Source organism: Pholcus phalangioides, unplaced genomic scaffold (genome assembly GCF_987345545.1).
Source record: "Pholcus phalangioides strain wild (caught in Gottingen) unplaced genomic scaffold, Ppha-v1.0 ptg000015l_1, whole genome shotgun sequence".
In the NCBI taxonomy this organism is placed as follows: Eukaryota; Metazoa; Arthropoda; class Arachnida; order Araneae; family Pholcidae; genus Pholcus; species Pholcus phalangioides.
Genome location: NW_028301608.1, coordinates 34214579 through 34502936, shown reverse-complemented (window position 1 = coordinate 34502936; position 288358 = coordinate 34214579). Strand labels below are relative to the sequence as shown.

The window sequence follows — 288358 nt, the reverse complement described above, 5'->3', positions numbered from 1 at the left end:
AAAAATGTAAATATTGAACACCAATAGAGGCCAAAAATGACTTCAAAAATTCCAAAACGCTGGGGACGTCTTTCAAACAACACATGATCGGGTACAACATAGTAAGAGAAAGAGAAATCTACTATATATAGTTTTTAATATGCCTACTGTGGATTTAGCCAGTCGCCTTAGTTTCTAGAACAGAGAAGCTGAAAGAAAGAAAGGAAAGGATGTTTTTAGAGATGTCGCCAAAGAAGCGCAAGAAGTGATAAGTTGCCAACTGTTATCTTTTTAAAAAGTTTTTGCGCCTTAAATAATAAATAATTGTATTCCTCGCTATTTTTTATGTGTTTCTAGGTGAGATTAATTAGCTTTTTTTCATAATTTTTTGAGAGCAACATCTTGAGGAACCCTTTCCTTGTCAGTAAGTTTGATGAAAATTTATCATTTTCACCAGCGATTATGCATAATACAGAAGCGTCTTTGGTAAATTTGATAAATGGTAAAAGAAAAGTTATCACCTTTCCCGGTGATTATACAAAATGCCCAATCGTATCTAGTTAATTTGACAAATACTCGAAATTTATCGCTTTTACCGGTGATCATACCTTAGTGTGGTACAATCGTAAAATTTGATAAATAAAATATCATTATGTCAGAGTATGAATGGGAAGATGGCGCTCAATTGTGTCAAGTTGGAAAAGCGAATTCCATTGTAACGATAAGGACCCGAGCCTCACAAAATATCACAAATAGAAAGTGCGTAGAAAGAAATCTTTTTGGGCTGTCATGTTGTGTACGAATCACTGAGGGTTCAGACGTTTTTTCTATTGTTACGGTGGACATCATCAGCAGGGAGAATCCTCCGGTCGAATTTTTTTACAAATTCCAGAATTCCAGAATCGAATGAAGTTGGACACACGTGAGATGAAGAATACAGTTTTAAGGAATCTACTAGTCCATGTTATGTCCAACTGCGCAGTTTTATTCTTAAAAGTCTTCAGTAATTGTGTCCTGGAGGTCCATTAGTGAACATCTGAGTTTCAAACTCTAATATTAATGGTAAAATCACGTTCAAAATGTCCCGAAATATTCTTGGATTCAATAGTACGTTTTCAAGCCCATGATAAGAAAATTCCTGTGTTATTAGGAATCTCCGAAATTCAGTTGAGCAATTCAATCTTTCCTTTCGTTTCCAAGTACACACCGACGGCCGAAAAAGAAACTGGAATACAGTGATACCTCAGCTAACGAACGCTTCGGCTTACGAATTTTTCTGCTAACGAAAATTTTTTTCGGGATTTTTCTGTATTTGTTAATAGATGTCGATTTGGATAACGAACATTTTCGGTGATATGGACGCACGTGCTAATATAAAGCAGCCGCGTCGTTGAGCTGAACTTTCGTGCGAATCACCATCTGTCCAACTGTCACTAGAGCCCGATGAACTCATTTCCAACTTGGAATCTTCTTCCACAATGTACCTACACTTCGCTTTCCGAAATTTTTTGAACAATTTCATTTTACATGAAAGATTCATTAAATAGAAAATGCATTGAAAAAAAAAAAGCGCTCGTGTTTTCAGAGCACGCGTTCTTCCAGTGCAAGACTCTTAACTGAACGATAGCGGCATTTTAGGAGCTTATTTTTTCCATCTCCATGTATCAAACACACAAATGTGATGACCAAGTCACAAATGGATGGGTACATCAACGAACTCGATTGGGTTGTGTCAGCACCAGTTTTAGTCTACTAAAGCTTGTGTCTACTGTATTAATGTCTACAAAAGTTGGTTGAATGTGTATATATATATTAATGTAATATAAAAATATCTTCAGTATCTCTCATCTACCAGTAGATTCTCGTTCATCCAACTTCACAGCTGTTCATTTTAGAGTTCGGTCAGTTTTTGTCTTTTTTATAGCACTCCTTGGATTTTTTTTTTAAACTTATCTTCATATTTTGTACAGTACCTGGAACGAATCAAATAATTTTCCAGAAACCTACTAGGAATTTCGTTTCGGCTAACGAACGTGATTACAAAACGAATTTTCTTCGTTAGCCAAGGTATCACGTACTCTTATGCATAGGGAGACTGGAATTTAATAGTTTCAGTGCAAGACACTTTTCAACAAACTGGCATGTCTGGGCTTTCATTCTAGGAGCTTATCTTCATGTATCAAGTTAGTATAACTACACTTATTATTTTACATCTTTATGTATCAAGTCAGAGAAATGAGCTGACCACATCAACCGAGATATGGGGTTTGAAACAGTTTTGAACAGATTTTGCCATCGGATTTCATACGTTCATTCTCATTTCTCATACCACAGATTTTATCATTTTGTTGGCTTTTCACAGGTTTTGGTATTAAATAAATAAACTATAAACCTGATACCTGTTTTTAACTCGACTCGGTTATGCACACAGTAAAAATTAAAAAGATCTTCAGTGTTTCTCAACTTCCGGTAAAGTCTTATATTTATCCAATATTCAAACTGTTCATTCCAGCCTTCAGTCAGTTTGTGCATTTTTGTAGTGTTTCTTGGTGTTTTAAAAACTTATCTTCAAATTTTAGACAGAACCAGAAACGAATTAAACGATTTTCCATGGAAGCATATGGGAAATCATGTTTCGGCTTACGAATGTGATTTTGAAACGAATTATCTTCGTTTGGGGAGATATCACTGTATTCACGTCTGAACTTGCTGCTGTGTCGGCTCTACCAATTTTTTTTACCTTAAAATTTGTACATTTGCACTTCACAAAAAATTACATATACACCCCTTACGCACTTAAAAGGTTAGGATTATAGTGATATGCTTAAAATGAATATGAAATGCATCGAATTTTTTTTCCGCCGAAAATCCACTACTTGTATTTGATTAAAAATATCACTGGAAAGAGAAGCGTATCCGAAGTATGATACTCTTCAATATAACATATTTTTTTCCACCGATAAAGTTTGCAAATTACAATTACAAAGCAAAGAAATGAAATCGTATCACACATAATAGATATCAAGTTCAAATGTTGAACTCTAAGCACAAAAATCTTCCACTTCATTGCGACTAAGATATCCCTGTACACCCTGTACTCCAAAAAGCAATACCCACGAGAGTTTTTTACATTCCCGCATTACTCTCTTCAAAACGGGATCATTCACGTCATTTTCAAAGATAGCCATTCTCTCGAGCTTAGGATTGGGATTTCCAAGCAAGTAAGCTTCCAGAACTGATGTAAGGTCACTTTTGAACGCACATAAATCAAGGTATATCAACGTACGATTCCATTTTCTCGCGGCTTCTTCTACAGACTTGAAAGTAGAATAATCCATGTTCTCCTTTATGACTGAGAGAAGTTCGACTTTCACGGACGGGATCATCGACATGCTACTCAATATAACTTGCTCGCAATTCGCAACACGAAGACGTTTCAGACGTTTCATTTTTCAATATCAAACACAAGTCCATTCCGTTGAAATCCACTAGGTGAGCACTGAACTCCACGATGTCGTTGAATCCGTCGTGGTGAGATCTTACTTCCGAGAAAATCATATCCAGGTTACGGATGCTCAACACTCGTAGTTTGGGACATCCGGTCATGATTTCATGGAGTGGAAATCGAGCCCGGATCCAATAGCTATCTATGTATGTTTTGTGACCATCTGTTTCTGATATTAAAGCAGAAGAAACACACAATTCTTCTAGCGAGTGACAATGCGCAGCGATCATCGAAACGAGGAATTCCTTTCCTAGGAGAAAAATGTTGCAGATTTCCAATACCTTCAGGTTTGGCCCACGGACGCTCAGAAACGGACCAAGTATATCTTCTGGGATTCGCACATCAGCAATCTTCGTAAACCTCGCGGTTAAGTTCAATCTCTCGATATTCGGACAGTGTTCTTCCAAAGCCTTCATCAAATCCCTCGATGCAGAGTTTAAAGTGAAATACACCTCTCTGAGCTCGGGACAGTAAGGGAAAAGCCGGGACATTTGGCTGCAGTCCAAATAACTGCCTCGGTATAAACTAAGAAGTTTACGTTGACGGGTTAAGAATCCCTGCTCACCCAGCTTGATCATTTCATCGTATCTCCAATCTTCCGGCACCAGGACGTCTTCCCATAACGAAGGAATCGCAAAAATGCCATTCCATCTCTTGCAGACCAACGGGATGTTTTTCAAGAACTTTCGATATCCCTGCGAATCGATGTAGAAGGAGAAGATGTGCACCAACAGCTCCGGAGGCAAATCGTCGAAATGGTTCTTCTCTTCTTTCTCGTCCTCCATATTCGGGCGATAGAGAGAAGGAAGTTCGTGTAAATTTGAACACATGGTTCTTTTTATGTCGCCATTTCGAAAATGATTGAAAGATTGATACGAAATGAAAGCCTAGGTAACGGCCGGAATGATGATTCCCCCATGTTAAAGAGATCACTGGTTGGTGATTACGTATTATCCGAAACCTATATTTTTGGCTGTTTAACTATGCTAATTTTGTTATTTATTATTAACGATAATTAATTTGTCTCATGATATTTACTCGTCAGTGTTTCATTCGTAACGTTCGTTTGTTCAACGATTGCTGTATTCTTCATACGCATAATCATTTATAAAAACGTACTTTAATAAATCAAAAATTATTTTAAATTTTATTTATTTACAACAACCCAGAAGGCATGAAATGCACTTATACTGGAAGAAAAAAAAAATAAATAAATTGCCCGTATGCATTTGCTATTGATATAAATTCTGACGGTCAAAGCCGTTCAGACGTCGAATGTCAACGAATATTTTCGCTCGCTTGAAACGTTCGCAGCCGAGCTCAGTCGATGATATCACTGTTTGACTGAGTTATAATCTATTTCTTACAGTAAAAGCAACAGAGAATAACAGATTATGACTATCCAGTAATAAAATTTAAATTTTAAATTTGGTACAATGGCGTCGAGTAGTATTATTTGGCAATATTTCACTGATTCCCTTTTCATTTCAAAAAAATTACACGAATTTTGCTGACAAGATTTGATAAAAAGTAGGAAAAGTCGGACGAAACCTAGAAAGTAGGAAAAAAGTAGGACCTGTCCGACTTTTGCCTGATGCTCTTTTTTTTTTAAATCCTGGAATTGATAATCTCTATTGCTTCTTGTTGTTTCCCTCCTTTTTGCCTATTAATGTCATAATGTCATGTCACATCGAAATATTAGGAGAAATTAAAAATCCTAGAAATTCGAATTCTAATAAGAATTATAGGGAAGTATTTTTCCTCAGAAAGACCCAAAACTAGACATTTTATGAATTTTGAATAGTGTACAATCCTAACGGTCATCCCTCAGATGCAGTAACCTCTCTTTTAGGGCTATATTATTATTCCGTGTGTAACAAAAGTTCATGCATTTCAAACCCTTAATTATCAGTCACTCCTCTTTTACAGACAATATTTTTTTTTTGTCCCGCCAGTGTCCGCTCAAGAGAGGTATCACTTTAATTTCACAACCGCAGAACCAAAGAAAATCGTTTGTGTGTAGTAGTAACAATACAAAATTACTGGAGTATATAAACTCGTGTTAAATCTCACCGTTTAGGAACAAGCTAACCCGTATTCGTATACATGGTTACGAACCACTCAGTCGTAGAGACTAGATGGATTTCATAATAACCAGAGCTAACTACCGAGCGAGAAACACCTTAATACAGCTCCTCTCGAAAACTACGTTTGCCCCTTATCTCGGGCTCTCAGGCACATTCCCGGAAAATACCCCCCTTTCACTTCTCTAATCTGGTTCAGCAAACACTTCGCCATTTGGTTTTGTGGGAATGACGTTCTCTTGGCCAATCTCGGTCTATCTACTCGAGAATGAAAATTTACTGCGTTATGATTCATGGAGTCTTCTGAATAGCAAATTGATTCGTAAAGCATGTTTATGCATCAAGAAACCCATGGAAATTTAGATTTGCATGTGAATATCCCTCTATAAAATTCAGAGGAACATCAATTGCTTTCGGTATTATTATAGAATGCTCATTGATTTCCTATCAGAATCACAAATTTATAGAATTGATTAATTATACCTTTATGGCCGAGTATACATTTGAATACTGGGTGTCCTGTAAGTGCTAATGCGTCCTTTATCTCATCAATCGCCTGTCGTAGAGCTATAATTCCAATTTAAAACATTCTCAAAATATGTTTGAAAATTTCTCTGCACCAGTTTTGAGAGCGAAAATACAGTGTGTAACAAAATAAAATACCTAAGTTTTTATACGGTCCCCTGCCCTTTAACTTTCAATTAGAAAGTTGTTGCTCTGTCTTTTCTGTGCCCAACAAAAAACACCCCATGTTTTTGGTGGTCAAAAACACCACCGAGATATTTTCATTCAAAAATCGGAGAAAAGTTATGAAAGAACAGCAAAAACACTAATGGACACAACGCTCCTTTCCCTCATTTATGCTGCCCTTTTCCAACTTTTCTCCGAATTTTGAGTTCAAATATTTCTGCGAATATTGCAGTTAAAAACATAGGATCTCTCTTGCTGGACAGTAATGATGGGCAAAAAAATTTGATGCTTAGAAGTGGTGGGATGCACTATATACCTTGAAGACTCCCATGGTTTCATTGCGAACGAGTGACAATGATTTATCAGAAAAGACATGGCAACAACTTTCTAATTGAAAGTTAGGGGGGGGGGGGGGAACCGTATAGAAATTTGGATTTTTTTATTTTGTGACACCCTGTATAATATCTGATCTCAAAACTGGCGCAGAGTAACTTTTGAACATATTTTGAGAATTTTTAAATTGAAACCATACCTATACAAGAAACGGTTGATGAGATAAAGGTCACATTAGTACTTACAGGACACCCTGTATACACGGCAAATACATCTAGTCTACCCATCTATTAATATTATTAATTTTAATAGATGGGTAGACTAGATGTAATAATTTCCGTGGTCCCAACTCTAACAAATTTTTATTAAGATTTCCTGTTTAAAACGTTTTCTCACGATTGCTTTATGAAAAACTTTGTAAGAGGAATCCACCATATATATGTTCCATTATTTGGGGGAATAGAATTTGCATCAGCGGTTTATACACTGCTGTTGGAAATACGATATTTTCCCTTTAAAGTAATAAAATTCGCATCTGCAGAATAGTAGATTGTTTACTGGAAATCATGGTATTTTATTCCCTTATTTTTGTGCATGTTTAATTAAGAAATGAAGAAAACGAAATGCGAATGCATGACCGAATCGGTTGGTCATGCGTTGGGGATATAAATATTCTTTCCTCAAGTTGGGTTCAAACATTTTCAGTAATTAATAAAAATGTGGAAAAAAATACATTAAAACGTAATTTTAAAAATGTTCAGTTTAGTAGATAATTTCTCCATTAGCATTTAAAGATATGAAGATAGAGTCAAAAAAGTGAGAATTGCATTTCATTTTGGTTCATTATAATCATTATGCAAATTATGCACCATTTAAACGATGATTAAGGCTCGTGGGCTGAGCACTAAAAGCTTTCATGAAGTGATTCAATCCCAAGATAACAAGGTTTTTTTCCTAAGAAGATGACATAAATATTTTTGCGAGCAATTTCGCTGGTCCCTGCTTCAAAAAAAAGTCCCTCTACTGGGAGTAAAAATGCAGACATTTAAATCTATACTTAAAAATATTCATTGAACTTGTTTGCCTTTTCTAATTTGAAAGATAGATGACACGTAACATGCAATGCACTTACGTACAAGGTCAGTTAAGTAGTAGTCATTAGGTTACAAAAATGAGAAATTCCGACTCAGTCATCTACATTTTCGGGAGTGAAACGGTAGCAAATTATTTAATAGTGATAGCGCGGGTTGTTATATACGGTACATAAATAATCCCAAATTATTTCTCTGTGATTATTCCGGCATAATTAAAGCACATATTTTTGTTTACAAGCATTATCAGATTCGAGTCTTCCACTCTACAAATCATGTAAGGATGCTTATGCAGGTGAACACTCATTTTGCAGTTGGTGTGTATTAAATGTTTAGGTCTGTTTGTTTAAATGTTTTAGGTCTACGCACGTAATAATAATAATGAAGAAAAACATCATCATATGTAAGCATTACAATTTACAATAATTTTTCAATTACTTTTTCTTCAAAACTTTTATGAAAACTTTAATGTAAGGGGTGATTACATAATCCCCACAATGCATGATTTTTTTATTTTGAGCTGATAATTTTTTCCGTAATTATTGAATCCTTTAGAAAGCCAGGAAAAATATTTAAAAAATCTATTCCGAATTGTACTCCTTATACAGGGTCTTAAAAAGAACGTACAGACGGCGTAAAACCACACATAAAATTAATGTATTGCATTATTATTACTTTCCAAATATATAACTACCTTCTTTACGATTCAAACTATAGAAAGACAAAAAAAATTTAGTTGCGAACTTGAACGTAAAAAAAAGAATTACAAATATATCATTTCGACCCTACTGTGCATGGATTTCCTTTTTTGATAGGTGACAGAAGATTTACATTTATTCTTTTTAATTGAGGAGTTTTACTGCCACCTATGAATGACTTTCGAAAGGAAATGAAAAATGGGAATAACGAATGCTTAAAACACGAAGTTGCCAATTGGCAACGAGAAAAGAAACATATTTAAAGTAGATATTGCCAATCTGCAACAGTGTGCACTGTAGCGTTAATTTCCCTTAACGTATTTTGCAGGCGAACCGTTGATCCTAGAGGCATACTTCCCTCAGGGGTTGCAACCTAAAAGACCAGGCTTCGCGTTTGCAGCTAGGACTTAGAGAGTAGGGGGTGTCGGGAAGGGGAGTTTGCTGGTGGTTCACCGGCGGCCGCCCCGGCCCGGCACCATCTGCCCTCCCCAGCACGGTCCAACACACATGGGTAAAGGACTTACATACCAGAAGGGAAAGAGCCCGGGCCGGGTCTGGTTTGACAGAGGCATACTTCCAGTTAGAAAAAGTACCCAAATAATGTGTAGAACTCAGATATACGTCATTCATGTTGCAATAGGTTGTATGGTTGCTAAAATTTATTTTTTTACGGACATCCTTTGCACCCCCAATTGGAAAGTTGTTTCCCTGTCTCTCCAGAGCCGAACAAAAAAAAAAACTTCCGCGTTTCTCAGTGCAATATTCGCAGAGATATTAGAATTAAAAAAATCGAAGGAAAAAGGTGGGAAAGAACAACATAAATGAAGGAAAGAAGCGTTATCCGTTCGTTTTTGCTGTTCTTTAAAAACTTTCCTCCATTTTTCGAATATCTCAGTGAATATTGCACTTGGAAACACTTTTTGTTGGACTTTTTTGTTGGCATCAGGAGAGACAGGGCAGAAACTTACTAATTACTTTTTTGAGCAAAGGGTGTAAGTATAAAAAGGAGATTTTTGTTAATAAGTATACAATCCCTCGCAAATGTATAGCGTATTTGAGTTTTACACGTTGTTTGGATCATTTTTCTAATTCAAAGTATGCCTCTAGGATAAACGGTTCACCAGTAAAATGCAGCAAGGGTAATTATGTAATCACCCTGTATATAAATGACTATTATCCATTATTATAATTATAAACCATTACAAAACTCAAGAATATTTTGGTACAAAATATAGAAATAGTGACAGCTGTTAAAGAAATCTTAGATTGGTTGGAAAGAAGTATAAAAAAAAACGTATCGCTCCACTTATCTAAGTAGGGGAGTAAATTTCACTTCGGCTTTATAGAAATATGGGCCGGAAGAGATCTCGTAACGGAATAAGCCATGCGGCAGAGTTCTGAAGTTCACTCATTCGTGTTGGAGAAGCGATGGGTATCAGAAAACTGCCCAAAATGCTATAATGATTAGCGCATCATCGCTTATAACTGATACTTCTTGAAAAACTGATTATTCTGTTAAATCAACCACATCTAATTCCTCCAAATAATTTCCATTTATCTCGTGATATTTTCCATCCATCAGCAAGAGTTGCTCAACTCACCACATACACATAATTTGCAACGTAGCAATACACATAATTTGAAATTCTTCGCATACGGATAATGAAACCGTTGTATCCATTGACCAGAATTACAGAGAAAGGACGTGAATCATCCCAAGATTGTCAGAACTGCAGAAAACCACGTTTCCATAGAAAGGATGTCGTTAATATTTAAATATCTCAAAGGAACGGGAGAGTAGCTCAGTGAAAAGGGGGAAGCATTTCAGGAATGCTTTTGCTGCCTCCAATTCTACTTCCAATCCGTCTTCCCGGATGCCAGAGATAGTTAAGATAATAGTTACGCCCCTCGCATCATCAATGATGTCCTCGGTGGCCGAAATCTTTGTGGCTCATCTGAATACCAACACTACATCTCGGCACACACACACTCTCTCTCTCTCTCTTTCTATCTCCAGCGTCGTCAAACGAAGGGTAGAAAGCTTCGTGTCCTTATCTCTGGATTTCCATTACCCGTAGGTGTGGTAGGTACACGCTCTCGCCTGTGTCACGTCCAACTAAAATCCACTCCGGAGATTGGTTACTGCATGCTACTGAACGGAAGCCATGACATTTATGCAAATGGTTTACGCACGCACTTAGCTTCTCAATCATAATTAAAAACGGATAGAGAGAGATTGCTCTTCTCGTCGGGAGAAAGATTTCGGTATAAGACGTTGTTATGTAAGTAAACTTCGGCTGATAATGGTTGTGTGTGCGACTGATCGTTGGAGAGGGATTTACACACACACCCCTGGCAAATAATTAAATCTGTCTTTGTAATTGCAGATTTGGTCGTTCCCGTGGAATACCTCTTTTCTGAAGGTTTAATCGCCGATTCCTCGTATTAGACACAAAAGTTTCGCTGAAATCACACTTCCGCAACTGATAAGAAATTTCTGCAAGACGTTTTCATGAATGTAAATTGCGTGTCTGTGCAAGGAAAGTAAATCGCTTACAATCGGACAATATTTATTTTGGGTCGTCTCGGAAACCTCTAGGCATTTTTCTATAAGAAGTTTTTGAGAGACGGGGAAAAGAGTTTTATTTTATTTTGTCAACTATTAGCCGTTAAGCTGAAAACGTTAAGCCAACTATATGTAGAGTAGGGGTTTCCAACGCGAAACTTTTCATGGAACGGAGTTATAAGGCTGTTCGGCGGAACCCTCGACGATTGATAATGAGGCCGTTTGGTGAAACTCTTCATGATAATGAGACTGTTCTATGTCACACAAACAAAATTCAAAAAACGTGTGTCCCTACTGCCGTCTCAACAGCACCATAGCTCCAGTGTAAAATGACAAGATAAGTAGGCATCACCTCCTTTTCTACATATTTATGTGCAGACCTCAGCGTGGAATCCTCCCATGCAAACGAGGTTCCTGTGTCGTGCCCGGGTGGGACTCATGTGTCAAGATGGCCCTGGGTGTCCGTAAAAATTCTGCAATTCAATAATCTTGACTGCTAGTGGGGAAAACACATACACAAAATGACATTCATGAACTTCTGGTTCGAAGATTCGAAGCGTAAAAAATGTCATTTTAGTTTAGTAACCGTTTGTAACCGTTTGTAACCGTTTTTAGTTTAGTTTAGTGATCAGTGGTCTGATGTTTTTTATAAACGACATTATCTCTTTAAAATTCAAGATAAAAACAGCTTTGCGAATATCAGTAACAAGAACATTTTCTTCTTCGAAAGCTTCCCCGGGTTCCGGGGTGTTTAAGGATTCCATGGCTGTTGAACATGCAAAACCCCGAAAAAGCTACTACTCCGCACACCAACTCCGGTCATATATCACCATACGGTAATTTCCATGTGCCGAAAGACCCAATTAGAATGTTGTTGTTCTGTCTCTCCTGACGCCAACTAAACCAAAGAAAAAAGTTCCACGTTTCAATATTCATTGAGATATTCGAATTCGAAAAATGAAGGAAAAATGGGAAAAACAAATTTAATGTGTTTCTTTCCCTTCAATAATGCAATGTATCAATCCTGGCAGTACCAGAATGTAGAGAATTAATCCATATAGTAGAAGTACGTGTCAAAGACCCGGAACATTGGGTTTGGAAATCTCGAGAAATTTTTTAGGCTCTTCAAGTTCAAAAGTATCAGTGCTATTATAATTAGAGATTTCACGAAGATGTTCATAGTCATAGTTGAGAGTTGGTCCAACATGTACCAATTCGTAAGAAGTTCCGGAGTGGAATATCGATTATGGACGAGGTTCATGTCTGGTTTAGTAGAAGTAGTAGTCAGAGTTGAGAAGAGAAGCCTAGCAGTTTCTGGTCATAATCCATGAGTGTTTCAATCTTGATATCTCTGCGTATATGCTTTTTTCTGATGAACCGGGGGGACATGGTAAAATTTCGAAGTGTTTGAGAATGCTCAAGAGCAATAATATTAGGATTTCTAGCATACGTTTAGGCATGAGCTGCGTAAAGTAATGTAGGACGTATAATAAATTTGCACAATATGAATTAGTTACAATTTTGGAATACTTCTGAACATTTTACTAATGATAGTTAACCTCACACAGACACCAACTGTTAAAATTTTTGAGAAAATTTGACAATTGTGCAGTTGTTATTGCTCAAAAAATGTTTATTAATTCTATATTATGTTGACTTTTTCCTATGCGGCGCATTAATCAAAACCCGGTCATCAATTTCAATAGAAGAATCACAACAGTTTCATTTTTTATTTCATAGGTGACAGCAGTAGTTCCAGTTCAGTGATGTTCCTTACATGTAATACATAATACATGGCCTTTACGTAGTTCCCCTTGCCACATTTTACTTCCAAATCGTTTATTTCAGATGCATACTTCCAATTACAAAAAGTATCCAAATAACGTGTAGAGTTTAGATACGTAATTCATGTCGCAATGGGTTAGAACAGTTATCAAAATCAAAATAAAAAATAACTTTTCATGCGGGCAGTAACCGATGCGCTTATTGGTTGCATTTTTCAAGTTTTATAAAATATCTTTTATGAAAATTTTATAGTGTTATCCCGGCCAAAGCATTAAAATAATTGTTTGTTTTTTTCTGTATGAGATTTTTTCACGCATCACGTTTGTGTGAGAATGATTTGGAAAAAAATTGAGAAACTTTTTTTTTTTGTAAGGAAAATTTAAACATTTGAAACGAATGTAGGGAGCCTCTCAGGTGTCGCACGTACCGATGTTATATTCCGGGAATGCAATGCATGTTTTCTTTCATTTACGTTTCTATTTCGATGTGGGGATTCAAATATCCAAGCGAGAAACTTTATTTCTACAAAATAAAGTGCCTTCAAGTTTGATGCCCCCTACTTTGGAAAAACGGGCATTTGTCCTAACAACGGTTGAATGCGTTCTGTTATGTTTCGGGCGATGGTAAATTACAATAATCTAGTGTTTCTAAATTAAAAGAAAAATAATGGAATTAAGAAAAAATTAATAAATAGCTAAATACAGGAATTAAGGAAATTAAATTAGAAAATGTTTATCTATATATAATATATATTTTCCTTCCTCCATGGACCTTAATGTTATAAATCCAGGTGATTATGCATAATCATGGACCATTTTGTGATACATTTTGCTAATTTATCACATTCACCGGTGATTATGTATTATCTCCAGATCATATAGGTAAATATGATAAGCCGTCAGTGAATTATTCTAATTTAACAGACATTTTGCTCAACTTAGTCTGGGATGATGGATTTGATCTGTGATGTTGATTATGTTTACATAAGATGATAAATGACAATAAAGCTAACGTTTCAAGACTGATATTATAATTTTTATACCATTTTATTCTTATACACAAATTTCCATTTTGTTTAATCTTAATGGAAAAATATGAGTAGAGTCCGCCCATTGCGTACGTGATATGCTGATAATTGGTTGCATTTAAGTGATACTTCCACAGGATGTTTTCCATATTTAACATACTTACCAACTTTTACGGGAATTATGATTAGGAATTAAGGTATCCGACTACTTTTTTCTCGTCACTTTTCTATAAAATATTGCTGGAGTGGACTCTCTTGATAGAAAATGTCTCAAAATGGCAAAAACCAATAATAATTTTTGGACTATATGCCCTCTTCTACGAAAAAGCCATTTTTATGCAAAATTTTAAGCAGAATTCATGTAATATTTGATATAATGTTGCAAAAAAAATTCTATGAATGAATTTTTTTTTCACTGCAAATTTTGTTAGTAATGATTCAGATTTGGTACCAATAGAATTGTATGGTATGCTCATAAGTTACACCAAAATCTGTTGATAACATCGCGAATATTTTGAAATGTCATTCTAGATATATGGTGTACCGTAATTAGATAAATACATGCGATAGAAATAACATTTTTTAGTACAAAATCCTAAAAATACTGCATATGGAAAAATATATCAAACGTTTGTAATGATTGAATTAATAGATTTTTAGAAATCCTGTTTCAAACTCAACTAAAATATCGAAAAAATAGCAATCTTCGTAAAACACGTTTAATGTTTCTATTCACGGATTACTTGTATGTAAAAACGCAGTGCTAAAATGGACGTAACTTCGGTTCTAAGTGTCTCATAAACGAAACAAGGCCTGTGTGTCTTTTGGAATCAAGAAATGGGGGCTTTTATGATAATAAAATAGAAATCGATATTTTCTTCCACAATGACGTTTTAAACGTATTCGGATACCTTAAGTATTGAGCATTAAAAGGGATAAATCGAAATATCAAATTTCGTTATCTCGCTCGAAATATTAAACGAAGGGGTGAAAAAGAAGTGGATCACATGTTATACTGGAAGCACATTATTTTCATCATTAATATTCGAATTGCATCTTAAGTATATTAGCTTCTGACCAAACAGAGTCCCTAACATGATGTTCAGCTCGTCACGGCCTAATTTCATTATAGATGGGGGAGAAAACCACTCGTTAATTATTTCTATGGGTGATCTTAATCCCGTTAATTTTGTGGAATAATTCCCCGATGACATGGAAAAACTTGCTCAAAATTCATTTTCCGCTAGAACGAGAAAATACGCTGCAAGCGTTCTGGAGACGCACGTGTGTGTTGGAAGGATTAGCATGCACCTCGGGCATTGTCTGAAATTACCACCGTTCTGAATAATTTCTGACTTTTAATCATCATTATCTCCACCGCAGGGGCATATCATCCATCACTGCTATCTGACACCTTTTCGGGTTTTTTTCTAAATTTCTTCTAAAATTAATCTCAATTTCAAAAACCTATACTTGCACGTCTTTAAAAAAAGTGACACTTATTAAAATTAATAATATCATTTAGTTTCATTTCAACGAGCTCTGAGAAAGAAAAATTTAAATAAAAAAATTTATTTACTCATTAAAAGATGGGATTTTTTTTTGAAATTATAAGATTATGAAAAAATATACAAGCTTGATTAAAAATCTGAGTATATATTTTTATTTGCATTGTACCACCATGAATGCGGCCTCAAGAAACTTATTTAGAACCGCATGGTGATAACAATTATTTAATTTACTCATCTGACTCCATGAATTGTCACTACTCAAGATCTTAATAATCAAATAATTAATTTATTAAAAACATAACTTCAGAACTAGTTAACATGTTAAAAACTTATATAACTTAAAACGGATACCGGGGATACATAATGTAAAAAGTTAAATACTGGAAAAGAGAGTAAGAGTGAAGAGCGAGTCGTCAACCGCATTTTATACAACACTAGCGGTGACGTCACATCGACATAACACAAGGTGCGATGACGTTACAACATAAAACGTAACATAAAACATTCACACAGAGACACCTACAATACTCCCCCACGAGTCCGGAGGACGGTACATGAAAAATTATATCATTACAGTACAAATCTAACTTTACGGCCGGACCTCGTGACGTAGGGCTTAGGTTCAGCAATTGAATCTGAAATTTTAGGATCAAATTCATTATTGAACATATAAGCAGGTTTTAACCTATCTATTGAAATAGTTTTGACATCATTATTAATTTGAACTTTGAAAAATTTATCAGTCCTTGATAGAACTTTATAAGGTCCTTGATATGGTTGCTGAAGAGGACGGCGAACGGAATCCACTCGGACGAAAACGTGTGATGATTTCGCCAGGTCCTTGTTGATGAACACCTTGGATGAACTATGGTGACTAGAAGGAACTGGACGCAGCTCGGACATCTTTTTGCGAAGTCTCAGAACGAAATCTGAGCGAGACACATTCTGACTAGAGTCTCTGAAGAAATCGCATGGAAGACGTAGAGTAGTACCATAGACCATTTCGGCTGGAGTGGAACTTATGTCCTCCTTGAAGCTGGAACGCACACCAAGCATCACCACTGGTAGGACGTCTACCCATCGTTCAGTAGCATGACACATTATGGTAGCTTTGAGTTGTCGATGGAACCTTTCAACAGCGCCATTGCTCTGTGGATGGTACGCTGTCGTGCGAATGCGATTAACACCAAGCAGTCGTGCTAGAGACGTGCAGAGTTCGGATTCGAACTGGGTTCCGCGGTCGGTGGTAAGCACTTCAGGAACACCAAAGCGTGCAATCCAGTTGGCGAAGAAGGCAGCAGCAACAGTCTCAGCAGTTTGGTCAGGAATTGGTATGGCCTCAGGCCAGCGAGAAAATCTGTCACAACACGTTAAGACATAACGGTTGTCTCTTGATGGAGGAAGAGGGCCGACTATATCCAAATGAATATGTGAGAATCTGGCTGAAGGTAGGCCAAACTCTCCTATAGGAGATCTAGTATGCCTTCCGACTTTAGAACGTTGGCAATGAAGACATGTCCTGCACCATTCTTTGCAGTCCTTGGTGAGAGACTTCCAAACGAATCGTTTGGATATCATTTCCACTGTTGCCTTGGCACCTGGATGGGATAAACTATGAATAGAATCAAACACTTGTCTTTGAAATGTTTTAGGAACGTAGGGTCGCACATTTTCAGTCGACACGTCACAGTAGAGTTTAACCTCGGAATTAGCGAAAGTCATCGGCCTAAGCTCAAGACCGGTACCGGAATCGACAATCGATTGCAAATCAGTGTCCCCAGCCTGCGCGCTAGCCATCTCAGTAAAATCAATTACAGTAGGAACTTTGATTTCCGCTATGCGCGAAAGAGCATCAGCGACCGAATTTTGTTCGCCTGACACGTGTCTAATATCAGTCGAAAATTGACTTATGTAATCGAGACGTCTTATTTGGCGAGCGGAGCATTTCTCAGTTTTCTGAGTGAAGGCATATACCAGAGGACGATGGTCTGTGTACATGGAAAAGTTACGGCCTTCTAGCATGTGACGAAAATATCGTACTGCTGAGTAAATGCCTAGAAGTTCACGATCGTACACACTGTACCTTTTCTCAGTTGCTGTGAGTTTACGTGAAAAAAATCCAAGTGGTTGGACTTGTTTTTTTAGCACTTGATGTAAAACTGCTCCCAAGGACGTATCCGATGCATCGACTGTGAGCGTCAAAGGTGCATCTAGTACTGGGTGCGCCAAAAGGGCACAATCAGAGATCAATTTTTTGCACAATGAAAATGAATTTTTCGTTTCATCCGTCCAATTGATCGGCGTTAGATCTTTTTTGCGTTTCCCTTTCGCGAGTTCATGTAAATTTGCCTGGGCATGAGCAGCACCTTTCAAAAATCTGTGGTAAAAATTAATCAAAGCGAGAAATCTTCTCAGCTCATCCACAGTTTTAGGCAAAGGATAATCAATTAATGCTTGAACTCTATCGGGAATGGGAGAAATCCCTTCACCATTGACAGTTACGCCCAAAAAATTGATTTCATGTTCACCAAAAACACATTTTTCAGGATTAATGACTAAATCATGATCGCTCAATCGTTGAAAAAGTTTTTTGAGATCACTTTTGTGACTTTCCTCATCAGCGGATGCGACGAGCAAATCGTCTAAGTACGCATAGACAAAATCTAGATCAGATAGAATGCTGTCTATAAATCGCTGGAATGTCTGAGCAGCATTTCGCAGTCCAAAGGGCATGCGAATGTACTCGAAAAGTCCGTGAGGTGTGATTACTGCTGTTTTTCGAATATCTTTCGGTTCGACATCAATTTGGTGATAGGCCTTTACGAGGTCTATCTTAGAAAAAATAGATTTTCCTGCAAGACCAAATGAAAAATCTTGAATATGCGGTAGGGGATAACGATCGGGTACGGTTATGGCATTCAGCCTACGATAATCTCCACAAATCCGCCACTCACCATTCTTTTTGGGAACGAGATGGATTGGGCTCGCCCATGAACTTTTTGAGGGGCGAACGATGCCCTGCTTAATTAAGCTGTCGAACTCCTTTTTCACAGCTAATAGTTTTTCAGGCGATAGTCGCCGGGCCTTAGCGAAGACAGGAGGACCATTCGTTTCGATATGGTGAGTGACACAATGGGATTTGGGATCAAAATTGAGAATAGATCTTGTTAATTGAGGAAATTCTCCTAGCAATTTATGGTATGGAGATGCTCCGGAAATTATGGTCAGTCCTAAACTAGGTCCTGGACATTTTAGACCAGTAGTGGTTAAGGTAGTTAATTTGTCAATAAGACATTTGTTTTTTATATCTACCAGAAGTCCAAATTTTTCCAGAAAATCCGCTCCTAATATAGGATGCGAGACATCTGCCACAATAAATGCAAATGAAAATTTGCGCCGTAAGCCTAGATCTAACTCAAATTGCTTGTTGCCATATGTGAGGATTTTTGATCCGTTGGCGGCAAAAAGACAAGATTGTTGCGGCTCATTAATTTTTGTATAGGCCTTTGGATAACAACTAATAGCTGCACCACTGTCAACAAGGAAACGTAAGCCAGAATTTTTATCACAAACAAAAAGGCGACTTTGCCCCTGGAATTGACCTGCCGTCGCACTAACAGGGGGGCTAGTCAGTTTTCCGAATATTGACATGGTTGCACGCATTTATTGGCTTTTTGACCAAATTTTTTGTGGTACCAACATAAAAATCCTTTTTGTAAACGATCGTTAAATTTCTTGTTGCGTGAAATTGATCGGCTGCGATCACTTCGGTTATCTCGACTTTGAGAACGACTTCGAGAGAGCTTTTCGACTTGTTTAGTCAAATTTTCGATTTGGCTCTGCAGTGATTCAAGAGTCGTACTTGGTGGACCTACACTAGATACAACTGAGTGTGAAGGAGAAGCCTCTATAATTTTATCAGCTATAACAGCCAATGATTTGAGTGGATCCTGACACACCGAGAGAATTTGTTGTACATTTATTGGTAGCCGTTGTTTCCAAAGTGTGGCTAAAGCCTCATCGGAAACTTGATTCCCCGACAAATTTTGCATTTCATTCAAGAGCTGTGAAGGCTTTTTATCGCCGAGTTGTAGCTCTTGAAATAGCAATTTCAATCTCGCAGGTTCCGACTTTGCGAAACAACTCAAAACTCGATCTTTAAGAGTCAAGTAACAGTTTTCAGTGGGAGGAGAGCGAACCAGATTACTCACGTACGAAAGTACTTTTGCATCCAAAGTTACCACGCAGTGAAATTTCGTCAAATCTGCAGTGATTCCTGCTGTGATAAACTGACTTTCAAGTTGTAAAAACCATAAGTCAGGATCTGAATCCCAAAAAGGTGGTGCGCGAAAAGCGACGCGAGCAATACCGGGTTCTCCAACCACGGTGTCAGATTTATCTGGCATTGTTTTGTAAAACAAATTTTTTTTTTTTTTTTTTGAATTTAGTATAAATTTGAGATTGTAAACAAATTTATCTACGTTAGATAATTTCAGTGAGATGGCCAGCGAACAAGACCGAAAACCGCGATCCACATCGAAAACCGAGACCGGCACGTGCCTCGAGAAAAGACCAAAAAACCTTCACTTACCGACTAAAAACTGTCCTTCTGCAATACTTGGCAACGTTGACGACGGACACAATCGCTCTATAACCAGTTGACTTGGAGCAGCGATGAAAAAGATTTGAGCAGGCTTTCTGTAGTCACCGTCACAATCTGCGAGTCCGGTTTGACCATTTGGAAGTCCGGTGAATCAATTTGTACGTTCGGGTCACCATTTTGTACCACCATGAATGCGGCCTCAAGAAACTTATTTAGAACCGCATGGTGATAACAATTATTTAATTTACTCATCTGACTCCATGAATTGTCACTACTCAAGATCTTAATAATCAAATAATTAATTTATTAAAAACATAACTTCAGAACTAGTTAACATGTTAAAAACTTATATAACTTAAAACGGATACCGGGGATACATAATGTAAAAAGTTAAATACTGGAAAAGAGAGTAAGAGTGAAGAGCGAGTCGTCAACCGCATTTTATACAACACTAGCGGTGACGTCACATCGACATAACACAAGGTGCGATGACGTTACAACATAAAACGTAACATAAAACATTCACACAGAGACACCTACAGCATAATCTAAATAGATGCAAATTTACTGTAATAAAAATGGATTACAAGATGTTTATTGAACGCACAATTTTTACGCGTGTAACTATTGCTATAGATGTAACGAGTTGTGTAAATATGATAAAAATAAGTACATGGTATATTCTGTATAGACTTAGACTATGACAGAGGTACTCAACCACATTGTACGCGAACCACATTTGGCCCTCGAAGCGGTTTGTCGTGGCACGCTGACCATTTTTAGAAAATGGTTAAAAACATTGAAAGACGGATAATTCTAGAATTAATGAAATAAATTTCATAATTAATTAAAGAAATAATTTCAGAAATTAAAGAAATAATTTCATAATTAATTAAAGAAATAATTTCATAATTAATTAAATAAATAATTTCAGAAATAATTAAAGAAATAATTTCATAATTAATTAAAGAAATAATTTCAGAATTAATTAAATAAATAATTTCAGAATTAATGAAAGCAATAATTTCCTAACTGTGGAAAATTCAGAAGTTTTTTGAAAGAACTAATTTTAGAATTAGTGAAAAAATAACATGAAAACGATAAAATAAAATGATTTGTGATAGAAATTATTTCACAATTATTAAATGTGTAATTGCATAATTATTGCAAAATGATTTCAGGATAAGATATTGGAACAAAATAATTTTAGAGAATTTTTGAAAGGAGTAATTAAATAATCATTCAAAGTGATCTCAGATTGAAATTAATCGTAATGAATTAAATTAACCAGAAATTTCCAGAATTGGGGAAAACAGTTATTTACGAACCAATTAAAGTTCGTGATTAATAAAAAAAAAATAGTACTAATAAAATAAATAGTGATAAATAATTTCAGAACAAACGTCTTCAATATTTTTGCCACAATACAACTCGAGCCCTATGGGCCCCTTCTATTAAGGTGCCGCTGTGAATTACATGAGTAAGCAGTTGAAAATCTGTATCCTTATACAAATACAAGGCCAAAACAGGCAAAATACCCAACGACGTGACCGACAACATAATTATAAATACACACCTCAGTATGAGTTCGGGTCCCGCGGTGTCTGACAGGTTGAAGACCCCCTGGACTATGATAAGCCCCCCTCCAGCCGCTGACATCAAGTCAAGCTCCAGTCTGGAAAAATCTAAGAAGAATATACAGAGTGCGTCAAAAGTTTATTAAAACCTGATTTATAGATCAAAAAGGAACAAATGTGGTGATAACATAATATAGTTTCCACACGAATGGGCTCAGACGTTTTTTATTAACCATGAAAAAATAGTTCCGAAGGTCAACTGTAGATGACGCACTTACGTGCAAAAACAACGACAACAACTTAAAGTGGATCCGTGTTTCTCAACCGAGTATATCTCTAGTTTCCTCGTCATTTTTTCATCTTCACGCAACATATATAAATAAATAGAACCGCTCACAACCCCGTTTTGATGCAAAGCAACTTCTGTTACCTCAGAAGAGTGCCGAAGACGTCAATAATGATTAGTTATTCAGTCCTAAAAATATTAAATTATTTCAGAACAACAGTCTTCGTATCAAATCACTTACCTACAGCTCTGAAATTAGACAATAATCCTATAATTTAAAAGAAAAAATTCTTCATAATCACAACAATGAATAAAGTAGAAAACGTAATCAATTTTTAAGAAAATTCATCATCTTGTACTAAACTCTATAATCTTCCTAACTACGATATTTTCTGTTTCTTCTAGATTTCTAATTAAAATGTCTTAATTAATGTAAAAGTATGAATTTCTCTCAAGTGAATGCACGCATTAAAATTGTCTGTCCTTTTTTCTTTCTTTCTTTTTTAAAACTTTAATGGTTTAGAGACTAGCAACTGGAAAAAAAAGCTTGTGTTATTGAATACATTTATCAAGATACCTTATATATATATTCGTTCCTTTTCCATAGAAACCTCATTCATCACATCAAAGACCGGCAACTACATCTTTACGTGAATAACTTTCATTAGTATAAATGAGTGTATTCAAATTCATGGAATGGATTTCTCGTAATTACTCTTTTGATAATGAGATGAATGTCGATAAGGAAAAAAAAAGTTGAATACATGAGAGCAATTTAGTAATTTGATAATTAGCTAAAGAACTTAAAAAAGAAACCTTCAAAATTAACGAATCTAAAATCACATTGGAATAACTTACGAAGGAAGTAATATAAAAAAGTTAAATGTTAAATTCATAATTAAGTATTGATTGGAAAAGTTATTTGAGTTGACATAACATAAATTTGTTGAAAGAAACATAGAGGCAGGAACGTAGAAATAGTATACCTATGCATTTCTGAAGAAATTTAGATTCTACAGCTTTCTGTTAATGTGAGCTGGCGAAATTTCATTTCGAACTAAATAGTCTTTTTACAGAGAGAAGCAGACCCTCGGCATAAATATTGCAAATTGGAAAAGAAAAGAAAAATCGCGATTTTCTTTTATTCACAGTTTGAAAGATAGATGGCAGCACAGACACATTTTTACCAAGTACTCAAGGCGTATGCGTAGACCAGGGTTTCCCCGGCATGCAAGAAGGCCGCCAAGGTGTCCCATCTGGCCCGCGAAAGTTGTTTCAGACTAAAGTATTAACACACACACACACACACACACACAACGCAATAAATACCTGCTTTCACCCCGCAGGCATTTATTAAATTTCTTTCATGAGAATACGGGAAATCGGGATCCCTATGGAGTATCGCGAGTAACCATTAACTTGTCAAATGCAAGTATAGATTCCAATTGCAGTTAAAAAACGGTCAAATTCAAGTAACGTTGCCGATTCCAACCAAAAAATTGTCAAATGCAAGTAAAGTTGCCCTTTTACAGCCAAAAAACTCTCGAAATCAAGTAAAAAATGCTGAAAAATCGCCAATGACGAGAAATAGGGAGCTATGCCAAATTAATATATTTATATGACTATAATTAATTATTATAGAGTCAATAATTATCATAATATAATTTATCAGTTATTAAAAAATAGTCTTAATTTTTAATTTCAATAAAGATGAAAAAAATTCAATCAAGCGTCAATTGGGGGGGGGGGGGGAAACGGGCGTTTTGTAAAAAAGTCGAGACAGTCAAAATTACGGGGATGTCCCGTAAAAATACGGTCATATTGGCACCCCCTATATATACACAAGTTTCTGGCTCGCGAGCGACGGAAATACCACATATCTGACCCGCGGACCTGAATCCTCTAACTTAGACGTTAGAAAATTTAATACTTTCCGGCATAGCAAAATTTTCCTCTGAAGAAAGTTCATGCGTGTAGTTTAATAGTTGTAGAAGTTTGAACGTAATGTGCTAGAAAAGTCTCATAATTGAAACTCTCACACACAGCAAGAGGTTTGAGATAATGCGTACTAGAGTGTTAATTCATACATGCAATAATTTGTTTGGATGTACGTATGCATTAATTAAGTACAAGATTAATCAACTCTTCCATTAACAAAAATAACCACACATTCTAAATTTTATTTAGGCAGTCTTCAGCTCACACACACACACACACACACACAAAATCAGGCATAAAACATGTAGCATTCACGCATAATATGTGATACAGATAGAATAAACTGCGAGTTATTGCTTCTGAATTCCATAGAGACATGACAGCACTTCTTTAAAACACATAACAGGCATTCCACAGAAACAAACTTCCCGTCAGGTTCACGATACATACCAATTCGTTACAAGTTTCCCAGAGAAATATTTACAAGATGCATGTGCGGCTCAACACTATAACTAATGGGACGGTCTTTTTCGGCCGGTGTTGCAAAAATACATAATACAGCTGCAAATGTTGATTTATTTTGAGATTAAAACAAATGCCACAAGAACCAGGGTTGTGCCTATGGGGGTTCTTGGTACTACTACACGGAACCCACAACAACGTGACAAAATATTATGTTCATGATTTTCGAATTTATATTGCGTATTATTCAATGATTTCAAAATTTCGGAATGTAAGTTGTGACACGACAACCAAGTGATGCCCCCCCCCCTCCCGTCCTCCATCTCAATGTTTCCGATAGTGCAAAACAATGAAATATTACTAGGAATTTTCCAGACTTGTATAAAGAATTTGATAAAACACACGGGGGAAGGCACGTACATTGCTTTGTAGTTCATGAATTATTGTGGGCACACTTCCCAAAAATTCTTGGGGGCTCAAGTGACCTAAATCCTTAGGGTTCCACCACCTATGCCCCCCACTCCGTCACCCCCATTATAGCTGGAGCAGTCAGGATACTTTACGTTTGAAGTCAATACCCCATTTATTAGTAGAAGGAACGGGAGATGTTATCGCCGCTTTTATTTTGAAGTTGTTACAACGGGAAAAACAATTTTACCATTTCCCGTATAATTGCATAATGATGTCAAAATAGTTTTATTGTATACATGTAAAGACATACGCATACGCGCGCAGTCACTTATGCTCTGTTTCACGCTGATTTTTATAAAGGGGTAGGATTCTATAATGTACTGATTCTTTAATCGACGGTATTTTATAGAAATTTTATATTCAGAATTTTTGGCTGTGCTCGGCCCCACACGTGTAAAATTATGCGAAAATGCTGTTTGTGACTATGTTCCCTCGTGAGTTGACACAATTGCATCATTCCCCCAGGTACTTGTAAGACAAAAAATGGATTATTAAAACTCATTCTACCGCCTTTTGGAAATCGGCCCATCTATTTTTGAAACACCCTGTATGTTTGCTTACGTCTGAAATGTAATGAAACGAACGATTCTATGTCCTAGTTTTAGAAAAAGAGAAAACAGATAATTTTATTTCTCCTAAAATATGCATGTAAAGCATATTTAAAATGTGGTTAGGCAACAAAATTTTCAACTGCAGTTTCGATGCAATTTTCTAATGACAGTTCGGTATTTCTAAATAAAGATATTTTTTTTTGCCACAAGATTCCTTTCGACAAATTGGGAAATGTGTCGAACCGAAATTGCCAAATTCTGAAAAATAAAGATGCAGTAGGAGGTGATCAACGTTCAGAATGAACGACAGCGAGGTGTTAAAGTTTCACCTTTACCTTTGAGCTAATTTTCAATGTATTTTTAGCATTTTCTAACTGGAACATGCAAACGCCTCCAAAAAAGAAAACGTCTACTGATGGATGAAATAGCATTTAGTAAAGCCATTCAGCCCATTTCACTTTGTTGCTAACCCTAGTCGAGCCCAACATCAACAACTAATTAGGATAACACTTCAGCAGTGGGTACAATAACCGACGACTTAATTTTGGGCACACCGCGTACATTAATATGTGTGGTTTATTGGGATGGCAATAAATTTCACGTCGTCATTTTGAGGAAATGACCTATAGAAACTTTCTAGTTTAGCGATTATACGGTCCCCATTAAGAAAGAGAGATCTTTCCACCTAACTGGTCAAAATCATTGTTTGCTAACATGAAAAGCTTCTTTTTTGATGATGTTGGGTTTACTTGGCGGGTTTCCCCATCGCTCTTATTAGGCCACGAATTAAAATCATATCCATCATCTCAAGTCTTTTGTCTTTGCTCAGACAATAGTAATATCAGGTTGAAAGAGAGGCGTTATTATTATTATTTTTTTAGAAGCACTTGCTCCAAGGAGAGGAGATTAGTTTCGAGTTTTAAGGAGAGAAGAACTGATGTTATACAATAATAGTATGCGTGCGTTCGTATCAAAAGTAGGGCATGTACGTATACTACATACATCTTTTATGTTCCGACACAACACACAGTTGCTAATAGCAATGCCTTGATTTCAATACGAGTCCATTGTTTGTTGAATTCTTGAATATGTATGATACATCTATGTGGTTGGATATTATAGTTATAGTTCCTTTTGATAGTTCACCTCAACGCCATTTATCAGCATAACTATTTCTAGAAACATGAAAGAATAGTTAGTTATATAGTTTTTTCACAGCCAATTTTCGAATAGTTCTCTAATTTTGAGTGAGAAACAGTAAAACCTCTCTAGGAGAGAGAGAGAGAGAGGAGAGGTGCTGTTCACTAAAAATTCATTTTTCCTTCTACAAAAATAAATGATTAAATTTCTGAATCTGACTGAGCTCTCGACAAATACACAATTTCACAAGCACAGTCAGCCTCGCTTAATCGAATAAGGGATAAAATTCTCTAACACCAAAATTTCTCCCATAGAGACAATGTTAAAGTTCCCACTTAATATGGTAATCAACGGCTTTTCCCCGTTTAATTGAATACGTATTACGCTTCACACAACTGTTATTACACATCAACCACTATACACATAAATTTTTTTTATTGAATGAAACATTTGGAATTAATGAAAAATATCTTACACCAAGTTAATGTTTAAAAAACAAAGTTTGAGAGTAGGTACTGAGCTTCAAAAAGTATTCAAATTGTCTCTCTTCAATACATAGTTACATTTAATTATATTGTTTCTGTTCTCTGTTTAGCCAATAGAGGACGCTAACTTTCCTGATGAAAAATAAAAATCTCAGGTACTTGTGATCATTCTAATTGAATGTAATTTAATTTCATTTGTTTATGCCTGATTTACTCGAGAAGATTTATTAATATCGATCCTTCATCAGTTTTTAATATGCAAACTAAATTAACGTCGTAAAATGGTAATTGAATTGTTCTACGCGTAATCGGATATTGTGTGATGGAATCGTTGATATACGATCAAGCGGGACCGACTGTAGTTACTAACATACTGCATATTCTTGACTATTGATAGAAAATACTAAAGACTACTTTATATCAAAACAAAAAGATGATTGATTTCATCTTTTTGTTTTGTTTCCACAAAATACCCTATCTACATTTCACGTTGAGAGATTTTTAATATTTTATACCTGCCGTGAAACAAGTGCATTTCATTGATGCAAATCAATAGGGCAACAGTAAACTCTTGACTATCAACTCACCTTTTTCTGTACCGGTGCACTAAGTGAAAAGATAATCGCCAAAATCAGGTATATCCATAAAAAGTAACCAGCGAAAAATTAATTAAAAATTTGTTATTAAATTTATAGTTGGTTTACAGAGTTTGGTTGCTGCATGTGTGTCATCTTTACTTTTTGCAATGAAAAACTTTGGAATAAAACTAAGTACATTGCATGCCGCTAAATGTGATCACATCGGCACTCCACGTTTCTGATAAGAATAACAGATTGATGACTATATCCGAGAAAAACCAAGAATCCTCTATGATCATCATACGTCCCGTTTAGTCGACCAGGGGGTATGGAAATGGGTAAACTCCATTTTGAATTTTTCGATATTACAAATAAAGTGACACCTCTGCTAAGAAATAACTCGACTTACGAATTTATCGGCTAATGAAGATTTTTTTTCGCGATTTTTCTGCTTCGTCTAACGAACATTTTCTTTGATATATATATACGTACACGCGCTCACATAAAAGAGCCTCGTCTTGAGCTGAATTTTAACGTGCAATCATCATCAGAATTACCGTCACTCGAACCCGATTAACTCGTTTCACCTCGAGATCTTTTTTCTAGATTTACTTCCACTCCTCTTTGTGGAAGTTTTTTGAACAATTTCATGTAAAATGAAAGATTCAGCTAATACGAAATGCTTTAAGAAAAGAACCCATGTTTTCAGGGAAAGTTTTCTTTTAGTGCAATGCTCTTTGCATCAAACTTAACAGTCTGGATATTCTATAAGCTTATCTTTTCCATCTGCACACACATGTACATTAATACCTATCTAAGTTGGACATCTATGTTATGATTATAATCTGTTCAAGTTAGAAAAGTGTAAAGGATATCAAGGCACTGTATTGTGATCATACTGTGTTATAATAATATTTTCGGTTCCATTCAAAACCGTCCAACGGAGGGAGATGTTCAAACTGACAGGTTTTGCCGTATCAGACACAGAAATGAGCTGACTGAATGACAAATGGATGGGTTGAACAACCAGTTCAAGACACAACAACAAGTTCTACAAACTTGACTTGGTTGTGTCAACACCAGATTTAGCAAACTAAATAAAGATAGTGTCGGTTTTGTATGCAGTGAAAAATAAAAAGATCTTTAGTGTATCTCATCTTCCAATAAATTCTCAATTTATCCAATTTTGAAGCTGTTAATTTTATACCCTTCGCTAAATTTTTTTTCTTTTCTGATAGCATTCCTTGGTGTTTTAAAAAACTCACTTTGGGGCAAATTCTGAAACGAATCAAAAGATTCTCTATAGAAACCTAAGGAAAATCCCTCTTTGGCTAATGAACGCAATTCCGAAGCGAATTATCTTCCTTAGCCGAGTTAACACTGTATTCTAACTGTTCTTTCGCAAAAAAAAATTTCTAATAATTATACATGTAGAAATGCATTTGCTAAATCCTTTTATCTATACATGCAAAATGCCACTTTTATGGAAGAAGCTAGACAGAAGTCGCCCATTAATGAAGGAAAAACTAACGTTAAATACGTGAGGAAAATTTCGAAGCAGTGTCCTTTCAGAAAGGTTTTACTGTAGTTTAAATATTATAAAAATATATATATTTTAATTTGACAAATTTAAAAAAAAAAAGTTCCCATAATATTGCTTCCACGTGACCAATAAAACTTCCATTACAACCGTATCCCACATATGGTAATACGAAAACATTTTCCGCGACACCCATTTTTATACCATAAAAGAGTCTTAAATATGTTTGTCATTCATACATTCAACTTAATGGATAAACGCCTCCACAGAAAATAAAATGAAACTGGAAAGAAATATCCATGACCCGGCTAGGAAAAAAAAAGAAGAAGAAAGAGTACCATAATATAACCACAAGCCAAACCCATATCCTTGAGGAAATCGTGAATTGATATATTTGCATAGTGTTTCGGACACTCGTCTGGGGCTCATAACTTGTGACGAGATCGCAGCGTGTGTTCGTTGGGAAGCTATATATTTCTTTTTTCCTGTTGTGAGACATAACTCACGAAACGCCAACAAAAGAAGAACACGAATCGACCATAAGAGAAAGGAAATTCATGTCAAGTCAAGTCAAAAAGCATGCGTTACCACCAATATACTCACACTTATACATACAAAAAAGGCTCAGGAGGAATCGCTCACCCACACATTAGCCTTGAAAACACCCTTTTCGTCTCGTGTTCTTCTTCAAAAAAAAAATTTGCATTGATGGCTTTTTATAAATAATTTCTTTTTTGTTCCTTTTATTTTTCAAGTCTATAAATCACATTTAAACGCACGCTCCACCCCCGGATTTTCGAACCTCTGCGGTTACGGTTAGCCAAAGAATGCATTATATGTATACTAAGAATTTTCGAAAGTTTTTAAAAAGTGTTATTCGAGTAAATTTTTTGAGATTCTTGTATTGCAAATTTGAAAATAAATACGTCTTTTTACTGTATTTTTTTTTTGTCAAGTACAGTTACTAAATAAAAACTATAATAATTAGTTTTAAACTACGTGTATAAGGGAGAAATAACTTATTTTTTTGTTGATAATGGTTTTTATGGTGAATGTGATAAATCTGTAATTATGCATCATCATCATCAATCGTCTCGGTAAATTTAATAAATTTCAGTGCTTTTACCATTTTTACGGGCGATTAGTTCCCGAAATGATGTGTCCTACTACGTTGAAAACGTCTATTTTTTAAGAAGATATCGATTTTTGTTATATTTTTATATGAGTTATATTTTTTACGAGAGCCATATTCTTTGGGATTCCAAAACAGACCTGAGAACTGAAGTTACGTCCACTTTAGTGTTGCATTTTTACGTACATACAAATGATTTGTGATTAAAAACTTTAAACGCGTTTTACGAAGAATGTTAATTTTGGCATTTTACTTGATTTTGCTGATTTTAAGATGAGTTTTGCTGTTTTTTTCCGGCCGGGGGGGGGGGGGGGGTCAAAAATTTCTAAAAATCTGCTGACGTAATACATGAATGACCCCTTACCCTGAACATTTAATAGCATTTCAAGTAAATACACAATATACCATCCGAATTCTATAACAATTCTTCGATATTATTTGAGTTACGCACATTTTTTTTTTTTTTTTTACATCTGCACTTCAAAATTCACAGTATTAATTTAATTTTATATTATAGCTCTAGAAAAGATCAAGATTTCGAGAGTGCTCTACTTGAATTTTCATGCTCTAATGAAATGAGTAATTTTCTCGAGAGAAACTCGAATTGCTTTTCTTTCGAGTATCACTTGATCACAAAATCAATAGAAATTTTTGGGATTCTATAGAAAATTAAAAAAATATCTGAGATCTCTGTAGTAGGTTCTACATCATTTTCTTTTTTTGGGGGGGAGGGGGAGAAATCACATTTTTTGAATGTAGTTAGTGAGATCCCAGCTTTGATTGGGTAAAAGATTTTTTTCCTGGTGAAGGTAATGGTTTGAACATCGCCCTTCCACCATACATGACAGTTTAAGTAGCCGTCTGTGTGGAAGCCCTAACACAGAAGGTTAAAATTTTGAACAGGATATAAAACCCAATTAGGACGTAAGGAGTAGTCTCATAGGATCAGAAAAAAAATAAGTTGCCAAATATTTCTTTTCTTATTCCTCGCAGTTGCAATTATGAACCCTTAGATCAGGGGTGCACAAACTTCGACCCGCCAAGGGTTTCAATTGAACCCTCGAATGGTGTTCCGGTAAAAAAGTATCAATACAGTATCTAGAGAACACGTTTGTTGCCTAGGCTGATTATATTTCCTTCATTCTTCGGGATATCACCAAATCACAAAAAATTGAAAGTGAGGTTCCTAATTAGAGCCGAAAAAATTGTCAAACGCCGATTATGGTGAAAAAATTGTCAAAGGCTAATTTCAGACAATTTTTTTTTTTCGGAGGCAAGCAAAGTTGCCAATTACAGTAAAAACAAATAAATTATCAAGGGCAAGTGAACTGGCCACCTATCTCTAAGATTTCTGGAAAATCGCCAATGGTGGAAAATAGAAAACTACTAGACGTCGGTAACAATTCAACATAAACAATCAGGTAAACAATTCAACAAGAAAAACGTATATGTTTGACAAATATGTGAGATGAATAATTATGAAGTTATAATTATCATTATACAATTTATATTGAATGAATTATCATGAATGTAACCTTAATTCTTGATTTCAAAAATTCAAGTAAACCTAGCTGAAAATACTGTTGTGCCAGACATAACCTAGGGTCTGTCCCATGTGGGATATAAGCACATCATCCATAGGGGTTGGGCCCCACTGGAGAGGAGTTGAAAATACTAGAAAGAACGGGACATTTTACAAAAAAGTTGCATCGGCCAAAGCTATGGGTTTGTCCTTTAAAATGCTGCACATTTTTCTGGCCAGCGAGTGGTAGAAATATCGCATATCTGACCCGCGGACTGAAATTATTGTGCACCTCTACTTTATTTCATTTGATATGCCTGAGATTTCACCTCTGGTGAGCAACATGAGGGTCAATAAGAAACTTAACATCGTTTTGCATGTCAAGTGTTACGCACGTTATTTGTGAAAGAGCTAGTATTACTACTACTACTACTTACCCGTACATGCGCACATTCTTCTGAAGAATCTCTAACGAATTGGTGCATGCAGGAGTGTGCATGTATATGCGTATTTATGTTGCCAGAGCTATGCTTGTTTCTTGTTATACTGGTGCTGCCATCTGCCACCCATATTTTAAAGTGAAAATGGCAAATGCTTGAATTCGTGAAAGAAGTATTGCTAGTGTATCTATTTTGAAGTTGGTTTTCTGTGGTTCCCAACTTCGAAGCCCAAATGCGAGCCGATCTCCCCGTTAAAATGTCTCGCCACAGAGAGCAACAGGCCTACAAACAGTACAAATATTATTCAGTCACTACACATCACTCACTTAATTTCTGAGATATAGATGGCAGCACTGAAAATCATACGCACTAAACACTAGATACGCATTCAGACTGTTAGGTACACACACTTACAATTCTGGCACAACTCACTAGGTAGTAAATTGCCTATGGCATTAGACCTGAGTTGTGCTCGGTCCGAAAAAAAAGAAAAAGAAAAAGCATTACACAGAAACAAACTTCACGTCAGGTTCACTATAAGTACACACACATTCCAACATGCACCAGTTCGTTAGAAGTTCCGCATTAGAATATGGACGAGGTGCAGGTCTGGTTCAGTAGTGGTGCTAAGTGCTCTCGCCGTCGTATCGCTCTTCCACCATGGCCCAAACCCTCTGGGTGACCAGCTTATACCCCGTTTATGGGGAAACAGTGGAGATCATGGTCGGTTTCTCCTCTCGATCGTGCCCTATATCCGAAATCGGGGCTTGTATAAAACTCCTATCGTACTTACGTCAGAATTAAAATATTCTTGAACGTTCAAATAACTCGGTAATATGACGCTGTTTCAACATCCTCAAATGCATCGTTTTAATAAATATCAGTATATGTGTACCGCAAAAAAAAACAAAAAAACTCGGTATTGTTCTCTCTGTGTGTATGTTCTATTCCCCTTGAAAAATGAAAAAAAAAAAAGAATGCAGCAAATATATTTTTCTTTTCATTCTTCAAACGGCGAATATGAAGAGGGTATTTTTAGGACTTTACCTGGAAATGGATATACCGTTTGCTTTGCTCTCTTTTCAAAATGAAACTTTCCCTCACAATTACTTATATTGAAGGCAAAGAAACCGAGAACTTATTTAAGGAAGGAAATTTTCCAGCACAAAACTTATAATGGAAAAACAAGTTTCTAATTAAAGTGAAACGCGTAAAGCTAATGTTGACTTTGGAAAAGTAGTATCCGCCTTTTAGTAGGTTCCTTTACTTTTCCGGGTTTAACCATTCCGGCAAACTTCAACCGAAATGTAAAGAACTTCCGTTCTTAAGAAAAAAAATTAAACCATTAAAATAAATCCGTATGTTTACAAAGTTAGTTATAAAAGTATGCAAGGCTAAAGATAATATACATTTGTATACTCGTAGTTTCAATTAGAAATTAAAGCCACATAGAAATCACGAAACTTGAAGTAAAATGAGTTTGTTTCAGGAAATAAAAGCAAACTTCATTAGTAACAGCTTCCGGGCCGACGCACAGTGGTCCTGATTAAAGTTTCAAAAGCTTTTTACAAATACAAGTACAAAAAGGCCAGAACGGAAAAAAAGCCCAACGAGGTGCCTGAATGAAGATGCCCATAAAAATATGAATGTCAAATATATATAAAAACTATATAAAAAATACAACAAACTAAAAAGAGCAATAAAAAAATAATAATTTATTGTGGTAAAATATGAATGTACTGCGCATATATATATAAGGGGCCGTTCAAGTATTACGTCAGCAAATTTTTAGCCATTTCTGACCCCCCCCCCCCCCGTCAGCAACATTTCGTCATCAATTCTGCCCCTTGCATCCTAACGCATATTTGGGGGATCAGAGACGTAAGGGGGGGGGGGATAGGTAATGATAAAATATGTATTTCTTGAATGCAAAAACTAATTTTTTTAAATTAAAATTTTGGAAGAAAATGCCTTTATATGTTATTATAATCAATTTTTTTAAAATTTCAATGCTATTTGTAGGCTAAGAACTAAAACTTTCAAGAAATTCATTGCCAGCATATATGGTAAACCCTTGCCCCGTGGATCAAATGTGACCCTGGTTATCTGATGTGGCCTGCCCTCTCAAACCTATTTTTGTAAAAATGAACTAAGCGGCACATTTACATATCGCTTGAGTGACCCGTGGCAGAAATCCAGAGCATTTAGGGCGTCACATTTTTAGTCACAATTTTATGATAAGAGATCGACACGGATTGGTTAAATTCAAGGTTTTAACCAATCTATGTTGATCTCTTATCCAAAAATTGTAACTACAGGTTTAAACCATGTCGGTGAATACGGCCCTTAAGCAGCCAGTGGCACATTTTTAGATCACTCAAGTTGCCTGTGGTACATTCACAGATCACTTAAGTGACCCGTGATACAGTTCCAGAACACGTAAGCTATCCGTGGCAATGTAGATCCATTCAGTGACATGTAGAACAGCTTTAGAGCACGTAAGTGGAACCCAGTGCGGTTCTACATCACTCAAGTTACCCGTGGCCCATTTCCAGATTACTTAAGTGGCCTGCGGCATAATTACGGATCACTTGAGTGATGCGTGGCACAGTTTCAGAGCACTTACGCGGCCCGGAAACATTTCCAGATCAATTGGATCCGCCAAACATTTAGAGATCACTAAAGTGTCTCTGTAGGGGACTTATCAATACGGGGAATGTTACTTCAGGTGCCCACGAACTATCGAAAGTGTTTTCCCGTTTTGGCGCACCGAATAAGATGCCATTAAGAATATTTCATATTTTCATAAAGGGTGGTTGATGACGTAAGCATCATCCAACCCCCCCCCCCCTTGTGATGAAAAGTCAGCCAATCGGAACCCCCCTCCCCATCGATGCTCACGTGATACTTGGATATCCCCTAAAATAATACGGTTGTCTCATCTAAGTATGGAAATACTTAGTGAGTTTTTGTCCTTATCTACGATAGCAATCTCTTCAGTGGCTACAAAACAATCAGTTATTCAAACACAACTGAGTCCAACCATTTCGTCTATGTCTAAGATAAACGTGTCTAGTTGGAACGAAGTCATCTTTCAGCTTCTAATGAGACGACTGTAAAGACAGCTGGAAAAACAACAAAAATTACTCGCAGATCGCTGAAAAGTTTGGAAAAATTTCATCCAGTCAAGCGTTTTTGTTTTGTGGAAAATTTCAGCCGATCCGAGGTCCGCTTGTGTATTTTTTGCCGGTTCGCCAATTACACTGGCGGAAATAAAATCCCAACACCAAGAAGAAGTTGTGCTAGATAAACGAAATTTGGGAGGCGTGTTTTTGCACATCTGAAAGATAAAGCCTATTCAAATTTCGCTCTAGACGAATCAGAGTGGCACTAGTAGCGCCATTATGATCATGCAACTCACGTTTGCTTTAAATACGCGATGTAAACTTCGTGAGCGTTATTTATCGTCCGGATTGGACGTTGTGAGCTACGTTTGAGTTAAGAATGCCTTTGAGGAGACGAAGAAGGCAGTATCATCAGCTTATACTCAGTTTGAACGGGGCCGTGAAATAGGGCTACGAGAAGATGAATTTTCTTTCCGCGATATTGCGGAAAGACTTGGCAGGTATGTATCCACTGTGCATATTGTCGGTAGCAGTGGTCACGGGAAGGCACTATCTCAAGAAGACCGGGGTTCGGCCACACACGCGCCACTACTGAGAGGGAAGACCGCTGTATTCGTCGCATGGCTGTGGCTCATCGTACTGCATCTGCAGCAGAAATTAGAGCTTCTGTTGTCCCCCAGAGTGACACAACGAACTGCAACAAATCGATTACTTGAGGGACAGCTCCGAGCCAGACGGCCTGTAACGTTCATTCTGCTAACTCCAAATCACTGAAATCTGCGACATCGGTGGTGTCAAATTAGAGCTCATTGGATGGCGGAGTGGAGATCTGTTGTGTTCTCAGATGAGAGCCGTTTCTGTCTTGGTGCCAGTGATGGTCGTTCGTTCGTAAGAAGGAGGCCAGGTGAGCGCTTCGAACCAAGCTGTCTGTGGCGTAGACACACTGGACCTACACCTGGAGTTATGGTCTGGGGGTTATTTTTTAAGACAGCACTCTCGTCATTATTCCTAGCACCTTGACAGAAAATTTGTACGTCACACTGGTAATTGGACCGATTGTGCTGCCATTAATAAGCAGTATTCAAGGGAGTGTTTTCCAACAGGATAACGTTCGTCCTCATACCACTCTGCTGTCACCCAACGTGCTCTACAGAGTGTCGACATGTTTCCTTGGCCTGCGAGATCTTTCTCCCATCGAGCACGTATGGGACATTATTGGAGGACAAATCCAGAGTCATCCATAACCAGCATTAACCGTTGCTGATTTGACTGACCAAGTGCAACAGGCATGAAACTCCATCCCACAAAATGACATACTGCACCTGTATGACACGATGCATGCACGTTTGCATGCTTGCATTCACAATCGTGGCGACTACGGTGGTTATTAATGTACCATCATTTCACATTTGAAATGAATCTTCTCGCTCTTACTTTAACCTGTCACCTTGAAACTTTACCAAAATAAATATGTTACCTAAACAATTGCTTTGCCTAAATTTCATTCCTCTAAACTAGTTTCTTCTTGGTGTTGGGATTTTATTTTCCATCAGTGTATTTCTGCTATTTATGCGTTTTCTTGCCAGTTCTCAAGTTTTTTCTCTTATTTATGCATTTTTTCCAGCCCTCGTATTCCTTCTCCATTTTAGTATCAATTTTTTTGCCAGTCCGTAAATCATACCGACTATTTATTTAATTATTGCTACTTCACCAAACACCTTCTCTGGGGTTTAATTATTGCTGGTTCATTTCTTCTGCCTGCCCAAAAATTGTTGCTCCTATTAATTTCTTTTTATTGCCGGTCCAATCTTATTTAGGTTTTTTTTTTTCCTGTCCGGGAAAAATTTCTCTTATTTATGCATTTCTTTTTGCCTGTCCGCAAATTATTTTTCCTGTTTCTGTATATTTTGCCGGCTCTCAAATTATTTTTTCTACTTATAATTTACTTTTTGCCGAACAGCAAACTCAATAAGTTTGGTTTCACCTTAGAATACGTAAAAAAAAATCGGCTGGAAAAAACTGGCTGATAACATTATCCGAAGTCCCGACAACAAAAACGAACCTTCCATTAACGGACATTGGTCCGTTCCGTTCTTTGCAAAAGTGATAGCAATACCCAAATGATAACATTATTCATGATTTTAATAAGCGGTGTCAACTGTATTTATAACTAGGACCACAATCGCATGAATGTTGGAAAAAACATTGCTCTAGAAGACCACGGTTTTATCATCCGTAAGTTCCTATTTCTGACACTTTTCTTGAAAGTCTACATTAATTCATTTTGAAATTGAAAAGCTTATATATCTCATCTATTATATTTATTATCCGCGTCTCTCTCTCTCTCTCTTATCCACTCTCCCAGTTTATAAACCCATTATATATGTATTATTACAACGTCTTACTCCATTATGTAGTCTTCAAAAATAATTTGAAATACTTTTTGAAGGAGAAAAGAATGTTTAGAATATTTCACCTGCATGGATATAGCACTCTATCCACTGCAGAAGAAAATGAAACATAGAATGCTCAAGACTTCCATTATCTTCAGATATACATATGCAGGATCCTTAAATCCTAAGGGAGAAAAATCCTCGGCCTCATGTCTTTGAGATGATACAGAAAATATGAAAGGATAAATAATAGATTTAAAGAAACTTTGAACATGCTTTTCATCCAGTATGTTGAGAACTATACATTTAAGCCTATCCAAAACGCATATGAAACTGAAATTTATTCGCACACATAATGCACCTACAACACGCACAAAAACACAATGCACAGAAAACAAACGCAAAATATAAGTACGCAATATCAATCACATAATCACCTATGCTCTCACTACGATCCGTGCAGGGCATATTGAAGTTAATGCATATTTACATACCAGCATGCACCGCATTTTACTGTGGAACCGTTGATTCTAGAGGCATACTTTCAATTAGAAAAAGTATTAAAATAACGTGTAGAACTCAGATGCATCATTTATGTTGATAGGATGTTGTACAGTTATTAAAATTGAAAAAAAAACAACTTTTGATACGGATACCCCACCCTGTGCCCAAAAATCTAATTAGAAAGTTAGTGTCCTGACTCTTCTGATGCCAAAAAATAAAAAATAAAAAAAATAATAATAAACAAATTCTGCGTCTGTTAGTGCAATATTCACAGAGATATTTGAATTTAAAAAACGGAGTAAAGTTGAAAAAAAAAAAAAAAACAGGAGAAACACACGGATGAAACGCGTTTTAGCCCCATATATCCTGTTTTCTCCAAACTTGTGTCTGTTCGATCGTTCCGTGTTTTACTGGTCAGACTAATGTTTTTCCTCTATTATTGTACTACTCTTGGGAGTGCATCAATCCCATCGTTCCCCTCTGGATCTGTGATAATCTTCAGCCAATAGGCGTCTCCAAACAGAAAATATCTTTAGGTGTGGCTCGATGATGTCACTCTGGGGTTATGCTTCCAACGTATTAGGACTAGTCGAGAAGTTTCCCACCAAAGTTTAACCTTTTAGGTGGTATCGACGAGACATCTCGCTTTCTTAAAACACTCTTCTTTTAGCACTGACAAGCCCAGACACTTAGTAAAGATAATTTCTCATTGGAACATTTTTTTCTATATCCCTTAGTTAGTGCTTGCTGAAAATAGGAGAAGAATGACTACTTCATTAGAAAAAGGTATGCCATTTTGAAGTGGGTTTAGTGATTTCTGCTGTGGTTAAATACCTTTGTTTTAAAAATTAATAGTAAAATGTAGAATATATAAGTATATACCATCAGAGAGGCTAGAGCAGGAGGTGGATAAGTGACAAATGTTCAGAGTGGCATACGGTTTTCGATATGAAAACTACAGTTTACTAAAATTATTTTATACAGGGTGATCCTAAATTCAGGAGACAAACTTTAAGAGCTTATGTAAGACTCCTAAACAAACATTGTTAATCATAGAATGTGTGGTCCAATCGCAATAGCAAATGTGGTAGAGGGTGTTTTTAGAGAGTGTACAGTAACATTTCACCAAAAGCAAATATCATATTTCTCTGGCAGATCTGTTGCGATATGTACTATCGACCATTCGACGGTGCAGGGTATTGTAGTGTGGTAGGCCTCCCATGGTGCAACCTGGGTAATGCAAATTCTACCACAAGTCATTATACCACTTGTTTAGCACAGCATAACCTTGATGGTCCTAGCACCAATAAAAAAACTAACTCCGATCCCATCCGAAGGTGCATATGCAGCCACAAATGGTTGATAGCTATTTCAAATGACGGGTGAGCTATTTCAAATAATGAATTGTGAGTATGGAGGAAAATACCAAAACGGCAATTTGTAAATTTTAAGTGTTTTTTTTTCATTTATAATTTAATATTCATTTTAACATTGTTCAGCTGGAGTGCATCGAGAAAATGTTTGCCACTTGATACGAATTACGTTATCTAAACTATCAATCAAGGTATACCATTCAAAAGCTGAAACTTTCTATCTTCTTTCATCTGTCTGTCACTTTAAGAGTAAGGAAATTATCGAAAAAAAGTACAAAAATTACAGTTAAAAATTACTGAAATCCGGGGGAAACAGACGCGGAACTGATCAAATTTTATTAATTGATAATTCATTATCCTATATGGATAGTGATGTTTAAGTTTCAATTTGTTGTCATTTTACATGTTCCAGAGCAGATTAATTGGAAAATTTGATTTGTAGATAATCCAAACTATTCTCCAGTGACTTTGGATTTCGAATTAACCAAGTTTGTGACTGCATTCACTTAAAAATATTGAAAACTCCGAGCACAACTATAGAGATCTAAATAAAGTAATAAGATGGGGACGCATACACTTGGAAAAAATAAAAATCGCTAGATAAAAAAATATAAACTGGAAAAAATAAAAAGGAAAAGATTATCTCACACTTTTCTGTGGAAAAAAAGGAACGTTTCCGTTGTTTTGCTGTGGAAAGCATGGTTTGGGAGGATGCTCGACTGAATATAGACAACCCTCGTAAGCATTTGTGGATATAAGGGAAGAATGAGGAACAACGGCCATTTATACAGTACCAATGCAAAATAATACGGTTATTTGAGTACTCGGGTCCAGCCTTTCTGATGTGGAATTCACTTGATTGAAACTAAAATCGAAATCAGATACGAAGTGATTTTTCAAATGGGAGAAGCAACATGACCGTTCCCCAGATGCATTCATTTCGTGTTTCTTTATCTTCGTGTTTATCATGTCCGAAAAAACTTCCAATTTTTGTGAATCGACTGACTGAATAAATCATGACGCTGCAATCAATCACGCTTCCACCGAAGCAGGAATAAAATACAGGATGAACGAGACGTGCAGGAAATATTTTATAAAACAATAAAAAATCAACCAATTGACATAAAAAAAGAAGAGATTTTCACTAAAATACTTCTCATGACCTAGAGCAGTGGTTCTTAACCGAGGATTGTGGCAAAGCATTTTGGGATTGCGGGATGGAAATAAAATGTTTTTAACATATCGATTGATTTTTCATCAAAACTTTAAGGATGAGAAGAATTGAATTGATTTTTTTGAACATTTTGAAAGATATGAATCATATGACATTTTGACATCTACAATTTTAGCTTTCCCTTCTCCATAAATATGTCCTGGGAAATTCACGTTGCCAAGGTCCCCACTCGAAAAATGCTCTAGCGAAGTAACAGCCCTCATACGTTTGTGACTAGAAGCGTACGCAGGGGATAACATGGAGGACTCGTGCTTTCCCCAAGACGAACAAAAATGAAAAATATTTTCAAATATTGTAATAAAAAAATTAAAATATCGAAATAAAATACGTTCATATATACGGGGTGATTATAAAAAAACTATCCCGACATATGGGCCCCTAACTATCATACCATTCACAGAAACTGAATGAAATTTTGGCATAATGTATTTTGAGGTATGCGCTCAAGAATGATACGGAAAACAACAGTGTCACTATAACAGTTACGGTTACAGTGAGAAAATTTCGAAAATATCAAATGGCAACACCAAGTTTTTTGCATTGGAATGCGATCTCCATACTGAAAAACACTAAATAGCGTTGGAATGGCACCTGTAGCACGAAAATCCCCGGAGTTAGGCAAGGAAAAAGTAAAAAGGACGTTGCCGTGCACCAGAGCATTAATGTTCGTTTCATTCGTCACACCGTTTCTTCGGCTGAGATCCCAGCCTGATTAGTCCTCCACAAGGTCATGTGGAAAATTTGTGGAACACAATAAAATGCGTTATTTTATGCTGCTTCTCTGTCCTTATTGGTTGTCCTCACTTTTAGCCTATCTACCGCCGGTGATTTTCATGCTACAGTTGCCGTTCGAACGCCATTTAGGGTTTTTCACAATGGAGATCACATTCCAATACAAAAAACTTGGTGTTGCCATTTGATATTTTCGAAATTTTCTCACTGTAACCGTAACTGTTAGAGTGACACTGTTGTTTTCCATATCATTCTTGAGCGCATACATCAAAATACCTTACGCCAAAATTTCATTCAGTTTCTGTGAATGGTATGATAGTTAGGGGCCCATATGTCGGGATAGTTCTTTTATAATCACCCTGTATATACTGTATGTTAACTTTATCCATTTCTGTTAATTTAAAATGCTTTTTGGAGGTTAGTAGCTCAAAATTTCTATGGGAGGGATTCCTTATGCTCCCCCAAATCATGTGTCCCCCTCTAAAGATCGATCTAGCGTATGGCAATTGCTCGTGACCAGGGTGTATTGTATTGTGGTAGGTACGGTGCAACTTGCGTAACGCAAATTCTAACACCAGTCATTGGCCATGTGCAGCATAACCTGTGTGGTCCTTGCACCAATAAAAACAAAGCTTCAATCCAATCCGGTGGTGCATATGCACCATCGAATGGTTGATGGCACACATCGCAGCAAATCCGTCAGAAAAATATATTTGTTTTTGGTGAAGCGCTGTTATGCGCATTCTCCAAAAACACACTCCACCATCTTTGCTATTGTGATTCGATCATATGATCAAAAATTCTTGTTTAAGTGTCATATATCACTGCTTAAAGTTTGTTCCATGCAGAGCTTCACAATTCAATTAATATTATTGTTTATAAAATATTAACAAATATATATCATATATTGATTTTTTTATGCGGTGGATTAATCAAAATCCGGTTGCTAATCTTAATCGTAGAATTACAGCAGTTTCATTTGATAGGTGGCGGAAGGGGTTCCAGTTTATTGATTTTCTCACACGTAATACTGTACTGTTTAATTATTTTCAATATTTTCTAAAAGGCAAATTTTTGCTGATGAAATTTTGTTTTTATCCGCTTATTGGTTATGGCGAAAAGTGCTTAAGAAAGGTACTAAATTTATCAAAACAAAAAAAACCACAAACAACAAAGTGCGGTTTGCACTAAAAAAACAAACATTTCAGTGCAAACCGCATCTTTTTATGTCAGTTTGTTAGTTTTTATTAATTTTTAAAATGTGCCCAGGACATCTCGTCCACCCTGTATAAGGTTTTAATATGAGTAGCTTCGAATTATAAGAATTCTGATTGAATCGCTTGTTTGTGCATATATAAAACGTCCATATTTTATGTCGTGTATCACATCTTAATGCATTTGGTCATCAATCTTCGCAGAATTTAATATAAAAATATATTTGAGAGAGCTTATTTCTTGAATATTTTATTTTCTAAGAAAGTTATGAAAGCCGCGATATCGATTATTAATCAACAACGACGCTAGGATATTACGGATATTGGATCACGATTTCTTAATTAAAAGTCAAATATCTTGTTCTACCACAGATGTATTGAATCGATGAGTTATTGAAAATTGATTTCTTAATCAAATTTAAATTTACCGAAAAATTCTTTGTTTTTATATCGGGTTTTTGCATTATTTTTATCACTTTGACCCATCTGACTTATGTTCGGCTACTGAAATAAATTAAGAAATGTTTAAAAGTGATTTTTCCAGTGCCTTATTGCAAAAGGAGCTCGAGAATATTGGCTCTTCTTAGGTTGCCATAAAGAAGTCTTACTCAAAGTACGACTTGAAGCAAGCACACACAGTGTATCAAAGAATTTTTGATACTGGTTCTGTAAAATGGAATAGAAACCAGAAACTATTACAACAGACTCTTGATCATCCGGCCCAGTTAAAAATTAATACTGTTACGACAATTATGTCTATAGACATCATTAATTATGTTTTATTATATTTGTCATCTTTCACCTGTCATCGGTATATAACGCATTTTTTTGTAAACCCCTAGAAATACCGCTAACCGTCCAACGCTCCAATATTTGGTATATTGGAAACTTGTCTGGTTTCCGTAATAGTTAAGGAGCAGAAAGGAGGTTTAACATGTCGGGATTGAAACCCGGATCATCGGGGCGACAACCAGATAACTTCACCACTGGAATACACTGCACATCTTCAAACCAGGTTTAGGAAGACTTTAAGTATATTTGGTATATTGGAGACTTGTCTGTTTCAACGTTCGTCGTACGTTTGGCGACAGCTCCAATGCGATGCCAAAGAAATGTCAAGATGATTCAAGATAGTAGAAAATTGTAGAAGGTCTGTTCCGCCTTTATAACCCTTTAAGACAGGAAAAATTTTGAAAACATGAATGTTTGTTAAGTAATTCACCCGCACGATCGATCGATCGAGCTCTGTCTTAAAGGGATAAATGACGCCGCTTTTCAAGAACTATGACGAAGTAACATTTTAGTCGAAAGACAAAGTCTGATCTGTAGATCGCGATCGCTCAAGATACCTGATTGTAAATAGCTGTTTCTGTGAATAAATCTGAGACGTCCACTAAATTGTTTCATTCTCTGCTGAGAAATTAGGAGAAATATGAGAAATTATCCGGAACAATACATAATAATTCCCCGTGATTCCACGCTGAACAAAAACCTGTTTCGGGGTGTGGCTAAGCAAAATCTCTCATTAAAATACAGGACCAAATAATAAAGGCTGTCTCATGGCACGCCGGAGTCGATATCATCTGACGTCATCATCTTGACAGAACCATTTAATTCTCATTCGATACCCTGGTATTTGGAGGTCACGTTTTAGTTAAAAAAGAATTAGAGCATTGGCGTCACGCACCTGATCCGACACTACACCCACTGAGCCAAGGCGGAAAGAGCAATGCCAAAGGGATGAGACAATCCTTACTATATAGCCCTGTTCAAATCTCCCGCGATCTGCTAGCCACACCTCAAAATCGGAACGGTATTTGTGTTGGTTAGAGCCTAAGTGGAAGGACAAACAGAGGAAGAGGGTTTTTTTTTTTTTTTAACAGGGAGAAGCTCTCAGTCATCTACACCAAGGGCCAAGAGTGACCTTTCACGAACGAATGCGGGGCTATTTCGAGTGCCCCTGTCCCTCCATACCAGAACACGTAGGGTGTCACACTCCACACTGAATCGGGACTCGTCTGTAAACAGCACTTGGCTCCAGTCATGTTGCTCCCAATCTCGATGTTCAGCAGCCCATCTTCTTCGGGCCGCACGGTGGCGTGGGGTCAACGGAATGCAGACCATTGGCCTACGTGCATAGAGCCCTCCCTCATGAAGCCGATTACGTACTGTTTGGCTGGACACCCTTCGTCCTGTTGCCAAGAGCAATCGTCTTTGCAGCTGCGTAGCATTCTCTGTTCTGTTTCGACGGGCTGTTAACCGTATATACCGGCCATCAATTGCTGTAGTGGCGCGTGGACGACCTCGCCCTGGTCAACGTCTAACATTTCCTGTTTCTTGGAATCGATTCCACAGCCTTGCAACAACACTTCTGGCGACTCCAACAGCGTCCGCGACACTACGTTGTGTTTGCCCGGATTCCAGTCTACCTATAACACGCCATGCCATGGATTCCGGTAAATCACGTTGTTGAGACATGCTCAAGTCACCTTGTCTCAAAAAAAAATACTGCGCAATCGAGTTTCACAGTTACGGCAGTAAAACAGACGTTTCTGCAACATCCCGATTTCTGCCCTTATCTCCTTTTTCTGGTTTTTGACGTCATGAACTTTGATTTGCATATGAAGTTTTCTTCTTCCGTTTCCTTCTAGGCTTTAAATTAAGGATGATTCATTTTATGTTACTTATCGGTATACATCTTTGCGTAATTTTGTTAAAACCATGTGCTCCCCTAATTGTTTTGAACAATGTAGTTCCCTAACCACTGGATTGCCAGGCGACGAATTGAGCCAGTAATTCTGTAATACATTTTTATAGTTAGTTCAGTGCATAACACATTAAGTACTTGTCTATACTTATAGAGGTCAGAAAATGTGAATAAGAGCGGGTATATTTGTATAAAAAGGGTGTTTTTAATGATATGGGTGGAGGTAGGAGAAATGTGAGCATTTATAAATCTCCAGCCTATCCTTGGAGAGACTTCGTTATTACCAATACAACTGCAACATAAAAACATGGGAAACAAATTTAAGCATACTTGCTGTTTACTCACTCGAGTCTCTTACAATTGGACATCCATATTTTGCAGGTCCCTAGAAAAAGTATGATAAGTGAATCCCAAGTTTCTTTGTCTTCCGGGAATTGTTCTTGCACGTTGCAATCCCACAACACCTCATTTGTTAATCACTGATTTACACAAGAATAGTCACAAAAAATATCACAAAAATACCCCTCACGCATACCCTTGACACTAAAACAACATCATGAACTAGAGATCACTGACGTGCAACAGTAAAATAAGAACCTTAAGTTCGAAATAATCCTCTTTAATACAGTACGTTTTGTAAGCTGATATAGTCTGCAAGAAAAAAAAGTTTGAGAACTGTGACGTCACACAGAAGCTCCGAGACCACGCCCACTGAGCCAAGGCGGCAACGTCAAAGAGGTCAAACCGCACTTACTATATAGCCTTGAGTTTAACTATTAATAATTTTTTCTTTACGAAATTATCATTCTCAAGAACAAAAGTTTCAAGATTTATTACTACCTCGAGGCTCCAAGGGTGAGCAAAAACTTTTAATAATTTTGAGGTATAGTTGAAATTTGTTCGAGGTTGGTTTTCGATATCATTTCTCCTGTTAGAGGAGAGAAAAAAAAACGCAATTCGCATTTTTGTGAGAAACGTACAACATGTGATAGTTGTACTCGCACGCAATATTTCATGTGGGAGAATTTCCCGAGAAGCAGCGATTCCACAATAATTATCATTTTCACATGCAACGCATTTCGATATTCTCCTTTCCAGTTTTTTTTAATGTACTAAAAAGTAAAAAGGTTCGCCATCTGAGAATTACTTAGAAAATCTCTCCGTTAAATGGCAATAATAGATAAAAGAAATCCCGAACGAAAAAGAAAATATTTCCCACATAAGAACCTGCAGCTGCGTTGGTATTATCAAAAGCTTTTAGTTTATTACCGAAGAAGTTTCTCTCTCTTTCCCCCCCACACAAAAAACTTTTTTCTTATTTTGACGATAACATAAAATAAAATAAATAAATGAATAAAAAATATTACAAAAAATAAATTCCTAAAAGATTTCGAAAAAACTCTATTTCCCGAAATACTGGGTGAAGAAGAATAGAGTCCAAACCCTTTTCTTTCAGGTTAAGGAAGCGAACAGCTGTCAGAATCGGACGGTTCGCCGATTCCCAAGCTGAACATCTCCGGCGGCAACCGCGTGACTCGGATTTCTCTGAATAAAATAATGTTTGTGATCTGCATTTCACCATGAACATTGTCTTAGGCATGAGACACGTACGAAAAAGACGGATATACTTCAACCATTTAAACTGTTTTTAAAATTTTCCTGATCCGCATCAACTGCCACAGGGAAAACCCCAAAACCTTCTAGAAATTGTCACCTATGTTGAAGAAGAATATTTTTTCCCGATCTCGTAAGCTGAAAAATGCGTTCCTCCAACTGAAAATGTAGTGTAGAAGAATTTGATACGATGTGGCCATGAATTTTTGGAAGGAAAATTTACAGAACTCCAAGGGTTCCATTCCCAGCAGATGCCTGTAAATTTCTCTTGCAAAAATCCATCTCCACACTGCATCCAGTTTTTCTACACTACAGTGGAGAATGACATATGCCGTTCTCTGGTGGCCAATGTTATCATTAACTGTTTGCTGAGTCATGTCAGTTGCTTCTTTAGCGCAGAGGTTATTGCTTTCACCCGGATTATGAAGTGACGGCGGTTCGATTAACCTTAGAGGCATATAAATTTTCCTGTCAAAATTTGTCTTCATGTTGTTTTTAGTTCTTCTACGCTTTTTATACTTATTTTATCCTCTTTTCCTCCTCCTTCTAACCAGAACATGGTCCAACACTCTGTCTCAACGAAGAGATACAAGCAGGTGGTCAGAACGTCTTTTCCTCAAATTTTATGTGTCTCCTTATGATCAGTAAATATGCCAATAAGTTTAAATAATAATGCTTATTATAATGAGCTTGGTGAAAAAATTCTCTAAAAAGATTAAGAAAATATTTTAGTGGATATCATTAAGAGGCCGTGATATTCAGGACTTAAATCAGATGAAGTATTTCACCAATGACACACTTACACATGGTTTTTTAAATTTTGCAGGCCCTCACGAACATAGGTACCTCTGAAAAACTTTTTATGCAAGAAATATCCAATTAACCCATTTTTGATCGCTCTTACCATTCGTGACCGAATCGTACAATTTTTTCCTATGTGATGATATCTACACTGGTGAAATAAATTAAGAGAATTTGCATATTTTATCGAATTTCATGAAAAGAAATGAACTGAATGTAAAACCACTGCTTCTAGACAAAAATGCAAATCTTGCACGTCAAATACGTAAGCGTACACGTGTGTGTAGGTGGAGCCAGTAGAGGAACAGGCTTTATAAACGCGCGTAAGTTAAGACGCATTTCGTTCGCTAGCACACCTCGGCGAATTTTTTGGTGTTATTTTGCATCAATCGTTTAATTTGGAATTGTAACAGTAAAAATGAGTAACCACCAACGTTTAGATGATGGAATCAGGTGGCGAATTGTGGGGAGACTAGAAGCAGGCCAATCTCAAGTCCAGATTTGTAGAGAGTTCAATTTAACGCCCAGCGTCGTGTGTAACTTATGGAAACAGTTCCAGGATACCAGATCCATCGAGAGAAAGCCTGGGCAAGGTCGTCCAAGAGCCACGACGGCCAGAGAAGATCGCCATTTGTCGATTATAGCGAGGCGTAACAGGAGTGCTGCAGCTTCAGCATATTTAAATGAATATTTCAGCATATTTAAGTGAATATTTCAGCATATTTAAATGAATATTTCAGCATATTTAAATGAATATTTCAGCATATTTAAATGAATATTTCAGCATATTTAAATGAATATTTCAGCATATTTAAATGAATATTTCAGCATATTTAAATGAATATTTCAGCATATTTAAATGAATATTTCAGCATATTTAAATGAATATTTCAGCATATTTAAATGAATATTTCAGCATATTTAAATGAATATTTCAGCATATTTAAATGAATATTTCAGCATATTTAAATGAATATTTCAGCATATTTAAATCAATTTAATTGAATTTAAATCAATTTAATTGAATTTAAATCAATTTAATTGAATTTAAATCAATTTAATTGAATTTAAATCAATTTAATTGAATTTAAATGAATGAATATTTAAATGCTTGAAATTAATATTTCAGCATATGTAAATTACTATTTAAGCATTTTAAATGCTTATTTTCACATTTTCTTTCCGTTTTTCGACACCCTCAAGTTCATAGTTTCCATTTTTACGTATATTTCTCAGAATTAGTGTCATACTTCGGTATTATTGGATGGATTTGTTTTCATTTTTCGCACATATTTTGGATTTCATGACTTATCTGAGCATTTTTAAATGCATGTTTCTACATTTTAATGCATATTTTACACTTTTTAGCGCGTATTTTCCGCTATCATTTGATGAAGATTAAAAAGCTCTATCCATCATCAATATATTTTTCATCAAATTTCATAAGGACATGCTACATCGCTTATGAGAGGAAACTTTATTAAAAAAGTAATATCTGAAGAATCACCCAAGGTAATAACTCATAAAAACTGCTTGAAAATAGTAAACACACATTCCTATGTATATTATTACAAATCTGGCGATCATATATGTCGAATAATATGCCCACACTAAAATCTTGAAACTACTCATTTTTAGACGTCATGTATCTCTCAAGTTTCAAGCACGGACAAACACTTCAACAATTTCCAATTTACTAGTTGGAGAGTTAAAGAGAGAAAGTATGGAGAGAGAGAAGAGAGAGAGAGAAGCTGTATATTTTTGAAATATTATGTCGACAGGAATATCAAAGTATAACTCGGAGAGTTTGACGAAATCGATCGTTCGCCTACACGAGCATTCCGGTTGTCGAATTCGGTTTTCGGTAGAAAATGTTTCCGCAAATATTTCTGCCTTCGCTCCAGTTCATTTAAGTCTTGACACCGAGTCATTATTTCGAAAGAGTAAAACGTACTCTTCCTGGAGGGCGAAAGTGAAAGCACTACAACCGCCATTCGAGCCCATGTTCATTTTTCATTCGCCGTTTGAAAGAAAGAAGCCTTTTTTCTCGTACGTGTATGTGCGTATAAAAAGGCTCCCTCTCTCTCTTCGTTATTTATTGCTTATTTATTGACTACCCTTGCGTTCCAGATTAAACTGCATTTCGGGCTTCGTTTCGATGCGGCGAGTATATTTGTTATTTCCAGGGATTTCACTTAAGCCAAGCCATCAAAGTATGATCCGATAGATTTATGGTATTTTTGTATTTAGCGGAAAATTACTGTAGTCGGTCGCCTCGAAAGTTTTGGGCGATTTTGTTGTGTGCGTGTTACAGATTCTGATTTGGCCTCTTTATAATATTTTATGAAAACCCGTGAAAGTTAAAATTATATTGACATTTACAGTTTGGCTTTTACCGTAATCATCAGGATCCCGGATGCAGGGCCGTCTTAAGAATATCATGGGCCCCCCGGCCAAGTGATTTTTCTAAATCCCTACCTGGAAAATTCTCGAAAAATTCAACTATTTCTCCTTTTTCTGAGGCCCCTCTTCTCTTGAGGTCCCGGGCCGTGCCCGGGTGGGCCCATGCGTTAAGATGGCGCTGCCCGGATGTTGATGGAATTTGAATTTTCCTGCTTTTCACTGCAAGGGCATTTATTGAGTTTTTGGGACATTTTTGCGATAAATTTTTTGGCAATGGAAAAGATTGGAAAATTATATGAATACTCATTGCATTGAGCGATTATGAAAAAATAAGCTTGAATTTTTTGGAAAATAAAATAAAAGTTTTTTTTTGTTTGGCCTTCTAACCGTAGGCATACCAGGACTTGTTCTCGAGGGAGGGGGGGGGGTATTTTTGTTTGGAACAGCAAAAAACCCTATCCTTCCTTCTGGTACGCCAGCGTCATGGCCTCCAGATCTAGCAACAGGGCCGTTCGTTCAGATTTTTCAAAGGCCTCTCAATAAAATTTTTCTTGTAAAAAAAACAAAAATGAAAAGAACCGTCTCAGCCCCCCCCCCCAAGCTGAAGCCCTGTCAGCCCCAACTTTGTTAAGGTCCTAACGCCAGTGCTCCTAACAGATTTATAAATTATATCTCGTTCATTGGAAAAAAAATTTTCGATGAAATGTAAGTGTTGAGGGGAAAAAAAAATGAACATGAGATTTTGATGAAAGTCATTTTCCGAGATTTTTCAGGGCAACAACACCCGGGACTCGGTGATCATAATAATTAAATGATTTTACTTTAGGCTCTGGATGTAAGGAGTTCTTCAACGCATGGCCCGCTAACCACATGTGGCCCTCAAATCTGTTTGCAGTGGGCCACCGACAAATTTACAGAATTGATAAAAAAAAAGTACCTGAAAAAGACTCTCAGTGAAGAAATGTATTCCAGCATTAGTAAAAGAAGTTTCTGAATTTCTTTAAGGAAAATTTCAAGACCAATTTCTGAAATAATTCCGTAAATATTGAAAGAATAAGTTAGTAATTTGATAACTTCAAAATCGATGAGAAAAATTAATTCATAATTATTGGGAAAAATAATTCCAAAAAATTAATGAGAATGACCAGGGCTATCATAATAAATATTTCCAGAATAAATCCAAGAAATATTTCCCGAATGATTGTAAGAAATATTTCCAGAATAATTGTTAGAAATATTTCCAGAATAATTATTAGAAATATTTCCAGAATAATTATTAGAAATATTTCCAGAATAATTGTTAGAAATATTTCCAGAATAATTGTTAGAAATATTTTCAGCATTATTTTAAGGAATGTTTTCAAATAATGAAAAATATTTCCCGAATAATTGGAAAAATCTTCTCAGAATTAATTAAGATTCATATATATGATGAAAACAATATTCTGAATTTATGCACATTCAGGTTTAATGTGAAAGAAAGTTCGAAAATGTCATTGAAATTCATATGTAATTAAAAAAAAATCCTTAGAATAAATAAAAACCTCCAACAATTCAAGGCCCCTTTTTTATTCGGAGACCAGGACCCCATTGGGCCCCACATGTTAAGATGCCACTGTGAAATTCAAGATACCGTTGTCCCGTCATGGAATTCATTTCCTTCGCCTGCAATGTCTGAAAGATTGAAGACTTTATGTAAACCATTAAACAGTTCGAATTTTCGCTAAGTTTTACATTCAGGAATTTTTTTTTCTAGAAGGTGAGGATGGAAGTATATGAGATATCTTGTGGACGATAGTATCATAAAGCAGTGTTTCTCGAACTTACGTGACCTGCGCTGCGGCTCCCTACCAAAATTCACGGTTTATCCGCGGCTCCCACGAATAGCTAGGTAGATATTTTAACTTATAAAAGAGCCACTTCAAAGCATAAATAACCACGCAAGTGAACATCTCCAGCTTGTTGCGACTCGCACTTTGAGAAAGGCTGTCCTAAAGGCAGAAATGGAAGAAAACCCGAAATTGGCCACTCAAAACTCAGCAGAGATTCTGAAAGATTCCAAAAATATTGATCTCAAATATTTCTTAAAGCAAGATTGAGAAAAACTACAATATTGATCGGTATCCAGTGCGTGACATGCTTCTGAAACGGTGCGAAAAAAAATAAGAAAAATTAAGGCTTTATTTTTCTTGTCTCCAGAAAAGAATTTTAAGAGAGATAATCTGGGCAGTTTTATCGCATCTGCCATACTAACCACACACTCTCATATTGCCCCAATTCCATTTGTATTACCCTGATCAAAATTCTTTATGTCATAAACTCATTTCCTGATGTAAAACCATACACCTAGTAGATGAAGTTTTTTGCATCGAAAACTAAACGAAAATAAATAAACAAGTAAAAAATACAAAAATGCATGGAAAAGTAAGAAAAAAACTAAATAAAATATAGAAGTAGATAGTAAAATAAACAAACAAGTAAGGAATACTAAATAAACAAGCAAGTAAGGAATACTAAATAAACAAGCAAGTAAGGAATACTAAATAAACAAGCAAGTAAGGAATACTAAATAAACAAGCAAGTAAGGAATACTAAATAAACAAACAAGTAAGGAATACTAAATAAACAAACAAGTAAGGAATACTAAATAAACAAACAAGTAAGGAATACTAAATAAACAAGCAAGTAAGGAATACTAAATAAACAAACAAGTAAGGAATACTAAATAAACAAACAAGTAAGGAAATACTAAATAAACAAACAAGTAAGGAATACTAAATAAACAAACAAGTAAGGAATACTAAATAAACAAACAAGTAAGGAATACTAAATAAACAAACAAGTAAGGAATACTAAATAAACAAGCAAGTAAGGAATACTAAATAAACAAACAAGTAAGGAATACTAAATAAACAAACAAGTAAGGAATACTAAATAAACAAACAAGTAAGGAATACTAAATAAACAAACAAGTAAGGAATACTAAATAAACAAACAAGTAAGGAATACTAAATAAACAAACAAGTAAGGAATACTAAATAAACAAACAAGTAAGGAATACTAAATAAACAAACAAGTAAGGAATACTAAATAAACAAACAAGTAAGGAATACTAAATAAACAAACAAGTAAGGAATACTAAATAAACAAACAAGTAAGGAATACTAAATAAACAAACAAGTAAGGAATACTAAATAAACAAACAAGTAAGGAATACTAAATAAACAAACAATAGTAAAAAACACTAAAATAAGAGAAAAATTCACCTGTCCCCGTAAAATTCAGAACGATCGCAGGACAATGTATGCGAAACCGATTTCTACTATGACGGAAATATAAACTACTACTTTGAAAATATTAAGAACAAACAAATGTTTTAAGAAAAAAGTGAAGTGAACTTTTTCCTTCATTTGATAGCTTACAAGAAAAAAGCTGAAAACTTTGGAACCGTCGCAATATACCATATACCAGTATACCATAATTTACATAAAAATCATTTCTATAATCTTTGGAGATTTACCATTTTGTACTTACAGCAATATTTATACTTTTAAGTATGCAGTCATTATAAACGCGAAAAGAATTTCTCCGAAAAGTATCTTTACGAAAGAATGAATCTTTTATATAAAAGTAGTTGAAAGTTTCGAAGATTAAAATGCTAAATTTTTAAAATTAGAAAGTTCTTTTGGTATGGAGAAAAGTCACTGGAAAGTAATTTTTGCTTTGCGGCAAAATAATACACATCTGCTGTATAAAGAGAAAGGTTAAGAGATGGGCGAATAGTGTTAAAAGCGTAAATATTGCATTTAGGAAGAATAAAAACGAAACTTGAAAATTGAACGAGTCAAGCTGTCGTAGACCTTGGGAAGAATCCACTGAGAATCTGCATACGAATTCAACGTTTTAGGCGTCACACATGCGTCAAGGAAAAAAAACCCCTCCTAAGAATTTCTCAACGGAACCACCGTTGTCAAACTTCAGTGGCGTATTTAGCATTTCGGGAACGGCTTCCGGGAAATGCAAAAGAAAAAAAATAATAATAATTTCCTACTCCGGAAATTTTCAAAGCAACAGCTTCAAGCAAATCGGTCTGGATTTCCCTACAGAGTGAATATTTAGCCACGCTTTCAATGTCGTTTTTTCCCTTCTCAAAGTAAAAAAATTCCTGGATAAGGATAGGCTGATGGTGATAGTGATGCTTTTTTAGGAACAGCTGTTGCCGAGAATTATTATGCGGTGCCAAACTTTATTTCTCGTACGAGAAGCAAAGTTTTTTTTTGTGTTATATGTATATATAAATTGAAAAGAAAATTTGAATTGAATTTTTTCATAAATTAATCGCTGTACAAATATGGTGCCTGGTGGGAACATGACCAAGATGGTCAATATGGTCAATTTTATATTTCTCGGATTTCGATTGGAATAAAGCGATTATTTTGTGCAGCTTTATGTTTAGACACATGACCAAATTTATTTTGAATGTGGATAAGTAGCTTAATTTCGGTTTGCATAATGTATTGAAGAATCGAAAAACCACGAGTTTATATTGTTTTCTTAAATTTATTACGCAAATTCAAACACCAATTCAAACATATAATGCACAAATGCACAACCATTATAAACAAACACTTTGTGACCTCAAGTGATTGTGAATTCTTTCCAGCAGGGCCTATAGGATATATTTATTGAATATTTTTTTTAAAAACAACGCTATTATATTTGTTAGATATGTTTTAATGTATTTTTGTTCATATAAATTCGAATAAAAGTTTAATATTAAATAACTTATTTTGAAGCTCAATGGGGGAAACATTATTTCTCTTTTCAATTAATATTGTACTACTCCATGCAACATTGTTTTTATATCTGCTTACAATGCATTCATCAAAAGGGTTTCTTGATCTATTCTTCTGACGAAATCAAATATTATATGATTCATGTTTTTATTATGACTAAGTTGATTGCCAGTAGGAAAAATGTGTAATATCTTAAGGGCAATGTAGGAAAAGCTCTTTTTATGCAATTATCTATTAAGTTTTGGTACTTGATAAACTCGATTATACGTATTTGTAGTTCTAATTTGATTTTCCGTTAGATATTTTTTATTTATTTGCGGAAATTTTATAACTCTATACAAAAAGTTTTGTGAACAAAAATATTAGACAATTTTCGGATATTCTCGTAATATACTCCTCCCCAGGCATTGATTACATAATTAATAATTGAATAAGACCATGCGCAAAATAAATATTTTCAAATATATTTACCGATCAAGTTTTTCATTTTGTAAATAATCTCTCTCATTGGATATTTTCTCTTTTTTTAAAAATCAAAATACCACAGATGAGTTCCATTTAAGATCATCCTGTAGATTATCTTACGTTTTGTCTGCATTTCTCTTCAGGTTGTATTATTCTGCAATTTCAATTCCTGTGCAATTTTGCATGATTTTCCGACTACAACCATCGTAATTCAGCTTTATAGTTTATAACGTCAGCCTGTAAATAACGGTTTATTTTAAACGATGCTGATGATTTTGGGAGGGGGGGGGGCTGGTTTCATGACCCTGTTAGCTATATTCGCTGCACATTTGCGGGTATCAATGATTTTTTCTTTATATTTAGAGGAAGTGTTTCTTATTATTACTCCTTCTCTATTCATATCATAACAAAAAATTCATTATTTCCAATATTTTTACTCTTGAAGCATCTTTCGAAATTTTTTTTCAGTGTTTTAGTTTAGATCTCGACGTAAGTTTGATTAAAGATTTTTCTTCAAATGAAAGGAAGCCAGGAAAATTTCAACAGCTCTGTAAACTGTGCTTGATTCGGCGCAATTCCTTTTTGCTAAAATCTTCTCAAGAAATGCTTTATGATTTCTTGAAATTAAGCAGCGAAACGGATGACCTGATTGATTTCATCTGCTTCTCTTACAAGTTCGAGATATCTCGTTCTAGAATAGACGGAAAAAATTATCAGACCTTTCTCTTCTCTTTCCATGTCTTCATCGCGACATTTAATAGTAGCTTTTGAATGCACGAATTGATTTTTTTTTTTCGTTTTCCTCAGTACTATTTTGTTTTCCCCTTTATCGCAGGCTGTCTTCTCCAGTGTTAGCAATATGCAATAAGCAAATGCTATATTTGAAGTGAAGATTATGTAAGAAGATAGTGGCTACAGTTTCAAGAATAAAACGTATATTAGGAAAAATATAGGGAAGGGTGGTGTATGTGATTTTTAACAAAGTTGAAATCCTTCTATTCATCTCCTTTCTCTCTTATTCCTAAATGTTAACAGAGGTGATAATTTCGAATATTTATCGCTTATACTTTAATTATGCATGTATTGTGCAAATTTGTTGCGAAAACCCGTAAGTAAAAAAAGAGTAAGTTAACACAGTACATGAAGTTCATAAATAAGTTATGACGTTAATAAAGTTATATAACTAAAGGTAATATTTTTAAATACAATAATTACCCATAAAATTAATACAGGAAAAAATGTGCAAAAAATATTTTCCATTTTTTCCGCTGTTATTTAAAAACTCAAAGTTGGGAATTTCCTGTTGCGTTTTCCTGGATGAATTGTTCACGTATAAAATATTCACGATTTCAGAGCATGAATGAAAGAATGATTGGCTTAACGGGTGCATCAATATGATGAAAAACAGAAACATAGTCTTACTCTAGCCTTCTACAGTTCCTTTATCGGAAAGTACTGATAAGGGCTCACAGAGATATAGTAAACTTATCACTTTGACGCCAGGCCATACAGATTGATAATAAAACTTCTCTGGAAGAGACACTTCTAAAAAGAGGCAACTTACCTACAGAGCAGTGGTTTTTGAATAGGAGTACACGGACCTCTTGGGGTCTTTGGAGAGGTTTCACGAGGTCCGTAAGGTTGGATGAGAAAGCAATTATTTCATTGTTCTTACATAATCTTGTGCTGAATATTATTAGGTAAAGGGACCGTGGCCTTCGTTTTATTGACACAAAGAGTTCATGAAACACAAAAGATTAAGAATCCTTGCTATAGTAAATTTTTTTCTGAAATATACAGGATGCATAGCTACCAGCACGCGCCGCATTTTAGTGGCGAACCGTTCAGCATACTTCCATAAGGGAAAAGTATCCAAATAACGTGTAGAGTTCCCAGATACGTCATTTATGTTGCAAGGGGATGTAGAATTATTAAAATAAAAGAAAAATAACTTTATACGGAAAAAGTATCAATGGGAGTAAAATGTATTTTAGCTGCATTTATCTTTTTTTCGTAAAACTTTTCTCTGTTTTTCGAATTCTAATATCTAAGTGAATATTACACTTAGAAACGTGGGATTTTTTTTTTTGGCATCAGGAGAGGCTGGAGATCAACTCTATATTCAGGTTTTTAAGGACAGGGTGCCTGTGAAAAAAGTTATTTTTTTTAATTTCAATAACTGTACAATACTTTGCAACATGAATGACGTATGTGGGATTTACACGTTATTTGATCATTTTTTTTTGTCGCACCACGGTCATTTCCTGCACACGAGGGCTAATTAGATCGGGATCTACGAGTTATTCCCGATTCCGAACGGCAGGCCTGTTTTTATACTCATCGAGACGTTGGTGCGCTAAACCCTAGATTGGGGAACCTCCCTGCGGTAGCAATTTTTTCTGTGGTCATGTCGCTGTTTCTGTTGCACCCCGGTGTCAGGAAAGTTTTCTGACAAAGACGAACCGGGTATCGAACTCGCGACACTTGTAAACAAACATCCTTTGGTACTTTAGGCGAGTATCCTATCGACCTGGGTATCTATCGCGCCCTTTACACGTTATTTGGATATTTTTTTCAAATTGAAAGTATGCCTCTACGATCAACGGTTCGCAGTAAAATGCGGTGCGTGCTGGTTGCTATGCACCCTATCCAAAGAGGTTTTTATTATATTGTAAAGTGAACTTTTGTGGCAGCACCAGCAAGAACACGAATAAAGCACAACTCTAATAACATAAATACGTTAAGTGGCCACACATGCAAACTTAGACACACGTCAGCACGGTTAAGTAGTAGTAGTAGTATCCAATGGTTTACTGCATTTTTAAATGAATTTAAATGCATTGCATTGCCTTTTTTCGTGTTGTAGATGATTCTGAGTATACATACTCATATATATAACTCAAAATTCATTATTTGTTTTATATTTAATGAAAAATATGTCTTAATGCACACGAAGAACCTTCTAAGATGATTAATTACGGATTTAAGAGTGATTTAGGAGGTTTTATGAGATTAATTACTTTATATATCTCGATTAAAACGCTATAATAAATGAGCATAAATATTTTTCCTTAAATCTCAGACTGCGCTTAATTTTCTACATCGTTTATGGTTTGTGTATTTGATTAATACAAATACATATATGTATATACATCGGTGTAATTACACAGTTAGGTACATCGGATTTTTAATTAGTAGTCCCGCTTGCGCATTGGAGTTTAATTAATGGATGGCTGAGAATTAATTAAATGCTCGTCGAAAAGGACAGGAATTCTCGACTGCCATCGCTTCTTTAAATATTGTCTGTGGCAATTGATTTCTCTTTTAAGCTTCGAATGTAAATATGAAAATTCCTTCGGTTCTGCTAATTACTGGCTGATTAATTGATTGAGACAAAAACTGCAACCTGTGTGGTGTCCCAAACTTGAGTTGCAAGTTCTTGACATGTACTACTTAATTGTGCAGCGTTACATGAGTGATTATAAACTTAATTTATTACACGAGTGATTCAAAAACACATTATCGAATTCTAAAGAAAAATCGATTAGTTATTCATGTTTCCTTATTTGCATAAAATTAAGAGATAAATTAATTTAAAACTGTTCCTAAATAATTTGTTTTAACTTCATCATCAGCTGAAGGAAAAGAAACGTGTTTAATTAGTTTTAATTTAAAGAAAATATGAAAATTTTTACGGTATACATACACAATCGAATCCCGATTCGATAAATCAGGAGGGACTGACATTTTTATTCGTTTAATCAAGGGATGATAATCACAAGTATTTGGGCTTCAAAAAAATTCGCCAAAATCGGGGGTCTCATACCTTCCTATATGCTCAGAAAAGAATCAAAAGCTATGCGTTAGTAGAAATATCACTAAAAATATAATTTAATCATTCATTCATTTCACACAAATTCGGCTTACATATTTTAGATTATATTTACTACGCAATGCTGCGGAATTTTTAACATATCTCTAATACTTATATTTTTGCAAATTTTCAAACATCAAGAATAAATGCGTTGTTAATTGCATTTTTATTTAATTGGGTTGCTGCATTTTTGAAATATATGACGTCCATATTTTTATGGGCATCTTTTTATCAGCCACCTCGTTGGGCATTTTGCCTGTTGTGGCGTTGTGTTTGTATTTGATTACAGGGTGTCCCATAAATTCGTAATTAGTTTAAAAATTGCAGGAATTGATTCATTTGAATGTGATTTGTACGAAAAAGTTATTCCCACAAAAAAGATTTTTTTTTTTTCAATACAAAAAAAAAAATGTTACAATTAAATTTCTTTTTCGATACTGTGCACACGAAGGCAAATTACTGGGAATTTCCAAATCAGAGTCCTATAAAACGCAGAGTGTAGATTAATACCTCCATTACTGAATTTTTCTGTTAATGGCGTTTTAATATAAGGCTGTTTTTCATTGTGATATTGCCATTAGTAAGCTTATTCTATCTCAGCCAAGAAATTCCATGTGAAGCTTTATGGACGTTTCGGACACATAAGCGATTGAAAAAAAGTTCAGGTACAGAATTTTGATTTTCTTTCGTGCAGCGCCATCTATTGCATTTTCTTATGACCCGAAAAAATCATCTTCGCGAGAATATTTTTTTTTCATTCAATTTTCCAATTCCTTCAATTTTCATGAATTTTTTCAGCCATTTAGGAATTTATAACACACACCAAACATTACCAACTTGCGCGCATGATAAAACAGCATGCAACCAATGTAACTGAACAAAAATCGATTCGAAATAAAGAAACCAGTTCAGTTTCGCCAATGCAGAGTATGGTAATTATCAAAAAATTGATAATATCATACTCTCAGTCCTATTTAAAATTGACGGACGAGTGCTCTAACCACTAAGCTACAGAGGGGATTTTCGCACCAATGAAGTAATTTTCCATCTCCTCTGTAGCTTAGTGGATAGAACACTAGTCCGGCATATGAACAAATCAACATCTAAAAAAAATCGGCATCTTCGCACAACATCCAGTTTTCTGTCCAGTATATCTTGCATAAACAAGTTGAGAGTGACATCATGTCATATAAATTACCTTTATTTTGAATAAGTGTTTATTCAATTAGATTCAGGTCACGGTTTTTTATTGTTTGCGTAAGGTGATGGTGTAATTGAACAAGGAATGTTTTCTTAATATTTGAAAATTTACAAAAAAATAAGTATTGAAAATATGTTGAGCTTGGTGGTAACATAGTACAGCATGTACAATTGAAAATATGAACAAAAAAAGAATTGAAATAATATTTTAAATGATATTTCTACAATTGCATAGTTTTTGAAGCTTTTTTAAAAGCTTTGAGACCTCTTAATTGGGTTTTTAAAATAATAGGTTTTTTTTGTCTGTGTGAGTCTGTATGGTCTTTATACAAATCTTCCATTTCAGTCTTTTTCCAAATTTTGCATTTAAACAAAATAGGACCTGATTCGAACTACAGGCTACTTTTCATGGGGAGAACGACGCAAGTGATTCGATACTTGCGAGCACGGGCCAAGGGGAGCCACTACTATAAATCTTTCTTTTCCGACACAACTCTGCTTCTTTTGAGGTAACGGAAGTAAGTTGCTTTGCATCAGTCTGAGGTTGTGAGCGGTTCTATCTATCTACAGGCTCCTTTAAAAGTTCGTCAGTGCTGGGCAAATGCCCGAAATAGGATAAAAACTGCGGGACAACAATGATTCTTAGTCCACAACAATGGCTTTTGGAGCGTTTACTGGGCGCGGCGTTCGTTCCTACCACCCCCCCCCCCCCCAACTATACTTGTCTATGCATAGAATTCTCGATTGTGAATTACCAAAAAAAAAATTAAAATATGTGAAGAATTTTGACAAAAAAAAAAACAAAACAAACGCTTAAAAAACAAAAGTATTTTATAAAAATTCAAAAAATATTTTACATTATCCATATATCCGTGATATTATACACAGAAAAGAAATGTCTAAATCATAGTTTCCCAAACTTTTTTGTTTCATCGCCCCCTTCTTCAGAGAAACGTTTTCCCTCATCGTCCCCCAACTCAAGCGTATCCGTAGGATACTATGTTATACCCTTAGTTTCTATCGTACCCCTGGACATTTCTATCAACCACCAGGGAGGAGGGGCGATATTGTCCACTTTGGGAAACATTGGTGTAAATATTTCAGTATCGTATAAGTCTGTGGACTTATACAGATTATATAATCTCTATAGGACTATAGAGGACTTATAGAGATTATTAGAGCAGACTATATAGAGATTATTAGAGCAGACTATATAGAGATTATTAGGGCAGACTATATAGAGATTATTAGAGCAGACTATATAGAGATTATTAGAGCAGACTATATAGAGATTATTAGAGCAGACTATATAGAGATTATTAGAGCAGACTACATAGAGATTATTAGAGCAGACTATATAGAGATTATTAGAGCAGACTATATAGAGATTATTAGAGCAGACTATATAGAGATTATTAGAGCAGACTATATAGAGATTTTTCTTACGGAAAACAGCACCATAAAAAAATTTAAGTCGTTAATGTACGACGCAAAGCCAATAGGAATCATTCATATAAAGTAACACTTTGGTGGAAAATGGGAACAGTTTCTTATATCCGATCTAGAAAAAAATACGGATAGAAAACGTTTTCCACTGGACACAGTACAAAGGCCATAAATAGAGAAATGAGAGGAAGGCAGACAGAAAAGCATTGTTTCTCGCTCTCATGCCCGAAAGTATATATTTCAGCAATAAATAACCAGAATAAACACACACAGAGACAGGCCAAGGGCGAAACAGAGAAAGTGCTGTCCAAGCAGCTGGACCCTCGGACCAATGAAAAATGAACATGAGCCGGAAGCAGCTCAGCCGAAAAGCACTAATTTTTCAGGTGCTCTAAGTGTGTCGAGAAGAAAAATAAATAAGTAAGAGCACACTATTCAGCTCCAACAGCATGAATTTCCCGGAAATATTTCGGGTATTATACCACGAGAGAGTTATTGGTATTACTTTGGAATATTATGTACAGTCAACGGAAGTACGATACAGAATATTTATAAAAGAGCTTTTCTCCAGTCTTGTTCAAGTGTGAATATGTATAATAGATGTAGAAAAATTACTTACTTGCATACAGAGGGAATCAGTCCGGAAGAAATTTGTAAAAAGATTTGACTTTATATTTATTTGCGTTAATCCAATTTAAATACCCTTATATATATTTTGGAATTAGTCACAACTACGGTTCATTCAGAGGGAAAAACGCAATATCGTACAGGGGTCTCCAACGCATGGCCCCACGGGTTATATGCTGCGCTCGAAGTTTTTTGCAGTGACCCGCGGACGGAAAGTCTTACACAGTTACAGAATTTATAAAAACGCTTGAGAAAAAAACCTCAATGGATTTCAGAATTAGTGAAACAAGCAATTTAAAATTTACTGTGAGCAAACAATTCAGTGAGCGATATAATGAGCGACCTAGTGAGTGAGTGACAGGCACAGTGACTCAGTTAGTGAGTGACAGGCAGAGTGACTCAGTTAGTGAGTGATAGAAAGAGCTATCTAGTGATTGACATGATGAACGAGTGAGATCAAACTAGCTTTAGTAACAGGCCAGTTTCGTTCATTCATTCACTCACTTACACTCTCATTCATTGACTTACTCGCTCACTTTCTCCATTCATTAACTCGCTCATTCCTTCACTCGCTCATTCATTTACTCACTCGTTCACTTACTCACTCGATCATTTATTCTTTCGTTCACTCAAACACTCAATCGCTCATTATTATTAGCTCTTAATCGCTCTTATGTAATGAGAGAGATAATTTCATAATTGATGGGAAATGATTAAAGAAATTAATAAGAAATTATTCAAAAATTATATTGCAAGAAAATTTTTATAATCATTGAGAGAAGTGATTTCAGAATTGGAAAGAGAAAAAAGTATTTCGGAATTTATGAGAACTCATAATAAATGAAAAGATTTTTCCCGAAGTATTGAAAGAACTATTCTCAGCATTAATGAAAATACATATCTGATGGAAAAAATAATAATTTCAGAATTAATAAACATTAATAATTAATGAAAGTTCATATTTATTGAAAAAATGTTATCTTGGGCCCCGTTTGACCTACCCGTTATGCTCTGCCACTGTGTGAATCTAGATACCGCAGTATGACTCGTTAGGCTTCGGACTTCATGCAATTGGTTTATTTTTGCAAGCATTGCAGAGAGCCACGACAGGTGATTGAAGGGCTCAGAAAAAAAGCCCGGGAAAAAATATAAAAAAATATATTGATGGAAATGGTTTACCCACCGAAAATTCACCGCCAGGGAAATTCACTGACCAGTAATTTATCAATGGAAAATTCACCGACAACAGTTCGACACGAGTCAGCGAGCCAAAATTGAGAAAGGAAAGACCGAGTGAGTCAGCAATTGATACAGTAGTTAGTGAGTGACAGAGTGGTTAGTGAGTGAGTAAACTAGTGGGTGAGCGAATGACAGAGTGAGCGACCAGATGATTGAGTGTGTAGCAGAGTGAGCAAATAAGTGATTGTGTAGAGAGTGAGCAACCTAGCGTGTTGATGATAGAATGAGTGACCTGGTGAGTGAATGACAAAGTGAGCAACCTGGTGAGTGAATGATAAAGTGAGCAACCTAGTGAAGTGGGTGAGCGACCGGCCTACTGAGAGAGTGATCGAGTGACATTGTGAGTTAGTGAGTTGGTGAGTTGGTGAGTAAGTGATTGACCTACGGAGTGAGTAATATAATGAGAGAATCAGTGAGTGAGCGATATAATGAGCGACCTAGTGAGTGAGTGACAGGCAGAGTGACTCAGTTAGTGAGTGATAGAAAGAGCTATCTAGTAATCTAGTGATTGACATGATGAACGAGTGAGATCAAACTAGCTTTAGTAACAGGCCAGTTTCGTTCATTCATTCACTCACACTCTCATTCATTGACTTACTCGCTCACTTTCTCCATTCATTAACTCGCTAATTCCTTCACTCGCTCATTCATTTACTCACTCGTTCACTTACTCACTCGATCATTTATTCTTTCGTTCACTCAAACACTCAATCGCTCATTATTATTAGCTCTTAATCGCTCTTATTCATTCACTCATGTTGCACTGAGAACGGTGAATTGTTTGTCGGTGGGTTTTCCTAGAGGTGAATTGCATGGCAGTGAATTGTTGTCGGTGAATTATTGGCGGTGAATTTTCCAGGTTTTGAGGTGGGTGAATATTTCCCAATCGTCTTGGCAGGGCCCACATCTTTAAAATTCGAAAATTTTGTAATGGAGTAGTCCCCACCTCAAATTGCCACAACTAAATTTTGCCACCCGGAGCAGATGGTTATAGCACTGGTCTTCGCAAGTTTGATAAATTAATCACTTTCACCGGCGTATACACATGATTTCCAAGCGTCGTTGATCGGGTTGATAAATGCTGAAGAATTCTCACTTTTATCGGAAATTATGCATAATACCCTAGTGTAATTAGTGAATTTGATAAATATGAACAAATTCCAAATGAGTCTAATATGTGTGATGAATAGTCGGACCCGATATAACGATAACAAACTTTACGACAGTGACACAATACATATATAGTATATCATATAATACGATTTATCATGTCTACCAAAAAGATGCGAGATTTTAGTATTATGCATGATTGCCGATACCTGTAATTATTTTAGTACTAATTAAATATGCTAACGACACTTTAGTACTATGCACAACCGCCGCTAAAAGCGATCAATTTATGGATATTTATCAAACTTAATAAAATGCTTGGGGATTATGTATAATAACCGGTTGTTATGTATAATAACATATCACATACGCATTTTCGATTTTTGAAAGTATTAAATAGTAAATTATTTTCCGGTAGAAATCCAATTATATTCATGAGATATACAAAAAAAAATATATATATTTATACATATATTTATCGTTTTTAAAAGCAAATAAAGTACATATTTCTAAGAGAAATTCGCCATTCAAAAAAAATAAAAAATATCTTGGAAATTGAATCAAATTACTTTGTTATTTAAGTGACGAAATTCCCATAAAAAATAATTTTCCTCCTTCCTTCGGGGTGAAAACAGTTTCATTTTTCCGGATCTCATTTCCGTGATTACATATTTACTTCCAAGATATATAATGACAGTTTATCTTCAACAAAATTCTCTTCTTTCCTTAAGAGAGTAAAAAAAATGGCGTCGTTTCAAAGAGAAAGTAACTCTTCATAATTGCCCAATTTTCAAAAAATTCCGCCAAAAAAAATCTCAAGATAAATAAATCATGAAAAATATAAAAAAAAATTTCTAAGAAAAAAATGGTATAAGACGCAAAGGATTACTTGAACGTCACAAGTAAATACTTAAATAATAATAATGACAGTATTTAGGAAAGAGCTTATAATAATTTGGTTTTTGCACAAACACAAGCATTTCTGGTTCAATCATAATATTGGAACATGATTTTTTTTTCTGTACTTAAAATACTTTCTACGGTTGTTTTTTCTTTCCACCTTCCAAATAATGATGAAATATTAATATTGTTTTTCAAGGCGTGTTAAGATAAGCTGTTGGGATGAAAACAACAAAAAACACGAAGGAAAAATAATGAATTGATTTTCCTGTGTTTTTTGAGGATTTGAAGGGTAAACTTCCACATAAATTTCTTGGTAGTTATCAGCTTTGTAATACTTTGTTACCTCAGAAATGCATTGGGGTTAAAGACAATCCAAATTATTATTTTATAATTAATTTGTGTTATGTCAATGTAATTGTGAAGGACTAAATGAAGAGGAAGGCAATTTTTTGTCTGAATGTCTATAATGATTCATTTATCGTGAAATTCATGTATTTGCAGATAGTGTATTTAGTATCTTATTTGGGGGAATAGATGAATATAATACGCGTATCACCAAGCGACCAGCGTTTCTCGTACATTTTGCCTCAGCGGAACCCCTCAAATAATTTCCATTTTCTGGGGTGTCTGTCTAACGAAACCGAAGCAAACAGAAAAAAATTTTAAATTAAAAAAAATTATATTTCTTAAAAAAAACTGTAACAATATGTAAATAACAATACGTAATAAACAATTGTAAATGTACGTTATTGGGAACTCCTAAAAAAATAACCATTATACAGGGAATCTTTGGTGCGAACTGTGTGTTCTATAGAATCCTTGAAGCAATATGCTTGTTCTAAGAGACCGTTGAAGCAATATGCTTGTTCTAAGAGACCGTTGAAGCAATTGCCATGCTCTGGAAATCCTTAAAGCAATTGCTATGCTCTGGAAATCCTTAAAGCAATTGCTATGCTCTGGAAATCCTTAAAGCAATTGCTATGCTCTGGAAATCCTTAAAGCAATTGCTATGCTCTGGAAATTCTTGAAACAATTAGCCATATTCTTGGAATCCTTGAGGCAACATCTATGTTTGAGGATTCTTTGAATTGATTCAAGTATTCAAGGCCAGAAGTTTCCAGAGTTCTTACTCGCAAAGAACTATTGGTGATGATGACACTTTATATATATAATAAACTTAATATACACAATAATAAAATAAATATATACTTTATATATATACATATATATTTATCTAGACAAGACAAGACAAAACAACACAAAACCCAACAAGGCAAAAAGACAGCTACAAAAACAGACACTATTCGACCCAAAGGAATGATTCTTCCATGGGTCGTGAACTTACAAGATTCATGGCAATATCCAAGTATACAAAAACAAACATTATTAATTAATTATCAATTTAACAATTTTTTGGAAAAAAAACAACACAGAAATGTTACGCTTCCCATTGTCTTCATAGCAAGATATTCAACGAATACTTTCAAGAAGAAAGGATAAAAAAATATTCTTGGAGATATTTTTACTGGAAAATACCAGTGGGAAAGCATTTATAGCTTTAATATCGTGGAACCTCAAAAAAGGGGAGGGGATTCTCTTAGAACACCTAGGGTATCTCGTAACACTACTTAGATACAGATATTTTAGGAACCTCGGGAATTAATATCTATATTTTGGAGATCCCTTGAAGCTATATCTCCATGCTCCAAGGAATCTTCAAAGTAATGTTATAGGCAACTCTTGAAAATGCAAGCCGATCTCCCCGTTAAAAAGTTTCGCCACAGAGAGACACTTGCCTAAAAACGATAAAAACTACAGTCATTATACTTCACTCATAGTTCGAAAAATGAGTGATAGGTGTCAGCACTATAAGAAGCATTACACAGACACGCACATTCCAACACGTACCAATTCGTTAGCAGTTCGCAGAGGAATATGGACGAGGTGTATGTATGGTTTAGTAGTAGTAGTATTAGTAGCACTTGAAATAATATCAATTGTATGAAAGTATTAAAGATGCCAAAAACTTCACTCAAACCCTTACGAACGTTCTAGAGAACACTTGATGTTGAACATATGTGCGTACTAAAAATTTCGTAGAGAATAGCAATGGTTTAGAAAGTCCTTGAAATATAAGAGTTCCAGAGCACCTCTTCGAGATATTTAGAGTGTTCTGTGTACAAAATCACATCAATTCATTATGATTTTTTTGCTGAACTCCTTATGGAAAACGTTGGTTTATACCCACACCGTTGTCAGTCAATAAAATCAATTTCTAATTATAAATGTGATAAATTCTCAGTAGTGCTGTCTGTAATACTTATGGATGGAGTGGCAATATATCCACATGTGTAACAACGCTAACAGAATGATGATTATGTAAAAATTAAAACTATAGAAGCAAAAGTAGATTTTGTACATCATAAGATATCCGGTTAAATTTTTTTGATGAAACTTTGATTTTATCAGGTTTCCAGACTATTGTTTTCGAATAATTTTGTATTAGATGGTTCGCAAAAGGAATACAAACAAAATTTGTAGTTTTTTTTATTTATTTGTATTGATTTACAAATTATCATCATCATTAATAATAAATATTGGTATGATGAATAGCCTCAGAAATTACGTGATACGGAAACATTGCAGTAAGAGCAATATGGTTTACAATATGATCTAATGGCAAATAGTTTCGAATCATGCACTATTTATTTCCATTCCGGATCATTTCGCTAGAGATTCAAACTTGATAAAAACTACTGTTTTCCTGGCGAAGTCTTTTGTGCCGATAAAATCGATCTTCACGTCAATTTATATCATTTGTTGATATTTACCGAATAAATTTGTCGATTTTCAGATTTCTGGAGCTGAAATGATCGAAGCATATTTGGGTATTCCGTTATACACGAATCACGACATTCACACATACACGAGATGAACATCAAACATTAAGAAATAAATTCTCTATAGATAATTTCCGAATGTTTTCGGATATTGAATATTCATTTGAATCGCACAATGTACAAGCTTTTCAGTTCATTTTTGGACAACACTGAAACACCCATGTATATGAATTCTTTATTAATCCTCCTATCAATTTGCGCCAAAAATGATTCAAATCTCATATTGACAATTCTGTAAGAATATCGATTCATTCAATACCACTCGGTGCAGAAATGACTTCAGTCTAGTACTATACGAAGGGGTCAGGAGCAAAGGGATGCATGAAATCAAAATCTAGCTTCGAGAAATTCAACTTCAATGTTGATCTACTACATAGAAGTTTTATGCAGTTTATGGAATTCTATATCTAATGGCGCATTACAGAGACATGGCGATAGATATCTATTCGCAATAACTGCCTGGGCGTGTCCGCATTAGATTTTTACTTTTATAGGTTTTATACCCTAATATGATTCCCCCGCTCACCCTGCATGTCCTCGAAGTTTTGACACCGTCAACCTGAACGGTTGAATATGCGGATAATACATTAGGTAGAACGAAATGATTTGCATTCCAAATTCATTTCAGCAAGACTTATCATGCGATAATAAAAGTCTCGAAAAATCGGGAAATAAAAATTTACTAAGAATACCCGCGACATTATAAAATAAAATTCTTAGATGACTTACAGTTTCATCAGATCTTGAGGATGTCAGCGGTGGGAGAACGTTGCCGCCCGAGTGGAGCGATTTCAGTTTAAATTTGAACTTTCAATTTTCAGTACTTTGAATTAAAAAAACAATACATTTTTTCAATGTAATTGATTTTACTGATTTAAAAACATGAAATTAATTTAAAAAGGTTGGTTTTTAATGTATTTGCTTTATTTTGTTTAATTTTTGTGCATATCTTATGCCTTTTTTGTGTGTTTACCTTCCATATATTTCTCTTTACTATGTATACAATGTTTTTTCCCTAAACCATTGGGATTTCCCGAGTTTTTTTTATTGCGAGTTCCATTAAGAAGCTACTTTCCTTGATAATGCATATGTCCCTATAGTTTGTTTTCCTCTCTCAGTTATTCTACCACGTGTATGTTTTAGTAATGGCTTTTTGTCTGGCAAAAGGTGTTTTTTTCTTCCCCCCTGTCTTTGGAAACACTTGAAATTCTGCAGGAAAATGTTTTCAATCTGAAGAAAAAAAGAACGGCAAATTGGCATCACGATGCGAAAAACTGGACAGAAGCTTGTGACAGATTCTTTCTAACTCTTACGATGTCGGATAAAGGTCAGATAAATCCGTATAAAATATTTGCGGTTTTCTACATTAAAGAAGCTCATTTTGTTTACTACAAAAAATTGTGAAATCGGCAATTTATACGTTATTTCAAATCAATATAAAGTATGCTGCACTATTAATATTGTAATCTAATTGGAGCATTTATCTTTTTTCGTCACAGTAATCCTGATGGCTAATTAGGGAACTTTACCGCGCACACACCAACTCTTCGGTCACATCGCAATAAGGATATTTCTTATCGATGGTGTTGGATGGTATATCAGAAAGCGCCATTTATCGATGGTGACCACAAACTCGGCAAGCAAAGAACTTATTCTATATGGAATATAGAATAAGTTCTTTGGTTCCAGGGGTACCAATGAACTGACGGTACCAAAGGATACTGACGGTAATCTTCATGTTGGAAGACGAGCATCTTGCCACTGCACCACTAGGGTGAGGTTAATTAACCTTCTTCACCACTAATTAGACATACCAACTCCGGCCATATCGCTGTATGTAAATATACTACAGTTAACGAGTTGAGTTGGAAATGAAGGAGCCATCTATCGGTGGTCGCCTAAGGGACAAATGTCATTATATATATTCTTACCCTGGATCGATCCTCGGACTTGACGGTAACCTTCATGGTGGCAGACGAGCATCTTACCGCCACGCAACTCGGGCGATTGAGCGAAATATGACTTTATCAAGATGAGGGATCCTTAACTGGGCCGCGATCCTTTTAATTCATGTAAAAATGTGGTCGCTTGAGCCATGTGGAACTGTGCAGCAGGTAGCTTAAATGATGTGGAACAGCACGGGCTACTCAAGTGTGTTGGACTTGTGTAGCGGGTCACTTAAGTAAAGTAAAACCACACCGTGAGTCACTAAAGTGATCTGTAAATGTACCGGGGACTACTTAAGTGGCCGGACATAATTCAGTCAAACACAAAATATTTTCAGCATCATTTCACATTCCAATTTATTCAATTCTTTCCCATCAAGAACAAAACTTTTTTTTAAAGACTTAATTACGGTTTTGTTTACGTTGAAAGTACTTAAAAGCAATCGATGATATCAAAAATAAAATGCTTTTTAAATATTTAGTGATGATAAAAGTTCGCTAATTGCACCATCTCCGAGGGAAACACAAAAAACAACTAACGATGAAAATAATAATAATAGTTAAGAAAACAAATCCCAATATTATCAGAAGTCTCCGTTTTTTTGATATAAACAAATAATAGCCATTAAAAGTGCTTAGAATAAAAATTATAATAACTTTTTTTCCCATAATAAAGAATACATATTTCTCAGTTTTGTGTTTTAATGGCTGCTTTTTAAAAGAATGAGGAAATGTTTTATTTATTCATTCCCTGATGTTTTTTCATACATTTTTTTTGGTTTAATGGGTGTTTTGTAACGGGTTTTGTTGATACAGCGATGAAAAGGAATCGAACATATTTCATCTTCTCACGAGGCGATGACGATAATAGCATTAAGCAGTAATAGAAGTTTTCTAAGAAATTTTCCGAGGATCCAATTTTCGCCTCATCATCTCTCTCTACTGAATAGTTTTCATTACAGTAATGATCGCTAAATTGGCCGTTTTGAGACTCGAATTTACACGTATATCATGGTAAGCGGTCATTTTTAAAGATTCGGTCGGGGAGAAGCGTTGCATTAACGACAAGAAAGAAAAACATGCATTTAACGGGCGTCATAATATTCTCTCAAGAGGGCATTAAAAGCGTTTTCTTTCCACAGGTAGTAAAATATGAGGCTGTATTCGTGTAATTTTCTTAATTGCTTTTTACAATTAAGCACTAATAAATTGTTATAGCTTCTCCCCGTAGGATCATTAGAATTTTTTTTAAATCTATGAAATTTATTTTTCCCTCTCCTGTTCATTAAACTTCAATATGATTTTGGAATATACAGGGTGTCCTGTAAGTGCTAATGCGGCCTTTATCTCATCAATCGTCCGTCGTAGAATTATAGTTTCAATTTAAAAAATGCTCAAAATACGTTCAAAAATTACCCTGTAGCAGTTTTGGAAGTGAAAATACAGTGTGTCACAAAATAAAAAAAAATCAAAATTTTTTTACGGTCACCCTGTCCTCTAAATTCCAATTGGAAAAATGTTGCCCTCTCTCTCTCTTCAGGTCAACAAAAAAATGCAATTTTCTATAAATATTCATTGAAATATCTGAATTAAAAAAATCAGAGAACAGTTATGAAAGAACAGCAAAAACTAACGTGCAACGCTCCTTTCCCCTCACTTATGCTGTCCTTTCCCAACTTTTCTTCGATTTTTGAATTAAAATACCTTAGCCAATATTGCAAAAAAATATGGAAATATAGATTCTGCTAGCCAGAGATACAGGGCAAAAACTTTCTAATTGAAAGTTAGGAGACGGGAGGACTGTACAAAAATTTAGATTTTTTTTCATTTTGTGACACACCGTGTTTTCACTCTCGAAACTGGAACAGTAACTGGAACAGCGGTAACTTTTGAGCATTCTTCAAATTGAAACTATACCTCTAGGACAGGCGGTTGATGAGATAAAGGCCGCATTAGCACTTACAGGACACCCTGTGCACCATAAACATCGTTGTGTGCTATTTCTTTTGTTTCTTACGAATGATGCACAGTTTATATGGCCACCCCATGGCTCGTGGGTCAAATGTGGTTTTCAGAGTCATCTGATGCGGCCCGTAAACTCAAATTAATTTTTTTAAATGAACTAAGCAGTACATAACTAGATTACTTGGATGACCTGCGGAAAATTCATAGAACACTCGAGTAACCTGGGCCACCGTGTGTTTCAGATTACTTCAGTGACCCGCGACAACATAGCAGATCATTCCACGGCACATTTACAGATAGCTTAAGTGACACGCGTCACATTCAAATATATATTATTTGAGTGACGCGCGACACATTTACAGACCATTTAAGTGATACTGTGCACATTTACAGATTATTCAAGTGACCTGGGGCACTGTTTCAGATCACTTCAGTGACCCACGCCAATTAACAGATCATTTTTCAATGACCCACGTCACATTTCCAGATTTAAGACTTAACTTTTAAGGTCACTTAAATCGCGGCACATTTCCAAATCGTTTGAGCAACACGGGATACATTCACTTGGCAATTGAATGACACGCGGCCCATTTACACATCGTTTAGTGACACACTTATAAAACACTTTAGTGACTCATTTATAGATCACTTAGTGACCTGTGTGGCACATTCCAAGACCACTTACTTGATCTCCGACACGTTTTGAAACCAATTAAGTGGCTCGCAATCTTCAAAAAGTTGCGTACCCTTGATGTATAGGGTGTCCCATACATTCTTAAAAAGCTAAAGTTGAAGGAATTGGTATATTTGAATGCGGTTTGCGAAAAAGTTATTCTCACGCAAAGGAGCAAATTTAGTTCAAATTTTTGTTGATAGACAACCGTCTGGCAAGAGTGATTGGACCTGAACCTTTCTTCAATCGCTTCTATGTTCGAAATATGCGTGAAACTTCAGCCGGTGACTCGTGTTTGAGGTAAAACAGCTTCACTCCAATAGTGCTTCTTCCATCCGTGTCAAAGTCATAATGAAAAACTATGTAAGAGCCTGTACAGGAAAATTCAGAAACGAACACCGTGAGTACCCCAAACGAGCACTTTAAACATGATCCCTGCATTCTATGGGACTGATTTCCATGTTTTAAGTGATTTAATTTGGTGCAGCGTCCTCTATAGACGAAAAATGTTAATTATTTTTATCTTTTTTTTGTGCATAGAAAACCCTTCATGACCATGAATTTGATCAAAGATGTTGATAGGGTTTAAAAATATTGATAAAAGTAAAAAAAAGAAATCAGTTTTTTCCTTATGACAATTATTTTCATTTGACTTGATCTTTATGGCAATGTGTGTGGTGCTTTACCCATCGCGTAAGCGAGATACTGGTAAATTGTTGAATTTAAGTGATATTTCGGCATGAGATTTCTTCTATAATTATCACACTTACCAACTTCATTCGAGAATTGTGCATAATCTGTAAAGGTGATAAATATATAAGATAATTATTCAAACTTACCGAAACGATTGACGATTATGCATAATAACCAGCGATGGATAGTCTCGCTGATTTATTACATTTACCGTAAAATATACAGTGGATCCCGTTTATAACTACACGCTGTAAGTGAGAGAACGCTTTAAACGGGAAAATTGAACGAATATTACTTGTGTTGAATATACTTATATATTTATATACTTGTTGAATATACTTATATATTTATATACTTGTTGAACATACTTATATATTTATATACTTGTTGAACATACTTATATATTTATATACTTGTTGAACATAGTTATATATTTATATATTTGTTCAATATACTTATATATTTATATACTTGTTGAATATACTTGTTCATTACACTTAAGTTGTGATCAAAAAAATAAGTCATACTAAACGTTTTAAAAGGAAACGTTATAAGCGGGATCTACTGTACATGTTTCAACAGTGTTTTAAACCACTGTATAAAACACGATGTTCGATAACATTTTCTAACAAAAATAAAGTGAATTCAAACATCTTAGAAAACTGACAGACATTTATTTCTCTTGGGAATATACATATTCAGTTTTCTCTTTCAAAATTCCGAGAGAAAAAAAGACCTCTTTCACTCTAAGAAAGAAGAGTAAGAGGAATACACAAAAATGGAGAAAATATGTCGGATGTAAGTGACGAAGAAAACTCTAGATTTTCACGGGAAAAGGAAAAAAATGGGATCGAAAATGAAGGAGCAGGAGAACGTATAAGAGAAGTGCTCTTTCTCTCTCTCTCGTATAAGTGAATTTTTGGCCATAAGTTATACGACTCGGGCTCAAAAAGACGTCGGTCGCAAAAAAGTGTCGACAGCTGTTGCTAAGAGCAAAACTGCCCACCATCCAAGCCGAACCTCCCTTGAAAGTCTTCATCTTTTCTTACTTCACTTACTCCGAGAATCTCCAACAATTGTTCGATGCTGTTATGATATTTCCTCTTTTTCCTTTCACGAAATACATTGTTCCTCTTTCTTTTCATACCCCCTTTATTTCTGGCTATTTCTTCTGCAACTAGTAGAACTCTAATAAAAGAGAAAAAGTGTTCGGATTTCCCACACACACACGAGTGTTACAATTCTTCGATAAATCAAAAATCCGAGTCATACACAAGGTTCTTACCGTTCTATTAAAAATTAATCTGTATCATATGTTGCGTGAAATAAAATATTTTAATGTGACAAAAACTTAATTATGTTTTTCATACATTTTATATTGAATTTAAGAGAGAGGGGAAAAAACGGCTTGTTCTAGAAATATATGTATACTGTAAACTATAGTGTTGTAGTATAAATACTGTAAACCCTATTGTTTTTTATAGCGTGACTTAGGTACAAATTTTGGAGATTTTTTTTGTATCATCTACTTTTTGAACTAACATTTTTTTTACTAAAAGTTGCACCCCTTGAAAAAATTGTGTAGTTATTTGTTTATCCAAGGATAATTGTTTCGTAACTTATTATAATGGAGAAAAAGTGAACGCGGAGTCGGACCTAATTCACCGCTACTGATCAAAGCATAGCCGATCTCCCCGTTTGTCTCTCCACAGAGAGCAACAGGCACACAACGCTACAATTATTCAAGGATTACACTTCACTCGTACTTCAAAAAAAAGAAAAGAAAAATAGGTGGCAGAGAGAGAGAGAGATGGCAGCACTATAACAATCATTGCGCAGAAACAAACTTCACTTTAGGCTCACAACACTTATACGCACATTCAAATTCATGGAAGAGTAGTTCAACTTTTCCCAAGATTATTAAAAAGTCGTCAGTGAATAAGGCAAATACAGTGGAACTTCGGTTAACGGGTTAATGAGCTTAATTCGTTCCACCAACGTGCTATTTGCATTTTCCTTGGACAAATTCATTTCTCGCACATTGCTACAGCTTTATTTGATTGGTTCTGTTATACAGAATTCCCGCATTTTACACATCTTTCTCATCTTATTTGAAGTTAGACGCTTTTCCTCTTCCTGAGAAAAATTACCCTCCATAAGATCTTGCTGTTGCAGGCAATGGATGCGCATCAGTTTTTCTACAGTCACCTCCTGGCCAATCAGAATTTATTAAAAAAACGAAAACAAAAACTCCGAGAGCTCAAACGCGTGGTTACATTGCGACATCTAGTTTCGTATGGTAACCAGTCAAGCCCGTACACGGATGTTTTATTTTTTCGAATGCTGACTGGAGACTGTATATATATAGGGGAGAATATTGCCCACAATTCTACTGTGATAACATGACAATAAGTAAACAAAGCGCAAAATATCTGCTCGTAATGCGAATCGTCACTCGTTAATCGCATCAAAAATTTTCAAAATTTTTGCTCGTTAAGTGAATTGCTCGTTAACCGAAGTTCCACTGTACACGAAAAATACTCAAACTTCTGATGCATGGGTGTCGTCTTCAGCGGGAAAGATATGTAACTACTTATTACGCTGACCGAGAATCCCACTTGGATTGAATACAAAACCTTAACTCTTTTATATTAACCCTGTAGGTCCCTATATATTTGAATACACATAATAAATATATGGTAAAAAAAATTCATTATACACTAATTTCTTTTTCAACTTTTTTAGCTACACTGCTGGCCACCGTAAATGCAACACCCTGAAGGAAGCATGCAAATAATATGAAATTTAAAACATGCATTAGCGGAGGTGAGATATGCAAATGATTAGAATTTCAGCGCAGACGCACATCACGCGCGCCTGTGGCGCCACTTCAAAGCGCTATTTAAGGCTTGGAGATTTCGACGATTTGAAGTACGGCAATTGTGTTTTTCTTGTGGTTTTTTCAAAAAAACGATCAATTATGCCTCGTAGAAAACAGCGATCATCTTTTGATCAAGTATCCGAGTTCGACAGAGGAAGGATAGTGGCCTACCGAGATTGTGGATTATCTTTCAGGGAAATCGGTAGTCGTGTTGGACGAAACCAAACAACTGTAATGCGGATATATGATCGTTGGATGCAGGAGGGTACGACGGACCGACGTGTTCGATCGCATCCACCTCAGTGCACCACTTCACGTGATGACAGGCGTATTGTGCGTATGGCAATGACGGATCGCTCAGCCACATCACGAACCATAGCACAGCACATTCAGTCTGTACCGCATCATCCAGTGTCTGCGCGTACCATTCGACGCCGTTTACAGCAGAGTGGTCTGTCCGCAAGAAATCCATTGCTTCGTCTACCCTTGACGCAGAACCACAGACGTCTCCGCTGCCAATGGTGCGATGAAAGAAGGATGTGGACGGCACAATGGAATGAAATTGTCTTTACTGACGAGTCACCCTTCTGTCTGCAACACCACGATGGTCGGATTCGAGTCTGGAGACACCGTGGAGAGAGGATGCTGAACAGCTGCGTTATCCACCGCCACACTGGTCCTGCACCGGGTATTATGGTATGGGGCGGTATTGGATATCACTCTCGCACTCCTCTAGTACGCATTGCCGGTACTTTAAAAAGCCAGCGCTACATCTCCGAGGTGTTGGAGCCAGTTGTCCTTCCTTACCTTCAGGGCTTGCCCACAGCCATATTTAAACAGGATAATGCGCGACCACACGTGGCACGCATTGTCCAAAGGTTCTTCGTCAATCGCCAGATTGAATTGCTTCCCTGGCCAGCTCGCTCTAAGGATCTTTCGCCGATAGAAAACATGTGGTCCATGGTTGCTCAACGATTGATCCAGATTACATCCCCAGCTGCCACACCAGATCAACTTTGGCAACGCGTGGAAGCTGCTTGGTCTGCTGTACCCCAAGAACACATCCAAAGTCTCTTTGAATCAATGCCGAGGCGTGTGGCAGCGGTGATCTCCAACAATGGCGGCTACTCTGGCTACTGATTTTGGCAGGAACCACACTTCACAGAAGTCTATAAATTTAATCATTTGATGCTTGGTCAACATGTTATCTACAAAATAAATATTGTTGCGATATCTCTTGTCTTTCTTGGTGTTGCAATTTGGGTGGCCAGCAGTGTATTTTAAAAAGAACATTTTCTAGTGTCACTTTGGTTTAAAATACGGCTACATAAACACAATACTGTTTTGTCTAGCAAGAGCTGATTCCTTGTCGGTGTCATGTTCTGAGAGCTGCTGAAGTTTTATGTTCAGAGATCTATAAAATCACTCTAAATTCCAGGAACAGGAGATAAAATTCAAAATAAAAACTACTGAACTTTGCTAAGCAAGATTTATATGTTTGTAGATAACATTAAAATCAAGGCAAACTGTAAATTTTACGTAAAATAAATATTTTAGCAAAAAAAAAAAATCAATCCTTATCAATTAAATTGTCGTGTTTATGTATTATTTTAATAAAAAATATGCTAAAAGCACCACTTTACGTCCGTATTGTGAAAAAAAAAAATTTTCAATACGTTTTTATTTGGTGAACCATAGATGGTTAACAATGATAATATAAAAATAAAATTAATTGAAACGTTTTCGCGACTGTTTCCTAATTCCGTATAATATATATTATAATAAAAATATTTATAAATCATTGAAATAAAACGTTTCACATTCCAAAGTTCTACGAATAATATTATTAAAAAAAAAACAACAAAAAAACAGGAAATCGAGACGAGATAGTATTCCAGCGGCACCAAACAAAAAGAAACACTTAAACCTGCTGAAGTGTTTACACACAACAAACGCTATCTCATGAAGATGATAATACAGTAATAATAATAATAATAAGGAAGTACTCTTTCATCCTAGACGTTGCATAACGAATGTAACTGACTGACATTATTTACCTTATTTATCTATTGATAATGATATTATTATTAATAAAGAGAGGAGAATGTTTAAAGACGGAGAATAATTCAATCGCGGGTTGACGGGTGTTGCGCATATACCGTATTCAAAATTCAATTACTGCCGAAAAGATATGGGAATCTGTTATTCAAAGAAAAACATTATCATTATATGGGGAATTTTATAAAGTTTAAAATCATCATTCAAATAAAAAATACTGAATATATATTATTTAATAAACAAAGAATGAAAATAATGTACTTTTTTTTAAAAGAAACGTGCAATTTATTTTTTTTCCTAATCTATTTTGATTATCAGAATGATTATCATTCATTATTATATTGTATAATAGCCCAAAAGTAAATGAATAAGATCAAAGAAAAAATTATTTTGCATATAATACTGAATAAATTTTTATATTAGAAATTTTTTATTTTTATCAATTTAAATATTTTTCTAACTTTATATTGAAAAAAAAAAAACAACCAGTTTTCAATATAAAGTTAGATAAATGTTCAAATGAAACTAATAATGTTAATTCACGTCACATTGCTCGCATTTCGGGACCCAGGTTTGCCGGAACTCATCACTTGTTATAGATACGTATTATATGAAATAAAATCCGTAAATGACAAAGAATTTTATCTGAAATATTAATGACTAAATTAAGTAGAAAACGGAACATATTTCAAATCATAAGTACTTTTCACATATTAAATTTAAAAAAAAATTAATTGCAGTATATTTCATTTATATATTAGATTTCAAGTTACGATGTTACCCAATTACGAATTATTTAACTTAGCATCATTGATTATCCTCAAGATTATTTAAAGAAACTGCAATAACTTAATTTACAATATTACTGAATTCCCTGTTATTCTGTTGTATTTTAATATTTTTCACATAATTACAACATAGAAAAGTTAATCAATTAATAAAAAAACTAGGGAGAAATAACCAAATTAAATTATCTTAAATTATCACAAATTTATTCGTCTTCATAAGGTAAATTAAGTTTACTGTCATTTAAAATTATCCAGTTTGAATATAATTTCATTTCAGTTAAGTTATTTAATTCAGGGATTCCCAAACTTTTTATGTTCCCAGCAATTCAGAATTTGATTGGAAGTTTTAAATATCGACCATCATTCTTATTTCCCCATCATGCATTTCGGCGACACCTTAAGATTATCGTGACACATTTATTCGGAAAAAATCGCAGCCCTATTAAATATAATCATTTTAATTTCATCACCAAAATATCTCGCTGCACACTGAGCGATCTCATGCCACATCTTCTCTATTAGGGGGGCGCGGCGCGAAGCCCAGGTCGATAAGATACTCGTCTAAAGTACCAAACAATGTTTAAAAGTATCGCGAGTTCGATACCCGGTTCGTCCTTGTCAGAAATTTTCCTGACAACAGAAGCGGTGGTTGCAACAGAAACGGTGACATGACCACAGAAAAAAGGTTGCTGCTGCCACAACGCGTTCCCCCATCGAGGGGTTAGCGCATCAATCTCTCGGTGAGTATAAAAAAATAGGCAGCAGTTTGGAATCGGCAATAACTTGTAGGTCCCGGTCTAATCAGCCTACGTTTGCAGAAAATGACCGTGGTGCGAGAAAATGATCAAATAATCTTTTCTAAATCCCTGATTTTATTTAAAGTTTTGTCAATGATAAATTATCTTGAAACATCAATTTAAAAGAAAACTTGAAATGGATAATTTGAAAGCCTGATTCAAACTCGTTACATGCAGGCACGAAGTAACATCACAAAATAATCCAACGAAAACTCTATCTTAGAACCCTACATTTTTTTTTAAATTTATATCCACAGGGAATTTTATTGGTTAATTGCCGGAGATTTCATCAAATAGTTCAAAACTGAACTCTTATCATTTTCTTTCATCTCTCTCTGTGCAGGATTTTTTTTTGACTATCTTATTACCCTGTAACAGAGCGGCAGAACGTATTGGTATTATTATTACCCTGTAACAAAGTTTATACCGCAAAAAAAAAAAAAATGTAATTTTCTTCACTTAGGTCGTTAGGAAATTTCTTCTGAAAAACTAACAAGAGATACGCGGCTCCTAAAAGAAAATCCTTTTTTTTTTGTGGGTCTTTTAATACAGCGGAAGGACACGAAATAGATCACATGCACATACACACATACACCGTTCATTAAGCGATCTCGTATCCCGAAGCGATTAGTGTACCTTCGCTGAAATAGTATGTCGTTACACAAAAAGAAGATAACGCGTGATTTCTTTTACCTTTTTTTACTTATTTTCGTATTTATTTATTCTTTACTAACATCGTATTGAGAGAGAGAGAGAGAAGATAGGAGATGTTGAACTTTACCTACGTTGTCGTGACGGTATATTTCTTTGGTTATTTTTATTCTTCCGCTAACTTCCGTCAAGTGTTCCGCAAACAACACTTTGGTTATACTGTATATATATATAAAATAGCAGAGAGAAACAAGATAGAGAGAAAAAGAAAACCTTCTCTCTGATGAGACGCGTCACAAAGTGATAAAACTCGATTCTCTGGACGAGAGAGAGAGAAGGAAATAGCTCTTCTCTCCACCTAATAGTGTATCCTCGAGTTAGAAGAGGATCAACACCTTTTGTCTACGTTAGCATCTACTAATACAAACAGTATCTTCTAACTCTTCCTGTTCTTCGTGTTGCCTCTCATCCTGTTGTTTGCTTCTCAAGGTTTTTTTTGCACCTTCCTGGAGTCTTCAACTTTCGGATACACGATGTCGAGCAAAATTCATTGATGCATTTTGTTCCAACTTCAAGGTTATAAAATTTAACATAAAAATTTAATTTATGTTCATAAAAATGTCTCGTGATATTATCCCATTGATTTAAATTTGAGTTGAAAACTACAAGACAAAACAAAAAAAAAAAAAAATTCAAAGAAAGATTTAGCGGATATTAGCGCCGAGATAGAAAGAAACGTTGTTCATCTCCACCGGGAATCGCATTCGGATCCTTTTGCAGACAGGGCAATGCGCTAACAAAAAAATTTGTGCGCCCACATAAATTTTCTAATAATTCGGTGGTGAATGCATGTAGCAGTTAAAACATTGAGATCTGTGGGCTATATTATGTCGAATCAAGGAATAATTTTGAATCGACGACAATTCAGCTCCGATGATTCAGCGCACACAATTCAGCGTGGCGATAATTCAGTCCGAGACAATTCAGCGCAGTGATTATGTTTTGTAAATAACGATTTCCTTCCCACTATATCCAGAGTTAGGACTGGCCCGTACGTACTTTCGAGATGCTTTGAAGTGATTTTGAAAATAAGGTGTTTAAAATTTTTGACACAAATATCTCGTCGTCATAAAAAAAAGCGGACCCTTCCCGAAGGATGCTACAGAGTACTGCAGAGACAATGAAGAATATTCAAGTGTTATTATAAATTATTTCGAAGACACCTGTGGATCGGAAGGCCAACATTAGTAAAGCGTAGATTTCATTTTAAGATTTCATTCACGAGAATTTCATTTAATTTGAAAATTTCATTTACGTGAATTTTTTTTTATTTATTTAAAAATTATATTTAATTTTAGGATTTAATTTGATTCAAATTTTAATTCAACGTAAAAATTTATATTCACAATAATGTCTCGTGATATTTTCCCATTGATTTAAATTTGAGTTGAAATCTGCCCGGATAAAACAAAAAAATTTCAAAGAAGGGATTTTGTGGATATTTGTGCAGAGATGGAAAGAAAAGTTGATAGTCTCCACCGGGAATCGAACTCGGGTTCTTTTTCATAACGGGCAATGTGTTAACTACAGAGTGAAACATCTCTTCCGGGCCCTATGTATTTGCTAATACGGTAATTCGGCAGTGAATGCATGCAACATTTAAACATCGAGATATACTAATCTGTGGGCTTTGTTGAATCAAGGAATGATTTTCAGTTGGAGAGTCTTATGTAAGATGTCAGATTATAAGAATTTTCCGTGTACAAAGTCTGGAATTTTATATCACGAAAATTTTTGAATTTGTCCTATATCTCGATATTTCAAAAAAGTCTGAAATTTTTAATTACAAGAATTTTTTGCAATTAGATTTTCTTAACTACAAAAAATTTCGTAATTTCTATATTTGTGAAACTTTAAATAAAAGTGAAATTTTAAATCTCATGGATTTTTTATTTTGAAATTTCTGAAGTTTTAAGTTAGGAAATTTCCAAAAGAAACTCTGAATCACAAGAATTTTTGTTACAGAAATTTCGAAACTTCTAAAAAATCCGTAATTTCAATACGCTCCTGAAAAAAATTGAAATTTTTAATCACCAGAATTTTTTATTACTGGTGTTACTAAACTTGTGAAGTTGTTAAATTCGAACAAAAAATTGTTAAATTTGGAAACTTTCAATCGCTAGAAAAATGTTAGAAATAAACAGGGCTAAGATCTTACAAAACGCGGGGCCCAGTGTGAAAATAATAGCAGAGTCAAATTCGTCTGAAAAATTTCGGAGCAATAGAAATATTTCGGATTTTGCCCCGATTTTATAAGATTTGTGGTGTGGGGGGGGGGGATCGCATCGATTAACTTAGAATATATAGGAACGCTGAAAAATATATATACAAAATTTTTTAAACACACAATTAAATGTGAATTAACACAAAAGTTGATCAAAATTCAGCATTCAAGGTAATTTATAAACTGAGAAACAATTCTCGAAGCTAATGAAAGTTTCAGAATTGATTTAAAAATAATGAAAGAAATAATTTTAGCACCAAAATGGATAGAGAATGAATGAAAATTCCGAATCAATGGGAGTGACGATTCCAGAATGGATGAAAATTCAGAATTAATGGAAATTATAATACCAGAATGGATGAAAATTCACACAGAAATAACGGTAAAAATAATTCCATAATGCACAAAAATTCAGAGTTAACGCAAGAAAAAAATCCAGGATTGAGATGAGATTCAGAATTAAGGAAAGAAAAAAATCGGGTTGATGAAAACACAGAACTAACGGTATAAAGAAATTCCGGAATGAAAAGTCAGAATCAATGCAAGAAATAATTTCAAAATTTGTGTGTGTGTGACAGCCTCCAAAAAACTCACCTTGAGTGCGGAGCCCCACAAAGCGCGGGGCCTTGTACGATCGCACACCCTCCTCCCTCCCCGCTAAAGGAGGCCGTATCAATAAAATGAATTATGAAGAGATCGATTTTCTATAATTCGCATAAATTCGAAATATACATGTAATACTATAAAGACAGTTGCTACTGTGTAAGTTCTAGATAAAAAACTTTTTCATGCAGGAAAATAAAATAAAAAAAATATCCGCTAGGTTTCGAATTCGTGCACGCGAAAAGTAATAAAACGAATAAAGAGAGAATTCGGAGTGAGCACATGTTACGTTGAAGCGGGACGTGACGGAAGTTCGTTTCTCTGTTGGCAGATGGCACTGCGGTAACACTACCACCTGTCGGACTGTGGCTTCCATTGGACGTTCGTCGGCGAGTCACGTGATTTACACAGACGAGAGAATGTTATTATCGTAGAAAAGGTTTTGCTCTCTCACATCTCAGTCAGGATCCTAGCAGTCAAGTGTGAAACATCTCTCTTCTCATGTGCGAATTTCTTCTTCGAAACACTCGCACATAAGTTTGATTATCATCAGGTGTCTCGAGTCCGTAGTGTTGTACTGTGCAATGTGCTCCTTCTTCCGCGTTTTCTTTGAAAATACTATTTATAATTTTATAATTGATTAATTTTTCTTCCCCCTCAAGTATTTGAAAGTTTTATTTCTTGTGGGAAGTAGAAAAGTCACTCGTGTTTACAGTTTTGTGAGGTAAGTCATAAATATTATATATTTTCTCCAATTTTATGTATTGTTTTTTTGTTTTATTTTAATATTTTCTTGGTTGAGTATTTAACGCGTCAAATTGCAAACTTGGTGGATATTTTGTTTCTGCCTGAAGAAGTTTTCATCGAAACTTAACCACAAAATTAATAGTTTGTGAATTATATTTCAAATTTCTTATATCCATGGAAAATCAAGTTCTGTATAATTGTTGTTATATTATATTAATAAAATTATTATATTAAATGAATTATAATTATTATTTTTTGACATTATATTCCTAAAAATTTTACAGTGCATGTCAGTTTTCAGAAATCGAACAATTTCTCGCTTTCAGAAATTTCCGAATTTAAAAATTTCTGAATTCAAAACATTCGAAATTTCAGTAGCAAAAAATTCTCATGATTCAGAATTTCAGACTTTTTTTAGAAATTAAACAATTTCACATTTATAGAAATTTTCGAATATGAAATTTAAAAAATTAATAGCATTTTCATATTTGATTTAATATGATTACTTTTAATATGTTAATATAATTTTTAGAAAAAATATAGCATTTTAAATAGTTCTGAATACATCGGGCATAAAATCCATAGTGAAAATTTTCTTTTTATATTATTAATTTAGTAATACTTACTGTTATTACTAATGAGTAATACTTATATTATGTTCGATGATACAATTTATAATTTTGATTGGGTTGACATTGAAATTGATTCATATGAATGGATATTTCCCGATTCTTAAAGCGTATAAATTTGACGGAAGGTGGGTAAACTCAGATCCGTATTTCGAAGAATGTAAATGGCACACTTTTACTAGGTCGTGAAATTTTATTGAAAATCATTGTCTATACATATTTTTTGACTTCACCTGCTTACCAAAGTCGTAGCTTAAAATTTTATTAATTTATAAATATTTCGTATGTAAAATGGGTTACATTTTATTAAGGGGGAAAAACACGGTAGAACCCCCCCCCCCCCACACACACACACACACTTAATCAGGCAATTTTTGTCATTCTCCCATACTTTGATTTTTCATTATATTCATTGTTAAAATATTTTGAAAATACATAAGGTCGTTATACTAGCTTCTTGACTTTAGAAGTCGGCAGGGCGTGACAAATCCCAGACGCCACGTTGATGTGACCACTGAGAAACTGGTATCGGTGCATCGACGCTTATAAAACTTTCTATATGTGGTTACTAAATTGAAATCTGAGAGAGCAGCACAAATTTTATGCAATTGATATCAGCGTGTCTATCAATACCGAGCCGGTTAACTCAGACGCGAGTTTTGCCGCCGTTCTTCCATTCTTGTCCAATTTCCTTGGCCACTCATTGTTCAAATTCACCGCCCTGCGCTATATAAATCATTTAACCTGTTTTATAATATAATACCTGTTTTATGTATATAAATCATTTGACCTGACTCAGTTTTGGTAACTCATGCTCATACACTGTTTTGGTCACTGATATGATTGCACACTGATTGTCACTAACAAGCTCGTACACTATTTTGCTCACTCACGTGCTTGCATACTGTTTTGCTCACTCACGTGCTTGCACAGTGTTTTGCTCACTCACATGCTTGCACACAGTTTTGATTTACTCTGGTTGCTGACTGGTCTGATCCCTTGCTCGCTAGTCACTGTTTTGGTCACTACCATGCCCCACACACTTTCTAGATCACTCTTTTGTTCACTCCTATGATTTTTAGGGGTCATTCTTTTTTGTCGCTCACTGATCTAGTCCCTCACTCTCTAGGCAGACATGAACCTATGATAGGCTAAAAAATTTTCCCGCCTGTTCTCCCATTTAACCAATATATTCTGCCACTTATTTCTCAAATTTGTCGCACCTCTGAACTTGCCGCCCCGGGCCATCGCCCGCTAAGCACTCGTGTATGATACTAGGATCACAAAAGAAAAGTCGAAAGGAACATTATTTTTTACTTGATTTTTGTAAAAAGAAATGAGGGAAATGAAAAGAAGTATAGATAATTGTTTTTGGCGATGAGTCCCAAATTTCCCGAGTCTGGTCCTGTATTTATCTCGGTCAGTTTAAGAAAAAAAAAAAAATTTCCAAGATTTTCTGATGTTATTAACTGGAGTTTTTTTACATTGAGTCCTGGAATTTCCAAATAAAATATTTAAATAATTTTATATTTTCAATAAATGTTTTTTCCTTGAGCCATTTAAGCTGCCGAGAAATCATTTCTTCAGCTTTAACTACAGAGTGGCTATGAATGAACTGACACGACTCAGGCTTACGCAGCGCCCATTCTGATGGAGGTATTTTGATGAAACTTGTTACAATGCAGTGTCTTTCAACATTTCTGAAAACAAAAACCAGTGAAATGCCGCAAACAATTTGACGAAACACTTTTGTCCCGTATTACGGGGCATTCCTTTAGTTTCGTTGTCCCGATTTTTTTTTTATATACTTGTCCCATTCTTTCAACAACACTTATTCAAATTTGTAATATTTACCAGAATCGTGAAAGCACAGCGTTTTCATATTATAAATTATATTACGATAATTATGGCAAAAATTATTGTCATCTCAAATATTTGTCAGGTTTGTAATTACGACTGGTGATTGTACCTACTTTTGAGAATGTTTTTGATGACAATTGGCGATGTCCCGTAATTTACGGATAATAATTTAATATCCCAGTTTACCGCACTTTATTTTTCTCAAATCATTTGAAATTTTTTTTCATGGCGTACATTTTTGTTTTTTGTGATTTGTAACATGCCTTTATTTCCATACCCTTCAGGAATTCCGGTAGTAGTTAGCAAATTTCATCTGAAGCAATAAACTTCAATTTTTGCCAAATTTATTGATATCCCGTATTTAGGGTAGCAATTTCATGAATTCTCCGCGATGATGTATGGTGAACCTAAGTACGAAGCTATAATTTTATTTGAGCACATATGGACATTACTAATATCAATTACAAAATGGGAATAACTTTATCGAGTCTGCCTGCGCTATCGTCGCGAGTCACTTCTGGTCCGCGGACTATAGGTTAAGAAACGCTGGTATATAGGATGTATGAATCATGGCAGGGACGTCGGAAGTCTTTCGAACCTGTGGGTGCTCGTTTTGAGGCTTATATATAGGAAATTTCAATTTATGAATGAATTCCGGGGGTGCTGAGACCCCTGCCACAAATTAGCGTGGGTACTCGAGCACCCACAGCACCCGGCTCCGATGCCACTGGACCATGACGAAATATTCAATAAATAAAAGTTCAATTTTCGACCACTAGGTGGAAAAAGTGGCGCTTTTTACCAGTTATCTTTTTCCCATGGTGCAAATAACGCACATACCAAATTTCAATGAAAAACGTTCATCACAACGCTGCATACGTCGAAGTAGTATCAGTGTAATTAAGCTGATTCAGTGGCAATTTATAACCAGTCTGTATTATGTTCACCATCACTTAGCATTACGATTTCACTAATCAATTATGGAAATCAATGCTAAAAGGATAACAGTATTTTATGCCCGAAACCTATTGTCTTACGTGTACAGAATTTTAAGCTGAAAATGCATTTCGGAGCCTCCTTTTGTAATTGCATATAAACTGGGTCAAAACGGTAAGATGTGCCGTTATCATACGTCACTACTGAATAAATATTCGTGAAAATTCTGCTGGTGAGAGACAGAACGAAAAGGAAGAAACGTAGAGATATTTGTATTCAGCATGGGGGGGGGGGGGGGAATCGGATGCAATAATATTTGCATTCGGAGTGCTCCGTGAGTGAGTATATATAGTTATTGCTATACTACTTCTTTTTTTCTTTTATCCATGAATATCCGACGGTTTATTTACATAGACAATTTTTTTAGAATGTACTTGATGCATTTTCGCCTCTCTCTATTCGTTCAATATGACGCAGGGAACGTGCCTACATTTCCTATAAAGAAATTTCACCTTTAATAATTTTTACGCATTTCAAAATTACACCGGCGTGTGATATGGATTAAAAATGTAATTAATTTGAAGAACTACTTGAAGAAAAAATCCGATGCACATTTATTACTTGTTTTTTAAGTAGAATATATTAAAATTGCGAAATTACTCGTCTCTCTCTCTCGTATAGACTTACCTTGTAATTATCGCAATACTTAAGACCAATTCTTGCAAAAAATATAAAACTATTGTATTTTAATTAAATTAGTTTAATAATTAATTATTGTATAATGCAATTAAATTATTGTTATATACATGTTATCTCACAAATTCGTAAATAGTTGAAAAACTGAAGAAATTGGTATATTTGAATACGGTTTGCGAAAAAAATATTGCACGAAAGGGAATTTTGTTCTGGTACAGAAAAAAAAAGTTAGCTCAATTTTTTTCATCGACAGAGGACGCTGCACAAAAGCAAATCACTGAGAATATGCAAATCACAGTCTATAAAATTCAGGGTGTACGATTTATGAATATGAAATTTACTGTTACTGGCACACTTACATAGGGTTTTCATTGTGGTGTTGGCATTGGTGAAAGTGCTATTGATTAAGTTGTTTTACCGCAATCTCGAATCGCCAGCTGAAGCTTTACAAACGTTTCGAACACATGAGAGATTGAAGAAATGTTTCAGGTCCAATCGCACCTATTGGACTGGTTTTCTTGGCCCTCCATCGGCAAAAAATCCTCCTTCGTGAGAATAACTTTTTCGTAATCAAATATGCCGATTTCTCCGATTTTTATGAATCTTTTAACTATTTACGAATATATGGGACACCCTGTACATGAATTTTTTTTATTTTCATTTGGGTTGTGATTCGTATTCGTTGCTTTTTCTTTTAGGATGCTTGACCAGAAACAAGACATTTTGACACCGTGGAATTGACATTTTTTCTAGTCGTTGACTGTAAACTGGATTATTATTTTTAAACACACAAATATTTATATACATAACAAATATATATTTTATTAAAAAAATTATTATTTTTTTTAACTAAAAAAACCGCTTTGAGAAGAAGAATATGGAGCGTGTGATCGGAGTGTTCGTGTTGGTTTTCGCAGTCACTAGTGAAAACGTTCGCGGCAACGGCCACCTATATCTACCAGAATGGAGCATAAGCAGCCGGTTGTCGCAGCCGTCGTGTGTGGACATACCAGAGAACCTGACGCTGTGCCACGGGATAGGCTATACCAAGATGAGGTTGCCCAACCTGCTAGATCACGACACGATGCCCGAAGTGAGCCAGCAATCTGCCTCGTGGGTACCGCTGTTCAACCTAAAGTGCCACTCGGACACGCAACTCTTCTTGTGTTCGCTGTTCGCTCCAGTGTGTTTGGATAGACCGATATATCCATGTAGGTCGTTGTGCGAGGCTGTCAGGAACGGTTGCGAAGGCCGCATGAGGGCCTACGGGTTCCCTTGGCCGGACATGGTGAGGTGCGACAAATTTCCCGTGGACAATGACATGTGCATATCGGTTCAAGCTAACAGCAGCCCAGGTAAGAAACTCTCTCAACTTCAATATTTACCTTGAATTTCATGATTCTTCCTTTCATGATTACAGCTAACCATACTAAAAAATACGCGCCAACGTGGTGGTAACTTCGAATCAAATGATTGATATATATAGGGTCAGTGACAGCTCGAAATTCGAACAATTGTGCCGGCCAGTTCGCGAACTGGCCAATTTCAGGCTTCGGCAGTAATATATGAGTTACTTACCCTGGACCAGCGAATGTGATTCGCCATACGGGGGTTCGCATTGGTAGTAACATATGTATACAGTCGAATCCTGTTTTAACGAATACCGTAATAACGAAAATCTAGTTTTAACGAACACTTTTTTTTTAATCCTCCAAATCAGTTTACATAGGAACAATGCTAGGTAACCTAGAATTCCTTTATAATGAAATTTATACAAATACAACACCACAACAGGCAAAATGCCCAGCGAGGTAGCTGAGACCTTTTGCTCAGGTCTCCCTACGGTCTCTTGGCGTTCGTTATAACGGGATTCGACTGTACATTTTCCAGGGCTTGACAAATCCCGGGGGTCACCATACCGTCTAAAAAATTGGCATTTTTTAGTCCGAAATTTTCTTGTGGACTCTGGCTCTGGTAAAAAAATACTCTCGTCTCCTAAAATACTCGGTTGGTGCCTAGATTTTCTTCTGATTTGTCGTTCCCTGCTCTTCCACTGACGTTACAATGATACTTCACACTTCCACTGACGTTACAATGATACTTCACACTTCCACTGACGTTACAATGATACTTCACACTTTCACTGACGTTACAATGATGCTTTGTACGGAATATTACGGACTTGATCAATGATATGCTAGCGATGGTGATCGATTAATCGTTATTGGCTCGATGTACTGTATATTATCAGAAATGAATCATTAAACAAACTATCGCATCAAATAAATCATGTTTTGATGAAATTCGTTGCCAAAAATATCGAAAAAAATATACACTTACAGGGTGAAAGAGATAGAGGAAAAGCAGCAGTAGCCAACTCATTATATATCAATCAATTCGCGTTGTCACTGTCACAATAACGAATGTCTGGGATTCGGGACATCTGCTGTTTGGCGTGTAGCCACATCCATCCGGATATCATTTCGCGCTGCCGCGTGTAATAGCCAAATGCTCAAACAATGCGGCTTTGACGCCCTAATTACCCGTGAACCGAGAATACCAAGTTATGGAACTGATAGCCGTTGGCTAATGCCTAGAATTTATGCTTTCGATGAGCGTGACCGAGAATTTGTTATTCCTTCCCCCCTCCACACACACCTTACCTTTAATTACGCCTCGTGCAATGATAATCGATTTGGTTGTCAATTATAATATACAGGCGTATGAACTTTTTGAGAGTATCTCGAGATGGGATTATGCATTTTTTTTGACCGAAGTGTCCTAAATTGTATCTATATAAGTCACGTCAACCGCACTTTACTTCGAGTTTCATTATTTTTGGCATCAAGTCCATAAATGATACATTGTTGCCATTGGTCCCCAGTAGTATATATACAAAAAAAAAATTAATAAATATGCGCACACATAGTTCAAAAATAAAAAGAGGCTTCAAATCACCTTCTTTTGTTGTAGAGATGTAAAATTCCCTATATGATCCAGGCAAAAACTGATTATTACCTCCGATTATTATTTATCAAACTCTTCACTTACATATTTTTGACAAACAAATTTTGACAATTTATAGTTGCAGTTTCAATATAACAAGTCCCCAAAACACACGCACACTAATATTTCTTCACGAGTGAGAAATAGAGAAAAATAGATTAAGGAATTGGATTATTCTTTGTTTTCGACGTACAGCCATCCTTCTCATGTCTGTTTTGCGATGGCTATTAATATTTCCTCATTATTATAAATTGAAAATAAATAAAAAGCGAATATTGAGTTGAATGGAAATATTTTTCCAACCAAATCCTCTTGTTGCAGAAGAACGGACGTTTATACGCAATCGTTCCAAATATGTTACGACGAGTTAGCACGTCCTTGTAAGGGGTTAACTTACTTGCCTGAAATTCTTAACAATATGTCACACTTCATACATTTTGAAAGTTTTACTTCGTGGGAACCCATGATAGTTACTATACTAGACCTGAAGGTCAACTGCGATATTTTCCAGCGTTTGATATTCAAGCTAGTCAGCTTTGAGTTTGAGAAACTACTTCGAAAACTCAAGAATAGATAATTCTTCTATTTAAGATGTGTGAACTCTACTCTAATATAACACATTTATTGCAAAGGGTTAAACAAGTGAGTGGTTCTGTCCCAAAAATGCAAATATGCTGCAGATGACTGGTTAAAGGTTTTAAAGTTTTAAATTTTTTTTCCAATTTTTATCAATTTATATAAAGCGGGTGCTTCATTGAAAATATAGAACGGCCCCATAGACCTCAAGTTGAGAGTCACTCCGTCTCAAAAATATGTATACAGTGGATCCCGCTTATTAGACTTATTTTCGTAGTCCATCTTTTATTTACATTCTCATCTATTACGAAGAATTTCCCGTTTAAAGCATTTTCTCACTTACTACTTAAGACGTAGATTTTGTTCACTTTGTTAAGAAATTAAGTACTGTTATGAAAATACCAAAAAAAACCCCATATTTTTCCCTCAACTAATGACTTTTACACATATTGAAAGAATTAAATTTCGAAGTATTTTGATTCATTTTCTTCTGTCACATATATCGATGTGATTTTTCCCCTAACTATTTACAAACAGTGCACACAAACACACACACAGAAAAGTTCATCTTCAAGCACAGTCTACTTCAATGGAAAAAATTTATTTCATGAAAACAATATACGTGTGTATTCATAAATCTCTTACGATTTAATTTTTTTAATATAATTTCTTCCTCCTGATGCAGAACGCATCTGTAGTACTGTGAATAGAATTATTAAAAAGTTCTACTTTGATAAAGAAAAAAAATTAAAGAGAATCAATAGGTATTTCTCAGAGACTTGATTTATTGAAGACTAAAATCTCTTCCATAGAAATATATTCTAGAATAGTCTCCATTATACTAGATATCGTCTCTGTTTATGATCATTCTTTTCCGTCGTGGTCGTCACTTACATGACACTGAATGCATGCCTCAAAATCAATTCCTTTAACGATGTAAATTTTAACCATAGGATGTCTTGATCATGAACCCACAATGTCTAGAATGAACTGCGCTACCTTCGAATCATAGTCCAACCTACAAGACTTACGGCACCGAACCGAAACTAATAGCATAAAACCAGAGAAGACAAACATTTCTCCACCCATGTTGTTGCATGTCATGATGGCAAGAAGTCGTATCGCAACAGAATGAATACAAAAGAAAAGAACTAAACAGCGTATGAACCCTTTCTTTCGTCATAATGTATGTTAGCAATATGGGCGAAAAACGATCATCCCATTTGAATTCTAAACGAAATATATTGCGAGGAATGTACGGCCCGTCAATGCAACCAGACGCTATAAATCAAAGATTTTTCCGTTTGTTTTATACTTTATATATTTATCCGAACAACCGACCAGTACAGAGGCAATAAACGGAATGGAAAAGAAAAACACAAACAGAGGAAAAACGCTTTTTAAACTGCAAACCTTGTGCAAAGAAATGTGTTTCCAGACCAAACTTGACTTTTGCCTGTGTTTTTCAGATGAATATGCGGTTCTAAATAAATCGGTTTTCACACACACACGCAACAAGAAAAAAAAAATGCTTGTATCGGCCGGAAACGCTTTATACGCTCAATGCGTTTTTTGAAAATTGTTTTGGTATAATGTAGTGTTTTCAACCTATCTGAAAACAAGGACCAGTGAAATGTCTGAAACAATTTGACAAACCACCTGTGTCCCGTATTACGGGACATTAATGAATTTTCGTTGTTTCCAATTTTTTTTATACATTTGTATCGTTTTTTCAACCATACTATTGACTGTAATTTCCGAAATTTTTAGTCGTATGAAAGTCGTAAACACACACAAAAGTGTTCATAATGTAAATTATATTATGATAATTGTGTGTGGCAAAAATTATATTATGATAATTGTGGAAAAAATTCTGTGGTGTTTGGTCAGAACATGATTATCTCCAAAAAATGGCTTTTTGATCTGAAAGTAAGTCTTCCCAATTATAACTAATTAGAAGTGAGATAAATGCACAAATATGTGCATACGGCTAAAAAAACATGCTCATGTATGATATTTCCGTTTTTATTTGTGTATATGCTTTATTTTTGATTTTCGAATGGCAATGAAAATGCTTATATCTCAAAAATGTGATTTTAGAGTTGTCATGTTCTGACCAAACACCACAGAATTATGTTATGATAATTGTGGCAAAAATTATGAATATTCATCTCACATATTTGCCAGGTTTAACGTTTCGTCCGTATTTTTTTTTTTTTTTGGAAATTTAATTACGATTGGTGATTGTGCCTGCTTCTGACAATTTTTGATAACAACTGGCGAGGTCCCGTATTTTACTGATAAAAATTTGATTCCAGTTTACCGTATTTTTCTCACTGAAATATGATCATTAAATCACATTTGAATATTTTTTCGTGAAGTTTTGTTTACTGTGATTTGTAGAAACCATTTATTTTCCACACCCTTCAGCAATTTTAGCAATAATTAGCAAATTGCATGTAAAGCAAATAAATTGCTATTTTCGGCAAAATTTAACCATAGCCCTCTCATTCAAAATAGCAAATACTTGTATTCACCTCGATGGTGTACGATGAACCTAAAAAATTACACCTTCAAAATTATATGAAGGTATAATTTTATTTTGATCCATATGGAAATTTCGTTTATCAATTAGAACGACTGAATAATTTTATGAAGTTTGCCTACGGATCACCTATACCATCCCAGCGGACTAACCTATGGTTGACCATAGGTTGAGAAACACTGGTGTAATAGGTATAATATATAGTAGCAATATATTGCGTGTAGTGGTCCTCGAAGAGTGCCCGAAAGGAATAAAAATTCTGTACATGATTTCAGAATCAAGCTAAAATATCTGTAAATGAAAGAAAATTGAGCTGTGATTGTTTCATTCCCGTAAAATGATAATTACAGAAAATATAATAGCTAAAACGTTTATACGGCTCCTAATCTAAAAATGATGATATGTGAAATTCACATTTTTATTAAAAGAAAAAAATTGATCTCATAATAATTCAAGGAAAGAAAAATTGCCGAGATCTCGATGAGATTGAAATTTTTGATGTTTGCCTCAGTATATAGTGACGGGCAAGAATCAAGAATTTTAAGCTCTTATGTCAAGGTGAAATTTCATCCAAATGTTACGGAGTGAATTTTTTCGGTTTTATGAGAATTTTTGTACGTCTTCCAATCAAAAAATGTAAATTAGAAATTGTCGCTTCTTTATATCAGACCTAAAGAAATTTTCCCCGTGAAATTTACCATTTTACGAAAATATACGATTTTAGTAAAAAAATCGTCGAGATATCAGTAGTTAAATGTCCTGAATTTTACAAATTATTTCCCAAAATCAGAGCATTTCTCAGATTTTTAGCCGTGAACTTTATTATTTAAAAGTAAAAAAAAAACATGAAAAATGAGTGATGAATGGATTTCGATTTTAATATTAACTGGTTGATTTTTTTTTCTTGATATAGGGAGATGCGTCGAGTTTTGCATTTTGTGATTTGAGCCCACATAAAAATTTCAATTCTTTCTATTTTATGATATTTTAAAAAAAATTATATCCTTTATTTGCTCAATTTGTTTTATTGATTGTGTTTTTAAATTTTCATTTTCGCTTATGTTTTAAATTTCTTGGTTTTTTTTTGCGTATATTTTGCTTGCATTTTTAAATTTTTTATCAACTTATACTTTTAAATTTCTTTATTTGCATCTATTTTTTAATTTCTTTTGTTAATTATATTATTACATTTCTTTTTGTTCATATTTTTTAATTTATTCGTTCACATTTTTAATTAATTTATTCGTTCACATTTTTAATTAATTTATTCGTTCACATTTTTAATTAATTTATTTCTTTACACATTTTTAAATTTCTATTTTTAACTTATACTTTTTTATTATGTTGTTTATTAGCTCAATTTCTTTCATTCGTTCCTTTTTTTGCATATTTTACTTGAATTTTTGAATCAACCCAGAAATTTCCATTCCTTTCAGGCACTCTTCTTGAAATACGAGGTATACTCGAGACAAGAAGATTATTTGAGGGAGTATTTAAAATGAGTTAGTATTGCGAGATTTCGATCATGATAAGTGTTTTCCTTGCGATATCGCGAAATAGATGCTGATCTAAAGAAACGTTATTCCTCCATTTTTAATGTCGAAATTGCATATTACGTAAGACACGATTTCCGTTGTACGTAAATATTTTTCTTCGTGATGATGATGATGATAAATAATGGCTTTTCTACATCGAGGCAGGAATTGCAATTTAGTTTGGTCTCTCTTTAGGATTCATGTGACAAGAGATGAATGCCGTAGGAAATGGTATTTCGTGTAAATTCCAATCTCTTATTCATGCAAACATTATGTTATTGGTTGGGGTAGGAGATGGGAAATTTGTGTTTTTCATTATGTCTCCATAGACGCGATATCCATTTATCTTTACTGTTATTTTATGATTTTTCTTTCTCCTTTTTTTGTGTGAGTACACACATCAGCCATCTTTGTTCTGTATATGAACCACTGTTTCCGTGTTACATTTATTTATTTTTTAATCTTTTATTAAAACACCCGCTTTCATGATTCGCCACTATTTTTTCCCTAATGTTGCGGTTGTGGCAACAGCTGTTCCGCCAGACTCTGCGGGTTTCTAGACTGTGTCTTGGAGTTTTGCCAGAGATGAATATACTGCACATATATGCATAGCGCTTTATTTTTCCTATAAATTTTTTTTCCGTGTTTCTAAGAATATTCTTGGAATATTCTGCTCTTAGCTCTTGCCTTTTCATATAGAGAAACATTAATGTTATCGCTATGGTGCACGTCTCAACCTACGATAATGTTTTTGGACCGGAATATTGACTAGTTTTTCTTTTCTTAGGAGCGCTTTTGATAGTGAATTCTAAATACTAGGAACAGAAATACAGAACAAGTCCGTCATAACGAGTACCGCTTATAACGAGAATCTCGCTATTACGAGTAATTCGTAAGTGATTGTCAAAGAGCTAATGTTAAAGAAAAATATCCCTTTTTATAGTGAGTTATTTATCAATGAAAATCAGAACACATTTGCTATAACGACAACGGGAATTCTCGAAAAGGGTGTTTTCTTCACATTTTTTCTTCAATAATTATACATAAAATGAACTGGAAGGAGTAGCATTTTATTTAATCTCTTCACCCTATTCATCGGTGTTTATAAAGGGGCATGTCACTACATCCCCCCATAATCAAGCTGTTTCTTATCTATATAGGAGGTGGAAACATATTCCATCTGTGAGTGTGTTGGTTGAGCAGGTGGGGTATGAACCCTGGTTTTGACATCGTTGTTATTTCCCTTGAGAACTCCTTCTTCCCCCCTTCCCTCCTTTCTTGGAATCCAAAAAATGAGGTAAACAGGTTTGGTCTTAAAAAAAAAATCATTTCTTTCCCTTAAATGTTATTGGACACTTTTATAGACCAACTAATACTCCAGTTATAGAAACTGCTACTAAACCAGACACATGTATCTCGTCCATATTCCTCGGCGGAACCTCTAACGAATTGGTGCATGTTGGAGTGGGCGTGAAGTTTGTTTCTGTGTAATGCTTGTTATGTATAGTGCTGCCATCTGCCACCAGTTTTTCTAAGTATGAGTGAAGTGTAATGATTGAATGATTTATCGTTGTAGGCCTGTTGCTCTCAGTGGTGAGACAATGGGGAGATCGGCTCGCATTTGCGCCTCGAAGTTGGGAACCACAGGAAACCAACATCAGCCGACCAACCACTGTGGTGACGGTGGGGTTCGGACCCGGATCCTCGCGATGCGAGTCCGTCACTATGACCACTCGACCACCACAGCAGCATTCCTCTCTCTCACAGCGAAAATTTTTGCTATACAATCAACATTGTGTATGCATGAGCAGTTTACTCATGCATATTCAGCAAAAGTAGTTTAAAATAAAAGGAAAAAGAAAGGTTAATTTATTTAAGGCCCATTTTTTTATGTTTTTCTACGAAAACTAAAATTCGTTTATAAAGGGAAGTCCGTTTCAACGATAATTTTTCCCTCTGATTGTGAACTGCCGTTATAGCGGACTTTACAGTATATATTTATCCTATTACGCAGGGCAAGACATAGCCAGAATTTTTTTGTAGGGGGACGGGGGGAAAAGTGATGTAACAATAGACTTAACCCTGTTATTCCATAATTATATATCAGTCGTTTTCTCATATTTCAGTGGGATTTACTCCAGGATTCTCCCATTTACTGCGACCTTGGTCAAAAATGGGTCAGCCCATGTAGGGATTAATTAGGATTATTAAATCTTCAAAAATAAATTTTATTTTGCTTTTCATTTTTTTTATGCTCACAATTTGGAATTTACTATCATACGGTGGATTTGTTAACTGTTTGGTCTCAACTCTGTATTGAATATTCATAAAATGATTAGAGTTATGACGTAGCCGCTCACCATACCTTCACTTTAAATATGCTTCGTCCATCCAGTGAACCTCTGCGAAATCCGCGGACCACCTCTTGAGAACATAGTCATTAAGAGGCCTGTGGCTCCCGAATGAAATGATAATCTTAACACCCCCCCACCTAATAAGAAGTGCTTGCTTACCAATGTGCATACCATTGGAACCCATAGTACAAATCTGATTATTACGAAGCCCCTATATAAACTTCAGGCTCTCCGAGTTGGCCCATGCGTTAAAACGGCTCTAAATAATAGCGATGCGATTCACAGTCACTGTAATACGATCACGGCTCTTTTAGGGCTTCTCAGAAATGCGTCAAGAAAGAGCAACAGTGGTGGGAGATTGGATCAAAATTTTAATCTCATATTCAAGGGTGCCTGGGATCTGAAAGGTTCGGGGTCCCCTGTATTAACAATTTCAGTGGCAGATTATGAAAAAATGAAATAATTATCATGAAAAAGTTTTTGGTAGGTTGTTTAAATTCTAACTCACCCCTAGAAATCAAAAACATATATTTTTTTCTAAAAATAAGTTAGAATACAGCGAATTAATTGATGTGATACTTTAAAGTACTGTCAGTACTACGTTTGCAATAAAAAAAAAAAAGATACAAATTCAAATAAAGAAGAGGTGATCAACATTGCCCAAGAATATTAAAAAGACACCAACGAATAAGGCAAATACAAGAAAATAAAAAGTCCTGATGCATTTCAACACCAATGGGTGTCGTCTTCAGAGGAAAATTTAATTATTATTCAACCTTAAGAATTATTTGGTATTCAACCCAAGTGGGAAACTCGGTCAGTGTGACTAGTGGTTAAATTTTCCTCTGAAGACGGCACCCATTGGTGTTGAAATGCATTAGGACTTTTTATTTTCGTGTATTTGCCTTATTCGTTGGTATCTTTCTAAAATTCAAATATGTTGAATAACACACACACACACAGTTGCAAGAATATTTATTTATTTCTCCACAAAGAAACGCCATCATGTGTATCATTTGTATTTGTAAACATTTTGTGGGGGTATAGTATACAAAAGTGCAATGCAGTAAACACTTTTTTACAGTGGTGAAAAACTAATTGAGCTTTATTAGTTAATCTATAAATTATAATTTTTTTGGTCACAAATAAATACTAACTGTGATACTAACAACTTGGATTTGGGAAATATATCAAGAACAGTATAAATCTGGTGATGCACTATGATGGTTCACCTATGATGAACGATACAACGATAGTTCCTATTATAGGTTACTTTTTAGGATTTTCTTTTAATCCATATAGTATAACTATATCGAGATTTCATTTATTAGTTTAGCAATACAAATTATAATTGAATTTCAGATTACCATTGTTTACAAGTAATCCAAAACCCACGATGTACTGATGGTACTTATGAGTAGCAGTCACAAATTTCCTTGGTATTTGAAACATGGGTATTATTCTACAAAAAATGTTTCATGAATTGAAAAATATGGACCAATAATAATGAGTAAGTAAAAAAATATTATCCATTGACCTCAACTATTTCCTTAGCACTAGGCCTCTGCGAAATGATGTAACTGCGAAAGTGAATTTTTATTCATAAATCTTCATCATATTCAAAAAACCTGGTTTCCCCACACTTTTGCTGTGATCTGGTAATCGTAAAGTAGTCATACCGCTTCAAACTTCGAAATTCCAACTCCCAGCAACGTATGTAAGGGGATTTACGGGGGTTAAAAGTCAGTGGTACTTTAGAGGACCGTCAGAACTGAAAGAGTTAAAGATAGAGATGCTATTTTTAGTAGCCAACTATTTATCTATGTAACCTTTTCCATGCAGAAGTTCTAGAGGATCTGTAGGTATTAGGGAAAATGAACGGTACTGTCGCAAGACTTTCCTTGCAAAAATCTTTTAGATATAACGAGAACTTACTTAACCCTCGATGAAGAAATTTCCCAGAAAGCTCAACTTATACAAACTCTTCTATATATAAGCCAAGCTCTCTCTCTCTCTCCTTTGACCAACAAGAAAGAAGCCTTGATAAACGCATCCGTGTTGGAAACTGGATTTGTATTAAATGTGCTTCCTCGCAACCTTAATCCTAGAAATTAAGTCTAATTATCTTGGAATCCCAGGCAAATTGCTGTTCGGGAATTTCCTCCGCTGCGAAACATAATTCACCGTACGCGTTGTATATATAAACTTTAGTCAAGGCTATAATTTCGATTTGGCCCTTTGCTGCTGGGGCTGTAGATTTTCCAACGCCTCATTGCTCCTGCTTGACCATCGGTATTTGTGTTTGTTTATGCGCAACACATACACTTCGTAACGTTTGGAGCTGCTGCATCAATTAAAACACGTTTAGAATAGAACGTAACAACGTATTACAATATAACGCGTAACACTGATTGTTGCGACGAATAACGTGCGATAACTAATCGCGCGGATATGACATTTGTAAATATCATCCGGACTAATAATTAGTTGCCATTAACGGACATGCAGAATATTCAGAAACATTCATGTTCTGGATCATACATATATAGGATGACTGCTATTTATGAGTCCTCAATGACCACCATTTCCGGATATTTCAGTTAGATTAAACGTTATAAAAATTAGATTCATAATTTCAATATTATATACCCAAATGTTTGAAAAATTATTAGCATTTTTTTCTTGTTCCTGATACATGTACAGGGCTTCTACTTCAGAGTGGGAGTTCCTATTATTGGATCTCTGATCGATTCTCACGGAATTTTTTCGGCAAATTAGTAAATGTAAAACAGATTTTAGAACTCTAGAATAAAACATTGTCAAGGGTGTGTTAACGAATCAGAGTCGATCAGGAAGATTCTTAAATAAAATAAATAAATAGGCCGGCCTACACATACGATTTCTTATATATGAATGGGACTCGAGGGCCATCCGCCCCGTTAAAAACGGCCTTGTAGAGGCTATTTTTACATCATTATTACCGTACCAGAGAATTTTACCTTGAGGTTAAAAGTAATCACGGTTCAGGCTCTACTTATCGCCAACTGACAAATCAAGTCTTTATTCCTCATCAAAGATCAAGATCGAGGATGATTGAGTCAGCAGATGGTATGAAGTATGGTCATGCGCAAACTTTTTCCGCAAATCACTCGTGGACGGGGGGGGGGGGGGGGTTCGAACACCCCCGTCCTGCGTACTCGAGTGATGGTAAGCTAAACACTTAAATAACATACTCTACTCACGATTGAATACTGAAGGGCCGGATACACACCCTGCATCTTCTCATCTAAAGATATATCGAAGCAGTCCCTAAAGATGGGTGTATATCCAGAAATTTCATTGATTTTTATATAGATATGTATATATAAATCACAAAAAATCGTGAATAGATAAATAAGTATAGCGTCGACGATTTCGTCGCACAAAAAGTATTGACGAAATATAGGACTATATAATATACTCTTCACACATTTTCGTTCACACATTAGCGTTTCATTTCATTGCTAATGTACCACGCCCGTAGCCAGAAATTTCGTTCAGTGGGCAGGTACCAAAGTGGTCGAACAATGGATTTGGCCATCTTTACCAGTCATTTTCCTCACATTTCGGGGGGGGGAGTGACCCCCCCCCCCACCACCACTACAGATTTGTAATGTACAGTATTGTCCTATAGCAGAGGTTGCATCGTTCTTATTTCGCATGTACCTCTGATGGTGTTCGACGTAATGTAAATATAAGTGAACATTTTTCACAATGGCAATGAAAAATTCCATAGCTCTCCATACTACAAAACCACCAGAATAGTTTATATGTAACCACTGGGTTCCAAAAAGCACAAGTTAGAAAACATGTCTTGGGCCACGGGCGTACGCAGGATCGACCTTTGAAGGGAACACAAAAGGCTTATAGGAGAGCACAAAATTTTTTTTCACGAAAAATTTTTAGTTATCACTTTTAGAAAAAAGCCTTGAAATTAACAGAAATTGGTTAAAATAGCATTTAAAAGGTGTTTTCTTTCTATATAGTATTTTTTTTTTTTTTGACCTAGAGCTTATTTCAACCCCATGTCATTACCTCCTACATAGCTCAGACCTGCCAACTCTCCGGATTTTTCATACTTCCTCCCGCTCTCCGGATTTTGGCAGCAAATTAGATTTTACGAGAGCTTTCACGTCGTGACGTCATTGACTGCCGTCGTCGTTAGGGAAAACACCCATAGAGGACAGTCGTGGTCATTTAAATCGAGCAGTCGTAAAAATAAAAAAAGTCTTGGTGACCGTATTTAAGCAACTGGCAAAGACGTGACTTTGCTTATGTAGCGTTTATCGGCAATCATTTTCTCAGGGGCGTGACCTTTGTTGCCGAAATTCCTGTATAATCGTTATTGTATTCCATTAACAGCCGTGCGGTAAACACAAGTTTTTTCGTCAGCAGCTTTGTATTTTGAAGTTTTGTAATTGTTTCCTCCGATTAAATATGTCTTCAGAAAGAAAATATAAAACTTAAGCTATATAAAGCTAAATATAAAGCTTTTAAGAGTTCATATACCCAAGATTATCAATCACTGATAGCATCCACGAAAGGAAACTTATGTTTTATAAACAATATAATTATATAGATGTGATTTCTCTATTCTGCATGGAAAGACTGACATGGGAGGGGGGGGGCGGCAATGCAGAACCTGCCTTGGGGGGGGGGGATGAAATTTTTTTTTGATTGAAAAAACAAATTTTCTAAACTTTTTTTTTGATCCAGTCTATGAGTGCCGGGGGGTATTCCCCCACCCCTTCGGGAGAATCTCCGGATTTCTGGATTCCAAAAGTTGGCACGTCTGATAGCTTATAAGTAGTATGTAGGAGGTATTGCCTAGGCCCTGTCGGTTTTTTCAAGTTTTCTCAATATCTTCAGTGTCGAGGAACTTGTGAAAAGGTTAGAGTGCGTGGTGTCTTGTGAATTTTTACTACTTCAAAAATTTTTAAAATTTACGAAGCATATCGTGTCGCTCGGGTGCACCGCATCCCCTTGCATCCTAAATAATAACGAATTTATAAATATGAAAATTTTCCATTTGAATCTGAATACACGCGAAGCACGTGGCCGAGGATATTTTCCCAATGTATTACACGCCCAATTTACCCAACAAGGAAAACGATCGGCTCTAGACACGTAACACGTCTCTCGCGGATTGGCACCTATAGCCTTCACCTCTGTATCATAACTCTTATAATAATAATATGAGAGTATGTGTTCTCTCACTTATAATACTCACTCACTTATACATTACTACCTGAGTGTCTGCTGACCTTGGAAATGAGTTTTTTTTGTCCTTGGACCTGACTGACAGCATTTGGATCCAGACGCTAAAAGTTCGAACAGGGTGGAGGTCTCGCTCCCTTGTCTTCATATATATATACACGTATATATCTTTGCAAAACATACACAAAACTAAAAAAAAAAAATAGAAAAGAAATTGTGAAGATAAGAAAGAAAGAAGAAGTAAAGTAAGAAGCACATAGCGATCCTATCGCCCTGTTTCTTCTGGTATTTTCTCAGTAATCTATCAAAAAGAGTCCTACATGAAGAAAGGTGGAGATTCTTAAGAGTCAGTCTGACTTTTAAGAAAGATTCTTCTTCTTTGGGAGGGTCTTTTTTTTTTATTTTCTTTATTTTTTTTTTTTTTTTGTGTTGAAAATACAGGTTTTTCAACTTTGCAGATAATGAAGAAAAGGGGTCTTTGAAAAAAAAAATGAAAAAAAACACCAAATTTTTTTTTTTTTTTCGTTCTTTTTCTGTGGCTTTGAAAAATGCTGCGATCGATTGATGACACTTAGGCTTCTACAAGAGTTTCTTCCTAAAATTTTGTTTTTTGTCAAGAAAACTTATTTTATTATTATTTTTTTTCCTATCTGTTCATGACGGATACTGTATTCTTATTTTTTATGCTGAGAAGTATGCATAATGATATGCACAAGTGCTTACGTATTTTATTTTGTGGTTTATGTCGTTTTTTCCCTTACCCTTATTGCCCTTATCTCTTAAAGAAGTTTCAAAGATAAATTCTATTTTTAACCCTCTCTCTTTCTACACGGGGTCGTTCGAAAGGAATGCGCTTTAAAAGTATAACATTACCATATTTCTCTACTCTTTTATACGTACTGTATGCTTTTTTTTTCTCTTTTGATTGCACGTGTGGAGTCGTTAAATGAATCCTAATGTAGAGTCTCTATCAAAGATGTTCTTTTAAAATTTTAACTCGTGCAATTTGACTTGAAATTAAGTGGAATTATTCCATCGGTCCTTATGAAGCATGCAAGATATATAGTAGGAATTAGCAACACTCATGGTTAAGGAAACGTTTCCCGGAATAAACTCGATTGTCAGAATTTTAATTGGTTAATTTAAGAGCGGAATTTCATGGTTATAACAGAGCTCATTAGATGAGCCGGGAAGTTATTTTTTTCATGCTGATCTTGTCTTGTTTTTAAAACGTATATCGAAATGAAAGTATGAAGCAATTAAAGAATGGATGACATATATATATAGTCAAACTTGGCTATGATGGAATTTAAGGTGCCGCGGAATTATGCCATTAATAACCGAGGTTAAGCGTAAGCAGGATTTTCTCAAGGTGGTGGTGGGGGGGGGGGGGGTTGTTTGTTTCTACTTATTTTTTTTTTCCTGGGAGAGGGTAGTTTTTCATCGTGTTTTTTAAACATCACACAGGGCCGTCTTAAGAGCATCGTGGGCCCATGGGCCAAGTGATTTTTCTGAGGCCCTACCTAGAAAATTCTCGAAAAATTCAAATACTTTTCGTTTTTCTGAGGTCCTCTTCTTTTGAGGATAATTTTCATGCATTAAGATGGCACTGACATCACCATGATGTCTCGAGGATGTTTAACTACAAAACTCCCCTTTGTGTCACCTATGGGTACGATGGTGTATATGTGATCCGATTCTATCACGCATACAAATGAATCTTTAACCACCTCTAGAAATGGTCTTCATTTAAAGGGACTCAATAAAGCCGTCGGACCCAGTATTTTATATTGGATAGGTTAGAGAACCTTCGTAATTAATTCAAAAGTAAAACTACTACAAGCTCAAGCCAGGCTTTGAATACTTCTCTGAAATACCCCAACATTCCTTCGAGTCAGAGCACATCTTTGAAATCTGAATTGGTGTCAGAAATGACAAGTCTATGTTTCAAGTTATCGTATACCTTGGTCTAGGCCAGCGTTTTCCAAAGTGGGTAATATCGTTCCCTGGATGAAAGGGGGGGGGGGCGGTAAAAGCTGTATATACAATATTTATTGGTTCTCATGGGTTGACATTGTTGAACGTTAATCATCTTTCATATATAAGAAAATTAGAGGAGTTCCTAAAAGCTATTGATCCGTATGTCTCATCGGCCTCCTTTTCTGTGAAATGTTTTCCCTATCGTCCCCTTCGTTAAGCGAATCACATAAGATCCAATATTTTGTATCTGCAGCTTTTTTAATACCTTGTTTAATAAAGTCCACCAAGGTCCAGCCGTTGTTGTTTTTTACATTTGTTGGGATGTACATTTTCAGAAATTGCTTTAAAAATATTAAGTTATCTGACTTCGAAATTTTGTCACGATTTTTGATTGGATCAGATATTTCAGCCATTTTGTGAATTGAAACTTGTATTCAAGAAACAAATTGTATCTCCATTACCAATTCTTCATGTTAGAACAGGTGTATTTATCACAGAAAAAATGAGTGTTATAAATTTCATAAATATAACTTACAAAGTATGATGAGACGTCGCGATGCATGTATCTGTCATAAATAAATGGCGAAAGCAGATGGTTTTAACGTCATATCCAGACAAAAAAATTGAACTAAACCACACAAGCAGGTGTTTTTTTCCATCTCTTGACGTACGCGTCGATTTAAGGTGACAAAGTCACGAAAATTTCAGTGATGATACGACTATAAAAGTGGTGGCTGTAATTAGATTGAACTCTTTCGAGTTGATATTATATTGTATATAGTCGAATCGATCTCCCTGTTATATTCCTTAACGCAGTTTGGCGCCATTCCCACTTCTGGTAAAGGTCACAAATGACTTATTACCAATCGATTTCTTCCTTCATGGTCGATTTATCGGTAATCGGTTTCAAATAAATTTCAGCTTTTTATATTATTATTGCTATTTTTATTATTTTGGAGGTCACGGTCGTTATAAATCGGTTAGCTGCAATTCTTGTTTGTTTCTTTTTTCTCCAATGCTTACTTATTGGATTATATTTAAGAAAAAGCTTCTTAAGAAATATTTGCTCTAAGCATTAAAAGTTTGTTTTTATCTCAAAATCGATAAATATGTTTTCTTTCTCACCATTCGGTCATTTTAGAGGGGAACCAATATTCCAAAATGTTATTTTTGACACAAGTCCATGGTTTTTTTTTTCAATTCAATCAAAATTATGTAGTTAATATTAGTACGTTTTTATAGAACATTTTTTTCAAGTAAAAAGAACAAATTCAGAATAAACGGGAAATTTAAAACAAAATTACTTCTTTTTTTTTTGAAAAATTATTCTAGTGGAAAATTTGGCACCAAAATGAATTGGTTCTCGAGTGAGTTGAGGAACGTAATCTTTTTGGCGGAGTAACACGGTCATTTGTCTCGCGAGATGTTGTTGGCTATTTCTTTTACTCGTTGGCTCTCTCCAGAAAGTTTAAACTAATTCTTCCCAGTGATGCCACGACAAATAAATGGCGTCTCTTGTAAAAGTTGGCGCTAGTGTTTCCGTTGGGCCGTTTAAATTGATACTGTTTCCCTTCCTCTTCTATTTGTGATAAATGTGAAAAAGCCGAATAAGAATTTTTTCATTCAAGAGAAGAAGTCCCACGAACGACCCTTTACTTCTTCGTAATATCAAATAATTAATTATTCAGCTATATGAAATCACTGTCACCAATAGAATTTGTACGAAATTGAAAACCATTAAATTTACCTGATAATAATATGATTCTCTTTGATAATAAAAAAATGCTCTATTTTCTTTCCTTATTTCGAAGAATGGGTCCCATATTAAATTTCATATTTTTAAATGTTTTCTAATTCCCACAATAATTTTTATGATTATCTGTTTTTTATATTTCTCAAATCGGCTCGAGTAATAATCACTCATATAGACATATTACTCCTTATCCATCGATCATGATACGAATTTAACATAATTTAATGACTTTCTTTGACCGTCAATTTCCACCTCATAACAGGTTCAATGAAATTCTGTCATAAGACACGTGGCTGGCTCATATCCCATAGACCGGAGTGAAAATTTCAACTCTGATCTGTTGATCGCCTAATGCTGTAAATACATTAGCAGGGCTGGAATAATGCATATACATAACGCAGAGCCGGACAAATCGAGAGAAAAGAAATTTGGTGCTAGAGCTAAATTTCTTAGAAGACAAGCATACTACTTTTTAGAAAAAATTGTCCAAAACAAGTCTTGTTTTTTATTCTCGCGTGTTTGGTAATGCATTAGATCGGTTCCGCTGCAAATATTTCGTGCCTCAGAAAACCATTTTTTCGGAAAAATGTAAATGCTCCCTTAATGGCCACTGATAGGGAAGATAGAATAACCCTGCAGAGAGTTTTCACTGTATTCATCATAACGAATTTAATTTTCTTAAGGAATTTTTGATTCTTTAAATTTTAAGTATCGTTGTGAAAAAACTGGACAAACGTATAAAAAACCAGAATAACGAAAGTTATAGGTATGTCCCGTAACACGGAACATAAATGTTCCATCGAATTGTTTCAGGAATTTCACTGGTCACGTTTTCAAAAAGGTTGAGAAACGCTGGTATAAGCTGGCTGTATACAGCCGAGAAATAGGTGCAACTAGTATAAGTGCGAATTAGATATTTAGTGACATTTGAAGTTTCTCAAATTGAATTCGATGTTTTTTTTTTAGAACTTTTCTCACGGTTGTTCAATAGGATTTAAGTTTTTTTCTAGTTTTCCACATGAATTCATTCTGTCTTTTTCCCCTCGACGCACACAGTTTTGAAACTTCCATTCTGAGTTTTTCCTATTTTTTTTCCTTCTTAAATCCTTTGAAAATTCTAATTAAATGTCTCACACACCTTGGAAGAATCTCGCACCGGAACAATGGAAAGCTTTTAAGTATTTCTTTTCTGCAGAGTGATCTAGATCCGTTTTTTTTTTAAACTTTTTATTCCTCTCATTTTTTTTTGTACCCGTTTCGGATCAATTTATTTCGAAGAAGTTCTCGATGATGAAGAAGTTCGTTTTAAACTTCAATAACATTTCAAATAAGAAGAAAGAAAAGAAGAAGAAGAAAGGGTGAAATTGCAAAGGTATGGAATAAAAATTCCGCTGCGAGAAACTTCAACGAGAAAAGAAAATGCATTTCCCTTCAGCAAACACGTGCATAAAAATAGAAAATTTCGAATTCCCCCCCCCCCCTCCCCTAGACGCTTCATTTATTCTTGAGAAATGAATGGAAGTTTGAATTTCCATTCAAGAATAAAATGAGTAGCCAAAAGTTTCTTTGGATATACATATAAGAATCGTTTAGAAAAATGGTCTCTGAAGATGGTTACGCGGATGTTATCTAATGAATTCTGATCCACTGAGACATCAATGTTAATGAGACATCAATGATACTGAAGTCTTTTTTTTTTTTCTGGAGATTTACTTATGCTATTGAAATAAAGGAATACCTTATCTGTCGTAAAATCGATTTATCAAACTCGTTACTTGAAATTTCGACTTCGTATTTAAAGCATGAAAATGGTTTTAATGGATGTATATTCATAAGAATCCGCGAGAATCAGTGAAAGAATATTTATTTGGATAATATGGAATGCAAATGGTTTAGAAACTCGTTTTTAGATTAAAATAAATATCGCTTGAAATTATCCATTACGCCATTCAGATCAAACGTGTTCAAAACAAGGCACGAAAGCTTCTTTTACAGGTTCGATCTTCTTCTCAGTTCAGCGGGAGGGGGGGGGGGGGGGTTCTGTCTTCCCAGACCTTTTTTGATAGGGTCCTGTTTTTGTGAAAATTTTCCTTAATATTGTGAAAATAAGTAATTTTGTAAAAAATAATATTGTTTATTCATGACAAAAGAAATGAAAAATGCCAAATTTATGCTTTCATTGATCTATGGCATCTGTCACCGCAGGTTGCAACAATGTAATCAATTCTGTAAAAGTCTTTCATTTCATTCGGAACGTTCGCTTCCATTACCGTGTGCGTACTTATGTTTGGCCGCGACGGTCCTCACGGGAGTTGGGGGGGGGGGGGCATTGATATATGGGAACTTCAATGATGAATGTCAAATTTCACATCACATCGAGTATTTCGTCTATTTCTGCATCAACTTTAATGCTCTAATTTTTTATTCTCATTTGAGCGGGCCTGATTTTTCTCTGCCTGGTACAACGAGCTAGTGAGATGCCACTAATATACGCAAATTGTTTACAGTGAATCCCACTTATACCGTTAAAACACGTCATAAAAGGCATTATAAGCGGGAAAGCGCTGTAAACGGGAAATCATTATGAGTATTAGTAAGAGAAATAAGTCGCACTAAGAGGAAAAGCGTTTTGAGCGGGAATGTTTTAAGCAGAATCCACTGTACAAGATAATTTTATTCAACGTTTCCCATGAGTGGTGATGAATACGCATCAAGGCCGTAGCGGGGAGGCCAGACCCCCCAAGTCCCCCCCCCCCGTCCGAAATGTGAAAAAATGACCGAAACAAGGGAAAAAGATGGCCGAATCTATTGTTCTATCACTTTGGTCTCCCCTCCCCCGAACTAAATTTCTGGCAACGGGCCTGCTACGCATTATCCACTTTGAAACCCGATACAGTGATTTCCCAAAGAATATGCCGCAACTGCACGTTCTGTGTGTGCGCTGCGAGATGTTTCGGAGGAAAAATTATATATTTTGAACGCAGCATGAATTGTTATAATTCCCAATCAATATTTCAGTGCACCTGGTATGAAGAGGTAACACCGAATCGCACTTCAAGTCGCAACTGAGCAATGGAAGTCATGAATGATTCCAATGTTCTAATCGCATTTCCAAGAGTTCCGCAAGCGTAAAGGTTGGAATTCCCTTGCTTGATACCCAAGGACTTACCTGACTGAAAAGCAGGCAAAGTTCAACGATGTTTGATTTGTATAGGTGCTCGATTTAAATGAATCGAAGTATAATAAAAACGAGCGTGTTTGATGAAATTATTTCTGATGTAGCTTCTCGAACTTTTCGGAATCTATTACTATACTTAATGAATAATAACCCGTGCCTTAGTCTGATCCCACTAATCGATTCGTTTGGTCCGCTACGGATCAAAGAGAAGAGAAAACGTGATCAATTGCAGAAGTTCTGAATTGAACAGTCTATAAACTTCGTGAATTAATGGATTAATTTCCTAAAGTTCCCTGTAATTGATAACTAAATCCAGCTAATTACCATAGTGCCATTAAACAAATCTTTCTCACAATGGTAGAAGGTTTTATTATATTTTAAATGAACGCGTATCTTCCAATTGTGAGGAAGATTTGTTATTTTTGTCTTCGTACAGGATTTTTTTCGGTTACTTTATCTTTTTTTTAAATCATTTTAAATATGACCTCAAAACATTCAAAAACATACCGCCAAGGTTTTATTAGTTACTCTGAATTGACATTAGAATGTTGACAAGAAAATATCTGAGATCAGAAATTTCTTCAGTTTTTTAGTTTTTCTTTAATCATTAAGGGGGAATCTATTCACGCTTTTATAAACGAGAAAAATATCCGAAATACGTTCCACTAGTATTCAGCTCTTATTTGTAGCGGTGTCAAAAATGGACTATTCACGCCTGGGTTTGTATTTATTCAGTTTGCATAGGAATAATGCATTTTATTTAACCTGCCGACGACGACGACCTAGCCGATCGACTTTGTCAGGTAAAAAGAAAATGGGCAGCATGTGTCTAGACTAAACATCCGGCTTAAAAAGCTTCTTTTCGAATGGACAATATGGTTGGATTCCGACTGTGAGAAGTTAAATGACTTCTTCTTGTGTTCGAACACAAGGAGAGGAGAAAAAAAAAAATGGAAAAAGGGATTATTTTTTGTGTGTCGGCAGGAGCACCATATAATAACATTCTTCACGTTTAACAGTAAAATGAAAATGGTGATGTCCATCTACCGCCCCTACCCGCTGTGACAAATTCTTCAAACGCCTTCTTTTTAAGAGTCAGGAGGAGTGGCACACCTATTTAAAACCCTTATCCATTGTAAAAAAGGTAACATGGCCGGTGGTGACTTCACAGTATGTGTATATGCTTCCTGCACGCTTTTATTATCCTACACTTAATGAAGTCGCCGACAGTTCGTTTATTATAAGAATTCCGGAAATTCCGAAGACTATTCCGACGACTTTCAGTGTATTGTACCTCCATCCTTTAGTTTGAATGAGGTCTTATAATGGCTCCAGGTGTTTTTAAGGTGAGACTAGTTCTTGAAAATTTCAAGTCTGAACACGATTTCATGGGAGGGAATTTATCAGTGTTTCTCGTTCGGTGGAACTATGGGGTTTTTACCGAGATCAGATACATTTTGATGAGCTCAAATCCGGGCCCGGTCCAGGGGCTTTGATGCTATTTCAGAGCTGCGAATTTCAGGATTTCCCGGAAATACTGGCTGGATTTCATAACGTTTACTGGGCTTCTGGTTAATGAATATTTATTGCTGGTTTTCAATTACTGCCATCATCATAAAAAGAAAATCGTAATTATTATAATGAAAAAAAGAAACACATAGAGGTTGCTGTTTTTTCCTCTGCCTCAGTTTCTGACCTGTAAGAGAACAAGCCAACCCTTTACATCAAGGGTGTTCAACGTTTAGAAGATTGCGAACCACATCATTGGTTTGAAAACGTGTCGCGGGTCGCTAAATGGATCTGGAAATGTGCCGAGGGTTGCTTAAGTGACGTGTGAATGTCTCGCGGGCTGCTTAAGTAATCTAGAACTGTGCCCCAGGTCACTTAAGTGACCTTTTTGATGTGTCGTGGCCGCGGATCCCTTGAGTGAAGTGAGAATGTGCCACGGTACACTGGTGATCTGTAAATGTGTCATGATTTGCTCAACTGATCAGAAACTTTGCCACGGGCCACTTAACTGATCTGAAAGTTTGCTCCAGATCATTTAAGTAATTTTTAAATACATCACGGGCCACTGGAGTTATCTGTAAATATGCTTCGGGCATCTTAATTGAAGTGAGAATGTGCCGCGGGCCACTCAAGTGATCTCTAAATGTGCCTCAGGTCGTTAAAATTATCTGTAATTGTGACGCGGGGTCATTTGAGTGATCTGGTAATGTATTGCCTTACATGAAGAAGCCTTTGCGACATTGCTCCACCTACCTGGATCTTCGCACAAACACGGTAGCCGTTTATGTTGAAAACATTTTTTATGTGTTTGATCATAGGACTGCTGGTAAATGAGCCATTGACCACATTTTTCGGGACATCGTCAATTGTGGGGCGAAACTCCTAGTATATTGCTAAAAATTGCTACTGTGTCAGAAATACAGCACAGGGCTTCAAATACAGCATAGCTTCAAATACAGCATAGCTTCAAATTTCAGGGTTTTTTCTTCAAATTTCAAAATGGTTTCACGAAAGAATTTAACTTATTTTGTATATGTTAAGTAAACATTACATATTCAATATTTCAATATGAAATTAATCATTGAAATGCAATTCGTTTTTTTAACAGTACAATAAAATGTATTTCATTTCAGAAATGAATGTAATATGTCGTATTGTTGTCGATTATTTTGAAAAAATGCTCCGTTTTTTCAACGATACAATATGACATTTCATCAGAATAACCAGACAGCAGATTTTAACAAAAATATAGGAAAGGTCTCGTAAAATATATATTGGTCACCTTACACTTCTCATACTTCTTATGTTGGTTCTCGTTATGCCCATAAATATATTAAACATGCAAAAGTATGTCGGCAGGGTGGTGTTTCCAGTGGTGTAGCATGCTTGCGTGGTTTGTAAGAGGGCTTGGGTTCAAGTCCTGGAGTAGACCAGATAACTTTTCTTTCCGGGTTTACCTCTGTATAATATCCGGGAAATATCTGTTTCCTTGATGCAAAAAGTATGTTTCCTGGATTTTTATAGAAATCGCAAGATTTCCGTAAGGAATATACAGGATTTTCACTGTGAAAATTGGCGCAGTGATTATCTGGTGTTACGTAAAACTTATTGAGGGCTTCAGTCGTGTGGTCCTCACACTCTCAAAGGTCCCCAGTCCAGGGTTTTTCACGGGTGGGAGGGGGGTCTCTACGGTAAATTTAAAGTGTGAAGAAACAAATAGTATCAGAACAAAAAATTTATAGTGTCAGAATAAGAAATAATGAGATTCATTGCGAGCTGCCGTGCTGGAATCAACTTCAATCCCCAGCGCGACCCAACCCGCAAGGGTAAAAGGCTTATATCCCGGGAGGGACAGAGCCTGGGTCGTGACTGGTCTGTCGGAATCAACTTCAAGAGTTCAATGTTTATGTAAAGACAAAAAGGTTGAGAAAAGACTGCTGCTGCTACATAAGTTATTGACTACAATTAGACGTTACACATATTAGAACATTACATTTAAAATTCATTTCTTCAAAAATTTCACGGGTGTTTATGGATTGTTTATTTATTTATTTATTTACACATCTCAACAGGCTGAGCCCAATTACAGAGATGGGAAACACACGTACATAAGAATACGAAAAATACAAGTAATGAAAATTAATAGAAAAGCTAATAATAATAATAATTCAAATTTACGCGTTGAAAATAAAATCATCAACAAAAAAAAAAACTATATTTTATGCACAAATATATATGCGCAACGGAAGCACACATTGAGAATTCAATATGAGGAAGAGAGACAAAACGTCCAAAATAAAGAATGAAAAACCGAAAATAGATGAGAAAACAACATTGTGTATGATTTCATTAGATATAAGACATTTTTGTGTGCAATGAAATAAAAGTTTTAGAATATTAGGAAAACTTTTTAAGATATGATTATATATATGTGAGAAAATTCAAGTTTTTTTGCTAAAAATACTTGAATTATTCTATTCTCAATTCAAAATCATATAAATCAAAAAGTTTCGCTCATTCGCTTAGTTTTAGTAAATTGCACAGTCAAAGCTGTTTAAAATATAGTGAGAAAGTTTCAGAAATATTTTGAAAAATGCTTGAGAAATCAAGTTTTTAGTGAAGCGAAATAGCAGAATTCACAAATCTTCAGGAAAAGTATTCAGAGGTTTTATTTTCAAACTAAGATCATTAAACCCGTTTTACTTAATTGGCAATAACTTCGTTTCTAGTGACTGTAGTGATGAAAACGAAACAGCTTTTTTGCGTTTTAGAATAACTGCTGTTTTGAATGAACAAATAAAAACAATTTTTTGAAAATTTTGACGAAATTCCGTTCTTTATATAGTCCATTACTTTTTGAACGTATTTCTCTTTCGTGTTATGATCTCTGTGGTAATTCGACCTGCTCTATTTGTGATCGTCAAGACGTTAATCTTGGCAATCTGATTGATTGCTATACGAGTGATGGCAACATGTGACAAGAGCAGGTGCTTTGCCGTTAATGTATTGAACTCGGGCAATGATCGTTTTCTGTGTACATATATATACGAGCTGACGGTTTTTTGGCGGAGTATTTCCTAGCCCGCTAACGACCGTTTGCGTCTGGAATTTGCTGGAGTAAGCAACTGGAATTCTTCTCGTGTGATGGATTCTCATCACCCTCTCTATCATTGGCCTTTCTCTTCTTAAATGTAAGGCAAAGAAATGATAGAGGGAAAAAAAAAATAAGCATAAGGCCTCTTCTCTCTTCTAATGATGAAAGATCTTCGGTGACGACATCGTATAATATTTCATGTCCACGTGGTATCTACCAATAAAAGGCGGCCGAAAATTACGTTCTTTATTTGCAAGAGTTTTTTTTTTTTCATTTGTTCTAGAATCAAGACCGTTGGTCAGATATGTATGAATTATTGAGCTCAATTAAAATGCCACGCTCTCGAAGATTTTGTGCCCTCAAAGTTTCATTGGGACATGGATATTGCTTCAGTGGTCCATAAAATATGGATATTGTTTCCGAGGTTTTACTGGTAGCATGAAAACGGTACAAAACTGTCGTTTTGGGTTTGATTTTCACTAAAGGGATTAGCAAAATAATCATGAACTTCAGGATTTTGATGATTTTTAGGCACTCTAATTTGAATAATATGAGTACATTCAGTAACTAACCAAACATCTCAGTAGTAGTAGACTTAACCACGAAGTATTGTTCGTCTTTCCCAAATGCCTACATTGCTCAGGGTTTTTTTTCAAATGAAAGTATATAAAGGAAGCCATGCTGTGTGTGTTATAAGTAGTTCCTTCCCCATACAGTGTTCTGTTTGTGTTTTCAATAATGGGGAATGAGTTGCTTAATTTTGAGTTACTACATGAAAGGTTTTTAATGCAGACTGTCCGGACCAAAAGTATCCAAAATTAACCTCTTCGCTTACAAGGAATTGGCGAGAAATTCGGATAATCTCTACTTGACGAATGGACGATAAATATTTTTATCTTGTCCTAATTTAACCACACGTTAGAAAAAAAGGAATGAAGTTGAAGGAAAAAAAGTAGAAGAAAAGGAAGGAAAAAAAACGAATGAAAGGACAACAGTATAATGATTGAGTACAGATAACAGAGAGAATAGAGATAAGAGAGAGTAGGTATACGAAGTAAATTTTTCTTTTCACCCTCACCCAACCTGTTCTTTTTTGCTCTTGTATGTATATAGTAGAAGGATACATCATTATGTGGGGGAAATGATTGTATAGAAATAAAAGAAGGGTAAAAATAACAACTTCTCGTAGGGTTACAACAAAGCCTCGTGATCATGAGGAGAGAGGAAAGAAAACAGAGAGCTAGAGGGAGCGCGCCAGTTTATTCCACAGGCGTAATATTGCGTCCAAACGCCAGTTCATTCCGCAGGCGTTTGAACGCAATATTACGTCCCTAGTGACAGAGAACTACATGTGATTAGTTATACATTTAAGTTGCATTGAAGAAAGGCAACTTCTCAACTTTATTTGCAGATGTTGAAGTTCATTTGAAGTTCAATGAAAGCACCTCTAAGGGCTTTGCAAGTATCCAATAGGTGCCCAATCCTTGTCAAGTTTTCAATAGCATTTGAGGTGTTATCAAATCATGCTGCAGAGATACACTGTTTCAGATTACATGCCGCAGAGATGCACGATTATATAAATCCCATGCCAAACTCCACATACCACTCAGTTCATGCATGGTGTTTAACGCACGTCAGTGATTCAATTTCAGGAAGCCTATAAGCACGTACTGAACATTGTGTTTGCATTCTGCCATAGTCTGATTTCGGCAACTGCACCCACCTATTATCGACTGCCTTGATATGAACCCATCAATTCACACTAACATCATCTTGTCTTGCAAAGTGGGGATGACGAGATAAAACACTTCCGGCAATAGAAAAGTTTGGGACCAACCAATGCACCCGACGTAAAATATCCTTCTCGTATAAGGCTCCGATTCATTGATACATACATACATACATCGTGAATTTTAACAATTCAGGAGAAGAATCTTCAATTAAGAACATTTCCTGGTTTCAGGTAAAATATCATTACTCGAACTTCGGAAAACACCATTAGAATAGTTTCGCGGAATTTTCCGTCGAACCTCATCAAGCGTAATCATCACGAAAGACCTCTTTAACCGTATAATATTACCTCGAAATTCAAAGTCAAAATAAATACCAGGAGCTCTTTAACTTTCCCACTTAAGCACCACCACCGTTTCGCGGCTCGGATATCTTTAGTGTGAGAAATCTCGACGATGGTGCTTAGTAGACTTGAAAATAAGTAAAATATTTGAATTCACATTTCGCAAGAGCAAAGAGTCATTTCCTCAGAGCCGAAATTGCCTGTTATACTTGCTGTATGCACCGTACGCACTACTCGTGGAATTTTTCACGGCAGAAATGATTGTGAAAAAGATCTCGTCTTTTTAGTCCTAGCAAAAATCATAAATCTTCCTTAGCGTATGCCACGGTTTAAGACACATCTTAGAAATCGTATGTGTATATACATACATACATACTCATGACAACGGCTGTCACTGACACTGAAGGAAAAGGTGGCATCAGGTTAGGGGGGCACGCGTCCCCCCCACCGCCACTGCAACACGCTCCAAATGATTCGTGATGAAATCGAGTTTTCCACATCATGGGAAGCTATTCACACTTCATTTCGTTTAACGCACTCGTTGACGTTGTACCGAAGAGTTGTTCTAAGAAAAATATATTCCTTAACGCCCCGAAGAATTTTCGTTTTCATTTTTTCCCCTTCATTTTTTAAACGGGATCGCATGCAATTTTTTATTTTATTTGAATAAAAATTATTGTTATTTTTATATTGAAAGGCGTATAAAAATTGTATGTGCATTTATATCATTCATTAATCAAATCAAATAACCGTATTAATTCATCAGTAAGTTTTCATTAATACTTGATGGCTCTCGGAGATGATCTGGTAGTTTGGTAATTTCAGTTCAGGGTTCAGTTCCATTCTATCTGTTCGGTGTTTCCCAGCATTTTTGATGTCGCAGACCCCCAACCCCCACACCGAAATCCATTTTTTTACATTTTACAATTTTACAGCACTAAATGTGTCATTTATGTAATGGAAGTAAATGAAAACTATCCCGTAGACTCTTGGGGTTCCTCGGACTGCATGTTGAAAAATACTGATTTACTTGATGCCATATAAATCCCGTCAAACGCTTATACTATAGGCCTTGGAGGAAAGTGATGTTATTGGGGGCCTGCCTAGATGGAAGTGCTCATCCAAGCTACCAATTCATGTGCTTTTCGGTTTGTGGCAATTTATTACCGTTTTCTCCTGTTCAGAAGGGCCTGCTTATGTGTAGGGGGTATCAATATCGAAACATTGCCGCACTTGGCAAATTCGATAAAAGTCTGAAAATATCATCTACAACACCATTTACGATATCCACAGTTGATCTCGCTTATAACATTCGCATTTAGAACAGTTTCCCGCTTATAACATTCGCATTTAGAACAGTTTCCCGCTTATAACATTCGCATTTAGAACAGTTTCCCGCTTAGTACGACTTATTTTCATGGTCCCAACTCTAAGTAATTCTCATTAAGATTTTAAGATTTCACGTTTAAAGCGTTTTCCCGGTTACAACGTATTTATGATGATTTTTTAAAAAACGTTATAAGCGGGATCCCCTGTATATGAAAGTTCAGCCTTAAAATGGAAGCTGAAGGGGCTGTGACATATAGAAGAGGTTTCAAACGTAATGGTTTGCACAAATCCTTGATGGTCGCAAGACCATTCTACGAATTTCTAACAAGGATTTCTCTAATATAAATATTTTGGTGTACATCAAAGAAAGAGATTTCTGGATATTAATGCTGAGATATGAACTTTGGAAAGAAAAGTGTGTTATCTCCCCCGCGAGTAAATCCAGGGTTCTCTTGCAATTCGGGTAAATATGCCAACCAATGTACCACAGAGACGCAACCAATTCTTCTAACATTATAATACACACAGTAGGATGATGCGCTGAGTAGACACATATAGCAATTAAGAAAGGCAACGATGTCTCCATGTGACAACTGTAGAGACAGACGTTATTTTTCCCCAGCATTACAGCATTAAAGATGTGCTGTAATGCTAGTTGCTGAGAGATTAAGGGCCGTATTCACCGACATGGTTTAAACCTGTAGTTACAATTTTTGGGTAAGAGATCAACATAGATTGCCAAAACCTTGAATTTAACCAATCCGTGTCGATCTCTTATCAAAACATTGTGACTATGGCTTAAACCATGTCGGCGAATACCGCCCTAAGTGGTCCGATAGTTACGGGAATACCTCTCTTGCAACTGAAATAGATAAGTTGCTGAACGAAATAAAGTGTCATTAATGGGTGGAAATTTCAGTTGTGAAAGGTTTCACTGAGACAACTTGAAAAAAAAACCTTATTTACTTCCTTTGAATAGTGGATTGAACGATGGCACCATTGCACGTTCATTGTGCCAATACTTGCCACACATGTGCCACATTTGTCAAAATGTGTGTTTGGAATAGCTTACAGGCGATATCTATGTCGTGCATTTGCGAAATTCTCGAGATAGAACAAAACAATTTCGTTACGAAAGTTTTCCGCGAGCCTTGTACCAAGACCAGAAGAGGTATCAAAACAAGAGGGATATCGATTGATTTATGTTAACGATACATTCTGAATAATTCCCGAGATATGAGCATTTAAATTATTTCATTATGGAAATTTTTGCGGATGCACCCAGTATCGCCAAATGTTTTAAAAGACGTCAAAAGAATTATTTCTTGCCTGTAACTAAATTTATTGTGGTTTTTTATTACTTACCCAAAGTTTTTATGGAATGCACCTTATATTTTTGTTCCAACACCGATTAAGAATTTTATAGCTCTTGATACCACAGAAATTCAAAAAATCTCTCGGAACCCTGAGGTGTCCTCGGAACACCAGAGAGAACAACATTTCGAGTAAAAATCAAACCAAATGTTTCTCATATCAATAGTCATTCTCGGCGATATTTTTGAATACTAACAACGATTCCTTCGAGTAAAACCAGTTTAAGAAACAAAAAGTCGTACGAATGGGAACGTCACGAGATAGTAACAATTGCAAAAACCCCCGGAACTCAGCAGTCAAAAAACCGTGTGAACTACAGATGTCCTGAAAATCGTGCAGAGACTTATCTAAAAGCATATTAATTCCGGGGAGTGGCAAACTACGCATTTGCGTGTGTGGTATAACACATATATTGTGTGTGTGTGTGTGAATGCTTTCCCCAAATTTCCTACTTCCTCCGGAAAAGAGAATAATCGGAAAACCCAATTGAGAAAAGCCCTTTTTTAGAATCGGATTCCAATAAGTTTTTCCAGGGCGAGAAGCACGGCCCGGAACCAAGCTTAAAGTTAATAACTGGGTTCTTCCTCTCTCTTGATGGCGGTGGTCGTAAATCAAAGTCTGGCCGAATCTTCTCTCGTGGTTAAATATGCTTTTCTCCTCCAACACACCTTACCTTCGATTCCACTATGAAATACGAACTTTTTGTTTGTAGAAGAGAGTTTTGTTTCTTATTTACCCGGAATAGGTTTTTTTAGTCGAGTTTTGGAAACACATTCATTTCTTATTTTGGACCGTTTTTTGTTTGGAACTGGTTTCACTCACACACAATTTACTCGTTTATTTACTATCACATTGAGTAACGCACACACACACACAAAAACGATTCCTTTCACTTTTAAAAAACGATTACTGGTATCCATTTTCCGTGAAATTGTTTCCTAGGGAATCGATGTCTCTTTTTATTTTGTGTGCACGCCATTTTTGTTTGCTTCTATTAAAACGATGTCGCTCTGTTTGGTTGGCTCTATTTATTTTCTTTCTGGGGAGAAAAAACTTTTACATTTTAAATATTGCTAGCTATGATACCCAGTGCTGCCCGGGTTGTGTTTATATTCTGGGAGCATTGAAGTATAGCAGCAGACTTTAAACAGCCTCATATCACCCCAGCTATAATACTCGACGCTGTTCGGGGTTTTTTTTTTTTTTTTTTTTCAATTACTGGAAGCATTAAAGAAGTGACAAACCGTTATAAAGGAATAAACCATTATACATAATACTGGCAGGAAGAAATGACAAACCATTGTATGTAACGGCCGTATTCACCGACAGAGATTAACTGCACTCGCATGTTAAAAGATTAGAGATCGACACGGATTGGTTAAATTCGGGATTTTAACCCCCTCAAATCTAACGTCCCTCTGAACTTGCCATCCTGGGCAAGTTCAGAGGGACGGTAGATTTGAAGAATAAGTTGCCAAGAAAATTAGTAGAATGAGAGAAAGCCGATGAAATTTGTACAACCCTCAATAAATACCACTCTGCTAAATATCAAGGGAATAGCTAAGTGAGTGACCTAGAGCGTGATCAAGCATGTGAATGACAAAACGAGTGACCTAGAGCGTGATCAAGCATGTGAATGACAAAACGAGTGACCTAGAGCGTGATCAAGCATGTGAATGACAAAACGAGTGACCAGGTCATTGAGTGGCCTACAGGGCGTACAGTGGGTATGGGAATGACCAAAACAAAGTGCAAGCATGGAGTGACCATAAACCAAAACTACGTGCAAGCATGTGAGTGACCAACAGAGCGTGCAAGCATGTGAGTGACCAACAGAGCGTGCAAACCTGTGAGTGACAAAAACAGTGTGCAAGCATCTGACTGCAGGAGTGGGGGGGGGGGCAAGTTTGTTATAGCATAGGAGGCGAATTAGAGGGGAGATTAGTCAAGAAAATTAAACTAGAATGGGAGAAGGGCAGAAAAATTCGTGTAGCCTACAGGTGACAGAAGTTCCGTAGTGTAACATGTGCACAATGAACATTCAAACGTCATTTCCTACGTTCTTTTTTTGCAAAGGCGTTGTACTGCACATTCGCGCATCTGGCATGGGGGACGACGGCGAAATGTGCTCTGTGCTATGCTATAGGCAAGTCTTCGCTAGTGGGAGTTTCAATTGAGGTGACGTGACGGTTTCGATTTGATGGACCTGAGTCTCCGTGTCCCGGTCGGTTTTTCAGTTGTCCCAGGAGAACATAATGCTGTATAATCTAATATTGTCCCTCTACCGGGGGCTTATTTACAAGGCGGGATGATGTGACTATAGCCCACAATGACAATTTTGGGGAATGAGTGGGTCAAGAAAATTAGACCAGAATGGAAAAGTGTAGTAACACTTTTACAGTCTACTGTCGCCAAAACCATAAATTCAAATCTGCCCGGAACAATTCATAAATATCATTGACATTGGATATTATTTTAGATTAAATATGCATAATATACTGGGGAAATAAAGAAGCGAAGGAAAATAAATTTGCCGAAGAATAATGTCACATTAAAAATTTGGAATATGCAGTAGTTTCAACAGTATTATTTGTCTATTTAACCAATACCGAGCAAACAGTGATTAAATTTGACAAGAATCACCAACGTTTGTTGAAAATTCCTTTTATTTAGCGATAACTTATGATATTTGGCGAGAATTGCAAATATTTGGCCAAAATTTGTGCTATTTGGTGGGAATTGTCAATACTTGGCAAGAATTGTTCATATTTGGCAAGTAACGGTGACATTTGACGAGATTTCGGGGTATTTGGCTGGGCATCCAGTTTTCTAGTTGAAATCTGGTCATTTCATGTAAATAAATTCTGTACTTAGGCAAACGATTTCTATATAAATTGGGACTTATAGACAAGTAGTTTTTAGCTAAGCAAGCTTGATACTAATAAAATCTCTGATGATATCCTCAGCCATATTAGGTGTATTCAGTTTTGCTCTGTGAGTTCACAGAAAACTTGGCCCATTAATGCCTATCTATGTTGATGATGCCAAACTGGAAGTGCCAAAAAAAGTGCATTTGCGTGTAGTTTGAATGTCTACTCGAAGGAAATGAAACCCTTGGAATAAGAAAGATTTTTATGGATCAACGCTATTCTCTGCACCATCGTTCGTCTTAATTCGCAGAGGAATCATCACTTTGAATAGTTCATGAGTGAAGACAATTTCACAGCCCTACAGAAATGCCATAGGATTTCGTCGGATTTTTGTTTTAGCATTTTAATGTGTTTGCCTCTGCCGAGTCTCAGGTAATTTGATGGTGGCGCTGCAGATCAATTATGAAACTCGCTTGTGACGTCAATAAATTTCGCGTATGTGGACAAAAGCGGATTTCCGGATTTCGCCATTTTTTTCTCTCTCCCTTGCTTGGAAAAATTAAGGGAAAGCTTCAGTGTTAAAAACATGCTCAGTTGAAAAATGTTCCCCCTAAATCTTTCTGCCCAACCGTCTTAACTCCATTAGCAATTAGTACATTGCAAAGATATGCAAATGAGGTGCATAATTTGGCGAGATTCACCAAGCTAATTCATCACATCTAAATGCGACCAATTTTTCTTACATGTACTTATATTACATTAAAAATTTAAATTTAAGGAATCATAAACATTTTCCACATAATTTATATCTTTCCCCTTGATTTTATATTGTTCGTATCCAATGAATTAAATTAAAAAGTAACCATTAAAGTAATACTTAGATTTTTGTAGAGAACATACACATACTTAAATAGTATACATAGACTTCGGGTGATTTCTTCTTATAACCGAAAGAATGGCAATATCACCTATAAGGAAAAAAATCTATGTTAATGCTAGAGTTGTACTTTATCTGTCAAAATAAATGTTTTGCTGTTAATCCATTTGTGTATTCGGAAGTGGAATAATAAACGAAATTGTGAGTATGTGTTGTCACTGATAGCGGAATAATTCGCTTGTACGGTACGTGAAAATAATCCCGTTTCTTTATCGATACGTGATGATATGGGACAGTTGGCGAATTCAGAGGGATAATACCAGTGTGTTAAAAGAGTTTATTCCGGAAACTCTCCTGACATATGGAAGTTGCTGAGTTTCTACTCTAGGAAGAATTCAGAGACAACTCCGATTGGTGGTAAATTGGCCGAGAGAATGACTATTTGATTCCAGTTTATATACGGTGAACAACAGATGAAAGGCATTGAATCCAATGCTTCCTCCGAGCTGGCTTTTTTTTTAATTCGATAGCTTTACTTTGCAGTATTAAAGTAGTTGTTTCTTCAAGAAAAATAGATATACTATATAGTGTTCACCAATATATATACAGGGTGATTATAAAAAAACTATCCCGACATATGGGCCCCTAACTATCATACCATTCACAGAAACTGAATGAAATTTTGGCATAAGGCATTTTGAGGTATGCGCTCAAGAATGATATGGAAAACAACAGTGTCACTCTAACAGTTACGGTTGCAGTGAGAAAATTTCGAAAATATCAAATGGCAACACCAAGTTTTTTGTATTGGAATGTGATCTCCATTGTGAAAAACCCTAAATAGCGTTCGAACGGCAACTGTAGCATGAAAATCACCGGCGGTAGATAGGCTAAAAGTGAGGACAACCAATAAGGACAGAGAAGCAGCATAAAATAAAGCATTTTATTGTGTTTTCCACATGACCTTGTAGAGGACTAATCAGGCTGGGATCTCAGCCGAAGAAACGGTGTGACGAATGAAACGAACATTAATGCTCTGGTGCACGGCAAAGTCCTTTTTACTTTTTCCTTGCCTAGCTCCGGGGATTTTCGTGCTGCAGGTGCCATTCCAACGCTATTTAGTGTTTTTCAGTATGGAGATCGCATTCCAATGCAAAAAACTTGGTGTTGCCATTTGATATTTTCGAAAATTTCTCACTGTAACCGTAACTGTTAGAGTGACACTGTTGTTTTCCATATCATTCTTGAGCGCATACCTCAAAATACCTTATGCCAAAATTTCATTCAGTTTCTGTGAATGGTATGATAGTTAGGGGCCCATATGTCGGGATAGTTTTTTTATAATCACCCCGTATATACACATCTAGATGCGTGAATCACGCATCATAATTCAATTTTACGTCTCCAAAGTTCGTTGAGGAATGAAAATACTCTTTCCTTGAAATTTCAGGTAATTTGTGCTAATAGAATTATTTCTAAGCAAATGAGGCGACACCCGATAGATGATGATCCCTATTGTGCCATCGCAGAAAGCCCCCCGTCCATATAAAAAGTATGATCGAGCGTTTGATCACGTGGACGAATATTTATTGACATGTGAATACATGTCACTACATCCGGTCTGCTCAAGTTGGTCTTCTGTGGTTCCCGACTTCGAGTCACAAATGCGAAACGACTTCACTTTCGAAAAGTCTCGACACAGCGAGCACCAAACCCACAAAACATATATACAAGTTGTACATTCAAATACTGTGTATATGTAGTGAGCTATCTGGTGTACCTACAAAATTGTACATTATACAATTTTGTAGGTACACCAAATAATTCTGACACAACCTATCTCTTCCGCTTAAAACGGTAAGTAAATTGCCTCAACAGTGAGAAACCGGGTTTGTGAACGGTTTGGAAGGAAAAAAATGCAGCAATCAATAAAAAACTACTGTATTCGGTGGCACTCCCCTCTTCATGATGCTAAAACGAAAAGACGTATGTGAGTTGCATTAATGGCGATAGACCAGCGTTTTTTGTGGTTATTCGAGAAAGAAAAATTAATTTCCCGATTTTCTCTTCTTGTTCACAGTTAGCATTTACCAGGAGTAATAACTTGACTCAAATTGTTCCGTATAAGAAATGGGTTTCTAAATCTTTCAGCGAATACATTATGAAACACAGATTCCATAATTGAGAAGAAATTTAAATTAAAAATAAACCAAAAAAAAAAAACACAAACGCGCAAACAAAACTCACCGATTAAATAAATCTCTGAGAAAACTAATTTTTCTCTCGAGAATAATGTTATAACATCAACAAGGAAAAACTTTTGCCGACTTTTCTAAACAAGTGCGGAGATGATGATGATAATATGCAAAAATGTGCGATTTACCTCCGCGCGAGAATTTCCCTCTACAATTATCATTATCGGCGAAGTTTCCTTCCCTCCTTAATTTAATTTGTGCTCGTGTTAATAAAATTTTTCTGCAACAGAAATCTCGAAAAATTCTTCGCCGTTACATTATTCAGTTTGACTTTGTCTCAGTTGTTTGTTCATGAATGAAAACTAATTAGCTTTCGATTCGAAACTTGTTTCATAATTTAAGGATTTTGTGCATGACATTTGAACTTTTATTGATATTTCGACGCTATTCTGTATCCTCATAAATTATTTTGCATCAGAACAATATTGGCATTAGGGAATCTTTTAAAGTGTAGAAGGGGTAATAAAGCATAATTAGATGACACTTCGTGTTACTGAATGCTGAGGAATATGTGTGCGATTCGAAGATCTTGATTTTTTCTTCTTCATGTACAGCGTGCATAGCAAACACGGGGTATGACATTTCACTGTCGAACCGTTGGTCTTAGGGGTATACTTTTAATTAGGAAAAGTTTTCAAATATAACGTGTAGTACTCGTATATGTCATTCATGTTTCAAGGGGTTGTACAGTTATTAAATTATAATAGGAAAATGAACTTTTTATACGGTCCCCGTTTATCTCAAAACCCAATTAGAAAGTTATGGCACTGTCTTTCCTGATGCCAACAAAGAAAATTCTATCTTTCTAAATGTAGTATTTACTGAGATATCCGAATTCGAAAAACGCAGGAAATTTAGGAAAAAAAAAACAGCGTTAAATGCGGATAAAACGATTTTTCCGCATTTAGAGCTGTTTTCCTCTAATTTTTCCCCATTTTTCGAATTCGAATATATCAATGAATATTGTACTGGATGGATTTTTTTTGGCATCAGGAGTGGCAGGACAGCAACTTTCTAATTTGGTTTTGGGGCACATGGGGACCGTATAAATGTTTTTTTTTTCTATTTTAATAACTATACAACTCCCTTGAAACATGAATGACGTATCTGAGTATTACACGTTACTTGGAAACTTTCTAATTGGATCAACGGTTCGCCAGTGAAGTTAAGCCTTACCCCCCCCCCTCTCTGTTTGCTATGCACCTTGTATGTATGTATGTGTTATATGCAGGAGAAATACCTGGTTCCCAGTCACCATGGCGACTAAAAAATCGGTACTGGCAACTACAGTTTCACGTACATAAATACTAAAGTCTTAAACGGACAAATTTTTTTTTTTTTTGACTTCATGACAGTGTATCTTTCAGTGCCCGAGTGGCATGGTGGTAAGATGCTCGTCTACCATCGTGAAGGTTGTTGTCAGGGTCCCGGGTTCGAACCCAAGGAAGGATATAGATAAGATATTTTCCCTAACGAACTCGAGGCCACCACCGACAGACAGCGCTTTCACTTCCAACCCATCTCACTAATGTCAGTAAATTGCAATATAGCGATATGGCCAGAGTTGGTGTTTGGTGAAGTAGTGTATCTTTCAACGTGAGAAGTGGTCATAAGTGTCAGTACCGACAAAAAAGAATTATTTAGGACCGTTTTTCTTGAGGAAAATCCATTTTTGGCTCCTAAGTAGTTTGGCTGAGAACCTAAATTTATTTTTGTCTACCAAACTTTTTTTTTTGTAAAAATGCCATTTTTCGAATTCTGTTTCAATATTGTCTCATGTTTATTCATAAATTTTGGTGGCCATATTCTGTAGAACTTGGATGTTTTCAGCATTGAGATATTATGTTTAGCATAATTTCAATTCTTTTTTTAAATTCTTCAACCCTTAGTGTTAAGGGGCTAAGTCGATTGTCCTCCAGATGGAAGGAGTTGAGGGTGTTCACGCAACAAGTCGATTGTTCCCAGTATGATTTTTCTTCATTGTAGGTAATGGAAATAGGGGAATTTTAAAACTTCTCAAACTGTTCAGTTACCAGCAATCATATGTAAAAATTATGAGCAATTCAGTTAAGAAATTGGGAGAGAGTAACAAATGTGTTGATTCACTTGCCTGAGGAAAACAATTTTCTATTGGCGTCCTCTGCTGTTATCTTGGCACTCTAACTTTTGAAAAAATTGATTACAGTAATATGTTTATATCTTTTAAAGAAATTAATTTTTTAATTCATTATTCAAATATAATTCATTGCAGGTGAACTCAATCATTGAGGAATTTAATGCAGCCAAATATCGGCTAATATAATTTTTGCTTTTTATTTGGTCAGTGGACAAAAAAAATTTTCAAGCCAGATTAGGTTTCGATTTTGCAAGCGCATAATTTAATACATTGGTTTTAGTTTCTTAGCGTCATGTATCTTTGACTTTGGATACTACTTTGCAATTTTGCCCGTATAAACACTTTGGTTCTATAATTTTACATTCTATCGTTTTTTTTTTCATATCCGAAAAATCAATTTTTCAATAATTTAAAGAATAATTGGTAAGTTGTGCTGTGAAGTGTAAAATAATCGGATTCAGTGAAATATCGGTTGATATGAAGTTTTTTCCACTTACCTCAGTCTGAGCAATTCAAATGCTTTTAAAAAACTTAATGCCCACATATACACATTGTGTATATCTTTTTCCTTTTTTCCATTAATTGTAAATGTCTTTTTTAATGCCTATTAGGCATTTTTAGTGTCTTTTTGCATGGCTATTTCGACCGTTTTTAGCATCTAAACTTCCGGGATCTAGTCATGAATTATTTGACATGGGAAATAAACGACTGCTTTTCGAATTATTCAGTTCAGGGATTGTTGAGCAAATAAGACGAAGGTCAAGGACACTTTTACAGAATTTTCTTCTGCGAATAACCCAAAAACAATCAGTTAATTGTTTTCACATCTAGGTTCAGGACCCAATGAAAGCATCGTTTTTCTAAATCACCAGCAAACTGTAGGTCCTTATTCAATTTGACTTAGTGCGTAATGAACCATATGCCTGTTCACGAACAAGCGGTGCTCCCTGCATAAACCAAGAGTACGACACAAGCTCGATGATTGTTTTGTACTCATGAGTTCGGGAAATCAGTGCGAATAAATATTTGATCAAAGTTGCAATTGAAATCATACTGATTTGAGTTTAAATATCTGCCAGTATGGGCACACTCTAATTCAGATGGATGCTCTTATTCTCAACAGTGTAAACGTAGTGTAGATGGAGGTATCCAATATTAATATTTTAGCCATTTTTCTCGATAAAAATAAAAAAAATTGTTGGCTCCTAACAAAATCGGCTAGCGTTTAATTATTTCCCAAATTTGTTTAGCCCAAAGTCCTACATAAATATTAACCTCATATAGCACTCACACAACTAAACCACTTCCGAAGCCTCTAATGAGATAAACAAGTTCCATATACTGTATATAGAACTGTATAGAAATATTCGAAAATTTTTAATGATAATAATTTTTCGAATATATCTTCTCGGGATTCTTATTGTTTCGAAATGTAAGAATTTATGCATCCAAAAATGATTCAAAAATTTGGAATTCACTCAAATTTCTGAGAGCACATCAAATAACTCGACTTACGCGAAAAATTTGAAAGTCTACAGAAAAATGCAGACACGATTTTTTTTTCCTTTAGTAATAGAAATGTTAAAGACACTGAATAGTCTACAAACGGTGAATGAATTCAAATTAGCTTCAGAGTCTAAATTTTTCACAGAAAGAAATATCCTTTCCCTAGAAAACCTATCCGTTTCAATACTTCCTGAACATACGTAGATAGGAGAAGAAAAAAAAAAATCTATCCCAGTTATGCTAATTAAACGAATTATGGAACTCGGATTTAGGAGTTTTGAATCCCGTGGCAAAATATTTTGCTTTCATTATTAGACAACACAAAAGAGTACAAAGGTTCTTTTCAAAGCATTCCCCACCTCCTTGTTATTTCTTTATTTGTAAGTATGTTACCGAGAATCTTTAGCAACTCGACACAAAATCAGTTCTCACTCAAGTCTCGTGAAAAATGATCGAGTTTAGGTGAAGGGAAAAAATAACATCTTATTCCTCCAAAAGAGAATTATGAAAGCGAATAAAACGTGGATAGAAGAGAGACAGAGAGAGGTTGAAGAGTCAAGATATAGAAGAGACAAACAATAATTAATTGGATAGGAAGACCTTTCGAAAATTAATTAAAAAACGATTCTCGAGCTTATCTCAAAAATGACTCGTTTTAAAAGAGAAACATTTTTTTTTTTTTGTTTTAAATTAAAATTTTCTCAAAGGGAAGTGCATTGTTATTATTATTTTCGTTATTAAAAGTTGTTTCGAGAGAATACGTTGATTATTATGATCAAAATAATTCATTGTTGGGAAAGATAATGTTTGCCTTTCGGGGAAGGATAAAGTAGAATGAAACTTAATATGAGCTGGAAATTGAAGTGAGTTATGCGAGTGGATTGAGTTGCGTCTACCGTCTATTCTTCATGTCGCTTTCTGGTTCTTGTATGACCAGCTATTGCTATCAGGCTAAATGTGGCTCTCGGAGTCATCTGATGTGGCCGTGACCTGAAACCTTATTTTATAGATTGGACGAAGTAGTACATTTACAGATCGCATAAGTGACCCGCGGCACATTTACACATCACTTAAATGGCCTGTGGCATTGTTACAGATCACTGAAGTGACCCGCGACACGTGCTCAAACCAACGAAGTGGCCAGCACTCTTCAAAACGTTGCGATCACCTCGCTCTAAATAGTTTCCGTGCCCTTTGTGTAGTTTAAATTAGATTTTTACGGAGATCTGAACTTACTCAATGGAAAAGTGCTGGTATATTACTCACTCCCCAGCGCGACCCAACCCGCAAGGGTAAAAGGCTTATATCCCTGGAGGGACAGAGCCTGGGCCGTGACTGGTTTGTCGGTATATTACTCAGATCTGGAGTTTGCTTCCATCTGAACTTTCGGCATCAGTGCTTCTCCAACCGTGTGATCGATCAGGGTTGCACCACACCAGCGAAATGTTTCTAGACTTGAACTTGTCGTAACAATTTTCTTATCCCGCGTTCTGACCTAAAGTTTGATTCTCTTCAATGTCATCCTTCCTCTTAGTACAGAATGTCTCAGACACTCTCCTAAGACAATAATATTTGGGTATGTCCGCAGTTGATGGGTTGAGGCAAAGTTTAGGTCCAAAAGCCTGGAAAACTGTAACTGTCCAATGAGCACATTAGAACTTTTATATGAAAGAAAATATAATTACAAAAATTTGACCTAAAAACAGCACCTAAAATAAACTCGTACCCCGACCTCTAATTAGAGAAGGTCCAGTTTGGTGTCCCAGGGATCGGTCCAGGAATCCGGGGGGGGGGGGACTTGAAAGTATGTATCAGTGATTAAAATCCCTGTCCAAGTGTATGAAACCCCCGAATCAATTATGCATACAAATTTATCTTTTAGTTTCATTCTTGATCAGGACTGTCTAATTGCTCATTCTGTGACTGAAAATTTGTGTTCAGGAAATGCCATTTAATGTAATGAGAACTTGATAGTCCACGGTTTGTAAACGTGATTAAAAAAAGAAAAAACGTCGCAAGTATATCTACGAAGACCCCTCGTTTTAAAACGTTTCAAACAGAAGACTAGATATCCAACAGAGTTGGGACATAAATTTCGTCACTATTATTACGTGGAATTGCGACGTCAACTGAAGATCGTCGTCGTTCGATTCGACAATCGATAGGCAAAAAGAGAAGGATGCAAAAGGAAAAGATTAAGGGAGTCCAAATGCGCGACGTTGTTGTTCTCTTTGTTGAGAAAAGAATGGATGTCCTCTTGCTGCTTCTTCTCTTTGCGAAACGAACGTCATCCATTTTAACTATCAGTTAACAGGAAGGCATTAGTGAAATTAAACAATCGGCGCTATCTGGAAACTAATGATTTTTCCCTGGAAAAGGAGAGAAGCGAAACCCCTCCATTCAAAACGGACGTCTCTCCCGCTAAATGCCAGGAGCAGACTTGCGATTGTATTAATGCAAATGTACAGAGATTGTTCGGAACAGTTTGACTGGCGTCGTTTTGGGGGCCTCCGTGTCCATCCTCCCAGCTGAAATGAGGCAAAGTGTATTGCTTCGGGCCTATGAATGCGTAATATGTATCTCGCGGTATCTTGGGAACTTACGAGTTTTGAATTCACAAACTCGATACCGATACATTTGGAACTCGCTGATTTGACATCGGTCATTGCGATCCAGGTTCTGTTCGTGGTGCCCGATACTTTACGGATATCAATATCACAGTGTATATCACGGAACTACATCTATCTCTCTCTTTCGGGTCGTGATGAATTCGGAAAGTTTTGAACAGCCGGTGAACGGAAGTATTGGCTATCGATTCACCGATTCTCAGTTCGACTCTTTCACGGTACGGTCCGTTGTGGGTGTTAATCGAAAAGTTGGATTTGTAATTAAACTAGCTTTGTCGAAACTGAAATCATTACTCAATTGGAATACCAAGTGGGTTGCAAGTCGAGAATAGTACATGAGTGAACTTGAGTATAACTAAGAGCTTCTGTTATAGAATTTATTTAATTGACAGAATCAAGTACGTACCATCACTTCGAGAGATTTTTGTTCCATTCATACAAGGTGTTCAAAAATATCCGGGAGTACTTTTAAGAAAGTTGAACACGGCTAAACGAGAATTGTTCATTAAAGAATACGAATTGAAACAGCGCAGAGGGTAGAGGTAACATAGAGAGCACGTAGGCTTACTTCATGTTTCAGAAAAATGATGTAAGAACATGATGTAAGTAACATGATGACAAAATGTTTCTCGTACATTATAGAAATGTGGTCTATTTTCATCTTGTATGAAACTACATAGCACTATTTTTCCCGCCCAAGCGCTAAGGCGAGAAAATCTTGCAATATCGTCTCGGATTCTTGATGTAAAGACGTCTCAAAATCATTTTTGCCGTTGATAGCCGTCACGGTGTTGGAAAACAAGTCTCATATCGTGTCTCCCGGGATCCTACTTATGTACGATTATGATAAAGACAATGGTTATGTGCCACCTAAACTAGGCATTGAAAATACGATGATATAATGCAGGCTGGGCTTCACTAGCTACCAACGGCGCCGCGTACTGGGCAGCAAAATATGAGTGAAACGGGGCCCATAAGTTTCCAATATTCTGTGCCATAAAATGGCTATATTTCAGCTCCAAAATTTCACGTTAGACCGCAAAAGTATCTTTCGCTACCAACAATGATTATTCAGACCTGCTCTTCCCCAAGCGTTTTTGGATATATTATATAAATGACGTTCAGGAAATATTTCAGGAGAATCCGTGAGAAAATGAATGATAAAATAACAATATTTAACAATTCTTTTTTCCCTTGGGTAAAAGTTAGTATTTCTGTGATTATTATTTCCCTCAAATCTTGGTTTTTGTGTTGAGGAGATCGATATTTGTGAATTGGTCACTTACCATTGGCTCATAGGGTGACTGATATACGGATTATTGAAAATGATAAAAAAAACTTTTCGCACTGATAATAATTTTAAAAATTGTAAATATTTGACAGAATATGAGTCATGTGTCCCGAAATTTAACAGAAAACAAAATTTGAGTTGAAAAAAAAAATAAATTTATGAAATAATGGGAGATTTTTCCCATCTTCATTACCATATACACACTTCAAAACTGATTGTCATGATATTTTCGATGAGTTCTCCCTTATATAAATGCTCCAAGTCGAGAATTCATTGGTGAAGGTGCTCTCTCACCCGCGCTTTCTTTAAATTTTTTGAAACGAGAGTGGAGGAGATGCGATGTGTCATGAAAGAAACGTTGTAAATTACATTTTTGTATAAATATTTTTAATCATTTGGTCATTTTTGTCGCACAACGGTCATTTTCTGCACACGAGGGCATTAGACCGGGATCTACAATTTATTGCCGGTTCCGAACGGCAGGCTTGTTTTTTATACTCATCGAGAGGTTGCTGCGCTAACCCCTCGATGAGGAACGCACGTCCCCCCTCGATGGGGGACTCCCTGTGGTAGCAATTTTTTCTGCGGTATTGTCGCCGTTTGTGTGGTACCCCTGTATTTAAGATAGATTTTTCGTTGGATTATTTTGTTAATTTTACTTCGTGCCTGTATGTAACGAGTTTGAACCAGACTTTAAATTATCCATATCAAGTTTTATTTAAAATTTCTGTTTCAAGAATCAAGGTAATTTATTATTGACAAAACTTTAAATCAAATCAAGGATTTAGAAAAGATTATTTGATCATTTTGTCGCACCACGGTCATTTTCTGTAAACGTAGGCTGATTAGACCGGGACCTACAAGTTATTGCCAATTCCAAACTGCTGCCTAGTTTTTATATTTACCGAGAGATTGGTGCGCTAACCCCTCGATGTGGGACTCCCTGTGACAGCTACCTTTTTTCTGTGGTCATGTCACCGTTTTTGTTGTACCCACCGCCTCTGTTGTGAGCAAAATTTCTGACAAGGACGAACCGGGTATCGAACTCGCGACACCTCTAAACAGCCTTTGGTACTTTAGGCGAGTTTCTTATCGACCTGGGCTACCGCGCCCTAAATATTTTATATTTCCACAAGCTTAAGATGGTTTTTGGGGTCCAGCGTTACCTAGGAAGCCATTAAGCATTCGAAAAGAGATATGCCAAGCATCTTTATCTGTCTAACTTTTTTGGGAAGATTTTTTGTATTCCGCATTCTTTACTGCAACCACAGTATATTCCACATTCTCTCGAAAATATTATGGCAATTACTTTTACGAACTAAAAACGTGGGAATGAAGTGTATATGTTAAAAAAAAATAGGAAAATGTTCTATTATAATTTTAAATATTTAAATTTTTATTCTAACTCAAATTTTTATTTTCTGTTAAACATCTAGATACATGCCTTATATTTAAAAAATTATTTACAGTTTCTAAAAAATTATTATCAGTATGAAAAGTGTTTTTTTTAATGTGGTCTGCAAAAACAAAAATATTGCTATACATTGTAATTCATTATTTTTATATTGCACTGAATGTTGCTGGGAAAAGGGTTCTGTACGCTTTATCACATTAAGTACAAATAGTCTGGGGACAGATTGAAGGATTAGAAATCTTACTTTACGTATTTGTTTTGAGAAAAAATGAAAAAATTTAATAAAAAACCCACAAAAATATTTTCAAAAAATTGTTTCCTATAATGTGGCTCTCACTCTCTCTTTCTCATCCTATGTTTATGCATTACTTTCTCAGTTTGTAAAATTCTCAATGGTGGGCGAGTTGAACGAGCATCATGAAGACAAATATGTATTCGCTTAAGAAAAGAAATTTATGCAATGGCGCCGGGGGGAAGAGTCCTACCGAATTTTTCTTCCAAAACTGTACAAAGCTACCTGCTTACTCACAGCAAAAGATCATTTTTTACACTCTACAAAACCAGAATCTAATCGATTTCAATAGAGGAAGCACGAAGTCTAGTTTGTTCCATCCATCTCTATATATTGATGGAGAGAGAAAACTTTTCATTTTCTAATGTTTTGGTCTTTCTTCCATAAACTGTGCGTGTGGTACCATATGGTATTTATTTATTTTTTCAGTGAGGTCTACAAACGTGGGTATATATGTAAAAAAACAAAATAAAAATGAAGTTGGAAAGAAATGGCTATTATGCTATTGATTGATGGATGTTGTATGAACAGCACTTTTTTTTCTGTTTTTTTTGTATTAGCAACCGATGTGATGATGGCTTACGAGACAGAGAATTGAGCCTGAAGAAAATCATTCCAAGGCCATAATGTATGAAAAAAAAAATGGTTCGATCGATCACTGACCATTTACTGGCCCTTTTTTCTTCTCTCTCTCTCTCTGTATTTAAGTTCATTTCATTTAAAAGCATTCACGAGGGTCCATCGAAAACTATCAGGGAGTGGTTTAAGCTGGATTTTTGTTTTAATTTTTTGGATATATATTGAAGGTTTCTTTTTTGTATCTGGAAATATTTTTCCGATTCGCTTTGAAAGGATGTGCGTGAAATTTATTCAAATTATACATTTGTGAGTTCTCATTACGATGGCACGCATTTATTAAATATAGCATTGGAACGGGGGAAAAAAATCAATGAATGTCGACGTGTGGTTTTTCTTGTCTTGTCAATTTTCCTGCTGCACCTTCAGCGCTGAAAGGCGTATAAATGATGATAATAAATAAATGTAAAATATAAAAGAATACTAAGGCTTATACGCGAGCTTTGACAAGCAAATCCAACGGTGATAACACTGCAAGACGGATGACGAGAGCCCCCACAGACTTTTTCCCGCCACTGAATTGTGATTGATGATGACGCGTTGAGTTTTTCCTATGAAAAATAATATATGTATATATTTACATATGTATAATATATGGGTATGCATATGCGGACCTGTGTGTATGGTTTCCCGCTTCGGAAAAAAAAAGAATGGAATTCACCCGGCTACTTAGCTATAAGATAAATACATATCGCTATTGGTGATGGAAACATTTAGATTTATGGCTGGAAGATTTTTCTAAAGGCATTAGAGTAGGATCTTCAATCTGTTGAAGATCCGTCATTCGTGAGCACTGTGGTACTTAAACGAGTACTCAAGCATTTAATGAATCAGTATGAGTACTCAAGCATATAAGTACTAATAATTAGCAGGAATCACAACGCCCCCCCCCCCTCCGTAAAATGACAATTTGTTTTTTATGAAGCAGGATTTCTTCCGATTTGCAGCAGTTGCAAATTTAGGAATAGTAGAATGTGTTTCATTGAGAAATCAACTTTAAAAAATATCTGAACTAGTCATTACTAAAGAATAAAAGGCTTCTAAGAAGGCGTGATATCTCGTCAGTGGCGGTGAGACGGTTAATGCTTTTGACTGGTTTCGTACTAGCGAGCTATGGATTGACATCGAAACTAAATACGGTGCCCCACAAGTTATTCTGAATTTTTTTCTATCTCGTTTCATTGTGGTCCACGTTAAGGACGTAAATTTGGACGATGACTGTCGCTAAATCATTTATATGACCCATACTCTTCAAAAGGTAAAGTCTTTCACGCCATATACCATCTTGAACATGTTACACGCGAGCATTACGCGACTCTTGTTAAGTTATCTAAGAATATTTCATAGTTGTGCTTCATTTCATGATGGCAAGGTTTCAATCGACACCCCTCTTCCCGGATGAGAGCCGATGGATGACACCATCCCATTCAAGTTTAATTAAAGAACTCGCTTCAGTCTTAATTTGAGCATTAATCATATCAGACTGTTGTCCCCATTTTCCGTTGTAATAGCAGGGCTTTTCTGATGCTGAGCCATGCTCCGCAACTCAAAAAAGTTTCAGGCTTTGTCATAAACATGAAGGGTTTTTTTCTGAAGCTTTTGAGATATCCAACGCAATTAATACCTAAGTAAGGTTTGAAATATTTTCGAGATCCGAATCTTCAGCAGTTAATATCCATTTCTTCGTAAAAGGATTCATGTTCATCAAGTTAGCTTTTTCTGAAGTTTCATGGATTACATCGACATCATAAAGACATAGCATGCACTCCAGAGCAAATCACTGAAGCTCTTTATTGAATCGATTTTAGGTACGATGGTAAATAATGCTGTCCGAATCCTGTCACATGGACCGGCCGTATAAGAAATGTCATGTCATGTTAGCAGTGAATCTAGCGTCACACATAAATACTGCCCCTGACGAACGACCATCAAAACTATTAAAAAGGAAAATAGAACCATAACTCATGTTTAACGATGCCACCAACCAAGACATCGCCAACAGCTATATAATAACTAACAACAACAAGAAGGCAGAATAGGAAAGGAGAAAAAAAAAAATCACTTCACATATATATAAAGACTAAAGAAGAAAGTCGGAAAAGTAGAAAAAAAAAGACTTAAATAGAAATGAATAATAACTCAAGGGCGAGCTATTTTATTAACGCAATCATCTAGCAAGGAAAAATTAATATTTGTTTTGCTACCCCCTAATGATTCTAGTGGCCACAAATCATAGCATAATTGAAGGTATGCCCCCAAGTCTAGTAGAGAGAGCACATTGCCCAATTCCCTCCATCGCATCCAGTCTTCATCGTCGTCGTCTTCCAAACCATCAGACCAAACTAATAATAATAATAATAATAATAATAATAATGAAAAAAAAAGAAAAGAATATTGGAAGTGGACTCTTGAGGAGGGACGAACTCGTTTGTATGCTGTACGAGACCCCATCGCTTCGAAGTATGCTATTAAACCGCCCATTGAATGAGCTGACTGGCACGTTGTAAGTTCGAGTCCAAGATCTGGGAATTGACATCCTGTTTGCCCCACGTATTTAAAGATTGGAGAAGGTCTATATTATATTAACTTGGCCAACACAAGAGAAGAGAAGAAAAAAAAAAGATGATGGACTCCCTTTTTTTAACCAGTCAATGTCTATAATTGTAAATGAAAAAGAAAAATTATTTTTTTAAATAATTTTGAATTTTATTTGAAAAAGAAGAGGTTGGAGATCAAGGTTATTTACATATATATTGCGATTATTTCTCTTTAGAATTATATCCGGGAGCTTCCTTTCACGGATACTGATTTTTTTCTTTTCTTTTACTGATATCGTTTTTCAAGGTTATGGATTCTTTATGGACCAGTTTAGAGTTCAAAGACCGTGAGCGATCTATTATAATTCCTCAGTTATGCATAAGAAGGAAAAATATATTGTGAAGTTCGTTCTAAACTTCCCTTTGAAGTTTTTTTTTTTGGGGAATGATAGAGAATAATCAAATAGAGAGCATTGAAAAATGTGGAAACATGGCCGCGAAGGTCACCAGAAGGTGTTAGTAGGCGTTGGTGTTGTTCAATGTTGGCAATTGGAACTTTTTTTTTTCCGTGGGAGTGAGGGGACATCAAAAGTTATTGTACAGGAAACACGCATGCACGTCCGTTTGCTTCATGATGTATTGGCACTATAAGTAGTGATGCACGTGTGACACTAGCAATGCAGTGATGCATTCGTGGCACTGACGATGTGGTGATGCATTACAATATTTCATGGTCCAATGGTACATGCATTCAGCAGCATACACAGAATTTTCTCAAGAAGTGGGGGGGGGGGAGGAGACAGTGTGTGTTTTATCATTTTTTTCCATTTTCACTCCAGAAAAACAACCACTAAAGCCTCGTCTCAAGGGGGTTGAACAGCCCCCACCCCGTGAAAGCCAGTGCATGCGGTAGCACTGGCGATGCAGTGATGCATGCAATGACGATTTGGTAATGCATGACAGTGACGATTCGGTAATGCATGACAGTGACGATTCGGTAATGCATGACAGTGATGATTCGGTAATGCATGACAGTGACGATTCGGTAATGCATGACAGTGACGATTCGGTAATGCATGGCAATGACAATGCAGTGATGTATGCGTGCCACTTGTGGTGCACTGACGCATGCATGCCACTTGTAGTGCAGTGACGCATGCATGTCATTTGCAGTGCAGTGACGCAAGCATATCATTTGCGATGCAGTGATAAGTAACACTGATAATACATGGCAATGCTGATGAAGTGATGCATGGCAATGACAATGTAATTATCCATGGCAATGACAATGCATTGATGCATGGCAACGACAATGCATTGATGCATGGCAACGACAATGTAGTGATCCATGGCAATGCAATGTAGTGAAGCATGGCAATGGCGATGCAGTCATGCGTGACACTGGTGACGCAGTGATTTATATGTTTCACTAGCGATATGCAGTGATGCCTGACATTTGCGATGCAGACTTGATTAAACACAGTCGAAATTTTCGCTTTCTTCACAAACTCTCCGGAGTCAGTTGGTAAGTCCACAAACAGCCCTGATAGCTAGGCGTAAAAGTTCCATAAGAGATATTAGAGACGGAGATGTGACTATATTACTTCTTATTATTCGGGATAACAACGCAATATAGTCCATACACATTATACCAGTACAGACTAAGAACGTGCGATGATAGATAAATATCATCGATTCTTTCTACACAAAGAGCACACACAGCAGAAAAGAAGTACTGCCAAATTATTTCCGAAACTTCAAAGATAAAATCTTACATAGACAGCGACAAACAAAAAAAAAAGTCTTGGAATAAATGTTTTGTAAAGTCAATGGCGATGCTATTCAAATGATTAACGGCCTTTCAGAATCCGACGTGTTTTTCGAAGATTATCTTCTCAACTAGTCAAGTTCTTCCAGGTGATTTCAGTTTTACTGACGATAACATAAAAATCATGTCATGTTTCCGATAAACAGTTTTCTCTTCTTCTCCTCCCACCCCCCTGAATGAAATACTGAATTGTTCGTTGTTCAGCAGCAGCAGTATCTCCTGATGTGATATCCAAGATTCCATTCATGTCACTTGTAGTCATTGGTCCGTAAGAAAGAAAAAAAAAACTAGATATTTTTTCTTTTTCTGCGTATTTCTTTTATCTTTTCATTTACTCTGTTCCGGGACAACTTTTTTCAGATCCCGGACTTTTTTTTCTTTCTTCGGACCGTTTCCTTTTCGACAATGTCCCGGATTTTCTGCCATTTTCCTCCACACACACACTCTCTCTGTACGGCTACGGTTTTTCCTGTTCGAACGATTGGATAAAGTCTCTCTGTAACAAAAAGGGAAATGACTTTCTTGTCCGCAAGGGTTTATTCGAACCACCAGGGAATCTCCAATAAGAGGGCTCCCCATTGGGGACTTTATCCTAATTGCCGGAAGAATTGTTTCTCCACTATTTTCTGTGTCCGGGTATCTTTTAAAAACTATCCGGTTAATTTTGTTTTTCTTTTATAGTTTAACCGATAACCGATTGAACGGAAATCTCCCTGGATGTAATTGTTCTTCCGCCTCGGACGGTTTGCCTAATTGTAGACCATTTTGGTTTAAAAAGAAGACTCTCGGAAGATCTGTACAATGAGCAGTACATTCCCCATAAAAGTATTTGAGACAATTGAATAGAATTGAACACTGATGTGTGTAAGACTATAGTTAATAGGAATTAAACTTAATATGTGTAAGATTAGACTTTATAATTATGGTTTCTGATACAGTAACTATTCTATTGCAGAATCCAATAACTAGAAAACTATATAATTACAATCGATAGCTTGGACTTCTTACTTTCCAATAAATATTTGAAGAAATTTTTTTTTTGGAGAACAACTATTGGAGTTTTTTGTCTTTAATAAGAGATAAATCACAGATATAAAAAGCCATTATCAAAATAATTCACATGATATTGGATCGTCGAGTGAGTCCTGAGAATTTTCTAGCAGGTGTTTGAGTGAATGGGAAAAGTTCAAAAATTTACGTCTATTGCTTAAAGCAAGGATTGTCCACCTTTTGGAAAGCACGGGCCATTTCATTAGTATGGAAAGATACCGCGAGCCCAGGGCCGTCTTAAGGGGGGCATCATGGGCCCATGGGCCAAGTGATTTTTCTGAGGCACTTCCTGGCGCATTCTCGAAAATTTGAACCGGTTCTCATTTTTGAGAGGGGGGGCCCCTCTTTTTTTGAAACCCCCGGGCCGTGTCCGGCTGGACCCATGCGATAAGACGGCACTGCGCAGCCACTTGAGTGATCTCGAACAACGTCGTCGCAAGTCACTAAAGTGATATGGAAGCGTGCTGCGAGCCACTTTCTTGATATGAAAATCTGCATTCTTCCACAATGATAGATACGTGAGGTGTTGGCAAAGAATAAATTATATTTTTTCCATTATTCAAATCTATATTTCAATCTTATAAATAGAGTGTGTTTCTTGAAGTGCAATATCTTGAAGTGCAAATACAACGCCACAACAGGCAAAATGCCGAATGAGGTGGCTGAGAAAAAGATGCCATAAAAATATGGATGTCTTATATTTCAAAAATATGGCAACCCAATTAAAAATGCAATTAACAAAAAATTGTAAACAATAAATTGTAAACAATAAATACACATGATAAAATGTTATACAATGCCCATAAAGAATATTTATGGTTGTCTTATTCTAAGTATGGCTAGAGCTTCTCGATTTACCCCAACATGTTTATCGTATTTCTTTTTAAACGAGTCAATTGTGTTACAATTTACTACCTCTGGGGGTAAGCTATTCCATTTATTAACAACCCTATTAGAGAAAAATTCCCTGCGGCACCATAGTCTTGCATTGTCCTTACCAATCGATACTGGTGTCCCCTGGTCTCCAAAACCTTACAGCATACTCCAGTCCAGGTCGAACTAAGCCTCGAGAAAGCGGAAGAACGACTTTAGGAGAACGCGAAGAGCCCTTTTTGAAAATGAGACCAAGCATTCTATTCGATTTTTTGACCACCGCTGAACTATGTTCAGAAAACCTAAGCCACTCGTCAATGAGAATTCCCAAATCGGTGACCCTTGTTGCATCCAGGATAGTGACACCATTCAACTCGTAAGAGAACCGTGGGTTGTTCGAACCAAAATGAGCGACCATGCACTTATCAACGCTAAACGTCATGCTCCATTCATTTGCTGCAATCGAGTGACGATCATTTGATTATCACTCCACTTGTGACGTCTGGTTGGACAGACGTCACAAGTGGAGTTCCTGAAGGAAGCGTTCTTGGCCCCATACTTTTTTCACTTTTTATCGATAAACTCGATCAGGGTATCGATGGGATTACTAGCAAATTCGCAGATGGTGTGAAGCTAAAGGGGGTAATCGGAAATCAAAACTCGATTGCACTCAATTGTCGGGTTGAATTGATATTTCATAATTCAAGATATGCGAGAAAAATTGTTTGTCTAAGTAGGATGATGATTTCTGGAAAGAAAATTATTATTTGCCTCTACTGGAAGGAATTCGAACAACAACCCACCTCACTTTCCGGACGAGTGAGCTACCGCTACGCTATAGAAGCAATGAGAAATTTCTTCCTTGGAGCGCATGTATGTCGAACGGTATCATGCGATCAGGTAATTGCTCGTACAGATTAAGCTGATTGCTGTCACCGTCCATCACACGGTACAGATCGGCATATATGTATTCCAAGGAAAAAAAATTCTCATTGCTTCTATAGTGTAGTGGTAGCTCACTCGTCCGGACTGTGAGAGGGCTGAGATTCGAGTTCCAATAGAGGAAAATTTGATTTTTTTTTTCAAGGAAATCATCATCTCTACAGAAACAACCAGTTTCCTGCATCTCCTGTATAAACAAGTGGAGAGGGCCTCTTTCTCTTCATAACTCATAGTCTATTCCATCGATTCCGTTGGTGCGATGAGTGTTTAGTTTGGAGGATGATAGAATAATGTCATTCTTTATCTTGGAATTTGTTGTGGGTGATAGAAGAAATTGGAAGAATTCAGTGCATTGCACAAAGAAGTTATATTCTAATTATCAATCCATGCAGTTCTTGTCCGATTAATTTCACAAAAAATTTTGTAAATCATACATTCAGAAATATTCAATATGTACTAAAGGTTTCGAACGATTAATTTTTGGTTTCTTTCGATTTCAATTTTTATGACATTGTCGTCTATCCTTTACAATATTTTAAGTGAAGAAAATGTTTCTTAAAACTCTATAAATATTTATGAAGTATATGGAGATAATTTTTATACATAAATTAACAGTTAGAGGCTTTTCTTAAAGTTTTAATTCCGTAGTAATTAGACTCAAATTTTCGCAACTAGAACTTGAAGAAAGCTTTGAACCGTTATTTTATGCATGAAAATGGTTTCCATAGACTTCATAAATATTTATAGACGTTAAAGAAAAATTTTCCTCGTAATTTAATAATCCTCATTATAATATTTTTCCTCATAATAATTATCCTGATTTTCCTTCTCATATATATAACCGTATTAGAACTATAATTAGAACTAATTTCTTTAAAAAAATAACTGCCTAAAATTAAATTTTGTGAATTTTATTGAGCACCTGTGCAAATAGCCATGGTACACTAATTACGATAAAGGCCAGATTGGACATCTGGTTGGAAAATTTTTATTTTAGTATTTTGATGAAATATGTATTGCTCATGAGCAGCTAAAATATGTGCCCCTACAGAATACGATCAGAGCGTTCGAAACTACTTTATTTTTTGATCCGTAAGAACTGCTACCATTAAAAGTTTAATTATGTTCTTGTCGAACTATATTTTCTGAGCCGTGGAAAATTTCCTATTTATATTAAAATATATGTCATAAGTAATGAGAATTTCGTGCGTTTTTTCGATGCTATAGTTGCTTTAAATATGATAATGTAACCGGTATTGTAGCATTTAATAATTAAATGAATGAGAGAATTATTTTCTCAGTATCCTAAAATAACTATTAGTGTACAAAATTACGGTGAAATATTATTTCCAAAATGAAATTTCGGTTAAATTACAATCAAACTCCGATTATAACGATATCGAAGATTCCGTGAACTGATGTCGTTTCAACCTAGGTTGTGGTTTTCGACGAAAAATGTAAGCAGATGCTATGCAAGAAGTTGATATTTCGCTATGATTGTGGTTGACCGTATTTGATAGAGAGAAAATTGCAAATTGCGGTCATAAATGCAAGATATGATTAATTCTCGACAGAAATATTACCGACTGTCGGAGAAATCGCCAAATATGGTTAATGAATAAACCTCGGCGAGAGATATTGTATTAGAAAATGTTCAGTGATTTAAAATGTATTTCACGGTTTGGGGGTGGGGGGTCAACGTGGCAAATAAGTGAGATGAATTTTATAGTTGAATTCATTATTACACAATTTATATAAAAAAAATTCAAAATCCGTTTTTTCTGATTCTAGTAAAGATTAATAATGGAAGTAAATAAATTGCATCCAAAAAACGGGGCAGCGGACGGAACAATTTTGTTACTAAAAAAATCGGAAAGGTCGACATTACACGAAAACACAGTAATGTCCCGTATACGGGTCATGTTATTTAGGAGCACATCGGAGCGCTGAACTTCTTGAATTCTTTATCGTTAGGTTTAAAATCATAAAACGATGAAAAATGTGTCGTTTATCCGAGTTCATATAATTTTCATCGACGTTGCAAACAAGGTTCGCTAACATTATTGTCTATGGGCCCAGACACGAATTATAGACCTTATGACCGCTGAGGTAGCATTGCAACTAGATCGTTAAAACCAAGTTTTACTTTATATTCAAAAACATTTAACCTGAAACTTTTAGATTCTGATAATTCAGTTCTAATATTTATTTGTAATTTTAAACTTTTCCTTGAATTTTATGCACGTAAATAAATATATTTATTTATTTGTGCAAAGTGGTTCCAAAAAAAGCATTGACAAACTAGGGGTTAGATAAATTGGAGATGGTAGCAGAAGGCAAACTCTTTATTGGAGCTCTTCAGATGTTATGATGATGATGACGATCCCGTCTTCTTTTTCCTTTTCCGTCCTGGAGAATGTGCGAAGAATCTTATTATCGATGACCTCAGGATCTCAGTCACTTCCGTCAGTCTCTTTGCCTGATAGATACTCATTCATTCTGGAGGTGATGTCAAGGGACCAATGATGTTTTTTTTTTGTTGCTTTCTTCCCTTTTGGTTTTTTCGATCATCCAATCCGATTGATTGCTTAGGGTTTGTGACCACTTCTCTTAGGAGAATTATTTTTCTGGGGTAGCTTCGATATGCCGAAACTTTCCTGGAGTTATAGAAACAAGAATCTGTGAAATTCCCATTTTCTAAATGATATTTAGAGAGATATTCAAAAAAATGAATTTTCCAAAATAAACTTGTTACTTGACAACTTGATTCTTATTTTATAGTAAAAACTTTATCAAGTACTTGTTTATGGACACTTCTTGGCAGAAAACGTTTTTATGCACATTCGTCCCAAACCATTTTGTCTGATCAAAAGAAAAATGGCTGATTACAGAGGAAAAATTCCAGTTTGAAATATTGACATTTGTAGAGCAAAATTCTCTGAACTTGTTCCGTAAACGTGCAAGTTCAAATTTTAATTTTATGAATTTTTGTCAACGGCAAAACTATTTTTGTCGGGGGGATTCTTGTGTGGTTTTTTTGAGTGGTTTTTCCATCGTTTGAGCGTAGTTTTTTCCACTATGACAAAAACTTGCCAATCGTTATATAGAGCTTTCACTGTATATAGAAAAAGACAAACTTTTATTCACTCTTGCACGAATACACGGACTCTACTTCACTCACCCACTCATTATCCCGTAGAAACCAAATAGACAATTCAGGATCTCAATCGATATCATTTCGTAGATATTCGACAATTATTTCGGAAAATCCTTCTATAATAATGCTAAGACAATAAGGCATAATCTCATTTTATAGACTTTCTCTCAGTAGTTTTGTTTTTCCGTACTGCGAGTCACACGTTCATTATAGAAGAGATCTGATTGAGTTTTGCCCATGAGATAGGAGTAAAAAAAAACAAACCACTATCGTCCTCTCGCAGTAACAAAGAAAGGTATGAAAAAAAAAATTCTCATCGGGGGAAAAGGATCAGTAAGAATTCGGAAAGATAATGGAATCGGGATCAAGACATCGTAAGGGTAGAAAAGACACTACAACGAACAACACTCGTATTTCTCTCTGTAGCAACAGGAGAAAAATTTTTTTTGATAGGTATACAGAAAGCACGTCCAGTACTGATTCTCTGTCTGTAGTATATTTCTCGATTCCAATCTCACTTCTATGGGCCCCCCTTATACAGCGAATACTTCCTCGTTGTTTGGACGGATCGAAGATACAGCTAGAAATATTTCCTAGTTATATTCCTGCGTGGGTCGAAAAAGTTGATTTGGTAGGAAATATCAAGGTGGGGGGTAAGGGAAAAAATATATACAGTATAAGCAATTTTTATTATTTTCTTTGGTAGTTTCCGTGTACTTTTCCGTCCGACTTTGTTTTTTGTGATTTCTTCTCTCTAGCCACACACCATGTTTGATTTTTTCATTTTATTTTTATTTATTTTGCCTGAAACTTGAAAAATCAGCCTTACGCAAACAGGAAATGGAATTTCCCGTCAGGAATATATATAAAAAAAAAACAATAATAATTCCTGAGAGGAGTGTGTAGTTTTTTTGTAGTTTTCTTTCCCGAACTGTCAAGAATCAAATAAAAATAAAGGGGAAAAAATTTCCATAACATTATTTCTTTTACCTTTTTCCGAATTTCATCGAACATTCTCACCAAAGATATTTTTTTTCTATCGAGAAATAACTTTCGTTCTCATCTCTTATCTTTACGATTTTTTCCCGTTGTTTTCTTGTAGGGCTACGTTCTTGACGGTGTATATATACACAATATGTTTTCTAAGTAATGAATTTTTTTAGGATGAAAAGAAAAGGGGGTTTATAGGCTTACATGTGTTGTTTTTTGTACCCAACTGTGTGAGAACATCGACAAAAGTCTGCCTGATATCGATCATTTGTAATGCACAAATATGTCGTGGATTTGTAATGTTGTAGATTCTATGATCAAAAATGCTTATTCATCCGTGTGATATCAACTCCTAAAATTTGTTCTATGAATTTAGAATCACCCAGTATTCAAATACACACTGGACCATAGAGGGTTGAAGTTCTTTGGCAGCATAATTAGCAAATTTGAGTTACGCTGTTTATTTAGTCACCTTCCTTTATTGCCATTTTATTCAATTTCAACCTTATCCGAGGTGATACTGTATAGTGAAATTTTTCACCCGAGAGATAAGCAAAATTTTGCTCTCAGAAAAGATTGTTTGTACACAATATATCTCATAGAATGAAGGTAACGGTATTTCGGGGAGCATATTGGCCGAACAGAGAAGAGAAAAATTGAGGGAAAGGTCCAACCTCATACAGTCGTTCACTTTGTTGGCCCTATTCTTGGGAGGCATCGCACCATGAAGATACTGTATTATGAGAAAGAAAAGAACTCTCCATCCCCCAAGCAATTCTCTAAAGGTCAGCTGCAGGTTAAATACATCTTTTTTCGACCTTCTCCTCCTCCTTCTTGGCCAGAACCAGCTTCTTTATATACCATAAATGAAGAGGAGGAGAAACGATTCGTTCCGTCAAGTCAGGTCTCGTCAAAACCTGAACAAATCACCGTTCTTGTGTATGTATATGCTTTGAGGAAGGATGGGAGGGGGGGGGGTGTCAGTGTGTCGATTTTTCAGAATGTCAGGTGCAGTTTTATAGGGGACTGTACATTATTGAATATTGGAAATTGAGCTGTGGGGATATTTGATCTACTACGCTGGTCTTCTCAGGGTACTTCTATAAGAGGGGAGCAAAATCAGTGATGGGGGGGAAAAGTAATTGCAGAAAAATTTGGAAACAAATGTAAAAATCAAACTGTGAATGAATTTGTTAGAACGATTTGCAGCGAATACTGCAAATTTTTATGCACACGCATGGCGTATCTGGAATGATAATGGAGCTTCCTGGGTCATTTTTTACTGGTGCGTACATAGGAGGGACGTCAAAAAGGTGTCTCACAAGGGGGGTTACTTCATCGCAAGCAGTTTCTGCAGTGAAAAGGATTGCTCTACGGCAGCGGTTCTCAACCGGTGCTGGAGAAAAATATAGATACCCAGTAAATTTGAAAAAAATATATATAAATTTTTTAAAAAATATAAATAAATCAGTAACTTTGATTAATAAATAAAACATAAGCCTTGTGTGGAGCTCCGCCATAGAAATTACATACCATAAAGGGCTCCGTGAGTCAAAAAATGTTGAGAACTGCTGCTCTACAGCATAGTTTCCCCAAACTTTTTGTATCCTGATTTTTATTCTGTTTCCCAAACTGTAACTAAAAATTACAAACCTTCCGATTTTTGTGGATTTGTGGTTTCCAACAGGGAATGTCGCGGCTTTCTTTTAAAAATGATATGTATTGTGGTATGTATGGTATGTATGGCGGATCAGTCCCATGAAAAATAAGAGTTTGAATATTGGTTTAAAATATCCAAATTTTCATTGAAAAATGTCATAATTTGAATTATTTTATTTTAGCCCTTGACCGGTAACTGAATGTGGGAATATATCTACAACGATAAAATCGATATAACGATAAATCCCTCTACAGTGATATTTTGTCTAATCTTGTTTGGAAAAGCATATACTCTAATGCTAAACTGTTGTACCCCAATATCACGATAAACCCTCTGCAACGATATTTTTCTTGATCCACAGAGTATCGTTATAACGATATTTCACTATAATTCATCACTTCAAAGAGTAAATCGGCACAGAAATCAATATCCCCAGCTCACCGCGATGCTTCTGACAAAGGCTGGTGACGCCCCTAGAGCCTTGACGCACACTTTGAGAAACACTGTATTAGGCTCTTGAGTCTTATCAACTTTAATAACTTTTGGATCCAGTTGGACCGTCCGGTCTAATCCAATGTGATTCACACTACTCGTATGTTTCCAGTTTTACAAAACAAAAAGCCAACTCAATGAAGCTACCAGAAACACAAGTGCTTCTCATGTTTATCTCCACGTCACCTCGATGACAAATAGGATCTACGCCATATACAAGTTGGACAAGAGACTTTCCCCAATTTCAATTTGTCTCGCAAGTAAAACGGGTGGTCTATACTCTCGATCCTGTATAGCTAGAAAGGCATCTGTCACTCCACAAAATATATGATGTGCAAGTCCTATGGCGTGTGTGCAATCACCTTTGTGCCCACAGTTGGAGGGCAATACTTCCCTCTTCCCTCTTATAATATACTTGGGGAGGGACATTTGGTTCCCTTCATCCATTACAGAGACCCTCCCAACACTGTAGACAATTCATTTATCAACTCATTTTTCAGGTTTTGCAGCATCGCTCTATATACACACACACAAGTGTATTTGTAGAACTTGGAGGAGGATTTGAAGAGCTCGAGGGAAATTGAGGGCGGGGAGGGGGGGGGAGAGGCAAAAAATCCACTTCAGCCCAGAAAAGGTCCCTCTTCTTCATGTATAAAATAGACAGCCAAATGAACTGGTCGTTATTCTTGCACGTTTTTTCTCCCCCCACGGCTTGTCACACACAATCTATCAGCTGGTCCAGCTGACTCAGCTGCATCATGATGGGAAGTGATGTCATTTATTTGGATTTAGACAGGAGCTTTACCACGAGCATGCGCACACGCATACTACCATTTCATGCCTCTCATCTCCCAATTAATTGCGACAGGATTTAGCTTTCGCCACAGCCACGAGAGTAATCAAGGCATCATTAATAGAATCGTCACTTTAACAGCGAGTGTTGACAAATCTCAGTTTCAATGTATCAATATACATAATTTGAAAAAGTTGCTTTCTTTATTTTCCAGTTTTTATCGCAAGAATAACGAAAGGTCTTTATTAGAGTCGGTATACCCTATTACTAAAATAAGACATCTGTTGCTTCGAAAATAGACATAGTCATACTAGAATTACTGTAATGTTACTTTTTGTATGAATATGTGGGAAAGTATTTATAAAACATTTAATCTATATTTGTGACGATATATACACAGCTGTATGTACATTCCACCAAAGTTTTTTGGCCCTACCTTCAAAATTGCATTCACCGTTAATCACAGAATCTGTCAGGCGTTGATACCATTCATGACCTAAATTACACAACGTATCCATTGGGAAAACTTCCAATGAATGAACTATATACACATTTCAATTAATCTATGCTACTTCAACACACACCAATTCCGGTCATATATGCCAGATAGCAATTTACTACTGATCAAGTTGGGTCAGAAATGAAGGTGTCATCTATCGGTAGTTGCTTCAAGTTCGATAGGGGAAGAACCTGTTATCTATATGTTCTTTCCGGCGGAACTCACGGTAGCTTTCATGGTTGTATACGAGCATCTTACCACTGCACCACTCGGGCGCAATTAGTGTATGCTGGAATGACGCTTTCATAAAGACATATTCTTCAATTTAGCACGCACTTTCAAGTCAAATGGATTAAGCATAGAATTTCTAGAAGGCAGCTAAAGAGGATAAAGCAAATCAATAACATTAATTTACAGCTGTGGGCCTTTAACTTTGTACACATCTTGGATGCTCTATGTTTGGTTTTTGAAAAAATGTGTTGCCGAAATCTTTCGCTATGGATCGCATCTATGTAGACTTTTTGTGAGCGGCGTTCTTAGCATTTTCTTGGAAATTGAACACAGAGCTTGAAGCAGCATTCACCTGTCTTCAAAGTCAAAAATACACTAAAACTTCAAATAAATGTATTTGACTTAATATATCCAGCTGCCTCGAAGCAGTTCTGATCTAAACCCACCAAACTTAAAACATAACAATACATGATAGTATGTCCCGACGGAAGCACCGTATGACAAATCAAATTCAGTTTGGGTCTATGCTGTGGAAACTTTTCCAGAGGAAAGATCGCGTAAAATGCATAAGTGGCCACAAAAATGGACGAATTCTGTGAGGACCGGTGAGAGCCATTTTGTAGCTGAGTTGAAAGGGGTTGATGGAATGTTACACAAATGTTGCACGTACCCACATTACGTCAAAAATAGAGCAAAATATTTTGATGATTTTGTAAGACCTCAATTTAATTGCTTGACCTAACGTTAATTGCTTTTAACGTTGTTGCACCAACAATCTCAGCTTTTGAAAGTTCAAAAGTCACATTTTCTTCAAGTCATTTGTTTTTAGCAAATTGGACTTATTGAGACACTTCGATTACAGTCATTTTTATTCAGTCCCCAATGGTGACGTTATATCGAAGACCAACATTTTCACATTTGCGATTTATTGCACTGATGGCTAGGTGTATAATAGGAAGGAAGTATTACCCTACAACAGTAGGCCCACTGTTTTAGGGTAATAATTCCTTCATATATTAAATCCACTCTCTCGAGATTTTGAATTTCACAAGATTTCAAACATTATACTGCTTATAACGAAATTAAAAACGTCATCTAAATACAGGAGAAAATTTCTTTTGTGATGAAATATCTGCATCTTAATGAGATTTTTAATCTAATTAATAACAACCCATAAAAATCGATTTTTTTACCTTATAAAAATTTAATTAAAATTATTACTTTATAAAATTTCAATCTTCAAGAGCAAAAAAATAAAAATCTAATTATAAAGAATCGGATACAATAACAAAAACTAACATGATAGGTTATCAATATCCAACATGAATTCAGCAACACAATAAAGATCATCAAAAGAAAGGCCCTCAAGGTACTCGTCACGAGTATTAGTTCATTAATATAATAAGCGAGGAAAAAGATATTCATCTCTCTTCTTAACAAATACCCTTGTTATTATATACACTGTATACATACACACAATTCCATTTCACTCACGACTCCTATCGCGACGCCGAACAAAGCAAATAGATTTTTCGGGACCTTATAAATCTCTTCTTTCATTATTAGGATAAGATAGAAAAGTAAGAAAGAGCCAGGTACTTCGCCGTACGGACATATAAATATAAAGAGCCACTACCTCCATGGGGATACATACATACAGAGAGACGAAAATAAAACAAGGAACAGTATGAGCTTTATATATATTTTTATACCAAAAAGAAATACGATTGATGAAACCACTCTGGGTTCCCTATACCTGCTAGTAGTTCTATAACTGTGAGAGAATGCGAGGCCCACACGTACATCTCCCGGCCCTTCCGATGACAAATGTCCAGGTCGATAAGATCCCCAGGCTGGAACTGGCGAAAAAAGGAAAAGAAAAAGAGATATCAATAACAAATATATACGAGTACAACCGGAGCTGGACAAGAAGTTTCCCCCCCCCCCCGTCTAGGAACAGGAAAAAAAAAGAAGTTTTTCTTTCCCTTTGAGGAATATAGTCCTGGAACCAAACTCCGTGGATATCTCGAGGCGCGATCAGCAGCCGCAAGGGGCTTGTACTAGATGGATATCTCTCTTTGTCCTTCTTAAAGGAAATGTTAGGAATCACAAGTACTACTTTCCACATGGATTGCTCGGACATGATCGTTGTGAAAATTCGAACTTCTTTGGCTTATTTTCCGGGAATGCAGTTCAAAGATATATGGACTATACCGTCCGCTTCGATGAATAATGCGAATTCGGTCGAACTCTTATAATCTGGATTCCATTGCTCTCTGTATTTTCGGAATGCCTTCGTTGGAAAGTGCAGGGTTAGCGAGAAATAAGTTCCCCCACTTCAGAGTTCTAGAGTGCATTCTACTGCTCTAAATGAGAGAAAATTTGTACTATAAATATTCCAAATGATGACCTTGGTATCAATTAACTTGATTTTTTTTATTTTTTTAATCCCTTGATTGGTGACGCTGGAGCACAAATTTAAGGGTGATTTCCATGGATTGGCCTACTAAATTGCGTCTCCAGTATTTTACTTTCAATATATTTGACACAATTTTTTTTTCTCGTCATTTTCTATGTGAGTCGTCCAGTTGCAAAACTCGTTAAGCGCCAATCAGATTTTTTCAGAGAAAAAGAAACTTTTGTCGAGTGCATTTTTCGAGCTGACTACTTGAAATTTAAATTTTTAACGCATAACATTAACATTTTAACAAGGTCAGCTCGAAAAACACACTCTACAAAAGTTTCTTTTTCACTTTCTGTAAAAAAATTTGGTTGACGCTTAACGAGTTTTGCAACTAGAGACGACTCATTTATATTCCTTTTTCTGCCAAGTCACCACTCTATTTAAAATTTTTTAACCACTTCAAATACTTTTTCTTTCAGCATTGGCATTTGGCATATCTCTATTTAACGAACCGGCGAAAAGTTTTGTAACCTTGCCCTAACCAAACCACACGTTAGAGAGAGAGAGAAGGGGGAAGGAGAAAAAGTATAATAGATAAGAGGTAGACAGAGATTTTTAGAGTCTTCTTTTCACCCTCACCCTACGTATTATTTTTCGCTCTTATATGTGTTATATGCAGATACATTATATGTGTGGAAGAAAAAATCATTAACGTATAAAGAAAGGAAGAAGGGAAAGAAAAAGCAACTTCCGTAGATAATAGGGTTACTATAAAGTTTCGCGATGGTGAAGAAAGAGGAAAGAAAATACAGAGAGCTTGTCTGAATGTATTTCACTTGAGTTTTGACAAAATATTACGCCCATTATCGTGAAGAGGTTAAAGCGTTGGGTGCACAAAACTTTTCGGCTTGAGGTCATATTATTTCACGATATTACTTTTGTGGGACAAACTGGTTAGGTCGTGAAATTCAATGATTCAATTTTATGACTTTTCATATTTTAGCATGATGTAGATTTGTTTAATAATAGTGGGGGGAACTTTATATAGTTTTTGAAGGTACCAGCTGGCTTGTTGGTTTCAGGAGTTCGAACACATATTTGATTCGTGTTGAGCTAAGTTCAATTTAGTTTGATTCCTGCATCACCGATAATTTCAATGAAATCGGTATCGAACGATAATTGTTTGAGATTTTTTTTCCCTCCGTTACCATCGTAAAAAGCTCTTTAAAAAATCATCCACGAGCCTAAAAATAATAAAAATACTGTATGTTAGTAAAATTAGAGATGATTCACAAAAACTGTCCCAAAGGAATAAAAATTGACTGTTTATATATAGGCCTAAATATATAAATTATATAATAATGTATAATCAATATTACCAAACGGAGGGCAATCATCCTTTGATATTTAGCATCTCTATAAAATAATAATTAAGAGGGAGGCGTAGTATAATCATTTTTTACCGAGCTCGCAATGAAAATAATGTAATTTATTGATATATTATTGCCTTTCTTTATTAAATTGAAAAAAAGTATGTATATATATATATATATATAATAAAATTAAGGACCGGCAATAAATAGAAGAAATAAAGGAGCAGGTAGACAAATATAAACAAATTGAACAAAAAAATACTTGGAAAAATGGACAAAAAATATGGGAGAGAAATAATTTGCAGACTGGCAAGAAATAAATAAATCGGAGAAATAATTTGCGCACAGGCAAATAAAAGTAAATATAATTCGCATACCTTCGGACGGCTAACATTTCGACTGAACATTTCGACTGGCTATATAGATCAGTCGAAATGTTCTGCAGACCGTCAACGGTGGACCAGCAGTTATGAATAATACTAAACTTTCGGACTTTGAAAACATTTGAAAAGTGGTGAAAAAGAAAAATTTTACTCACCGATATCTTGACGAAATTTCGTGCAAATGCTGAACAGTTAATTTCTTCTAGTACTGTTAAGTAAATAAATTTAGCAGTTTAGTAAATCTCTTCTAGTTATAAAGTCGTAAATTTAATAAGTAGAAATTTTCTGATTTGCACCGTATACAAATATTAAACATTTTTATACTTTCTAAAATTACTATTTTAAATAGTAAAGTAAGAAAGAGAAATTTATCTGTGATAGTGATATCAGAGATAAATTTCTCTTTTTTTCTTTGTAAATACATTTTTCATGTTTTAATTTAATTTTAGAATCAGCACCAGAATTTTACTTTTTTCCTCGCAAGTTTCGTGAATTTTCTTCGGCAATTCTCGTATGTAAGGTACAAGGACGTCGGAATGCCTCATCTCAATTTAGCAGAGGAAGAAAAAATTATCGAGAATATATAATTACAAGCAATAGAATTATAATACCAAAAAAGTTTTATTTAACTGGCCCTTTTACACGGAATGCCAATAAAAGCCGACACTTGCTGAAGATCGATTTTTGCTCGAGCTCTATGTGTGTGTGATGAAGTAACTTGAAAAGACTTCGTGAATACATTTTCAATATACATTAACCATTAAACTATTAGGTTTTTTTTTTCTTTTTTAATCCCATGTTTATATTATACACGGATATTATGAACATTTTTTTTTTGCTCTGAATTTTCTTCAAAATGCCAATATCCGTTTATTGAGAGCGCTTTCGTATTGAAAACTTTGTTAATAGCTTTTCGCTGTTCCCTTACTTGCATATTTTTTTTTTTTTTTATACTAATAATGAAAGAAAATGTTTGTTGATCAATCCATTAAGAATATATTGCAACTGAATTTAATGGAGGAATTAATATTTGGCGTCACTGTTTTTCTAGATAAATGGCTTTTGTTTTGTGTTGCCACGGATAGTTTCGAAGATGGGAAACCTGTCGATTTATGCATATCGTAAAGAAAAGTTTTCCGATTGTTTTTTGTTCTATCGCTCCTTTTTTTTCAGAAATTTTTTGTTACCATCGTCCTCCTCCACACTTGAGCCAACTCATAGGATTTTATCAGGGTTCTGTCCAGCCAAAATTTGGGTCCATTTTCCGGATCCGGGCCCATCACAAAGTAAAAATTAAAACAACCATAAATTTGGCATTTCATTTCTTTTGCGATAGTTTAACTAGATAATTTCACTTAGCGCAATATTACTTATTTTTTACAAAATTAATGACCCCCATTTCACAAAAATATGGAAAATTTTCGCAAAAACAGGGCGCTAGGAACAGACACCTGTCCATGTTTTTTCCATAGCTTCTACCGCACCTCTGGACCATTCCATCGATCCCTAAAAAGGCAACATCACCCATTTTGGAAAACACTGTCATAATGTATAGCGCTTTTATTATCGTTATTACATAGTTAAAAGAGTATAAATCTGCAGATGGCAGCTCCAGCAAGAACACCAAACAAGTACAGTTCTCACAACATAAGTTGTCAGACGAAATACATCTTACCACAACGGGCGCTATATAGGTCGGAGTAGTGACAGCTTATTTATACTGACACTACTCCGACCTATATAGCTCTCGTTGTGGTGGACGTATTTCATTGCAACTTGGAATATACGTTATTTGGACCATGGGGGAAAATATGACTGCGATAAAAAAGTGTGGTCACCTGGTGGTCAAGAACTGATTTTTTTTATTGAATCTTTCTTTTCTTCATAGTCCATATATTCTACATACCAAATATCATCAAAATACTTCCATCAGAATGGGCGCTACATACGTCTGAGCAGTGTCAGTTTTTTTATAACCATCCTGTATTTGCTTTTTGGTGAACTGCTGTTATGCACTCTTTAAAAACACTTTCTATCTCCTTTGCTATTGTGTACATTATAAGATCAAAAATGCTTGTTTAGGTCTGGTGTTGTTAGGTTGTGGTGTAGTTGTTAGGTGTCAGCCGCTGTGGTGGTCGAGTGGTTATAGTGACGGACTCGCGATGCGAGGATTCAGGTTCGAACCCCACAGTGGTGGTTGGCTGAAGTTGGTTTTCTGTGGTTCCCAACTTCAAGGCGCAAATGCGAGCCGATCTCCCCGTTAAAAAGTCTCGCCACAGAGAGCAACAGTCCTACAACGAAAAATCTTTCAATCATAACACTTCACTCATAGTTTGAAAAACTGGTGGCAGATGGCAGCACTACACATAACAAGCATTAGAGAGAAACAAAAAAACTTCACGTCAGGTTTCACTACACGTACACACACATTCCCGCATGTACCGATTCGTTCCGCGGGGGGTTGTGGGCGGGGTGCATGTGTGGTGTAGCAGTAGTAGGTAGGGCTCGTAGGTAGGGTAAAAAAGGGCTCGGGGATCCATGATGTTCTTAAGTCAGCCACCTCGTTGGGCAATTTGCCTGTTGTGGTGTTGTATTTGTATTTGTGTCTTGCATCACCTCTTAAAGTTTGTCGCATGGATTTAGAATCACCCTGCAGAGTGCTCCTTGCAGCCTAGTTGGACGACACTAGCAGTTTTCTTTTATAATTAATGATGAAGTCATCACCAGGATAGTGAAAAAAGTGTTTTTTCCCACTTATATGGGTACCGTAACGGAAAATTCACAGGCACCTTTAAAGAAACTGTCCGATACTAAACCAGGGTCGTCTAAATTGCATCGTCGGTCCCCAGATAAATAATGCTCTGGGGGCCCCTTATCCGGCTGAAAAAAACCAGCCTATAAATTTACATACTCTCGAAAATCATAATACCAGATCTCATTATTATGGAGGCCCCTGCGTTAGGATGGATCTGTAGTAGGCCACACCGCAGTGGTATGGAGACATTATTTGATCATAGGTATGCAGCTATATTGGACAATTATCCATAAAATTTACAAAGGAGCTTTTCCCCGTGACATTCGGTAAATCCTTGGTTCTACAGATATTCGGACTTTTACCGTAACGCAATTAAACAAATAATAAACAATTGGTAAACGTATTCACTGGGACTTACAAGTCATATCATGAAAAGGACATTGATCTGAAATGTCACCGGTATACTCCGAAAAGCCTAGTTGCATGGAAGCCTTCAATACGCTTGATATGCAACTGATCTATCAAAGGGTAGATTTTTATATATTCGCTTTCAAATATTTCATCCAGATTACTTCCGGATAAACATGTTAAAAACTTCATCCCCATTTGTTCAGATAAAGTCTAATTCTTCCATTAAATCTGACTCAGTTTGATGGTATGTATTGGTTGGGATGAATAAGTAAACATATATACAAATCCACCGAATTATATGCTGTTTCCATTTACGGTTGTTTTCGTTTGAAATATATATTTTATTCTCGAACTCCTATTTGTATTTTGGAAAATCCAATTGATCTAAAATTTGTATTGGTATCGAATTGTAGCAGAGACAGAGAGCATCCGTACGTGACTAATTCATCGCTGAATTCTCACGTTTCTGAATCAGGTCCGATATTGATTCCCGATGGAATTGTAGGAGTTTGGTGCGGGAGCGACGACACAACGAATAGAGACACAATCGATGTTTCAAAGAGACAGAGGACTTTTCCTGTTTCCAAAACAACCGGGGGTTTCGTGAGCTCTTGAAGTCGAGGAGTTTGCCGCGTTCATTTTTCATGGCCCACTTCAAGTATCTTTTTTTAGGGGGAGAACTTTATACAGAATATATATTGTGTATATTTCCTTTTTCTTTCAATTGTGTGCGTTTTGTTAGTTTTCGATTTTTTCACCCTGCGTATCGGGTCGGACAGAAGTATGCAATTAGGTACGAAATATTTGAAGGAAAGATACCTGAAGAAGCATTCTACACTTCAGGCGTGTATTGTATTTACCAAGTCAGCAATTTCAATTGACAAAACTATTTAGATGCGTTTATGCAGGGTGTTTCAAAAAGGACTCCTTAAATTCGAAGCAGCGATAGAACAACGATGAAACAAATGATACGTTTGCAGGCAGGCCTGCAATTTAGAATGCACAGGTTTACAAAATTAGTTTTAACTTTGGCTAAGAGATGGCACCACAATCCTGAACAGTGGGTGTTAAGAAAACGTATGTTTTTCTTCATGCAAACATGGGTCAAATCACATCATACGACGGATTTGAAATTGTCACCTTGCCTAGCAACGGAATGATGGCACAAGCAAACAGTGAAACTCGAAGCCACCCTGTGCAATGCCTCTACACCAATGGATGATTATGCCTCATAGATGTTCAAGCTGATACAGCGTTTGAGAACTCTTTAAACTTATTCAGCTTCACAGAAAAGAGTTGACTGACTGTGACATCATCTGCTGTAAATAATTTTCAAACCGTTGTATTTAAAATTCCAGACGTACCTATTAAAAACCTACCATTTCTTTTATCTTTCTGTCGATCACTGTTTCCAAATTACGTGGTTTCAAAGTTAAGTAGTTCTTAAACACCCCCCCCCCCCATACCTACATCTGTTGGAAGCTGGAAGTTAGGCAATTGTGGTATACCACAGGAAGTTTTGGCTTAACTCAAAAATTCTTAATTTGCATATGAAAAGACTCAGACAATACAAAAGGTTGTGGCATGGAGATTGCAATTTTCATGTGTGGGATAGTAGCCCTTACTTTCCCTAGTAAAAAGCCGAGGATAATAACTTGTTATATCTATATTCTTCCCCCGATTTGAACCAGCGACCTGACGGCAACGATGTATTCTGACTGGGTTTACCAATTCATATTGGGGGAAACAATATATAATCCCTCTTGCTCCTTTATAAATTTTCTTCGCACAATATTGATTCTATAAATAGGGACTGACAGAAACTTAATAACTTAATGGATCTTGAAATACACCAAAGTTTGAACAAACATTATTCATATTTTATAGCTGCAGACACCGGTATGGAGACATCAATGTCACCCTCGCTCTATTTTTGGCGGATTGTAATTTATAGTTCTCGCCATTCTCTACAGGCACGTCATTACCGAGGTTGCGAACATATATCATAACGTGTACGGATATAGTCTGGTATAATTAAATAATAATAATGCTAATGATATAATTAGATAACGTAAGACGTTGCTGGGCAGTGTTGTGGAACTAAGTTCGAGCTGCCTGCCTGCCTGCCTGTTATTCACTCGGCAATGATTTTTGGCTGCACCTTCTCTCGGAACAGACTTCAAGAAGAAGCAAACGAGAAAGAGAGACACCATTGAGATGGTAGGGAGGGTGAAACGTCTCATTGGACAATTTATGTGTGTGCCATTACATCGTTACACTGTATATATCTCTTTGGATAATTTACGGTTTATTGAGCCGCTCTCATTAAGGATTCAGGAAACGAAGAAACTAGAAAAACGTAAGCATCGATCGTAAATAAAGCTGCCAGCTCCCAGACAAGTACTCTTATACGTACGAGTACGTATCAACTCGGAGTTACAACATAAACCATTGCGAGATCGGGATCTCGTTTCGGCCGTGGCATGCAAATTCTCTTATCTGTTGTCGCCCTTGTTTTTTTCCTTTAAGCAATTCCACGTCTGCCATCTATACTGCTAATGTTCTACTCCGCTCCATATCAATGAATTACCAGTGTAATCAAGCGGGAATAAGATTTGTGCGAAAAAATAAGGGTGCAATTTGTTTATTTTTTCATTCTTGCCATTGGCGAGTCTGTGATATTATCTATAATTAAGTATCACTAATCAATGTGCATATATTACGGAATTCTCACGTATATATTCATTTGCATGGATACAGCGAAATGGACCATGTATACTGATATCTAGGATCTAACCACTCTTAACTAGCATCGATGACAGAAAGTAGGCGTCGTTATCCAATATCTTTTCACTGCACGTTATTATAATAATATAGTGATATGCATGTATGAATGCGTGATTTAACGCAGTTTTAGATCCATACCCGGTGTGTGGATTACGTAAAACGATGCCTACCAACTGCCGAGTTCTTCGACACACATTACTAGGGGTTCCGGGAGCCTAAACCCGAATCTTTTGCATTGTTTTGAAATGAGTCCTCGGTGACTGAAAATGTTCTGCGGTAAAAATTGTCATAATGTATTTTCTACGTTTTTTTTTTTTTTTTTGTGACAGTTCTGAAGAGACTTTTCGGAAAATTTTCTTTTCCCAAAATTTTTCCCGAGATGTACGTGTTACAGTTTCCTTCATATTCTGGTTTGGGGTCCGCGATAAATAGTGCAGGGTTCCCAGTGACCTGAAAAGTCAGGGAAATGAAGTTAAAGAAAATGTGAAATATTTCACAAAAATCAAGGAAGTATGCAAATGTTTGATAAAAGTCCGGAAAAATTTCTGCGAAGGGAAAAAAAATCGAAATTCTGAAGGATAAGATTTTGAATTATATTTCTTTCTGCAGGAGTTTTGGTCAATTAGCATTCGCAAATCGGTGACCCTAGTTGCATCCGGGATAGTGACACCATTCAACTCGTAAGAGAAACATGGTTTTTTCGAACCAAAATGAGCGATCATGCACTTATCAACGCTAAAAGTCATACTCCATTCATTTGCGCATGCTGCAATTCTGTTTAAGTTAATCTGGAGCAACTCCCATTAATTCCCGACTACCCCTATTAGCCTCACGTCATCTGCGAATTTGCTAACAATCCCATCGATACCCCCTTTTCTCGCCTATATTGAACCTTATTTTATTCTGTAGTTATTTTCGAACTGAAAAATATCGTTCAGCGTAGTCGTGTCTGACACGAAACACATTTTCGACGAATCGTACAGAAAAATCGAGTGAACGAATGCTGATAATTTTTTTTTTTAACTAAGAGAAGCAGATGGTACGAACATCGTCGAATTGCTAAATGACAAACCAATTTTTCAACAACGAACAGAGAGCACAAAGGATAATTCTCATTCACTCCGCTTTTGTTTTGTGAGTTGTGATTATTGCGGACTATACACTAGTCATGACATACAACTCCGAAACCACTAAAAGATTATCTTCCTCCATATTTCTTTTGAGATTGTAGATGTTCTCTTGCCGGATTCACAAAGATTTAATGTTCACGCTCCCCGCCGCGTGTGCTGTCGACGGAATGAGTTTTAGAATGAATGTGCCATCCGCTGTTATTTCTGATGTCGGTGCAAATGAATAATTCTTCTTGATATCAATTTAAAAGATTCGCAGTTGGAGAAATGAAACTGAATATGTAAACTCGAGTAATCATTATCGAGCAATTCATGCTGCTTCGAGCAGATAAGAAAAATTGATAACATAGACACAGCCTGCGTACTCTTGCAAATCTGCAAACATCCCGTCAACTAGCGAGAGAGACTAGAAGGATCACCTGCAAGAACCCAAAAATCCACTTATGTGAGTCCATACGGGGGAGTGTGTATGTGTGTGTGTGTGGGGGGGGGGGGGGAAGTCGATCAATTTGCAAGGAAAACAACTGCAATGAGAAAATAATCCAACCGCATGCTACTACCAAGGTCTGCTGCTAAAGCACTTCTACAGAACCACTGAGAAAATAACACTCTCCGACACTCCGGTCTATCGCCACGGACAATTTACTACCGAAATTCCGGTGTGTATGTACCGAAATGCCGGTTCCAAGTATGCATGTGTACCTAAAGTGTATATAGTGTTGTGTGTACATTTTTAGGGCTTAAATCTATTTTTCAAATTTTGAGTGAATTCAGTATTTGTATGTTGTAGGTCTGCTGCTCTCTATGAGCAACAGACCTACAGCGGTACAAATATTCATCAATTTCACAAATCTCAATATTTCACTCACAATCATTGGCACTCCGACTGGGATGAAGGAAAGCAAGTACGGATAGTTTACTCTTTCATTCCCCGAGTAACGAGCAAGCATCAAAGATGGCAGATAAACTGAATACACACCAGCAGCCCTACTCAGCTTCACCTCACGGAAAACCCGGTTTTGAGGTGTGACTAGCACAGTTTGGATTGTTTTTTGCTTAGCCACCTTTCCACAATTGTCTTTACCCTATTCATTGTTCATCTGCATTCTCATGAAAGAACCACTTTAAAGCATAAATATTCACACACACATCGATATTTCCATCTCGCCGGGCATAAGTGGCGTGGTGGTGGTAAGATACTCGTCTACCGCCATGAAGGTTGCCATCAGGTCCAGAGCCGTCTTAAGAGCGTCATTAGTCCCCGGGCGAAGTGACTTTTCTGAGTCCCTACCAGGCGAATTCTCGAAAAATTCAACTACTTCTCATTTTTCTGAGGCCCATCTTTTCTTTGGCCCCCGGGCCGTGTCTGGGTGGGCCCATGCGTTAAGACGGTACTGGTCACGTCCCAGATTCGAACCGAGTGGAAGATTATGGGTAACAAGATATTTTCCTGTAACGAGCTTGAGGCGACCACCGATAGATGGCATCTTCATTTGGAAGTTGTTTGGTTAAATAGTAGCTCGTCGCAGTACCCCTACGAGCCGCGACGCACACTTTGAAACATACTGCCGTATAACCTCAAACGATTCGGACGAATTTCATCGGAAAACTGCGCTTGAGACAAACAAGAAGTGCATACCATTATGCAACAGAATATCTCATCACCGAGTCCTATCACTTTGGCAATAATCGAAAACAGAAGAGCGAGAAAAAGTCTAATTTGATTAACTAACTTCATGGCGGAAGCTCAGGAGTTGATTATTCCTCCAAACTATACATATGGTATTAAATTGCTCTTGTGAGATCCTGATCCTTAGTCGGTAAGCCTGCATCCTATCCTATCTTACTGTTTTTGTCTGACACGTGTAAAACAAAATCTTCATGACATCACTGATCTCCACTGTCACGCGCGAATTTGGCAAAATCTTTTTATTCGCAAATTATGTATTTTTCGCATAATTTAAACAACAGTTATCGGAAATTTACTCTGACAAAAACATAGGTCTACATATTAGATATTTCTTGCAAGCTGTAATAACTCGACAACTACTATTGTTTCGCAATGTATAAATCATACCTCAACACTTATATCAGTCACTACAATTGCAAGTATAAAATCGATCAAATACAAGGATTATGTAAATGACGTGGAAAAAAGCCCCACCCATCCGCAAAAAATCCTAAATAAATCAATTCAAAGTCAATGCCCTAGACTGACATAATGAACAAAAAAAAAATTGAATTCAAATCATCATTAATCAATACATTTTTTTTATATCTCCAAAAAAAGGTCAATAGCCATCATACAAATTGAATTGTGAAGAAAAAAAAAATTGTCGTCTACGGCCGACCACCCATGGGGCCAACCAAGATAGAGAAAAAAAACGTATAATTGTAGCTTTCAAAGCTGGTTGTAATATCAGTAATTACGTCAGAGTAAAAGACAAGGAGATGAGTGGACATCGAAGAAGGGAAAATGAATTCAATAATCAGTTGTGGAATATAATTGCCCCCGCATTAAAATTAAACTTGAGTAGCCAGAAGCATCACCATCAGACGCACTTTGCATGGTGATCAGGATCCACAATGACATTCGCCTCGGAGGAAATTAATGTAGATTTATGAAATGATTAATTACTAGTAAGGTTTATTATAAATCATTTTTATAATTATCAGAATAGTTAAGTTCTTTTTCTTCGTTCTAACTACTTACAAGCAAAAAAAAAGAAGAAAAAACTATCCCTAGAGCTAGAGGAAAAAATAGAATAAAAAACTGCCCTTACCAATCCGAAACTGATTAGAATCTCTCGAGATTAAATTCTATCGCGAAAGGGGTCTGATGTACGTGCATGAAGTTCATGCAATATGCATATGGAATCGGATTATAAATCATTAATTGTCCTTTTACAAGGAAGTATGAATTATAATGATATTCTTTCAAGAATTACATGTTATAATACAAACCATGTATGTTTTTGATATATCTTTCTTTTCTCTTGTTGTGGTCGGTCGATTTCAGCTGGACCAAATGAGCGATGGAAATTGTTAGACTGTCACACATGCAGCTGGACCGAGGTCACGCTGATTCGGAGATAATGTGTGTGTGTGTGTGTGCTTGCTTATTAAGAATGATTGCGTTGATAGCGTCGATGAATCAATGTCTTCTTTGGCGTTTCCGCGTACCAGGTGTAACGTGTGTATGACATGGTACGTATCGGCAACTACTCTGAAATGCGATTCACATCGGCAAATGCTTGATTCGGCGTGAGAAAATTTCAAGATTACCATCAATATAAGCATCTTTTTGTTCTTATACAAGATGTCAATTCACTTTCAGCCCACAAGCGTTATTAATTTTTAATCTGTAATAGCTCGATTAAAAAAGGTCAAAAAATTTCATTTATTTGACACGGATTTGATATTTGGCCCGCGAAATTTATTAATTATCTTCAAAACAGCGCAGTGCGGTTAAAGTAAAAATTATTGACAGAGATAGATGAGCATTGAAATGGGTAGTGAGCCTAAAGCACAAGACAACGTTGTCGCTGATACCCTCCGACATGAACACGCATCTCCAGGACTCTATATCATCCAAAAATATTCATTGAGAACCACGTGATATGGGCATTTACGGCAAACTGGCAATTTCAAAACTATTTTCTTCCCATTCACCTGAGCGAAAAGGATTTTCATAGGTTCTAAAATCTCCGTCCACAGTGCTGGGCAGTTTTGTTTCTCTTTCCTTTTACGGAATATGCTATATACACACACAGAGCCTCCACTGCGACAGGAATAATCAAACAGAGCCTCCGTTGACAGTGCTGGGCATTCATATTTGATTTACTCACATATAATATTTACATTATGAAAATTTCTCTTTTTATACTATTGGGAATGCACAAAAACATTACTATGAAGGTTATACATATTAGAAACAAATATCACCATGAGCTCATAGAAATATTCAAAGTTACAAAATTATTATCATACTATGGAAGTCAACGGGAATTATTATCATACTATGGAAGTCAACGGGAATTATTATCATACTATGGAAGTCAACGGGAATTATTATCATACTATGGAAGTCAACGGGAATTATTATCATACTATGGAAGTCAACGGGAATTATTATCATACTATGGAAGTCAACTGGAATTAATATCATACTATGGAAGTCAACGGGAATTATTATCATACTATGGAAGTCAACGGGAATTATTATCATACTATGAAAGTCGCCTTTATGATAGGGAGTGTGAGGATACTAATTCTTTACTTTCGAAAATTATACAGTGTGTATTACTTAAATATTATTGTATAGGGCCTATAAGTGCGCCCTTTTATATTGAGTCTGCCTCTATTTCAGATTGTACTTCCAAATCAGTAGTGGAATGTTCACTGCTTCCAGTTATTGATTCAAATTATTTGCATATATTCCAGTTATTAAGCCAATTGAAAATTAAATGCAAAAACAAACATATATCGTCCAGAAAATAAAATTTGTAAGCTTTAAATAAAACTAAAATGATGAATCAAGCTTTGATTTCTTTTTTGAGGGAATTAAGAGACACATTTCGGACAGAAGAACCACCTTTTTTCCTTCTTAGTGAATAGAGAAGGGTACCCTGGAGACCTTTACCACTTTACCGCACATCAACTCCTGTCATATATAGGGTTACCTATATATATGACCGTCCTCGTTTTTATGTCATATCAAGCGTCCTCCTTCGTTCGGAAAATTCGTCTTTTTGTCCTCGTTTTCAGGTTTCGGAATTATTTTTCATTTTTTCTGTGGAAATTTTTCTTTTCTTCACTTTGAAACATCGAAATTCCCAGAATTTTTTCTGTTTCTGCTTTTTTTAGTGGTTCTGTTTTAGAGTTGAGAAAAATGATTGTTGTGGCCGGTTTTATATTGGTCGGAATAGTGGCGCCATCTATTGGGGAAATTTGGATAAGTGACGTCACTAAGGATGAGTGCGCAGAAGTCCTCCTTTCTCAGTGGTCGGATAGAGTAACCCTAGTCATATATTGCCATATGGAAATTTTCCTCCATGTATCGATAGTCGCCCAAGTTTCGGATGGTAAAGGACGGTTGTGATGTGCTTGGTAGATTCGAATCTACGGACCTTGACGGAAACCTTCATAGTGGGATACGAGCATGTTTCTACTGCGCCACACGGGCGACCCTGGAAACCTAGTCACATGAAATTTCTTACAAAAAAAACCTGATACTCTTACATGTGCAGTTTATATAGCATACCTGGCCATGAAACTAACCTGTGAAATGTTTAAAAGAAACCTGCATGACAGACAAAATTTCAAACGCATTAAAATGAAAGCAGTTGAGAAAAAGCATAAAAAACTGCACATATCATAAGTAACGAAATAAAGTTGTAGAGTAATGGAGCCTGAGAAGAAATGCAAATATATCATACATAAGAAAATAGCAACGTGATCTTTCTGAATGGCACTTTCGGAACAATATTGCGAACTAACGCGAAACTACCTCATCACCCAAACAAAAAAAAAAATTCGGTCATGCGTCTAAACCGTGATTCCCTACGTGGGCGTTAACGTCCCCTAGGGAGCGATGGAATGTTCCAGGGGCGATAGAAGCTACGGGTATAACATAGGATCCTATCGATGACGAAAGTAAACAAAGCTGCCAATTAGTGCTAAAAAAAATAGAGATGGCATAAAATACGGGAACATCCCGGGAAAATGGGGTATATAGTCACCATATGCAATCCCCCCAAAAAAAATTCAGTTTTCCCTTTTATTTGTAGGACATGTTTTCTTCGGTGCGAAATCTTCCATCACGTGGTAAATTACAGATTTTTCGAGTCTAGGAATCGGCACCTATGGTCTTTCTTTTCTAATACTGGTGCATTTCGGATTTGAACCGATTAATCCCGATAAACCAAAAAAAAAAAAAATTGTCACTTCCAACATCCAACTCACATTAGTTATTATCTAGAGCTCCAGACAGACAAGAAAAAAAGTAATAATAAGAGGAAAAATCATAAAACGCGATGTTCGAGGGTTGAACGAGTCTCTCTGACGTGATGTAATGAATCCTTGACAACTGAATCATTAGTAGATGGCGGCCATCGTCCGTATCGCGCTCCACTAGAGGAGGTCAGTCAATCGCGCGAGCCGATGTATAACATTATACAACGTATAATTGACTGATTCACGAAGGAAGAGCACGTCAAGAGTCGTAGGGTGTTACCGAGTCCAGGTGTTATTTCATTTTGTGTGCTGACGACGGATATGATCCTAGCTTGTCTAATTTCTCCTTCCAGTCAAGCTCACTCTCACGTGGAGAGAAAGAGAAGCAAATTTGTCATTAACCTTTTTTTTTTTCTGGGTGTGGCAAAATTGGTAAAAAGCAAGAATAGCATCTACCTACCAATCTATCTATACTATCTACTTTTTTTTTTACCTTTCTTCTTTTTCACCATTTTTTCTTTCTTTTTCTTTGAGAGTTGAAAAGCATTAACGCTGTCTGAGCTTTCGCTGATGACTCTATCACCGATCACGACGATTATATATCGCCGTCATTAAATGCCAAGAAACACCGGCTCCACTGAGAACACGAAATACATATACATACACACACACATCATTTGGTTTCTTTTATTTTAAACCTCTCTTGTAACAATCACCTGACATTGCGATGATTCCGATTAAAAGTCTTCGGATTCATTTCCTTGAATCAAGTGTGGGAGAAGAGAGCTTATCGTACTCTCTTGTATAGTTTCTTATAAATATTTCTTGCTGACTTTAAAGATTCAAATTAAAGTCCGACAAGAATCTCAAGATTTTTCAAGCCGCTTAACTCAGTAATTCGTTCTTACTCATTAGAGGTAATTCATCTCATTTGAATCTTCATTTACGTGATTTTTTTTTACGCAATTCTAAAAAAAAATTAAAAACGAAGTCCTTGAGAGAAGTTTATAGCAGTAAATACCGTTCTGTCTTTCTCGCAGTGAATAATTGATGATTTCTCTGCAAAAGTGAACTCATTAAGCATAACGAACTCTATAAACTTCTGTTTCTATGGTTGAGAATATTATTGGATTATACTGACAGGTCAATCGTGTGTTCAATAAGATTAATCACAAAGATCCAATAGCATCGATAAAAGTTTATTTTACTCAGCGAAAATTAATGAATTATACTGATCAGATTGAATTAAACTTTATACTGATCTGATTCAATATTAAATTTTGTACTGATCAAAGATTTGATTGGATTTCTCACTTATGAGATTGAATTTAAAATATAAAATTTATTCTGTGCTAGTTCGCTAGATTTTCAAGAACGCTATCAACACGTCGAAGTCAAATAGATGTATTTGAATTCTTAGATTTTCCGCACTGGCAAATAGGTTTTTGTCAGTTTTTGCTCAGTGGAAAAAATTTGTTTTTCTCCGAATTATTGAGTGCAAGGGTTTATTGTGCATTTATTTTTCTTAATGCACACGGGATAGTTTTCAACACAAAATTTTAGGATAAGTTAATTTTTTGCGATATCCAGGGTATTGTATCAGTGGTTTTATGCGTGGTCAAAACCACCCTTGGTTAGAATGAATGCAACCCTGTTTTCTAAAGAAAATATTCTGATGCTTGTTAAAAATAAAAAAACATTTTAATTTAAATTTAATAAGAAACAATTAAAAGTGCTACTGTATCAGTTTTAAGACAATTTCAATGTATTTCAATATTTTAGGCCATTTTTTACAGGTTAGAACCATTTCCGAGGTGTTTGCTGATCGAAATTGGCTTTGATTGGCCAAGATTACAACTCTTGCCATAACCGGGAAAAAAACTGCAGTGTAAAACATGCCGACAATTTTTTTTCTTTTTTGCCAAACAACAAAAATTGATACTTACAACATTTATTTATACCTATAGTATAATTTCAAAAAAATTAAAAATTGTTTCAAACACATAAATTCTGGTTTGATAGCTATTTATATGAATATGAAAGTCGTATACAATTCTGAAACATTCTACAAAGAAATATATTTTTGCAACTACATGCATTTAAAGCTGTATCTCTAAGAATACACCTGTTTTTGAAAGGAAGGGAGAAAAAAACAACAACAACAACAAAGACAAAAGAGATCAGCGCCATCGGCTAAAATCCTGGAAATCGCGGCTCTAAAGAGAAGAAAAAATATATAAATGTTATATTGAAAGAAAAAAGTTATCTCATAATAACAAAAATGTCAAAAATGAAAATAAAAAGAGAAGGGGGATTGGTTTTTATAAAGTTGTTCAACTTTTTTTTGCTGGGGAAAAAAAGGTGAAAAAAATTCCCAAAAAACTAAGATTTCGCTCAAAAATATTTGTTGAATAGACGGGGAAAAAAATAAATACATATATTTTTTCAGGAATTTCCCAAAGGCAAAAAAAAAAGTAAAAAAAAAATCGTTTCTTCTCTTTTATGGAATCCGAAAAAACGCCGCTGATTACGGGAAAAAACAACAAAAAGTAGCATTTTATGTATATGAGGACTATGCACATAAACACGAGAAAAAATAAAACTCAAAATAACAAACAAAAAATCTTTTCCTGGAATTTCACCCCCCCCCCCGTCCCCCCTCCTTTTTTTAAATTATATTTTTATGTGTAACCAAATTACGGAAGAAAACTAAAGCAACTTTTTAACGTATTATATTCCTGTTTGGAGACCGAAAATTTCCAAAACTTTAAAAGATTAAAATTTTTTAAACGTATGCAATTTGATAGTGTAAAACTTTCTTTCTTAAAGTGAATATTCCGCTAAGTTATTATGTAGTCTCGAAATTGCAAGCGTTTTATATTATGTGACATTTTTAGTTGCTAATGTGTCATTTTATTGCATTAAAATAAAAATTTAGTGGCAGAACGTGGACGTATAAATTGTACTTGGTCGTTCAGTCTGGTTTCTATACTATAAGAGAGTGCGGGCCACTTCATTGGTATGAAAACTCGTCACGCGCAGCTTACGTGATCTTAAATGTGGCAGCCCATCTAAGTGCTCCGAAACTGTGCCGCGGGCCACTTACGTCATATGGAAGTGTGCCGTGGGCGGATTGAGGAATCTGAAATTTGGCGGTGGGTAACTTGTGATTTGCAAGTAGCTCAAGTGCTCTGGACCTGAAGTAGTGTGTAAATATGTCGCGGGTCGTTTGAGTAATCCAAAATGAAGGCTTACTAGGGGTGCCAGGCATCTGGCATATAAGAGATTCAATAAAGCACGCGGAGAGAGTAAGTGCATTGTTTTGTATGTTAATAAATTATTGAGGGCACACGCTTCACAAAAATTCTTGATGGCTCAAGTGACCTGAATCCTGAGGGTTCCACAACATATGCTGCACCCCTTTCCCTTCCATCCCAGGCGGAGCAGTCAAGAGATTTTGCGTTTGAAGCTATAATTTTCAATTTATTAGTAGAAAAAGCGTGAGGTGTCGTCGGCGCAATTTTGTCGATTCTGCTTTCAAGTTGTTGCAATAGGCAAACTCCATCTTACCATTTCTCATATAAATGCATAATAATGTCAAACGTATTGTATACATACTTATGTTGCATGTAAAGACCTGCACACACGCGCACAGAGTATCTTCATTCATGCTCTGGTTTACGCAGATTTTAATAAAAGGGTTCTATAATGTATAGAATCCTCAATGGACAGTGTATTATGAAAAAATTGTATTTAGCATCCTTAGCTGTGCGGGATCACTCATGTGAAAAACTTGGAGAAAATGTTGTTTACGACTATGTTCACGTGTGAAAAGATTTGTGTCGTAGTTTCCACCAAGCATTTGTAAGACAAATATGATTGTTTCAATGCATTCTACCACCTTTTAAAAATTACCCCTTCTTCTTTTGAAACAACCTGTATTTTTGCTTACTGTCGAAATGTAACCAAACGCGAACGATACTATACCCTTAGTTTTAAAAAGTAAAGATATGTTGGGTGATCAAAGTTCAGAAAGTGATCAGAATTACCGCTCGGTAGTTCTAGTGTTAAAGAGTCATCTGTTCTCCACCAGGAGGGAGACCAGATGACTTTTCTTTCCGAGATCATGTTTGCATAATATAACTTTGCTAAAAAAGCTGCATTTCCTTGATGTATTCGGCTGAGTCTCACTCTCTCGAAAGTATGGAACTTTACAATAAAAAGTTCAAAACAAAATATTAAAGTCTGAAATTTAAAAAAGTAGGTGAAGTCCTAAAACTTATAGAAAGAATGAATTAATGTCCTAAACCCATACAAGAGAAATTCATTTTCTTGTATTCCCAATATTCAAGTAGAATAGTCAATTCAAGCCGAAAATTTCAACCTTAGAAGAGCTTTCAAGATTTATTTCTGTATGTGCTTTCATTACTACCCATTCGTTTGTATTATCACGCTACAGACAAACAAGCATGTTATGTTTACTAAAAATGAAAATCCGGGTACAAGAATTTTGTTCGAAATTCTTGAATAAGCAAATAATATGGAAAGTGGAAACCCAACATAAACAAGCCAGTATATTCGTATCACGTTATATTTCACGAGAACTCGAGCCGTTATTTGGATGCATAATACAGTATATGTGCTAAGCGACAACTTCCATCAATCTCTGTTATGTTACAAGTTTCCCCAAAGGAATTTAAACCAACAACGTAGATATTTGCAACACATTCCCAACTCGAATGTTCGGAAAAGTTCATTTACCTTCGGTAGAGCCCGAGATAATCAAAAACCGTGCTTTTGGGACGTCAACGCGTAAATAGAAAGTAATTTCTTGTCACTGCCAGCAATAGAAAAACACTGTATTAGGCGTCTTGCGAAGACGTCAGCGAATTCCATTGCATTCATATAAAAATGTCACTATATTCTTGTCGAATCACCTCCGATATTTGATGACTTTTACACATTCACGGATAGCATTTACTGTTTTTTTTTTTCTTTTCATATATGTATCCCTTAAGTGAGAACAAAAGTCACTGTACCGGGTAGTAATGCATATCTTCCGGGTGCTAATTCTTCCGTCTGAGAATTTCAGTGTCTCGTCGTCCCCTTAACGATAGGTTTTAATTTGAATTCCTGTGATACGTACGCGCTCTCTCTCTTTTCCGAACGCTAATACCCTTCTCAACCTCAAACTCTATTTGGAACTCCCCCTTTCTCTCTCTCTCTCTCTCTATGGAGCTTTTTGGGCTAGCATCTAAATTTAGTCGTCGTTGTTGAAGCACTGATGAAGGTATAGGGAGAAAATAAGAGGTAACGGGAAAAGCTCCTTGTAATGAGTCTTCTATTCTCTTTGCCACTTTCCATAGCAATTTTTCATTGCTTTCCGGTGCATTCCGCGTTCGGTTGTGTGTAGCGACATTCACACACACCGTTCTGGCTGGCTGACATATCCATTAAAAGCCTTTGCCTCGTGCAAGTGTTAGAGAGAGTGAGAGGGAATAGCACATTCCACTTTTCTTCGGTCTGCGATGATGAGAAAGGGAGGAATTGTGCGTAAAAGAGGCAGGAATGTGCCGAAACGAACAAATTTTCTGGGAATTTATGCCGCCGCAGCGCTGTTGTCCGAGTTTTCCCAAACCCCCAAGAAATAATAGGAGAATGGAAATTACTTGAAATCATTTTTCTTCTCTCAGTTTCAATATGGTGCTTGTCTACAGGCTGGCTCTACTTTTTTTTCTATAAATATTTTTGTGAAAGCTTTGCACCTTGGAGCGTAGAAAAATTCGTTCGAGGCATATACAGTATAGTAGGATTTGAAAGCTTCACAAAAACTATTAAAGAATGGTAGAATGGTGAACATTTTAGCACCAGAATATTTATCCAGAAATGCCACAGTTTGGTGGTAAAATGGTGCTGTTTAGTTCGTAGGATATAGCCTTCGAAAAACAAGGCTGGACTGGGATCCACGGGACATTGGACGGTACATTTTTTACATAAAAATGTATTTATTTAAAAAGTTAAACAACTGGGCATCAGGACCTGACTCTTGTCGTCATCACTATTTTACCATCCTATACAGGCATAACTGGCTTGTAGCAAAAAGGAAAAGAAATCAAAATTGGCGATGAACAGTGTTTTACGCCAAGACAGGATACTACTACCACTTCGCTACACACTCCGATCATATCGCCTTACGGCAATTTACTACCGACGAGGTTGGGTTGAAAATGAAAGCGCTATCTATCTGCGCTCGCCTTAGGCTCGTTGCAGAAAATAACTTGTGAACTTGTTATCTAATGTTCTTCCCCAGATTCGAACCCACCGATTTTTAGGTCAACCTTCATGGATAAAGACGAGCATCTACCGCGCTTAAGACAACATACTAGCCACCCAGGAGAACTAACTTCAACCCACAAAAATATAGGTCCTCTTTATGGGTGAGAGGCATTGCAAAAACTAATATCGTCGATGAGAATTATAGCATCATTTCAGTATCCAGAGTCCTGCCCTGCATGACATAAATTTCTTTAAATAATGACCCAACCTTTTATGATAGGGGTATCACCATTTTAATGACACGCCAGAGTTGTGTTAGATTTTCGAAGTCGATAGCATGCATTGTTGAACGAATTTTAAACTATGCATCCTATTAACGGGGGCCTGCAAATTTTTATCGATTATATGGTGCACAATTTCTGACCATACAACTGCCCTGTAGATAATAAAAGACCTACTGCCACAAAGATATCCGAACACACGCTAAAATATTTGGTGATTGGCTGTTGGTGATTTGGTGTTGGCTCTCGTCTTTTTTTAATGATGAGCGAAAGACTCAGTTAAGTTGTGGAATTCTCCAAAGATGAGAGAGAGAATGTGATAAACCCTATACATTCCACGACGTTTGACAAGGCTGTCACTATACATGAGCAGTGACAGGTTTCTTGTAGAGGCTGCATAATACACGTCTTAAAGCTAAGAATGAAATCGTAGAGCGACGATTAAACCCAGAGAGCAAAGCGGAAAATGACGCTTTTTGCCACAGATACGTTGTTATCAATTTGGCCAAACAATGCCCTCTGTCCCCTAAATGTGACACTTCCAGGTATACATTCTGCAATAAAAAATGTTTGAAAATAAATGAAAATTTGAACCCTCTATCAGAGAGTAAAGTTTGAACAGAACTTATCAACAGTGATTACGGGGGGCATTGCTTGCACACACAATCTAATTTTTTAAAAAAATCACCAAACTCTAAACACCGATATCTTGTCTACTTTGATGGTTAATTGTGACGCCAGACTAATAGAATAATATCAAACACCACTCAGAATTATCAAATATTTTTCTCGGACGAAGAATCTGCTGGTTTCGCGTTAATTGAATTATGAATATTTCATCAAAAAATGTCGAAATTCTGTGATAAAGTGATCCCATAAATGACATTAATCTGGTAATCGTCACGTATAAGACGCATCGGCTTTCCAAAATCTTCATAATTTATCGCGATATATGTCCACAGACACGCACGTGTTCCCCCATTTTCTTCCAACTTCATCGGATTCTCGAACATTCGTTGCGCTTCTCTGAAGTTTATCGGATGCGAAGGAGACACTTGGGCACAGTTGATTCTTATTTAACTCAATTGAGACTTTAATCAAATAAGTTTCAAAGCCGTGATGTGATGATGAAGGGTTTGCTTCTGAGACTCGGAAAGGAATAATTTCGTTTATTCAAATGCGAATCAAATATTTGCGTCAGGTGTGTTTTCACTTTCAAAGGAATTTCTTCGAATTGAAGTGTATTGAACTTTTACTTTGGAATCAGGGTTCCGAGAAGAACGGATATATAACTCCCGAACATTCGTATACAGGGTTGCATAGCCAACGCCATCTATAGCTAGAGGAGGCCGTCTATAGCTAACTACTATCTGTAGTTATAGGAGGTGTTGGCGCAGCCTCTCTCTCACCCACAGCACGCACCTCAATTTATTGGCGAACCATTGATTGTAGAGGCATACTTCCAATTTTAAAAAGTATCAAAGTAACGTGTAGATTGCAGATATTTCCCCAATATTGCAAGGGGCTGTATAGTTAATAAAATTAAAAAAAAAAGTAACCTTTTTAAACGGGCACCCAGTCCTCAAAAATCTGATGAGGAAGAAAAAACAGCTTAAACTAACGAAAAATGCTACCTCTCTTTATTTACGCAGTTTTTCCCTCGCGATTTTTCTTATTTTTTTGAATTCGAATATTTCAGCGAATATTGCATTGAGAAACGAGGAATTTCTTTTGCTCTCAAGGAGAAAAAGTGCAAAGGTTTTTTAATTGGGTTTTTGAGCATAAAAAGGGCGTCCGTATCAAAAGCTAATTTTTTTTCTAATAGCTATACAATTCTTTGCAATGTGAATGACATATCAGAGGTTCACATGTTTTATTTGGACACCTAGTATGCCTCTAGGATCAACGGTTCGCCAATAAATTGTGGTATATAATGTAAGCTAAGCATCCTGTATACTGAATGTAAAATCATATTTTTATATACTCTTTATCATAAGAAACGTTGGTGATAAACGCATTCTTTAATTAGAAAAAATATCCAAATAACGGGCCCTATTTAGGTATGTCGGTCATTTTACTAGGGGGGGGGGGGACAAAAACATACCGGAATAGAAAGTTTAATCTTTTATACCGTCCCCCGTCTTCTAATTTCAAATTATAAAGTTGTTGCCGTGCCTTTTTTCTGAGCACATTAATATATATATATATATATATATATATATATATATATATATAAAGTATTAATGGATATATATATATATATATATGCACATATACATATATATCCCATGTTTCTAGGTGCAATATTCGTTGAGGTATTACTGACCTTAATTTAAGGAGGCATTTCAAGTATTTTGAAAAAAAAATTTAATATAAATTGCAACTGTGTGATAAAGAATCTTTCCAATTTTTTTTTCTCGAGTTCCTTCCTTCTTTTTTGCTTGTCATTTCCCTTATTTTCAGTGATTTTAAACTGTACTATGTCGGGTAATACTGCTATTAAAACCTCCTTAACGTTTCTTCTCAATCAAATGTGAATTTAAATTACTTTGAACAAATACTCGCAATAAGCTTGACAAATATATTTTTATAGCATCTAATAACACAAAGCAATGTTTCAAAAAAGAAAAAGAAAAAACCGCCAGTCGGTATGAGGAGGATTTGATGTTCATATTGTAAAGAAAGAAATTAATATCTAGAGTTATATTAATTAGTGAATATATATACGTGCCTTGCGATTCGACCCTCAAATTTTTCAGAATTTCACCTGCGCATACATGCAATCGTGGTATAAACCTTTACGGAACATATTGCCTCACAATTCTGCATTATTAATGTCGAATTACAAGGGCGCCGCTATATATTTTACTTTATTATCGAGACATCTTTTTATTGCGAATATGAAATAGTATTCACGCAAAACACTTCTGAATGTGTCGTAGTATACAGCCTTAATTAAATTATCTTTAATACCATGCTTTATTAAAATTTATAAATTTTCGGATTGAGACGTGAAATTTTAATTTATATTTCAGAATGTTTCTTTATATCAAGAATTAACATTACATCGAATTTGAAACACTAATTTCTTCAGTTGAATCGGATGCTCAATACAAATTTATTATTAAGTTCGTGTGATATACACGATAGTTCCGAAATCCATTATCACAAGAACTTCCTAAGAACATTTAAACCCTGAGATATAAAGTGAAATTCACAAAAAATGCAAAAAAAAAATTTTTTTTTGCTCATTCATGTTTTCTGCTGTTAACCCTTCGATGGGCAGCGCCGTATATATCCGCTCAAAAATGTTGTGGTGAATCTGGGCAGCGCCGTATATATCCGGCCGACCTGATCAGTTGCCTTCCCCTACTTTCTTTGTGTAAATCTGTCGCCCCTGCAGTTGACGAGCTCCTCCTCCAGTATTCAGAAGAGATCATGACATTGTAGGACGCTCTATACAGCTACACAATACAGAAAGCACACGGTAACAATGCTATTATCCCTTGCATTGTAATTGCTATCTTGAGGTGCAAAGGGTTGTAGGGAAAGAGAATTCTTGAAGATGTTTCTGTGGTCTGAAGTATTTTTTTTTTTCAGTCCAAAAATAGAGTATCGCTTTTTTTCCCTTTCACTCAGTTATTTCTTCTATATTTGATTTTTTTTTTATTTTTGAAACTTTCGGGTGATGATTAGTTTAGAAATTGATATGATACAGAATTTATGTTTCAAAATAACTATGAACGTTAAACTAACACCTCTTGAGCTGAATTTTTTTTCGTAGTAAAGAAAGGACCCCCCCCCCCCCCACTCCTTCACCCTCTCATCATACAAATACAAATACAAATACAACGCCACAACAGGCAAACTGCCCAACGAGGTGGCTGACTTAAGAACATCATGGATCCCCGAGCCCCTACCTACTACTGCTACACCACACATGCACCCCCCCCCCCCGCGGAACCCCCCAACGAATCGGTACATGCGGGAATGTGCGTGTACGTGTAGTGTAACCTGACGTGAAGTTTGTTTCTGTGATCATAAACTGACTTATTTTCCGCTAAACTATGCTATATAAAATTATCCGTGGTCAACTATGATACTGTAACTAAGCCATCCATCCTATATCTCTAACATAATATAAACCGTCCCCAAAAATTAAATCCTATTTCTGCATCTTCTGACTATCTATAGTCGAATGGAAAAACTCTCTCCCCTCAACTATCATTGATCACAGTCTGTCACAATCAAACACATTCTTTTGTATCGGTCTCGACAAACAATATTGTATGAGTAAATGTAAGGAATTTCGCAATTTCAGCATTTCTTTATTTTTTCAACTACAATCTCTCGTTATTATCTATGCATATCATTTCCTCAATAACCTCACAGTCTATAAATCGAGTTTATTACACTGCTGATGTATTCCAAAAACATAGAAATTTTAGTATCCATTACACATCTTTCACGTTCTTTGCGAACATCGAACTTGAATATTACCATAATTATTTTAAACTTCTGGAACTTTAGGTCGTACATTGCACTCAGTTCTGTGAAGTTTTTGAAGTGACACTTTCCCAAGCCTGCACAATCTTCCAATCCTAACTTATCACATTCCTGAGTTAACGCAAAAGGGAAGGTCTAACCACCCCGATGAGCCAGTATAATAGTGTTATTTTGCAGGAAAAAACGTAACCCCCCCCCCCCCCAAGGAAATATTAAATTGTGAAACGCACCTCTCTCCCTCTGAGAAAATCCTGCCTACGCCCATGATCACATTCACCTCTTTGGCGTAGTCTTGTCTGTTATTTCTGTGATTGATAAATGTCAATATTGTGTTCAGAAAAGTGCTCTTGTAGCGAAACTGCGTGGATCACAGAATGCCCACTTACATGGGTTGTGATATACGATGCAGTTCATTGGAAAATTCCGTCGCTCTCAAAATAATAACATTTTGAAAGTACGATGAAACTTTTATGAAACGGCCGTTCGGTATTCCGAAAAAAAAGACCGTTTGTGAAGTTGATCACCGAATAGAAGTTGGGCGATGGTAGAAAGAAGAATAAGGTGGAAAGCGTGTGGTGTGTCAAAATTTCGGATTTCATTGTCACTAAAGAAAAAATCTCATGCTCAATATATTTTACAATGCCCAAGAAACAGGTGCATATACTTTGGGCAAAGCATTGAATACCAGATTATCCGATCAATTCTTGAATCTGTATTATCAGAGATCTGTTTTTTCCTCGTAGTGAGTGCTACACTCAATGAAAAGGAAAAGCCTTGTGTTCGTTCTTTCCTCGCATTATTTTATTCTCTCACTGTTTTTATACTATATGTCTGCGTGCTAAAAAGTAAAGAAAGCTCCCACAAAGAGCAAAAACTTTCACGTCCTGTTTCTATTCAGTAAAGATCATTGGTGATCTGTCGTATTTATCCTGGGCCATGGGCGAAAATTTTTTAACTGTCTTATCAGCTAGGATCAATTGTATAGCATTAGCTTTTGTCATCTTATTTACAATTTTTTTTAACCTGATAATGTCACAACTGAATAGGAAATTCGATTGAGCTGGAAAGGTATTTATACTGATGTCCGAAGATTATAAGGTTATACAAAGAGAACTATATAAGGTGTTAATGCATTCAAATAAAACGAAGAAAAACTTGGTTTTTTTTCTTCAACTCTTACGGCCTAAGTTTGAAAGAAAAAACAGCTTGACAAATGTGACGGGACCACGGATCAGTCTGGATTAGGGAGTTAACTCAATTTTTTTGGAAGAGACTCTGTGGACACTCCTTCTTTTCAATCCCACCAGTCTCTCTTTTTACCCCCTCCCCAAAAGTAGGTTTTGCGGACGCCCATGGAAGAAAGCAAGCAGTTCATTCAAAATAAATTGGTTGTATTGACCAGAGCTGATCATAACTGAACGAGGCAGAACTAAATTCTAGGAAGAGGAAGAATTTCAAGAAAAAGACAAGAATTTCTCATTTGGTACCCGTGAAGTTATCTGTATCCGCCCATTAGTATAAGCCTCTTATCATCGTGGCTTGTTATAGCCAACACCAGAGGTAAACACAAATAAGCATTTGGTTGTTTCAAACAATGCTTGTCTCGTGATCTCACACATTCCTACTTTCCCACCTATTTCCTTTCTTCTCGCTCTTCTTTTCTACTTTTTGAGCCATGTGTGTTTCACAATGGTTTTTGATGATTCTGTATAACATTCATACTATTTGACAGGCGAGTAAAAGCAAACCCCCCCATAAGTACAATACTACTGGCTCTATTGAGTGAAGATGAATTCGATGAGAGAAGTTAATATCAAGTTCGGAGAACGATTGCTCGTTTTCATCAGTTTCATCCGAATCTTAGGATGAACTCCAGAGTGTAAGAGACTAGTGCAGTCGTGTTGTATTGAAAATTCCACCACCACCTCGAGTACGCCATTTTAGTGGGAACCCAGGCATATAGGTCCCACTATACAACGTTTCAAATTCATTCAACTAGTTAAACCTTTTTTTTTTTTATGAACCAGTTATTGAAAACATAGTAACGTAGATCAATGACTTTGCTGCAGAATATATTCAACAAAATAATGTGGCACCAAAATCAAAGCATGTTCGTGCGACACGAACAATCCCCAAAAAAATTCCAAGTTTCCAAGTGCTATATTCACAGAGATATTCAAATTCGAAAAGTGGAGGCAATTTGGGAAAGAACAGAGTTAAAAGCGTGTAAAACTGTTTTCCCGCATTTAACGCTGTTCTTTTCCGAAATCTCCTCCGTTTTTCGAATTCGAATACCTCTGTGAATATAGCATTTAGAAACCATGGAATTTTTTTGTTGGGCATCGGGACAGACAGGACAACAACTTTCTAATTGAAAGCACGGAGGACGGTATAAAAATTTTATTTTGCTACACACTGTATTTTCATTCTCAAAACTAGTACAGGGGAATTTTTGAACGCCTGCTGAGCGTTTTTTAAATTGAAATCATACCTCTACGACGGACGGTTGATGAGATAAGGGCAGAGCTAGTACTAACAGACAGGACCGTAACTAGAATTTTTGCCGCCCGGAGCCAACATTATTTTGCCACCGCCACAACTTTAAAATTCGATATACTTTTTTTAAAGGTGCTCTTGTTACCACCTAAAACTACCTCCCCCTAAATTTTGCCGCCCGGGCAGTTCACTCCCCCACCCGTCTAGTTCCGGTCCTGCTTACAGGACACCTAGTATAAAGAGTTGATGAAAACTAACTTGTATATTGAAAATAATTGGGGCAGCTTAAGACAAACATTTCACGAAACTTTGTCGAAGACAAAATTATTTCATTTGTATGGTAACTAATCAACTGTTAATTATTAATATTTTTTTTTCAAGACATTTTACGGAAGTTTAAATATAGCGTACATATATGAATATTCGTATCATCGCATACTGAATACCAACAGATAAATTAATAGACTGACATTTATCCAGTAAACATTGAATGTCCACAATGTGTGTCACACAATAGAAATTGATTTTATATTGAGTATTCACGAAACTTTCGATTCAATCCCCGTAAATTCCGGTAAGGATGTATAAGCCACATCTAGAAAGGAAAAAAGAAAAGTTTTCGTGGAAAAATATTGTCGTCGAAGCCTCAAGTAAGACGCACATAATTTTCGTCACAGAATTTTAAAAAAAATGATTAAAATTCTTCGTACGTTTCCACTTACGTTCTTTGATTTCTTTATTAATTTTGTTTACCATTACTTGATTAAAAAAAATAAATTAGTAAACATTGAGCGTTTTTCAGAAGTGAAAATTTATAGAATTTATTGGAATTCTCGAAGTTTTCATTATTTTCAATCGAATACTCTGTTGTAAATGAAAAAAAGTTGACGCTCGAGATTTTCATGTAATAATAATTATTTATGATTATCTTTCAATTAAAATAATGATCTTTTTGCATGAATCCAAAAAATAGAAAGAAATTGGGGAAAATGAAAATTTCTCATTTTTCTCCAAGAAATCGGGGAAAAATGATTTCCTAGGTTTCATAAACATTTTAACACTCAGTGAGGCCATTGTGGCTAACCTACAATAGGTCTATTCATGTTGTTGAGGTATTGTTGCGATGGGAGGATCCCCAATTACCGGAAATCCGGCTACCTGCTGGTGAGAATGGGGGAAAGCATCGTCTTTCCTGAACAGGCTCTGCCCATTTTCGAAGGATTTATCTGAATATGCGTAACTGTCGAAGGGTTAAAGCCATGTTCAAATGACTCTTTAGACTATTTTTTTGGAAGACGCTGAGAACCAAAGCAGCATCGCACTTGCTGTATATTGGTATTTTCCTCTCCTTTTTTAGACATTTTTATTAAACGGAAAGAGTGGGGGGAAAATATTCTAAAAGAGTCGTTTCTGAACTTCCATATGGAATTTTTTTTTTCATTAAGAAAGAAAATTCCGAATATATTTCTTAGGAGACAAGAGAGGCTGTTCCTAAGCCCCCAGTTGCCGAGAGTTGAGCACTTGATGTGGTTTCGAGGAAGGTTATCGTTCATCACCATGCATAATAGGCAAAACTACTGTATATTGTTATTAATTTCGAGGCCACTGTATTATTGCGGATATGAAATAGAAGTATTCACGCGAAAACACTTTTGGATGTGTCTAAAGGCCTAAACACAATACACTGATGTGACGTGATTTCACGTCGTGTCAGAGACGTTGCGAATTCTGATTATCATGAAATTTCTGAAATTATGTGACGTGGAATTCCCATGTCACAGAATTTCCACGAATCAGAATTCGCAACGTCTCTGACGGGACGTGGTAATCACGTCAGTGTGGTGTGTTTCGGCTTTTATAATACCGCTTTTTTAATCCCATTTGCAACACCTTCTTTTATTAAAATTTATAAATTTTCGCATTAAATCGAAAACTTTCAGATTATTTTAGATTTATTTTTTAATGTATCAAAACCTGTACCATGCGTGCTCAACCCTTAGGAGAGCCCGATCCACTACATTGGTTAAAATGTGTCACAGCCACTCAAGTGATCTGTGAATATCCTACGAGTCGCTTAACCCTTTCATACCCTGATGCCACAAATGTGAGGGTTGCTTTTCTTACTGTAGAATTTTTTCTTTTGGATTCAGAGAGTTGATCCCTGACTCAAAGGATTGTATAGGTTTTGAGTCAGAAATATGATGAATGTGAATTTTGTGGGCTTTCATTAGAGGACAGCACTTAAAGTTGAACTTTCAGGGGTTTTTTAAGATGGCTTCCAAGAGAAAGTGCCTCCAGGAAAAGGGCGATTTACTACATAAAATTTAGCAGTAAAATTTTGCAACTGTGTGTGGGAATAGGAATGTACCCTGCATCATCATGGTTGAAGAAATTTTGAACGAAATGATTAATTTCTTAACAAAAAAATTTAGAAATGTGAAGAAAAAAATGTAAAAATAAAGATTAGATGACATTTATGTTTTTAATACATTTTTTGAGTATCGAAAATGGAAAAACTTTTTGGGAATTTGAGAAAAATGAATGTTTGAGGGGTCTGAATGGGTTAAGAAATGCGCAAACTTGGAAACTGTAGTAACTTGCAATGCATCGGATTCAGTTGAATTTTTAATTAAATTTACTTTATTGTTTCATTTTGTTACATAAAATACAAGATGACAAAAAATCAGTCAAGGGGGTTTAGAGACCCATAATGGTTGATACATTGCAAGCTTGTAATGAATACTAATGAGCACTTACTTATTAGTGAATTATATCAACAAACTAAAACGGAAAAAAGAAATTATTAAAAAAACACAAAAAAGGGGATTTAAAAATTAAAATTTCCGTTTGTTCCCGTTTTTTGTGTTTTTAGTGGTTAATATGAGGGAAAAAATCATATATCAAAACAATTTTTCGCATGATTTGTAGTATTTTTGGCAACAGCAAGGAGTGCAACTATATGAAATATACATAGCAAGGTTTTCAGATGAGTACAAATAGCAATAATCAATATAATGTTGCAATGCGTAAGATCGAATAGATTCGTAATTTAACTAAGTAAGGAGCATATGACAGTTCAAAAGAAACTCCCAATATCGCTGATTGAAAAAAGATATTGCTTCATGTATCTTTTGAAAGGTAATAAATTAGTAATATTAAGGATATCAGGTATATTATTGATACACAAATTTCGTATTATACATATGATACTACGCTAGTTCCGAAATCCAATATTCCACCAAAATTTCCTACTTCCACAGCCCAGGGGACGTAGAATCCACCAAAAAGTTCCTAGAAAAAAAATTTTTTTTGCTTATTCATGCTTTTTCAAGTTCAAATGAGAGTCTTTAGACTTTTTTCGGAAGACGTGGAATACCGAAGTGGCATCGCACCTGCCGCGTATTGGTATTTTCCTCTTCTTTTTTTTAGAAATTTTTATTAAACGGAGAAAGTGAGGAGAAAAAAACTCTAAAGGAGTCGTTTCCGAACTTCCATGTGGAGTTTTTTCCTTTAAAAAAAAAAAATTCGAATATATTTCTTATGTGGAGGGAAGAGGCTGTTCCTAAGCCTCCAGTTGCTGAGAGTTGAGCACTAGATGTGTTTCCAGGAAGGTTATCGTTCATGATGATGCATAATTCCTAAAAACCTCAGCAACGTCTTCTTTCGAATCGTTTTTTTTCCCCAGTCTCCTCTTCAATACGCAATACATAGAAATACTCTCAAGGCTTTGGAAAAGTTTATATATATATTTTTTCTTTTGCGTGAATATTTTCTTAGGTATGTATGAAGATTCTTGTGGGGAGTTTAAGGTCGCTTAGGCGACGACGGAAAGGGAGGAAAAAAGAGCGTTATTGCATTTTTTTTTCTTTTTTTTTTTTGTACTTATACGCATGAAAAATGTATCGATATATTTAAGTATGCGGCAATTTTTGCGATGTTTAACTGTTTGACTGGTAGAAAAAATATATATTTTTTAAAAAAATATCTAGGTTTTTTTATATTTTATATTGGTCAACGTCAAGTTCTTGAAATGTTCAATTTTGAACAACGTCAAGTTCAAATTTCTAAATGAAAGTTGGGATTTTTCATACCATTGGTCAACTTGACGTTGACCAATGGTATGAAAAATCCCAACTTTTATTTGATGTTTGCAGAATTTTTTTTTTGTTTTCTATGCGATCCTAATGGTGATCGTAATACTGTTTTGATCAGTCGGAGTGCTGAAAGATATATTTTTTTGAACATCTACTATATTTACTATCATTAAAAGAAAGTACAGAGTGATAACCCAAGGAACCCATGAAGACTGTTTATGGACATTAGTGATGTTAAAAAAATGAAAAACATAATTATTAGAAAAAGAAAATAATATACACATTTAAGTAGGTGAATATATATAATAAAAAATGAATCATGTGCACCATTAAAAATCTCAGTTAAATATCTAAAAAAAACGCATGTAGGACAATGGTAATATATAATATCAAAGCATATCTTGGTGGGAAATTCTGTCACATAAAAAAAAAGGAGGGTTCTCGATTATTGATACCTGTCCGATATCATCGACAAATTTTCAGCAAAATGTTACTATATACATGTTTTAAGCATAATGAAAAGTGGCACACAAATTGATCAGCATAAATCTAAGTGTAACTGTATGAAAATTTCAATCCAAATTATCGTTTAACTAAATTTCTTAAAATTGAGAAATTAATAAACACAAATTAAACTTGAAAAAAATAATAAAAGCTTAATTTCTCGCTTTCTTCCTTTTTTTTTTTGGTGATCGCGTTTCATATTTGATTTTATAAATTCCAAGATAAACGGCAGCATTTTTATTCTTTGTTTGTAAACCCTTCTGGAAAACCAAAAACCGATATTGAAATACTATCAAAATTGCTGTATCTACTGGAGGAAAAATGAAATAATATTGTGAGCAAAAAATTAGAAAAAAATAAAATAATGCCAGTACTGTGATTGATTATTTTTCTTTTCATGTCTCCTGTTCATGTAATGTAATACGTATATATATATATATATTAGTCTAGCCTATATTGGAGAAGGGAAATAGTTCTGATCCTTGCCAATATAATGTAATTTCGGTATCTATTCTTGGCAACGTTCGAGATGTTGTCTTCGATTGTTGAAACTCCAGACAGGAAATTTTTCTTCGGGAAAAAAAGAAGGAAAAAAAATGCACAAAGGAATGTTTCGAATGAAAATGATATATCGGTTGCGCAATAAGTACTGCGTTTTATTTTCTTCTATTAAGAAGTGTTGCTAAAAGGCTGCAAACATAAAAGTAATCGTTCTGTAGTATTATGAAAAGATAGCGAGGGCGTCACAGCTGGTTTCAGTGTGAGTTGGAGTGATGCGAGAAGTTTGTCTTTGCCGTTATTTAATCTCGAAACATGTAACAAATACTGGATGGATTACTAGGCTCTAACCTGGAGGGCCAGGTGGTCGACTTAAATTTTCTTCATTATAAATGTAGTAGAAAACCAATGCCTGGGTTGAATGTGACTTAAAAAGGAGTCTATAATTAAAATCTATAATTATTACAATTATCACAACACTTTTGGTTTGAGCTAGGACCTCACTCATGTCCACCCTGGTCCGATAGTGATTCGAAAATTTTTGTATCGGAATAGTCTTTCCTATGTTTGCTCCCCCTCCCCCCCCCCTCTGCTGCAGTGATGCACCAGCCGCATAGGCTGGCTACACACTGGCCCAATGTGCTTCATCGAATATTTGCTTCAAGAAAACATGCTCCAAGGACACTTATTTAGGATACTATTTGCGTTCTTCGACCAATGTGCAGCCAGACGGATTGGAAGGTCGGGAAGGAATGCAGCTTCTTTGACTTGAGTTGGAGGCTGAACGGTCCTGGTCGTTCACTCTCTTCGACCAGCCTTCCAATACTTTCCAGCATGCAACAGTTGACAGTCATTGACAATGCTGGAGCGCCCACACTACTCGCCCGTGACCATCCGTGGAACGTATTGAGCCAAGCTGAACACGTGTGTGATCTCGTCTTGAAACTACAGTTTTTTATATGTCTGAGACTGATTGCGGAGTTTTCAGAGGAAATCACTTAATTTTGAGCTATGTCTAACTTTCATCTTCTAGTCAAGGATATACGATTCCCGACTTCAGGGGAATGACAAATCGAACACCAGCTTCTACCTCTTCATTAAGACAGAGCGGCGGGCCGTGATCTGGTTAGGAGGGTGAGCTCACTACACTGCAAAGGCAACGCAACGAATCCTCTCTTCTTAGAGCTCGTGTGCACTGACTGAATGGGACCGTACATGGACACAGTTAGACCTAACTCAGGGCAAAGTTCACAATTGCTGACACTGCTACCAGATCGTTTCCTGCAAAGGAAGTTGAATTTTATCCTAAATTCACCTTCGCATCAGCCAGCTGTTAAATCCTTCGTATGATCAGTTGAGGCTGACATCATCATCGGATAAGTCACCATCTGATGACAGTGTCAGAAATTGCGAGCTTTGGCCTGAGTCAGATCTGACTGCCCATGTACGGTCTGGGGTTTGGTTCCCGGTAAAGGCAGTTGAATTTTCTTTCCTGAATTCATCCCCGCATCAGCCAGCTGCTGAAACTTTCAAATGAATAAATATTCATTATTATGCATTTTTCCACGCATTTGAATAGGGGTACCGTATTTTTTATTTTTATTGTAAGCGTATGTACTGACACAACTTTCAAGTACCAGGTTAATTAAATGATAGTGTACCAAGTAATTTTTTTCTAAAAATTAGAACTAGAATGACCTATATATATCAAGAAATTTACATGATAACTATTTCATTTTCTCATAATGTGGTACTGAAAGGGGCGAACGTTATAATTGTAAAGATAAACTGTTCAAAATTAGTGTTGGAGCAGCACAAGCATTCAAACATTTCAATTTTATACGAGCTGCAGGAGAGTATTCGTGTTCCCTCCAACATTAAATATTTGACACATTTCAGGTGTACATATCTGCTCGCGAGGAATATATCTTCTCAACCGTTACAGATGGATTTGTACCTCTCAAGAGTAAACGGTAGGCAATACTCGCTCTCTATCATCCATAAAGTATAAATGATGACAGATAATTACGCTTCATCAAGATATCGATTGTGCCGTACGCCAGACAAAATTCCAATACGCTTCTCATTAAGCTTCTCATACAGACATTTTCATTACGTCTCTGACATTTTGCTTAAATATACGAATTCTGCAAATTTTTATACCGTATTCCCTCGCATTAGCTGACATGCCGGGAAACAGCAAGGGAGACCCACATGCTGGGGAAATTCGAATTGTTAATGCCGGATTGTTCTTAGAAAGCTGCACCAGGATGTCCCTGAAATCATGGGCCAAACTTTGAGGGAAGATAAAATGCACATAAAGAGCATTTTTTGTATAGCAATGTGGGGTCGGAAACGAAAAGTGTTGAAGAGGAAACTGATGAGGACCTCATTGCAAAGATTTCAGTCACTGCTGCAACTGTTCGTAAAACACCTTGAATCTTCAAAAGGGTCACTTGTTAGACGCTACCAGGCATAAATCGATGTTGGTGGTTGCACATTTGAGCACTTACTGTAATTATTAATGTAAACGAAAGGCTTTTTTTCCATTTCTTCAGCATTTCGTTTTTTTTTCCGCCAACACTTTTCATTTCCGACAACACATCGCTATACCAAAAATACTTCTTTATGTGTGTATTTCACCTTCCTTCAAAGTTTGGCTCATGGGTTCAGGGACACGCTGTATAAGAATCGTTTGAATTGGCTGATTTGTGTATCAGCATTTAAGAAATCCTCTGTTTTTTGCGAGTTGTGTTCAGGTAGTAATGCTTTATGTTTGCTTTTGCTACCACAAATGTTAATCTATTGAAAATGTCGGATACTAAGCATATTTATTAGCGTAGATTAGATGAGTAAAATGCAGATATAAACAGACTATTATATTTTTGTATTCTTTGATCATGTATGTAAAATTCTAATTAGCAGAGCAAAACATTAATGAATTCCACGGCAAAACATGTTAATCTAATGCAAAAGCGACGGCATATTCCTTGAATTTCTAAACACGTAATCAAAAGAAACTTGCGAAATATCCGTACTTTGCATTAAGTTGACGGTAATTAAATTAGAGTAATAAGTAAATGTTCAATTTTCATTATTGTTATGAAATTTCTGGGCAAAATCCGTTCGCTTATAGTGAAAAAACTACCATTTTATTCTACTGAACAACACATGCACCTGGTCCATATTCCACTACGGAATTTCTAACGAATGGGTACATGTCGGAAGACGCGTGCAATGTTCTAACATAAAGTTTGTTTTTGTGGATTGCTTATTATGTGTTGCTTGTCAAGTGCTTCCATCCGGCTTCCAAACAAATAGCCTGGTTGTATTTTGTTTGTGTTATGCGTGATTTTTTTTTTCAATGTTATAGTCTTGATTGCTTTCGGTAGAGATATATTAAATTATTTTTTTTCAATGGGAGATCAGCTTTCATTCGCGCATCGAAGTTAGAAAACCGCAGAAAACCAGCTTTAGCAGCCTATCACTATGTCATTAATGAGGTTTGAACCTGGGTCTTTGCGATGCGAGTCCATGACGATGCCCACTCGACCTCATAGCGGCATCATTTTATTCTGATTTAATTACTTACTAAATACTTGGTATAAATTGATATCGGTTTTATGACTATCCAGTGATCTTCACCTCGTTTTTCCTATCATGCCAATAGACCAGACTCTAACTTTGCACCCGAGTGATGCAGTGGTAAGATACTCGTTTTTCACGGGTTCGAATCCGGGGGAAAAGAACCTCAAAAATAAGTTCTTTACATACCGAGCCTTACAGGCGATAACCGATATTCCCTTCATTTCAAACCCAACTCCATTGGTCGGAAATAGCAGTATGGTGATGTGCCCGGAGTTGTGCACGGTAAACTCTTAGATTAAATTTTGTTCCCCCGATTTTTCCGGCATACCGATAAATTCTGGCAAGTACGGTAAAAACAATTCCTAATATTTAAATGAGATTGAATCCATAGAGTATCTGGAATGGCCATTTTCTCAACGTTAAAGTTCGGAAAAGGTCGCACATGCCACTAAGGAACCGAACAGTAAAGGCAGTTAATGATCTCTTTATGCAAAATGCTCTTAAACATACCCCAGCGTAACAGATTCCAATTACTACGAAAGACCGTAGAAAGAGCACGCCGTGTAAAATGGCTTGTCGTGTTAAGGTTGTGCGGAAATTCCGCGTGTATCTTTCTCCGACCGGAAATAACGTGAAAAGTTAGTCCTTTTCCGGTTTTTCCCCCGGAAACACATCCCTCTCTCTCAAAGCACGTCATCTCAGAACAAACACGTTCATTACACGTGCGTGTGTAAACGCAAATATTTACCAACTAATGAAATTAGTCCTTTCCGTATAATAAAGTGAGAGTTTCGAACACGCGTAACTCATCATCATCATCATCACAGCCGAGGTTATTTGATTAAAGTCTCAATCGAGTTAAACACAAATCAACTGTCTAAAGCCTCTTTATTCGAGGAAGGTAAAGAGTCATCGAATGTTCTCGAGAATTATTCCTATCACAACCGAGCAGTGTATTAGTATTTTATGTAGAAAAGTCAACTCTTAATCACGTATAAATTTGGAATCTTTATCCGACGATTGGAAAATTTTAATAACTGACAGCGTTGCATCGACTCAATTACTGTGAAATCGCTCGAGAAAATTAGAGCGAATTTCTTTCGAATTGCTATCGCGTGCTTGTCTTTGAATAAACTCACCTTCGTTTGTAGATATACAGCACTTTTACATCTTTGCTCTTTCTGAATTTTTAGTTGTATTATATATGTATAATATATATATATATATAATTTCCATCGATCCAGAAATTTCACTCTCATTATAAGTCATAGAAAAAAAGAAATTTCGCTGTAAATTCCTGCCCAATAGCGTAACTAATATTTCCTCAAGGAGGGAGGTGGTGGGCTCCACCTTGCGTACGTCAGTGCATAGGTAACAATGCTTTTGATTTACACGGAAGACTTCCGATTTTTCAGCCTTATTAAAATCTTCCGGTCGGAAATCAGATTCTTCCGATTTTTCGTATCTCCATAGAAAAATTCCTAAAAGCCCTAAAATTGGGTTTTTTTTTAAAGGAAAATACCAGTCCTTACAATTTCAGGTCTATCAAGAAAAATATGGGGGAATGAGGATTTTTCAAGTACGAAAAATCGGTCATTGTCGCCAAATATAATGCCAAAAGCATGAAGAGTGGCCAATTATTGCTAAAAAAAATCATGTCCGCAAATTCGTCCCGAAAAACGATTTACATATGGTCACCCGTTGAGATTTAAAAAGTCCCCGGATTTTCCATTTTATTGGTGTGACGTGTTTTCTTTGATTCGGAATGTGCCATCACGTGATAAACTACAGATTTTTCAAGTCTGAATTGGCACCTATGCCAGTGGTCTTAGCTCCCACCAGGGACAGAGCCAGGGACTGGCCTTTCAGTTTCAGTGGTCTTAGCTGCCAAACTTTTCCGAATTTCTGCTGAATTTCTTTTTCTCGGAACTTCTGACCCTATCTCCTGCAATTTACCTTAATTACAAAAAATCCCCATTTTTGGAGAGAAAAAATTGTTTGCAAATAATGTTCCCCGAAAAGTCTATTTTTAACCCACCCCTCAAAAAAAAATGACGTCGCACATGTTACGTTGGTTGTTACTAGAGCTCTTTGCAATACCAGACTGATTCATCCACCATCTTAAATCAAAAGTGAAACGACAGCGTTATCGCCAGCTCCGGAGTGGTGCCGTGGTAAAATGCTAGTCTGCAACCGTGGAGGTTGCTGCCAGGTCCACAGGTTCAATCCATCCTGGAGAGAAACATAAATAACAAGTTCTTTTCCTTACCGCGCCTAAAGCGGTCACAGATAAATAGATAGATAGATTCAATAACAACCCGATTCATTCGGTAGTAAATTGTTGTATGGAGATATCACCGGAGTAGGTGTGGTAAAGTAAGTATTATCGCTATACCAACAATTTTCCTGCTATCCTGCATTTTCCCAATGATTACTATGGCATCACTCGGAGAGGCAAACCTGTTCTTAGCTCAAAGAAGTACGACATCCGCTTCCCTCTTATAGGCGTATCTGTTGTCACCCTTGAACAAAATCCTGCCTTAACGTTTCGTTTTGACAAGAAGAATATTAAATTCTCCAAAAGCTGACGTTGAGTCAACCTCTGTATCAACAGTCGAATCTGTGAAAAGACTACATTTGAATACGGCTTTTAGACACATTTACAGTGCAGCAACGGTGTCTGGTATTCTTGAATTTTATTACGCTACTTACGACATATTATTGTAGCAAATAGTGAATGGTGTTTAAATTTCGTTATTTCAGATTGCTACCACCACTCTACCATACATGCTCCTCGTACATATTCCTGAGTACATACTGAGAAATTGAATTTTCTGGATATTATGCCGAAACTGATGTTTGGAAAGAAAAATGATTTGTCTCCTCCGGGTCCTTTTGCATACCGGGCAAGTGTGCTAACCAATACACCAGAGACACACTTTCCAATTCCTCATAACACGCATTAGTAGCGTAAAGCGCTGAGTGGAGAGAGCAGCTTCCCTTAACTACGGCAATTTTCACCCCAGTTGGCGTTTTTGAATGAACAGATGGTATTTTTTTCGGATCGAAATATAATCCAGAAAATTCATTTTCTCAGTATATTTCGGGCCGAAAAAATACCATCTGTTCGTATAGAATGGGTACATGTTGGAATGCCTTGTGAACCGAACGTAAAGTTTGTTTCTGTGTAATACTTTTTACAGTGCTGCCATCTGCCATACACTTTTCGACCTGTGAGTGAGAAGTGTAATTATTGAATATTTGTACCATCATATAAGCCAGTTGCTCTCTATAGTGAGACTTTGTAACGGGAAGATCGGCTTGCGTATGGGCCTCGAATTTGAAAACAACAGAAAACCAACTTCAGCCGACCACTGCTGCACTCTTTCACACTGCAGTGCTACCTATCTGCGAAATTTGTAAATTTTTAATGAATGCAGAATTTCAGTACGTCTTAAAATTAACTAGGTTACTCACTAAAAATGCAATATACAGACTATTTCCCAATCTAATCTCCCTTTTGTTATTCACCTTCATACTCTAATGCTCAAAAGTTAGGCAACAAAATCAAAAATGTTCATGCAAAGTTTCAATTCTTTTCTATTGGAGTTTACACAGATGATGGGTGCGGGGGGGGGGGGGTGCAAAGGACACTCTCTGGTGAAATTACAAAAAAAAAAAATGGAAAACTCAAAATCGAACAACTGGCGCTGAAAAAAACAATCATATATTGAGCCACAAAAATTTCAGTAAAGAAAGTCAGCCAATATGGGATATGACCACCTATGCTGGATACACAGGCTCGACAATGTCGATCCATACCAAAAGTAAGATGGTGTTTTGCTGTATCAGGGTCATGGGGAGCAGTTGAATGTTCTCCATGGATTTCTAATGTACTATTCTTTATTAGGTTCAAGTCAAAAGAAATGGGTGACTATTCCATATGAGTCAATGTTTCAGACTGAACGTAATGCTTGGCAACACAAATTGTATTAACATTTGTATTCTCGTCCATAAACACATCATCCCGTCCCGTGACAGAAAGAAATGGTGCAAGGATGTCATCTCGATAGTGCACTACCGTCTCTGAACCTCTAGTGAAGACATGACAATCGATGCGGGTGCCAATAGCAATTTCCGTCCAGATCATCATATCGTTACAAGGGATAATTATTAGTTTGTTGCTCAACTTTTTTTGAGCATGAGTGTAGTTGGGCAGTTACTGTCCACTAAAATGACACTCTGATATGTTCTCATATGCTCTTGAGACATGGGCATGAAAAGTGTTAAAACATTTACGTTGGATTACGCTAACTTTTCGCTTTTGAGAGGTGCAACACCATGTTTCACCCCACGCATTCGGGTTAAAAATAATATTGGGAGGTGTTACGATGAAAATAAAATACCACACTAACAGCCATAATATGGCAATTCTGTATCGATTTATGGTTCGTTCTACGTTCTTCCCCCCCCCCCCCGCAAATTTGCAACATTTAACGTCGAGCTTCACTGTTAATCGATAACGCTGGATGATCAAGATGTCATTTAATCCTTCGATTTTCACACTAGGGCTTCATCTAGTTCACGGTCGAGAAACACATATAGGCTACCTCCCTCTCTGGACCCAAATTTATGATCGACTTTTTGAACAAAAACGTGAATGTCATCTATAAGTAATTCCGCCGTTCGGAAATTATCGACTGGGCGTTAAATCTTATTGAGCCTCCTCGTCGAAGATGACGGTGGTGTTTGATGACAATATTATTAGGATGTGATCGATATTATTTAAGGGCAATAAGTTACGGAATAAAGAGAAGAAATAATGTGGTTTTTAATGATCGTGGCATGTATTTTTCATCATCCTACAAGTGACAAACTACCAAATACAAACGATAATGAGCATATATGTAGGGTTTATGTGTCCTGAAATGTTTTCTCGGAACACTTGTTTATGCCGTATTTTGACTTTTAGAAGAAAAAAAAAACGATATATATCACACGAAATATCTCACATGAAAATTCAGGCATTTATCACCTCCATTTCAAAAATTGAAGATAGAAGACGGCACCTGTAAAACACAAAACACGCATAATTTCGACACCATATATAAGTTCGGACCGCACAAATATACTCACGCCAAACATTCCGACATGTCAAGTTATTACATGTTAACTAATGAGGATTTTACTTCACCAACCTTTCTATTTGGCCTCAGTGAAGAGAAAAAAATGGCCGCTGGTGGGCTACTGCCTTTTTCTGTAGTTTTCTCAATAGGCTTCAATTTCGAACCCAAATAATGGGACGAACAGTTAAAGATGAAGCTTAAGCAAACAAATATTTTTTTTTTTTGTCCCATTTTACTGTAAATTTTTATGACTTCATTTGAGGAAACAAAGTGAATGGTTCGTCAGCAAGAAAAAGGACAGAGGGTGTAAAACATCCTATTTTCGGACAAATCCATTCAAAGTCGTCATGGCTGCAAGTCGCATTTCTATTTCATTTCACACATGGCTCCCCAGGACCGCAAGACCTCTAGGTTCAGAAACATTGTTTTATTGTATTCGTAGCTTCTACCGCTCCCTTGGCAAGTTCCATTGTTTTCCCAATGTGAGTTTTTTGGGTACAGTAAACCCCCCAAAAAAGAGGGAGGCTGACGGATGTTGATCGATTGCCCTCACAATGAATCATCGGGAGAAAAATTAGTCACGGCGAGCGATTGCCCAACGGCTGGAAGGCCACGACTTTGGAAGAGCAAATAATATTAACCGATATTTCAGTGTATCCGAGTTTTTTCTAAGCGGGCTCAACTCACTTAAATATTGTTGAAATAATAAATTTCAATGGAAAAAAAATGAATTTTTTTCAGAAAAAAATAAAATGAAAGATATTGTTCACATGTACTTATCAAATCGAAAGTATTGTTTAAAATTGACAATAGATGACTCTGGTATAACCGAAACTAGTTTTGATTGGAACGCATAATTCACGAAACCGAAACTTAAAACGGACATTAATATAATAAGGATTCTAGTCCATGAGAAAAAAATAAATAAAAGTTATTTTAATAGATATTTGATTCCAATAAATTTCCCTCTAAATTTATTTACTCAATTATAATAATTTTATCAAAACTATGCTTTAAAATGTAAATTTTTTTCAAAAAAAAAGAGATCTAAATGTATTACTAAAATGTACATCAATTCATAAATGAGTGTTATAAATGAACAATAGATGGCGCTAATAAAACTTTTTTTTCCTTCCCATTCCATCACTATATTTTTAATCGCTCTCAGTTATCAACCAAATTGCATATGATTTTCATATATGATTACCGGTTACTCAAACAATATTTGCCTGAGAAATTTCAAATCATCCCCCATACAATGACGAAAATCACACTGAGGGCAATCGATGTGTTGCGAGAGCACTTGGTTCCTTGAGTCGTGCTGTAGTTGTCTGCGGAATTTCTGGTCTTACTGATGCCGAAAGGTTCTCCCAGCATGGTCTACCCAACTGCTTGGAGGGAACAGAGCGGAGACCATGTTCTGGTCTGCTGGAGTTGTGGGAACATGCTGAAAATCCAAAGCTATCCATTTTGAGGGCAATCGACCGAGCCCTAGTCTGATGGATATCTAGCTCAAGGGACAGACATTCACGTAATAACGTTTTGTTTTGTTTTTTTGGTTTTTTTTTTTTTTTGCGGAAAGATAATTTTAACTAAATATTTAAAATGGTAACATATAATTATTTGATAATAATTATTAAATATCTTAATAATTTAATGCCTTAACAATATTTTTTTTAATTTAATAGATGATTTAAAATTCCAGACCCGACCAGAATCAAATTGTAATCCATCATGTCCAGCAATAAGGGTTGATGGTGATATTATAAACGGTCCCAGACAGGCCCCTATGAAGAAGACAAGAGTAGGCCACACATGCTAAACCTATGACCTGCTTGCCAAATGTGGCCCTCGAAGTCATTTGATATGTCCCGCAACCTCAAAACTAATTTTGTAAAAATGAACTAAGCAGCACATTTTCTCAGATCACTTTAAGGACATGAGACATAGTTTCAGAACGTTTAAGGGGGCTTGTATGGGACGAGTTGTGTTTTTCAGATAATTTAAGTATCCTTCGGCACATTTTCAGATAACTCAAATGACCAGTGTGGTGTTATTTCATAACACTTAAGCATACCGCGATACATTTCCAGATCTTTCAATTGATCCGTGGTACATTTCCAGATAAATTAAGAATTTATCTGGAAATAAATTTATCTGCATAATATTTATATGCAATTACAAATCACTTGAGTGAGCCACGGCACAGTTCCCGTGGCACATTTCACTTAAGTGACACTTGGCACAGTTCCAGATCATTCAAGCGGCCCTACAGATCACTTGAGTGACCACGGTGCAGTTCCATATAATTAAATCAAGTAACTCGGGATACGTTTTCGAATCAATAAAGTGGCCCGCAATCTTCTAAGGTTGAGCATCCTTGGAGTAGACAGTTTTAGTAAGTCAGTTTGTGTATTTGCGAATGAGTATGTGAGTACTATGACAAATTCTTTTTGCCAAAATCGGCATTCTGGTCATGACGAGTACTAGCCTTAAATTCCAAATTTTCACAAAATATATCCCCGACATCAAAAAATTGAAAAATAAACTAGCATTTTATTTTATTCCAACGAAAATTTTATTCCTAAAATGAATACCGCATTCTGTACTGAAAGTACGGCCTGGGAGAAATAATGCAGAATTCGGATGTCTTTGAGATAGATTCCATCGCGATATAGAACTTTAAAAGCAAAATCGATCTGTAAATTCTGAAAAGCAGCTCTTCAAAGATTTTCGTCACCGCAAATTCCCGTCTCAAGTATGTTACGGGACATGGAAAATTGGGCTGATATTCCGTTTCACAGAATAGCATATACTCGTACACAAATGCATTCATAACAATGTTTGTTTTAGCTAGAAATGAAACTGGAACCTAGAAACGCGTAGAGAAATTTTATTCCTAACATGTCACTAGACGTGTCATCTCCTAAAAGAAAAATCAACACTAAGATATTGAACTTTCTTTTACATCAATATAAATAAAAGATAATAGCAAGTATAGGTATTGCCATATAAAATAAATAGAATATATATGTATTTTACAACGAGTTGTGTGTGTGTGTGTGTGATGTATTGATGGTATTAAATGTAAAACAAGACTGCTGCAGCCATCTTTATTCAGTATATGTTACTGCCAAAGCCCGAGGTGCTGTCACTTTGCAAATTGGCCAAGAGTTTTGGCCAGAGTCCGATTTTCGGAAAGGATTCAGGATTTGGCCAGCTAATTCGCGAAGTGGCTGGAGATCTTTGGCCGAAGTTCGATGTGATATGAGATGGCCCGGTAGAATCCAAATCCATTTCTTTTTCATTGTAAATGTGTGTTGCATGGCTATATATACAGTAGTAGCTGTATTGGATTAAGTCCATGTGACGAGAGAGTGAAAAAAGATAAATTTGAAAGAAAAAGTATTTATGTAGTAATATATAAGTACATTATAGTTTTTCTGACAAATGTTGGGGGGATAAATGATTACCGCATCGTGTCTGCTGTGTGATGGGTTGTCATAGCTAACAAGGACATAAGTATGACGATAAAATACACCAACTTGGCGATGGCCCTGAATCATGTCTTTTGTTATCGGACTTGTCCAGTGATTCCCGGCCGCTCCGCGAAACTGGCTGGCCAAAGCCCGAAATTCAGACATTGGCCGTGCCAATGTACAACGAAATTGGCCGGCTCCTGAAATGGCCGTCCACTTCGCGAAATGCATAATTTTGGGGTTTTTTTCGCAGTATTATATATATTTTGCAATGCATATTATATATCAGGAGTCTCCAAAATTTTGGGCATTCAAGCAAAAACTTTCCATGAAGCCCGCGGGCTAACAAGTCATACTACGGTATCCAGGTTCACACATTGGCTTCTTATTGGGCGGGACCAACGGGGCCCAAGACTCCGAGTAAAACTTAGCCTTTCATTATTTGAGATTTTTATTTATTTTGAGGTTTTTTTTTCATAAAATGTGAATTTTTATCAATTCTGAAAGTATTCTAGTAGCCTATTGTGTGGTTTTTACATCAATTCTGAAACTAATTTTTCACTCAATACGAGTCTTAATTAATTCCAGATTTTTCCATTAAATATGAACCTTAATTGATTCTGGAATTTTTTTCATTGAACATGAATTTTAATTTATTCTGGAGAAACATTACTTTCAATAATTATATTGAATGTAATTATTGAAAATATTTTTCATAAATAATGAATTTTCGTCTATTGCGAAATAATTTTTTTTCCAGAAATTCTGAAATTATTTATTTTAATAATTTCACAATACTTAAAAATAATTTCACAATAACAATTTTAATAATTGTGAAATTATTTCTCTCACATTAGTTCTGAATTTTTTTCCAAATGTAAATTTGAAGTTATTTCTTTCACCAATTCTGGAATAAATTTTTATTCAGGATTACTTTTCAGCATATCTATAAATCCTGTATTTATGTTGGCGTTTCCGTCGATAAGCCACTGAAAAATCTTCAAAGGGCACTAATGCGGCCTACGTTAAAAACCCCCGTATCGGAGCTGTACAAATCTATTAGCCGACATTTCCCGGACATGTAAAAATTCTTACCGTGAATGTATTTATTTATTTTTTCAACCACATGCCCGACGCGGACAGGTAAAAGAACTAAATAATGGCAACACTTTTTGTTTTGATTAATTTGGTGGCGATGCAAGATCCACTATTATTTAGGAGTATTTTTCGGGAATGTAAAATATTGATACTGGCATGTATTATTTGAAATCAGTTGCCAACCATGCATGCAAAGTTTTGGAGATTTGACCAGCCTTGTCCTGTATTATATTCATCTTCTTTTTTTTATATATTTTTTCTCGATTTCCATAGCATTGGTTTGGAAAACTATAACAAACAGGTCTTTCTTATACGTGAAAAAGCTTCGAAAATTCCCATTTTCAAAGAACTTTTTCTTCTGTTTCTTTGAATCCGTGGGAATAGAGAATAGCGTGTGAATCTTTCTCACTTTATTTACAGACGAAAAAAAAATTTTTCTTTATTCTTTATTCAATTTTGCCGCAAGTTTTTTTTATTTTTAACGTATGTTCAAACACGATTTATTCAAGTTCCTAGAAAAAATCCATCTGGGACATGTTCTCTAAAGGTAACGCAGACAAACACACACATTGAACGCGAACAAATTCACCACCAGAGACTTTATTTCCCATTCCGTATATTATCATTATTTCGCTATCATTTGTTTTACTTATACGTCTCTGTAGGAAATAAGAAAATGGCAGAATGATTCAGTTTTGTAGAGAGTTCTATTTATCCACCACGTGTGTGTGTGTGAGAGAGAGAGAGAAATGAAGTTTCCTCTCCTTATTATATGTATGAAGATAGAGTTTTGTGAATTACTTCGGCTACCATATACATAAAGATGAACGAAATCAAAATATTTTGAGAGGAAGATGTTTTAAGATTTTCTTATACACTTCAGATCTAATCTACTTTTTTTTTTTTTTAAAAAAGATAAAAATCTTTCTAGATAGATGTTTTCTAGAAACGAAGCAGCTGGTGTACGCAGAGGAGAATGATCGTATACTTGTGCGAGGCTGAATACTTTCAGCTGATGAATAAGTTCGATTTCGTCTCATGGAGGAACTGTGTTTGCCGTTCGAAGCCGATAGCTTTGGTCTTGTTTGACAAGTCCGTTTCGATCGATCCCGGGATCTCTTTCCGATCCCTATAATTACCGAATGTGAACGACTACAGAAGTTGCCTCCTTTTTTTTTTTTGTACGTCCTATTCTTTTGCATAGTCTTACATCGTTTACGCATTACGATTCTTAGCTCATTTCTTTGAAATTACTCCTTACGCAGCGATACTCTCGCTTTATTTACCCTCTTACTCAGCGAAAACACGCTCTAAATAAGACCTGAATGAGTAGAGTTTCAAATACGATTATTTCCGTTTTTTTTATCATAAGAGGAGGAACAAAACATCGTATGTAGCTGATGCTGATTGAATTGAGGTAAATGAAAAAGATACCTATGTAAATGGATTCTGATATATCTCATTTTGGTATTAAAAGATGATGTTTCTAAAATGTGAAACATAAATATACATAATCAAATGCGAATTCATATCAGCTGAGCAATTTCGGATTCGTTTTAGTAGATAAAACTACTCAATTGAATGATAATTCTCAATACAAAACCTTTGAACGCTATGCATATTACGGATTCAAGGTATATAGTATGTTACGGTAAATGTGAAAAGCCCCGTGATTATGCATAAATCTCTGGTTATTGGCATAATAACAGACCACTTTGGTAGGTTTGATAAATTTTGCGAATTTAACGTATTTACCGTTGATTATATATATATATATATATATACATACATATATATACAGTATATATATTATATATATTATATATATATATTACTCCGGCTCGTATTGGTGAATACGATAAATCATCAATGTAATATTTAATGTTGTCACGACCTTTAAAGTAGATTTTTCAAAAATGGCTTAAAAATATCATTGAATTGCAAATCAAATCCAAAAAAATTCGTGCCAATCTGTTAATTTGTTGTTTCAAAATAAAAGAAAGAAGTAATGAATCACATAGTGTAAATGAATATACATGTTAAAAACTTTTTGAATGCAATTTTCTAAGATTGCAGTTTTTGAACTCATTCGTAAGCTTAAAAAAAACAATGGAAACCAACTCAATGGCTTGAAAAATTATGAAATCCAGCAGAAATGTTTATTTTTCGTGTGTCGATAAAATGAACCTCCATTTTTGCGATTAACTATAATGGGAAGTATTTCTAAAAAGTATTAAAAATTCTGATTTTTAAAATTTATATATATTTTCAAACTTTGGAAAAATTCATAAAATTCTAATGAATAGCCAGATATCCAAGTTCGAGGTTAGTTTTACTAACACATGTTGTGTGAATAAACACTTCTGAAAAATTGCAATACTTTTTTTTAAATAAAAATTTTTTATCTTATACGAATCAGTTAAAACACTGCAATCTGAGAAATCAAAGCGTTTTTCTCGTATCGCTTTACACTATAATTCCTTACTTTTTTCTTTAATTTTGAAAGAATTAATTAACCGATTGACACGCATTTTTTTAAATTTTATTTGCGATTGAATGAAATATTTTTTACAGCGTTTTTGAAAAACCGACTTCTAGGGGGTCGTTATACTTCTTAAATTTACTGTGTAATTTATATTACATTTTGCTCAAACTTCAGTCGATAATGATGGATTCGATCGGTGATGTTGGTAATGTTTAAAAATGTTGATAAATGTAAAGAAAGCTAATATATATACAATATTACAAGACTGATAATAATTAAATACGCTTCTATCCTCATATAAAACAATTGCTTTCATTCAATTTTATTTTTATACAAAATACGTGTATTGAACTCATCGCATACGTGAGATACTAGCATAAGTGATTGAGAATCTATAAATGATAAATTATTGATTTCTTCAATATTTATCATACTCACCAACTTCATTTACTGATTATGCGTAATCACCGATAAATGCAGGAAAATTTATCGAACTTACCCAGACGATTGGTGATAGTGCATAATAACCGGCGATTATTCATAATCACCGGTTATTATGCACTTTGTTTTATATTCATCGCCGGTCATTATGACAGATCTATCACATTTACCGTAACATATGCACTGAATTTAAGTATTTATCGGCTTGTTTGCACAACATATTTAGAAACCGTATGCATATTGAAAATTTTCACGTAAAAATACATGTTCGCGTAATTTCGTAATAAGATGAGCGCATAGTAAAGAATTCGATGAAGAAATTTTGCTTTATTTCACAGAACACACAAATAGGAGATACGGTATATCCTAACAGCGCTAAATTTGGAACGGATAATTCAAACTCGTGATTGATTTCTCCTAATTAATTTTACGAAACAGATGCTGATAAGAGCATTTTCTGTTAGTACCAAGAATGCGTAACGGGAAGTTCAAATAGATATAGTGCTTTCGAGATCTTGGTGGTATTCACTTCCCATTGTAGCAAAGAACGTTCCGTAGGTTCGTAAATTCGAAACTGGCTCGGACCTTTTATTTGCAACAAAATATACTCTGTGTAATATTAATACCAGAAAACAAAAAAAAAAACATTTTTTTTCCAGAAAATTTCCTCTTTCAATGCACCTAAAATAATGAACTTCTCCCATAAAAATATCAAACTACAAACAATATTAACAAAAAATATGAAATATATCAATATGCAAAAAAAGTCTGAAATAATGAAAATCATGTCTTCTTAGTAATTATGAGGAAATGCAGTTGTTATACTTCATTTTCTTGTCTAGTCTGTATAATAACATAACTTGGCACAACATTTTATGTCCTGTACACCAAATCACAATAATATATAAAATATGATTTTTTTCTTACGAAACTTTTCAGTTTGTAAAATCACACAATGCTCTGTTTTAAATTTATAATTAGATAATTTTTTTACTACTTCATGTCTTCATGTAAATAGAAAATCCAATAACCTCGAAATATACTTGGTTCACATACACACACAAATGGCGGATGAACAAAAAATACTAATACACGTAATCAAAAAGTTTTCTTACATTTATGTTAAATGCAGAAGATACTGCCCTTGCAGTCTTCCGTTGAAGGACCAAGGACCTACCAAGGAAGGTGTAAACAGTGTTCGCCAATACAGGTCTAGATGTGTGATTCACACATCAAAATTCAATTTTACTCCTCAATTTCGTTGAGGAGTGAAAATATTAATTCAGATTTTGGGAATTTCTTTAAATAGAAATATTTCTCACTGATAAAAAAAACTATTCCCACTTTTTATAAAAGTACCTCTTAAAATTTTGAAGAGGAATGAAAAATTACTCTTCAAAATTATATTTTCGTATAACACTAAATTTGTATTATTTACGTTTCTTCGTGTGTCTGTTTTAATATGTTTTCTGTCTTCATACTTTCATGTGTGTGTGTGTGCTTTAAAAAAAACTAGAACATGTGTTTTCTGTAAAAACACATACCAAATATGAATTTTCAGATATTTTACATGCCTAAAAAAAAAATTCATTCAGATATATTACATGAATGGATCAGTATTCCTATGCTTACGGACCTAAGTATAACTGCAGTAGTCAGTAAAATCATTGATAAAAATTATGTCGCACCATCCATCACATGTTGGTGACATCACTAGCTATTCATGTCATAACTAAAAAAAAGTTTTATTTTATTCCTATTTTCTAAAAAAATATGACATACATAATCTTTTTCTCCGCAATAATTAGTCTTAGCAGCACGTCACGAACTACAAGGCAGCTCTTGGATCATGTTTCACCGTGAATCCTCCTGATGAGGACAAATTTAACAACACGTATATAATCACCTTAATTGTCATTAGAGCTACCTCAAAGGGGAAAAAATGCCAGACATAGGAGATAATTAATATGCTCCGTCTAATGTTTTGTTTTTAACTGAGAAACACAAAAGAGTAAATATAAAAAAATAATGATATGTGAGTTATTAGTAGCAGTTTTCTGTCATCATTTATGCTTAAAATAGCGAGGTCCGCAAAAAATGGTAGAAACACGAGAAATGAATGGTAATAATTCGTCTCCTTCTCACCAAAATCAATTCAATCCTATTTATTTCATTATTTTTTTTTATTATTATTATGATATTCTTTAATGAGAGTGGTTTTTCTTTTGAGGATCCGTTAAGAGAGAGTAATAACTGGAGAAAACAATATTATATATCCGAAACCAAATCATTTCTATACCCTAAAGATATAGTTGACATTAATAAATACAAAACAAAATCCGAATGGTGAAGAGATGGGAAGCACAAAATGATTTTTTTCTTCGTGGAATAAAATTTTGTGATTTAATTTCTTTTAATGGGAAAACTTTATTCATTTTATTAATTTTCTAGTATGTCACGAACTACAAGACAGCTCTTGAATCATGTTTCAGCACGAATCCTCTTGATGAGGAAAAATTTAACATTGACATGGAATACCGACCACATACCACAAATTCTCATTAGAACTAGGCTCAGGGGGGGGGGGGGGGAAGGTATACATAGAAGATAACAAAAAAAAATTAGATGGAGCATATCAATTAACTGAAAAACAAAAAATAGTATGTATAAACGAAAATAATAAGTGAGTTATTATTAGCAGTTTTCTGTCACCATTTATGCTAAAAATGGTGAGGTTCACAAAAAAAAAATAGTAATAATAATAAATAACTGTAGAAACACGAGAAATGAATGATAATAATTCATCTCTTTTGCACCAAAAAACAATTCAAAACAATTTATTAGAATTTTTGTTTATTGTTGCGTATACTCCTTAACGAGCGTCGTTTCTATTTATTTTTGAAGATCCGTTAAGAATAATCCCAGGAGAAAGCAATACATATCCGAAAACCAAATCATTTCTATACCCTAAAGATACCGTTGATATTAATAAAATACAAAATAAAATCCGAATGTTGTTGAAGAAAATTAAGAAAACATAAAATGATTTTTTCCTCGTCGAATAATATTTTGTGATTTCATTTCTTTTATTTAATGGGAAAATTTTATTAATATTTTATTTGTTTCTATGTCTTTTATGAATCGGTAGGGGAGATGAAAATAATGCGAAATCGTTAAATGCCGTATGTCAGGCATTCTTCGAATATGTAATGTATTAATTTTTTTTTGTTTATTAGTTAGGAAGACAAGAAATGTCTCCGAGGCGCGATCAGTTTTGTTTTCTGTATGTCGGTGACACTCGGGTGTCCTTTTTTGGTCATTAATATTCTTATCGGTTTACGTGGTTGAATGAACTCATAGACGATGATCAGACTTTTTCTCTTTTCTCTATACCATGTTGTGTGCTTATTTATTTATTATTTTACGTATTACATTTCCGTGGTCTTTTTTTTTCCCCGTTATTGCTTTTTTTGTGGGAAATTAATATTGAAATATTGATGTTTGAGATTTTTGACATCGGTGAAAACATTATGCCCTCCATGTCGCTGTAGAGCCAGTTGTCGCCATTGCCTATAGGCACTTATAAATAGATAGATATGATAAATGCAGGGTTGTTTTGTTTCTCTATGAAAAGATATTACGTGAGATCCATTTGCAATGTGGTTTTCAACGACATGTCTGTCAGGAAAAATCGGGGAAATGAAAAATGATCAGGGAATTATACTAATATTTGATAAAATTCTGCGAAGGAAAAAAACAATTTTGAGGAACATTTTGAAGTTTAAATTTTTGAATTATATATATTTGTTCTTTCGCAAGTTTTGATCAGGGGAAAAGTCGGAAGTTTTGGAATTGTGGTCAGGGAAATGGTCAAGAAAATTTTGCCGAAAAACCCTACATCTTTTCAGTTGTAAAACTTTATAGAGCTTAAAACAGGTACGCTATATAAGGTGTTCACTCTTATCATTGTCAGATTGATAATTTCTGAACCATTAGTCTCAAATACTCAAATATAGCCACAAATTATCTTTAGTAAAATCACCAAATTATTCTTGGAATAGTTACAAATTTAATTTTAATTTGTAACTATTCCAAGAATAGTTAACTCACCTTAACTCACCGAGAGATTGGTGCGCTAACCCCCTCGATGTGGGACTCCCTGATGTTATGTTGTACCCCTGCGTCAGGAAAGTTTCTGAGAAAACACATTGAAAGTTAGTGTCTTGGATAATTTTACACTTTCATTCATTTCTTTCTTTTATTATTTTGAAAGAAATGACTAACCGACTGACACGAAATTTTTGCATTTGATTTGAAATTGGCTCAAATATTTTTTTTAAAATTATTTTCGAGAAACTGATTTCTTTGAAGTTTCGGAGGTCGTGACAACCCATAAATCTACAATTGAGCCTATCATGCACAGGACAAAAATATAATTTTCCCTAAATAAGAATCTTATTTTCAAAAAGGAGCATTTCCACTTTTGTTGAATTTAAAGTAGGAGTAAGAAAATTTTTTCCTCTGGAATAGGCTGCTTTACAAAAGTAAAAAATAGCCCAACAGGTAGCATAAGGGAGTGGTATGGGAATATTTAAATATTATGTTTGTTGATCAACTTTCAAGGGAGTTATCTGCACTCAAATATTGGAAATGATCCGTTTTGGAAGAAAATTAATGGAAATGTTACTTTTTGATAAAAATTAGAGCTGGTTAAGTCTGAAAAATTGGAAATTTCTACGCCAACCGTTAGTTCTGGAAGGCTTCAAATAGCCAAGTACCCCTTACATCTCTCTCGTGAGTAACATAAAAACACGATCATTCAACAGTGGAACCTTTTATAACGAACACTCCCGTTAATGGATCCCACCAATAGCCACTTTTTTGACTTTTACTTCGACGGGACTTGATGTATTTTACTATCCATTAACAGACACTCCTCGTTATAGCCGACAAAATTTTCAGTCTCATAGGTGTCCGTTATCGAGAGGTTCTATTTCAGATTGTGACTTTGGAAGGGCTTTTGAGAAATGTGCCGTTTCGGAAAAAATCCGTTAATGCCAATTGGACAACCGCTATGTAATGTTTCCTTTTGAATGAAAAATACCGACGTAAATAAAATACAAATACAATGCCACGGCAGTCAAAATGTCCCACGAGGTGGCTGAGAAAAAGATGCCCATAACAAATATGGATGTCATATGTTTCTAAATACACTAATCCAATTAAAAATGCAATTATAATAACTAAGTACTATATATACATGATAATATATTATACAATGTCCATAAAAATATTTATGGTTGTCTTTTTCTAAGTATGGATAAGTTCTCGCTTTATCCCAACATGTTTATCGTATTTTTAAACATGTCAATTCTTTTAGAATTTGCCACCCCCCTCGGGTAAACTATTCTATTTATTAACAACCCTATTATGGAAAAATTCCCTGCCACACCACAACCTAGAATTGTCCTTTACCTATCGGTACTGGTGTTCCCTTGTTAAAGCAATCGATTGACTGTAAATTAATAATTCACAGTTCAATCTATCCATCCCGTTTAGAATTTTGAACACTTTGATCATATCTCAACGACAGCTGCGTTCTTCCAATGTAAATATCTTCAAAAAATGAAGTCTCTTTTGCTCAAGCCCCATGTGCCAACAAGGACACGCGTAGCTCTTCTCTGCACCCTTTCAGCCAATTATATGTCCCTCTGTAGGTATGGTCTCCAAAACTTTACCGCATACCCCAGTCCAGGGTGAACTAAGCCTCGGAAAAGCGAAAGAAAGACTTTTGGAGAACGCGAAGAATCTTTTTGAAAATGAAGTTCTTTTTGAAAAGTAAAAAGGTGGATATGTGTTCCCTTTTTGTAGAAACGACCTACTTCACATTGTAATTTTGACCAAAAATATTCCCGTTCTAATGAACCCTGTTACATAAACCCACAGAGCTCATCCCAATTATTCAGAAACTGTTGAAAAGTGCATTTAGAAAAAAGGTGTAAATGTTCCCTTTTGAAAATAAGCTCCTAAATACTAACATATTTTTCAGTTAAAAACAATACTTGAGGGTTTAGGGTTTATACATTTTTAGTTAACAACAAATATGTGTGACAAATGCTAGAACGGCTGTATATTAATAATACGTGTCTGGTGACATAATTGGCTCCTTATGACTGAAGTAAAAGAACGGTGGTTTGAATAATCCTCAGTATACAGTACCGCCGCGTATTTTCAGTGAATTATCCCAGAGGATTCGTATTCTTCATTTAGAGAGAGATCGACTTCCATCACTTAAAGCCTTCTTTGAGCCAAAAGCCGAAACCATTTAATCCCTTTTGGCTTTCGATATTACGTAAAGCGGATCAATTTTCAAATTTAAACTTTCGCAAAATATGTATGTGTATCCACTGTAATTGCATCGTAATACATCAAATAAATACGCTTTTCGTTTTCTACTTGATATCGTATTATAACGGAACTTGTCGTTTCCGGTATCGTTATTATTTTCTGCGTGTAATCTCTTTCGCATAAAACCTTGTTTTGATACGAAGAAAAACGTATTTTTTTTTGTTATATTCCGAAATGGTTTTCTCATCGGTTTTTCGATTTATTCACGAAGCGAAAATTTCATTCTTTTTCCCGTCTTTACGATGTTTTCTCCCCACTAGGATCTCTGTATGGTTCATTCGTTGTTCCCGAAGGAACAATAATAAGTATTTCACAACGGATACGGAGGTGATATATACAAATATGCTTCTCAATGCATCCAATTTGAGCATAGAAATACAGATAATACACTATCCAAAGAGATAGCTTCTCGTCGTTTCCTTTCCGTCTTTGAACGAAGACAAGAACTTGAGGATCAAGGAATAAAGTATGGAGAAAAATATAATAACATCGGCGAATGATTCTGGCTTTACTTCCGCACATTCAAAGATAAATATTTATCTTAAATGTTGGCAGAATATTTCATTCTCATTCAGTTTCCATAAACCATCTGGATTCTCGGAATTGAGAAATATTTTGAAGCTGTGAAATCTCATAAGCTGTATAATCAACAACTTGCACTGAAAGTTTGGATGGATCAATGGATTGTTTTATAAATATATGGTGATTATAGATGGAGATTCGATTTCGGAATAATATAAAATAAGAACCGTAAGCAGAATGTTTTTAAAAATTGCATGAACACTTCTGCAGCAATGAAATTTTAACGGAAAAAAAAGTTCTTATAACACATTTTTCCTTAAAATTTCATTTAAAAACTTGCTGTTTGGGGGAGCGGTCGTGGTTTATTATGGTGAGAAACAATAAGTAGTTTAATAAGCAAATATGTGTGTGTACATAATAAATACAGTGAAACCTGGCTACAACGATAATCGATATAACGATAAATCCCTCTAAAACGATAATTTTTCAAATCTTTTTTGGAATTTTCTGTAGTCGAATGATAAACTCCTCTAAGTATAACGATGGCTTTTATTACGATAAATCCCTTTATAAAGATAATTTTTTAGATATATAAGCCCCGGTTACATCTGCAATATTGCGGTAGCATTGGGATTTTTAACATCCTCTTGACGACGTTTTTACCCTCGTAGGGAAATAAATGGGGAGCAGGAATCGCCCCTTCTTTGTTGGGAGATACTTGTGGAGTGTAACCTCCTTTCCTAAAATCCTTTTAGCCACGAAATGAACCGGCCGACTCACGTGACCTCTGACGAAATCTGAAAAGTGGGGTTAAAGTGCCGGTTCATGTAAACGGGTATATTGAAAATCCTTGAAGCCGCTTCTCCCATTTTCCATGTAAACGGGCTTTTGAAATTGCAACAATAATGTATCATTCTATTTCGCTAAAAATAGCTTTTAATATATTTCTATAAATTCCTAACTACTTTTTTTTCTCCGAGAGAGGGCGTTTAGAAACATCAGCGTTTTGCGCAACGTGTCCCCATGAAAATGCTAATGAAGTGGTAACGTTGCAACCGGACATAACGATTATCCCTATTAACCATATTTTTTCTGGGTCAGCAGAGTATTGTTATATCGAGGTTCCACTGTATATGAAATAACTGTGTGCTACGTAATAAATTTCATTCCTACTGTATCTCCCTTTTTCCGATAGAAGCTGAAATCGGAAAAAATTCACTTTTCGGGAGTGTTTCCGGAAAAGTAATTCACGTCAATGGCATTAACATGGATGTCTTTTACAAAACAACGCTATACTCACGCTGCAGCCGTGCCAATGTGTGGATAACCTGGTTTTTTTTATGGAAGATTAACCTCCAGCTTATATCTCAACATCAATATTGGCAAATGATTGCAAAGTGTGACATTCAATCCTTTCAGAATTTACAAAATAATTAGCGTAATTTTCCCGTATCATGACTGGCATGCTCATCAGACCTTACTCCGCGTGATTTTTGGCTTTAGGGACATCTGTGTTGTGTTCCACTGACGCTTTACAAATATAGCGGAACCGAAAGGCCAATATCATTCAGCAAATTGACACCATCACTACGGAAACAGATATGTTGTTGGATGTGCTATTCCTGGATTTCAGCTTGTATCAGAATGCGAAGAACGGTATGTTCAGCATTTGCGTTTTTCCTCATAATAAAGCACCACAACTGTTCCCTCTAGCAGATTTTTTATTGGCAAACAAAATTTCTTGCTATAAGAACGTTTACGAAACATTTCCAGTCATTCTGGCATGAGATCTGCATTTCACGCCATTTTGAAAACTGAAATTGAATTATAATTGGTTTGAATTATAATTGCATTTGGATCATTGGCAAAGTGATGAGATACTTCTTTCAGTTTGAAGACTAGAGAAATCGTGTTAGATATTTCTAAAACAAACAGCATGTGTTTTTGTTTGAACTAAAGAGTGCTCGTTCTTAATAATTCAGGGTTCTGGGCAAACTGAATTTTTTTCGACATTTATATACATATATATCCTCTTCACTCCAGAGATATACACATAATTTTTTCATAGTTTTAAATGGTTTTATAATGATTATTTTTTCAAGTTAAGACCTGAAGTTCACATATATATGTGTACCTAACTTAAATGGTCCGAATAAAGACACCGCCCCAAATTAATTAATTAACTTAAAAATATTTCTAAATGAAATTTTGGCATACATACACAAATCAATCAAAAAAAATTTTTTCAACCGCGAGTTTCGGCTCAGCTGTCATCATTCTATAAGGCGTAGTTACAGGGTATTATTATATGACAATTATGAATAATTACTATCAAATTCAATTCTGAAGTATCTTATGGCATTTTCTCTCTTCGCAACTTCATCGGGATATCTAATTTTACATTGAAAAATTCAACAAGATGAGGAAAGTAATTATGCAGAAAAAACTTGTAAATTTTAGAATTTCGAGAGCCTCTTAAAATTTGTGACCTGTTCCTATTGGCCTATTCGGGAAACAGGCGCTGGAACTGAAACGATATTCAGGGAAAGAATAATTATCACCTATTTTGTGATAATTATCGTTTGTCCAAGATAATAGTTGGGTTTTTTTTTAATATAGCAAAGCCAAAAGTTCTCTCTAAGATGAATATAATTTAATTTTTCTAATAGAGATCAATAGACCGTGTTTTTTTTGTTGTTTTTTTTTCATAGAGCTTCGTATACGGCGAACATTTTCTCACCATTCGTCATTTAATCATGCCCATGATAATATGTTTTTATTAGGGGGAATGTCTTCGGCAGTTTTTTTTCTTCCTTGATATATAGTATTACCAATTCATTTGTTATCCTTGCCTGGCGCTCTTTGTTGACGTTTCTGTGTCAGGCTTCGTTACCGTGAAGATGTTATCAGCTACGATATTTTTGGCATAAGTTAAGAACGTACAACGTATTATTTCGTCTCAGTGGCCCATACGTAAATAATGTCTGATATTGAATAAGGCGTGTTTCTTTTCTTCGTTTGCCACTTTGTTTTCATCCGAAATAATATGGCACGGCATAGATATTTGTATAGAACAAGAACAACATAGAAAAACCTATGTTTTGAGCAGATCAGATAATATTCCGACTAATCCCACTTGTAAAGGGATCCTACATACAAAAATAATAGTATTATATTTTTTTCAGTAAATAGAATAAATGAATCCCCCCCAGTGGAAGTTCGTTGTATCCAGTACGGCATTATTTATAACGAGAATCTCGCTATAACGAGTAATTTGCCAATGAATGGGAAAAATTTTAATATTATAGATACAAAAAATATCCGTTTGTTGCGAGTTTTTGAAATTAGGAACTTCCGTTATAACATCAACAAAATTCTCGAAAACGCCTGTTTTTTCTTTCTATCTCTGAGAATTGAATTAAGGATGGATTAATAACCACTTATATATACCATCGTACATGCTTCTTGTTAACATTACTTTGAAGTACTGACTACGCGACAATAACTAAGGAATACTTCTGAAGATAATTCATTCTATGAGCCAAAAATCAGTTTTATGATTGGAATTCTGTTCGGAGATGGATCAGTTGCACTGGATGGTATAGGCATGGCTACTGAATTGCACTGCTCTACTCTTGTTATCTATACCCGAATTGCACTTTCCTGCTGATAACGATTGTTGATAGTCATGAAGAGATTTTTCCACCGCTGCATGTGGTGTCTCTGTTGCCCATATGCGGACCTTTTGCGTGTACTTAGTGAAAAGTGTGCTTCGTCGTCTGTCTCCAAGACATTTGAAAGCCGGTCTGAATCATCTTAGATTTTCAAGAAAGCCCAATTTGCAAAATTCTCGCGTGCTGTAAAATCAGTTGGTTTCAGATATTGCACATGTTGAATTTTGCACGGATATTCCTTGAGAATGATCCTAAGAGATCGCCACACACATCCATATTAAATTCTGGTACGCCGTGAAATTGCACGTGCACTGAATTCACCACGTGCTGATGACGATGTCGATTATGTGTAGGAGTAGTGTTTCACCTCCTTCACGAAGTGAACATTTTTGGACCTCCCACTTCTTGGACATTTCTTCCAAAGAGCTTTTTTCCCTCCAACTTTTACAGCATTTTCAATGCTGCAATTGTCATCGATCCTTTTCCAATTTTAACACCCCCGCATTGTTCAATTGCAACGCACAGTTGACTTGCGAACGGATTCCACGTTTTATAAAACAGTTAAACTAATCAGGTCTTTTCTTGCAACGATGACATATCTGCAGATAAAGTTGTATCGAATATTTGAACATAAATGATTCCCACAGCAAAGTCTTAATCTGGAAAAAAAATCTGAGCAACAGCCTTGCCCGGATGTTACGCAATGTCATCTGCTTGTGAAATGCGCCAGGTACTTTTTTGACATAAACATTAGCGCCATCTATCGAACAGAAATGTAAATATTCGTAGTTTTTTTTCCTTATTATGAAAAATAAAATACTATATATTTTTCGAAGCATATCTGTGAAAACCGCATTTTTGTACATATTTAAAACCTTACGTTTTTAAAAGTCTAGCGACTAATGGATCACCCTGTATATTCATTCATGAAGATCCCAGCCTTAATACATGTCTGACATCTGAGCACAATGCCTTTCCTGTAATGAGCAACATAGTGTTAATTAATGAAACGGTTGTAGTCACGTTTTACCAAAAAAGAATAGCATTTTTTTTGGCATAAAACTTGCAATCCCTCTCGTGTTCATCGAATGATTCATCTGCGACCCTTCTTAGAGAAATCTAATTCGTTTATCCGTCAGATATATATCTCGTATCCATAAAAATAAGCAGTTCATTTCCCCCGTCAGAAAGGGTTTCTCCAAACATCTACGAAATTCGGCCATTATTTCCATTGTTCCAACGCTATGAAGGACTCTTTACGGATGGAAGCTTCTTTCAAATGAAGAGTGATGCGGTCTTGATTGAATTACTTCGAGATCCCCAAAATGGACTCGGGTAGAAAACATACCACTTCGCTTCGTTCCATGGACCAAAGGAAAATTGAAGAAAGTCCGGGAGGAAAATGTATCGCCACAGAAGAGTCGGGGCTTTCCGTCGGATCTAGAAGCAAAACCAGGGGCCTGGTGAGAGGCCAAATCAACTTACGACTTCCAAGCGAATTCGTCTTCGGAAATAAAAGGAAAAAGGGTCCCATCAAATGAAATTTGGTTCTGTATTTGGAGAGAGCTGAATAATTTGATTTCATCTTTACAGCATCTCTCCACATCTGTATCAGCGGTTTAGACGGCTAATGATGTTTCGAACCTGATAAGCTGTAATAAAAAGCAATTTTTATCATCAACGGACAACGGTTAATCTGATAATATCTTATAGTTTCGTTCAATTGAATGAATTCAACTCGATATGTCTTCTATGAATGGAAATGTTTGTAGGTAGTAACTGCAAATATATGGTTCTCTCCGTTTTCGAAGCATATTGCCTTTTTTTACTTTTATTTGCTAACAAGATGGGATTTAATGCTTGAAATCGATGTACTCCATCATTATTACGAAGATAAACATTCGCCTATTTCTATATGACAACGTAAGTATGGTAAAAGGATTGAGTGCAATATGTTTGTAATGTACAGAAGATTTTCAGTATGATAATAAGTCATATAATATTAAGCTGAAAGAAATATCTACAGGGTGTTCTGTAAGTGCTAATGCGGCCATTAGCTCATCAACCCGTTGTTGTAGAAGTATGGTTTTCAATTTAAACGATGCTCAAAATGTGTTCAAAAAAATTACTCCATACTAGTTTTGATAGTGAAAATTCAGTGTGTCAGAAAATAAAGAATGCAAATTTTTCAACGGTTCCCTTGTCCTCTAATTTCCAATTAGAAAGCTGTTGCCCTGTCTATTCCAAGCATAACAAAAGCGATCCTATATTTTAAGTGTAATATTCGCAGAGATATTCAAATTTGAAAATCGGAGAAAAAATTGGAAAGTACAGAATGAGTAAGAGGAACAAGTATTATCCGTTATTTTTCGCCGGTATTTCCCAACTTTTCTCAGATTTTTGAAGGAAAATATCTGAATGAATATTGCACTGGGAAAGAAACATGTTTGTTTTTTTTTGAGGGGGGGGGGGGGGTCAGAAAAAACAGGGCAACAACTTCCTTCCTGATTGGAAGTTAGAGGATAAAGGAACCGTATAAAAATTTGAATGCTTTTTTTGAGCTTTTTTTAAATTGGAACCATACCTCTACGACAGGCGGTTGATGAGGTAAAGGCCGCATTAGCACTTACAAAACACCATGTATATACCGAATGTTTTTTTCAAGAGCTATAATTTTTCCTTTTAAGTTGAAGTGAAATATGAAAGAAGGAGGAAAACACATGAATAATTTCTGTGAAAGAAAAAATTTGTTTTAAAATAAAGAAGACAGGGGTCGTGTCGCCAGTGATTTAGATAGATGGCAGCATGCTTTCCCGGTATGCAACAGGGCCTTGGTAAGAGTCCCGGTGGAGACGAGATGACTTTTCTTTTCGAGTTCACCTCAGCATGATATCCAGATAGGAAATATACATTTCCTATATATATTTTAAAATATTTTTAAAATTCATTAAAAAAAAATTAATTATGATTATGAAATGTGAATATTTTTAAAATTCACATGCAAATTGAAATTTATATAAAAATAAAATTTATTTTCATTTATCTTAAAATATTTTAAATTTAAATTTGATGTGTTAAATATTATTTAAATATTAGATTTATTTTAGTATGGAGGTAAATATAAAAATTTATCGCGAAGAGATATATTCGCTTGTTACTTTATGAGTTCGTAATGTGATAAAAGGATTTTGTTATTCAAGGTGATTCATAAATTCGTAAATAAATTAAAAATTCATAAAAAGATCGAAGGAATTAGTATATTAGAATGCTGTTTTTAGCGATTTTTTGTTTTGGTACAGAAATTTTTTTTTTCAAAGTTTTTGTTGATGGAGGACGCTGCATGAAAGCAAATTACTCGGAATATGCAAATTAATTCCTATAATATGCAAATATGTATATACCTCATTTCTGAATTTTCCTGTTACTGGAACATTCATGAGATTTTCATTGTGATGTTGACATTGGTGGATGAAAACATCCTTACCCACGAATCGCCGTTATGAAGCTTTACGAACGTTTCGGATACAGAAGAGATTAAAGAAAGGCGGAAAATACAATTCTGTTATTTGCTCTCGTGCAACGTCTCCTATCGACAAAAATTTGAGCCTTTTTTTCTGTACCGAAAAAATATGCCCCCTATGAGGGAATTTTAAGTAATCCACATTTAAATATACTAATTCCTTTTATTTTTATGAATTTTCATTTATTCACGAATTTATGGGACATCGTGTGTTTGTAATGTGTAGCAGATTTCGAGTACGATAATATACCATGGAACATTTTGACACACGTTTCTGAAATTACTTTCTTTCCATGTATACATATGGATAGAAAAATGTACATTATGAAAAAAAATTTTGTCGAATATGTTTTTTTTTTACATACGGATACATATAAGTTGAACGAAAGAGTATCTATATAGGAAATATTTCAAATGCCTCAAAGGAATAAAATTCTCTTGAATTTTTTCTTCAAAAATTGAAGTAAACTATGAATAAATATCAGCAAAAAAAAGAGAAGAAAATCGAGATGTGATAAGCTAGTTTCATTTCTGTAATTTGGGCAAATATAAAATTTTTCCTAAAGCGAATGTGAATTATTAAAATTTTGCCTGTTTATTTATTCCACGAAAGAAATATACCTACTAAACATTAGAATGGAAATTCTTCAAGACATCAGTAGTTGAAATTCTTACCTTTTGCGACTTTCTTGATGATTCTTTTTTGAGAGTTGGGATTTTTCGCTCATAAGAAGTGAGTGAATACAACTTCATGAATACTTTTTGAATATAGTCACAATCTAAATCAAAATTGCAAAATTTCGGTTTCTAACGCAAAACTGTTGCCAACAATTTCGAATAATTCTCAGGGAATAATTTGGAATAGTTTAAACAAGTAACTATATCGTTTTCATCAATTTCTGCGAAACAAAATATACCTTGTAAAAGTTAATTATGGGAGCTCAAAATCGAGTGATAATGGTTCATACTTTTAAATAAAACGAATAAAATTTTCATAAATTGGGCTTAGAATGTTTATTGGAATAATGAAGTTTTTATCTTTTGCTACTATTCTTTGTGAAAATTATATGTATATAGTGATTGCGGGTGAGTTTAACGCCAAAATGGGTGACAAACTGTATTTTCCACTGAGCTCTCAAAATAGTGAATCTGTTATGCTCGTACGAAAATCTGGACACAATTTCTAATTTTCGCAGGCATAAGCAGGCTTTTCTACTTCGCCATGACCTAATTTTGTTAAATAGTTTGTGCCCAGCCGATGTAGAAAGAAGTCTTACTGTCTATGCTCACAATGGCGCTAGTGCGATAGATTAATTTTTTGCTTCATCCGCACTGTATTCAGAGTTTGTGGGAGATTTCGGATCGAGACCAGAATCTTTCTCAAATCATATCCCAATTACAGCGCAATTTAATTTCCCTATGTGTTTTTTTTAATGTTTGTGTTCATGTCGTATGTTTTATATATTTTATTCTTTAATTATCGTGTGAATTTTTAATCCTCCGTCCAGGCATCACAGACTATGGATGATAAATATGTTTAACAAACAAAACTAATGTTAAATCTCTGTGTATGTGTAAAATGAATAAATTTGATTTGATTTGAAATCGCCTTCAATACGTTTTGAAATTCCTAACCAGTTTTTGTTCTGTCGAGGGTGTCTACTAGCGTCGCTATTTTTCACTATCAAGCCGTTAAGTGTTAATGAAATTGGGTTAAAGCTACTTTCCGTGTAATGCATAAAAGTATTGTGCAGTAAACTACATTTCAGGGTGAAAAACAACTTAACAAATTGTATTCATCAACTAATCAATTACAATTTTTTGCTGTGAATAAACACTAGCAATGTATTTGACGGTGGTACTCACACCAATTCAGAAGAGATGCCAACAACAGTATAAATTCGGCGGCACCTGATGATACTATGCTACCTTTTGATACCACGGTAACATCTCTATAAAGATATTTCTTCTTGGTTCGCAGAGTATCGTTATATCGAGGTTTTATTGCACTTGAAAATCGATTTAGAGCCCCTAAAAGTATATAAATTGTATTGTTTGTGCAGTTCATTGTGGGGGTGTTATGTTGGCGGTGTTTTCCTTTTGAGACTTTTTGCTTCGTTTTTGATCTGAGATGAGAAAAATTGTCTTCAAATTGTGTTTCAAAATGAAAAATTTTGGATTAACAATTGCATTATGTTATTGTTATGAGGAATTATTTGGATTTAAAAAATTACTATTTTCTAATAATTAACTAGTTGAAGTTAAGGGGGAAAGCCATAATGAGAGGGGAGGGGTACCACGAAATTTTAACCTAGGTTCCTCAACTTATGAAAATTACAACAAGAATGATACACAAAAACAACTCGGAAATCCCTTCCGAAGTCCATTCAGAAATATCCTGTAATTCGAGATGGCGAAAATTGAATGCACATCTCCCCACATACTCATTTTTATTATTTTTCGATTTATAACGTTTATGCCCATATTTTCCTGTACTATTTTTTTTTTCAAATTTATACTGAACTGAATGTGTTTTTATACACTTTCGTATTCTGAATTTATCATATGATTCTTATTTGCAGAACCCCAGTCATGCAGTGCTTGTAACCAACCAGACACATATGAAAACATAATCGATAACTACTGCAGAGCAGATTTTGGTAATTATATACTTCATTAAGTTAATTACTGATAGCTCTATAGATATTAATGTTTTTTCTCTTTTTTAAATGCTGTAATATCGTATTTTTAAGATGAGAAGATGTATGAAAGAATTTATTTCAGCTAAATATAAATTTTTTCATGCATTTTAAAGCTTGTTTTTTATATTTAACAGAAAACAATCCATTTATTACTACACGATTATTAATGCAACAAATTCAGGTATTGCTAAATCTTTTGTACACTCAGCATTGGTATTAACAAAAACCACATGAAAAAAAGATGTTATGTGAAGATAGAATTTTTTTTAAATGCTAATCTTCTGGAAACTAAATAATAATTTCTAGAAGAATAGAGTATTTACCTGTTTTTTTATTTCAATAGATTTTTGCACTAAATAGTTGGTCGAATGTACCTTGTTTCAATGACAAGACAATATAGCTGTTGGCACAGCTTCATTTTACATTTTTTTTTTTTCATAAATTGATACAGCACGTAAATTTTTCTTTACCGAATGAATTTATTGAAAACAATGTACAAGAACATGGCTGATTTTTAATGGTAAATTTTGAGATGTTTTTTTCTGTCTCTATTAGACTAAACAAGTATAATGTTTGTGTGTTATGATTCTTCTCATGGTTCCAAACACATTCCAGCAAGATTTTTTTTTCTCTTCCAGCATATACCAATTCGTTAGAAATTTATCGAAGGAATTTTTACGAGGTTTATGTACGGTTAAGTACTATAAAAGTAGCTAATACGTGGATGCCATAATAAAGAATTTAGTGTGTGCCCAAACTAGATAAATTTGAATCAGTGACGCTTATATCTCAGATACAACACCGTTAGGACAATTGCAGAGCCCCTAATAGTGCTCACAAACACAAATAAATACAAATACAACCCCCGGGGAAAGCTATTTCATTTATTAACAACCTTATTAGAGAAAAAGTCACTGTGACACCACAGCATAGAATTGTCCCTTATCAATCGCTACTGTTGTCCCCTTGTAAAGGCAATCGATTGAAGTAATTCATAGTCTAGTACTATTCATAGATGGACTATGAATAGTACGGACTGAATAATTCATAGTCCATCCCATTCAAAAGTTTGAACACTTGAATCATATCCCCCCCCCCCCCCGATACCTGCTTTCTTTCCCAATGCAAATATCTTGCTTAATCAAAACATCTTCACATTTCACATTGATGCATTTCATTCAACTATAAATTTTATGAGTTGACCTCTCTAATGCAAATTAAAATTATAAGTAAAAAAATGTGTTTTTTTTTTCACTCTATATAAGTTATTTTTAGATACTTTCACCTCGGACACCCTGCATTACATTGGATGATATTCGTACAGTATTCAAATCAGGGTTTCCGCTGGCATTTAATAATGTGTATTGTAGTAATTTCGGCATCAGAAAGAAAAAAAATATTACGTATCTCTTCGCTTCAATGTACACATTTCTGAACATCATTTTTAACGATTTCAAATGTTTTTTACAATTCTTTTTGACTTGGATACGTCTTTTAAATCATCTGACGATACTGAGAGCATTCGCAAAACGTTGCATAACAATATCTTAAAACGCTCATAATTATGGAAGTTTTCAGAATATCTCGGTATTTTCGAGGTTTGCGGATAGATTCCTTTAACAAAAATCCAAATGACACGTTTTCGGCTTCAATACCTCTTCCGGTCTGGGCACTAGGCCCACTTCATAACGAAACTGCTTTTCGCTATAAATCGAGAGGTTCGTAATGTAAATGAAAGACAATGTTAGCTATTTCTGAAGAAAAATTCGGTGACACAAAGCTCATTATGTTAAAAATTAAAAATTAAATTTATAAATTACATGTTTAGGTCTCGGCCAACATTTTTGTATAAATAAATAAATCGGCAAAAGAACGTATTAATGTCAAAACTTGCGGACGTGTCTATGACACAGCCTATCCTACTACTTCACCAAAACACACAAACTCTGGCTATATTACAATTTACTGCCATTAATGAGATGAGTTGGAAATGAAGGCGCTGTCTATTAGAGGTCACCTCAAGTTCATAAAGGAAAACATCTTATCTATATCATTCCTCGGGTTCGAACCCAGGACCGTGACAGCAACCTTTACGGTGATATATGAGCATCTTACCACCACGCCACTCGGGCGCTCACAGCCTACCCCAATTTTTTTGCGTTATGTGTAAGAGTACCTAACTAATATTCTATTCAAAATTCCTTTTTGATCCTTCCATTTGTTTTAAAGGCAATTTTGACATACAATAAACACATCAATCAAAAAAGCCACGTCAAACAGTCACTTTTGGCTCGGATTTGAAGAGGATAAAAAGAAAAAATTGAGCTGATTTGACTCACTGCAAATCACCATGACAAATGGACAGTCGTTCTTTGGCAAACTCTATCCTTTATTTACTTCATCAGATAAAGCACTTCAACGTAATTAGCTAGATGCTATTGGAAGTGGAAAATTAGATTAAAGCCAATGAACTGTATCGAAACATTCCATTCTGAGATTTGTATTTCCATAGTTATTAATATCGCAATACTGACAATGTTTTTCGTCTCTTCAGTGATCAGTCTTGATCACTAAAGAGACGAAAACACAATGAAGATCAAGAAAATAAATATACAGTATATGTAAAACAAAAATAGATAAATGGGCAGTCATTCTTTGACAAGCTCGAGATCCCTCATTTACTTCACCAGATGAAGCATTTCACCACGATTTAGTAAGATGCGATTGACAGTGTGAACCCCGATTCCCTCTCTCTCAAGCCAATGGACTGTGTCGAAATGTTCCATAGCATTATGCGTTGTTTGATACCGATGTCTAACAATCTTTTTTCTTCTCGGCAGTGATCAAGACTAAAATAAGGAAGCTGCAGAAGAGCAAGCTCGCCTGTAAACGGGCCAGGATACTCAAACTTCGAGACGGTGTAAGTCGCAAAGAAGTCAGACGGCCGACACTCCAACACGCCAACATGACGACGTGCTGCGGGGAACTCGCCAAACACGCAGGCAAGAAGTCCCGCCTGTTGATCATGGGCAACCAGAACGGCGACCATTCCCTCACGCCGACCTTCATAATGGAATGGCAGAACACCAACGCCTTCAAGGGTGCCGTCAAGATGATGAAAAAGATTGACTGCAGCAACCCTCAGATCATATCCGAGACGGTCGCCGGGACTCCTGACCACTTGGCGACGGACCTGAACCTTACGGAACGCAGGAGGAGGGCAGGAAGATCTAGGCAAAAGAAAAACAAGAAGAAGCACCATCGCAAAACTAGTGGCACGCACGCCGTCGTCACGGGCGGTGTGTCAACTTTCCATTCTACGTAACAAAGACGTGTCGTCATCACATCACGGGATTTACTTAATGAGATAATACGAGCTAATATTATTATCATTTTTCTCGATATCGAAGAAAAACACGCACTCAAGATGAATCATGCAAGTCTCCCGCAGTTACAAAAAGCACGATTTGTGAATTTTACAGCAAGAAACAAACCGAGCTTCCCACGAACTCCCAATTGTGAATGAATTATAGGTTTAAAAAAATTAATGCGGCAATTATATCGTTGAAAGCCCTCGGTTGGCGACCGATATGTGACGCAACTGCGTAACTTTGACAGCGTAAGAGTTAAAAATGCGGCTCTCTGTGTCATGGGAGAACTCGTTTAGTTTTTTTTATATAATTATCCAGTCATTTTTATAACATACAGGGTACCCTGTGGGTCCAAATTCGGCCTTTATCTCATCAACCGTCCGTGGTATAATGTATGATTCCTTTTTAAAAATCACTCAAAAATGTGCTTAGAAATCACTCTGCAACGGTTTTCAAAGTGGAAATAGAGTTTGTCACGATCCGCAAAATAAAAAATATATATATACATTTTATATGGACAACTTATCCTGAATAAACAAATTAGAAAGTTGTTACTCCTTCTCTTCTGAGACAAACAAAAAAAATTCCATGCTTCTAAGAGCAATATTCGCTGAGATATTTGAATTCAAAAATTGCAGAGGTGGGGATTAACAAAATAAAATAATTGACGATGCTTCTTTCCCAACGCTTCTCCGATTTTGAATTCAAATATCACAGTGAATATTGCACTTAAAAACATGTGATTTTTTTTTTTTTTGTTGTGCTCAAGAGAGACCGGGCGAGAACTCCTTAATTGAAAGTTACAGGACATAGGGACCGTTTAAAAATTTAGATTTATTTCTGACACTATTTTCACACCTGAAACAGGTACAGGGTAATTTCTGAACACATTATGAGCATTTTTTAAATTAGCGCCATACTTCTCTGAGAAACGGTTAATGTGATAAAGGACTTACAGGATACCCTGTATAGCTATATGGTTTCCTTTTCGAATCCCCCACGGCTGCAATAGACAGTTGGAGTCACAGGAACTGTCAAGATGTAGTTTTATAATAACATCTGATTGACATTGCTTCCTTATTTTGTATCGATTCTGATATTTCTACTTTCAGGAAAGGTTTCAACTCGTGGCTGTGAATTCAACTCTTCGAATTCAAACTGAAAATGATAGTATTGTAATTGTGTATGTTGTGTTCGTTTTGTGTGACAGTGTATTGAAAAAAAAAAAAAATTCTGCTCTTTGTAAAATGTGTTTTTTTTAATGAAAATTTAAAAGAGCTATAGTAAGAAGAGTATTTTCATAGCTTATACGTAACAGATGTATGTTTAATGAAACAAAAAAAAAAAAAAAAGAAACAACATATAATATTTGCTACATATTTCACGCAGTGGTGTTTCTATTTTTTATCGAAACTTAGCACTTCAATAGATTCTAATGAAACGGGATTAGATCGTCGAACCCGCTTCGATGTTGTGTATTTTATGAACAAGATGTTTTATTGACTTAGTTTGACTATGATGACCATGTCGTAATGAGGGACCTTGAATATATTTGTGAATGTTCCGTTTTGTGTCTATTTTTTTCTTCTTCTATCGATGACAAATGTATGATTTCAGTTTCTGTAATTATGAATAAACTTAACGCTTTTTTTCTGACTTGGAAATTTTATATGTATTGGAAACAGCATTTAAGGGGGTCTGTGGACGCAAATTTTCCAAAAAACACATTTTCGAATTTTTCAATTTGCAAATGCTATGAAATTTTCTGCGTCTGTGTTCAAGTGTTCTACCTGCACTATAAGTGGTTTTAACATATTTTAAATAAATTGCTGACAGGCATTATATGTATGCTAATGTTTTCAATTACACTGCTTTTTCTCCAAACTGAGTTTTTCGTTACAAAGGAACATTTTTTCGAACACCATTTTTTCTTGAAACTTTGTGTCTCAAGACCATGGTGTTACATGCTTTAGCACGAAGAGGTTTTTATTAAAATTATTTTAAAAAACTTTTAAATAAATAATATAATTATGGCACAATATTTGTGGCACGATAAATTTGTGCTACAATTGTGTGGTGAATTGTATGGTAAATTTAGGTGATTTTTGAGAAAGTCGCATGTTGTTAAATTAAAATTTGAAAAAAAATATATAGTTAACAATTAAAATTTTACGCTCGAAGTAAATTGTATAAAATATTCATAGTCTTTGAGAAAAAAAAATGAGTATCTGAATAGAAAAATGTGCGTGTGTGTGTTCCTTAAAGGAAAGATAATTTTTTAAGACGGACAAAAATAACTGAAAAAACGCCGATTATAGTAGCGCTGATGCAAGCGACTTCGGTGGAAATATGCAAATGAGACGTTGTAAGAAATTGCGCTCCTAATCCACAATCAGTTCACTGTTGTAAACCATGTATGTGAACAGGGATGCTGAGTGCGAAGGATAAAGCTTTGTTGGTGAAGCTGTTTTACGGCAACCAGGAGTCAGCGACCATTGCCTTGCGTAAATTCCGTGTTCAGAAGAATGTGAGGACTCGAAAAAAACCTTTAACAGTGACAGGCCTTATAAAGCTTGTTTAGCGGTTTGAGGACACTGGACTGTACGATCGTGTAAGAGCCGGACGACTATGTTTAAGGAAGGTACGTTCGCCGCGTGTTGCAGCCGAAATTGAAGCGTTAGTTTCTGAATCAGCCGCAGGGACCAGCAGTTCACGTGAAGCTGCCAGACGCTTGGGCTTACCACCATCCTCGATATGCAATATTCTTCATGGAATCCTTGATCTGTACCCATACAAATTGCAGTCGTGTCATGAACTTTTACCATCGGATACCGTACCGAGGGAAACATTTGCGATGTGGGCTTTCTCCAAAATCGAACAGAATCCTGGGTCTTTAACATCTTGTGGACAGATGGAGATCATTTTTCGCTTCATGGCGACGTTAATACCCATAACTGTTGCATCTGGGCGACATTAATACCCATAACTATTGCATCTGAGCGACGTCTAATCCACGTGAGTACACGCAGAAACCATTGCATTCCCCAAAAGTGACAGTGTGGTATGGGTTCATAGGTTCGTTTATCACAGGTCCTTCTTTGAAACGCAGTGCCCAGTAAATGGATTGAAGATGGCTACGGTGAATGCGCAGCATTATTTAACGCTTTTGCACGAGAAGGTCGCCATGTTTGCGTGAGAGATGCGCTTTCTACCGTCACGTTTATGCAAGATGGAGCAACTAGTCACAATGCTCTTCCGGTCAAGGCATTTCGGATTTTACAAAATCATTAGCAGACATTGCAGGTTCCCATGGCTTCCCCTGTCTCCAGATTTGGCACCGGCAGACTTCTGGTCATTGGGATATTTGAAATTTCGGGTGTATCCATCCCATCCATCCAATCTGTCGGAACTGAAAGATGCGATCCGCCGAGAGGTGTTATGTATACACCCGGACCTGATGCACTCTGCCGTTGCTGGGTTTGTGAATCGCCTGCAATGCGTTATTCCCTGCGGTGGTGGTCGTGTGGAACGAATACTGCTGTAATAAACTATTTGAAGGCATTCCGTTCGTTATTTGCGTATACTTTCTTCGATTTGTGTGCGTCAGCGCTACCTATCAGCTCTTTTTAAATTATTTTTTCCTGTCTTAAAAAAATTCCCATGACATAGCGATGCTAACCCTACAAATCGTTTTTATTTCGGTGGTTTTTCCGGTTTTTATGAATTTTCAAAGTTTTTACGGACTTTTTGCCCATCCTGCATCACAGATTTATATTATGTGTAGTTGTTTCGAAAATACAAATTTTCAAAATCGTGTCATTCATTTGCGCAAACCCGTATTAGAATTTGATATTGAGAGAAATCTGTCTGTAATGTGGTCTCCTGGTGGGACATTTACTTAAGTTAATATAGATATAGCCTGCAGTTTCTCTACTTGGTTTTCCTACATTTCTAAATTTTTCGGCATCTTAGAGATGATGTGAGATGACTTTTAAATTGTCATCATATCTATATACCTTATACGAAAAATGGCTTCAATGCACTAGCGCATTTAATTGGCAGAGTGATGATGAAGGGGGTATGAGCTGTTAAAGTCTCATCTACGGCACCCCGATATACACGTGAAGGTTCAATGTTGAAGTTTTCCAACTTTGAACCACGAATGCAAGACATCTGAAAAATTTCTCCACAGAGAAGAAGACGACTTCCAACATGTACTTTATATATACAGCATGAAAATTCAGGCGTTTGTCATTTTCACTTCAAAATATAGGAAACGGATAACTACACTCGTTTAACACGAACAACCATGAATACATTAAGACATTGGGGCCACTACCACTTCTCGCTTTATTGCGGCGGAAAAAATATCGTGAAAACTCATTGGGGCGGCCATAGTGCACCCGCTTTCCTGTTTTCACCGGCTCAAACTGCTTTTACTCGCTTGAACTGCTCACCGTTTCACGTTAAAATGGATTACTTTCCTCTATAACTATTCATTTTGTATTGGAACAGTATATCCAACGGAGTTTTTCTTAACGATTAATTACCGTTATCACTAATCGTTGATTAATTATGACATAATAAAAGCGAAATCTTTAGTTAATAATTAATTAACGATAAGTAATGATTATACTGAATCCAACGAAGTTTTTTACTAATCATTAATTAGTTATGACATGATAAAGTCAAATCGTTAATTAATCAAAATTCCGTTGGATTTAGTTTTGTCTTTAATTAGTTAATTAACGATGAAACTTAATCCAACAGAATTTTGTACCGATTAATTGCCGTTTTTCTAATCGAAAATTAGTTATCACAATAAAAGCAAAATCACTGATTGATTATCATTAATTAATCAACTATAATCAGCGATTACACCAACTCCATTACAACTTCAATGCGAGTCCTATTCGTTTCATGGACGTTCGTCATTCTTTCATGTTTAATTTCATGATAAATATTATCACACACACACACACATAGTTATCATCAAAAACATTATAGATTTCACGTGATACCCCCATAATGCCAACTCATCATGTTGTAGAGCATACTTGCCAAACTTTTTCTTCCATCACCCCCGCCCCTTCTTCAGGAATTTTTTTTTCTCATCGTCTCCCTCCTCAAGTGAACCTATAGTATCCTATGTTATACCCGCAGATTCTATAGCTCCTTTGGACCATTCCCTTGCCCCCCAGGGGGTGATATTGCCCACATTGGAAAACATTGATGTAGAGTGTAGACAGACGCTCCCGCGAGCGGTGCACTATATCCACAACCGGCTAGAATTGCGCGGTATCATCCAACACCTTCTATAACAGAAAATCTGCTCGCGAAACTCGTGACGTCACTGAAGTCGTCCACTTCACTTATAGTCATTGGATATATTGCAAAAAAAATAATGATTTCGTGTACGACGGCCTTCTCTATCCAATGACTGCAGGTGAAATGGAGGACTTCAGTGACGTCAAAGCTTCGCGCGAAATCTTTCTGCTATGGAAGGTGTTGGATCATCCCGCTTTCTGCAACTGCAGAGGTTCAAGCGATAAAGCGAGAAGCAGTGCACTATGGACGTACCCTTACATACACCCAAAATACACATTCCGGTACGTACCCACAATTCGTAAAAAACTTTGCAGAGAAATGCTTATAAGGTGCATACACTGTAAAGTAATAATCTGTACTTCAGCACGTCACACTGCATGGAATCAGGGCTATATAGTAAGGGCTGCGTGTTTCAATCCTTTGAAGTCACGCTTCCCGCCTTGGGTTAGTGGGCGTGTTCTCGGAGTTACTGCCAGACGTCACAGTCCAAACACATTTTTAGCAGATGACATCAGCACACGAGAAACGTGCTCTCTCTATTTTTACATTTCATTTGCTTATTTTACTGTTTCAAGTGAGGGATCTTTCGTTTATGGTGTTATCACAGGTATGACCGTGTCATTTTTTTAATCTTTTATAATCTATAAGCTAAGAAATGGATTAAATCCAAGAAATAGTAAGTAATAATGTCTTTTAATATTAGCATTCAAAATTAGAATAATAGCGACGGGTAGAATAGGATCCTGCAATATTAGGATTTTTTTTTTATATCTGCTTTCTATGTTTTTATATTACAGTTGCATTTTTTTTTTTGGTAATAACGAAGTCAAAGGCTTTTAAAAGCTCTACACCCGATTCAAATAAAAGCAAAAAAACAAGTGAAAATTATTAGAAAGTTCAAAAAAAAAATTATCTATCTTGAAATGGGACTTTCAATCAACCCAATAACAATTAACGTGATTCAACTGAAATGGGTCCGAGAAAAATATTCTCAGTGGAAGTTACCTCATAAGCAAATGCAAAATTTCTTAGTTTAAATTTTGAAAAAGTTGGAAAAAGCAAACCAATGAATAGGCAGATACTAATGGCAATATAATTGAGAGGATAATGTTGAAAATAATTCAGTGGAATAAGCGTTCCCAACTTCAAGGTGCGAAGGCGAGCCGATCTCCTCCGTTAAAAAATCTCGCCGCAGAGAACAACAGCCCTACAACGATAAAAGTACTCAGTCCGCCGTTATAGTGAGAAAAGTTGGTGGCACATGGCAGCACTACACATAACAAGCTTTACACAGAAACAACACTTCACGTCAGATTCACAATACATATTCCAATATGTTTGCATTACGATATGCACACGTATTCCAATATGCACAAATTCGTTGGAAGTTGCGCAGAGGAATATGGACGATGTGCATGTATGGTTTAATAGTAGGGTAGCAAAGCGGGGCGCACTCGGTTCTGTTTGAGCAATGATGACACGCAAGACGTCAGCTGGTACCGACTCAGACGTGTCATGAAACAGCCCTTATTATATGGCCCTTGCTTGAAATAGCAAAATATAGTCATGTCTCCAGTGAATTATATCGTATACTTGCCTATAAGTCATTATCAAAAATGACATTGGATCCATTACCTCCGGTTAGTCAGATTTCTAATGTCCGTAAGGTTCGCAGATACGAAATATTCAAATGAGAGGCATGTTTTTCTTTATTGAGCTATTATTTTTAAAGGTAGATGGCAGCACCTGATGACAAACTTGAGCATACACACGAGTTGTGACAGTTAGTGACACGAGTTGTGAAAGTGGTGTGCCCGAGTAGCATGGTGGTAAGATGCTCGTCTACCATCGTGAAGGTTGTTGTCAAAATCCCGGGTTCGAACCCAAGGGAGGATATTGATTTCTTATTGATAAGATATTTTCCCTAACGAACTCGAGGCGACCAACGACAGACATCGCCTTCACTTCCAACCCATCTCACTAATGGCAATAAATTACAATATAGCGATATGGCCAGAGTTGGTGCTTGGTGAAGTAGTAGTAGTTAACAAAAAGGGCCAGTAACAGATGGCAACCCGAACGATAACTGAACTTTTAATATTCTTCAAGTATCGAGAATACTCGTATATAAGATACTATTTTTGTTTGCGCCCGGTAGCTAATGATATAGGAATTGTTACGAAGGCGAATTGCGGTGGGGGAATTTCTTGTGTGAGAACTCGTTAATTATTTTTCTCTTCGAATTGAAAAACAGTTAAACAACTAACTGTCCTGGAGACTGGAGGAATATTCTTTAACAGGGGTTCTTACCCCTGAGGCTCGTGACCCAAGTTTGGGTCATGGGAGCTTCAGAGATGGGTCATTCTTATTCACCTACAGTTGGAGGTTCTTAACCTATGCGTCACGAGCCAAACTCGCAGGGGCTTCCGGGATGGGTCATACGAATCTACAGGCGGGATTCTTGAGCTATAGGCAGGGCAGGATCGCAACTAGAGGAGGGTAGGAATAGTCTTTTTCCTTTACTGATTCGTAATTTCTTTGTTGGACAACGAAATACTAGAGTAAACGTAGTATAAATAAAGTAATATATTTGTATGGATATGTGAGAGTGCATTTTCTTCAAAACCAGTGGGTTTCATTGCTTCAAGCAAGCTTTAGTGTTTAAAAATAGGAATATTTGATGTAGGACAACGTTACCCTAACGTATGGACTATTTGAGCCCAAAATTAATACAAAAACACAATACAAGGCCACAACAGGAAAGATGATGCCCAATAAATAAATTTCGTAAAAGTGAAATTTTCGTAAATTTGTAATCGATGTAAAACACGAAATTTGTAATCGAATGAAATATTTTTTGAAGGTTTCCCCATGTTTACATCTGCACGCATGGCGTTCTTTTTCCCTCCATAAATTTCAACGGGATTGCCGTTTTAACGTTTGCGGAGCGGCCGTTTCGAAACACGCTGGTGCGTTTTCATTTCATGTTACACCATGAATTCTTTGACGACAATTGTTTGTATTGATGTGTTCTATCACTTCTTAAAGTTTTCCCATCTTTTCTGAATCACCCTATATAGAATATATAGTCACAATAGCAGTGTTCCTTAAACTTTTTTGGCCTATGACGCCCTTTGACCATATTTTCTTATCATGTCCCCCCCCCCCCCACCCCATCCAGGTGATCATGTTAATTATTGAATTCAATTTTGTCGAAACCAAAAGTATAAAAATTTCTGAGCGATCTGGGCCAAAAGTGGATCGGGGGGGGGGGGAATTCATCTTCCTCTTTCTCAAGAGCAAGAATTGGAAAAATATGTCTGTCCCGTAGAGCACGGGACAATTTTTCTAACAGTTAAGTGAAGACGGGCGAAACTACAAGAATGTTTCGCAAAATCAACTCATATGATCACCCTATATATATGCAAGGTTTCTGACTCGCGGACTATAAAGGTAATGCACTCCTGGTATATAGCCATATTAATCCCTTTATGACCTCTCACAAGATAAAACTTCAATTGTAAACACTCTGTCTATACGTTTATTCTAACATTAACAACCAGCCAGGTATATTGCTTTGAGAAGTTCACTTGTTTTCTACAACATTTTGAACATGCTGAATGAAGTGAAATAAATATAGTCATCCAAAAATCTCAGATTACACGAAGCAAATCTGTTCTACATGAAGTAGTAAAAAAATTCACTTTTCAAGTGTTTCAAAAATTAATTTTCGTAATAATTTACTCACATAGAGTCAATAACGCAACATTTCTCTATATTAATATGATAAATGTCTAGCTGAAGCCGAGGCACCATGACCACATAAAATATATTTTTCTCCACTTTAATATAATATTCTTGATATTTCTTTACGAAATAGGAATAAATATTGTAGTAAGAAATGCAATTGGGCGAATAATTCATTAAAAGATAACTCAGCAACTTTAATGGCTCGATTTTAGATGATGATTATCGATGATTGTGTGATTGACTATTCACATAAGTTCATTGAATATTTTCTCATGATTTCGTGGGGGAAATACGACAATCTGCAGTCCGAATATATAAATTTTCAGTTTTGTCCAATGGAGTGTTGAGTTTTCATGGTTTATTTAGTTAGATCTGCGCCTCTCCGCCAATTGTGGATTGTATCTTTTCAATCACTTCGTGGATGTCCTGATCGAGATGCGACGAGTTGCCCCTACTGAGGACCTTGAAGAAAAGTTGGAAAATCCCGTGACTGATCATGTAAGAGACCTGTTGATTCGTGCCTCCGACCACTATATCCCGCACTGATTTCACGGCTCCGCTCATAATCTCGTGGGTGTCGTTGCACATTAGGCGCAGTGTAGCCGAAGCTATTCCAGAATCGATGAGTTTTTCGATGTTCTGCTTGTTTCTGGTAAATGCTGAAACAACTCGAAGTGTCATCGCGATAATATTCACTTTCGGATGATCCAATAGTCCCAAGAAACAGCTCAGATCGCCATTGTTAACGATGGTGCACAGGTGTTGGTAATCCTTGCTTATCCCCTCATGGATCATGCTTAGGATGACTTTCAAAATTTCTTCGCTTCTGTGCCTGAGAAGTTTGACTAATCGGAGCACAGACTTCGAATCCAGCGACATGCAATCGAGCTTTCTATCGTCACGTCGAAGGTACACGAATGTCCAAAGTGCGTTGATCGCGATTTCTGGATCCGAATGGGTAACGAGCTCGTTCAGTCGTGGTACTAGTTCGTGTTTCAGATTCACGTTCAAAGGTACGTCGACGCCGCATCCGTGGTGACATAAGTTTTTGATGGCTCGAGAGACATTACGCAAAAGCGAATTAGAGCAATAACTTTGAATAAGGGGCAGAAGGAGCGCATCTACCGCGAGTCTAAGAGCAGCGTCCCTGAATATCAAGTTTTGACCAATGACGTTAGCTATGGTGGAAGCAGCGTACTCGTTAATCTTCAAGTAAGGCGACCGCAGCTGATTTATCACATGCGACACCGCGCCAGATTGTGCGATTGCTGTTACTTGCATAGGACTTCCAGCAGCGATGTCGTTGAGATCTATCAAAGCTTTCATCAGGACGTCCGGACCGACATTTTCCTTCAAGACGTCGACATTTGAAGTGATTGTTTCCGTGATGTCTCGAGAGCATAATCGGCGTGTTTCACTGTCGTAGTCACTGCGGATCATTCTCGTGAGTACCGTATGGGCGTGGAAAAGAATTTCTTCTTCATCAGCACTAGTTTTGGACACCACGTCACTTTTCTTGTAAAGCCATTCTTGCTGCCTACTGTCAGAGGATCGCTGCAGGCTGTCACCGGAACCGAATACTCTACCCGATGGATCCATGACACGGTTAAAATTTTGCAGTGGCTTTCAGTTGTTTGTCGCACCAGTGTTATTGGTTGATCAATCGAAGAAAGAATGATTCCAAAAAAAAGAGACGGGATATTACACTAAATATCGTCTTTGAATCGGCTTATAATTTTTTTTTGTAAGATTTTATCGATGTTTTATTTTTTTATATTATTATTATTACTCTGTCATCTGATTTATAATTTGATTCCAGTAGATGACGAAGTGAAACTCGGTTAAAATGGCATTGAAGATTCCACAAAAATTTGTCGTTACTATCGAGGTTGAAGTTTTCAAGAACCTTTCAAATGAAAAAAATGCAGGATGATACTAAATTCATGGAACAAACTTTAAGAGGTGATATAATACACCTAAACAAGCATTTTCGATCACAGAATGTGAGGTCGAATCATAATAGCGAAGGCGGTAGAGTGTGTTTTTAGAAAGTGCTCAACAGCACTTCACCAGCTTTGCCATTGCTTTCTTCTCGCTGTACTATCCACATTTCTGTGAATAGCTATTTGGTCAAAGACCAATTCTAACATTGCTGCTGCCCAGTGTCAGGATAGTTTGGAATCAGAATCTGCCATCTTTATTATTATTACGGTATTATATTTTTTAATTACCATCCTTCGCTTGTATATCTGTATGTGTACTAATGCGATTTGTCTTATTAGTTTATATTGACTTTCTATTTCTGTTATTGCGCTCTGATTGGCAATCGCAGTTTATCCATTCAAACTTTGATAAATTTTGCGAATTTATCACATTTGCCGGAGATTATGTTTTATCCCCAGCTCGTATTGGTGAATATGATAAATCGTGAATAAGTTATTTAAATTTATTCGACATTTTACTCAGACTTCAGTCTATTGTATTATAGATTCGATCGGTGATGTTGATTATGTTTAAAAATGTTGATAAATGCGAAGAAAGGTAACATTACACGACACTGATAATAATTTATGTTTTTATCCAATCTAACAACACTTATTTTCAATTAATTCAATTTTTATTGCAAAACATGTGTAGTGGACCTATCGCGTACGGAAGATACTGATAAGTGCTTGAATTTAAGTGATACTCCGCATTCTTCCATATTTATCTCACTCACCAAATCCATTCGGGAATTATGCATAATCAACGGTAAAGGTGATACATGCGTGAATGTTTATCAGACTTACCGAGAAAATTGGTAATTATGCGGCGATTATGGATAATAACGGATTTATCAGAATTATCGTAACGTATATGAATGGACTATTGGTGATAGAAACATATACTTTTAAAAATATTCAAATTTTCATATTCATACGTGGATTTTAAATATTTAATTTATTTTTGCAAGGGGCTGTATATACTATTACGTACGTATGCAAGTATAACTCATAGCCAATACTGTATTTTTCTAACAAACTCATCAAAACATAAGATCACTCTTCCTTTCCTCTCATTGTTTGTGAGTATTCATGTGTATTTGACTTTTGTCTCACGCTGTTTGACTTTTAAAATTTATTCAAGTGTTGTTTAACTTTGTGTTGAATGTTTTGAATTCATCTTGGAAAAACATCTTTTCCTGTTCCAATGTTTACCTTTGTATTGTTTTTTTCGTCTTTTTTCTGCTCTTTTCACCCGCATGCTCACTCTTGTTACAATTTGTGCTGCCACGAAACAAAACTTTCCGCATAAGATGCCGTATCCATGTACCGTAAAAAGTCAAATAAGTTCTCTTGGAAAGTTAAATTTTGAAATTCTTAGAATTATTTTTTCAGTTTTTATTTCAAAATTTACATTCATTCATGAGACACGTTCTTTTAATACTAAAAAGAAATACATAAATGAAGGGTTATTCATCCACAGCTTGTGCAAAAGATTCAATAATCAAGTTTTTATGGTAATGTTCGTTGTGCTATCTGTTAATTAAACGTCCATAGAAGTGAAACATCGCTTCAACTATATATAAACCCTCTAGAAATATTTTTTTTTTCGTCGTCTTTCGAATTGTCTACAGCCTAATGATAAACTCCTCGATAAAACAATATCCTCTACTACCTCAAATCCCTCTATAGTGATCTTTTTGATATTTTGAAACTGCTACAACGATACTTTTTATATTCAGGTCAATATCACCTTCAATATATTATTAATTAAATTCCTCATACCAGTTTTTGAGGGTGTCTAATGACATCGGTATCTAGCTGTGTAGTACAAAAAAGTGGTGTACACTAAACTACTTTCCAGGGTGAAACAACTTACTAAATTTTATTCATCAGCTAATAAATTATTATTCTTATTTTTTGTTGTGAATAAACACCAGCCCTCGGGGCTCTTTGTCATGAATTACTGATCATTTTCAGAAAATGGTGGAAAACAATGAAAAGCAATTTTAGAATAAATGAAAGAAATAATTCCAGTATGAATGAGAGAAGTAATTGAAGAATAAATAAAAGAAATAATTCTAGAGTAAATGAATAAAATAATTTCGGAATTCATAAAAAATAAATAAAATCTAAAATAAAAGAAAGAAGTTATTCCGGGAAAAATTGCCTTCCCATTAAGATGTCACTGAGTTACATCAGTTGGTGGCCCGCAGGATTCACGGGAAGTTTCAATGTGGCCCGCCGTGTCTGAAAATGTTAAAGACCCCTGCTCTAAGCTATATACATTGAGTTGTTTGCATTCTCTGCCGGTTATTCCTCTTGAGATTTTTTCTTCATCGTTTATATGAGTTGAGATAAAGTTCTCATGAAGTTATGTTTCAAAATGGAAAATTTCGGACTAACAATTGTAACATATTACGTAATTGCAAAAACTGAAAATCTGTACTTATAAAATAACGTGTCCTGACTCATTGATTCATTGACTGATTCATCATCAAATGAATCATCAATTGAATGACTCATCATCAAGCCAAAACCGCTGTAGTTTTAAATATATCTGGGCGGTCAGCGGTCATGCCTGTCTGTCTGTAGTTATAAATATGAAATTCGATCACTAGTTTCATTTTATGATGTAAAGACTTACTAAGAAGACGTTTTTCAAAATTTGACCCCTAAGGGGTCAAAAGGGGATCTAAAAGTTATACAGAGAAATCATGCCGACCCGAAACCGCTGAAGATATAAATATGAAATTCGGTCATTATTTGTATTTTGTAATGTAGAAACTCACTAAAAAATGATTTTTCAAAATGATTTTTTTCAGTAACCTTTAAAGCAGGGTTTCCCAACGTAGAGTGTCACGCGGAACCCCTGATAGCTATGAGACTGTTCTGCGGAAACCTCGATAATAATGAGAAAGAGAACTCTCTCAAATAAATATTTGAATATTTATCCAAAACAAAGTGTATCACTACTGCCATCTCAACACCACAAGGGGGACTGGGCTTGCAGAGCTCCAGCCAGAGGGGACCCGAGAGTTTTCATCAATTTTGTTTTCACACTATAAGTATATTTCACACTATAAAGGCGCTCGTAAAGAGTGTAACCTCAGCGGGACTCACCAAAGATCTCAGGCTACGGCCCTACTGCAGGATTGAACTCAATGTTGAAGCTCACGAGGTTGGAGATAAGATAGGTGGCGTAAGAGGTCCTAGTTTAATGATGTTTCTCAATATAATACATCCTATAGTGTATAATTAATAAATTATTTTCTAGAAGACATATTTTGGCTGACAAAGTTTTATTTTTGCCCGTTCGTTGGTAATAGACATAGCCTGAGAAGGACCGAGAATCAGTGCTATCCGAAAATAAAATTTCTGAAGGGTAATTTCACTTCTCTACAAATTTTAAAAGGCAATTTTGTACAAACAGAGACATTTTTTAATGAAAAACGGAGAAATGATTCTATAAAAAAAGTACCTAAAATTCAAGGAATATTTTTAGTCCTCAACAAAATTTGGACGAGTAAAATTGGATATTGATTCCTGGATCACTCATCTGGATACGTATTGGGGAACACTGCTTAGAATTCTTCCGCGTACACAGAGTTTCTGCTGCGCAGAAAAAAAAAGAAATTCACCGTATTGTGTATGAAAGGTAGCATGTTATTTTTTCATTCCGCACAGATATATCGAAATTTTGAGCACAGAGAAACAAAAGTCTGTGCAGGTGAAATTATAGAGAACGTGTCCACTATCTGGAAAATATAAAGCATCCTTGGTACCACCGAAACAAAAAAAATTATTTACCTTCTTTATTTCTGCCCAAATCAAAGAATCAAAGAAGAGAGGAGGCGCAAAAGTTCTCATGAGGAACAAATGATGATAACAGCACGAAATACAAACAAAATAATGTAAATGTAACGCATTAAGTGTAATATATATATAATGTGGGAAAATTATGTAAATATTTAGAGTTTTAATGACATTTCTCTCTCTCTCTCTCTCTCTCTCTCTCTCTCTCTCTCTCTCTATCTCTATCTCATATTATGTAGTACGTGTAATAGACGGCGCAGCAAACAATTGAACTAAAAAAATACAGTCCTCGACACCTGATGTGATCGCATCGGGACTCTGAGTTTCTGATAACTTTATCCGAAAAATAACGGTGACCATACATTCCGTTTGGTCGAACGGGACTTATGGTACACGGATATTGGTAAAATGGGACATCTGGGAATTATTGGTTACAAATGTTCTCAACCGTCTCCCATTTTTTTTTATATTCTATTCTAAAACGGTACCTTTTTTCCTTGAGCTAAAATAAGGCATTTTTGTCATTCAGACATTGTGAGGCGTTAAAATGGAAATGTCTAATGTTTATCACAAATTACGATATTTTTTAATGCACGCAATACGTTTAAATATTCCTTGGGAAAGTCTCTGGGGAAAAGAAATTTAAACCTGGTGAATTGAAAGAAACTAAAGAAAAACGTCGTCTTTTTTGGTTTTACATTTGCCTTTACCTATAGGAAGGCCTTGCCAAAGCAGCTTTGCATGTACATGGATACGACTGATTACGACATTAAGCATGGAAATGTTTGTAAACAAGGGAGAAAGGAAAGAACACCTTCTAGCTTCCTGCATAGTCTTGCGGCGTGTTAACGATAACTTACGGGGGGAGAAGTAAACGAGTATAGTTAAATCTTGATTTCAGAATGTACAACAACAACAAAAAAATTCGACGTAATAAAAATTGATAACATTATCCGAAGTCCCGATACCTACAAACGTATTTTTTCCCACGTTATAATATTGGTCCGTTCCTTGCAAAAGTGATAACGGTACCCAATTGCATTATCCATGATTCAAATATGCGACATTGTCTATAAACGAGTCTCTGAGCTATAGAAACAATGTAACTGAATAATATGATTTTTGATTCAAAAAAGTTTCTACCAGAAACCCCCTTCAGATTCCAGGGATTTGGGTAAATTAATTGAAATTTCAAAAGCTAATGAGATCAGATTGATTAACCTCCGACTTTTCAGTTTCTAATTATAAGTAAAGGATTAAAATATCCAATAACAATTTCAGTCCTTTCCGGAAATGATAATTTTTACGATTATTTTCATTCCTTCAGGAATATTCATTGGATTCTTATATTATATGAAACTAGTTTTCAAAAATTGAAACAAAGGAAACCGATCATATTATAATGTTCTGAATGGAAAAAGGAGACTTTCAACTATGAAATCCCACGACCTCCGGGGCTTTTATTGTCGGATTGCCATCGTTAATTCTATACTGGAATAATCCTCATTTTTATTCATGTTCTTTTTCCTCAAATGTGTCTGTCTGATTAGAATTTTCATTTTCATGTGTATGTGCGGGTTAGAAAAGACGAAATTCTATTATTTCTCCGCTCCATTAATTCTAACCTATACCTAAGAGATCTAATTACCTTTTTAACGCAGGAACCTAAACAATGAAAGACCTTGGACCATTCTTTCCCTTTTTGGAATTTTTAATTACATTCGAAAAATCTGTTATTAACATTTGGTTGTTAATTAAAAAACTTTTTTTTTTCTCCGACTGCTTATCCGGAATTTTACTTTTTGTCCTGAAGTTTTTAATAATAATAAAAGAATATTCTCTTCTCGTATTGAGAGAAAAGGAACTTTTCTAAGATATGCGTATTTCTTTTGTTGTTTGATTTGAGTTCCTTTTAAGGTCGAACGGTTTTTATTCTGGAATTCTACAGGGACTTTATTCAATTCGGGGATAAATACTCTTGGATGTTATAACATGATTGTTATTTTATTTCCCTAAGTTTTAAATAAATTAGAGGTTACATTTGAATTTGGGGGATTGTATTCGGAAAGATCCGGTTACATTGGAATTAATATCGTTCGTTGTGATATATGTAAGTGCATTGTTTTGAAGAAAAAAAAAATGTTTATTTTATCCGAGTTTAAATGTATAACAGATTTTATGTAAATGTAAAGATGACATTTTTTGGCAAATATATTTTTATTTTCGTGTTTATAACTTTTGAGGAAATAATGGAACGTTAAAAATATGACCTTCAGTCTCACGAGAGTCGGAAATAATGTTTGCTGACTTTGACAAAATTATTAAACTCACAAAAATTTATTAAAAATAGAATCAGATAATTTTTTCCATAATTTATAGCTTTGTACCTGGAGTCTTGAATCGATATAAATAGTTTATAATTTTGCTATATTAATTTTCCAATAAGAATTCAATTCATTCATCCAGCAGTGAAACTATTTTTTTGCTTTTACGACTGTCTTTGAACGACTTTTCATGTCATTTCATTGATGTTATAATGTACAGCACTGTCTCCCAGAGTGCGCAATGTTGTTTTCTGAGGAAGGGGTGGCAAATGTTATGGATATATTATAAGGCCTTGTGGATTGGCTGAAATTGGGAGCGATGAGGAAAAGAAGTTCGGGGAACTGACTGGACATTGGTTTTACAAAAAAGGACTCCCATATTTGAAATGTCATAATTAGAAATAGTGACTGACAGAAAGATGAAACAACTAGTTCGTTTAATAGGTGGCGGGCGTTTAACTTCAAATTAACCGGTTTTCAAACACGTTTGTAACAACTTCATCTGATAGATGACAGCACAGTTCTTTACGGCTTTGGTGATTTTGTCTTTCGCAAACATGAGTCAAATCACGTTGCGATTGATTCAAAATGGTCGCCTTGCCCAGGAAAGACATCACACAAGTGAAGAGTGGAGTTTAAAGTCATCTTTTTGCAGTGTCTCTTTTGAAACGAGTGTGTATGCCACCCACACAGATGAACTGTTCAAGCTGATTCAGCACTTGAGGCCTCTTGCTGCAAACAATGACTTTCAATGGCCCCACAGAAAAAAAATTAGTTCAACAAAATGACCATGGCACCATCTGCTAGTTAAAATATTAATTAATTTGCCAACTAGTGTATTCAGATTCCAAGCCTGCCATCAAGCTTACCACTTGTTCCATCTTCCCATCTATCATTGTTTCAAAGTTACGACATCGCAAAGTGTTAGGGGAATCTCTTCTGAAGCACTGAAAATGTATCTTTCCTTACATTTTCATCTTTATTTGATTACGCTAATATATGGTACATTTCTCAAGTTACATCATTTAATGCTTTTATCGAATACTATTTTTTATTTCACTGAACTGAATATGTTTTTATACACTTTCAGTTCAGTGTATGTATAAAAACACAAAAATACTTTGTTTTTTACACTTTCGTATATTTATCATATATAATAGGTTTTTTCTTACTTGCAGAACCCCAGTCATGCAGTGATTGTAACCAATCAGGTTTTTTGTTATCATCAGGGGAGATGAGGCAGCAACTTTCTAATTGAGTTTTGTGGCTCACGGGAACTTCATAAAGAGTTAATTTTTATTTTAATAACTATACAACCTCGTCTTGAAACGCGAATGACATATCTAAGTACTACACGTTATATGGAAACTTTTTCTAATTGGAAATATACCTGTACGGTCAACGGTTCGCCAGTAAAATGACATACCCTCGTTTGCTCTATGCATCCTGCACGCACGCACGTACACACACTTATTTCGGTGAGCAATATGTGATTAGTTTAAATGGGGTTGGGGGAACGCCTGAAGAGAACCTTAGCTAAGGATAAGCTTCGGTCTTGTTGTTTGAATTGGCTCGCGCTGGCTGGTTATATTTTTAGAAAATTAATATACAGTATATATAGAACAAAAATGAAAAAATGGGACGTCTTTCTTTGGCAAACTCGAGATCCCCTCATTAACTTCACCAGATGAAACATTTCACCACGATTTAGCTAGATGCGATTGGCAGTGTAAACCCTGATTCAAGCGAATGCACTGTTTCGAGATATTCCATTGCGATATTTTCATAGAATTATGCGTTGTTTGATACATCTAACAATCTTTTTTCTTCTCGGCAGTGATCAAGACTAAAATAAAGAAGCTGCAGAATAGCAAGCTCGCCTGTAAACGGGCCAGGATACTCAAACTTCGAGACGGTGTAAGTCGCAAAGAAGTCAGGCGGCTGACACTCCAACACGCCAACATGACGACGTGCTGCGGGGAACTCACCAAACATGCCGGCAAGAAGTCCCGCCTCTTGATCATGGGCAATCAGAACGGCGACCATTCCCTCACGCCGACCTTCATAATGGAATGGCAGAACACCAACGCCTTCAAGGGTGCCATCAAGATGATGAAAAAGATTGACTGCAGCAACCCCCAGATCATATCCAAGACGGTCGCCGGGACTCCTGACCACTTGGCGACGGACCTGAACCTTACGGAACGCAGGAGGAGGGCAGGAAGATCTAGGCATGATTCAGTCAAGATGAATCATGCAAGTCTCCCACAGTTAAAAAATCACGATTTGTGAATTTAACTAACACATAAGAATTCGTTTCTTTACTTTTTCCCCCCCAAGAAATTCATTAGATGCTTAACGTGATAGGGTGTAAACATGCAGTAATGGATTATGGGAAACACTGCAATTGTTGCTAAAAATGAGTTGAGTCTCTAAGAAAAGAATTATATTCGAAAGCTATGGTGTTTATCAATTTTTTTTTTAATTTTATAAAGTTATCATTTATTTAATCATTGCTTTATTTTAAATTAGGTAAATTATGTAGTGGAAAAACATCTTTAGACTTAAGAACTCACTAAAAGAAATAAAAATACCTATTTTAAAACCTGCTCAATCAATCTTATACTAAAATCGATCCGGGGTCTCGCCCAAAATTCAAATCTCCGAATATAGGAAACAAAATAAACCACGAAGAATCCAATCAATGTACGAATAAAACTAAACAATGTTTCTTTCCATTCTGTTCGCAGGAGAGAGACTCTTTCAACATATCCAGAGTATGAACACCTCCAGAATAAAGAATTCGTCTTGAAATTCTTTTCACTGATTCCTTTGAAATTCGAATTCTGAAACACTAAGGTAGAGGAAAAAGAATGAAAGAAAGAAATGATTGTAAGAAAGAAGAAAATGTGCGGAGCATAAAAATAACGCTTTACGTGAAGAAGGACTGCACCCCCTTCTATCTATGAGAAATTTATGCAAATTTTTCCAAAGCCCGGAAGTATCCGCTTTACGTTAGATGATTATGTGAAGGGGGTAAATAAATGCCATGATTCTCCCAAACATAAGGTAAATGCATTTTTTTCCTCCCTTTACCTTATTTTCAGTGCTTTCCTCCCATTCAGAGAAAGAAACCTCTCTTGGTTATTTCATTCGTGGTTTCTGTCATTTACGGTCAATATCCTACTGATGAAAGTAGATTTATTCTATAGATTCAGGGTACTCTTTTTTCCTTAATAAGAAAATCCACTTTCTTCGCTGAACAGGAAATAACAGTAATTTCTTGGAATTCTTCTATCAAACAGGATACCACCAAGCAAAGAGATTCTCTAATGTTTTCTTCCTAATCCACGCATGCGTTTTCGGATTGAATATTCCCATGTTCCACAAATATCCATAGAGTTACAGGGTGATTATAGAACTGTCTCAGACAATGAATTTGATAATAATTTCCGTTGTTCATGCGTGTTCTCATGTAACCGCTAAACATTGGAACATATTAGTCTGTGGGCTATATGGAGTCTAATTATGGGATAGTTCGCGGATTGTGCAAACAGATGATAGGGCCAGGGTTGCACTTTCCAGACTCGGAACTCAGGGCGAAAATAATAGCGGGGCCTGAGACGTCATAATTTCATGGCCTCTTACACCCGAATATATTTTATATATAGTATTCTGTGGGAGAGGGGAATAAAAAAATTCAAAATAAATGCAAGAAATAATTCCAGTGCATATTAAAAATCGGAAAAAATGAAAGAAATACTTTTGGAATTGATGAAATTCCGAATAAATGAAAGAAATAATTCTAGAAAATAATGAAAATTCAGAATTCTAGAAATGATGAAAATTCAGAAAAATATAGAATTATTTAGTTCCAGAAGAAAATGCAGAATTACAGAATTTATGAAAGGACTATTAGTGGGGCCCGGTGCGACCGTATCTGTCGCACACCCCTATGGGCAGCTCTGGGGTGGGCAAATGAGGCCAAGTTCAGTATGAACACATGAGATTGTTGAATCACCGAAGCGCACCGGCAAAAAGTAGGAGTCTTGTGAGCCGTATCTGGTTTACGATCACGATCGATCTTTTTCAACACAACCGTGGACACCACTGTATTTTCAAAAAATCATTTAGCAGTTGGATAATGTGCAACTCACACAGCGGTATTTTCAGCAGGATTCAGCAATGTGCCCCACGTCCGTGAGACCGATTGAGAGTATTTTTTCCACCGTGTCATACCCAAAATGGTTGCTGACTCCTAAGATCCCCAGACATCAGCAGCCCTGATTTCTTTCTAAGTTTTCTGAAATACAGTGTAAAAAAAAGGAAACCTCATACGTTACAAGATTTGAAGCACAAAATTCCTGTAATGATCAGGAAAATTACCGAAGATACACTACAATGCGACAGAGGAGAATATGAAACATCAAGTGGACGGGTGTCTTGAAGGAAACGGCACCCGCTTTCAACACCAGCTTTGATAACAATGAATGGCACTCGCACGTACAGAACACAATCCAAGCTCAGTAATACAGGGTGTCCTCTAAGTTCTAATGCTGCCCTCCGCGAGTGAAAGTACGGTGTGCCATAAAATAAAGAAATCTAAATTTTAAGGACATCTAAATCTATAAGGTCAAACATTTGTCCCGTTTTGAGACTGGAGGAATATTCTTAAACAAGAGTTCTTACCCTATGGGTCGTGATCCAAGTTTTGGTCACGGAAGCTAATACAATGAGGCGTTCAAATTCAACTACACCCATTGGTTCCCAACTTATGCGTCACGACCCAAAAGTAGGGACTTGCGAGATGGATCATACGAATCTACTAACAGCCAGAAATTCTTGAGCTATAGGCGCGACCGCAACTAGAGGAGGGCAGGGGATGTGGTGCCCGGGAGCTGAATTTACTCTTTTTTTTCGTAAAAAACTACGAGGAGTGACCCGTCCCTGGCTGATATTGAATTTTCGTTTCTAGTTCCGGCCCTGGCTATAGGTCACGACCCAAACGTAATTCGCCGGGGCTTCCGAGATGTGTCGTATGAATCCACTTGCAGTACTCTTCACTTATTACCTCACTAATTTTGAATTACAAACATTCCCATGGGTCGCAAACTGATCTTATTATTGGTGGTTTTGGGTCCACTTCCTTAAAACGCGGGACTTCTGGCAATCCTAACAATGTTCATTTTTTATATCGGAGGTTCACAACCCCCGCCCGTCTGGTCTGGTAGAAAAGTATCAATACACTCAACACGGAACATATAACTAGGCTAGCCATATTTCCCCGGTAGAGTATGGTAAACGGGATCCCGATGAGAAAAAATGCGGTGCATCGCAAATATCGCCACAATGTTGTCATTTATCACTGAAAAATCAACAATGGACGCAAACCGTAGCAGATTAAAATCTAATTCAAGAATTAAAAAGAAAACGCTTAGACAAATATATCTTTCAGACCCCGAGCAATCATTTTTTGGAATTTTCAAAATTCTTTTGCATTCTTGATACTCCGAAAATGCATTAAAACATAAATCTCAGCAAATTTTTATTTTTTCAATTTTTTTTTGTAAAGAAATAATTTATTTCGTTCACTTCTTTTTAGAAAATTATGATGCAGGGTATATCCGTCTTTACATACAATTTTTTCCAAAATTTTATTGCTAAAAAAATTTTTTTTTGGTAATAAATCACTTTCTTCCCGGAAACACTTCGAAAAAAATCGTCAAAAATCACCTTTAAGTGCTGTCGTCTGATGAAAGATCCCAAAATTCATATTCACTATGTTCCTAACTCAAAACTTACACAATCCTTTAAATAGTCAGGGCTTATCCCCCTCAGGTAGAAAAAAAAATTCTACTGTAGGAAGAGGCAATCCACGCATTTATGCACGCAGGGTCTGAGAGAGGCATATCAGATGAATATTAATTAATTAATATTATTATAATTAATTATGATAATAATCATAATCATGATTATCTTGGTAATGTAAGGTATATAAATAAATATTAATCCTTGATTTCACAGTGCACAATAAAACTGCACTCAAGTAACCTTCTTGAAGTAAGGTAAAAAAAACCCAAAAAATTGGACATTTTTATTAAAACTTAACCATGAGGAGGACTAAGCCAGGCAAATATCCCGTCAAATACGGGTAACATGGGGTCGCCTCATTGTGCGCCCACGCTGAGTTGGCCTCCGGCTACGTCATGAAACGTCCCGATGGGCGATTCCATTTATCTGTTTTCGGTAAAAAGGTCGCAGAAAAGAGGAGCAGGTTGGTATTTTCTGTTCGCGTCTTTTGCGCTACTTTAGCGAGTTTTTTCTTACCTTTCCCCTCCCCCCCCCGTTTCCCCCTCCTTGGAAAATGAGCCCTTCTTTCGCGCGTCAAGGTCAGAGGCCAACTCAGTATGGGCATACAATATCAGTTACCCGTGGGGACTTGAAAGATTGTGTTGCACCTCTGTTTCGTGTAAATCATTGAAATCGGGATGATATTGAGAAGTGCCTGTAGAACATGTTTTTTTGCAAATATACTATTATTGTGGTGCAGCTTACTTTACAGGGTGCAAATGTAGGATATTGGCGTAAAATCGCTAGACTCCGTTAAGCAGGTGTTATTAACCAATGGATCTTGCGTCGGAAGAGCTCCCCAAAGAAGTCGTATAAATCCACTTACGAGATCTGGTTTTAAATTTATTTGATGCACCGTGTGTTTCATGGAGCACCCTAATGATTTCGGCAGCCTGAGCCCATGAATATTTGGATTCGTCTTGTGTGCGATATGATTTTATATACAGTATGTTTCAGTAGAAGTCGACATGATATTATTACAAAATGCACAGGAATTCTGAAAATTATCTATGTAAAGATATGAACGAAATTAGAAAACTCAACATAACTTCCAGAATTAATGAAAATCACTTCCGTAATTATAATGGAAAATCATTTCAGAACTATTAACAACAGACATTTAGAACAGTTTAATTTTAATTAATGAAAATAATTCTTAAATTAATGAAAAATAGCTCCAGGATTAATGGAAAAATTATTCCGAAACTGGTTGAAAAATAATTCCAGAATTAATAAGTTCACAAAATATGGATGTTTAGAGTCTGAGAATGCTGTCATGTATATTAGTTTATTTGCTGAGCAGAAAAAAATTACCTATATTGTAAGGTAGCCTGTTATTTTGTCATTTCGCACGGATATTGAAACTCTGAGCGTTGAGAAACGAAAGGTCTGATTAGATGAGAATAGGAAAAACAGAGAATGTGCTTCCTTAACTGTAAAAACAAAAAGATGGTACATTTTATGTAAAAATGAAATTTTTCTTTTTCCACGAGCATCGCTGTGTGAGCTCATCGTAGCCCCAATCCCACATCTTGGAGCCAGGCCTATACTGAGAGCTCCATTGGGAGGACTCTATAGTGAATTTATAGCGTAAAAATTGTGCTAGATCCCTGCCAGTCCCACTCTTTTGAGAGTCATGGTGCTCACTTAAATCAATGAGGATGGACGCTTGATTTCGTACAGAGAAGATATTCACCGACAACTCAGGTGAACACCCTATGATTGAATGGTTAGAATCATGCTTATATTTTGGTTAAAGCATATGTGACAGTTTTTATACGAAAGCTTTTATCCTCGTGATGGTTATAATCAAAGCTCTTGATTCGTGAATATGCCTCCCAATAAGATGACAGGACTCCAACCTCGTGAGTCCCAACCATAAGTTCAATCGGGCACGGCACGGAAACCCATGCCCCCCCCCCTCATCCCACAGTATGGCCCATAGGCTGAAATCTTTTGTGGTCTCCCAGGTCAGAATCTTCACTAGCCCGTTTACTATGGATTGATAGCGTGAAAAACAAAAATTATGAGAATGATTTCGGGCCTCCCGGGCTAGAGCCATGCCTGCCCCATCCCCTCGTAGGGGCCCTGTGGGGACCTCACTTGAATGGGGGTTTCACGATAAGAACTGACATAATGCTTTATGACAATAAATATGTATATTAATTCGAAAGAAAATACTTTTTATATACAATTTTATCCAATTTATGTTAATCTTAATGCTTTTTGAAGGGTAGTAACTCAAGTTTCTTGGGAAGAAAATTTTTGTATCCCCCCACGAAGCCATTTATTCCTCCTCTAAATGTTGATCTTGCGTACGTCCTTGATTAAGAGCTGGTGACGAAGCCCTCTTTCACTTTGCCCTGAAGGCAATAATGATGCTGTTGAGACGGCAGTAGGGACACACTTTTTTTTATAAGCAATCCAAAAATTTTTCCATATTTATTCATACTTTCGAATTTTATTTGGAAGCCACGCATAATCGCCGGTAAAAGTGATAAATATAGTGAAATTTAATCAAACTTTCTTTGACGAGATTGTTGGTGATTATGCGTTACCAGCGGTGTGTCACTTTCACACACACACAGTAACATATATATTTTTACATTAAAATGTATAAGAACGAATGACGACCGACGCATAGCGTCGTATCAATGTGGAAGTCGTATAAATGAGGTTTCATTGTATATCGTACCTCTCCATTAGCGGATAAAATTTTTGTTCCCATGGGTGTCTGTTATCGAGAGGTTCTACTGTATATAACTTATATCGACAAAAATCTGAATTTCATATTTCCCTTATATTGACTGACCACAGCATGCAATTGTACTTCCCCCCAATTACTCGGCCACACATCAGAAGCAAAATTTCTCATGCGTCGTTACATTAGTTGTATAGTTGCGCTCCGAATTGTATATCGCTGTACGTGACGTATCGGGAGTTGAGGAGGGGGGAGATATACATCATCCAATTAGGGCGCAAGAATCTCTCATTAGCCGAGATAGAGAGACATTTCCAATGAATACATAGGTTGGTCAATATTCCACGTGAACGACGCACACGTCGTTAGAAGCTCGATTTTCATCGTGGCGGCAAGTTCCAATTATGAATTATTATCGTCATGATCAGTGAGTGACATAAACATTGCTTCGTACGCATTCGTTGACGATAGCGTTTGTGTGTTAATGACCGTGTGGCATTAATTGTATATCTTCGAAATTCAAACATCATCATGTTCATTTGATATAGTTTCTGCTTCTGATTATAGAAAAGTTAAATTGATGTATTCTAGTTTTGTCTATTTGTTTTGCGAAATAATGGGACATATAAAAATATTAACAAATTAAAAATATTACATTTACAATTTCTCTACTTATCCCTCGTATCAATATTGATCAGTATAGATCACTTCTGATCAGTGTTAATATCACCTTTGATCTATTTCGTGATCATGCAAAGCTGGTTTCAGTAGCACTCCTGATTATTTTTGTTTGGTGTTGGGTCGTGTCACTATCACTATTCATCACTTTTGATCAGTGTTTGTCGGCCTTGAATATTGCTCTTAATAAATTCTGGTCAGCTTTGAAGGATATCAGTGTTACTCTTGATCACTACTAATATTATATCAGCCTTAGAAAATATTAATAAAACTTTGGATTACTTCTGATCAACATTGGAAGGCTTTAATATTACTGCTAATCTTTCTTGATCAGCGATTTAGACGTACCAATATACTCACGTACCAAGATCACTCACGATTTGCACAATACTGCCATAATCTTTATCATTCCTAATTAAGAGGGGGAGGCCTTGTCTCATTGTACTTCATATATACAGTAAAATCTCGATATAACGATACTCGGCGAACCAAGAAAAAATATCGTTGTAAAGAAATTATAGCGCGCGTTATATTGAGAAGCAACATTATCATCACGCATCATCAAATTTATGATATAGTTGCAATCTTTTCTAAATCGTCATCGTAACTACCATCAGAAAATGTGATTTTATACATTTATTCGCCCCAAAAAGTTGTAATTTATTTTATAGTTGATCAATAAAATTCATTGAGATTTTGTGTCTTACACAAACTTTTCCTTAGCGCTTTCGGTGATCCCGTGGAGCAAATTTACCAATATCATTGAGAAGAACGAAAAAAAGTGACGAAGTTAAAATTAAATTCAAAATGATTTTGAGCAAATTTTCAAAAATATCATTGTGTAGCGGTCTTTCAAAAATCTCCTAAAAATATCGTTATAGAGGGATTTATCGTAGTAAAGAATATCGTTGTGTATCGAGAGGTGTTTAACCTCTTAAGTCGATTCCAAACAAGATTTGAGAAAATACCGTTGTAAAGGGATTTAAACTACGGCAACTATAATTTTTTTTTACGGGCTTTTTCTATTATATTATTTTTTTATATTTATTTTTATATATTTCTGCTTTCACTTTCTTCCAGCCACTTTGTTGGGCAATTTTTTTCCTGTTGTGGTTTATAATTTTGTATTTGCAATCGTTTTATAGAGTATCATTTTAGCAAGATTTCACTGTAATTTTGTAATAATTTTTAACTGGCACACTGTTCATCTCAAAAGAATCACCAAAGTACGAGCGCATGCTCATATATCTCTGCATTAAAGATTATACATTCAATCATTTTCAAAAGAATACTTTCCATCTTTAAAAGTAAACGTATATTTTGTTTGCAGTTTTTGTTTTGTTTTTTTCCATTTCATAAAAGTTGAGAAATACTCATGAAAGTGCTAACTAGGTCGTGATATTTATTTACGGATATGAAATTAATATTACACAGAGGGAGGGACACGCAGGCATTACCCGAGTATAGTCTGGATAAACTGCTAAGTTGCCAAAGCATTTTTGTCTCATAGACATAATATGTAAATGACTACTTGTCTAATTTTATGTCTATGGCATAACTACTAAGAGTTCAGTTATTACCGTAAGCCACGGGGTAACTTTTGGGACTGAGGGTTGAAATTTTGGACAGCGGGGTATTTTCCTTTTACGAATTTCCAGCCAATGTCATGTATTTTACCGGTAGTGGGGCGAACACAACAACGAGGAAAGAGTGTGACACCAGCGGAGCATTGCCATCGTCAGCAACAAAAGCGCGAGTTCGGAGGTACATGCTCGATCAGCGGCGGCATGAATGCGGCCGTGCTGACAGGCCGGAAAAAATTATTTATCACATGGTACCAAAGGCCTCCATGAAAAGCTTGGGTTAGCATAGGGAGGCAATAATGTTCTTTAATGTCCATGGCCCTTTCCCAGCTTATCTCAAACGCCTTAACCACTAGATTACTAATTCTTCGTCTAAGGGTCGTAGAGGTAAAGCATCGATAATCGAAATTGTGAGTGAGGCTTGGAGGGTACGCAGCTACAATTATGTCACAACTTGCGTTCGAGCGGCACATCTGCAGTTTGGAGGAACAAGTGCGGCAGACGTATGACAGCGAAAATAGAACATCACTTGCCATTCTGGTACGACTCCAACAACTGGCACTTTCCATTAAAATCAATCTTTTATCCACTGGTCGCTGCGCATACTACAAAGATCAGAATTGTACCTGTTTACGACAACTAAACTTGGATTATTTATTAATTTATTGATTTTTTTATAATGATTTACTGCTGAGTTTTATTGATTCATTACTGATTTTTAGTGATTTACTGCGGATTGATTTGTTATTATTAATTTGTTACTGATTTTATACATGATTGGTTTTATTTGACATATTTTATTTTGGTTAGATTATTAGTTTTGATTTGATTATTTATTATATTAGTTGGAACTGACTGGCGATTTACCCGATTGCACCTGCCCATGAATAAAAACCTGTATTTGCTGCCAGTGATGGCCGGCGATGTAATTTTAATATTCAATACATCTCCAAAGGCACCCGAGTTCCCATGAGACAATGTGCTTAATCACCTTGCATGATGGAGCCCCGGCTTCTCTCGGTTCTCTCAGTAATAGCGAACCGATGAAATGCATGGCACTGGATGGAAATTCGAAAACCAAAAATAATCCGCTTTCCCAAAGTTGAATCCCCAGTCCTAAAGTTACCCCGAGTTACGGTTGTCGTTAAAAATTTCGTGCCACAAGTACACTCTCTCACAGTTCAGAAGAAAATGACTTGATGACCTGTAGTTTACCTGTGAGTTAGTTTCCATAATCTCTGCACCATGTGTCTCAAAAATCGCTGCATCCAACTAAAATACAATAGAAAATTCGTAAGCAATCATATCAATATTCAACAATTTTTTTTAATTTTCGAGATGGACTAGGTCCTCCTCTTCCACACGACTGACATGATATGCATACCTGGCACACGCCACTAATAAATTTCGAGTCTCGGGGAAGGTGTTCGATAAGTCACCCCTTAGAATAACGTCATTATTCCATCATCCATCGACCCAACCAAAACCGAAATCAAAACTCCATTATCTTCCTATTTTTATGAAGATTATGAGATTCTCCTCTTCCAGGTCCTTGTTTGAAATCCTCTTTCTAGAAAGTATTATAAAGTTTTAGGCTTTGGTGGAAATAAATTATTTAAACAAAACACAAACACCTGCCGGGAGAGGGGATTGTGAAAATTTAATGAAGCCTTATGAAGGGATCAATTTTTAATTCGGCAGCCATCTTTCTTAATACATATATCTTCCTTTTCACGCGCGATAAATCCCTAGGCACACAGAAATCGGATTACGCTCATTAATACTAATGACATCTGGATAATTATCAAAGTCGTTAGCGTCTTAAGCCTCCCCCTAAAGCTCTTTAGGACGAGACAAAAAAAAATAATAAAGAGGTTTCTGGTCCTCTAAATTATCAAGAGACGTAGGAACCATATGTTGTTGAAATGCACACACACACAGTGTCAATATTTTGTATAAATTTCTCTAATCTTGTGATGGAAAGTTATAAAATATTAACTTGATATAGACTGCTCCACCAGAGGTAGTTTTAATGATTTCTTTCTCATACGAGTGTGCAGTGGAAAAAAAATGAATCGTATAGCAGTTTCCTCTCGTTTTATTGATAACTTAAAATTACTCAAAATGCTATGAAATCAAGAAGTAATCAATTATCGTTATTTCTTGCGTAGAATCAGTGAGGGCTTATCCAGATCTGAATTTCACTACTTTGGAGGAGGGAGGAGGAAATGTCATCTTATAATCCAAGGTAACGTCTAATCCGCATGTGCGAATTTCATTCAATCTTTAACAGGGTTCCCAGTGATCTGGAAAGGGAACCAAGCGAGGGAGAAAATCGAGGGAAGTCAGGAAAAATGTAAAATGTTTGGAAAACGTCGGGGAAATGTTCAAATATTTGATAAAAGACAGGCAAAAGTTCTGAGAAGAGAAAAAGGCCGAAATTCGAAAAAATACTCGAAATTCGGAAAGTGATTTTCAGTGATGTTTCTTTTTTCCGGAGTTTCGGTCAAGAAAAGTCAGGAAAAGTTTTGGTCAGAAAAAGCCAGGAAAATGAAAAATGGTCTGAGAAAGTGAGGGAAATGAAAAAGTGTTAAGAAAAAGTCTGGGAAATTTAAAACATCCTGGCAAAAGAAAGAGAGATACGCATATATTTGATGAAAATCAGGGGAAAATTCTGTAAAGAGAAAAAAAGCTGAAATTTTCGAGAAAAAAAAATTCTAAATTCGAGAGGCTAAGATTTTGAATTGTATTTTATTCTTACAAAGTCTTGGTAAGGGGAATAATCAAGCTGATTTTGAAGGGAAATTTGCACAATGAGAATCCCTAGAAATGGAAGTTCTTATTCCGTTTTTGTAAAAACCAGTGTCAATTTTTCTACTCACATCTATAAATATTCAAAAATTATTTTTTACATTCTTAAGTGTCTATTTCCATTCTAACCTCTAAGAAAATCACTGAAGATTGTTTTTATTTCAAATTTATTTCGGTAACTTAAATTAGTTATAGCTCTACTAATACCAATTGTGTGTTTGGAATTCGTTTCTAACCCACATTCGATTCTCCGGATGCACTATTCAGGAGTACAATCCATCAAATTGCGAAAATTCAGCTTCTAATGTAGTTAATTATTATAGATTATTCTCAGCATGCCGGCCCACGTGGAAAACATTCGGATAAAGTTCACCGTTTTATCGGCCATTTCACAGCGGTAGTCTCGGCCATAAAACCCACAGACCATCAACCGTTAAAAACGAGTCGAAGCCATTAAAAACTTTGTTACCTCATTGGATAACGCCGTTAAGCTCGTAAAGAGTTTCGAGATTTTGTTTCTAGCGAGAAATCATTCATTGACATCGGAATCAAATATAATATACTGTACTGTACTAATACACGGTGGGTGCATTAACATCTTTTGTCACCATTGATTTCTCTCTTCGTGGTCATGTTCATTTACGATTATTATGCCACTAATGATATGGAAATTTTCCAGAATTGTAGAAGTATCGTACACGCCACAAAATAACACATTGTGCAAGAAGATATTTATATTTTTATTCTAAATGAAACGTGCGGATGACCACGTGACCGTGTTAGCATATAAATGTTTTATTAACAATTTTTCACGATAATGCATCTTTTAAATTGGTTACCTGGCTGAACTGGTTTCATTTCTGAGCGTAAGTTAACAAAATTAAGTCCCTTGAAATGCTCTTACCTAAAACATGGAGGAGAGCGTACAAACATAGTATCTAGGGTTAACTCTTATCTAGTAAAATTAAACTATATCCGATTGATGGAATTAATCTTCAGTTTGACTAACGGACCAGCCGAACTGCACTATAATCAGGCCTAATTTTCAACGTATTCGTGTTTAACTCAGTAAAGTTCTCGGGGGTCCAACCTCATTCTTTATTGAATGGACTCGTCCTCTCAACCCATGCAAGTGAGCTTCTTTAGTCCTTCAGTAGCTGATTTTAATGTCGTTACCTATGTAGTACTGTTATAAAATACATGTCAGAATGGTCATAAATTTGAGACACGCATTTGGTGCCTAGTAACATAATGCACGTTTTTGCGTGATGTTCTGATTAGGACTCGAAAACATCCAATATGTAGACGAATTGTGGTGGTGAAATTTTTGGCTGCCAAAAATGGTGCAGTCGAAGGAATGCCAAAGAAGGTGATGAAGTACTTCTGAACGACCAGATCGCTGACTTGCAGATCCCAATGCGACAGAGTTGCTCAAGAGAACAAAAAACTTAATTTAAACGAAGAAAATTGATGATGAACTCTTGATTATATAAAATTTAAGTGTAGGTGCTTTTAATCCGTGATGATGCGTACAGCTTATCGCACTTTTTTTTCATCAGAAGAAATCCGTGCAAAGTGAAAATGATTGGCTGCCAAACGGGGAAGAATTTTGGGGAAAAAATTCATATTACATAAAAATCCATAAGTATGATTAAACTGGTACTACTGCGTCTTATAATAGCGCCCGCTGTGGTAGATGTATTTCATTGAAACTAGATATATATACTTTATTCGGACCCACGCGATAGATTCCGACCCCTGAGATAGAAAAGTTGTACTTTTTCACCTGGTGGTAGAAAATTGAACTATTTTTCAATCGAATCTTTCTTTCCGCCCGCCCCCTCGCCCCGTGATCTGTGTATCCTTTTTCCGAATTTCCATCAAAAGGGGCGCTACATACATCTGAGTAGTGTCAGTTTATTCACATAATTATAAAAAAACCCATGAACGTTTTTGTCTGCTGAGCACCTGGTGAAAAAATGGTGCATTTTATTGAAATTTTACTTTTCTCATGATCCAAATAACGTATATACCAGGTTTCAAAGAAATGCGTCCACCACAATAGGCGCTACATTAGTCGGAGTAGAGTCAGTTTTATTTATAACCACCCTGAATATGTGAGACACAGCCGACCTCATTTTTTAAACATCAAAACTCTCAATTATAACATTTTATTGCAACTTATACGGATATTTCGATGGATTTATTGATTTATTAAACGAGAAATAACTTAATTTCTTTTGTTTGAAACTGATGGGAAATGATTTTAATAAACGATTTCTTTTTTTGTATTTTCGAATGTTAATAACAAAAGGGTGGAAAGGAGGAGGAGGAGGAGAGAGAGAGAGAGAGAGAGAGAAAGTTAATAGAAAAGCGGAAATTATTAACTCAATCCCCATTTTTGCGGGAATAAAATAAAGTTGTGATGATTTATTTCGTCTCATTTACAAGTTATCAAAAAGATGAATTAAGAGTAGATGAAGATGATTTCATTTCGCGGTGGTTTCCATTGTGGATTATTATCTCACTAAAGCGCTTATGATTAGATTGTTCTGGTGATTAAGTGGCCATTCTTGGAACGTCGATTTTAATCGCAGATCCTCGGCACACACCGAATATAGAATTTTCTTAATAATTTATGACGCGCCGCTGCTTTAATAGAAACAAATGGCTTCATCATCTGAGTAGTTCCCAGATTGGAATCTCTCCCTCTATAGTTAAGTAAAGTACGCAGTGAGAGATTTTCTAAGGAATGGGCGTTTGTGTTGTTATTGTTATTATGTGTTCGGCACCGGCTGATTAACGTACGTGATAACGCGCCATAAATTTACGGGGCGATAACAATAAAGTAACTGGAGTTACTGCGTCTGATTTGCATGTTCTTGCAACGATATTACTTAACCGTACCCATGAAACAACAGCCTTTGTTTCATCACATTTCTAAAGTTATAAAAAAATGTTTATACTAATAAAATAACTGCGTTCATTCAGAAACTGTATCCAAATTTCTCATTTTGTAATTTGTTTCCATGTTGGACGAATATCGAAATTTCAATACAGATCCTGTATGTATATTGAATTCTTTTAGTAACGAGTATCTTAAAATATTCTTTGAAATTTCACTTTCGAATTAAGGACCACATTTTAGGATTTATTAAGAAAAAATTCCGAAAAGTTAAAAAATGTATTGTGTGATAGGTCACAGAAATAGCTAAGAAAGCAGCGTTAAAATACTGTATTTCAATACTCGTCAGTAATACTCATACTAATCTATCTTCAATAATAAAATTGATTTTGTAAAGTATTTCAGTATACTTTCGTAAATATAGTTACCATATCGTGAACGCCATTTTCCCATTAAGATATTTAAATTTCTCAAAATGTATAGGCAAAATTATTCCCATTTTAATTATAGGGAAACACGCTTTTTCTTTGCTTCCACTACTTCACAATCATCTCTTGCTTATCACCTTTTCTTGTACATGACAAAAACTGGTGCGACACGACTTGGTTTATACTGAATGGAGCCTAGAAATCAAAACATGAATGTAAATATCATTCCATTCCCACGCTTTAATTAACCAATCTGATTAGTGCTTTCTTTTTTTTTTTGTAACGTAGAAGTATCTCTCAGTTAATAATACTCTTTTTACGGCTTTTTGTGAGTTAAGTAGCATGGGTTTTGGGGTGCTCATAATTTTTGAGCAAGGAAGCCCTAGCATTCAAAATGTAGTACCAAAGGGCCTTTTGGGTCGGCTACGGCCGCAAAGAGGCGCTACATAGGTCGGACTCCAACCTATGTATTGTGGTGAACGTATTTAATTGAAATTTGGTGTATAGAAGAGTTCGTCAACTTTGCCCAAGAATATTAAGGAGACAACACCAACGAATAAGACGAATACACGAAAATACAAAAATCCTAATCCCATTGGTGTCGAAATGCATCAGGATTTTTGTATTTTCGTTTATTTTCCTTAATTTGTTGGTGTCTTCTTAGTACTTGGTATATCTTCTTATAATTTCTTTATATTCGTAACATATACATTACTTAGACCATGGAAAAAAGATAACTGTGATAAAAAGCACCACTTTTTCATCTAGTGAGCAAACATTGAACTTTTTTTGGATCTTTCTTTTTTCCATGGTCCATATATCCTATATATCAAGTTTCATCATAATACCTCTATCAGAATGAGCGCTGAATACGTCTGAGTAGTGCCACTTTATTTATGACCCACCCTGTAAATCTTGAGATGTAAGGGTTTGAAACAGTTTTGTTTTTTTTCTACTTTACGGACATGCAACCAGTTTGATTGGAAATCGAACGAATGATGCAGTTGCAAGATGATCGTCTTTCACAATGAAGTTTGCAGTCAAGGTCCACGAGTTCGAAACGGGAAAGAATATTGAAAATAAACTCTTTACTCTCTTGTCAAGCCTGAGGCGACCACCGGTATGAGGCACCTTCGTTTTCCACCCAACTTCACCTGTTGAAAATCGCCTTATGTTGGAGTTATGACCGGAGTTGGTGTGCGGTAAAGTAGTTTGAGCGGAAAGAATATTTGAAAGATGTCTTTACACGTCAAAAATGAACCAAAAGTCGTTTGGTAGTTTTTGTCGCACTACGTTATTTCACATTGACGACCACTAATTACACTGGAGGCCAACAGTTAACAGTCAACTCAGAATATGCCGTGTCGCCCAAGATGTTTATAATGCTTGAGAGGTGAGAACATTCTTACCGCAGCCAAGTGCTTATGCGGTCGTCATGGTGTCATCCATCTCTTCCACAAGCGAAAGCAGTACCTCTACTGAAGAGATCAATTTACCTTATTAGAACGCAGCTGGCTGAAGACATGAAAACGTCTTTCAACAAAGTAAGTTGATACTCTACTGGCTTATGCTACACAGTTCTCGTGAACCGATGTATTTATTTTTCCTTTAAGTTTTTCAAATATTTAAAATGAAGCACCTCGATTATCTCAGACTGAAATAAGAAAATCATACAAATTCTATTAAAGAGTGAAAGACAGGACAACTATACCTTTTCCCAATTAATTAAATAATTAATGTTCTATTGAATAGGACAATTATGAGTTATTTCCCTACACAATATGACTCCTATGCGACAGAGAGTCAATATATCCCCTTATCAAAACAAAACAAGATGACATTAATGATACGTAGTAACTAATGGGTCCATTAGTTATCACATGTTTACTATAAATCCTGAATAAACTAATTAATAACGTTGGGTTTATCAAAACTCTAGAGTTAACATCGTTAATTGCATGAAAACGTCTCAAATTTTCGAATGTTCGTACATTAGTTAAATGCGATAACCCCATCTTCCGTCAGTTTATGTTACACAAAAACTAAATAAATAAATATAAAAATGTGGAAAGTAACAATTTTATTAATCAAATACTCGCCTTCTAATTGCTTTTTTTTTCAATATCAACATTCAAAATCGTCGTTCCCAGTTCCTGGAATCAGAATTGTCAATTTAAATATCAATATCAAAAATCACATTGTAGAGAAAGCGGAATTAGCGTTCAAACATGAATTGTTTTATCACATATATGAAGAAGAATATAATTAAATAGTTCAATAACAGATGTTTTGAATTATGTTCTTATTTATACATACATCGAAAAACACAAATCTTTGATAAACAATTTAGCTTTAAATTGAATAAATTGAATATTTGGATTACTAAGATTTATGTTAAGATAAAAAATAATATTTCTATAGAAAATAGTAACTAGTTAGTATATACTGTAAGAATAATACGACATATTAATTTGAAATTATTTTCCTACATCCTGGTACTTATCCAAGTATAGCGTCTTTCTCCACTATCTATAGGATGATGTTTAATAGAATATGAATCTAGGAAAGAGAGAAACTTCTATTTCCCTTGCGGAGAATCCAATCCACCGCCTCTCGGTGCCGGGTGAGTGCCCTAAACCACTAAACTACAAAGGCAACGAATATCTTAATTTTTCCTCACAGCTCGTGTGTACTGAATGGTACATGGAATTTGAATTTTCTCTCTTTCCTAGATTCATCTTCGCATCCTGGGACTTTTTAAGATAAAACTTTGATAGTTATGTAATCCGTTATCGCAATATAGAGATTAAATTTATTCTCAAACGTTCATACAATTGTTCATCGTGAACTCTTTTCATATATTAACCCTCATTTTCTGATTTTTTTAACACCTCGTTTATCGGGCATGATATTTATTTTTCAGTAAAATTCATTTGTGAATGCAATAAGAACCCAAATTTTACAGAAATACGTGTTTCAGGTTCCTGCCATTGTTAGTTGGAATAATTGAAGAAAATAAAATAAAACTGATATTCTGTAATCCCGGTGTTTCATATGTATGCAAAGATTGGTAATGGCAAGTTCCTCAAAAACTGAAAAACGTGAGAATCAATTCACATTTCAGATGCTAATACCATACAAAACCAAAATTGAGCTTAAATATTTAAAAAAAGAAAAATCAAGACGAGTTACATTTCAAAAATTGTTTTTCATTTTCATATTTTTACAAAACAACAACTATAACCGACAAATTTCAAAATTTGAATATATTCTTGTTGAATTAGATTTTTTTTTCCTAATCTCTGCAGCCGAAGCCATTCAAGATTCATCCATGTCATAAGAGATAAAGGCGTTTTCCCATCTTCATCCATAAATTAGGTGCTATCCAACGGAACGTATCACACTACGCACAACATCCATTATTACTTCAATTTCTTCGGAATGAGAAGAAATATATCTACTCAGAAGCTGTCTGCCAAACGAATTGAAACAAACAGCACATACGTGCATTAAACGAGAGAGAATCCGTATATACAACTTAAATTCCATCATCTCCCGTGAAATTTAATCCATATGTTCCGGGGCTAATGACTAAAATAAAACAAAAATATCATATCCTTATTGATTCCGAAAAACCCAATTTAAAAACTCTCATTACCCAAAGTTGTAATGATACTGATAAGGCACCGAAATTCCATTTTATTATAACCTCAACATACGCTTTAATCGAATTCCATGATTTCGTCTCGTTCCTTGAGGAATATTATTACTTTTTTTTTTTGGTTTGGTGTCGAATGTAAAAAATAAATCAAGAAGATGCGTTTTATGATTACCCGGGATTACACGAGTCATTCAATTATGAGAATATTTCAAGACATGTCTTACATCCGCAGATAGCATCCGGATGGACGTATTTTACTATAATGATCAGTTAAAGAATTCGATGTATGCCGAGAGGAACACACAACATACCTTCTAAAAATATATATATTTTCTCGTAAATTAAATTTCCTGTTTCTTATTCAAAATCTACGGGAAAGGATATGATTCGAATTTTCCATTTCTTTTCAAGATTTCAGTTTTATTTTATTTTTATTTTTTTCGTTTTCCGAAATTCTCAATTTCAACATGAAATTACAGAACGTCGTGTTATTGAATTTTTTTTTTCAAGATTTCTGCCTTTGATACAAAATTTCGGGAAAAAGAAGAAAAACAATATTAAATATCTGTCATTGAATGATGTTCTCTCTTATTTTCGAATTGATGTATCTCTGTATATATTTTTTTTCTTTTCTTTCTTAACGAAATCGTTATGATGATATGTAATCTATCGAAAAGTTGAGGACAAAAAAATAAGATACATGCACATTCTTATGAATTCAAGAAAATGCATGGTATAGATAGACCAGAGATTCTCAAACTGTGCGTCGCTACCTTTTTCAGTGGTGCCGCGAATTTTCTCTATGTTTTACTACTCTGGGGAGCCGCGGATAATCGTTTATTAGGGTAAGGGGCACCGTGGGTGAGTCCCGAAGGTTTGGTAATTTGATGTTATTTATTTATATTAATTCAATTTATTGAACTACAGTGGAATCTCGCTGCAGCGATTTTTTTTTTCAAGTGTGGTTTCGGAAATGCTTATAGTCTAATGTTAAACTACTGCCTCTCGATATAACGATAATTCTGCTACAATGATTTTTTTCTTTGTCCGCACAGTATCGCCACATCGAAATTTCACCGTATTAGATGCTTTTTGAAGTATTATCTAAATTATTGATTTATTAATTAAATTTATTTAATTGATTTATACAAAAATTGCCACGTTTTAAAGACAAATAAATTCAATTGGTCGACGCGTTTCGGCTCTTCAATGGAGAGCCGAAACGCGTCGACGAATTGAATTGATTTGTCTTGAAAACGTGGCAATTTTTGTATAAATTAAAACCAGGCAAAGTGTCTCATTTTTGTGATAATTATTTAATTGATAAGTCCTGTGTCCCGCAATGTAATTAACTAATAATTTTGAATGTTGCACTTATATAGTCGTTATTATATAAGAGCAAGTCTTTTCTATCTAAAAAGAGTTGAGTCCTTGCCGGTGCCATTTTTTGAGATCTGCTGAAATTATACGTGTTCGGAGATTTATAAAAATCGCACAAAACTGAAGGAATTGGAAATAAAATTCAAGGTAGAAACTTCAATCCTGCAAAGCAAGATTTTATCTGTTTATGAATAGCATTAAAATCAAGGCAAACTCTGTATTCAACCCTTGGTTAACCATTTCAGCTAATTAAAAAATCCACTCCAATCAATGAAATTGCTGTGCTGATGTATTGTTTCAATTAAAGATATACTAACAACATCCATTTACATCCTCATTTGTAAAAAGAAATCCAATACCTTTTTATAGGAGGGAACCATACAGGGTTAAGGTCATCGAACAGACAGGAAATTTCTACGTACGCCATGAAACAAAAAAAATTTTTTTTTGGATTTCCACGCTTAATCTTAAATTCAAGTACGTACCCAGAATTTAAAAATATGTATGTAACCTATGAGAAATTGATATCCACATACATCTAATGAATTCTCTAACTAGAATTCTCTACTTTGCTCAAATATTTATTCCTATTAGACATAAAATTTGTTTGACATTCCCTGTTTTCCAAAGCTTTAAGAGATGGACAGCGGTTTCTCAAGGAAAAAGAAAACATAATGAATTTTTCTTCAGAAAATAATGAAAAATTCAAAGTGATTAAACTAATATGTGAAGTAATATGAACGAAAATATTTTATACCTCGTGGTCTCCGTTTGAAAGGCTTCAAAGACTTTAAGACCCGGATATTGAAAAACGGTAACTTGAGCGAAAAAAGAATTTTAGAATTCCCGAAATTTTGAAATTTTAGGAATTGCTTCATTAAAAACCGAATTAGTTTCACTAATTGTGACCAAATAGCATTGAGCAATGCAATTGGAGAAAAAGTTTTACAATCCTGTTATATTCAGAATATCCTTTCCAATGGGTGAAAATACTCTTTTCATTTTCTTTTTAATTCTTTTCGACATAAAAGATGTAAAAATTAAATGAGAGCTGATGTTCATTTTTAAGGAAATGTTTGAAAACTGCGTCATTTTTATCTGTTCATTACGTGGAGCTTCCGGATTCTAGGAAACGTGAGATCTGATCTTTTCCGACGAAACTGAAAGAGAACATGGAGAACTTTGAATATAAAGATATAAAAAAAAAATTGGCTGAACTGCTGATTTGGCTGAGGATAGCGCAAAAAGACTCAAAAGCGAACAAACGGCACATAAGTTGGTGTCTTTTTTTTTTCTTTTTACCATTATTATTCTTACCTATACATTTTTATAGTTTTCGTATCAGCAGCTTGCTTTTCGATTATATCCAAAGGGCTTCGAATAAGGGTTCGTAGGCATATTCAAATCTAATATCCTTTTCGGACGTGGTTACAAGTCTTTAAAGAAAATCGTTTTGTTTTGTGGCGCTGCCTTATGTGTAGGAGATCCCCTTAAAATCTGTAAATACTTTACAAATTTATAAAAATTGTAGGAATTCGTGTATTCGAGAATGCGGCTTGTAAAAAATCCTTTTCCACGAAGGGGGATTATTTTTTGTAAGGAGAAAAATAAACTAGTTCAGATTTTTTGTTGATAGAGGGCACAACACGAAAGTACGGCAAGAGTGATTGGACCTGAACCTTCCTTCAATCACTTCTGTGTCCGAAACTTTCGTAAAGCTTTCGTCAGCCAGTGATTCTTGGCTAAAGTAAAACAACTTCACTAATTTTACCCACGAATGTCAACACCGCGATGAAAACCTTACGTAAGCGCCAGCGACAGGAAAATTCAGAAATGAGCTGTTAATTGTACACCCTGCATTTTATGACTCTGATTTGCTTATTCCAAATGTTTCACTTTCGTGCAGTGCTCTCTATCGACGAAAATTTGAACCAATTTTTTTTCGGTACTGAAAAAATCCCCCTTTGCCAGAATGAATCTTTTGAAATCGCATTTAATTATACCTACAAACTTTTGAACTAATCACGAATTTATAGGAGACCCTGTGTATTGGGTTTTAAAGCTGTTACACTAAGACATTTGAACAGTTTTGAAAGAATTTTTCCTTCATACTGAATGTTAATGCAGTTTTTTATTGAAATACAGGATGTCCAGGTTGAAAGTATCAAAAATTAATGTTTTATACTGAAAATGTATACAAGTACATGCTTGTACAAAAAAAACACATAAATTACTTATGAAATCGCTCCATGTTTTTTCCTATTCAAGTTCTCTTATAAGATTGCGTACGCACTCTGTCGGTAGCTGCTTTGATACGGTTTTCGCAGCAATCGCACATGAGCAAATTCTACTGTTTAATCGTACATGTACCTGATACACATCACTCCGCGCTGCTCCTAACGAATTGATTCTATGTAGGAACGTGATGTGCGTGTCTGACAGTGACGTATTTGTGTTGTTAGAATTGTGTTTGTTTCGTATTATACGGTTGTACATAGGCTACTTGTGCTGTGTTTCTTATTTTGAAGTCAAGTGACCATGGTAAATGATCGGAGTTTCATGTTATGTAATTATCGTGTTGAATGCCTGTGCATTCTCCGTGGAGAGACTTTTTTAAATGGGAGACACCACACTCGCCTCGAAGTCGGAAAACCGCTGAAAACCACCTTTAGCCGACCACCACCACTATGCCGCAAAAGGGGTTCGAACCCGGATCCTCGCGCGATGAGAGTCCAGAACAAAATCTACGTGACAGCACAGCAGCTAAAAAATCCACTGTAGAACCTGAAATATTTCCATCAATTTATTCTCGATTGATCTTTATAATGCAGTGGCTGACAAAATGGAAACAAGTGTAAAATAATTGCACTAAATTTACTGAAATGACCAAAATATTTTTTTTTATTCAGACCATGTTATTTTTGCACACTTAGACATTTTAAGTATTAAAATATAATTATAAATTATAATAATACAATATAAATTTGCCATGTACTTTTACATTCTGTGTAACCCTTTCAGACCAGAGCATTCATTTTTTGGAATTTTGAAAATGTTTTTATTTTGCATTTTGATGCCCAAAAATGCATTAAAACATAAATGTCAGCAAATATTTGTTTTTTTTTTCAAATTTTAATTTTTTTGTTTTTATTTATTCTTTTTTTGAAGAAATATATATAATTCACTTCGTTCAATTTTTTTTCAAACAAGGTGATTCAGGGTATGCTCATTTCCACATACAATTTTTTCCAGAATTTTTTGCTAAATTTTATGTAATAAATCACTTTCCCCGGAGGCCCTTTCTCTTGAAAGCCATCTTAAAAACCCACTGAAAATTCTGAAAATTCAATTTTCAAGTTGTTTTTCTCTCTGATGGGAGCCCCTCTAAAGTTCATATTCACCATACTTCTAACTCAAAATTTGCGCAATCCTTTAAGCCAGAGCTTAACACCTTGAGATCGAAAGAAAAAAAAGCAATCCACACAAACACACGCATCTGTGACACCACGGTCTGAAAGGAATAAAATAACTTTCCAACATGCTGGGACTTTTCAAAATAAAACTTTGATAGTTATATAATGCGTTATAACACATTATAGAGATAAATTTCTTCTCACATCTTCATACAACTGATCAAGGTGAACTCTTTTACTTTACATATTAACCCTCATTTTCTGATTTTTTAACACCTCTTTTATCGGGCATGATATTTATTTCTAAGTAAAATACATTTGTCAGTGCAATAAGAATTCAAATTTGTAGGGAAAAAATTCTACAGTGAGAAAAAGCAACCCATACGTTTGTGGCACAAGGGCCTGAAGGGGGCGTCTTTGTGTTTCTGTAACGAATTATCAACATTTCTTGGTTTATAGGTTTAATATTTTCCCGAAACTCTAACCATCATCATCATCAACAACAACGATTTGGATGTAATGTAAGCTGTTGGTAAGGCTGTACGTGCATTGTTTACAATTAAAACAGCAGCAAAATGGACGACGATTTTTGGAACTTCACCGATAATAAAGGTTTTGACTTTGGTAGCGAGACCAATTCCGAGAAGCAGCCGTCTTTATTTTCACCGATAGAGCCGATTCTAACTACTGCCGAACAAAGAACTGACTCGGGTGCAAATGATGACCGTGGACTTCCTGATAGAGCTTCGTCTGGTATTAAGACACTCGTGAGGCCATTAGGATCAACAGCTCATTCCCGAGCTCTAGAACGCACAAAACATCTGTCAAATCGAAAGGACATATTAAGGATCCGTCCCAAAGGATGTGCCGAAATCTCACGCGAAAAGAGACCAGATCCACGGGAAGTTATAAAAATGATGGTCCTAGGTTTGGATTACCGTCTAGAACATCTCAAAACATCCGAGGAAAAAATGTGTCTGCTCAATCGTGCAATAGACAGCAATGACGGAAATGCCATCGTGACATCTGTGTTGTTTTTGAAGAAAACATTACGGAAGACCGTGTTTTATCAACACATCAAAGGCATTCCCGTTGTCGTTGATCATTACTTGAACTACTTGGAGATCAGCAAAGACTATGACGAGATGGATGACGCATACACAACGCTTGGTCGAAATGACGATGCCCTTGCTTGGAAATACGGAAGGATCCTGGAAGAGAAATTCGTCGAAACCAAGATCGACGAATTGGGCAAAATGAGAGCAAATTTAAGAAATGTGACTCGGGTGGTACCTACCGTATGCTCCACCGTGACCGAGCATGCAAACCTCTTACAGAGGCAACTCGTGATAGCCGACTTAGACGCCCGCCATTTAAAAGACGGTTCAAATGAGCTTCTCGTTTCGTATCCTTGTAATTACAAACTCGTCGATGCGCCCATCATTACGACACTCCATTATTGTTGCCTGTATCATTACGGCGAGCCCGAATATCATTTCGCCAGTCCACAGGCTATTAAGAAGCGATATCAGCTGTCGGAGAAGCAGTTTATTCTAACTGCCCTTTCAGCTCTCGCGATGCGAAACGATTGGGTCGAGGTGGAGAAATTTTTCACGCGTAGGTCGTGGATCGGTAACTGGGCTCTGAATCGTTCGGTCGGTTTCTATACAGCCGTTCTGGTATTGGGTGCCGCCGGGGCAACGCCAGGGGTACTTGCGAAGTACATCAGGCTCGTCGACGATGCCGACAAGAGGCTCGTGTTGGCAAAGCAGTATAAATGTCACAAGTACATTCTGGAACTTCTTTCGGGTGACATGGAGGGTCTTCTCAAATATCGATTGAACTTTAGCAAGAATTCCAGCGAGTATATAGATGTCGAGAGAATTTTGAAGTCTCTAGAAATGGAGAAAAATCTTTCTTATCTCAATTGAACGCTCTGAAAATGAATGCTTACGCTACTGCTGCTCTCTATGTTAAAACTTGACGCGGATGCATTTTATCCTCTAATTCGGATGATCGAATTCCTTGCACGGAATTGTAAGAAATGCAGCAAATAATTGCGTTTATTTTTATTTTATTTTTTTTGGTTTCATTTTAAATTATTTGTTACGCATCATTGTGAAGCGTATTTAATTTTCATTGTAATTAACGATGTATATTTTTATGGTTATTTCTTACTATATATAAACAAAACAAAAAACATATACAACTCACCATGTTTCTATCGGTAATGTATGTGAGTCGATTAGTCATCGATATTCAACTGAATTTTTCAGAGAATGTGAGAGCCACCAAGTCTTGTGCTTTGCAGACATTATACTTGAAATACATTGATTTTTTCACTCAGGAATTGCTTCATGTTCAATCTTTCTGGAAAATGTGTTTTACTCTAGACAACCCGTGTTCTGTGAACCTATCATTAGACACAGAAAATGTTTATTTCTCTATCAAGTGCATACATGCACTGACAATCTACCAGTACGTTCCCTAATATTTATAACATTAATTTCAACAAACTAATGTCTCTATATTGTGGTCTTCAGCATTGCAGCCAAATTGGAAGATGTTGCCATCTATTATTGGCTTGAAATATGAAAGGTGCGTTTAAAATATCCAGAAATATAGGTACACCAAAAAATGTATTGTTTTTCAAAAAGTAGCTCCATCTCAGAGGATATGTAATGGTCCCATCGTTCAACAAATTTTTCAAAGAAAGTAGAGAAGACTTTCCCCTTTAATTTGCCTCAATGAGCCCCTGCACCACTGAAATTTCTACAAGTTCACACTTTCTCGATATGTGATATCACGAACTTTTCAAAGCTGTTACATAATATGTAAATGCAATATTAACATTACGCCGCAACCCCCCTTGCAGTCCGGATCTTGCGATACGATCCACACGATTTCTGGCGGTTTCTGATGCCGAGGGGAAATTATTAGCTCTCTGTGTAGGGTTCAGTGAGGCAATTTCTAAAAAAGGTCCATCTATTTGCTTTAAAACCAATTGAACAATTGGACCATCTCATATCATCTGATAAAATATACAGTCCATCACGCTTTATCAAATATCGATGATTCCAGCGCACAATATATCAGAGTCTTCCGATTATGCGGAGAACTATTCAATTCCTATTTTACGAAGTTGGTATAGTTTGCATATTGAAAAACTATGAAAAATCAATATTAATAAAGCTTCTAGAATAAATCAGAGATCAAAAATGGAACGAAAATTATATTTAATTACGATGATCACAATACCTAAGATTTTTACTTTTCATCAGAAAAGTTAGCGCCGCCTATTGGCTCAAGACAGAACAAAAATAAAATAATTAAATGTACGTATTGAAGACAACTTGAATACTTGGAAGCAAGTACCTACTCTCAAATGTATTTATCTTAACCAGGAAATATATTTTCCATTAATTCCAAATGTTTTATTTAATAAAAACATTTATGTGTATAGTGGTTGATGTGTCTTAACAGTTAACGTGTAAAGCGTAATATTCGATTAAGCAGGGAAAATCAAGGCCTCCGCACGTTGCTTGTGACGTCAGCAAGTAGTCCATTTTCCCCTCAGAATATTCATGGAAAAAATTTCCTGCTTGTGCCAGTATCATCGTTGCGTGGAAAAGAAATGATCGGGCTCAGAATTGGCGATTTTTATGATCCATGTCCAATCACTATGCGGTATTTGTGAGCCAATCAGGAAGATTCTACGCCAGAATAAGAAGAAACAAAATAGGATGATAGTGTTTCAAAATGCGGCAAACTTGCTAGGTGGTCTGAATGACGTTTATAGCAAACAGTTCAGAGGCTTTCTATTTCAAGGAGGTGCTGGGAAAATGCGTTGAACATATCATATTAAGAGAGGAACTTTAACATTGTCTCTATGAGAGAAATTTTGGTGCCGGAGGATTTCATCCGTTTAAGTGGGGTATCCATTCATCCGTTATCTGATTAAGAGGGAGGCTGATTGCACTTGGAAAAACCATAAATTATTTTTTGCTGAACCAGTAAACTTATTGTTTGATTTTTTTTATTTTTTATGGTTTTTACTCTAAGTTCTTTTGAATTGCACCTAATAAATTATAAGAATCTGATTTTGGTTCTTACATAAAGCACTTCTTTTTACATTTACAAAAATGGAAATCTACGCTGCGAGTAATCATATGCGATAGTTTCTCTTCGAAACTGTAAAATGCATCAAATTTTAATGCGATTTCTCGATGGGAATTTGATAACAATTCCCGATAGAGAAAAACTTTTAGAGAAGGAACGGGTTTTCAAGTTTGAAGAGAAGAATAACATGGTAAAATTTTTTTTTTTATACTTATGGGATTAGAGCCGCCTGTAACAAACGGAAGATTCATCTCTCAAGATACGCATAAAAAATGGAAGATATTCATCTCTCGCTGCGATGAAATGTAGGGTGTAAGTAACAGATGTTCATGACCATTAAGTCCCAACCGCATATACATAACCATTGCGATAAACGTGGCATGTTGTGAAAGAATTATTACCCAAACCGCACCGGAGCAACATTTACCAGAGAACACATAAGGCCCTTTTCTCTCTCTCTCTCACTCTCTCTTTTATTCATCCAAAGAATTCTTTGTACCTGTAAAAATACATTTTTGCTCCAGGAATTTTTTTTTCTTTCTCTCGTTTCGCTAAAGAAAGAAAAAAAAAAGATTAAGATTTGGCATCCGTGGGCCTTAGACAAAGCTTTATACAGCGAGAAATTTGTAGCTTCTTTGTGAAGATGATGGCGGATTGAGAGGTAGGGTAAGGAAATGGGTTGCCGAGGCTTAATGCCGCTATTATTCAAAGGTGAAGGAAAGCAATCCTCGGCTGTTTTGACGTTGATGGACGATATTTGCTGACGAAAACGCTCTTTTAAAGGTTCGCTCGCGATAAAATAAAATTGCGCTACCGCGTGCGACGCCTCAAAATAAAAAAGGAAAAAAAAAATAGAAGAATAAGAGAATAAAAATGAGGGAAAAGGTCGTAAACCGTGAGATATTTTTCCTCCGACCGAGAAAAAATAAAGACTTGCTCAGGAAGATAACCAGAAACTGCCTTATCATCACCATCTATTGAAACGGAAGAAAAACAACCAAATAACATCATATTTGCGATTGTGCTTGTCATCTTTTTTTGTGTGTGGGGGTGTGTTTATGATGCTAAAAATGTAGAGAAAGTCATGCGAATTCATCCCTAATTAGGGATCGTCTTTTGTGTGTACATACCCGTGTGTGTCTTTTCTTTTGTATGCGTTCAAAAGTCGTATTGTTCTTTTTTTTTCTCATTTCTTTTAATATTTTGTTGTCATATTTTTGTTAAATGCATTCCAATGCTATTGACGCGCATGGAGGATATGTTTTTCTTAATATTTTAGGTACTAGAATCTTTCTAAAGGGAGGAAAACAAGCAGAATGAATGAAATTTGAGACAATCAACGTATTATGAGAAAATGTATTTTTCGTTCTTCGTTTCGTATTAATCGTCTTCTAAACAGAAAATCACCATTTTTTTTTAAATGACTAAAAAATATTTCACTTAATTGCAAATCAAATGCACAAAAATCATATCAATCAGTTAATTTGCTCTTTCAAAATAAAAGAAGTAATGAATTTATAGTGTAAATGTATACGAGAAAAAACCCTTTGAACGCGGTTTTTGAGCTCATTCCGTAGTATTTAATTAATAAAAACATTACACCAAAAATTCGAAAATATTGCAGAAATGTTTATTCAACATGTGGTAGTAAAATATACCTCCGATTTAGCAATTGACCAATGGGAGGTGTTTTTTTTTTAAAATGTTGAATTCAGATTTTTGACGTTAATTTTTTTTTTCAAAACTTAAAAATTCATAAAATTCTAACAAATAGTCAGATATCCAAGTTCAACATTTATTTCTATACCTCATGTCGAATAAACATCTGCATAATTTCAGAATTTTTGGTGTAATAGATTTTTTTTAATCTAACGGATGAGCTCAAAAACTGCAATCCAAGAAAATCATGTTCAAGTGTTTTTTCCCATATATACTTTTACACTATAATTCATAATTTATTTATTTTTTATTTTGAGAGAACAAATTAACCGATTGACATGATATTTTTTTGCATTTGATTTGAAATTAAATGAAACATTTGTTGAAGCCATTTTTGAGAAATATTCTCCAGGGATCGTGACACCCCTTGACACTGTACACGGAGATTATATATAATCTCCATGGACCATGGATATAAGCAAAATGCCGGTATACATGTTGAGAGCTTTACATGGGAAAGAAATACGCAGGGCTCTCAGTTTTCCCACTTTTTGGTGAAATGTCCTAGTTTTTGTTCTATTTTTCCTACTTTTTCACCAAATCCTATCAACAAAATTCGTGCAATTGATTTTAATTGAAGAGGGAATCATTGATACACATTGCCAAATAATATAAATGTAGTCGATTGCAATTAATGACTCTGCCAAAGCAGAAATGGTATCGTTTTTCAGGTTATTTGGAGGGGGGTGTATGCGGACCATTTGGTTTATTAATTTTTTTCATTAGTTCAAGGATTCAACAAGTACAGTAGTCATCCGGGTGGAAAAAATAATTTACTACTTCATGGTCTTGCACAGTAACTAACATCCATCATTCAAATTATGATGCAAATTTTGTAAATAGGAGAAACAACACATTGCATAACAAAGCAGTTGCATACATAGGCCTATTCTAGACTTTGTGATTCCGATGCTACCTAATGGCATTCAATTTTGTTCTGTATTTTTAGAACACGCAGAGGCACAAAACACAAAGAGCTCTGAATTGGGCTAGAAATGAAAGTGCTTCAGTTGTCAAAAAAGTTACACTGGCGTTGAACAGTAAAATGTAAAAAAATTCCGATAAGAAATGATGGGCAGAGCAGTAAAACCATCCGGTTCACCTTGACTTATTGACATTGGACCTTGTAATTTACACACTGTGCTTTTGAAATTGGTCTCGAAAGAATATCATTCTTAAAAAAAACTTACATGTCCTCAGGATTTGCTGTGCATTTTTGGAAAACAATTGACAGACTGGACTGTGTGCGGAGGACTCCAAAAGAGAACGCAATATATATATACATATATATATGTATATGTGTATATGTATATTGTGAGGAAAGACAAAAAAGAATTATCTGTGGTTGCTAGAAACTGTTTTGGCCAAAAATTGTTTTTGTTACCAAGTAATTTGTGTGGTTTTCCTTTGGCTCTAGTCAATCTTATAGGATGCTAAAATAGTGCTTTGGTTTTGTTTTTGAATTTTTGAAAATGAAAGAAAACAAAATATTTGAGGTTTTTTTTTTTTTTTGTTATGGTATGACTATGTTATCTAGAGGGTGAGGGAGTACCCCGTCCTACTTTTTTAGTCCTACATTTTTCTCATTTTTTGAGTAAGAACCCTGAATACAGTATAAAATTCTTCTCTTCAGTAAGGGCAAAATTTTGATTCCAATATATATATTTTTTTTCAGCTATCTTATACTACCTAATTTACTCTAGTTGAGTGCGAAGGCCATTTTGTGGTCGATGGTTGGAGGAGAAGGAAAAAACAAGGGCGTTATCTCTGAATATGGAAGATAGAGAGTCTTTTCGACACCTTTGCTCTTGATCGAGTTTTAATGTTACTCTCGGATACCGAAAGATATTCCACTTCGAATTTTCTCAAAAATAAGCCACTTCAAGAAGTTCAAGTTTCTACAGGGGAAATTATCATTTCATGACCGTAATCACAAAAATTTATGAATCAAGTTATGATATTGAAATCCAATATCCATGTTACGGTAAATGTAATAAATCGGTTATTATTCATACTTACCAATCGTCTTGGTAAGTTTAATAAAATTATAATTTTTCCGGAAATTACGCATAATACCCAAGCGTACCTATTAAATTTTCGAACGACACTTGGGTACTATGTATTATCGGCGGTAAAAGTGATTAATTTATGGATATTTGTAAAAATTTTACCAAAGTGATCGGCTGTTACGCATAATAACCGATAACTGGATTTATCACATTTATCATAATATCCACTTCGAAACTAATTATTCCTATCTGATATGAACAGTCAGAATTAAAAAAAAAAGTTCCCTTTTCATTAAAAAAGATGAGAATTTTCAACTTTCAATTAGAATTGAAAGATTAATATTATTTTATAAAACCGATTTTCTAAATGAAGATACATACAATTTTGTTATTTTTTGGATCTCATTTGAATACAACTCGTCAACAAATTAAATTGGAAAAATATAATAGTATTCAAAATTTAATCCTTCAGAAAACAGAAAATTTATGAAAATGGCGAAATGTTAAAAGATGAAAGGCAGAGAATGATTTTCTGATTTATACACATAATATTTGTGGAAAGCAAATATGATTGTCGGATGTTATAATAAAATTTTTCGGGAAGATATCCGATATAATATGAAAAAAAACTTTAGTATATATTTACTTACAGATATAGATACACATTTATATAATAATATTTAAACTTGCCGCCTGGCAGTCGAGTGGATAGGGAACTAGCTTCTCATTGTGCAGGTCTGGGTCCGAATCCCGGTTCGGGCATGGATGTCTACTAACACTAACAAATTTCCGGGACGGATCATGCTGATCCCTTGGGAATACGTGAAGCTCGCGTTTACTTTAAAAAAAACCAAATTGAGTATCTCACACAAAGAATCAAATTTTCAATATATTTATATTTTTCAAACATAATAAATGCCTTTGAAAAACGGATATGTACCATCGGATTACAAAACCCATGCCATACATATTTACAGTTATTACAAATAACTTTTAAAGACTTCAAACTCAACGATGAAACAATTTTTCCAATTTAAACATAAAAATAACGTTAATCATCATAATTTTTCCATCAGAAAAATATTATTTGAATAAAAATATTTAATTTTCCAAAAAAAGAAACGTTTCGTGAAAGTGATGAAAACCACTTGAAAAAAAACTAATTAAAGTGAAATTGGGAAGAAAATGTAATTAAAGAAAATTCGGGAAGAAATTCGTTTGATAAAAGTTATTAAGAAAAGCTAAAAGTTAAATATTTAAAAAGTTAAAAGTCATTTCTGTGTCTTTCAGACGAAAACGCTTCTAGTAAAAAATACAAGAATTTATATAATTACAAAAATGGCTTCTGATCGGAGGTAAATTGGTTATTTCAGTACATCGAAACTATTAATTAGAAGAGTTGATCAACTTTGCCCAAGAATATTGAGAAGACACCAACGAATAAAATTCGTTGTCTAACCATTGACAGTCTAACCATTGACTGGTGTCTAACCATCTGACCATTCTGACCCCGACGTTTGAAGTGAACAGACGTGCTTCTTCCGCTGAGCAACCGAGCGTAAAGATTTGGTATTCAACCCAAGTGGGAAACTCGGTCAGCGAGAGTAGTGGTTAAATTTTTCCTCTGAAGACGGCACCCATTGGTGTTGAAATGCATTAGGACTTTTATTATTATTATTATTATTTTTTTTTTTTTGTGTATTTGCCTTATTCGTTGGTGTCTTCTCAATAAACTATAAATTAGTTTATGATTTTATGAAAATCTTGAAATTTCAAGCATTGATGATCCAAAAAGGATATATGTAAATCAAAATTATTAAAAATTTATGTGTTATGAATTTTAGCGATAAATTATATATACAATCATGAACTTAATAAATATATTCATAGATGTAAAAAAGTCGGACAGCATTTCGTTTTGTTTAAATTTTTAATGGAACAAACATTGTCATTTCTGATAAGATTTATTACTGAAACTTGAAAATATATGTTTAAACTTTCATAATAAAATTAACTATGCAAAACGTTGTTTGCTATGTGGCTAATATTACTGGCCAGGTAACGTCGTTTATGGCATATGTGTTCTTCAGCGGGAATGGTATCGCCACGCTAGAAATGCGCTATAGTGGTTTAATGAGCATGTTGATCATGTTCTCTGGCTTTTTAACTCGCCTACTATCAATCGTGTTGAGGTCGGCTGAGATGTACGTGAGCAAAAAAACTACCTCCTCATAATGTATAGCAGTAGCTCTTAACATTCTCAGGATTGCACGCTTAAAAATATGCCATGATGCTGACTATTCGAAAGAATGTCAGAATATATACATGGGATGTTACCGGAGTTCGTGAATATGAATTGAAGTTGATTATGGGTGAGGACTAATAAAAAAGTCAAGAACTCTTAGCTACTAAAATCGCTGCACCTGTGCTTGCAGATTTTGTACGATATAACTTTGGCTATTTAACAAGAACTTGTGGATTTCATGTGAAGAGAGAGAGAGAGAGAGCGTGCGAGTATTTATGATTACGTAGGGAATATTTCTAACCATGCAGTGAATATTTGTTCTCCGCACGGCAGCCTTTCAATACGATACATACATGAAAAATCAAGCATTTGTCATTTTCATTTAAAACAGAAGAGGTAAATGGCAGCACCAGTAAACTAGAAACAAGCATTACTCTGACAGCATAAATATGTTAAGGCCCCGCATATACAAACACAGTACGTTCCTGAATGTACCAATTCATTAGAAATTCTCCACAGTAATGTTTACAAGGTACATGCACGGTCAAGTAGTAGTAGTAGTATTAGTGAATATTTGTGATTTTATGATTACAAAAACTCAAAGAAAGTCTTTAAAAAATCAGGATTTGAAATTAATAATTTTCAGAAGTGAATTCACAATCAAAAAAATCAGAAAATCTTCAAAAACATCAGAAAAACTCTATCAAAAATCGAGTTTTTTTGAATAAATAAAAGAAAACAGTATGTTATATATTCCGAAACTTCTCTTCAAAAATAGCAAATTTAATAAATTTTTTACAATCATATTCAGACCATAACAAAGAAAAATACATACATCATCGCCACAATAAACTAATTCCAGAAACACGCGAAATATAAATCAGAACTGAAGAAATGCAATTCGATATTCGATAAGAAGAAAAAAAAACTGACGAAGTACCGCCATAGAAACGGATTGAAAAATGAAGTCGAAATTCAAAATATTTCATAGCAAATGTTGATTGATTGATTGATTTCTTTCCACTACGGACTATCTGCTTGCTCGGTTCGTTGTTTGTTCTTGGATGAAAACAAAAGAACAGAAATGATGATGGGCTTTGGCAAAATATCAAAGTAAATATATAGACGGAAAAAGTTTTCATATTTTTTTTGTCCCCCGGTTCTACGCTACGGATAAGATATATTGACAAGCTTAGGCATCAGAGAACTAGTCATCCGGCGTTATTATGAGATATGAAGACGGCAACAGAATTTCATGGGACACTGGTGAGACCATCAACAAACCGTTCGTATGACTTGATCTCTAAGTCATACATAAAATGACGCCATTAATCATTCGCTGCGAGAATTGATTTAAAGCAAGTACGATATATTTTGATGGAGGGGATGTTATCTCCGGCGAAATTCTCTATTCATCGATCCGATCCAAACGTGTCATATATATGCTGTACTTCAGGTCTCTCTTCACATTATTAATGTTTAGGATCGCCCCATGTAAACAGTATTTTACGGGACCTTTTCGTTTTTTAGCTGTCCCGTTTTAGTTTTAGCAGAATTGTACTTTTTTTCAACTAAGCTTGTTTCCATTATTTTCTCTCAACCCATGCATAAAGATAACTACTATAAAATATCAGCAACAAATCAGTTCGTAACTTTCTTTATCGAACTCGTCTTCCTCTGTCTTTCTTACAACGAAAGGGTCCCAAGGTGTTGTCCTCAGAAACTTATGAAACAATTTAAGTGCATGTATTTCACCCAGAGACACATAAAGACAATTAGTGACGGAATTCAGAGTCTCAAAAGATTATTAAAAATTATAACGGCTTCTTATCGCCTCTCGCGCTTCTTGGGATATCCGTAAAATGCCTTCTCTTTTAACCCTTTTTCTCACACACTTAGCTCTACTTTTTCTTCCCTCTTTGTTTGTCTGTGCTGTACCGACACCATCTATAGCAGAAGGCCTCCGCGCGAAGCTCGTAACGTCACTGAAGAAGGTAAACCCATTAGTTATAATGACGCATGTGCCATTGTTACCCTTGTTTTAGTCTATCCAACGGCTATAGGTGAGATGGCTTTCTTAAGTGACGTCACGAGCTACGCGCAGAAGACTTCTGCTGCAGATGCTGTTGGCTGTACCCGACCATGTGTTGCTCGAATGACGTCAGTCTAACACTCTAGGGTTGGGGGCTTTTAAATTCATTCGTGGCCTCTACTGGCATTCAAAATAATAATATTTACTTCTTTTTTTGGGTGAAACATAATAATTTCGCCGGATTTTTTTATAATTTTTCGTGCACATTTAAATGAGTAGAATCAATGGTAAATTTTTCAAAATTTCTTGAAGACGGGAATAAAGAACGGGTTTCGTCGCTTTAAGTGACGTCTAATCCTTAAAAAAGGCAGGATAGGGAACAGCTATTGGTTACAGTGATAATACCGGCATCTGTGCAGTCATGTGTCCATCGTGCTAGACTCGCATCGTGAGATAACCCCGTTTAACCGCAGATCCAGTGTGATCCCCGTTGGTATCACAGTCGTGGTCGACTGTAGTTTGTTTTCTAACTTCGAGACGTGAATGCGAGGTGATTTCATTTGAAAAAGTCTCTCCGCAGAGAGCAGACAAGACATCAACACGATTCCTACACGACATGAAATTTCAGGCATTTGTCATTTTCAGTTCCTGAAAATAGAAGTTAGGTTGTTGCAGCGCAACATAAATACGTCAGGACCACATGTACACTCAAAACCCATGTTTTGGCACGCGCCAATTTGCAAGAGATTCCAAAGAGGAATGTGTACTAAGTATATATGGTTAAAAGTAGTGGTTATAGAGATAGCCATAATACTGACGTTATACTTCGCTGAAAGGTGGTGGATGAGTCAACCTATGGTTTCAAGGAGCCTTAGTGTTTTAGTTGAGAAATTTATAAAATTTAAGGGGTTGCTTTCCAAAAGTTTCAGTTGTAAATTTTTTCAATAAAGATCCAGCTTTTCATTAAAAATTTAGGTGATACTAAATACTAACAAATTTATTTAAGTTTTATTAAGTTCAAGATCGATCGCCATTATAACATTCCATACGATGAAAATTGTAATTTCGGATTTCCAATAATTGTAAATCTTATATTATTTTTTATATCATTAATGCTTGAAATTTTGATATTTTGCATAATACCATAAAATATTTTATAATTTCTATTTACTGAAACATGACTAATTAACCTCCGATCATTCGCAGAAGAGCATTTCTAGAAAATTTAGTAACTATAAAAAGTCTTGCATGTTTTTTAGAAGATTTCTGGGAAATAAAAATTTAAATCCCGTATATTTAACTTTTAGCCAATCATAATAATTTTGTGCTCAAACACATTCAAATTCACTGCATATTTGATCCGAGATTTTTCTCTAGGGTACGAATTTATATGAACACTATGCTTACATAGCTTGGAAATTCAAGTATTTACCATCTTCACCTTACAATATGGAGCACTTACAATATTCACCGGCAAGAACACAAAACAAGCACAACTCAGACAACATAAATACGTTAGGCCCACGCATGTACATACACACACACACACACACACATAACGCGTTTCGGCATGTACCGATTCGTTGTAAATCCTCCTCAGGAATGTTCACGATCTTCATGTACGCTTTACGGTCAAGTAATATCATACGAATTTTTAATTGAAATTTATCCCTTTATTTTTCACTGATTGGCAATTTTTGTGATGGTTAGCATATTTTGGCATTTTAGGATTGATTCGCGGTAATTGGTGATGCCAAAGTTTTCGTCAAGACTATATTAAAGCTCAGTATTTGGTTCTATGAAATATTTCATCCTTTAGTTATACCATTCATATCTATCCCATCCATTTTAATTAACAAATGTTATTCACTTGCATTTTTTATAGCAGGTTAATTTTAGAAAACGAAATACTTCAACATGATTTTGTACAATTTTATTTTAACATAATATTTTAGTTGAGGCAGTGTGAATAGAAAAAAGAACATATTGCAATTAGGATAAAAGTAGTGATGGGAAAAAAAGAAAGTATTCAAATAGTATATCTACGTTTATTCTGATTAGTTGATTGCGATATTTCAATGATTAATAAATAGAGTATTATAAGTTTATTATCACAGACATATAATACCATTTTTCCATAACCATTAGGTAAATGGAAAATTGTTTTTAAGCAATGATCTTCATCATTAGACTTAATGGAATCGAGAAAATCCTTTACTAATTCTGATTATAATGTCAGTATAAAAATACAATGAAGATATTAGTCACAATATATACTTGATAAAATTATTTTGTATGAATACTAAATGAGCATTTGTATATGAGTAAATACAACATATAACATAAAAAATATATTTCTGGAAAAGAATGTAAAATTTTTATATTTTAGTGAACTTTAATAATATTGAAGTATTAATTTTGAATGTACGGGTGACGTTCAGATCCTGGAGAACTATTTAGGCACTATTGAGGAGCAAATTAACTAAAGTAATGTTAGACGAAAACAATAGAAGAACTATGATTTTAAGCAATAGATCCGGTGATTCATATATATATAATGTCTTCTTATTTATTATTCATTACTTTTCCATCGCTAGAGATCGTCATCGGAGATCATTTTCATAATAAAATTGGCGTGTTAGCCTTTCCTCAATTCGTAAACATGTCAATCGAATAGAAAACTGGAGTCACGAATGATAATACTGGAATCCTCGGATGAATTAGAGACATATTTTAATCATCCTGAAAAAAAAAAGTGCACTTTACTGGGAAAAAAATTTTAAATGAAAGATCATTTGATCATTTTTTGTCGCACCACGGTCATTTTCTGCACACGAGGGCTAATTAGACCGGGACCTACTATTTATTGCCGATTCCGAACGGCAGGCTTGTTTTTTTTATACTCTTCGAGAGGTGGGTGTGCTAACCGCTCGATGGGGGACTCCCTGCAGTAGCAATTTTTAGCTGCGGTCAAGTCGCCGTTTTTTATTTTTCCGCTGTGTCAGGAAAGTTTTCTGACAAGGACGAACCGGGTATCGAACTTGCGACTCCTCTAAACATCTTTTGGTACCGGGTTACAGCTCCCTATATGAGAAATCATGGGTAAAGAACCGTAATTGAAAAAAGAATGCTGTAAAAATTAAGAATTTTTTTTAATGTATTCAGTTTCATCTAAAAGCACTATGATTCGACAATGTTTACAGGGTAAAATGCTATCGACAGTAACGTGTGTGCAGAGTGTTTCATAATTTTAATGCTATAACATTGAAAGAAATCTAGAAAGCTGAAGATGTGGTTTTTTCCCCCTCAATAGATTTGTCTTAATAGTCAAGGAGAGAAAATTATCATATTTGGGCAAAAAAGTGTTGATTTTTGAAAACAATTTTTCAAATAAATCTCATTTTGCTAACACTTCACCAACATGGTGATGAATTTGCCAATATAGGGAACGAAAGTAACAAGTAGTGGTTTGTTTGGGTCGTTCTGGCTGCGACGCGCCAAAAATTGTCCCGTTCTGGTTGCACCCTCACAAAAATAGTTCCGTTCTGGTTTCAAATTATACACGGAAACTTTTACCCATGCAAAAAGAGTACAACTACGATTACTTAAAACTTCTCTGCAAGGATGAAAGTTTTTGTGTATAATTTGAATCGATAATCGTGAATCCATAACGGAACCATTTTCGTGAGGGTGCAGCCAGAACGGGACAATTTTTTGGCGCGGCGCAGCCTGAACGACCCAATACACTGCTACTGTAACACGCAGTAACAAGGTTATAACATCACACTACACGAAGAGAGAGAAAGCGCCAATTCTGAAAGAAAAAAAAACTAAAATTGTCTTCTAATGGGATTAAATATTTCTGTTCATTTTCAATCAGCTGCAAGCCACTGCTCAGGAACAAATTTACTTTTTTCATTTAGTGTTTTGGCGCGTAACTGACACTTCACAAAACTTCGAAACGTTATTCCACCTGAAATATTCTCATGCAAACCTATAACAGAATTTTTTTTTTCCCATTAGTTTATGAACTAATAAAAATTATCACGTATTGCTTCATTTACAAGTAATCGAATCACATTTGTAATTATTGGGTGGTCGATAGTATCCACCCTGTATATAGACTACTACAGCGTAAACAGTTCGGCCCTTGCATTGTAACACAAACTGCTTGTTTTTTTTCTCTATCAATCCTTAAAAAGTTTATCATGAGCTTGAAATCACACTATACATTCTAAAAAGAAATAAATAAATAAATAATACATTCTCTATATAATAACGGCTGAACTTCTAAAAAGAAAACAGAGTTTTATGAACGGAATAGGAGTTTTATACCCCCTTCTTTATAGAAAATTCACGAACATTTTCTACTTTCCAAAACATGATAAAAATCTCGGCCATAACACGTACCACTATCAAAGAAAAAATTCAGGAGTCTACTAAAATGACCCGACTCCATTGTAAATTTTCCCCCCTCGTTCACCAGAAGCTCAATGGAACTTATATATTCCTAAACACAAAAATATTATGAAAGAAAATAACTGTAATAATAATAATAATAGTAGTAGTAGTAGTAATAATAAGAGAGGACACGTACGGTACTATATCTAGTATAACTCAGGGGTTGTTTCTTTTTACCACGTAGGAAATTTCCTATTCTAAGAGGTGTACATAAAGACGATCAGAGCAAAGAAACCGTAGAAGCCATCGCCGTGCCCTCTGGAGACTACGAACGTGTAATAATAGTAATAATAATAATAACACTGCGAAACATAAATGCAATTTGAGAACGGTCCTCTCCATCCAAAGAAAGAACCAAAAGAGCTCTTTTCTTGGTCTCTTCATGACATTTTCCTTTACTTTTATTACCTTTCGGATCGTATGTGGATGGAGAAGAGAAGTATGTAGTGGCTGTACTATCTAATGTACGAAAAAAAAATATTATACATAAAAAAGATCGATGATGAAGAAGAAGAAGTTACCAATCATAATAACTAACTGGGAGTAGACTCAATGGGGAAAACGTGAACAAATGAATTGAATAATATTTCTTCTGAGAAATAGAATTTTCTTGATACAAGAAAAATGCAAAAAATTTACATAATATCGTTTCTATTCTAAATACATTATAAAAAATAAATTCTTATTCATAGTTCCGTGGGAATTCGTACATTTTATTTATTTTAAACAATATAGAAATTAGAGAGAAATAGATGGCTATTTTCTCAGCCCAAGATATCAAGGAAACATTTATTTTCTGGATACCATGCTGAAGTGAACTCGGAAAGAAAAGTTATCTTGTCTTCGCCGGGACTCGAACCCAGACCCTCCTGCATACCGGGCAAGGTATCCACATACGATCCGAGTTCACCTCAACATGGAAATTGTTTTTTGCGGTGCGTGTTTTTAATATATTTTATTTTCTCCAAATAAATTACCACATTTATAATTCCATATATTTTTTTTTGGATCCGGCGATTATGTATAATCACCGATTATTTTATTAAGTTTCATTTTTTGATACACATATGTGTTCCCTCCGTATATTATCGTAGTTATAATTAAATTTTTTTGTACTTATTTTTAATAAATTTCTACGATATTATGTTAAAATAAGGTTTCTCTTAGTTGAATAATATTTTCTTGCATTTGAATATTTTTATGAGCTTTGTTTTATTTTTTTTTAAATTTTTATCTGAATTGTAATTATAATTTTAGTGTATTTCAATACTGCTACACGCTAGAATAAGTTGATTTTTGTAGACAATTTTGATACTTTTTTTACCTAAAATTAAGTATGTGTTATCATTCCAGTTACACGCAAAATATATTCAATTATTTTTACAGTATCTGATTTCAGTTGTCTTTTACCTACCAAAATCGTCATAATTATGCTGGAAAATGTTAAGACATCCCAGGTTTTGCAATTATCTTCGCACCGGGCCCCGCGACTTTTAAGGGTCACCTTGTTCCAGCTTCTTGATATTGCTAGCAGTGTAGGGGCCCCAAATTTTGGAAATAGTATAGGAGAGAACTGGAAAAATATAGGGTTGATAACAGAGGAGTCTACATAACGTCGAAAGTAGAATGCTTAAGGTTGCGGCTAAGAAAAAAATTTTATCGAGAAATTTTTAGTAGATATAATCGATATGTTTATACATTTATTCTAGCGCAGGCCTGCTGAAATTACGACACTGAGATATTTATATTGAGAAACCTGGGATATATTAGTGGAGTTATTAATAGAGTAAGAAAATTAGAGAGGTGAAAGTTTACGTGCTAAACTATCATGAGAACCATTTTAGCAATGTTGAGAGGCTTTTGCCATGTGGAGCACCATTGGGAGATGGAATTGAGATCATGTTGAGAAGTTCTTGATCTGACTCTTGATTTATGGTACGGTAGATTTCGCTATCGTCAGCAAAAAGTCTAGTGGGACAGTCGAGAATTTCTGGGAGATCGTTAACGTATATAACTTATTCTGAAAATTCTTTTATTTTACGCATTTACATACATTCGTTAATACTGAATAAGGCCAAATTATAATCCGGGTCTAGTGCTAACATTCTCAGTATAAGTAGCGGGGGAAAAAAACCGTATAAAATTATTAAAAAAAAGAAATACATCCTTAGTTTGGATAGAGAGGAAACATTACATTTAGTACTTTTATCCAGTTCCCTTTTCTCTGTAGATCCTCAGAGATTCACTACAACATTTTTCTGTGTGGAAACAGTTTTAGAAGAGGATAGCACATTATATAGAAAACGGAGATGGAGAGCTGTTTGTCGAGAGAGATTATCTTTGATACAACTGCTCGTGGAAAAGATGGCGGAGATGGTATTCAGTTGTTGACGCAGGACGAATGGAAGACATATTTTCTCTCTCCTCTATTTATCTGCTGGTAGTTGTCTCTTTTGGGACCGTGTCTTTATGGAAATATTCTCTTCAAGGATTCCAAATACTTCAAATTCTCGACGATCAAATATCTAACCGGAGATCCGGGGTTTTTTGTTGGCTTTTTTTTTTTTTTTTTGAGAAATCCTTGTAATCTTTGGGAAATGTTTTTCCTTTTTTTTTTAATGTTACACTGATGAAAGCACATAATGGATTTTCCATGACGGGAACTACTATGAGATGAAGTTTAAGAGGGGGAAAGTGGGGACAAATAAGACAAGACCTAATTTCAATATTTGTTTTTTTGCTTTTTCTTTCAAAAATTTCTTTCACATGTGAATGACAACAATCAAGTTCCTGTCATTAATCACAAGAAGGAAACCGTTCCTGGTTTTTAGACAGAAAGAAAGACGGAAAATTAGTTGTTGACCCTAAAAAATAAATTTGATTTTTTTTTGTTTGAATGATTGTGAAATTTGGACGTCACACTATACAGTGACCAAAACCAAATAAAACTCGTTTCCAAAAATTTTTCCTTTATTTAGCTCCCAAAATATTAAATTTACTTCCTCAGTTAATAAGCGAACGATCTTCATGTGCATCTTTTTTATCAATTTGAAATCTTGGTTGTTAACTCAAGAAGATTTAAATTATCTATTTGATATTGTAATGTAATCTCTTATCTTGCATACTCTGCTTAATGCCATTTTTTTTTTGTCTATCAACTCCATTCCGGTTGCCACTTATTTCTTGGTGTATGTACACGTGGATTTTTTTTCCCTTTCGTTATTATTTATGCCGACAGATAAGTATCGGTTATTGTTTTGTGGGCTCACAAGCTTGCTCAGCCCTAAATGTTCTGTAACTGTGTTTAAAAAATTAAAAAAAAGGAAATATCTATCTTTCGAAACTGAGTTAAAATACAGTAAAACTTGTCTTTAACGGAATCTGTATTAAGCGGGAAACCCCCCCCCCCCGTCTTCAACTCGAAAAGAATTTTGGTATCTTGATTTCGATTTCGAAAATACATACATAACATAACATAATTTATTTGTTCCCAGTCAATTACGATAATACTATACAAATTAGAGTTTACAATTAAATTACATATTTTACAATACTTGAAAGAAAATGCAAAGAGAAAGAAAAAAGTTTGAATGAACACGGTAGAACAGTTCATTCATAATGTAATGAAGAAAGCTGGGAGAGGGAAGAGAGCAGTAGCTTAAAGCTAGTAAAATGCTCTCGACCCTATGACATCTTTGCTCTTGCGATGTACATAAATCTTCTTATTTCTTTTGAATTGGAAGAAGGATAAAAAGAACGAAGTATATCGGTCCAATAGGTGTAAATATATTTATTAATTAAATTAAAGAGTGAATTATGGCGACCAAAAGCTGATATAAGAGAATTTCATGCTGCGGCCTTTTTTTTTTCACTTTAATTCAATGGCAAATTTTTAATAATATAGAAGGGAGAGAAAAATCTAGACAAAAATAAAAATAAATAGAATCTACACTTGATAATCCACATAACCAAATCGAATTATTGTTAACACTCAAATTTATCTGTCGAATTATTTATTATTTGATATAGAAAATTTGATATCAGGTTAAATTAATTTTTTATTGCATAATATTTGTTTAAATTTCATTTATTGTCTTCCCATTCATTAATTTGTTAATGTGAAATTTATATTACTAACCACAGTTAATGAAACAGAAGGAAAGTTGCTTTCACCACCAAAGGAGTTTATCTGAGTTTCCGTGAAAAGTTCATAGTTAGTTGTATAATTAGTTCAGAAGAACAAATCAGTGAATAGAATAATTTTTTAAGAAAGACCAAGTTAGTCACTTTACAAGGCTCGTTGATGTGGGGGAAGATAAAATAGCATGAATAATAATAAAAAATGTTAGCGTTATACCGAATTTTTTTAAGCAATCTCTGCTTGCCAATGTGAGTTCTACATCATGCATCCCTACTTTAGCAAAAAACCGCTTCCGTACTTGATACTATGATTCTGAGTACTATTTAGTAAAACAGTTGCTCTCTGAAACTGTAACAAATGGTTTCGAAAAGGCATGCTTTTGTACCGGAGAAGTCGGTACTAGTGCACTATACTATGAAATTTTTAAAAAAGTTATCTTTATAAAACTGAAAAGTGCTACCAATAAGCATTGATTACAATCGAGCGAATGTAACAGGCTTGTTGATTGTTTTTCAAGTTTTGTAAAAGATATTTTATCGAACATTTATAGTGTAATCTCAGCTGAAGGGTTATATTTCCAAATGGCATAAGAAATTAGCAGTGCTGAGCAGGGCCCAAACTGGGAAGAGGGAAACTGCCCTCGCGGCAAAATTTAATCAACAAAAACACCGTTTTTGATCGCAACAAAACATAGTCATTTCTGAATAATCAAATTTTACAGTGATAGGGGTGGCAAAATAATTTTTCCCTTCCCCTTCCCCCCCCCCCCCACTAACAAAAATCCTAGTTACGGCTCTGGTGCTGAGGATTACAAAAACATAGACGACAATATACAAACTGAACCTGACACGACCAATATTTATACTCTCACTGAAAATTTTAGAAAACTAAAAAAGAAGGGGGATAAAGAGATGAGATAAATGTCATTTCGGAATTACAACACTGTAAGGTGAAGTCTTATACAGCTGCTGTCAGAACCCTGAAAGAACTACAGCATTTTTACAGCATAATTACTTGGACATGTTTAGTATGATTTCTGAAGCAAAATTGTTTGCTGCATGTCAGGCAGCAAAAGGTGTGAACTGCATACAGAAAACACTCATTGACTTCTGGAAGAAAAGAAAATTTATTTATTTACAGCATAATTTTTAATTTTTTACCCACTATTCGGCTATTCTAAACTATTTACTTTATTAACGAAATAGATATTTTCCGCATATTATGCTGAGGTGAACTCGGAAAGAAAAGTCATCTTGTCTCCGCCTGGGCATGAACCTAGGCCCTCTTGCATACCGGGAAAGCATGCTACCATCTACACGACCCTGCCTTCCTTATATCGCACTGTGGCGTGAGATGCTGAAGTACAGGCATCAGACCTTTTGATGGGACGAAAAA

The 288358-nt window shown here is 35.6% G+C and overlaps 3 protein-coding genes across 3 annotated transcripts; 2 read left to right on the top strand and 1 right to left on the bottom strand.

Annotated features, from left to right (window-relative positions):
* The first annotated feature begins 84401 nt into the window (after window positions 1–84401).
* On the top strand, window positions 84402–225283 carry LOC149075891 (secreted frizzled-related protein 5-like). Its single transcript, XM_089243386.1, has 4 exons — window positions 84402–84717; window positions 89560–90216; window positions 220137–220214; window positions 223097–225283. Exons 2-4 carry the CDS (start codon window positions 89739–89741, stop codon window positions 223579–223581), a joined length of 1041 nt encoding a protein of 346 aa, XP_089099512.1. The 5' UTR covers window positions 84402–84717; window positions 89560–89738; the 3' UTR covers window positions 223582–225283.
* Window positions 225284–233071: 7788 nt separating this feature from the next.
* On the bottom strand, window positions 233072–234304 carry LOC149075890 (importin subunit alpha-3-like). The gene has a single exon (XM_089242157.1). The coding sequence runs from the start codon at window positions 234302–234304 to the stop codon at window positions 233072–233074; it is 1233 nt and encodes a 410-aa protein (XP_089098283.1).
* A 32508-nt stretch (window positions 234305–266812) lies between these two features.
* On the top strand, window positions 266813–268168 carry LOC149075889 (spermatogenesis-defective protein 39 homolog). Its single transcript, XM_089242156.1, has one exon. The coding sequence runs from the start codon at window positions 266813–266815 to the stop codon at window positions 268166–268168; it is 1356 nt and encodes a 451-aa protein (XP_089098282.1).
* The last annotated feature ends 20190 nt before the right edge of the window (window positions 268169–288358 follow it).

What these genes read in the sequence shown, in the direction of transcription:
- LOC149075891 (XM_089243386.1), top strand. Translation starts at nt 89,739, where the DNA reads ATGGAGCGTGTGATCGGAGTGTTCGTGTTGGTTTTCGCAGTCACTAGT. An exon ending in TCAAGCTAACAGCAGCCCAG is followed by an intron (nt 90,217 to 220,136) that starts GTAAGAAACTCT and finishes TCTTATTTGCAG; the next exon opens with AACCCCAGTCATGCAGTGCT. An exon ending in CTACTGCAGAGCAGATTTTG is followed by an intron (nt 220,215 to 223,096) that starts GTAATTATATAC and finishes TCTTCTCGGCAG; the next exon opens with TGATCAAGACTAAAATAAGG.
- LOC149075890 (XM_089242157.1), bottom strand. Translation starts at nt 234,304, where the DNA reads ATGGATCCATCGGGTAGAGTATTCGGTTCCGGTGACAGCCTGCAGCGA.
- LOC149075889 (XM_089242156.1), top strand. Translation starts at nt 266,813, where the DNA reads ATGGACGACGATTTTTGGAACTTCACCGATAATAAAGGTTTTGACTTT.